The following is a 226428-nucleotide window of genomic DNA, read 5'->3' as shown; positions in this document are numbered from 1 at the left end:
TAATAATAAGTTTTAATGCCATGTTACAGAGATACTGTATCAAGTGAAGATGCATTCTAAAGAGTAGAAATTATGTGCTGTTGAAGATTTATCTTGAACCTGAACCTTATTCACCTAGAATCCAAGCGAATATGTGCACATGCTTTAAGGAACAGTGTTAGGGCTGTGGAAGTCTATTTACATAGAATGACAAAGGATCCTGCTTGGATAGTCAGTGTTAGAAGAGAGGGATAGTTCTGAATAAAGCACTGCCTATTAATTAAATTGTTCTCCAGCCCAGTTCCCACAGACTTCTACTTCAGTCTTAAGGTAGTGGGACACAATAAAGGTTGGCATCAAAACTGAACTGAGAGATTAAGAACCCTTGGAATTAGTGATTTCATCATTAGAAGGATAATTTCTCTTGACAAAGATCTTAGCACACTTGAATCAGGTATTTACTACCTTCGGGTAGATGTTGGCAGCATAGCACTTGCATGCCCCTGAAAACAGGGGCTTCCTTGATTTTTGTGCATAGGTGCCTTAGTTCCAGCCCTGGTTAGCAAGCATAGACAGCAATTTTGGTGACAACTAGATGCAAATAGCAGGGGGAAAATGGGGAGTTCCATTGGAAGCCATCACGTGTAGTCTTTGAAAAACTCATAGAAAGACAGTCACCCAATAAGCACTTGTAGAATGAATCTTGGGGTGACTTTGAAAGAATGTGTATTATTGCCTCACATCCTCTGTGGCACATGATGAGCTATAAATATAAAAATGATTCAGGGGCACCTGGGTGTCTCAGTTAAGTGTCCAACTTTGGCTCAGGTCATGATCTCACAGTCCATAAGATCTAGCCCCATGTCAAGCTCTGCACTGACTGCTCAGAGCCTGGAGCTGCTTCGGATTCTGTGTCTCCCTCTCTCTCTACCTCTCCCTTGCTTGTGCTCTGTCTCTCTGTCTGTCTCTCTCTCTCTGGAAAATAAACATTAAAATTTTTTTTAAATGATTCAAACAATCACATAAACATTTTATCACATATGAAGACTTAGATATTGTATGGGTATGTGAATCCCCCTTCCACAAATCAAATTGAATTTGGTATATTACATTCCTCCTGGAAAGCTACAGAGAAGTTGCAGCCACACAGTTACGTTATTTCCCACTCAGTGTTTGCTTTATAATGAAGGAAAAATAAGCTATTTCTTAAGGAACAGGTGTAGTGCTAGTTAGTCAAGAGAATAGCAAACAGCAGTGGATTGCTGCCCTGGAAACAGCCTGGTGTCCTAGCAACAAGCACGTTCGTTTGCTTGGACTGCCCTGTAGAGTTCTGTCAACATAGGTAAAGGGCTTACCTACAGCACTTAAGCAACAGCCTTTCTGTTTCAGAGTAAAGTGAGGCCCATATATGTAAACCTGGAAATGAAGGAGAAACCAGATTATTCTGCTAAGCAACCACTGGCTTGGAAGGTAAAAGGATAGCAATATAGGGGTTAAATTTATTCAGATTTACTTTTCATCTAGAGGGGGCTGGAAGTAAGTTTCTTTCTTTAATTGTTGGCTCTCCTAAAGGAAGAATCAAAACTTTGGTGGCAGTGGCTAAGACTATGACCTATGACTCTGTTCTCCCTGCCTTCTTTGGGTTAAAAAGTGCAGTATTTTCCCAAAACTTCATTCGACCTCTGCCTCCATGAGTAGCCACAAAGAGTAGGCGAAAAAGGACAGGACCTATCCTGGTGGTAATTAAGTTGAAGCTTCCATTTTTCCACATATTTTAATTATAATCCTTAAATTCTATGAGAATACTTGAGATTTTTGATTTGGAAAATGTTCAAAATATCTCATGAGACCCATAGGAAATCTCAATGATTGGAACTAGCTATAGTATAGCATATAGGGCAAATTTTCTGAGGCCAGGGCAAAAACTTGATAGGATTTGTATTTGGCCCCTTACACTCTTTTATTCTTTCTTTCTTCTTGAGTGAGAGAGAGCAAGCACAAGGAGGAGAGGGGCAGGAAGAATCCCAAGCAAGCTCCACACTCAGCATGGAGCCCAATGTGGGGCTTGATCCCACCACCACGAAATCATGACCTGAGCCCAAATCAAGAGTCTGATGAACAACTGTCTGAGCCACCCAGGCATCCCATCCCTTACCCTCTTTTAAAAGATCCCTTCCACTTTGTCTTTTTCCATTTTTTCACCTTTCCACATTTATTTAATTGAGCCAGAAATTATTCTAATCATAGTGAATCATCATTGCCTTCTCTACAACTCTAGAGATGTACAAAAATAGTAGGTACCATACAAGCAAGTGATGAATTTCAATTCAGGAGTGGTATGTTCAATATTAGATCAAACATGTTTTTAGAGAGCTAGATGAATTGGAAATTTCGGTGTTGCCAGTTGAGAACCTATTACTTTTCAATACATTCTCAGTAAAATTGAACCTCAAAGAGATCTCTCCTAAAAGAACATCTACCTTCAAAATTTGGAATAAAGTATATTGAGAAACAGTATTTTTTTCTCCTGATTTGTTTGTGTGTGTGTGTATGTATATAATTTTATTATTGCATAGCAAGAAATAAAATACTTAAATAAAACATCTATCCCTTTTGAATGCCTTGACCTTGACCCTTTTATTGGTTGGTATAGCCTAGTAAGTCTCACACACACACACAAAGTGTTTTTCAGCTTTGCATAACTAAATCACCAGAAGCTAAAAAAAAAAAAGAAAGAAAGAAAGAAAGAAATCCCACTTTAATAATGAATCTCAGCTCTTAGTTTAGTTTCTAAAAAAAATCAGTTTTCATTTAGACTTAATATGATGATATTAGGTTCCAGGAATCGGTAAAAACTAACATAGGAGAGTAATGAAACAAATCATAAAATTAGTTTAAAAATTCAAGTGGATGCCTGAAAAATGTCTTTGGTAACTGTGGAGATAATTGTTCATAACAAAGAACATGTTGAGTAACTATATTGTTATCATTATGACAACAGGCTTTTAGAATGAAGTCTTAGACAGAAGGAAATGATTTCCTGCTTCCAAGTTGGTGACCAATCTAGATATTAAAGCTACAAATGACTTATATTGTATTTCAGCAGATTACATTTAATTAATTAGTAAAAGTAAAACACAAACAGATGAAAGACCTTTTCTGGAGTATGATTGACAAGGAAAAAACAAATGATACTGAGTGATGGTATGAGGGAACTTTCAGCAAAGCATACAGAGAGAAAGGAGGAAATAATCACAGATAAAGCCAACCAATATAAAGGTAGAGTCTTGAAGAAGACAAGAACATTTTTGTTAAAAGTGAATACAGGTATGTTGTACACCTGAAACTAACATATATTGTATGTAAACTATGCTTCAATTTTAAAAAAGTGAACATAGAGAAAGTTATATATGTGTACATTGCTGACAGCTTAGATAAGTGCCCAGATATATTTTATTTTAAGCAATGCCTTTAATTAAATGTAAACAGCAAATTCAGTCATTATGTCAACTTCTATTTTAGTAACATGTTTAAAGCAGATTACAAATCTCCTAGTAACCATGTAGTCACAGTTCTTCTTGAAAAAAAATTGTTTCTCAGCAGCAGTTGGTCCTGAAAGGCAATGTATTTGGTAGAAACAAACTTTTACACTGAGATGTATTATTTTGTAGGCAAGTATGTGAATTTTGACTTGCAGTATGCTCATTGAAATGTATTTGGTTTTCTGAAGGATAGTTCCTCACAAAGTTAAACACAGGTTTAACAAAAGTTTTAAAGTCCTGTTAAGGATTTCCTAAGAGTTCTCATCTCACTTACTCCCATTTTACTTCTGCTTCTCTGTGGTCACTACTGCTGCGCAAGAAGCAATTTTGCAAGCATTTATATGGCTGTGAGCCATGTATGAGTCAATTAGATTGCCTATTTTTTAAATCTCTCTAACAGTTTATAGAACAGACTAACCCCTTCTCTCACACTGCATCAGGCCTGGATTCTGCCCTTTTGAGGAAGAATACATTAGACAAAAAAAAAAAAAAAAAAGCATCTCAACGAGATCAGAGCAGAAAGTATCAAACTCTTCTCCCTTTCCCCCTTTTAAAAATGATATACAAATGCCTCTTGAGATCTATTTGAAACACATGTGCAATGCTCAGAAAATAGTAATCCATCAGTAACAGGGTCTAACAGATTCCCCTATTCCTAGATACCCCCACCCCCAGCCCCTTATTCTTCTAGATTTGTTTGTTCTAAATTCACTAAGCCATGTTGCTTATCAAAATTGCAATTAACTTCCCATGAGAAACCCACTGTCTATGAATTCGGGTCTCTGTAGGTAGAAGAGAATGTCAGCAATGTGAAACATAGTCTGTTTAATATCATCCTAGGCCAGTACTTAACTGAACTAAATATAATGGACTAATAAAAAGAGTAGCATGGATAATACATAAGAAAACAGGAGATAGAAAAAAAATGTTTTTAATTGTCTCTGGGGGCAACAGACTTGCTTTCCTTCCTCTTTACTTCCTTCCTTCTGCCCTTCATTTCTATGTGCTGATGAAACTTATATTAGCATTAGTTTGTATTCCTTAAGCACAGGGCAGATGCCTAGGCCACTGGTGATGAGAAGTAGGCTAATAGTGTGCTGAAGAAAAATTCAACCTGCAATTTCTACCTCATGTGTTTGCATCATAGGAACTACTTGGTTTGCCTTGATAAGATAATTAGATGCTATTTTTTTCTACATATACATTCCATATTAGATAATACAGCAATTGATGTTGGCCATTAGCTACATCCAGGTACCAGGTACCTGGGATTGTACCTCTTTTTGCTCATCAGTACAGCCCAAGAATCTAGCAGAGCATGGCACAGAATAGGCACTCAATAAATATTGAGGAATAAAGTGGCTTTAGTTTACTTTTTCTAAACATTTACAAATGCCAAAACTATTTGCACTTACCCAAGCATACCAGGTTCTCCACATCTCTCTGGATTTTGACCCATTGATAACCCAGTGTAGAATTTCTTTTAATTAGCTTTTTACCTATAGATTCCTACTTAGCCCTCAAGTTTCAGATGGGGGAATAATGCTCCTGTGATGCTTAGGTGGACTCCTCTGTTTCGTGATGTTTCTTCCTACACATAGCACACAGCATCTTGTATATACTGTTCTCTTCTGGCACTGGGATTGCTTATTGGCTTAAGAGAATACCCTTTCTTTAGGCTATGAATTCTTTAATGGAACATATCTTTTCATCATTGTAGCCTCAACCCTAGCATGGGTCTGATTTGTTGGGATTCAGGCAATGTCAATTCAATGGAAGCCATTTCCTTTCATATCCCAAAAGGAAAAGTGAGATATCTATTCAAGAAGTTGGGATATAATCTGATGCATCTCAGAGTAGAAACATGACACAGTAAGGCCCTTGGGAGCACAAAGGAGAGCATGGTTATTTCTTCCTGAATATCAGGATTAGATTCTATAGAGAAGGTAACATTTGACCTGTCCTTGGGATAATGAGGAGCTCACCAAGTGGATAAGGTAGAAGACAGAACACTGTGAGCAAAGACATCAAAATTTAAAAGTACACAGTGCAGCACTGTAATTCTGCTTCCAGCTAAGATGGAATAACAGGAACCAGATTTATCCTCTCACCTGAAGCAACTGGAAATTTCATATTTCATAAAATATATGAAATGATGGTTTCAAGATATTATACACAGGTAACAAAGGATAATGACAGATGCAAAGTGGAAAACAAGTAACATGAGCCTCATGATTGGCTCAACTTACCTAGACAGAGTTTCCAGGCCATGGTTCAAGGAGAAGGAAACTTAGGCAGGGCCTGCTTGTTTCCCTGGGTTGAGGGGAGCCAGGAGTCTCAGGAGACCAGGTGTCTATTGTTTACAACAAAATATACTGGAGCTACAAAGAGAAAGAACTCCAGAGACTGAAAAGATTTTCCCCTGGAGTCTTCAGCTGAGTACTGATTAACATTTACATGTGAAGACACTATCTGAGGCTGGGGAAAGAACAACCAAAAGGTTTAAAGGGAATAATCCCTGGAGTTAATCCATTGATGGAAATACTTCCTTGTCCTGATTCCAGAGTAGAAATCCTCATAACTAACAGAATATTGGCCAGAAAGGTTTTGCCTCAGTAGTGGGACAAAATTAGCCATGGATTCAAAGCCGCTCTAGTTGGACCTACCAAAGCTCAAAAGCAAGATCTGTGTACCAGTTTTCTATTGCTGTGTAACAAACTGCCACACATTTAGCAGTTTAAAGCAAAACCAAATTTATCTCACAGTTCTGATGGATTAGGAGTCCTGGTATAGGTTAGCTGGTTCTGCTCAGGACCTCACTGGGCAGAAATGAGGTGAGGGTGTTGGCTGTGGCTATGGTTCTCACTTGAGGCTTGGAGTCGTCTTCCAAGATCATTCAAGCTGTTGGCAGAATTCACTTTCATGTAGTTGTAAGACAGAGATCACTGTTTTCTTCCTAGGTGTTGGTGTGGGACCACTTTAAGTTCCCCAAGGGCCCTCATAGGTAACAGACCAGTGGGAATGTTGTCTCTAATGTTTATCATCTGTATCTTCTTTTAAAGTCTCTTCTGATTTGGTCAGGCCTACCCTGGATGATATCTCAATGCCTGGTTTAGTTCTAAATGTATGTAGAGGAGGGGCGCCTGGGTAGGTTAGCTGGTTGTGTCCGACTTCAGCTTGGGTCATGATCTCATGGTTCATGGGTTTGAGCCCCACGTCGAGCTCTGTGCTAACAGCTCATAGCCTGGATCCTGCTTCGGACTCTGTCTTCCTGTCTCTCTGCCCTTCCCTGCTTGTGCTCTCTCGCTCTCTCTCTCTCTCTCTCTCTCTCAAAAATAAGTAAACATTAAAAAATTTTTTAAAAATGTATGTAAAGGAAATATTTAAGACAATTGCATTAAAACTGGGAGGGTAAAAGGATATAAAAATAAGCATGGTTTCTGTACTTTTTTTGAACTGGTAAATTGTCAACACCAGTAAACTGTGAAAAGTTGTACACATATAAAATGTAATACCTAGAATAATCACTAAAAAAGCCTATACAAAGAGATATATGCAAAAAAATACCACACATACATAAAAATGCAATTATAAAAATTGTTCAAGTAACCCATTAGAAAGCAGAAAAAAAGAACTCAGAGAAGCAAAACAAAAAGACAATAAACACAAAACAAAAAATGAAATGGCACATTTAAGTCCTAAAATAACAATAATCACATTGAATGTAAATGATCTAAAGCACAAGTCAAGGATGCCTGGATGGCTCAGTCTGTTAAGCATCTGACTCTTGATTTCAGCTCAGGTCACAATCCCATGGTTGTGGGATCGAGAACCAGTCAGGCTCTGTACTGGGTGTACAGCCTGCTTAAGATCCACTTTCTCTCTCTCTCCTTCTCTCTCTCTCTCTCTCTCTCCCTTTGCTCCTCTGCCTCTCACTCCTGTTCTTGCTCTCTCTAAAAAACAATAAAACACCAACTATAGAGCTAAAATATTCAAGATAATTTGGTATTGGTAGAAAAATAGACAAATGGATCAATGGAACAGAATAGAAAGCCCAAAAACATAGTCAACTGATCTTTGACAAAGGAGCGAAGGCAGTAAAATAGGAGCGATGATAGTCTTGTCAACAAATAGCTCTTGAACAACTGGAAATCCACACACACAAAAATGAATCTGGACACAGACTTTACACCTTTCATAAAAATTAACACAAAAAGGCTCTCGTGTAGGGGTGTCTGAGTGGCTCAGTCAGTTAAGTGCCTGGCTCTTGACCTTGGCTCAAGGCATGATCTCATCATTCATGAATTCAAGCCCCAGATCAGGCTCTGTGCTGGTGGTGCAGAATCTGCTTGGGATTCTCTCTCACCCCCCTCTCTTTGCTCCTCCCCTATGTGTGCTCTCTTTCTCTCTCAAAATAAATAAATAAACTTTAAAAAAAAGGATCTCATGTAAATATAAAATGTAAAATAACTATAAAATTCCTAGAAGGGAACAAAGGAGAAAATCAATGATCTTGGTATGGTAATGACTTTTTAGATAAGACACCAAAGGCATGATCCATGAAATGAATAATTGACAAGCTGGACTCCAGTGAAATTAAAAACGTCTACTCTGAGAAAGACAATGACAACAGAATGAACAGACATGTCACAAAATGGAAGAAAATATTTGTAAAATATCTGCTAAAGGACTCTTATCCAAAATATACAAAGAATCCTTAAAACTCAACAGTAAGAAAGTGAACAATCCAATTAGAAAGTGAGCAAAAGACCTAAACAGACATCTCACCAAAGAAGACACACAGATGGTAAATAAGTAAATGAAAAGATGCCCAAAAGTGTATGTCAGTAGGCAATTGAAAATTGAAGAAATGATGAGATACCACCACACACCTGTTAAAATGGCCAAAATGTGGAATGCTGATGACATCAAACGCTGACGTGAATATAGATCAACAACGGCTCTCACTCACTGCTGGTGGAATGCAAATAGTACAGCCACTTTGGAAGACAGTTTGACAGCATCTTATAAAATTAAACATACTCAAATATAATCCAGTAATCACATTCCTTGGTATTTACCCAAAGGAGTTGAAAATTTATATCCACACAAAAACCTACACACAGATGCTTATAGTAGTTTTATTCATGACTGTCAAAACTTGGAAGCAACCAATGTCTTTTAGTAGATGAATAGATAAACAGTAGTACATCCAGGCAACGGAATATTATTCAGCACTAAAAACAAAGAGCTATTAACCCATGAAAAGATATGGAGGTGAATTAAATGCATAGTACTAAGTGAAAGAAGCCAATCCAAAAAGGCTACATACTATGTGATTCCAACCATATGGCATTCTGGAAAAGGCAAAAATATGGAGGGGGACAGTAAAAATGTCAGTGATGTCAGTGGTTATGAGGGAGAGAGGCTTGAATAGGCATAACACAGAATTTTGAGGGCAGTGAAACTACTCTGTATGATACTATAATAGTGAATACATGTCATTATACATTTGTCCAAACCCATACAATGTAAAATATCAAGACAGAACCCTAATGTTAACTATGGACTTTGGGCGATAATGATGTGTCACTGTTGGTTCATCAATTGTAACAAATGTACTACTAGGGGTAGAGGTGTTAAGTGGAGGAACATCTGTATTTCAGAGGCAGGGATATAACTATAGGAACTTACTGTACTTTCCACTCATTTTTTCTGTGAATCTAAAACTGTTCTAAAAACTGAAATCTATCAAACTTTTTTCAAAAATGAAGATATTTAAAACTGCTATTGTGAGTTATTTAGTACGTTTTACAGCATGTCTGTATGTGATTTCTTAGCCACTGAAATGGTTTAGTTCTTCAAATTTTTCATACCTTTATAATGTTAGAGAATACCATACTTCTATTAAAATATCAGATAAGAATATTCCTTCAAGGCATAAGAACTATAAAAACATACATATACTCATGAGATATGCAGTATAACTATACACACCGTATATTTTTGAAAAACCCTAAAAATTATATAAATATTTGGTCCTTCATACTAGATACTAGAGGAAGGAAAATTTTTTTAGCTTCCTCTTTTAATACAACTGAAAATAGTACAGAGTCTTTACTTGTATATTAAGATAGAGACACATACACAAATACACTTAAACACAAGCAAATTCACAGACTATGAAGTCAGAGACCTTGTTCAAATTATGCTTCTGTCATATACTAGCTTCTTGACATGTATAAGTTAAATAATATTCTGAGGCTCAATGTGTCTTTATCTTCAAATGGAGATCTGTCAGAGGGTTATGATAATTAAAATGAGATAATCAGATAAAATTCTAGAAATATACAAGGTACATAATAAGGGCTTACTAAACATTGATAAACATAATAAATATTCATTACAATTACAAATATTAACTGTTATTACATTTATCCAACACCTTTCTGACATTTTATTCCATGTAATTTATGAAGTTTAAAATAAATAATATATCTTAGTGAAAAACTTGTATTTGTCTCTTTACGAAAAAAGTTAAAAAGTACTTATAATTAAAATTTTTAATCTTTTGGAATGCTTCTATTTAGAAATCAGATAATTACATTTTAATAGTGAGAAACTCAATAGCAAAATGAACAATTCACTTATAAATAATTGTGTTTTTATTTTTCACAAATGCCAATTCTTGGTCATTATGAATGCATTCTCCCTCTCCTAATTGCCTATTCAGTGAAAATGCATAAAACTCATTTATTTAGAGTGCAAGTAGTTGAGATAATCAAATAATCGAAAACATTTTACTCTTCATATTTGCAAAGAAAATCCCAATCAAAATTAATTCCAAATAGGCAAGCTGATTTTGAGAACTTTAAAATAAAAAAAAAATTTTTTTTAGATTATGCTTTCAACAGTGTTTCTTACAGATTCTATAAACAGGTGTTCATGTCAGTACATGGTGTTCAAAAATATGATGTTGAACCCACTAAAATCTTTAAGTTATTCTGAATAATGTAAGGAATTCATTATTTTTTTTTTGTCAAACTCATATTTCAAAAAAACACATACACTGTATGTGCAGAGACTTTAAACTATGCTTTCCAGGGTAAAATAGGTGAAGAGGACTAAGAGGTACAAGCTTCTAGTAATAAAATAAGGAAGTCATGGGGATGTAATATATAGGATAGGGAATATAGTCAATAATATTTCAATAACTTTGTATGGTAACAGATAGTAACTAGATTTATCATGGGGATCATTTTGTAATGTGTAAAAAATACTGAATCACTATGTTGTACACCTGAAATTAATGGGATATTATATGTCAATTATGCCACAATAGAAAAAAAAGTACTATGGGTGGTGCCTGCATGGCTCAGTCAGTTGAATGTCTGACTCTTGATCTCAGCTCAGGTCTTAATCTCAGGGTCATGAGTTCAAGCCCTGCATTAGGCCCACTTTAGGAAAAATACTATGCTTTGCATAGACTAAAAAGCTGTATTATACAGTAAGACTGTATTCTAGCTGGCCTTATCTGAAACAGAAGTTTTATACACATATATGCATGTGTATATATATATATGTATACGTGTATATATATGTATATATGTATATGTATATGTGTATATATATATATACATATACATATACATATATGTATATATATACATATACATGTATATATACGTATTTTTTTTTTTTGAGCTATAGTGATGATTGAATATGAATTCTGAGAAGTTGAAGACTGGTATATAGGGGTGACATATTTTAGAAATGGCTAAGGAAAGATATTTAGCTTTTCAAATTTAGTCTTTAAAAGATAAGATGTACCATGTATGCTCATGGAAATATTTTGTCTTCTTAAAATACCTTTAAGTGGACATGGATTCATTGAAAATGATATGGAGAGATTGAATCATTTTGTTGAAAATAGAAAGCAGAGGAATTAATATAAAGGATAAAGGAGTTTTAAAAATAATTTGCTTATGGGGTGCCTGGGTGGCCTAGTCAGTTAAAAGTCCAACTCTTGATTTCAGCTCAAGTCATGATCTCATGGTTCCTGGGACTGAGCCTTCCTTGCCTTGGCTTGAGAGATGGAGCCCTGTGTCTGGCCACATGCTGACAGCACAGAGCCTGCTTGGGATTCTCTCTCTCCCTTTCTCTCTGCCCCTCGCTCTCTCTCTTTATCTTACAAAATAAATAGATAAATTTAACAAATAATAGTAATAATTTGCTTGCAATCTGTGTAAGTCAAATCATTTTGCTATATGCTCAAACTTATACAATACTATATACCAATCATATTTCAACAAAACTGAAAGAAAAAATTTGCTGAAATGCCAACTGCTTCTTTTCATAAAGTGAAAAAGGAATTTGAAAGAAATATAAGCTAAAGGAAGACATCATCTTTCCCAGTTAAAACTAGGTTATTAAGGTAATAAATCTTATTGGTACTATAAAAAGCAATATTAATAACCAATATTAGAGTTTTATAGTTTATTAAATTATTTCTTATCAATTATCTTATTTGTTTCTCACAGCAATATCTGAGGCAGGCATTATCATAATTCCCATATTCCAGATGAAAAATTTGAGACTCAGAAAGCATACTCCCCATTTTCATCATTTAACTTTTCTGATGAATCACAAGAAAGATAATTTTCCCTTTCTCTAGGCAGTTAAGAGTTGTTTTCTGGGTTAGTGATTTTTTTAAAAGTCCCATGCTGGGGAAATAATGGTCATGTATAGGTGGCAAGGAGATACTATTTCCTACACATTGACACAGCAAACTATGATGGCCAATGCTGCCTTGTTAGGACTAAAACCAACCTTACAAAACTCTCCACTATTCTATAATCTGGAAATAGATATTAAGTCGATCCTGGCTCCCTCAGGAATTTAGCTTGGCATTTAGGGAGTGGGAATGTGTGTACTCTGGCATTAGGGGTCACTCTGATGCTCAGTCCCTCTGATGTTTACTAGAACATTAGTTAGGAGGGAATACAGGACAAGGAAACAGGCCAGAGGTCCCAAAATGTAAGATAAAACACAATAAGGTGTCCTAAATAGGATTTCAATTCATTCAATCTACTATTTCAAACCACCACCATAGAATGCTTTCTAAAATTTTTCTTTTGCTAATGTGAGATTACCTTGTATTTGGAGGGCATATGTTTCAGTCGCCACACAACTCTCAATTTGTTCTGCAAGCCAAATAGTTCTGCTTTTAGAAACATGTAAACTACTGTAGTTATCTAACAAAATCACATTAAGATATATCACTGGGTGGAGCAGGGAAGATATGTGACTTGAGACTATGAGATGGAGTAATTCCAGTTTATGAATCTGGAGAGCTTATAATGAAGATTTGGAAAGATAAGTATTAGCAAGGATAAAGAGAGACATTACATAATCAGAAATGGATTACTCTGGGCACCTGGGTGGCTTAGTCGGTTGAGCATCCGAAACTTGATTTCAGCTCAGGTCATGTTCTTGGGATTGGTTCATGGGATTGAGAGCCCCATTGGGCTCTGTGCTGACAGCACATAGCCTACTTGGGATTCTTTCTCTCCTTCTGTCTCTGCCCCTCCCCTGCTCATGCTCTCTCTTTCTCTCTCAAAGTAAATAAATAAACATTAAAAAAAAAAGAAATAGGTAACTCATCAAAAAGATGTACCAATCCTAAATGTGTATGCACCTAACAAGAGGGCATCAAAATATATGAAGCAAAAACTAATAGAACTAAACGGAAAATTCCACATTTATATAAGGAGGTATCAATACTTCTTTCTTAGAAATCAATAGAACAATTTAATAAAAAACCAATAGAATATAAAAGAACAATACCATCAATCAACTTGATCCTATTTACATTTATAGAATATTCTACCATCAGCATAATAATTTTTTCAAATGTATATGGAACATTTACCAAAATAGACCATAGTCTGGACCATAAAGCAAATCTTAACAAATTTAAAGAATTCAAACCATACAAGAATACGCAAATTCATAGAGACAGAAAGTAGGCTAGAGTTGCAAGAGACTGGGGGGAAGGAAGTTTTTGTTTAATAGGTTAAGAGTTTCTATTTGAAATAATTTTTAAAATTCTAGAAATAGACAGTGGTGATAGTTACATAGCATTGCGAATGTGTGTAAAGTCATTGAATTGTACACTTAAAAATTATTAAAATGGTAAAACTTTTTATGTATCTTTTACCACAGTAGATAAAATCAGTTGGAGAAAAATTCACATACACAGTATGTTAGCTGACCAGAACAAAATTAAGCAAGAAAACAATAGAAAGATATGAGTAAAATCCTCAAATATTTGGAAGTTAAACAACACATTTCTAAAATAAACCGAGTACCAGGGTGCCTGAGTGGCTCAGTCAGTTAAGCATCTGGCTCTTGATCTTGGCTCAGGTCATGATCTCACAGTTTGTGAGTTGGAGCCCCACATCAGGCTCTGCACTGACAGTATGGAGCTTGCTTGGGATTTTCTCTCTCTTCCTCTCTCTCTGCCCCTCCCAAGCTAGTGCTTGTTTTCTCTCTCTCTCTCAAAAATAAATATTTATTATTTTTTTTGAAAAATGTTTATTTATTTTGAGAGAGAGAGAGGCAGAAGGAGAGAGAAAGAGAAAGAGAGAGAGAGAGAGAGAGAGAAAGGGAGAGAAAATCCCAAGCAGACACCATGCTCAGAGTGGAACTCCACGTAGACTTTATCTCACTCTGTCTCTCTCTTAAAAATAAATAATAAACATTAAAAAATTCTTTAAATCCTCAAAGATATATCAATTCCACACAAACTCTACCAGAAAATGGTAGAGAAAGGAACCCTTCCCAACTTATTGTATGAATCTAGCATTACCATGATAATAAGCAAAAAATATAAACAAAAGAGGAAAGGAAATAAACATAATATAAACATAGACACACACACAAAAAAACCTTTAAAATATTTGTAAATTGACTCCAGCAATATGTAGAAAGGATAATACTTCATGATAAGTTTGGGATTTACCCAAGGAATGGAAAGTTGGTTTAATATTTTACATTCTATGTAATTTACCCATATAAATACAATACAAAAGAAAAACTACGCAATCATCTCAAGAGATGCAGAAAAAACATCTATTATTGAATTTTTAGAAAGCTTATCAAATCAAAAAAAAAAAAAAAACTTCCCATCTTAGCAGAGGATACCTGTAACTCACAAAATGATGAAAAACTGAATTCTTTTCTTTATGATAAGGTACAAGGGAAGGATGTCCACCCTCATTGCCTTTATCTAACATCGTACCAGAGGGCCAACCCAGTGCAATAAGACAAGAAAAAGAAATAATATAAATACATATTGAAAGGTAAGAAAGAAATCTCTCTCTATTGACCGACAGCAAATAGAGAATGCCAAAGAATGTATAAAACAGCTATTGGATCTAATGAGTGAATTTAGGAAAGTCATAAGATTATACTTTACATATAATATGCAAACATTAATTCTACTTCTGTAAAGTAGCAAAACCTATTAGAAATTGAAATTTGAAAACTATATGATAGTATAAAAATATGAAATATTTAGGTATAATCTAACAACATATATGCTAAAAATTATAAATTATTGATGTAAGAAGTAAAAGGGGACCCAAATAAATAGAGAGTACACTGTATTCATGGATTGGAAGGCTTTTTAGAATATCAATTCTCCTCAAATTAATCTATAGTTTTAATGTAATCTCTATCAAAATCTCAGCAGAGTATTTTGCAGAGATTAGCAAGTTGATTCTAAAACTTCAGAAACAAAAGACCTACAATAGCTGAAACAATTTTGAAATGGGAAAACACACTATTTGATTCAAACTTACTATAAACCTACGGTTGTCTAAACAGTGTAATACTAGTAAAGGAAAAACATATAGATCCATTGAACAAAACAGAGAGTTTAGTTTCATACAAATTGGTCAATTGATTTTTGACAAGGTTGCCAAAGAATTCAGTGGTGAATACTTTTTCAGCAACTGGTGATCAAACAATTTGACACCCACATGCAAAACTAAAAGAAAATTATCTTTCTGTTGTTGATTTATAATACAATTTTATTATGGTTAATTAACATACTTTGTATTATTTTATTTAAATTTGTCACGATTAGTTTTTGCTTCATGTATTTTATGTAAAGTCTCCTTATTAGGTGTGTACCGTACCTGCTTAGGATTGTTATGTCTTCTTGGTAAGTGACCATCTTCTTAATCTCTAATGGCCTTTTTTATCCTAATAATATTCCTTGTTTTGAAGCTTACATTGTCTGATATTAAAATAGTCACTCTGGCTTCCTTTTGCTTATTGTTTGCATAATACATCTTTTTCTATCCTTTTACTTTTAACCCATCTAAGTTTTTTTTTAACGTTTATTATTTTTGAGAGAGAGAGAGACAGAGAGAGAGCAAGCAGGGAAGGGGAGAGAGAGGGAGACACAGAATCAGAAACAGGCTCCAGGCTCTGAGCTGTCAGCACAGAGCCCGACGTGGGGCTCAAACCCACAGACTGCAAGATCATGACCTGAGCTGTTGTCAGCCACCCAACTGACTGAGCCACCAAGGCACCCCAGACCTATCTAAGTTTTTATATTTAAACCGGGTTTCTTGAGATGAACATGTAGTTGTTTTTTTTTAAATTTTTTTTTTTAACGTTTATTTATTTTTGAGACAGAGAGAGACAGAGCATGAACAGGGGAGGGGCAGAGAGAGAGGGAGACACAGAATCTGAAACAGGCTCCAGGCTCTGAGCTGTCAGCACAGAGCCCGACGCGGGGCTCGAACTCACGGACCGTGAGATCATGACCTGAGCTGAAGTGGGACGCTTAACCGACCAAGCCACCCAGGCGCCCCTGTAGTTGTTTTTTTTTAATCCACTAGGACTACTTTGATCTTTTAATTGGTGTGTTTACTATTTACATTCAATATAATTATTGGTGTGGTTGATTTTAGGTTTACTATTTTGCTATGTATATTTTGTTCCCCTTTTCCCTCTTTTCTGCTTTCTTTTGGATAGTTTAAATAGTTTGAGTATTACACTCTATTTTATGTATTATATTTTGTTATTCTCTCTGTCTCCATTTCTATCTCTCTCTTTTTCTGTTTTTTTCTAGGGAAGAGTTTCTCAACAATAATACTATTGATATTTTGGACCAGATAATTCTTTGTTCTGTACAGCTGTTCTGTGCACTGTAGGACGTTTAGCAACATTTCTGGCCTCTACCCACCAGATGCCAGTTACACATTTCCCCCACTGATGGCTGTCTCCAAACTGCCAATTGTCCCCTGATGGGCAAAACTATTGCAAGTTGAGAACCACTGCTCTCGATAAGCAGAGTAGAAATACTTAACATTTCAGAGTCTTCTTAAGTAATGTTTTAATTTTAAGTAATATGAGAAATTTACAACCCCATAAATCCCTTAATCTCTACCCTTTATTGCATAGTTGTCACTGTTCTAAATTAACATGCATTTAGAACCCCATCAGACATGAAAACTTTTCTTTCAATAATTACACATATTTTAAGGAACTTTTTAAAAAATGGTCTTCTATGTTTACCCAGATATTACTGTTTTTATTCTTCTTTCATTCCTAAAGTTCCAGGTTTCACCTGGTATTATTTTCCTTCAGTCTGAAGAACTTCCTTTAACATTTCTTTTAGTTGGTCATGTGTTCTCTAACTTAGTTTATCTTCTTCTGAGAATATCATTATGTCTCCTTCATTCCTGAAGGATATTTTGCTGAATGTAGAATGCTGGGTTAACGATTTTTTCCTATCATTTTAAAAATGTCATTCTATTGTCTTTTGGCCTCCATGGTTTCTGATGAGAAGTCTACCGTCATTGTTAACATCATTGTTCTCCTATATGTGATATGTCATTTTTCCTTAGCTGCTTTTAAGATTTTTTCTGTATATATTTAGCTTTCAGAAGTTTGATTATAATATGTCTGGTTCTGGTTTTCTTTGAGTTTATTCTGTTTTTGTTAACTAAACTTCTTGAATATGTAAGTTAATGTCTCTCACCAAATTTAGGAACTTTTCAGCCATTGGTTCCTCACTTTTTTTTTCTGCACCAATTTCTTTATAGGACTCCATTGTTACAAATGTGAGACTTTTTTTAAAATATGAAATTTATTGTCAAATTGGTTTCCATACAACACCCTGTGCTCATCCTAACAGGTACCCTCCTCAATGCCCATCACCCACCCCCCCTCCCTCCCACCCCCTCTACCTCCCACCCCCCCATCAACCCTCAGTTTATTCTCAGTTTTTAAGAGTCTCTTATGGTTTGGCTGTCTCCCTCTCTAACTTTTTTTTTTCCCCTTCCCCTCCCCCATGGTCTTCTGAGATGGCCAACAGGCACATGAAAAGATGCTCAATGTCACTCCTCATCAGGGAAATACAAATCAAAACCACACTGAGATATCACCTCACACCAGTCAGAGTGGCTAAAATGAAGAAATCAGGAGACTATAGATGCTGAAGAGGATGTGGAAAAATAGGTTCCCTCTTGTACTGTTGGTGGGAATACAAACTGGTGCAGCCACTCAGGAAAACAGCGTGGAGGTTCCTCAAAAAATTAAAAATAGATCTACCCTATGACCCAGCAATAACACTGCTAGGAATTTACCCAAGGGATACAGGAGTGCTGATGCATAAGGGCACTTATACCCCCATGTTTCTAGCAGCACTTTCAACAATAGCCAAATTATGGAAAGAGCCTACATGTCCATCAACTGATGAATGGATAAAGAAATTGTGGGTTATATACACAATAGAATACTACTTGGCAATGAGAAAGAATGAAATATGGCCTTTTGTAGCAAAGTGGATGGAATGGGAGAGCGTTACGCTAAGTGAAATAAGTCATACAGAGACAGATACAAATGTGAGACTTTTGATATAGTCCCATGACTCCCTGAAATTCAATTCCACTTTTTTCTCTTTGTTCTTCAGAACTATCTTTAAGTCCACTCTTTTCTCTGTCATCTTCCTTCTGCTTTTGAGCTCAACCAGTAAAATTTAAATTTCAAAGATTGTATGTTTTAAAACTGTTTTGTTCTTTTTTTGTAATTTAATTTTTTTTGCTGAGAACTTTACCTTTCAAAAATTTTATTTAATGTGTGTTTACCTTTACTTCACGGAGCTTATTTTAGTATCTCTTGTTTTAAAGTCTTTGTGTTATAATTTCAGCATCTGTGTCATCTTAGGGTTTGCACCTGTTCATTGTCTTTCCCTGAAGAATTGGTCACATTTCTTAGTTCTTTGCTTATCAGGTAATTTTGGAATGTATTCTGAACTTTTTAAATATTAAATTGTGTAGATATGAATACTGTTAAAATACTCTAAGGGATATCATCATCATCATCATCATCATCATCATCATAATCATCAATGTTTTAGCAAGTGGTCAATCCAGTTAGCTTCAGACTATAAGTTTTTAAAATCACTTTCTAGACAGCAGGCAAAACGACTGGGTGTGCAACGTCTTGCTCAGAAATCTCCATCAAGAATGCAGATCCTTCATGCCCCCAGGAACTCCAGACTTCCCCATGCTGGAGTCTGAGCGTCTCTCAGCCCATGGCTGCTGGGCTGCCTGCACCAACTTCTTGTGCACTAGAAAGGGAATTCTACTGTTTGCTGAGATTATATTGTGCCAGGTGATTCTAATCTGGTTCAGTATCTCAACGCCAGGATACTCTTCTCTGTTGGTGGTTGAGATGGTCTGTGCTGAGATATTCTTTGTCATTTACATATGTGATATACACACCAAGATACAGTTCATTCACTGCCCTTGGACTAATTTCTCCCGAGCCCTCATTGCAGCCATCCTCTACCTGATCACCTCCATTGTTGTCCTTGTTGAGAGAGGAGATCGGTCTATAAATCATTGCAGGGTCACTGGGCCTCATCCCTACGTGCCCTTGCGGTAATAAAGACATACAGCAGCCCGAAATGACTGTGCAGATGTTCAGTGTTGGTGGACTCCCTTTATTTCTCTTTGATCTCTGGTTGGTGGTTTAATTCTTAGTTCAATTCTCAAAGCTTTTGCTATGCAGCTTTGGGTCTGTCCTATGCAAATGCAGCTCAAGAATAAACTAGAATCCAGTATAGTTTTTTACACAGTATTAAGGCATCCTCTTCACCTCTTTCCAGGTTTCCTCCTATGCTTTCTGCCCCCACAGAGACCCCTTTTCCCAGTTCTTTTGTGCAGAAAGGAGAGATTTCTTTTTAGAGGTTTAACTGCTTATATCACGGCTGCTGAGCATTTCTGCACATGGGGCCCACCCTTGGGACAAAGCCACTGGAAAAAGGGTGGGGGGAAGGGGCACATGGGTGGCTCAGTTGGTTAAGCCTTCGACTTTGGCTCAGGTCATGATCTCGAGGTCTATGAGTTTGAGCCCCACATTGGGCTCTGTGCTGACAGCTCAGATCCTGGAGCCTGCTTCAGATTCTGTGTCCCACTCTCTGCCCCTCCCCTGCTCTCTGTCTTTCTCTCTCTCAAAAATAAATTAATAGTAAAAAAATTTTTGAAAAGACAAAAGAAACAAAAGGTGGGGAGGGAACAGAAAACTCATTTTCAAATGTGTTGCTTCTCAAGTTTTGACTCCACTTCACAATCTGCCTGATTTCCATTTATGTTTAAGAGTCCTCATGGGGCACCTGGGTGGCTCAGTTGGTTGAACGTCCGACTTCGGCTCAGATCATGATCTCATAGTTCGTGGGTTTGAGCCCCGCGTCGGGCTCTGTGCTGACAGCTCAGAGCCTGGAGCCTGCTTCCGATTCTGTGTCTCCCTCTCTCTGTGCCCCTCCCCCACTCACACTCTGTCTGTCTCTCCTTCAAAAATATAATAAACATTAAAAAAAAGATTTTGTTTTAAAAGAGTCCTCAGGTCATTGTTTTTGTGTATTTTGTCCAGAGCTTTTTAGTTGTAATCAGAGAGATAGGCCACAGTGGGTGCAGTCTCATTTGGTCAGAATTGGAAGCCATATTTTGAGAGTAGATGTAAGAAATACATTTCTTTAGGATGTTCCATAATGGAAGAGTAAGGTCTTGGAGATCACACAGCCCAATGGAACTCCCTCACTAGTTGCCTGGGGTAGGAAGAGGGTAAGGGTGCTAAGTATAGACAACACCAATCAAGTATATTCTTAAAAAAACTGACCAAATCAGAATTCAAGCATTCTAGTTATGCTGAGACATCTTGATGCCCTTTCTCATACTCTTCTTCAGTGGGTAGTTTGCACAAACATCCTTTAGTGATGTCTAGGATAGTGATTTAGAAATTGTGCTATTCAGAGCTTTAGGCATTCCATAGAGCCTGTTCAAGGCCAAAGTAGTAGGGAGAGGGTATACTCTCTGAAACCACTCCTTGCTTCAATTAAAGCAGTACACTTTTATCTGTTTTTCATATTAGACTGTGTCATAACATGTCATAACAACTAAGATTTACATTGGTAAAAAGCAAAAAAAGAATCATAGAAAGCCACCAGTTTGTGGTAAAGATCCTGGGACTGATTAGCAGTTGGCCATAGGTAATGGTGCTTTCCAACTCTTCTCTGATGCTCCTCTAGATAGGAAGTACTGAGGACTTGTCAGGGATTGCCTGGGGCACTAGGGAGGGCTCCATGGTAAAGTGTTTCTGCTTCCCTAATTTAAAGTTGTGGTCTGAATCCTAGAAAATACTTTAGTTGTCATTAGCTTTTGTGCTTTTCTCCCACACTGCCATAGCAAACTAGCTTTGGTTGACAACTTAAAGTTATCAAACCAAGATGATACTGACCTATTTTATCCCTTTGGAGAATATTTGTGTTTCATGAGAATCTTGAGAATGGCAAATACTTAACACAAATTGTTTTAATACTTGCATTTAAGGTATCAGGCCAGTAGGGGAAGATACTCTTCCCTGGGTGTCTTATAATACCCAGGTTATATAAAGTAAGTCAAACAATCATGGACCCACACCTCAGGGTTAGAAAAATGGCTGAGTAATAATAGCATTTAATAGTTCTTCTCCCAACTTTCTATTAAATATTCACTAAGTAGAAAGATGAAAATGCACAACAAACTCCCAAAGACTAAAAGTCAATCATAAAAGACATTTCTGGAAATATTCCTATTATTAAATTTTCAATAGTGCCAAATTAAGAAACAGAATTGATATCTCAGGCACACAGCATCTTTTGAAGGAAAGCACAGCCAGAAAATAGGTAGAAAGAATTCTGTGTCATACTTCCCCATGATTTCCCTCACTACTGCCCATAGTTTGGGAACACAGAGCTTCACTAATGAGAAAGATAGGCAGCCATGGCCTTCACTGTGTGGAAACAGACTTCTGAACAGAGTCCCTTCCTTTCATAAGTGTCTCTCTTAATTAATTCAGTTTCTATAATCCCTAGCACATAGTAAAGCTAGGATAAAGAGAATGGATATCTTGGTATATTTAATACTCTCAAAAGTAAAGAATTTCAGGTCAGGTAGAGGAACACTAAAAGTAGTGAAAACTCAGGGAGGGGTAAAGTTGTCATGCACCACTCAATGTCATTAAAGAGGAGTCAATACAGTTAAATTCTCTATGTTAAACATCCTCTTTCTAATAGAGAATCAGGAAGTGATTCTATCTCATTTCAGAGGAAACACACAAGATAAATGCCTGTTAAGCAATAAAAACTGGAATAGGCCGGTGCATATCGAATCACAGACTATTAGAGAAGGAGAGTCAATCAGTACCTAAGTTAGATGAGGGAAGTAAACAGCAAAACTCCTCACCTTATCTTTTTTCAAACTCTGGGCCTAGATATTTTTTTCCCACCTCCAAGTTGAGAAAATTGTGAAAGGAGTGGGACCTATGGAATACATTAAAAAAAAATTTTTTTTTAACGTTTATTTATTTTTGAGAAGAGAGAGACAGAGCATGAGCGGGGAAGGAGAGAGAAAGAGTGAGATACAGAATCTGAAACAGGCTCCAGGCTCTGAGCTGTCAGCACAGAGCCTGACACAGGGCTCGAACTCATGGACTGCGAGATCATGACCTGAGCCGAAGTCGGACGCTTAACCAACTGAGCCACCCTGGCACCCCCCCAATGGAATACATTTTTGCGTACAAGACAAGAGAAATAATCTAAGAGTTTTTAAAAAGTTTTCATCTTCATCTACTACTGATTTACTACAGGAACAAGAAAAAATATTAGAAAGCTTTAAAAAAAAAACATGTCCATTGAGAATGAATAGATAAACAAAATGAATATATATGTATATGAGTATATATGTATAATGAAATATTATTTAGCCTTAAAAAGGAATGACATTCTTACATACGGTACAATATAGATGAAGACATTATGTGAAGTGAAATAAGTCAGACACAAAAGAACTGATGTTACATGATTCCACTTGTATGAGGTACCTAGAATAGTTAAATTCACAGAGACAAAATATAGAATAATGGTTTCCAGGGGCTCAGAGGATGAGGGAATGGGAAGTGGTTGTTTAATGGATATAGAATTTCAATTTGAAAAGATGGAAAGTTCTGGAGATGGATGGATGGTTGCACAACAATGTGAGTATACTTAATATCATTTTACTGTACACCTAAAAATGGTTAAAATGGGGGGTGCCTGGGTGGCTCAGTCAGTTAAGCGTCCAACTCTTAATTTTGGCTCAGGTCATGATCTCTCAGTTTGTGGGATTGAGCCTCACATCTGGGCTTGGGATTTTCTCTCTTCTCCTCTCTATCTGCCCCTCCCCTGCTCTCTCTCTCTTAAAATAAACAAACATTTAAAAAAATTTTTAAGATTAAAATGTGAAATTTTATGTTATATATATTTTACTACAATAAAAAATGTCACAAAATGTATAAAACTAAAGAAGTCAGTCACAAAAAAGTATGTACTATATGATTCCATTCCTGTGAAATTCTAAAACATGTAACCTAATCCTTTTTTTATAAGTTTTATCTATTTATTTTAAGAGAGAGAGCATGAGTGGGGGAGGGACAGAAAAAGAGAGAGAGAGAGAGAGAGAGAGAGAGAGAGAGAGAGAATCCCAAGTAGGCTCCATGCTTTCAGTGCAGAGCCTGATGTGGGGCTCAATCCCACAAATCATGAGATCATGACCTGAGCTGAAATTAAGTCAGTTGCTTAACTGATCGAGCCACCCAGGTGCCCCAACACATAACCTAACCTAATGGTAATAGAATTAGTCTATGGTGATCGAAATCAGAATATTAATTAACCTTGGTGAGGGATTTATGGATAGGGCGAATGAGGAAACAGTTGGGAGTGTTGAAAGTATTCTATAGTTGATTTGAGTATTGTTCACATGAGTGCATTTTATGTAAACTCTATTGAGTTGTACACACAATGTTTGTCCATTATACTAGATATAAGTTATGTCTTAAAAAAATCTGTGTCTATGAAATACAGGCTATTAAAAAATAGAGCAGGCCAAATTGAAATAAAAACAGATTAGGGTGAGAAGAAAACAAACTAGAAAAGGCTTCAAGGAACCCAAAATTTAGAAATGCAGTAACTCAAATAGAATCCATTCTGGAATCAGTATATAGCCGACTTCTTGGTGCAGAAAATCAAATCAGTGTTTCAGAATAAAAACTCGAGAAGCTTTCCCAGAATGTAGAAGACCAAAGAAATAGAGGTGAGGACAAAGATGAGATCCTAATTACCAAGAGTTGTTCCAAAAGAAGAAAATAAGAAACGGAGCATGTGCAGTAAACTTAGACAAAAATTTTACTTTACTCAGGTAAAGAAAGACCTGAGTCTTTTAAGGTGTTCTCGTTTTCGGGAAAAATAAAATTATGACAAGAGATCCACCTCTAGAATTATCCCAGTGAAGGTTTTGAATTTCAGGAATCCTACAAGAGCTAAGTAAGAAAATGCTGCCAGTAGAGCAGCAAGACACAGGTTGGTCTTCTAATTTCCTCAGTAGCACTAAGTCTAAAAAAGTCTAAAAGAGTAAATCTAATTAATTTTTAAGGCAAAAATTTGTGGACCCAAAAAACTGCCTATCCATGTTTTCACTGATGTGTGAGGAACAACAGACATTGTTAGAGAAATGCTAGATCTCACCTAAGTATTCTTCATTTTAAAATTATTTAAGGTTTTACTTTAGACCACTCAAAAATGAGTAAAAATTAAAATGCAAGAAAACAGATTCTCTACAAGGACTGGAAACAAATATAGAAGTCAAACATACAGAAATAAATCAAATTGTTATAATGTAGTTACAAACCTGAAGATAATATTGTCAAACTTGAAAAAAAGGATTGTAGTATTTTCAGAAAAGAAGGCGGAAAGATAAAGTTGGGCAGAAAATGTGCCAAGTCTCCTGTGCAAATAGGAAGTTCTCAAAAGTTAGTTTTATTCTTAAAATTTGTAATCATAAAAATGCATACTCAGCATTATGTTTAAAGATAACTATTAGTAGACTAAAAATAAGAAATCTTTATTCCAAAATCCAAATCACTGCAGAAGCAAAAGGAAAAATAAGTTCAAGATTATATAGAAAAATATAGGAAGCAAAGACCATGACTAAGTAGGAATTTAAAAAAGAAAAAATGAATGAAAGCCATGGTACCTATGAGACTTTCTTTTTAAAAAATATTGTAGAGACCATATAACTGAAAGAAGAATCAAAATAAATAGGAGGGACTCGTGCATGAAAGTATTAATTGCAGCATTGTTTGTAATAGCAAAAGACTGGTACCAACTTAAATGTCTATTAGTAAGGTACTAGTTAAATAAATTGTTGTGCATGTAACAAGTGAAGTACTCTACAGCAGTTAAAAAGAATGAGTTTTATATTTACTGATACAGAACAAAATCTAAGGCACATTGTCAAGATGGGGTGGCAGTGGGGGGGACGGGTGGGAAGCGAGACAGAGAAAAGTCTATATAACAAATATGATTGTGCACCTATGGAAAGAATACAAGAAACTGCACAGCTGTTCCCTTTTGTGTTAAGGAACTAGTGGCTTCTGGACAGAGGTGGGAGGAAGAATTACTTTTCATTATGTACCATGTTGTATCTTTTGGATTTATATGTCATATGCAAGTATTAACTATCCAAAAAATAATTATGTAAAATTTACAGAATATGGATTGGAATAAGAACTCCTTCTTGACCCCTGTAAGTACTTAAATTCACTGTATGTGTATGATGCTGAAGTTGCTATATTTGGCTTAGGTACCGGGAGAAGTAGAAAAAATCAGTTCATGGACAGAGGAAAAAGAATAAAATAGACCGACAAGAAGCAGAGATGAGAACCATTTTGGCTTGGAAAGACTAGAGAGTATCATTGGTTCCTCAGAGTTTCTCAATTCTTTTGTTCTATTTTATATTTTCATATTTTCCAAAATTTTAAAAATAAGTATGTACTATTTTTATAATGAAAAGTATGATTGTTGCTTTTAAAGTCCTAGCCTATGCCCTAGGGAATGAATAAAGCAGCAATGACAAGAGCACATAAACCAAAACAAATGTATAAATTCAACTAGCAGAATATTTATATTGTCTGCAAAAGAAGGGGTGGGGGGTAAAGGGCATATATAGAGTATATATGGGTAATATTTATATGTTGATGGGTGGGTATGAGGAATCAATGCCTCTATTCCAGTTACAGAGATTTTAGGGAAAATGTTATATTTCAGGAGGGCTTGAAATGATGGAAGAGAGATAAAAATAGTGAAATGTCAGAAAGACATTTTTCTCTTTCTAGGTGTTTGGTATGGAAGTCAAAGTTGAGACTGAAGAGGAGTGATAAAAATTGTGACAAATAAAAAAGGGAAGTAAATATGGGATGATGAGCCTATTGATGCCAAAAAAGGCAATTCTCCAATTTAAGGGCACCAAAGAGGGAGATATAAGAACCTAAAAGGCAGTGGGTCAGAAAGCACACTTAAGTCTAAGGACTCAGTGGAGTGGTGCTGGGTAGGAGGGTGAAATTTGGATGGGAGGCTGTTGCAAAAAATGAGAAAGAGTATGTGACCATCTGTATGTATCCGTTATTATCTCCTTGATCTAAGCTTCCCTCTCTTACTGTGGTCATGCACCCACATCTCAGGGGTTCCACAAACGTAACAGTCCCCGTCCTTGGAAAAAATTGTACTATCAGTTATTTGCATGCTTGAGCTTGTGAGTATGGTATCAGTAGGGTCCCCAAGATGGCAATGACGCAGAGCAGGAAAGTAATTGTTTTACAGAAATCTGTTTCTTTCTATTTCTGCATTCTGTTTCTAGGGTCAATGCAAGTATATTTGCAGTTGAATGGAACAGAGCTTCTAGGAAATAAAAAACAGATGTTGGAGGAAGGCATTCAGGGTGAGTCAGGAGAAGCCCTTAAGGCACTCTGTGCTCACGGCTGGCCCTACACTTTTCCTTGCTTTTATCTCGATAGACACTGGAATTCCCAACTCTGCCTAGGCTGCACCAAGGCTGTAGTGGATTTAAAAATGTCAAACTACACTGACTCCCAAGCCTGAATGTCCTGTGGAAAGAAAAGAATAGTTTGACTGATCTCATAAAGAGTACCCTTAGGCAAAGGAACATATTCTTCCTGATTCACTTCTCAGATGTAGAGAAATATGGACATATAAACTACTTTGGGGTAAATATTAAGCATATAAAACCAAGTTCTTAAAACTGAACCTAAATTTTTACAACTTTCTGTTTATTAAAGTAGTTCAGAATCAAGTGAAATCGTTTTACATTAAAGAAAATTTTAATGCTATTTTGGAAAGTTGTATTAAATATAGTAAGTATCAAACTTGTTTGGAAATTTTAGCTAAAGTTTCTATAGGAACTTAGCCACATCACATTCTTAACACATTTGTGGTATGCATTTTTGAAATTACTTGCAATTTGCGGTACTGAATTATAATTGATATGCAATTTACACTATGTACCTGATTATTAGTACATTTTTTAGACAGCATAAGACATTACGCACTAAATTGAGAAAATATAAAAATACATGTAAAAATGTATTTATATGGGAATATAACTTCATAATACTTTTTAAAATCCAGAAGCATTCATTAATTTGTTTAAAAAGACTTTATATTTCTTTTTTTTTTTTTTTTTTTAACGTTTAGTTATTTTTGAGAGGCGGGGGAGAGGCAGAGAGAGAGGGAGAGAGTGGATCCAAATGGGCTCTGCGCTGACAGCAGACAGCCTGATGTGGGGCTTGGACTCACGAACTGCAAGATCATGACCTGAGCCAAAGTTGGACATAACCAACTGAGCCACCCAGGTGCCCCTACATTTCTTTTGAATAAAGGTTTTGTTGAAAACAGTAAACATGCGTTAATTGTCATTCTTTTACAATACTTCATTGTGGACAGCTTCCTTGTATCGTGGGAAATACAAAAAGTATGAAAGGTACTCCAAATACATATCTATATACATATCTATGAATGATTCTTTGCCTGAAACCCAACTGTTTGGGTTATTTATTGCTGACAAACAGCCCCAAAACTTAACGGCTGAAATTAGCAATCATTTTATTATTTCTTCATGATTCTACTGTGTGGGCAGTGGTTGGAGGGATTAGCTTGTTTCTGTTACATGTGGTGTCATCTGGGCCTTTCAGATGGCTAGGGGCTGATGGAATGGCTTGACTTGGGTCATAAGTCTGGAGTCTGTTTTCAGGGTCTGCTGGATTCCTGTTGCCCTCCATGTGATTTCTTCATGTGGTTAGTTAGCGTGGGTTTCCTCACACCAAGATGAGCTCAGTTTAGTTGGATATCCCAGAGCACTAAACTGTTGGTTGCCAGGCAGACTCTCAAAGTTGGGCCTGATCCTGGCACAATGCCATTTTTGCTGCATTCTGTTGGTTAGAACAGCTCACAAGGCCCCAGCCCAGATTCAGTGTAGGAGGTAACTCCAGGAGGCCATGCATCCTGGGAGACATGGTTCACTGGGGACCATCTTTGGAAGCTAGCTACCACATCAATGCTTATGAAAGAAATTCCATAAACATAAAACTGAGTCTCTTTCCTACAAAATAACCAAAAGCAAAAGAATGCTGAACTTAACTGCCTTTCACTATTCACAAGTCTACACTCAAACCTTTCTGATTTTTCCATGATTTCTCCCAAATATGCCACAAATTGTTTCAGCACTACAGTCTCTTCATTGGGTCCTAGCATGAGTCTCGTCTAAATTAAATGTTTCCAGATGTTTGAATTCCCAAAACAGAAAAATTAAGATATAACTAGCTTTTTGTGTTTCCATAGAGATGCTAACTCTGTAAGTTTAAATTTCCAAGTAAGAATACTAAAAACTGTGCCATTTACTATTACTCTTGCTTCTTAAAGGAAAGGAGATTTAATTAAAAAAAAAAATAGTAAAGAATTTCAGACTGAATGACAGTCTTAAATTAGAACTGCTTACTTTGTAAAACATATTATAATAATATGTCTTTATTCTCATTTTGTTGCATGCAGGTCAGGAAAACTCCACCAAGAAGTACCACTGGTTCTTGGACCCAGTGTTTAGAAACCTATAGTTAAGCCACTGTTATTGAACATTGTCAAGGTCCTTTTTATTCTGAACCTTGCTGAAATCATTTCACATTTTTGCCTAGGAACTATGATCATACTGCAAATTTTATTTACATAGAATCATTTAAATCTGTGCTAATGTAAATAATACAGTTGTGAAATACTTATTATTATACTAGGATTGGATAGTGTTAGCATACTCAGCTGTTAAGAATGGGGACTCTGGAATTTGACTGCCTCTGTTCCAATCTGGATCTGTCATGATCTTGAGCAAGTAACAGATCTTTCTACACCTCAGTTTCCCCATCTATGATGTAGGTATAATCATAGCAGAATTCTTTTGAAGTTTTAATTAGATTCTATGTAAAAATGCATAGAGTAACTCCTAGCACATGGAAATGCTCAGTATGTATAATATTATATTCTTATATATACAAATCAGTATTTTGCATTTGCACTTAGGATCTTAATATATACCTTTTTAAAAAAAATTTTTTTTTTTAATGTTTATTTATTTTTGAGACAGAGAGAGACAGAGCATGAACGGGGGAGGGTCAGAGAGAGAGGGAGACACAGAATCTGAAGCAGGCTCCAGGCTCTGAGCTATCAGCACAGAGCCCGATGTGGGGCTCGAACTCACGGACTGTGAGATCATGACCTGAGCCGAAGTCGGATGCTCAACTGACTGAGCCACCCAGGTGCCCCTCTTAATATATACTTTAAGGATCACCTCAAATATCCACAATGCAGGGTACTTGGGTGGCTCAGTCAGTTAAGTGTCCAACTTTGGCTCAGGTCATGATCTGACAGCTTGTGGGTTTGAGCCCTGCTTCGGGCTCTGCACTGACAGCTCAGAGCCTGGAGCTGCTTCAGATTCTGTGTCTCCCTCTCTCTCTGCCCCTCCCCTGCTCATGCTCAGTCTCTCTCTCTCAAAAATAAATAAACGTTAAAAAAAAAAAATCCACAACGCTGTTGAACATATTAGCCACAATTACACAATAGAATTTTGTTTTATTTCACTTAAATATTTATTTATTTATTCTGAGGTTGGGGAGGGGCAGAGAGAGAGAGAGACAGAGAGAGAGAGAGAATCCCAAGCAGCCTCCACACTCAGCACAGAGTCTGACTCAAGGCTCGATCTCATGACCTGAGCTGAGATCAAGAGTCAGAGGCTTAACTGACTGAGCCACCCAGGCGCTGCTACACAATAGAATTTTAAAGTTGGAAAGGAACTTTAATGTCATATGATTTCACCCTGTTATAGGTGAGGACTTTTATATTTAAAAAAAAAACATACAGAATCCATCTATCTTCTGGTAAAAGACAGCTAGTCAGGGGTTACAATCAGATTAACCATATAGGGAAGTAAAATATATAGGCCCCACATATATTTCTAGTAGCTTTGCGAGATTGGTTTTAAATTCCACTTATATTTATCAGTGCCACTTATGTATTGTCTTAGCTACTCGTACTTTTTCATGTGTCCAATGGAAAGCAATATAATACTCACAGTTCTCCGAGAAACAACAAAATTCCAAAGAATACCTAAAAATGGTAATAAAAAAGGACAAGCAGAGTTTAGGAAATTTATTTTAGGGCAACTGCCAGATTTATTTTAAGCCCTCTGCTTAAAAATAAATTTAATTCACATGACCAGCTTAAAATACTGGATGAAGCCAAGAAGTCACTGCAAAAGCATTTAATAAAATACCTGAATTTTGTTTAGTTGTCCTTTGTTATGATTTTTGTGAAGACTTACTTCCTATCTTGATTTGTACAATGGCTTTATATCTAAATATTTCTTGTATGTAATAAAGTGAAAATAGACATTTTTCAAACAATGTAACATTTTCCTAACCTCTGACTCACTGCAGAAAGTTAGTGGGCCGTTCCGATGCTGTACAATGTTTTTTTTATATAGAAAGACAATAGGTTCATCTGTAGTATTTACCAGCGTGTGGTAAAATACCCACATTTTCTATTTCTAGCAATCTTTAATTTGACCTATGGGCAAAACTAAAGATTAGAAATAAATTAAAGTACATTTCCCACTGACAGCAGTGCAGAACATTACTTTGCAGATTGAGTAACAAGTACCCTCTCACACCACAGTCAATGAAGCAATTGATTTAAGAGGAAATGCCCATAATTTTCATATTCTACAAGGGTTCTGGTAAAATCACAATTTTAAATTTCACTGAACGCTTTGAAATTGAAAGGCAGGATCACACATCAAAAGAGAAATACAATGGGAATGATAATGGTGTGGGAGAACTAGTATGAATAGTTAAGTTATACTAACTTAACTAATTAAATAAATTAATTAAATTAAATTAAATACTAATTTAAGTTAGTATGAATAACTTAAAAACATTGATTTTTTTTCTATGAGATTTTTTAAAAAATAAAGTGAACTTGGCTTCTCTGAACTATATCATCCAGAGTTAATATTTTGGTGCTCCCCTGACACACACAGTCGGCTTATGGGACTGCTTCGTAATTTTCCCATGGAATCGCACACGGTTTAAACCTTATGGTGTTCACGAAGGGCGGGGACGATACGGGCAACACTACTCCGCTGGTGCCCAAATGCTGCTGCCTGGTGGCGAAAAGGCATCTTGCCTTAAAAAAGAGCCTATTTGCAAAATGACAATAACAAGCACACTTTCTTTCTTGTCAGAAAGCCCCGGACCGCTGTTGCAGCCCACAGGAAGCAGAAGTGAGGCAGCTGCCAGGACGCGACCAAAGGCAGCAAGAGCTCCGCTGCAACCCCGCCGGCTCACCCTCCTCCGGCTCCGACCTCCTCTACCGGTCCAAAGCTTTGCTGGGCTCCTCAGAGCCTGCCGGGGCGAAGGCGGGGCCGGCCGCCGCACCCAGTCCGCTCCTCCCAGCCCGCCTGAGAGGCCTCGGGCGCGCCCCTCCTTCCGCCCCGCCCGGCCCTGCCCGGCCCGGCGGAGACGCCGGCGTGCGCGCGCGCGCGCGCGGCGCCGAGCCGATTCTCCTTCCGAGCGTCCGCGCCCCGCATGCGCACTCCGCGCCGGCGGTCTCCGTTTGTTTGAACAGGAAGGCGGACATATTAGTCCCTCACGGCCCCCCTCGCCCCACCCCCCCCCAGGCATTCGCCACCGCGACTCGCCCTCTCCGGAGCGGGGGACGCAGCCCCTCCCAGAATCTCCCCCATCAAGCAGCGCCGGGACCCGACTCTCGTCTTCCTCACCGCGAGCTCTCTAGCCTTCCTCTCCTAAGTCTCCATCGGGCACCGACCTCGCCCTGCCCCGCCGGACACCGCGGTAGCAGCCCCAGCAGCGACGGACAAAATGGGAGAGTGAGGCTATCCCGTGGGGACCACCTCTTGGCTGAGTCGGTACGGTGCGTCGGGGCCGCGCCAAGTAAAGCCGGGGATGCGGGGCTAGACCGCCTACAGCACTTCAGAGTGGAGCGGGCCGGGCCCGTGGCCCAAGCGGCGGCGGCAGCTGGCACAGCTCCGCACCCGCCCTTCGTTTTCGCCTTTCCTCTTCTCCCTCCCCTGCTGCCCAAAGGAGTCTCCACCCTGCTTCTCTTTCTCTCTCCCCTCCGACCCATCTCGGGACGGGGAACCCTCCATGGCGAAGGCGGCTGGGGCCCGCTAAGCTGAAGCACCTCGCCGGAGCGACAAGGCTGGTGGCGACGGCGCTGTCGGCTGTCGTGAGGGGCTGCCGGGTGGGATGCGACTTTGGGCGTCGGAGCGGCTGTGGGTCGCCGTTGCCCCCGGCCCGGGGTCTGGACAGCGGAGATCCCCTCAGTGAGGGGAAGGAGAGGGAACCGGGCGCACCTGGTGACCCTGAGGTTCCGGCTCCTCCGCCCCGCGGCTGCGAACCCACCGCTGGAGGAAGTTGGTTGAAATTGCTTTCCGCTGCTGGTGCTGCTGGTACGAAGGTATTGTCACAGTAGCAGCAACATGTCGACTGGGGACAGTTTTGAGACTCGGTTTGAAAAAATCGACAACCTGCTGCGGGATCCCAAATCGGAAGTGAATTCGGATTGTTTGCTGGTGAGTAGCACTGTTGTCTTTTGCTTGTCTGGGGTTCTGTATATATTTGCCTTCCTCTTGCATTCAGTCTAGTTATTTGCAAAAGAAAGTTTCAGGTGTGCATAATCTTGGAAAACATCAAAATCTGCCGTTTTTCCTGAAGAGCCTTTGGAGCACTACTAAAATCTCCTCCCGTGTCCTTATTTATCATCGGACTGGCTCTGTGCTAACTACTCTCTGAACTCTTAGGTCTGACTCAGTTCATCATTATCCAAAAGATACTTATAAACCTCTATTTCAGGCATCACATAAAAAGTTACCACATCAGTTATTGCGTATATAGTTTGTTGAATGATGATCTTAGTAGTATTAATCTTTTTGATCGGTTTGACAGTAATGCTGGAAAGACTACTTTCCACTTAGAGCGATTTAGCTCCTTAAGGGTTTAGTTTTTAGACTTGAAAGTGACAATGGAGAATCGATATTGAGGAAGTGATTTTTGAGCCAAAATGTCATAGGTGACTTGAATCTGGAGGAACTTTTTGATGGACTATTAAGTCTAAAAACCTAAGGTAACTGATGATAGGTCATCACAATATTAACTCTTTTACAGTATTGTTTATTACAAAAGTATCGCACAGATATTATAACTGCCTTTTTTGATGGTGGTGTGCTTAACCACTGTCACTTTTAAAACATTCTAAATAAGTTTTTATGAAATAAAAGGCAAAATTTTAAAGATTTCTCAGTAGTTGATAACATAGTTATCTGTAGGTAGAGTTTTTAAGTTTTGTCTATTTTCCCTGATACTAATAGTTGCAAACTCTGCAAGCGAATTTCTTCTTTTACTTTGCTGAACAACTAAAAGTTATTTATGATTCTACTTTAGTCCAAACAAAAACACATAATCTCTAAAGTTTCAGGGAGTATATCTATATGGATAGTTATTTACAGCCTCCTCAGAGAATTAATGTTAGATATGTACAATATTTGGGATTAAGATTAGCTGAACAAAATAATGCCATTCAGAGAAATCATATTTAAAAATCTCATGAATCAGGAAAATTATGTAGATCATTTAATATTAACATGCATTTTAGTTACTCTAAATACCTGTGCAGATTTTTAAACGTGTCCTGTTTTACAAGAAAGTTTCTCCCCAAAGTTTTCAGAATTACTCTAAGCATCCTTGACTGTGAAATGAAAGTCTTGTGGTTTATGTTTTTGAAATGTCTCACCTACGTTATGGATGCTCTTCATATTGAGAAACAGGATGGTGGATACTTAATACAGTTTAAAACATTTTATTGAATGAGAGAAGTGGAAGAAATTAGAACAACACATCTTTCTACTAGGAGTATCTGTCTCTTTTAAGAAGTCCAAATTTTCTTTTAATATTTTACCCAATTTCCATGTATCTTTGATTCTATTTTGCTTTTTGGTCTCATTCCATGAAACAGTAGTATAGGGAGGGCTTAGTAGCTTTTTTTGTTGTTGTTAAGTTGTCTTATACCCTCTTGCCTCAGTTTCATTTAGGGGAACCTCACAGATTTATTGAAATGTGGGAAGATACAAAGAAGTAGAGGTCATGGATTCTTTACTTGAAAATTCAATCTATTTAGGAAAACCAAGACCTAAACTCACATACATATACAGAAACAAAACAGAACACTTTAAAATTTGAAAAAAATGTGTGATGGATTTCAAATAATTGGTACAGGTAATACAAGCTCTTGGTTATTGAAAGGAAGAAATCACTGTGTGTTGAGAGGGCCAGAGTATGCTTTATGATGAGTGGATAGGATTTAGGTGGAGGGCATTCAGAGAGGGAGTAGAGGATAACATGAATAGAGGGTGGGGATGAATTGGCTATGAGATGTTTAGGGGAACCGAAGATAAAGTTGGAAATAACAGATTGGGGTTAGAGTGTGGAGGATTTTATTGCTAGGCTACAAGAGTTTAGATTTTCTTCAGTATGTTGTGGCTATTAAAATATTTGTAAATGAGACTGTTCCAGGATGAATGAAGATGAATCTGTTAGTTATATGCAGGATGCAGTGTGTGAAAAAAGACTGGAGATGGGTTGAGATTGGGGGGCTTCTTAAATTAATAGTACAGAAATTATTGAAGCCCCAAATTGAGGAATTAAAATGGGAAAGGAAGAATTAATGGAACTTGATTGATTAGCAGGGTTGGAGAGAAGAGGGAACCAGAGCTAGAGAAGGTAGAGGATTCTAAAAATTTTGAAGGTAGGTTATAGGGAGACTGGTGAAAACAAAGTTGGGTTTGGATATCTCTTGGGAAGAATAGGCAGTAGATAAGTTCAATTTCAGACTTGTGTTTTAGAGTATAGTGGGCTAACCACAAAGAAATGATCTGAAGACTATTGGAGATAGGAAACTGAGCTCATAATTAAAGATAACAATTTGGAAATCATTTGTGCAGAGATGCAAGTTGAAATTGATATAATGATTAAGGGTAAAAGATGAAAGTTGAAAAAAGAGGAAGAGTCAAGAAAGTAGGCAATCAAGGCCTTTTCAGACTTAGGACAGCCTGGTATCTTGGAGCCCAAGACTTGTAAAATAACATTTTGAAAAAGAAAATAGTCAATGGACAGATTTTTTTCCCCTCCTGTAGTCTTACAATCTTGGCCCTTTTTTCTATTTGGTTTCATAATTGTTCATCGATAGTTACTGAAATTTTATTACCGTATTAATCTGAAGTCGGTAAAGATTGAATTTTTCTTTGGAGACAGATCCTTTTTCCAGTTTTGTAGTATCTAGCCTGATTTTTTTTTTTTTTTTTTTTTTTGGCATGGTATTTTATGTTTATCATTAAGTATTCATTCATTCATTCTACCATTCAGAATGACTTCTCAGGTAACTTCACCTTTTTTCAGTGAGTCTGTTCTTAACTCTTCTTCCCTGTCTGGACTTTGGATGTCTCTTGTATTGTAGGGAGGAAAGCCCTTTTAAACTAATTGCTTTTCTCTATTATTTTGGCCTTTGTTGATTTATTTAAGTGGTATTTATTGAGTATGTATTGTGTGCCATTTGCGGCACTCATGTTCTAGGGTTTGTTTTTTTTTTTTTGTAATATCAAAAAATAAAGTTACTGAATTATGTTTGTTCTGCACTTACTTGAATAGGTCCATTCTTCACAAAGTTCCCAAAACTTTTGGTTTCAAAAGAGTTTGCTGGCAGATCTCTTTTAAACCATCTTACAAAACAGCTTTTTTTGTTGAGGTCTTAATGATGAATATTAGTAGTTATAAAATAATGTAGCTGGAAAATGCCCTGTTAAGTGGCTATCCAACCTTTTCTTGAACACATATAATTTAAGAACTAGATTAAGTCTGTTTTTCATACTGCAAATATGAATGCTTAAATAGTCTGCAGATCCTAAGATAATATTATGGTAACTATTCACTTATTTTCTAGAGCATCCAAATCACTCAACCTTGGTTTTCTCTAAGTCACATTCTTTCCAGTATCTTAATGGTTCTCTTACTGTCCATGTTAGAGTTTATAATGATTATCACGAGCTGTTTTCCTTTTTCCTGCTTTTTCTTTAAGTTTACAATTATTTTATCCAGGGCTTATTAACAATTTCTTAATGTTTTTGAGTACCTCTATTAAGTCTAAATTTCCAAAGGGGGAAAATGGATATGGTTTGTAAATTAAAAAAGAAAAACAAAGGTAGTTGGGTGGGAGCGTTAGGTATATATTTGTCTTGAAGTGTGACATGCATTTCTTGAAAATACAGCTATCTTGCCTTTAGCATGTTTAGCTTACTGCTTCCGGATGCAATTAAGAGCATAACCATTTTTTCTAGTTTTTGTTTGCTGGTGGAGGTACAGCAGTAGTGGGTAGAATGGAGGGAAGGGAACCAATATTAGTTGAACAGTGCATACTGAGTTCTAACACTGCTGTTCCCTTCCTACATACTTGTTACCACCATTTTTCATTAGTCAGTTTTTCAGAATGTGGGAGGCATACGCAAACAAAGTTTCAGGTGTTCGTTTTTGAGTTTTTCTTTAAATTGTCTTTTCTTTGGCTTCCTAACCTAGTACTACTTTCCTGTCTTTTCATTGCTGACTTCTTTTTCTGTCTTAATCTTTGGTCTTGTAATGCTTATCATTTTCTTCACTGTCTTGGAATTTCATCCATTCTTACAGCTTCAGCCACTGTCATCTCTATGCCCATGAGATCCAAGTCTTTATTTTTCAGTCTTTTTTTTTCTGGTTTTAAATCCTCAGTGTCTGACTGTCCACTATGCACCTATACTTGGATGTCATGAAAATTCCTTATATTCTAAAATAAAATTTCTTCCATACACTTATTGGTCATTGACATCACTACTGTCTTTGTCACTCACCTGGAATTTTTGTTTTGAATTTAAACAATCCTATGCCACATGTTGGATTATTTCAACAGATTTTGGCTAGCGTTCCACAGTCTAGATTATTGCTCTCTAATCTCTCTGTGCATCCTACCAGTTGAATTGATCACATTTGGGGTTATATTAGTGAAATAAAAAGACCTGAGGTCATTAAATCCTTGAGCCTAAAACACTATGTCACTGTTCATAATTTATGAGTTAATGGGTGTTATCAGTGTCAATTGCATATCTGCTTGGTTTGGACGAGACTGTTTTTAAAGTTCATTTATTTATTTCAAGAGGAGGGGCGCAGAGAGAGGGGGGGAGAGAGAATCCCAAATAGGATCTGCATTTTCAGTGCAGAGCCTGACATGGGGCTCACATCACAAACTGTGAGATCATGATTTGAGCCAAGATCGAGTTGGGCCCTTAACCAACTGAGCCATGTAGGTGCCCCTTGACCAGACTGTTTTGATGTTAATATGTCGCAAGAATTAAAAAAAAATAAAAACAAATTACACCATTGAGCGAATCTTTGGGTAGGCTCTTAAACTTGGATTCAAATGTAGGCTCTGCCATGTACTTGCTAGATGATTTCAGGTGAATTATTTTTACCTCCAGAGTTTATTTTATCTTTAGGAAAGTAGGGGGATAATACTACTAGATTGTTGTAAGGGTTAAATAATACAGACTAAACAATTATCAGAGCATATGGCATTTAGTAAGCATTTGTGAATTGGTAACTACTTCATCATGTTTATAGTATTCCTGTTATATGTTACGGCACTTAGGCTAGAAGTTGATATTTATTGTCTTCTGTAAGTACAGAGTAATGCTGGCACCTCAAGCCATACCCATAAATTCATAATCCAGCTGTACTTTACTGAAGTGTCTAAACCAGTTGTAACTGAAAATGGAGATATTTAAATGGGATTCTGTAGAATGGGGAGGGACTTTGGAGACTGTTTATTCATTTAGTCATGACTTATAACATACCTACTTTGTGCCAAGGGTTTATATTTATAAGAAAGGCAGTTTGGAGCTAGTTTATGGAGATTGAGTTCTTATCTTGTCCTCTTTCTGTGTCTGTTATACTTTCAGTATGTGCTCTGTAAATAGGCCCTCTTGCACTACAAGTAACCCTGTGGGTGTATAGAGAGGTGGCTCAGAGTAACAGCTGAGACATGAATTGGACCATTCATTAATCTCTTGAGTCAGAAATGTTTTTAATCCAGAAGAAGGAACCACATAAAAAATTTTTGTAATGAACAAAGAGTAAATTCTCAGTTTTAGTTTTTGCATAACTTTTCAGTTTAGTTTTAGTTCATAATTGTAAGTTTTGTTACTGTGTGTATATGGTAAAAACTATAGAGATTGTTTTCACGTATGACAGAAAACCCCACGTCAGGAAATATACACATGGAGTTCTGTCGCTGAAGATAGTCAAGTAGCTCTACTTCCCCATTCCCATCCTCACTGAAAAAGAGGTACATCCATTTAGTTTAACTATAGAGCATAGCTGATGGATACCACACTCGTGTATGTACAAGAAGATGAACAGATAGTGTTGCATTTCACAATGGAAAATGTTTTATATTGAAAAAAAACCCTCTGGACTGAAAATTCAGAGCATTGTCATAAACTTGTTTTGCTCTTAATTCTCTGTGTGACCAAGTAAATCTTTTTTCTTATCTAGGTTTCAGTTTCCCCATTTGTAGAATGAAGAGTTGGGCCATATAGTTGCTGATACCCACTGTGTCTCTAAAACTTCTGAGTCTTTGTTTATTATACTTCTATAAAAACCTTAAAAAGTTGTGTCATTGATTCATTATTTAAGAGATAGAATTTAAAAGTTAAATGGTGTTAGGGTAGAAATATAAGAATAGTAATTATCTTTGGTAAGTGCTATTTTTGCAACAAGTTTTATATAGCCATAGAAGATCATCCTAAAGTGTTAATTGTTATATTTGGCACTTTTTTATTTTTGCATTTGTGACTTGTGTTCATAACTTTATAGAGGTTTGTACTTTTTGAACAAAGAAGGTGGTAATTGAGTTACTTATTTGCATATCCATTAAATTGTATACATGTAGTTTATTTCTCTAATATACCTGCCTTCCCTGTTTGGGATTGTGAAATACAGAAGTACATTTTCACTGTAGTTTCTAAAGAGTTAGTGGGGTGTTAGATGTTCAAATTAATGTTCAAAATTGATGTCTCAGAGAAGTGAGAAGTTGTCTTATACTTTTTTAAATTTGTGTCTTATTTTAGAAGGTTTGCTAACCTGTGTCCCTTCTTTTTTTTTTTTTTTTTTTTTCAACGTTTTTTATTTATTTTTGGGACAGAGAGAGACAGAGCATGAACGGGGGAGGGGCAGAGACAGAGGGAGACACAGAATCGGAAACAGGCTCCAGGCTCCGAGCCATCAGCCCAGAGCCTGACGCGGGGCTCGAACTCACGGACCGCGAGATCGTGACCTGGCTGAAGTCGGACGCTTAACCGACTGCGCCACCCAGGCGCCCCATCCTGTGTCCCTTCTTTATTACTATGTTTGTTTATTTTTAAATTTTGTTTATTTATTTATTGAGAGGACGAGTGAGGGAGAGTGGCAGGGAGGGAGGGAGGGAGAGAGAGAGAGAAAGAAGGGGAGAGAGAGAGAGAGGGAGAGAAAGAGAGAATCTTAAGCAGGCTCCATGTAAAGTGTAGAGCCCAGTGCAGGTCTTGATCCCATGACCCTGGGATCGTGACCTGAGCCAAAATCAAGAGTCAGACAGTCCACCGACTAAGCCACCCGGGCGCCCCTATTTATGTTTATTTTATTTTTATTTTACTGTTATTCTCATACTTTATAGTCTTTACTCCATGCTCCTATATCGACTTTTGGAAAGAAATTGACATTTTATCTCAGAGGAATTCATTTTGAAATAGTGCTCCTGAGTTTTAAGTCTTCCCTTTTCTCTGCTGTTATTCATTCATTCAGCAAATGTTTATATGGTGTACTGTGTACTAGGCACTCAGATGGGGACACCATGGTGAGTTCAAACAGGGATCCTGCTTTCATAGAACTGGTAGTCTCAGGGAAAGGGTAAATTTTGAGCAGATAGGAGTGGGGTAAGGCTTAAAGGGGAGGTAAGAGGTATGATCACACCTTTCCTTTAAGGCTTGGGATATATTTAAAGACTTGTGGTAAAGTAGTCTACATGTATAATTCTCAGATATGTGTCTGTAGATTGTCTGTATCAGATTCGCTCGAGAACTTGTTAAAAATGGAATCTGGGCCCATGCCCAGACAAACAAAATCAGAATTTTTTGGGATGAGTCCTAGGATCCTGCATGGGTTGTGGATTCTTAGACATATTCAAGTTTGGAAACTATCGTTATGGTGGAAAGAACATTTATTTTTGTTTTATTTGGTAATTTTGTAAATGAAAAATTTTAACATACACAGAAGTAGGGAAAATAGTATAGTGAACTCCCATTACCCAGATTCTCAGTTTTCAAAATTTTATCATACTTGCTTCAACAATCACCCTTTTACTTGCCAAAATACTTTTTTTCTTGCCAAAATATTTTAAATTCCAGATTCTAGATACTAATCATTTCATTCACCCCTACATACTTTAGTAAGTATCTCTAAAAAAACAAAGAATGTTTTCTTCATTGCCACCATGGCCATTATCATGTCTAACAAAATTAAAAGCTTCTTGGTACCATTGATTCCCAGTTTTATTCATATTTATCTGGTCATATAAAACAATGTGCTTTTTGCAGTCGCTTTATTAGAATCTGGATCCAAAGCCCACATGTTGCTTTTGTTGGTTAGGTCTTTCAAGTCTCTTTATTGTGTGGTTCAGTCTTTTCCCCCTCTGTCTTGTCTACCCCTCACCCCCACATTGTCTTGCTGAAAAAAACTGGGTCATTGGTACCGTACAGTGTTTAACATTCTGGATTTCTGTTGTTTTCTTGTAATGTGATTTAATTTGCTCCTGCATCTTCCATATTTCCTGTAAATTGGTAGTTAGATCTAAAGGCTTGATTTTAATTATTACAAATTTTTAGTCAAGAGTATTTCATAAATTATGTTTTCTTTTTTATTGTTAAAGTTTATTTTGAGAGAGCGAGTATGGGACAGAGGTAAGAGAGAGAGGGAGAGAGAGAATCCCAAGCGGGCTCCACGCTGTCAGTGCAGAGCCTGATGTGGGGCTCGAACTCACCGTGAGATCATGACCAGAGCCAAAGTCGGACCCTTAACTGACTGAACCACCCAGGCGCCCCATAGATTGTGTTTTCTTTTGCTTCACATCAAGAGGCATATAATACCTGGTTGACCCACCCTTAGTGATGCTAAGGTTGATTAATGTGTTCAGGTGGTAATAGCCTATAATAATTTCCTTTGTAAAATCCTTCATTATCCTTTTACCTAATGGTTCCATCCATTTGTGGTCTTCATTGAGTCAATTATTTCACTAAAGATAGCAAAATAATGACTTTCTAATTCTATCATTTCTTTTACATTTATTAGCTATAATTCTTCTGTTAAGAGAACTTATGTATTTCTTTCTTTTTTTAATTTTATAATTTACATCCAAATTAGTTAGCATATAGTGCAACAATGATTTCAGGAGTAGATTCCTTAATCCCCCTTACCCATTTAGCCCATCCCCCTTCTCATAACCTCTCCAGTAACCCTCTGTTTGTTCCTGTTAAGAGAACTTATGAATTTAAGAACTTTCACTCATCATCTATCGGGCTATTTGCATACCATGAAATATCTGACAGGGGCTGTGATTTCAAATAGAGAGAAGCATGTTGATCTGGCAGTGAGAGAACCAGGAGAATACATCCCCTGCCTTTATCGACCTCCTACCTTATAGTCTCCTACTGTGGTCTCCCATTGCCTGAAAAGCTAGTATGCAAAAGAACTCATTGAACCAGTCTCTAAGGGTCAGTAAACAAGATATTACCCAGTCAGCATCCCTCCCTCCATACATCCATCCATCCATTCCTCCCTCTGTTTTGTTTTTTATTTTTAGGATCATTATGGAAGACATTAAAAAAATTTAGTGTGTTTCAGTCGATTTTTGTCATCCTTATTTGATGCTCAGTTTGTCCTTTGACTAATGGGAGTCTCTACATTGGTTCCCATCTGATTTGTATATGACTCTAGTACTCTTTGGTAGAGCTTCCTTGTTTTTTGTATAATAAGATGCCCAGGCTCATATTGTACATTTCTTACCCCAGACTTGGAAGTCAGCCATTACTTTTCCTTTTAGTGGGGAATGATACTTTGAGACCACAATCTGGATTATAGGAGTATTCACTGCTACTGGGTTGAAATTGCTTCTTGTTCTTGTTTAATGAATAGAACTATGAAATATTATTTTTGAAAAGAAGAAAACATTCTTTATACTGATAATTCCAATCTCAGTTTATCATCACTTTGAGTTTGTATTTCTTTTACATGAAAAATCTTTCTAACAATACTAACAGAATTACACATTTGTTTGATTTCTAAGAATGTGGGTATGATATAGTGAAAGAAAAACTGAGCTGAATGCGGTGGGGTTGGGGGAACTGATGCCTTAAGTTGTATTCATCTAATTGACTCTGTACATTATATATTGAAAAGTTGTATTGGCCTCGGACAGATAATACCCAGTCCCTGAACTTTAGTTTTCTTTAGGAGTATAATACAAAATTTACTAATTGAAACCCTGTCCAGATTAATTTGTCTTTAGATACAAGTTTATTTAAATTTCCAATGTTATTAAGAAATTCTGTTTTAGATACACATTTCTATTTCTTCTTTCATTGATTGCTTAAATTTCACTGTTCCTTTAGCAGTGGGACAAAGAAAATGTTTCTCTAATTTTTATCATCCACTCTGAAAGTGTTTACTTATCTCAACCTAATTGCATTTCCTCTGCTTATTTCTAGTAATCTGTAATCATAGAGGCAGTATAGCCTAATGGTTAAGAGCATGCTCTGGAGTCAGACTGTCTGATTTTGAATCCTACTCAGGTCAGCCATTTATTAGCCTTGTGACTTGCGGTAAAGTTTTTTTTTTTTTTTTTTTTTTTTTAATTTGAGCATAGTAGACACAATTTTATATTAGTTTCAAGTGTACAACTTAGTGATTGTTGGGTAAAGTTCTTGACTTTTTTAAACCTCAAACACATCATCCTCAAATAAGATTAATCATAAACTCTTACAGGGCTGTTAAGAGTATTAAATCTGATAATGCATGTAACATGCTTTGCATAGTTCCCAGCATTTAGTAGATGTTAGCTATCATTATCATCATCATCATTGTCATCATTGTAAATCTTTATAATTTGTCCTGGGAAAGAAGACTTTTGTGCTGACCAAGTGTATTATTATCCACCTCCCTATACCACAGGCCAGCTTTTTATTTAGTTTTGTGATCTTGGACAAGTATCTAACTTTCTTATATTAAATCTGCAAAATGAAAATCATGATAATATTTACTTCATAGGTTTTACTTATGAGGATTAAATGAAATAATTTATATCCAGGTGTTAATAGTTACTTTTTTCTTTACCTTTATATTATAGATTTGATGACGTTTCCACTGTAGTTAGAAATACTGCTTATAAACTTGGGAGAACAGTAGAATGGGGTTCTTCATTTGAGATATTTTTTGAGTCTTATCTTTGCTTTCTGTTATTGCTGCCCTACCCAAGTCCAGACTTTTAACCCAACATTCTTGTATTAGTGGGACATCCTAGCAGTTTATCTATATAGTCCATACTATATCTTTCATTTGCTTAACTTTAGTGCTTTTTGTCATGTGGTCTTAGCTTACCTATTTAGCTTACCTTACTTCCTGTTATTCTCCAAAATAGTCTGGTCCAGGTGGATTTTTTTTTTTTTTTTATTTTTTTTTTTTTTAACGTTTATTTATTTTTGAGACAGAGAGAGACAGAGCATGAACAGGGGAGGGGCAGAGAGAGAGGGAGACACAGAATCTGAAACAGGCTCCAGGCTCTGAGCTGTCAGCACAGAGCCCGACGCGGGGCTTGAACTCACGGACCGTGAGATCATGACCTGAGCCGAAGTCGGACGCTTAACCGACCAAGCCACCCAGGCGCCCCCGGATTTTTTCACTTTCTACTTTCTACTGCTTTTCCCAACGTTTGTTCTCACAGTTCCAGGCCATATCTTTCCTCTATATTCTCTTCACCAATTTCCTTTCTCATCTTTATTGCCTAACATAAGTCATAACTATGTTATAATGTAGTTTTCTTTTTTGAACTCTTACAGTATTTGTAACTGTCTCATGTAGTTTATTTATTTTTCATTTTAGAGAGAGCATGAGTGGGGCCGAGGGACTAAGGGAGAGAGAATCTTAAGCAGGTGGGGCTCAATCTCTACAACTGTGAGATCATGACCTGAGCTATAATCAAGAGTTGGATACTTAATCAGCTGAGCCACCCAGGCACCCCTGTCTTGTAGTTGATCACAGCTATCTTATATGAGTCTGCCTTGAGTGTTGTTCTTACCTCTGTAATCAGAATTTCAGGGCTAATCAGGGCTCAGTATAATTCTGGGCATTATTATTTAATTAATACTTGTTGATTTTTGTGAATGATTATCCCCTCATCCCTGTATTCCTGTTCTTTCCCTCTGAATTAGTTAGGGCTCTGACAGTTATACACGATAGAACTCAACTTGAATTTTCCTAGGCAAGAAGAATTTATAGATTCAGGGAAACCTGATCTCAAAAGATTCAGTTGAGCTTCATGAAGTAAGAACTAGAACTTGGGCCTCAAATGCAATCATGGCTCTCTCCCTTTACTTTCTTATTCTTTCTTTGTGTTGTCATTCTCTCTGATTGTGTTAGTCACTTGTGGAAAATATGGCTGCCCAGAGCACTGGAGCTTTATATCTAACAGCTTCAGCTTTAACCACTGACTTCAGATCTTTAAATCTCAAATCCAGACAGCTCTGAAGCAAGAGATTCATTAGTTTGGTTTGGGTCAGGGCCTATCCCTAGACTAACTATTTGTGATAAAGAGGGTAGGATCACTTGAGAACTATGAGAATGGGGAAGTAGTTTCCAGAAAAATGAGGGCAGTGGGACAGGGCAAACAATAAGAGATGTCTATTATACCATCCCTTCTCCCTTTCTTCTTTTCTGTGACCTTGGATCAGTCACTTAAACTCTTTACAACAGCCATTTCTTCAAACTATACAATGGAGTTAATGGAGTTAATAATAATTTACTTCAGGGGCTCCTGTGTGGCTCAGTCAGTTAAGCGTCTGACTTTGGCTCAGGTCATGATCTCACAGTTTGGGGATTTGAGCCCTGCATCAGGCTCTGCGCTGACACTCAGACCCTGAGCCTTCTTCGGATTCTGTGTCTCCTTCTCTCTCTGCCCCTCCCCTGCTCATTCTCTGTCTCTCAAAAATAAATATTAAAAAATAATTTACTTCATAAGGTAGTGGTGGGTATTAAATGTGATGATCTATAGAGTTTGAAATCTCATGAAAACAATGCTGTAAGCTGATGATAAATGACTGCCCCTTGGTCCCTTTTACCTTCATTCCCTGTGCTTATCTGGCCCAAAGTTTTTTGCCTGTAGGAGCTTGTCTTGCCACTCCAGGTTGTTAACTGGCTTTTTGGCATTACCCTAGTCAACTCTGTGCCCGTAGTTTCTACCATCTTTCTGAGTCGAAGGAAGAAGTTATTAGTGTCAGATAGGTTTTCTTGGATAGTTTTAGAGTAAGTTATTTATTATAACTAAATGAATTATAATCTAAATAAAAGCAGTGGGCTTATTTTGTAATGGTAGCATTGAAATTCAGCCCCTGCCCCTTTCTTTCTTCTTATAATTGTTTCAGAGTACTACTGGATTTTGTGAATTGAAGGTAAAGGGCCTATAGAGATTTCTACTCCTTTTTTTCTGTATTAACCAGGAATCTTTTGATTCAAGTCAAATTAGGTTAAGCAATGAAGGACATTTATTGCCTCTGAATACTTCATAGGTAGATTCTAGCTTCAGGAATGTCTCTTTTTCAGGACTCAAATGATGTGATTGGGTGCTGGTTTTTCAGATCTGCTTCTTTAGTATGGTTTTTCTCCTGAGGTAGATAATTTATTTTGATTGTAGGATGATTGCCAGTAGCTTCCATCTCTATTTGTTCAGATGCAGTGGGAAGCAAAAATCTTTTCTTCTGCCCTTCAAATAGAGTTTCTAACTGATTTAGCCAACTCAGATTATGTGCCCATATATGAACCAATCACAATAGTCAGAAGAATAGTATCATCATAAGCTTAGGCTTTCATCATGTACTCCAGTCTCAGTTTGGGGGGTAAGACACCTTATATCAAGATATATTAGAGTTGCACGAGGGAGGGGTAGAAATTGGAGGTCAGTTATCATGAGAAAGGGCAATGACATGCTGGGCAGTCCCAAATAGTCTCTACTACATTAGGTAGAGATTCCTCATCAGAAGAATCCCAAGTAATGATAGTTTATTCTTTAGATTTTTTGGAAATGAATTTTTTACTGAATTGTTAAGTTATCTGACACTAGACTTAAAATAAGTATTGCCAACTAGTTGCCAAAGACTGACAGCCTAAGACTACAACTGGGATAACATCTGATCCTTTGATGGAAGGATGCCTGTAAGGTGCTTTGCCTTTAATGTTAAATCTTTTTTTAATGTTTATTTATTTTTGAAGGAGAAAGAGATAGAGCATGAGCGTGGCAGGGGCAGAGAGAGAGGGAGGTACAGAATCCAAAACACAGAGCCTGATGCGGGACTCGGACCCACGAGTTGTGAGATCATGACCTGAGCCAAAGTCAGAAGCTTAACCGACTGAGCCACCCAGGCACCCCTAATGTTAAATCTTTGGGTGACATACTGAAAATTTTCCAAATTCCTGTTCATGGATCAGCCACATCAAAACCAAATACAGATTCTTGCAGGCTTCACCACAGCCCTGCCATATGAGAATTGGAGTTGGGAGATATAAGTATGCTGAAATTTGTGTTCTTGACAGGGCCTAGGTGATTGCATAGCCAGATTTGGGAAGAACTGAATAGTTGCCAAGTAGCCAGACATTATGTCTCCTGCATATATCTCATTTGGGTATCTACTGTGAGGAAAACAAAAATAAACCAAAGTAGGATTAGATAGAAACAGTTGCCTCCCATTTAAGAAATTATTTTCTCTTTTTTAAAATAAGGTTTAAGAAAAAACAGGTTATATGAAGGAGAATGAGCATTTTCTGAAAAAGTTGGTTTTGTTTGATCTGTTTTGGGAGGGGGGGGGAAGAGAATGAAATTCGATAACGAATCCAAATGAAGTGTTACCCTCAATCATCATGGTAACTCCCTAGTACCTTGTCCCTTTGCCAGAAGGAAAGGACCTGCATTTTCTTAGGAACTTACGAAGAAATTGTTAGTTGTGAATAGGCTGTAAAAGAATAGTTTACTATACTTAAAAAACAGATTTTGTGGGGGGTGCCTCAGTGGCTCAGTCAGTTAAGTGACCGACTCTTGATTTTGACTCAGGCCATCATCTCACCGTTTGTGATTTCAAGCCCCTTTGTTGGGTCCTGTGCTGTGTTTTTAAGCTGTATCTATTCTAGGGGGTAACATAGTGGCTTGGATAAAGATATAGGTGGGTTCTTTTTCCCCCCTGACACATGAATTTTGGATGAGGGACCAAAAGCCAGTAATAATCATTTTTATAAGACTTTGCACATTCAGAGGCACCTGGATGGCTCAGTCGGTTGGGCGTCCGACTCTTGATTTTGACTCAGGTCATGACCTCGTGGTTTGTGGGTTTGAGCCCCACGTTGGGCTCTGCACTCACAGCACAGAGCCTGCTTAGGATTCTCTCTCCCTGTCTCTGTGCCTCTCTCTCTGTCTCTCAAATAAACATTAAAAACAAAAATTATTCCCACTTTGTAAATGAAATTAAACCTTAGAAGAGGTAAATGCATTTGCTTAACAGCACATAGCCAGTAAATGGCAAACTCCCTGTAGTATAGTGGAAACACCAGAGTTGTAGACACCAATGCCACAAAGAGAAGTGTTTCCATAGCACTTAGGAGGATATGGATATATATATATATATATATATATATATATATATATATATATATGTAGAATACACTAAATGAAAAATATTTAAATTGAAATGTATGGGAATTGGTAAATAATGAAGTGGGAAAGATGAGATATGAAATAGTAGGGAAAAGATCTTAATAAGTATTTACTGACTGGTTTGGAGGGGAAAATAAGTCCTGTAAATTTTATCTTAGAAGCAGTGATCTGTAACTTGACTGGATGAGGGATGGGAGCCAGTTCTTTGACTAAACCTGCACTGTATTACAAGATTCAAATAGCTACCTGCTAAAATATATCTTTGTTGGATTTGACATGCCTGAAAAATGAGTGTTGGTAGGCAGTCTAAGCTGTGAAACATGTTGATCTGAAGTAGAATAAAGTGCATACTTACAGTGGTGTTGATTGATAACACTATTGTGTACATGATTTAACAGTAGACAGTAGTAATGTTTTCCTTAATTGATGTGAAATAATATATGGGATGACTTTGAGAAAATGTTCAAAAAAATTGATATCCCTGTGTTTGGATTACCGTCTTATAATGGAACTGAACATTTTTCAGGGGCTGAGGATGGGATAAGGGAGGTGCAAGAGAACATTTAGGGTGATGGAAGTGTTCTATATCTTGATTGTGATGACAGTGGTGGTGTTTACACACTGTGTTTGCCAAGATTCATAGAACTATAAACCTGAAAAGGATGAATTTTACTTTACATGAATTATACTTCAATAAAACTGACTTTTAAGAAAGGGGAAAAAAAACTTGGTGAACGTATTAACCCGTGACAGAACTGCCATTTACTTGCTATATTCGGTAATATATGGCCTTTAAAATATGAAGGATGTGTGTCTATGTTTGGCTTTACCTGTGTGTATGTGTGTGTCACTGGGGAAGGACCTGTGCTAACTGGACTTTGAAGTATAAAGGTTGGAAAACAACTGATAATATTTGTGACCAATGATAAAATTAGAGCTTTTAGGTGAAAGCTAAAAGAATTTTGGAAAGTTGTATCTGTCACCCTGACCTTGACAACTTCCCAGGGCCTAAAGACTTTTCTTGTGAGGTTGGTGATGACATTGATAAATGTGATTTTTCAATATTATATGATGAAATGTGTCAACATTTGGAAAAACTCATAATGCAGTGAGCCAATATTTTCTAAATGACCAATGCATGATGTTATAAAATCATTTATGAGTTAAAAAGATCTGCTCAAAGTGCAAGATAGACCAATACATTTTAATGTTGCAAAATAAACATAAAAGATTCCAAATTGCAACTGACCTTTAGGAAATACCACTTGTCAAATTTGGTTTTGTAGCAAAGAATTTCCATAATTATCTGAAAATGCTGTAAAAATACTCTTGGGGCGCCTGGCTGGCTCAGTCAGTAGAGCATGACTTGTTCTCAGCGTTGTGAGTCTGAGCCCCACATTTGGTGTAGAGATTACTTAAAAATAAAATCTTTTAAAAAATACTCCTTACTTCTTTAACTCATAGCTATGTGAAGTCAGATTTTCATACTTCTACCAAGACAGTGTATTCCAACAGATTAAATGCAGAATTAGTTGAGAGCTGTCTTGTAGTTAGCCAAAATAAATTTGTAAAAATGTAAAGCAATGAATTTCTTCTTATCAATTAAAAAAGTTTTCATGGGGTGTCTGGGTGGCTCAGTCAGTTAAGCGTCCGACTCTTGATTTTGGCTCAGGTCAGTGATCTCACAGTTCCACGATTTCGAGCCCCACATTGGGCTCTGTGCTAACAGTGCAGAGCCTGCTTGGGATTCTGTCTCCCTCTCTCTCTGCCTGTAGCCCCCCCCCCCCCATCTCAAAAATAAATATAAATAAACTTTAAAAAAATCTTCAAGTTTTAATAAAAAAGTTATTTTTATTAACATGTAATGGATTTAAGAAATCCATTCTGATGATCTTTTAATGTATGTTAAGTGTGCTAAGACTATTCACATTTAATGTAATTATTAATATGTTAGGGTTTTAAGTCTTTCATTTTATTGTTTTGTGCTTCTTTTCCTGTTCTGTGTTCCTGTTTTTTTCCTTCTTGCTTTCTTTTGGGTTATTTATATGTTTTTTTAGGATTCAATTTTACCTTTTGTGTTTTTTATTATATCTTTTGTGTAGTTTTTTTAGTGGCTACTGTTCTAGGGATTTCAATATTCGTACTTAACTTTTCAATCTGCTTGGAGTCAGTATGCTGCCACTTCATATGTAAAGTAAAAACCTTACCACCAGTTGGGCCCATTTATCCTCCTCTTTGTTGTAGTGTCTTACGTTATTGCAGCTATAGACGTTGAAAACCCCAACGGAAAATGTTATGATTTTTGCTTTCAGCTGTTAAACCTTTTAAAGAGCTAAATAGGAGAAGAACAGATGTCTTTCATTTCTCTTACTCTTCTTTCTTGCCTTATGTTCCAAGTTTCCTTCTATCATTTCCCCTCTGTCTAAAGAACTTCCTTTAGGAGTTTGTTTGTTTGTTTTCCCTCCAAGTGTAGCTCTTTTACAGCAGTCAGGTCAGCTGGCTGTGAGTTCTCATATTTTTCTTCCTGTTAGAATATTACTTCATTTTCATTCTTACAGGTTGTTTTCAATGGCTGTAGAATTGACAGTTCTTTTAGCACTTTAAAAATGGTGTTCCACTTCGTTTCAGTTTTCACATAGTTTCAAGTGGGAAATGTAGAGTTACCCAGTTCAGTCTTCCGCTGTAAGTAAGGTGCCATTTTTCTCTGGTAGTTCTCAAAGTATTTTTTTTTTGTCTTTAGTTTTCAGCATGTGTCTAGAAGTGGATTCATTTGGGTTTATTCTGTTGTGGTGCTGTTAAGTTTCCTGAATCAGTAGGTTTGTGTCTTTCTGCAAATATGATAAGTTTTCAACCTTTGTTTCTTCAAATATTTTTCCTGCACCATACTGTTTCTTCTGTTCTTTTGGGACTCTGATGACACAAATATTCCCCCTTTTGGTGTCATTCCACAGGGTCTTAAGGCTTTGTTCATTTAAAACTTTTTTTTCTCACTGTTGTTAAGATTGCATAATTATCTTCAAGTATACAGAGTCATCTCCATGCTGCTGTCAAGCTTATCAAGTGTGTTTTTTATTATGGTTAATTGTGTTTTCCCATTTTAGAATTTCCATTTAGGGGGCGCCTGGGTGGCTCAGTCGGTTAAGCGTCCGACTTCAGCTCAGGTCACGATCTCACGGTCCGTGAGTTCGAGCCCCGCGTCAGGCTCCGGGCTGATGGCTCAGAGCCTGGAGCCTGCTTCGGATTCTGTGTCTCCCTCTCTCTCTGCCCCTCTCCCATTCATGCTCTGTCTCTCTCTGTCTCAAAAATAAATAAACGTTAAAAAAAAAAAAGTAAGGTATAAAATTTCCATTTAGTTCTTTCTTTATTGACTACACTGTCTATCTTTTCATTAATTCCAGGAGTGTTTGGCCTTATTTTTTGGAGCATTTTAATAATAACTGTTTTAAAAATCTTTGTGAGATCATTTTACCCTCTGTGTTATTTTGGCATTGTTATCTGTGTTTTTCTTTTTAACTTTTTGTTTTGAAAAAATTACAGATTCATAGGAAGTTGCAGAGAGGTCCAGCACAACCTTCACCTTTCCCCCAGTGGTTACATTTTACATAACTGTAGTACAGTACCACAACCAGAAAATTGCAATTGATTCAATGTGTGTTTATAGTTCTGAGCCATTTTTTTCACATGTGTAGATTTCTATAACCATTAGAAGACATAGAACTATTCCATTACTGCAGAGATCTCCCTTTTGTTACCTCTGCATAGTTATTACCCATCCCTCCCCCACCGCCCCCCCCCAACCCTGGCAACCAGTAATCTGTTAGTATAGAGATGGAGATCTCTATTTTATCATTTGACAAATGTTATTAGAATGAAATCATACAGTATGTGACCTTTGGAGATTGGTTTTTTCACTCATCATAATGAGTTAGGTGATTTTTCACTCATCACCTAACATACATTCAAGTCGTATCTTTCAGTAGTTTGTTATTTTTTATGACAGTATTATTCCATGGTATGGATAGATTATGGTTTGTTTAGTTTTTCACCTATTGAAAATATTTTAGTTGTTTGTCTTCTTTGGCTATTAGAAATAAAGCTGTTATGAGCAGTCATGTGCAGGATTTTCCATGGACAGGGTTTTCATTTCTTTAGGATAAATACCCATGGGTACAAATGGTAGGCCATATAATATTTGCTGTTTTTCAGAGTGGCCCTACCATTTTATATATCCACCTGCAGTGTATGAGAGTTCATCTATATCCTCATCAGCACTGGAATTGTAACTGTTTTCATATTAGTTGTACCAATGGATGTGTAATGATATCTCATAATGATTTTAATTTACATGTATTTAATGACTAATGAGGTATCTTTTCATGTGTTTATTTGCCATCAGTATATCCTCTTTGTGAAATGTCTGTTCATAACTTTTGCCCATTTCTGATCAGATAGTGTTTTATTGTTGAGCTTTGGGAGTTCTTTAAGTACTCTGGTATGTTTGGTTTACAAGTATTTTTTCACAGTATTTGCTTGTCCTTTCATCCTCTTACTTGGATCTTTGCAACAAAGCAAAAGTTGTTAAATTTGATAGTCATTTTATCAAAAAATTTTTTTCTTTTATGGATCATTCTTTTTTGGTCCTGTCTCAGAAGTCTTCAGTAAATTGTGGGTATCAGATATTTTACCCTGTTTTGGTTTTTTCCCCTAAAAACCTACTGTTTAACTCAAGAAGATATGTGCACCCCTATGTGTATTGAAACATTTGCAGTAGCCACGATATTCAAGCAACCCAAGTGTCCATTGATAGATGAATAGATAAAGATGTGTGTGTAGACACACACACACACACACACACTGGAATGTGACTCAGACATAAAAAAATGAAATCTTGCTATTTGCAACAACATGGATGGTTCTAGAGGGCATAATGTTAAGTGAAATAAGTCAGTCAGAGAAAGACAAATACCATATGATTTCACTCATGTGTGGAATTTAAGAAACAGAACAAACCAACAACAACAAAGACAAGAGACAAACCAAAAAACAGATGCTTAACTATAGAGAACAAACTCACCATTCCCAGAGGGGAGGTCGGTGGGGGGGTGAGTGTAATAGGTGAAGGGGATTAAGAGTACATTTAACCATGATAAGCACTGCATAATATATAGAATTGTTGCACTGTATTGTACACTGGAAACTAACACTGTTTGTTAACTCTACTGGAATTAAAATAAAATGGAAAACAAAAACACTTAATGTTTAATGTTAAAATCTGTGGTCCAATTTAGTTAAGGTTTTGTAGGAGTTATGAAGTTTAGGTTGAGGTTTATTTTTATGGATATTCAATTATTCAGCAACATTTGTTGAAGAGGCTACCTTCCTCCATTGAATTGCTTTTGTACCTTATCAAAAATCATTTGGCTATACTTGGTGTGGGTCTATTTCTGAGCTTTCTATTCTGTTCCATTGATCTATATGTCTATCCTTCCATGAATAGCACATTGTTTTGTTTTGTTTTTTTAATTTTTCTTACTGTTTATTTATTTTTGACAGAGAGAGAAAGAGAGAGACAGAGAGAGAGAGAGAGAGACAGAACATGAGTGGGGGAGGGGCAGAGAGAGGGAAACGCAGAATGTGAAGCAGGCTCCAGGCTCCCAGCCTTCAGCACAGAGTCCGATGCGGGGCTTGAACCCACGGACCACGAGATCATGACCTGAGCCGAAGTTGGACACTCAACTGACTGAGCCACCCAGGTGCCCCACACATTGTTTTTTATTAGAGCTGTATAAGTCTTGAAACTTGGATGTAGTTTTTCTTCCATGTTATTCTTTTATTTTTATTTTTTTATTTTTAGAGAGAGCACGATTGGATCAGGGGGCAGAGGATGGGAGAAAGAGAATCTTAAGCAGGCTCAATGCTCAGCGCAGAGCCTGATACAGAGCTCAATCCCATGACCCTGGGATCATGACCTGAGCTGAACTCAAGTTGACACTCAACCCAATGAGCCACCCAGGTGCCTCATCACATTATTCTTTCTAAAAATTGTTTCAGCTTTTCTAATAAAATTTTAGAAAAACTTGCCTGTATCTACACAAACCTGGGGTTTGATAGGAATTATGTTAAACCTCTGTGTCATTTTGGGGACAATATACCTTACAATATTGAGTCTGCCAATCCATGAACACCATGTCTCTCCATTTATTTAGATCTTTTTTGATTTCTTTCATCAGTGTTTTGTGGTTTTCAGCATAAGTCCTATATGTTTTGTTAGTTAGATTTGTACTTAAATATTCCCTTTTTTAAATTTAAGTTAAATGAAATTGTATTTTTAATTTTGTTTTCTTCATGTTCATTGTTAATGTATAGAAATACAATTGATTTTTGCATGTTGATCTTGTCTTATGACCTTGTAGAATTTATTAATTAGTTCTAGGTGTTTTTTGTTTGTATGTTTTTGTTTTGTAGCATCTTTGGGACTTTCTGCATAAGTAATCATGTCATCTGTAAATATGGACAATTTTATTTTTTCCATTCTGATCTGTATGCCTTTTATTTCCCGTATTTGCATTATTGAACTGGCTATGAGTTCCGGAGCTGTGTTTAATAAGAGTGGTGAGGTAGGACATCCTTGCCCTGTTCTTAATTTTGAGAGAAAACATAATCTTTCACTTTTAAGTCTGATATTAATTTTAAGGGTTTTTTTTGTAAACTTTTTTCATAACTTGAGGAATTTACTTCTAGTCCTATTTTTCTGAGAGTTCTTCTCTTAAGTATTAGATTTTCTCATTTTTTCTGTATCTGTTGATACCATGATTTTTTTCTTTAGTCTGTTCATGTAGTGAATTATATTTTCTTTTCACTTTTTAACAGTTGAGGTATAATTGACATATAACATTAGTTTCACGTGTATAACATAATAGTTCAGGTGTTTTTATTTTTATTTTTTAATTTTTTTAATTATTTTTTTAATGTTTATTTATTTTTGAGACAGAGCATGAACGGGGGAGGGTCAGAGAGAGAGGGAGACACAGAATCCGAAGCAGGCTCCAGGCTCCGAGCTGTCAGCACAGAGCCCGACGCGGGGCTTGAACTCACGGACCGTGAGATCATGACCTGAGCTAAAGTTGGACGCTTAACCGACTGAGCCACCCAGGCGCCCCAGTTCAGGTGTTTTTATATACTGTATTGTGAAATGATCACATTAAGTCTAGTTAACATCCATCACCACACATAGAATTTTTTTTATGATTAGAACATTTAAGATACACTCTCTGAGCAACTTTGAATTTTTTTTAATGTTTATTATTTTTGAGAGAGAGAGAGAGAGAGAGATACCAGGGGAGGGGCAGAGAGAGAAGGAGACACAGAATGTGAAGCAGGCTCCAGGCTCTGAGATGTCAGTGCAGAGTCTGATGTTGGGCTTGAATTCACGAACTGAGATCATGATCTGGGCCGAAGTCGGATGCTTAACCAATTGGGCCATCCAGGCGCCCCAGTCTCTGAGCAACTTTCAAACATACAATACAGTACTATTAACTGTGGTCACTATGCTGTATATTACATCTCCATGACTTACATAACTGGAATTGGTATTTTTTTTTTTGCCACCTTCACCCATTTTGTCCACCACCATCTCTTGTCTCTGGCAACCACTAATCTGTTCTCTGTATCTATGGGGTTTTGTTTTTTAGATTCCACATATATGTCAGATAATATGATATTTATCTTTCGCTGTCTGACTTATTTGACTTAGCATAATACCTTCAAGGTCCATCCATGTTGTCGCAAATGGCAAGATTCCATTCTTTTTTATGGTAGAATAATATTCCAGTGTGTGTGTGTGTGTGTGTGTGTGTGTGTGTGTACACAAATAGACTTATCACATTTTCTTTATCCACTCATTCATTGATGGACACTTAAGTTGCTTCCATGTCTTGGCTATTGTAAATAATGCTGGTTGATTTTTTAATATTGAATAGCTCTTGTATCTTTGGAATAAACCTTTGTTGGTTCTGGTGTAAAATTCGTTTTATATATTGTTGAATTTTATTTGCTAATATTTTGTTAAGAACTTTTGTATCTATTCAAAAAAGATACTGGTCTGTAGTTTTTTTCTTTCATACTGACTTTGTCTGATCTGCTACCAGGGTATTATTAGCCGTGTAAATGAGTTTGAAAGTGTTCCCTCCTTTTCTGTTTTCTGGAGGAGATTGCATAGAATTGGTGTTACTTCTTCTTTAAACATTTCGTAGGGGTACTGGGTAGCTTAGTCTGTTAAGTGTCTGACTTTTTTTTTTTTTTTTTTTTAATGTTTATTTTGAGAGAGAAACAGCACAAGGGGGGAGGGGCAGAGAGAGGGAGAGAGAGAGAATCCCAAGCAGGCTCCGCACTGCCAGCACAGAGCCCAGTGCAGGGCTTGAACCCATGAAGCTGTGAGATCATGACCTGAGCTGAAACCAAGAATCACACCCTTAACAGACTGAGCCACCCAGGCACCCCAAGCATCTAACTCTTGATCTATGTTCGGGTCATAATCTCATGGTCCATGGATTCAAGCCCCACGTTGGGCTCTGTGCTGACAGTGCAGAGCCTGCTTGGGATTCTCTCTCTCCCTTTATCTCTGCCCCACCCCCATTTCCTCTTGCTCTCTCTCTCTCTCAAAATAAATGAACATTAAAAAAATTTTTTTTGATAGACTTCTTCAGTGAAACCATCTTGGAAATTTCCTTTTTGGTGAGTGTTACATTATTAAAATTAATAGTAGTATTCAAATTATCTTACTGATATTGGGTTAGTTGTGGTAGTTTGTGCTTTTTAAGGAATCGTCCATTTTATTGAAGTCAAATTTGGATGTAGAGTTGTTCATAGTATTTCCTTATTACCATTTGTATAGCTGCAGGATCTTTATGATATTACCTATTTCACTTTTGATATTAGTAATTTGTGTCTTCTTTTGTCAGTCTTGGTAGAGGGTTGTCAATTTGATCTTGTCAAAGAACTGTCTTTGTTTTATTGAATTTTTGCTTTTTTCTTTCTGTGTTCAATTTTGTTGATTTTTTGTTGCCTTTATTGCTTCCTTTCTTATGGTTTGCTTTAGGTTTTTTGTGTTCTAGTTTTTTGAGAAAGGAATGTAGGTTTTTCAAAATCATTTTTCCTTTCTAATCTGAGTATTTAGTGCTATACATTTCTCTTCCAGCATTGCTTTAGCATGTTCCACAAATTTTGATAGATTGTATTTTTATTTTCATTCAGTTCAGTGTGTATTTTTATTTCCCTTGAAGCTTTCTCTTTGACCATGGATTATTTAGAAATATTTTATTTAGTTTGTAAGTGTTTTGAGATTTACCTACTATCTTTCTATTATTTGCTTTAATTTGATTACATTTTAGTCAGAGAACACACACTGTATGATTTTAATTTTTTTTTAATTTTTTTTTTCTTTTTACATTTATTTATTTTTGAGACAGAGAGAGACAGAGCATGAACGGGGGAGGGTCAGAGAGAGAGGGAGACACAGAATCTGAAACAGGCTCCAGGCTCTGAGCTGTCAGCACAGAGCCCAATGCGGGGCCCGAACTCACGACTGAGAGATCATGACCTGAGCCGAAGTCGGTCGCCCAACCGACTGAGCCACCCAGGCGCCCCAGTATGATTTTAATTCTTATATATTTGTTGAGGATTGAGGTATGGCACAGGATTTGGTCTATCTTGGTAAGTTTTCTATGAGCACTTACAAGGAATGTGTATTTTGCTCCTGTTGGGTGGAATGTTCTAAAAATGTTAGTTAGATCCTGTTGGTTCATTGGTGTTGTTGAGTTCTTGCTGATTTTCTCAATAGTTCTAACAATTGCTGAGGGAGGCATATAGAAGTGTTCAACTAAATTTATGAATTTTTATATCTTTTCATTTTTATCCACTTTTGCTTCACATATTTTGTAGCTGTCTTGTTTAGAACATACTCATTTAAGATTGCTATGCCTTCTTGATGGATTGTCTCTCTTATCATCATGTACTTTTCTGTTCTGTTCTTAGTAATTCTCTTTGCTCTGAAATCTAATTTATTTCACAATAACATATCCATCTCAGCTTTCTTTTGATTACTGTTTGCATGGTATATTTTTTCTTATCTTTTTATTTTTAACCTACCTATACTGTTACATTTGAAGTGAATTTCATGTCTGGGATTGGTCATGTTTCGTTTATCAGTTCTGACAATCTGTCTTTTAACTTGAATTGTTGCTTCAGACCATTTATATTCAATATAATTGTTACTTTAGAGCTTGAATGTGCTGTTTTTTGTTTTCTGTTTAATCTCCCCTTTTTTTGTTTTTGTTTCCCTTTTTTGCCTTCCTGTGGACTACTTGAACATTTACTATTTTATTTTGATTTACCTATAGCGCTTTTGTGTGTGTTTCTTTGTATAGCTTTTTAATTGGTTATTCCAGGTATTAAATTAGACATACACCGTGTCACATTTGATTGGTGTTGACATTTTACTATTTTGAGTGAAGGGTAGAAATCTTACCCACTTTATGTTCCCTTATTTTCCCTGTTTATAATCTTTAATATCACCTTATATACATTCAGAAACTAGGTAACATTATAATTGTTGCTTCAACTTTTAAGAAAATGAAAGCGTATTGTATTTTCCCATATTTTTACTCTTTTCATTTGTTCTTCCTTCCTGATAGCCCGAGATTCTTTCCTTTATCATTTTCTTTTTATTTAGAGAATTTATTTTAACTGTTATTTTAGGTCTGCTCATAACAAATTGCTTAGTTTTCTGTTATCTCACAATAACTTTTTTTAAAAATACGTTTTGTTAATTGAATTATAGTTGACACACAGTGTTACGTTAGTTTCAGGTGTACAACATAAGTGATTTGACCCAACTCTATGTTATGCTTACCATCAATGTAGTTACCATCTGTCACCATACAATGCTATTATTACATTCTATTTGACTATATTTCCTATGCTGTACATTTTATCCCCATGACTTATTCATTCCATAACTGGAAACCAGTATCTCCTTCCCTTCTTCTTTTTTCTTTTTGCCAGCTATAGAATTCTAGTCTGATGGTTTTTTGTTGGTTTGTATTTCTTTGGGTATATCTTGTTAGCTTCTTCAATTATATTAGGTTTATTTTTTTTTTAATTTTTTTTTAATATTTATTTATTTTTGAGACACAGAGAGACAGAGCATGAACAGGGGAGGGTCAGAGAGAGGGAGACACAGAATCTGAAACAGGCTCCAGGCTCTGAGCTGTCAGCACAGAGCCCGATGCGGGGCTCGAACTCACAGCCCTCACGGACCGCGAGATCATGACCTGAGCTGAAGTCGGCCACTTAACCGACTGAGCCACCCAGGCGCCCCAAGTTTATATGTTTTGCCAAATGTAGGAAATTTTTTGCTTTCATTTTCATCATTTTTAGTTACATTCTGTGTCTTTTCTCCTTCTGGCCTTCCAGTAATACAAATGTTAAACCTTTTGTTACAATTCCACAGGTTTCTGGGTCTCAGTTCATTTTTCCCCTTATGATAGAGATCTAGTCTTAGGAAAATTTTTATAGGAATTAAGAAGATAATATTAGGTATTTTTTAATGTTGTTGTACTACTGCTAACTAAAGAACATATGATATCTATGTTTTTCCCCAAGGGGAAAATAAATCGGTCACTTAAAGGGTAATTTGAAAAACAGCAAACACTGTCTCCCAAAGCAATATCAAATCATCTGAACTTTTTCATTTATTCATACCAAGACAAAGTCTAGCTTGTGTTCATCCATACCTATCCACCTGCTGCCTTTACTCATTTTCTCTTTGAAATTGTCCACGAGTGTTTCCATGGCTTACTAAGATATATCGTTTTCTTGTAACAGCTCTATGTAGTAGTTACTGTTATTATCCTTGTTTTACAGATGAGGGCATTGAGGCTTTGAGGGCTAATATAACATTTTAAGATCATGAGAGACTATTAAGTGTTCTAGAATGGAATATGGCTCCCATGTCCTTCTGACAAGATACTGTTTACATAAAATATTTTTTTTATTTTACAAGGTTAACGTCTCAACTCTGTATATTCATTCTGTTCTCCCTAACATTTCTTGGATCATTACTTAATCATTTATTTTCTATAAAACTATGTGTCTTCTACCTAGCAGTATTCCATCAACTTTAGGTTCTAATCATGCAGGCTTCTAATCTTTCTCATCTCTTTTGGCCATTATTATTTTTTTTAATATTTATTTTTTTTAAGTAATCCCAAACCCAACATGGGACTCGAATTCAGAACCCCAGGATCAAGAGTTGTGTGCTCCATCGACTGAGCCAGCCACACACTCCTTGGCCATTATTTTATTTATTCATTAACTTTTCTTCCTACTGTAAGCTGGTTTTTGCCATTCTATTTAAGGTTGATAATGACCTTTTCTTTTTAATTTTCTGGAGAGTCTCATCCCTGTTTCTTCTCTGGGCTAGATGGTCTATTGTACCTTTCTGTTATAATCTCTTGTCTCAGGTGTCTATGGATATTATAGTTGTTTGGTATGTTTCATGACCAGTGCCCACTGCTTTTTCTGCCTGTCTTAGATGAGGGCCTTGCCTTAGTCTTTAAGGCATCCCCCAGACAGGTTACAACAGAGATATACAATAACTTCCCAATATGATCTTACTCTGCTTCCTCTGATTCAAGATGGGGGAAGTGAGAACCCATCTGCTGCCTTTACTCATTTGGAAGAAGTGGGATAAGAGTGAGTGAAAATGTTGCAAAACTTTCTACCATTTGAAGATGGCTTTTACTTAACTGGACATTTGCTTGATTACTCTAAACCTTTGATTGTTTTTCTGAGCTGTTGCAAAGTTGGTTCAGAGAGCTTCTGGGATGTTTTGTTTTGTTTTGTTTTGTTTCTCTGGGGAATGAGAGCTTGGAGCTTCCTAGTCCACCATTTTGTTGGTGTCCGACAGTGACTTTTTAAAAACAACTGTGAAATATATATAAGTGAGACTTAGCATTTGAATTATTTCTGCATGTACAGTACATTAAGTACGTTTACATCATTGTGCAGCCATCATCTGTAATATTTAATTACAAGTTATTTGGCTTCTTTTGCATTTTTCATTCCATTTGACTTTCTTATGGTATTTTACTCTGCTTTTAAGTTCTAGAGTTATCTCAGCTTTCATGATGCTATTATATCTTCCTTTCACCTCTCTGACTGCTTGTCAGCCATTTTTGCTCTGCTTACCTTTCAGATGTTTGTGTTTCCCACGGTGCTATTCTTTACTTTTTTTCCATTCTTCCATTGTTTATACTCACTGGGTAATTGAATATGTTTTCTTGGATTTAAGTGTGTTCTTATGAAATACAAATCCATATCACAGTCCAGTCACTCTGTTGAACTCAAACTCATGTTTTCAACTGCCATCTCATTTACCATAAAATGGTATTCTTCAGGGACCTCAAATTCGTGTATCTAAAATACTTATCTTCTCTTTCCAAAATATATTATCTGCCTTGGTTAATGAAGTCACTACTCACTTAAAATAGAAGATATATAATCATTTTTTTAATCACATATCATTCTTAACCTTTCCTGTCTCTTTTAGTCACTCACTAGATTCTTTTGTTTTTAATGTTCCATTCCTGTTGCTCCAGTTCAGTTCAGACTTTTATCTTCTTGTGCTGGTATTACCGCAGTTTCCTCCTAATTGCTCTTTTTTTTATACCTGTCTCTTCCTGTTCAAATTTATCATCTTTGTCATTGCCAGGCTTTAGTAAAATTAAAACCAGTTATGTCACTCTCTTGCCCCCCAAAATTCCTGTGGTTCCAAATGGATATCAGAATATAAATACTCAAATTCTTAACTTGGTATGTTATCCCTTTAATACACATTCTGTAACCCATCTTCACAACTTTGACTCCTATATGTCCTTCTTCTCACCCTTCCAGGACCAGAGCGTTCTCTTCTCATTTCTGAATTCTCCTTGCCTTTCCTCTCTCTAGATTGCCTTTCCCACCTCCATTTTATTCTTCCTAAATTCTGTTTTTAAGGACCACCTCAAATTTCATCTCTTCCATGAGACCCAAATTGGTTAAACTGCCCTTTCTCTGATCATGTAGTACCTAGTTATAACACTTGTATTATTTACTTCCAGATACAGGAAGTGTTTATTACTGTTATTATTACTGCTGTTTTTCTATGGAGGAGGAGACAGACTTATAAATAATTATAATATAAATACAATAATTCCTGTAATAGCACATAGGAAGTCTTTATTAATATTTTCTCAGACTATTGGAGAAAGCACAAAGTAAGCAACATTTGAGGCATTTGTATTTAAGTAATGTTCCCATTCCAGCTGGAGAAAAGAGCAGGTTTAAAGGCAGTGGGGTAGAGTGAGCATGACCATTTGGCATATAGCTGGAGCATACTGTGGCCCAAGCCTAGATGCTTGCATATGGAGAAAATGAGGCTGGAAAGGTATAGCTAGAGACTGATTGGAAAGAGCCACTGTATGTTTTACTAAGTACATAGAATATATATGTTTTTTGTACTATAATTGTCTTAGGGAGTATGATGTATGTAGTAATGTCTCACTAGTTAACAGATTTTAATCACATTTACTATCAGAATTTGTTAAAATTTCCTAAGGAAATTCTATTATCATTTTCATATCACTGCTTAATTTTGCGAAATTCCTTCTCTTTTTATATAGTGAAGAAGGCAAAATGTACCCATATATTTTCTTTAAATGGTATATTTTCTGTTACCAAAACATCGTTTCCATCAGACAAATGGAAAGATACACCTCATGGATTGGAAGAATTAGTATTGTTAAAATGTTCACCCTACCAAAAGCAATCTGCAGATTTCAGTTCAGTCTCTCTCAAAATACCAAGAGCAGTTTTTGTTTTTTTTGTTTTTGTTTTTGCAGAACTAGAACAAATAATCCAAAAATTGGTATGGAACCACAAAAGACCTCAAATAGCCAAAGCAATCTTAAGGAAGAAGAACAAAGCTGGAGGTATTATAATCCCAGATTGCGAGATACATACGGCAAAACTATTGTAATCCACTGTAGTACTGTGGCACAAAAATAGAAAGATCAGTGGAACAGATAGAAAGCCTAGAAATAAGGCCATGCCTGTGTGGTCAACTAATCAACAACTAAGGAAGCAAGAATATTCAATGGGGAAAAGACAGTTTTTTCAATAAATGGTGCTGGGAAAACTGGACTGTTTTCTTACACTATCAAAAATATACTCAAAATGGATTAAAGACTAAAATGTGAGACTTGAAACCATAAAACTTCTAAAAGACAATATAGCCAGTAATGTCTTACACATTGGTCTTAGCATATTTATGGAGGTCTCCTCAGGCAAGGGAAATAAAAGTAAAAATAAACTATTGGGGCTACACCAAAATAAAAAAGGAAAAGAAACCATCAACAAAACAAAAAGGCAAGCTAGTGAATGGAAGACGATATTTGTAAATGATATATCCAATAATGGGTTAATATCCAAAATATATAAAGAACATAAAAAAATCTGATTTAAAAAGGGGCAGAGGATGTAAATAGGTATTTTTCCAAAGAAGACATGCAGATGGCCAGCAGTCGCTAATCATCAGGGAAGTGTAATCAAAACCACAATGAAATACCACCTCACACTGGTCAGAATAGCCAGTATCAAATAAACAAGAAAAAATAAGTGTTGACAAGGATGTGGAGAAAAGAGAACCCTTGTGCACCGTTGGTGGGAATGTAAATTGGTACAGCCACTGTGGAAAGCAGTATGGAAATTCCTCAAAAAATTAAAAATACATATACCATATGATCCAGCAATTCTACTGTTGGGTATTTACTAAAGAAAAGGAAAACACTAATTTTTTAAAAATGTTTTTCTTTTATTTTTGAGAGAGACAGAGCATGAGCATGAGCAGGGGAGGGGCAGAGAGAGAGGCACACACAGAATCTGAAGCAGGCTCCAGGCTCTGAGCTGTTAGCACAGAGCCCAACACGGGGCTCAAACCCACGAACCGCCTGATCATGACCTGAGCTGAAGTCGGACTCTCAACTGACTGAGCCACCAGGTGCCCCTGAAAACACTAATTTGAAAAGATAAATGTACTCCTATGTTCATGGAATCCTTTTTTGCAGTAGCCATGATATGGTAGCATCTCAAGTTTCCATTGGTAGATAAATGGATAAAGAAGATGTCACACACACACACACACACACACACACACACACACACACACTGGTGTATTACTCAGCCATTAAAAAGAATGAGATCTTGCCATTTGTGACAACATGGATGGACTTAGAGGGTACTATGCTAAGCAAAATAAGTCAAAGACAAACACTAATTTCACTCATATGTGGAATCTGAAAAAGTGAATGAAAAAACAGACTCAAATACAGAGAACAAGCTAGTGGATTAAGAGGTACAGATTTCTAGTTATAAAGCAAGTCAGATAAAAATTACAGCATAGGGAATTAAGAAAAAAGTTTGACATCAATTTTTTTTTTTTTGAGAGAGAGCGTGAGCAGGGGAGGGTAAGAGAGAGAGGGAGAGAGAGAGAATCCCAAGCAGGCTCCATCCTGTCAGCACAGAGCCCAACATGAGGCTAGAACCCACAAACCATGAGATCATGACCTGAGCAGAAACCAAGAGTCTGACCCTCAACCGACTGAGCCACCCAGACTCCAATCAATCTTTTAATACCAAGGGTTAGCCTGTTTTAGAAGTAGTTTGGTTTTCAGAGAACCTGGTTTTACTGCCAGCGTTTTAATGTGTTTTTGGTAGTTTCTAAAAAAATGTCTAGGTCTAGAATGGTAACCAGTTAGATTTTAAACTTTTACTTAGAAGTGAATGTTTTGTATATATAGTATATCTTCTTTCCTACTGCCATTATATTCTCATTTTTAAAAAATATTTATTTATTTTGAGAAAGAGAGAGCAAGCATGTGAACCGGGGAGGGGCAGAGAGAGGGGAGAGAGGGAATCCCAAGCAGGTTCCTCACTCATTGTGGAGCCTGATTCAGGGCTCAGTGTCAGGCACCATGAGATCCATGACCTGAGCCAAAAATCAAGAATTGGAGGTTTAACTGACTGAGCCACCCAGGGGCCCCTATATTCTCATATCTTAAATATATTATTACTGATGGATTTAATCTTAAATGATATTATGCATAGGATTCTTATTTTTTGTAGAGAACAAAAACTTGTAAAAATGTTTAGTTGAATAATTTTCTCCTTCTTTTGCTTAAGTTTTGTTATACGATCTTTTGCTCATAATAACAATGCATCTTAGGAAATGTGACATGTTCATTCTTTGGATATTCTTGTAAAATGTTATATTTGTAATTAATTATACTTGCCTTTATGTGTTTATGTGAAAGTACTTCCCCAATGTGACTAGCTTCTTTGAAAATATACTGCTGTATCATTGTTAAGCTATGAGTAGCAAAGAATTTAATTATTGTAATTCTTTGACATTGGTTCCTCTTTTATGTGTCCTCTCTTCTTCAGATCTTAAATTGATGATTAAACTATATATGATGGGCATGTTGTGAAAGCAGAGGGTAGCTTTTCTTCATGCCTAAATAATAAAGTGAAGGAGCAGTAGGACTACATGTTTTGGCTGTTATGTCTTGTAAATTGTTTTTGTACTTGGGGGAATGTTAATTTCTGTTAAGGTCGAGTTCTGATACTAGAATATGGACTGTAGGAAGTGGGGAAGTCTTACTTGTCATTTACAGAACTTTAGAGTGTTGAATAAAAGTCAGAATTCCTTGCCCCGATTTATGGTTGGAGATAGACATTCATTCCTTGTGTAATTTATCTATTGCTTTAAAGTGGAAGCCTGCATACCTCTCCTCCACCACAGTGTCTTGATTCCTCTTAGCGTCTGTTTTGTATATGCTTTAGATTATGCTAGAATACCTTCTTATTCATTTTATTTTTCTGATAAAAGGCATATAAATTTTGCTTATGGACAATCCTGAAAAGCCATATACCATCTCAAATTACTATAAAATTAAAAGTGTAGGGTTTAGGTCCAAACACCTACTCACCATATAATTAGTGGAGACAGCTGATTTTCTATAAACAAAAGTATGATCAAATTCTGTGGCCAAGCAAAAGTGAGATATCCAATGTTAAAAAAAAAAAAAAAAAAAAAAAAGAGGCAGGATTACGATGTTGGAGAAGGGTTTATAGCACAGTGATCTAAGATTTACTCTTAGGGTTTTATGACCACATGACTAAAATGTCTGTTTTTCTCTTTATGTCACTTCTAGCAGTAGTGAGGCTAATATGTAGAACTTTCAAATGTCAGGGAAATAAAGCAAAGAGAGGGAAGTAGGACTCTTAAGGGACACTTTACATACTTAGTTAATTCTCACAAATCCATTATGAGTTGTAGGTAGTTACTGTTCTCATTTTACAGAGGAGAAAACAGGCTCAGAAAGTTTATGTGACTTGTCCTCCCAACGGTAGCATGCAAATATACTGTTTTTTTTTCTTCAAAATGCTTTTGATTTATTTGAATTCTTTTGACCCATCTGGAATTCATTTTATTATGAAGCATGACTCAAAAATCCTTCATCTGCATAGTTCTGTTCAGTTATACAAACATTTACCAAAGAGTGACACTTTTGTCAGCCCCATCTTTCCCCTGTCCTATTAAATGGGCAGTTCTCTTGCCCTTTCAGTGCAAGAAGTCCTATACCTCATGCATTGGTTAATTGTATTTCAGTGCAGTGACATTTATTGAACCCCTGCTATTAAGTATTTCAGCGAGGATGCTTTAAGTTATAAGAAATAGAAAATCCAATGCACGCTGAGTCAGACAATTCATTCTCTCAGGTATGTGTAGTCTGGCTCCAGAGTAGGTTAATTCAGTGATTCAACAAACATCATCAGAGACCCAGGTTCCTTCCATTCTTTGGCTCTATCATTATCATTGTGTTTGGCTTTGTCCTCTGCCAACTTCCCTTGAGGCTGCAAGATGGCTGCTGTTATTTGAGGTGTCACATACAGACATGATATTTTCTCATGAAAGGAAGATACTTCTTTTTAAAAAAATTTTTTTAATGTTTATTTTTGAGAGACAGTGGGACAGAGCACAAATGGGGGAGGAGGGGCAGAGAGAGAGGGAGACACAGAATCCAAAACAGGTTCCAGGCTCTGAGCTGTCAGCACATTCGAGCAGGGCTCAAACTTATGACCTGAGCTTAAGTTGGACACTTCACAGACTGAGCCACCCAGGCATCCCTAGATATTTCTTACATGTATCACTTTCAAGAGAGAAGAAATTTCCCCCAGAATCCTTCTGAAGACTTTCCCTCATGTTTCATGTGCCAGCTTATTACCATCTTCCTGTATTTAAAGTGAACATTGGCAAGAGTAATGGGCCACCATTTTGGTTTAGATTACACTAATCAGAACCATCCTCCTGATGCTGAGGAAGATCTCCCTACTTCTGGGAGCTCATAGTCTTGTGGAGGAAGTTGGGTGGCTTGAACAAAATTGAAGTTAAATTAGGAAGGTAGAAGGGGGAAATAATCGTTGAGGTAGGAGAACCAATAGTCTTACTATCTACTGTGTTATCAGTAAAATGTGATGCTTAGTTCTGGGGCTTAGCTTACTCAAAGCACTTGAAATCTAGCTTGAAGATTGAAGTAAAAAATAAGACAAGGGGAACTGTCAGTTTTTATAGGTAGTTTAGTGAAGGTCATGCAGAAGAAAGAGTAGGAGAAAGAGTAGTAGAGAAAACAAGTTTGAGTCCTAGCCAGACACCTTTCTAGTTATAATTAGAAGAATGATTTGTGGTTTTCTGTTAATTTTTTAACAATACAGCTTGAGTTTAAATATACATATTCTCAATTCCTAATTTCATTTTTGAGATATTCAGGATTTTTTCAATCATATTTTTATCATGGTCATGTTATATTTATAACTAGTTAACTAGGAGTTAACATTTTGATTCTGATACAGGTTGCTAGCTAGTATTGGACAAGTCAATATTTCTGATTGCTATTTGTCCTGGCTATAAGATGAAGTGGTTCAACAAGGCAATTTTTGAGATTTTTTTGTGCCTAACATTTAGTAAAAAAACCAAAAAAACAAAAACCCCAAAACAACAACAACAAAAAACTTACATGGAGTAAGATTGGAAGCAGTTGCTTTAATATATTTACCAAAGAGAGCATATGAGTAAAATTTAATGTACATTTCCCACATTTTTTAATGTTTCATGTGATAGTAAAAAACAATTTAAGCTATTATAATTTAGTTCTGAATCTTTTAAAATTGGCAAGTATCTTTGGAAGTAGTTGTTTACTATAAACTATTAAAATAATAGTTATTATAAAATATGTTGAGATTATTGCTTTATACGTACAGGCATTTTCCAGACAACTTTAAGGTACTAAAATATTGCCTAAAATTTTTATTGTGTAGTCAGGAGTACTTGGACTACTCTATAGATTAATTTTGGGGAGTAACCCGATGCACTGACATTTAGTATCTAATCTGAGAAAAGTATTTCTTGAATAATGTAATACCTTTGCTGTTTAGCATAAAAATCACTGGCTTAAATGTACATTTTATGCCTACTTGTTCAGGTCATTCTGCAAGGTGCTGTGGGAGAAAACAAGATATTAACTGTGGTTTCTGCCTTAACTTAAAAGCCTTTTTTTTTTTTTTTTTAAATTTTTTTTTCAACGTTTTTTATTAATTTTTGGGACAGAGAGAGACAGAGCATGAACAGGGGAGGGGCAGAGAGAGAGGGAGACACAGAATCGGAAACAGGCTCCAGGCTCCGAGCCATCAGCCCAGAGCCTGACGCGGGGCTCGAACTCACGGACCGCAAGATCGTGACCTGGCTGAAGTCGGACGCTTAACCGACTGCGCCACCCAGGCGCCCCAAAAGTCTTTTTTTTAAATTCATATTTGTCTTTTCCTAGAAAATAGTGAATTCACATACTTATTGGTTTGGCTTTTCAGTTTAGATTAGACCAAGTATCAGCTGGCCTTTCTAAAAATCATGTTTCCATATAAAGGTTCTGGTTGTTTTTTTTTTTTTTGTTTTGTTTTTCTGTAAAAAGAATTACCAGAAATATTCAAATTGCTTAGAAGAGTCTAGGATATGTATTTTTTTTTTTTGACACCCATAGTTTTCTTTTCTTTTTTTTTTTTTTTTTAATTTAAACCCAAGTTAGTTAACATGTAGTGTAATAATGGTTTCAGGAGTAAAATTAGTGATTCATCACTTACATGTAACACCCAGTGCTCATCCCAACAAGTACCCTTCTTAATGCCCATACTCATTTAGCCCATCCCCCACTCACCTCCCCTCCAGCAACACTCAATTTGTTATGTGTATTTAAGAGTTTCTTATGGTTTGCTCGGGTTTTTTTTGTTTTTTTTTTTTTTCAATCTTCTTTTTCCTTCCCTTCCCCTATGTTCATCTGTTTTGTTTCTTAAATACCACATATGAGTGAAATCATATTTGTCTTTCTCTGATGCCGCTTATCATAATACATTCTAGCTCTATCCATGTTTTTGCAAATGGCAAGATTTCATTCTTTTTGGTCACCGAGTAATATTCCATTATACACACACACACACACACACACACACACACACACACACACACACTTCTTCTTAATTCATCAGTCAATGGACATTTGGGCTCTTTCCATAATTTGTCTATTGTTAATGGCACTGCTATAAACAGTTTATTTGAAGATACAGGGCATATGCCCTCTCAAATCAGCATTTTTGTATTCTTGGGATAAATACATAGTAGTGCAATTGCTGGGTCATAGGGTAGGTCTGTTTTTAATTTTTTGAGGAACCTGTTCTCCAGAGTGGCTGCATCGGTTTGCATTCCCACCAGCAGTGCAAAAGTGTTCCCCTTTCACCACATTCTCACCAACATCTGTTGTTTCCTGAGTTGTTAATTTTAGCCATTCTGAGAGGTGTGAGGTGGTATCTCATTGTCATTTTGATTTGTATTTCCCTGATGCTGAGTGATGTTGAGCATCTTTTTATGTGTCTGTTAGCCATTAGGAAGAAATGTATCTTGAAGATAGATGAATTTGCATTAGTGGAGGAGCTTTTTCTTCAGATCTGCACAAACCTGTATATTTTGAAAAGCCAGTATCAAATGGATTGGTCTTTTTAAGCAATCAACAGCATTGGTATTATTACCTGTTTTTTCCATGTTCAGTTTCCAACTTATGCAATGATATATTTTAAAGTGTGTGTAAATTTGACTCTGCTTTCTGGTTTCTTAAGGAAATATTTTAAGTACTTGTGTTCTAAAATAGCTGAGTGATCACACCTGTGGCTTAACACAAAGTATAAAGTCTGCATATCCTCTGGCTTTAATTTTTCCTTCAACCTTTTATGAACATGACTGTACAGGGTCTGCAGAAGGTGTGTCTTCCCTTGTTGCTTTTGTTTTTATTCTTGGGCTCCGCTAAATTTCCCCAGCTAAATAAAATGAAGATTACTTGGGATTATCTGAATATTCCTCCTGCTCCTGCCACAAGATGGATATAACCCGAATAGATGTGTTCCCACTTGAGCATTGATTGGTACACCTTCACACTGCTCTGCACTTGCTGAGATAATATTTAAAAATCCACCTAAAAGTAAAAGCCCTTGTTTGTCCTTTACTAATGGTTGTCCTATAAAGTGCTTCACAGAAAGAGAACTCTTATGAAAATGCAATATATTTTTATAATTAAAAATTTATCTAAATGCAGAATTTATTTTATACCAAACAGTCACTGTTTAGTTACTATCTTGTCAAATATTTATAGTCACAAATGTACACCATTTGTTTTTGATGAGTATCTCAAATAAAGATAAATGTAGGAGGGGGAGTGAAAGTACAATTTCATGGGAAATGGAATTTCTTTTTCTTTAAATTTTTTTTTTAACGTTTATTTATTTTTGAGACAGAGACAGAGCATGAATGGGGGAGGGTCAGAGAGAGGGAGACACAGAATCTGAAGCAGGCTCCAGGCTCTGAGCTGCTCAGCACAGAGTCTGATGTGGGGCTTGAACTCACGGACCTCGAGATCATGACCTGAGCCGAAGTCGGCCGCTTAACCGACTGAGCCACCCAGGCGCCCCGGAAATGGAATTTCAATTTCAAAGGGAAAGGGCATGAGTTGAAGTCTTATGTAGTGAGTTTATAGTGATTTTGCTGCTTCTCAGACTGGGAGAGTTAGAAGGTAAAAAATCTATATGTGAAATAAATAAAAACAATTTTTTTCTTCTTCCCATGTAATCTTGTAAAAGGTGTTGAATGCAAGATGTATGAGAGGACAAACAAAATGTTTGTGTTGTGTGTTATTCTTTACTCATAAAAAAGGAAAGTGTTCATAGTATGATCCAAAAACTAACTGTTTGTTTGTTTATTTGTTTAGGATGGATTGGATGCTTTGGTATATGATTTGGATTTTCCTGCCTTAAGAAAAAACAAAAATATTGACAACTTTTTAAGCAGATGTAAGTAATTTTTTGTGGAGGTTAATGACAGACTCTATATAATGAAATAATTAGATAATTCAGGCCAATATTTTTTTTTCTTCTGTGTACTCTTCGGTTATTTCATCAGTAATTCCTACATAATAGGAAATAAGAAAGAAACTTTATTAGTTTATTAATATGAATGCCTAACAGGAGAATATTTTATAATATTTTATAAAATATTTTGCAGAAAAGGGAACGAAAAGTAAATGACTAAAATAAGTAAGTTAAAATAATCATATACATACATGCATATTGAATTTCAATAGTGTTATATTTATTCTTTATTTTTCTTTTGTAAATTATTAGCTGTTTCAATACCTGCAGGTAAGAACAGATTGCATATGAAAAGCTCTCCTACCAATGAGATAATGAGAATTTTCTCCATGGAAGGTGGCTTATATATTAGGTTTTACAGATTTTTTTTTCTAAAAACTTTTTTGGATTTTGATATTAGATTTAATCAATTAAAACTTGATTAAAGAATTTATTAAGATAGTTTTAAACTTTAATCTTAAAAAATGACAATAAGATTTGGATATATAATATTCCCACTCCATTTCTTTATTTCTTTTCTGTACATAGTGATACATTTGGGTTAGGCCGGTTTTAAAATATGTTAAAATTTAATTTTAGTTATATATGTTTTGTTAGAAAATTTTATTTTTCTAAGTAGTAAAATCTTTTTACTTCGTTCTATTTCTATATCGTTTTTACACTTTGAAATCTTGCCTCAGAATTTTAATTTTTTTAAATCAGTTTAATCAATTTAATTTTTTTAAGTTTCTTTTTTATAAAAATATTCAGTCTGATTTAATTTTGTAATTGGTGCCAGAGTCTGAATTGGGAACTTTTTAAGTATAAGTTTTCTTAATTTCTCACATCTTACTGAAGTTACAGGACCATTTTATTACTGTTACATTTGCTTATCAACCTAATGTACTCAAAAATAGAGCAAAAAAAACTAAAAAAGTGGAGAATCTTGACCATTTCTTATTTGATGGGAGGCATAGAATAAATGCTTATTAGTACAAGGGGGGGGTGCTGTATGATTTTGTAAAATAGGCTAGCAAAGATTGGAACGCATGCTTTCTTAAGCTATTACTCATTTTACTATACAATATTATTACTTTTATAATAGTAAATATGCCTTTATATTACATATTTTTATAAATAGAAATATCATAAGCCACAGTAGAAATAAGTAAAATAAAGTGAAAGTATAAAGCCTAAAGTAAATTTTTAACTGATAAACTTAAATAGTTTAGTTTTTAAATTGGAGAAAAGTACAGAGTAACATAACAAAATTTTAGCAAATTGGATCTAGCATTATGTAAAAATTGTGATAAAGAAGGGTGTATACCAGGATTGCACTGTAAAATTTAAGATTCAAAAATCAATTAGTGTAATTTACCATAGTAATGTATTGAAAAAGAAAATCCATAATATCATTCAGGAAATGCAGAAAATGCATTTGATAAAATTAAGTATCCATTCATGATTTAAAAATATCTCTCTGAAAACTAAGGAAACTTCCTTACCCTGATAAAAAGAATCCACAAAAAAACCTACAGTTAGATTGTATTTAGTTGTGTATGACCAAATGCTTTCCTCCTAAGATCATGAAGAGGCAAGTCTGTCTGCTCTTACCACTTCCATTCAACATTGTCCTGGAAGTTCTAGACAGTACAGTAAGGTAAAATAAAAACAAATCATATAGATTAAAAAGGAAGAAGTAAAAATTCAGACAACATGCTTTTTTGTATACATAAAAATCTCAAGAGTCTACCAAAAAACCTACAAGAACTAATTAAGTTCAACAAAGTTGCAAATTAGAAGATTAATATGCAAAAAGCAATTCTATTTCTTTATATTAGCAATAACCGATTTGAAATTGACATAACAAATATAACATTGTTTATAAAAGAAGCAAAAACATGGCTAATTTAAGGATAAATTTGACAAAATATGTACCAGACTTGTATACTGAAAACTACATATTACTGAGAAATTACAGAAGACCAAAAAAAAAAAAAAAAGAATGTATATTCAGTGTTCATGGATTGGACAATTCAATAATAATATGTTAAGAGTCCTCATATTAACTGATAAATAGAATCCTTTATTCTCAGAACCTGAGAAGCCTTTTTTTTTCTCTAAAGTGACCAGCAATTCTAAAATTCATATGAAAATGTGAAGGATCTGGAATAGCCAAAGCAATGTTGGAAAGTAAGAGCCAAGTTGGAGAACTAATACTACAAGATTTCAAGATCAAGACAGTATATATTAATGAAAGAATAAATACATAAAATAAATAGAACAAAATAGAGACTTCAGAAATACATAACCATCAATTTATTTTCGACAAGGTAATTCAAATGCAAGCCTTACTTCACACCATATGTAAAAATTAACTCAAAATTTTTCATAGACCTAGATTTAAAAGCTAAAATAGCACTTCTGGAAGAAAACACAGAAAATATTTGTGACTGGTTAGGCAATAATTTTTTAGATGGGACCCAAATAGCACAGACTACTTTTAAAAGAAGATAGATGAGACTTCATCAAAATTCAAACTTTTTCTCTTCAGAAGACATTGCTAGGAAGATGAAAATAAGAGCCATAGACTAGGAGAAAATAGTTGCAAAACCTGTGAAAAGGGAAAGAATGGTCTTTCAACAAAATGGTGCTCAGACAACTAGTTATCTATAGTTAAAAGAATGAAGTTGGACTGTTAACTCACACCATATACAAAAGTCATTCAGAACGTAAGAACCAAACTATGAAACTCTCTATAAAGGAAAACATTGGCATAAATCTTCATGGTCTTGGATTAGTCAGTTTCTTAGATATAATACCTAAAGTTTAAGCAACTAAAGAAACAATAAAAAGACAACCCAATTTAAAAATAGGCAAGTCAATTGAATAGACATTTCTCCAGAGAAGACATACAGTTGGCCAGTATGCAACATTGTTTAGTCATTGGGCAGTTCCAAATTACGGCCACAGTGAGATACCATAACACATCTATAAGAATAACTAAAATTTTAAAGGCTGACAATATCAAGAATATGTGAAAATGTGGAGAAATTGAACTCTGGCATGTTGCTGGGTGGTTTGTAAAATGGTAAGGCACTCTGGAAAACAGTTGGCATTTTTCTTATAAAATTATACATGCATTTACCTTATGACCCAGGAATCCCACTTCTGGGTATTTATCCAAGAGAAATGAAACCAAATGTACACACAGAGACTTCTATAAGAATGTTTAAGGTTTAATGCTTTATTCAAAATTGCTGTAAACTGGAAGCTGCTCAAATGCCCATCAGTTGGTAAATGGGTAAACAAATAGTGGTATATCCATATAATGGAATACTCAGTAGTAAACAGGAGTAAATTAAATTAAATTAAGTAAATTCTGATATGTGCAACAACGTCAGTAAATCTCAAGAGCATTGTGGTAAGTGGAAAAGGCCAGGCACAAAAGGGTACACTGTATCATTCTGTCTGTATGACATAACATCCCCCTTTAATTCAAGTTGTATTTCACACAGAGTAATAGATCTTCAGGGGATGATCATATTTTACATTCTGCAATTATATGGATATTTATAGCTTTTGTTATTGAGTACATCAAAATTTTTTACTAAAGGTGAATGTTTAAATTGGTTTTTATTGATAGTTATCATATATAGTGATCTAAAAATATACCTGGAATATGGGATAAAATCATTCTCTTCAGTAATTCAGCTAAAGTCTTACTAGAGTGTAACAACTTTAAAGTATAGCAGTTTGAAATATTTTAAACTTCAGGCCTAATTATATTACAAGCTGTTAATTTTCATCCCTTTGTATTGAAGAATGTTTACAGACTAAAAGGGAAACAATCTGACCATTTAACTGGATAATTCGTTAAATATAAAGATTTGCTTTTCTGGACTCTGGTGTATGATACCTGAATGATAAGGACTACAAAGAAAATGTTTATCATCCTCACATAACTAATAAATATTTTAAGGTGAATTTTAAGTCAGGGTTAGAGATCCAAATAAAATGGTGGGAGTTAGTCACATTTTAGAAGAAACATGTTTAGGGGAGTGCATCGGGAGGAGGAGAAAGAGAAAATTTGGGAACAGTGATTATGACTCTATGTTTGTAAACCATTATGAATGCCACTGAGATTTGAGGTATAAGATTGATGATTATGTTAGTAGAAAAGCAAACTTATTAAACAAATCTAACAGTCTAAAAAAAGATAATAGAGGAGGGAAGAGCAGTGTGTGAGAAATTCCATGAACCTGAGAGTAAAAATATGATAGCATTTGTTTGGATAAAAACAAACAAAAAAACCCTAGAAATGATACTTAATGGTAACATACTATAGCTTTTCTAATATAGATTACATAAGTGACATATTAACTCTAGGATTGATGGCATAGCAGCTGTGTCTACTTATAAAAGCATACAGAACAGGGGCGCCTGGGTGGCGCAGTCGGTTAAGTGTCCGACTTCAGCCAGGTTACGATCTCGCGGTCGTGAGTTCGAGCCCCGCGTCAGGCTCTGGGCTGATGGCTCGGAGCCTGGAGCCTGTTTCCGATTCTGTGTCTCCCTCTCTCTCTGCCCCTCCCCCGTTCATGCTCTGTCTCTCTCTGTCCCAAAAATAAATAAAAAACGTTGAAAAAAAAATTTAAAAAAAAAGCATACAGAACAGTTGTAACATTTTTATTTGCTTTGCCAATAATTTATTTATTGACAAAATAATGGGAGTAATTGCTATTCTGAGTTTAGTTGTGACCAAAAAGCCTGATTTGGTTAGCATTTGGGATGTGATAGAGATTGTGAAACAAAAAGCATTCAGTTCATTTTAGACCAGTGTTTCTAAAGTGGCACTGTTGACATTTTGGGTCAGATAACACTGTTGGCAGGAGGGGCTTCCCTTTGCATTGTATGTTTACCAGTCAGTATCCCTGGCCTCTACCTTCTAGATGCCAATTGCATGCTCTTTTCCTTCCCTCAGTTGTGACTGCAAATTGCTTAAGTCAAATCTCACTCCCAGCCTTTCATACAGTTTGCTATATAACCTTTCAAGTTACATTAAAAAAAAAATTTTTTAATGTTTATTTTTTGAGAGAGAAAGAGGCAGAGAACAAGCAGGGGATGGGCAGAGAGAGAGGGAGACACAGAATCTGAAGCAGGCTCCAGGCTCTGAGCTGTCAGCACAGAGCCTGCACCGGGCTCAAACTCACAAACTGTGAGATCATGACCTGAGCCAAAGTTGGAGGCTTAACCGACTGAGACACCCAGGCACCCCCAAGTTACATTCTTATCTGTACTGCTACTCCTTGTTTCCTTACACCTCCACCATACAGCTTACATTTACTTTTTAGAAGATACCTAGATATCATCTCCACAGTACTTTTCAGTGTTGCCCTTCTTCTTCTAAAATTCCTTCTAACCCCATCCAACTTAAGAGTCATCCTTTAAATTTCAAATTAGGCTTCACTTTAGTTTCCTAGCCCCTTGTGCTAGGTCAGATATACTGCTGCTAGGCATGTGCTTTCATGGCATCTTGTGCACTTATCACAGTTAGGTTATATTTATTTTTGTGATTATTTGATTCGTATCCATTCCTCTTCTCCTTCCCTCATCAGTAGATTGAAAGTGTCATGAAACCTGGAGCATTTATATTTGTATAGCAAAACCTGACTGAATGTTAGTTACTCATTAAATATTTGTTAATGTATTAGAGCTTAAATGCTGGCTTGTTAGAGATGATCTAGAAAGTATCCTTTTGTTAGTAGAGTTTGGATATGATCATTGTCTTTTTAAATTGTTTTTTATTACCACATATTTCAAATGAATTGATAATAATACAATACATATCTACATGTCCATGATTATGAATAAATTAGTAGTTAATACTTTGCCCTATTTGCTTTTGATCTTTTGTTCAAAATAAGATGTTAAGTTACACCCTAAGCCTTGGGGCTCATGTCTTCCTCTTCCAGATGGGAACACTAGCCTAGAATTGATATACGTATTTAGTCCTTGTTAAACTTTCTCAGAATAGTGATTTCTAAAAAGAAAGCCACCCACATAAAATCATCAAATCAAAAACAAGCATACAGAAAGATCAACAAACAAGCCACATATGACAAGAACAAAATAATTTTGGTTGAGATGTAGAAAATAAATTTCTTTCAGAAGTTTCTGTTATTGTAAGGTGTAAATCATTGTATGTATCATTATATTAAGTCATTATATCAAAGGATAATTTACATTTATCATTGTAAAAGGGTTGTATCTTAAGTTTTTATTTTTCCAAGTAATTATATTTCATAACCAATCATACAATATTTTAATGTTTCATAAAATGGAGTTTAACTTCTGTTTTCTCTTTTCCTTCCAAAAATGAGATTAAACATTAGGTATTTGTTTATACGCAAACAAGCATAAATGATCGTTAGAAAGTTTGTTCCTCCTTCCTCTGTCTTGAAGTTTTAATATGTCTTTACTCTGGCATGTTTTAAAACATAAAATGCTTTTTTTTCCATGCTTTTAAGATTTGTAAAATCATGAAACCTTTCTGCTTCTTAAATGATTATTATGGTAACCAAATGTTACTGTTACCTTTAAATTAGCTATTCATTGCCTGGTGATCAAAATCAGTAAGCAGTTATCTTGTATTAAAAAACATGAAGGAGATGGGGCGCCTGGGTGGCGCAGTCGGTTAAGCGTCCGACTTCAGCCAGGTCACGATCTTGCGGTCCGTGAGTTCGAGCCCCGCGTCAGGCTCTGGGCTGATGGCTCGGAGCCTGGAGCCTGTTTCCGATTCTGTGTCTCCCTCTCTCTCTGCCCCTCCCCCGTTCATGCTCTGTCTCTCTCTGTCCCAAAAATGAATACAAAACGTTGAAAAAAAAAAAAATAAAAAAAAAATAAAAAACATGAAGGAGAAATAAATTATTTTCAGTTCAGCATATTATGCTGATATTGTCAGTGAATCCATTGTTCATCTAAAGAAGTAAAAACAACTTGACTCTGTTTGCCTTAGCTGCTTGTAGAATTACACAAAAGGTACATACTGCTCAATAGAAAAAGGAAAATTTTTTCTCTTATATATTTCTCTTATAATAATAATTCAAACAAAGCATCCCACATTTTTATGACTTGTAGAAAACCCCTTACTTTAATGTTGGTGGTTAGTTTCTCCTAAGAGTATCTCATTATATTTGTAAAATCATGCACTGTAATATTGAAGATGAGTATTACATTATCTATAGTAAAATTAAAGACCGTTTTATCTACTTTGAATACAAAGTTTGATGTAGTTAGAGATGTATACTTTTTGGGGAATTCTAAGGAGCAACAATGATAAAAACAATTTATGTACTACCTATATATGCTATTCTACATTTAAGAAGGATAAATGTGAGAAGAAGAAGATATAAATACATAATATTGATCATGTGTTGTGATTAGCATACAATTCCATTTTCAGGTTCTTCTGATAAAAATGGAAAACTACCATTTGGTAGTGGCATTTAAAAACTCCACTGCTAAGTATGAAGGTATAAAAATGAGCATGCATTAATGTGGGACATATTTCAGCCAGAAAGCATTGAAATGTACTAAGGTTTTGACAAGTTTGAGAGAGTGTGTGTGTGTGTGTGTGTGTGTGTGTGTGTGTGTGTGTGTGTCTGTGTATTAGGTCTGTAAATGGCTTACATATTTTGGTAACTCTAGCACGTGAATGGTGAATGTATCTCTGTTTTGGGGAGATGGGAACAGGATTGTAGTCCTAATATATTGGGATTAATTCTTCAACTGTATACTGAAATATAAGAAAAATAGTAATTTTTGAAGGAAATGAACCAAAAGAGAGTCCAGAAGCATACTTTTTAATTATATGAAAATTTGAAGTAAACTTAACATGACACTTAGTGTCATTGGGAAAAAGGTAGATTGTTCAGTAATTTATATTCGATATCCATATGAAGAGAAAATGAATTTCAGTTTCAAATGTAAAGACATAAGGTACTAGATGAATTTAAATGTATTATATTTATAGTCTTCAAGTAGGGAATGTCTTTTTTTTGGGGGGGGGATGTCTTTTTTTAAAAGCAAGATTTGAGGACTAGCAACTGTAAAGGAAACATTGACAGATTTTTGCCTTATCAAAACTATGTAAGGAAAGAAATATTTAAAGAACACTAATAAACTGAAAGAATTATAATGTATTTAATAGAATTATATTTCTAATATAGGAAGAGATCCTTCTAATCAATAAGAAAAAAAATTTTTTTAAATGGACACAGTAACTGAATATGTAGTATAAAGGAGAAAATCTGTAAATGACAACTGAGTAGTTAACAGTTGAACAAATCCATTAGTATTTCAACAAATATGGGTTAAAATAAGAAATAGGCTCCCCTACCCCCCACATCTGAATGAGAAAAATAAGAAAGAATAATACCTAGGATTGGTGACTGCTGAGAGTGAAAATTGTGCAGTCATTTTGAAGGGCAGTTGGACAGTGTATTTTAAAACTAATAATGTTCATGAGCATAACCTAATCTTTTACTTAAATATATCCTGCAAAAACAGCTCTATAAGTGTACAGGAATGTTCATCATAGCAAATCTGTGTTGTTGTTAGGTCAAAAAGTTAGAACACAAACATAAATCAATGGGTGAAATCTTTCAGCTATCCACAGTGTGATACTTTCCATGAAAAGTAAGTTGCAAAATACCTTTCTATGTCAATAAATATAGATAATACATTTTTAAAAATGAATATGTGTATTCCATTTAATGAATATATCTTAATTTAAAAAAACTGTTTCTGTAATGGTGGACACTTAGGGTCCTTCCGGTTTTTCACTATTATAAATAAGGCTGTGATGAAAGTTCTTACATACAGTTTGATGTGTACTTGCTGCTCCTTTCTTTGGAGTGAGTCCAGGAATTGCTGAGTCAAAAGTTATATCCAGTTTGCATTTTGATACTTAGTGCCAAATGCAGTTTTATACCAGAAGGTGGTATAAAAGTTGGAAATTTAAAAATAGCCATAAAATTGAATAAACTATGCAGTGTGACCTAGTATATTACAAAAGCTTGTTTGAAGCTATTACAAATAAAATACCACTAAATTAGATTTTTTAAAAAGAAATGTTAAGTATCCTCTTTATTTATTTTTAAAATAAATTATGTTATAATAAACTTATGGAAGAGTTGCAAAAATAGAAATTCCTGTATGTCCTTACCCTAACGTTAGTATCTTCTGTAACCATGGCTCATTGGCAAAAATAACAAATTAAAATTGGTGTATTACTGTTAATTAGTTAAATACTTAAATACCAGTTTTTCCACTAAGCTCTTGATTCCAGAATCCAATCTAGAGTACTACATTGTATTTAGTTTTCATTTCTTCTTAGTCTCCTCTAGTCTGTGATAGTTTCTCAGTCTTTGCTTATTTAAAAAAATTTTTTTTAATGTTTATTTTTGAGAGAGAGAGAGAGAGAGAGAGAGAGCGAGCGAGCATGAGTGGTGGAGGGGCAGAGAGAGAGGGAAACACAGAATCTGAAGCAGGCTCCAGGCTCTGAGCTGTCAGCACAGACCCTGACCTGGTGCTTGAACTCATGAGCCGCAAGATCATAACCTGAGCCGAAGTTGGATGCTTAACTGACTGAGCCACCCAGGCACCCCAGTCTTTACTTATTTTTTATAACCTTTTTTAATGACAGTTTTGAAGATTACTGATCAGGTATTTTGTAGTCAATTTGTGTTTGTCTGATGTTAGACTGGGGTTCTGGTTCTGTGATACGATCATGATTTATCACTGGTAATGTTAACTTTTATCACTTGGTTTAAAATAGTGTCTGTCAGGCTGGAAAGTTACTATTTTCCCTTTCCAAAACCTGTCGTTTGCAATCTGGTTACTTGTTCTGCCCATACTTATGGTCAGGGTGATCAATAAGCTCCACCTCCAGACTCAAAAGGTTGTATGTAGTCTTTCACACAGAAGTTTTTTATTTTGAAAGTCTAATTTATCAATTATTTCTGTTATGGATTGTGCTTTTGGTGTTGTGCATAAAAATCATTGCCAAACCCAAGATTGATTCATTAAATAGCTTTATCGAAATATAATTTATATTCTGTAAAATTCATTCATTTAAAGTGTACAATTCATTGTTTTGTGTGTATTTTTAGTTGTGTAGCCATTACTAGTCACTTTAAGAACAGTTCATAACCTCATAAACCCCATACACATTAGCACTCTACATTTTTCCCTAATTTCCCCAGCCCTAAGCAAGGACTAATCTATTTTATGTCTATTTAGTTTCCTATAGGTAATAAACATTACCTATAGATGGAATTATATGTGGTCTTTTGTGACATTTTTTGGACTTAGCATGATTTATTCGATGTATTATCTATGTTGTAGCATGTATTCTTTTTAACTGCCAAATAATATTCCATTGAGTAAATATACCTACCACATTTTGTGTATCTGTTTATCTGTTGATGACCATTTGTATTGTTTCTACTTTCTGGCTACCATGAATAATCCTGCTATGACTGTGAACAAGTATTTGTAGACTTGTGTTTTCATTTCTCTGGGGTAGATACCTAGAAGTGGAATTGCTGGGTCATATGGTAATTCTATGAGAAATACAAGATTGATTTTTAAAATATATACGTTTATTATTTTGGAGTAAATATGTGTGACTTTTCTTTTGTTCCTGAGTAGGTAAAAGCTGCATGTAGTTGATTGTCTCCATTTATATCATTAAATGTTTTTAATGTTTCAGTATCATTGAGCATATATGTACATCAGGGACGTATCCATGAATGAAGTGTCTCTATCCTTAAGGAAATGGGAATGTACTATATGTACTATATACTAGAAAAAACATAGCTATATAAGCGATTTCAGTCCAGATTGATAGATGAAATAATCAAGTAGTAGTTGTGTCTCAGAGGAGAGGGAGTTATTCCATCTGCTTGAGAGGATCAGCAGTGGCTGAAGAGGAGATACATACAGAATTAGATATTATTTGATAGTAACTTGGTCAGATAAAGTAGGACAGGTCACTTCAGGCTGATGATCAATATCTGCAAATGTATGGAGATGTGAAACAGTATGGTAATGTGGGAAATTGCAAGTGACTGGACATTGGTAGAGCATACTGGGGGAAGTAGAAATAAAAGACTGGAGAATAAGACAGTGACAAGGTCTAAAAGCCATTTTATACTGTGTTAAGGAGTTTGGGTTTATCTTCCTTCCCCATCTATTTCTCTAAACTGTATTACTCTGTATGTGTGCGCTTGTGGGTGTGTACACTGGCAAAACACGGCACATCTTCCTGGAGTTTGAATTTTGTTCAAAGATTTGGGCATAAAATAATTTTTGCATTGAAATGATCAGATTTTTATAGAATTGAATATTACATTGTAGATTTTATAGATAAGTTTTATGTAATTTTAGAGCCTTTTAGAAATGCTTTGTTTGACTACTTCAAAAGTATAAAGGTATACTGGTTTCTTTAGGCAAAGAGTAGCAGTACTTTGGTCAGTGTATTATGCATAGCTTTTATTACCATATTTCATCCTGACATTTTATTTATTTTTTTATGTTTATTTATTTTTGAGAGAGAGCGCGCGCGCGCTGCGCGCACATGAGGGGGAGGGGCAGAGAGAGAGGGAGACACTGAATCCAACGCAGGCTCCAGGCTCGACACTGTCAGCAGAGAGCTAGATACAGGGCTCGAACTCATGATCTGCAAGATCATGACCTGGAGCCAAAGTCGGACACTTAACCAATTGAGCCACCCAGGTGCCCCCGTCCTGACATTAAAAAAAACTTATTTAGCAATTGGGATGTGTCTTTAGTCTGTAGCGGTACATAAAATTATGGTGCAGTTTATAATCTTGGATCCTAGACTAGGCAAATATGTCTTTTTCTCAGTAGAAAGCAATAGTAATTATAGAAAACTTGAAATATGTGAGTAATAAAATACTCTGAAATCACGCTGCACTCAAAAGTGACTATAATTTTTGTTTTGGTGTAGTTCCTTCTGGTCTTTTCTGTTTACACATACCGATTATATATTTGTGTTTATATATTTGCGCAGTTGTTTATTGTTTCTTTGCTCAACATTGTATGTTGACTATTGTTCTATATGATTATTCTTTTAACAACACAATTTTAAATGTCATCTGATACTCCATTATATGTATGTAAAATTATTTAATATTTACATTTTTTTATTTTTTATTAAAAAAAATTTTTTTTTAATGTTTATTTATTTTTGAGACAGAGAGAGACAGAGCATGAATGGGGGAGGGGCAGAGAGAGAGGCTCGAGACACAGAATCCGAAGCAGGCTCCAGGCTCTGAGCCATCAGCCCAGAGCCTGACGTGGGGCTCGAACTCACGAACCGTGAGATCGTGACCTGAGCTGAAGTCGGATGCTTAACCGACTGAGCCACCCAGTGCCCCTAATATTTACATTTTAAAAAACATTGTAAAAATCTTGGTTCCACATTATATCTAATTTCCTTAGGGCAAATTTCTGGTAGAATTCACTGGATATGAAGCGTGGTCTTTTTTTTTTTTTTTTTTTTACAGATCCTTAAGAAAAATCATCCATTTGATTGCTAGAAAGTTAGATTGAAGACTGTATAAGATTGAAATCTTTTTGAATTGTTGGAACCCTGAAACTATAAATTATAAAACTTTCTGTCTCTTTTGGCAACTTGTGATTATTTAGAGACAGATTAGCTAGTTAGTGGCCTGTCAAGATTTATGGTGTGTATTTGTGACTCAATTTGCCTATTTCATTTTTTGCTTACTGTGCTGTGGAGCAATATTTCACTTCTCTGAATCTTAGCTTTCTGCCAGCATCGCTTGACTCAGCACAGTAGACAATCAGATATTGGTAAAAGGGTCTAATGGTTACATAATCCTATTTATTGGTCTTAGAATTAATGTGGGCTTACCAAACTTATAATTTTATATGAAATAAATTCAGTAAAGAACAAAGAAGTTGATATTTATTATAGGAAAAAATAGAACACTGTAAGAAGGATTGGAAGTTTTGAGACTTTTGCAGTTTTAGATAAGGTAACTAGAGTGGTACTCACTAAAAAATGACATTTGAGAAAATCATTGAAGTACTTTAGAGAACTAACCAAGCAGATGTTTGAGGGAAGGGCATGGTATACAGAGGAATAGCCAGTGTGAAGGCTTTAAGAGAGGAATATACCTGACATGTTTGAGAAGCAGCAAGGAAGAAGCCATTGTGGCTGGAGAGGATTGAGCAAGTAAGAGAATAGTAGGATAATGTCAGAGAAGTAAGGAAATAGGGAGGCTGGGTCATGTAGAGTCTTGTAAGATCTTTGACTTTTGCTCTGACTGAGATGGCAAGACATTAGAGAGTTTTGAGCAGAGGAGTGACATGCTCTGACTTGTGTTTTTAAGAATATCACCCAGGGTTAAGAATAAACTATGGAGAGGCAAGGAGAGACACAGGGAAATCAGTTAAGAAGCAATTATAGTAATCCAAGGAAGAGATGATAGTGGCTTAGTCCAGCATGTTAGCAAGCAGTATAGAGAGTGAAAAGTTGGAGATAATGTTTCAAAGGTAGAGCTAGCATATTTTTCTGAATGATAGGATGTGGTACGTAAGGAAAAAAAGGAGTCAAGAATGCGCTATCTAGGCTTTAGCAAAATTGAACTATCAGTGGAAATAGGAAGATCACAAGTAGAGGTTTGGGATCAAAACATCTCTTCAAGTTTCATGCACATTAAATTTGAGAGGTGTGTTACCCAAGTAGATATGTTTTGTAAGCAATTTGAATATATAAATCTGAAGCTTAAGAGAGACATCTGGACTACCAATCAAATCAATAAAAATTTGTTGACATGTAGATGGCTTTTAAAGCTCCCCAAAGAAATAAATATAGAGAAGAAAACACTATGAAAGACTGGGCCTTGAAATGCTCAGTGTTAAGAACTCTGGGAGAGGAGGAAGAGCCAGCAAAGGCAACTGAGATGTAGCCATTGAGTTTGAAAAAACATCCGTAGTGTTATTGGAAGAATGTGGAAGTCGAGTAAAAAAAGTAAACCAGCAGAGATGGACCAAACTGTCAAAAGCTGCTGTTACGTCAGGATGAGGACTGAGAATTTGTCATTGGATTTAACAACATGTTGGTAGTCTGTGACTTTGACGTGCAGCTTTGATAGAAAGGTAATGGCCATAGCCCACCTAGAGTGGATTTAAGAGCAAATATGAAGAAAGATTTAGAAACTGAGAGGAGAGACAACATTTGAGGGTATTTGCTGTAGTGGAGTTGAATAATGGGACAGTAGCTGGTGAGAGAAATGGGATGAAGAGATTTAAGATGAGAATGAAAGCATGATCTAACCATAGGATCTGGTTAGGAATGCGGAAACTTAATGATTCAAGAGAAAAAGGGTAGTATTGCTGAAGCAATGTCCTTGAACTAGTGAAAAAGAGTGTGACATCACTGGTGAAGAGATTGGTATAAAATAGCAGTATTCTCCTGTAGTAAAGGTGACCAAATATATGAGTGCCCATGCTGACATTTAAATATATAGGTGTGTGTGTGGTGACAAATCTGTGGCAGTTTTCTTGATGGTTTCATTTGCTTCAGAGTGGTAGCCAAAAAGGTCTTAGCTATGAATGAGGATCAGTGGGAGAGCTGTGTGAGGTTTGAGAAGAGGGAGGAAAATGTAAAATATGGTCTCTAGCAGAATGGGAGAGTGAACAGACTAGTGAAGTGTGAATGCCAAGCAGAATTAGGGGCCAGCTTTATGTTTGTGATTATGAATTTAAAGTGGGATCAGTCAATATGATTTTATGTATTCATCCAGACTTACTTAACTGCGTGGGTACTAACAAGAGTTAGTTGGAGAATTGGATTTAACTAGGATTATGATTTTGACAAACTAAAGACAATGAAGCAGAAGAGAGCCAAGAAGGCATTAAAGATGTATGCAAGTGAGTGATTGTAATAATTGACCATGTAATGTAATTTGGGGTGATAAGAAAGAGAAGCTGTCTATATATAGTGTATGTATATGTGTATGTATATATATACATAGTAAAGGAGAGAAGTTTAAAGATATTGAGAGGCCAGGTTATTAGAAGTGTCATTTATGGAAATATTAAAATCTTAGGAATTAAAACCGGTGAATGTTGGAGAGGTCAGTAAACCAGGAACTAAAATTGTCTAGCAATGAGATTGATGACCCAAGAGAGGTAGCTTACATCAGTAATGAGAGGTAGTGAGAGATATAACCTAACATATAACATGAAAATCAAAGCTGGCAGATTTAGGGTAGGAGATGTAGAGATAGCAGTTCTTCTGTTCCATCTTCAGGGCCACGGGTATAAGACATGTGTGGGGGAGGATAAAGGTCACCACTTGAGAGCTGCAAGGGAAGCAGTGTTCTTAGTGGGGAGCTGGGTTTCTATTCGAGCACTGGTTGGCAGACTATAGCTCACAGGAAAAATCTGGCCCACCACCTGTTTTTGTATGCCCCATGAGCTAAGAATATTTTTTATATTTTTTAAATGATTGATAAGAGTTCAAAAGAAGGAAAATATGACATGTACAAATTGTATGAAATTCAGATTTCAGTGCCCATAAAATAAAGTTTTATTGGGACATAGCCACATTCATTCTTTTTTGTATTATCTGTGACTGTTTTTGTGCTACGGTGTCTGAATTGAGTAGTCCAGACAGAATTCCTACAGGACATTGTTATTGCTTCACATGGCTACTCAGCTAAATCACAGTGATACAATTACAGCTGAACAGAGTTTCATGTGTATCACCATATGACAGCATTTTATTTTATTTTATTTTTTACCAGTGCATACCCCATTGTGTCAAAAAAGAGAAAAGTGTGGGGCGCCTGGGTGGCTCAGTCGGTTGAGCATCCGACTTCGGCTCAGGTCATGGTATCGCAGTTCGTGAGTTCGAGCCCCGCATCAGGCTCTGTGCTGACAGCTCAGAGCCTGGAGCCTGCTTTGGATTCTGTGTCTCCCTCTCTTTGCCCCTTCCCCGCTCATGCTCTGTCTCTCAGAAATGAATAAACGTTAAAAAAATTAAAAAAAAAAAAAAAAAAAAAGAGAAAAGTGAACTTTGAATGTTACCATTTTGAGGCATAGTCAAGTGTGGATTATTTTGTGAAGTTAAATGGCAAAGCATTGTTTATTATGCAGTGATACTGTAGCTGTGCTGAAATTATATATATTGACATTACCAGAGTCAGCCCTCATCGTAATATTCCCAAATCACAGGAAAGCAAAAATAGAAAAAAAAAAGAAAATTTGAAATGGAATATCTAATTACAGAATTTTATTCACAAAAAAAAAAGGAATGAGGCTGTGACCTTACATTATTAGTCTATGAGTGGCTTGTTAGCCAAACAGGGAAAGCTGTTCACCAATGGTGAGTGTTTGCAGCAGCAAAAAAAAATAAAAAATAAAAATATTGTATATAGAGAAAAATTTCCTTAAGACTATTAGCTTTTTGGCAAGAACACTTGCTCAAAGAATTGAGGTCATTGAGAGCAACATCAATAGTCAAAAAATAAGACGAACAATTTTGAGTGATTTTCTTTGATTCGTGTTTATTTTAGGAGTCAGCGCTGAGTTTGGAGTAACTAAAGAATTATCTTCTCTGTGTAGTCTGCATGGAACAAGTATAGGCAAGAATATTTTTAAAGAAAGATGAGAAAATAACAGGTACAGTTTGAAATGGAGTCTGCTAAGGTGTGTTACAAGTGATAGTAGTTAAAATTACGTATGGTACAGAAAAAGGCTTAGTTGGACAAATTGACAAAGCTTGTGCAAACAGCAAGGTGGTTGAGGCCTATATTTATTTATTTTATTATACATCAGCAGGTACATTGTGGAAAATATCTGAATCTATCATATGTTATTTTACCACAGTGTAAGTGGTACATCATTCTTTCTTGTGGACTTACATCATCAATTCTGTAAATTTTTGTTAGAAATTGGAACTGAACATCCAATTTATCTTAGTATAAAGCAAGTTGATTGCTTAGCAGTGGTGATGTTTAGTTGTGATTTTTTAAAAAAGATTGTTACAGACTAAATTTTGTGTAGTCCCATTCCCCCCACCCCCCCTGCCATTTATTTTGTCAAAGCCTTAAACCCCAATGGCTGTATTTGGAGATAGGGCCGATAAGGAGGCAATTAAGGTTAAATGAGGCCATTAGGGTGGGGCTCTGATAAGATAGGTTGGTGTCCTTAACCTTGTCTCACACTTGAGATCAAGTGAACACACAGAGAAATGGCAGCTGCCAACAAACCAAGAAGAGAGGCCCCACCAGAAATTACACGTTGGTCCCCTGATCTTGGACTTCCAGCCTTTAGAACTGTGAGAAAATAAATGAATGTTGTTTAAAGCACCCAGTCTATGGTATTTTGTATGGTAGTATGAGCTATCTAAGACAAAGACAAGATGAAGGTTTTTCTAAGTGAGAAGAGCCATGTTCAATTGTCACTGAGTTTTCATTAAACACTGATTAATTTTGGAAGTTAGTTTTTGTCCCAGACTTGGTAATGTTTCTTAATGAATACAACCTAAAATTAACAGGCAAAACCGCGCTTATTATGCCATATGTAAATTAATAAAGTCATTTGAATCACGAATCATGCTGCTTTATATACTTCCTGTGCTGTCAGAAATTAAAACAGGAAGCAAGATCATCATTCCCACATAAATTTGCAGCAGATATATTTTCTGAGCTCCAGCAACAGACTTTGTAGCCTTTTTATTGCTCTAAACCTCATATAACCAGAGCTAGGGATCCTTTCTCAACTCCACAGCCTATTATATAACACATCCTGGTTCAGAATTCTCTTAACTCTCATCTGGAGCATTACAGTACTCTTAAAATTCTATTAACTTCCAGTATTGTCCTTATCCAGTTCATCTTTTTACATATTTCCCAGAGTGGGTTAGCTGAAATGTAAATTTAACTGTGTTTATCTGCCTTATTTCCTTTCACGATGTTTCTCCGCTCCCAACAGATCCCACAGGACTCTCAGGGACTGCATTATGGAAGAATTCAAAGTAGATGAGGCTCCAGCCCCTCTCTGATATCCCCACCACCACACCACTACCCTCCTGAAGCAGGGCACTTTCTTTTATCTATTTTACATATTGAGTTGCTTTAAATTTTATTGTGAGAAGGATTTTTGATGATTAAAGTTTTATAGCTACTGGTCTACAGGTAAAGTTCAAGCTCCTTAAGCAGTTTGGGGTTCTACAGCGCCTCCTTTGAACCCTTGTCACAAACTTAAGCAACACAGAACTTTCTTCTGTGTAGTTCCTCTGTGCCTTTGCTTATATTACCCATCTGCCTATAGTATTCTTTCTTTTCTTCTCCCCACCTGGCTATTTGCATTGCTTCATTTTAGGCTTGTTTCAGGTGTTATCTCCAGAAAGCCCTTTCTAGCCACCTCCCTCCCAGGCAGGTTGGGGTTAGGCATCTTTCTTAGTGCTCTACAAACTGCTTATCCTCCTTACAGCTTTTTTGTTGTTGTTTGTACTTTTTTTCCATTGTTTATTTCTGTTTCATTTGCTAGAGGTTGGACTCCTTAAGAGGAGGAAATATGTTTTAAAGTCATCCTTCTATATCTACAGTGATTCTAAAGAGCCTGTACGGTAGACATAAATAGTTGTGCAGTATATTTGATTACTGCCTGTATCTTTCTGATGCATCCTGCAGTAGATATGTAACCTAAAATTAAATGTACTTATGTTATCCCTGTGTAAAAATTTGGTTTCTGTTGCATGTGTTTATTGGTCATAATGTGCACAAACACTTGAGTTTAAATGTGCATTTAAAAAGAAAGATGAGAATATCATATGGAGTTTTTATTAATAACTAGAACTTCAGTTTAATAGCTGTTCTGTATTTGTACACGTTGAAATGTGAAGCTTTTCCATGTAATCTCATGCCAGTGTTGACCCATGTGGATTAAAATAGACCTATTTTAATCTATGACCAAATTAGGAATTAGAATATCTATCCAGTGGGGATTTGTAAATTATTGTAGTTTGTAGCATGACAGGTTTATATAAATAATTGCAGAGATTCCCACTGTGTTTTAAGTTAAAAACTAAATTCAAATAGAGAATTCAAATAGAGAAATGTATTGATATAAGTGAATTTTTTTTTTTGCATGTTTTTCTCGGATGTCTTATTTACATCTTCTTGGATCATCAAAACTTACTTGATAAAAAGAAAATTTTATTTCATTAATCTAAAGTATTTACTTGTGATCCCTCAATTCAAATTTGTTGTGTACTTAACTAATTTTCCTTAGTGTGTATTAGTAGTATATTTATTTTCTGAAACATTTCTCAAGTTAGATTTTAATGAAAATATTTTAATAGAATGAAGTCATTTCAGAATTTATTTAAAACAGTTCTTAATACATTGAACATTGCTCTTTTATAAGCTTACATTTTACTATAAAATAGTTCTCAATGAATTTTTTTGTTTTTCAAGAACTTGCCTGTAATGCTTCAATGATTTAAAATTATAAACTTTTCTTTTCATACAGATAAAGACACAATAAATAAAATTAGAGATTTACGAATGAAAGCTGAAGATTATGAAGTAGTGAAGGTGATTGGTAGAGGTGCATTTGGAGAAGTTCAATTGGTAGGTTATTTTAATGAGATTAAAAACCAATAACTTTAGGGACGCCTGGGTGGCTCAGTCGGTTGAGCATCCAACTCTTGATCCCAGCTCAGGTCTCATCCCAGTTGGACTCCGTGCTGGGCTCCATGCTGGGCTCTGTGTTGGATGTGAAACCTACTTTAAAAACAAAACAAAACGATAACTTTAAAATTAAAAAATCCATTTGTGTGTTTAACATATATTATTTGGGATGGTATTGGTTTTTTTATAAAATTGTTGCTTTAAATTATTTTAGATAGTCTTGCCAAAGATGTGAAAAAGCCTAGAGTCAAGTACAGCAGGTAATATGAAATATTTTCCCCAAGCATCCATGGGTAGAGAAGAGGTTTCAGACATCAGAAGAGAAATCTATACTTGTAATATTAGACTTCAAAATGCTGTGGAATCCTAAGTTTTATAAATAGAAAGCAGCATGCATAACCAGGTAGAGGAGATGGAGTGTGTCATAATGTAGAGAATAAAGATTTTTTCTAACATGACTTGCTTCTGGTAATTGAAGCCTTGAGATTATCTAATTGGGATAATTCAGCAGAAGAGACAAAATAAAAGTAGCTAGAACAATAATATTATTTAACAAGTTGTTAAAATAATTTGGTAAATTGTCTTGGTAAATCCTGAGCTTTAATTGTTAACAAAAGGGTTATTATTTTCCATTTTCAATTTTAAAGGTAAGGCATAAATCCACCAGGAAGGTATATGCTATGAAGCTTCTTAGTAAATTTGAAATGATTAAGAGATCTGATTCTGCTTTTTTCTGGGAAGAAAGAGACATCATGGCTTTTGCTAACAGTCCTTGGGTCGTTCAGGTATGATTTTGCTTCTATTTCATTATTGCTTTATGAGTTTGTAACTAAACGTATGTGAGAAGCTTAGATTGTTTTTTAGAAGAGTAATAGAGAATTTATTATTGATTACAGAATTGTCTGATATATCATTTTTTAATCATAAAATTTAATTTTATTGGGTTGTCTCTAGGAAGAAAGGCCAAAGCAAAATAATTATGTGCCTATAGACTTTAAATATTAGAAAACTTAACTAATCTGCTTTGATTTGGGGGAAGTCGTACATTATTATCTTATAAGAGGATACTTTTATTTAATATTGAAATTTAAGTTTGTTCCCCAGATAGGAGATCCTTTTCTTTTATTTAACCATCTGTTCCTCTATTTGTCTCTCTTACTTTGTGGAGAGGAAGGAATGGGAAAATGAAGGAAAGTTGAGTTAAGGTAGGCCTTCAAATAATCTTGTATTGGCTGTAGGGTTTTCAGTAGAAAGAAAAATACAGTAGAAGTCAGTAGTTATAGGTTCTAGTCTTAACGGTCAAAGACCTGTCTATGAAGCTGTGGCCAAGATAATACATCTCTGGGCCTCAATTCCCTTGGTCAAAAATGTGGAAATTGCCTTAGATTGTTTTTTCCAACTATGGAGATCTCAGGTGAAGTCATGGGGACAAGCAGGAATTTGGGTAGGTTATAATTCTGGGTTTTCTGTTTCTACCTCAACTAGAGTGACTCCGCATTTTTTTTGTCTTATGTATTGGGGGTTCTTATGTAAAGATATATGGGGTAAGTAAATCATCTTCTGGTTTTAAAAAAAGAAAAACTGCCGGTACACTAATCATTTCTAAATTACTAATATGAATTTTGTGATTTATTAATTTACAGTATATAGTAGAGTATCCTAAAGAAGCATACTAGTAATTGGAATAAAGAGAATATGGAAAATGTTTAAGATTTACATGTGACTTTTTATACCTGAAATGTCTGCTCTATTTTTATCAGTTGTATGGAGCAGGGATTTTCAGGCTCAGTATTATTGACATTTTGGGCCAGATAGTCTTTCGTTGTTGGGGCTGTCCTGTACATGATCAGATTTTTAGCAGCATCCCTGGCTTCTACCCAGGGGTTGCCAGTAGCAGCCCTCCCCAGCCCACATACCATTTGCAACAACAGAAATTGTGTTTAGATACTGTTGAATGTTTACTTGGGTGGTAGTTGGGGGGGGGGGGGGGTGGTGTCAGAAGACAGTTATTTCCTCTGGTTGAGAACCACTGCTACCAAATCAACATTGTTTCTTTAATTATGGTGCCCAAATGACAAATTGTATCCTTTAATTTGGGATAGCCATGAGATGCCACTTAGTTTCTTATCCTTTCCTAAAATATCTTTTTAAATTAAAATAACTAAATTGGTAACTAAAATCATTAAACACTACTGAAAAAATGAAACAAAGATTTTAAGTCAAATGTCTGTGTAAATAAGGTATCATTTTCTCTAGGGCTTTATTTTTAGTTTGATTCTAATCTTCTTGTGTTTACTCATTTAAAATGTTCTTTTGTGGGGCGCCTGGGTGGCTCGGTTGGTTAAGCGTCCGACTTCGGCTCAGGTCATGATCTCGCGGTTCGTGGGTTCGTGCCCCGCGTCGGGCTCTGTGGTGACAGCTCAGAGCCTGGAGCCTGTTTCGGATTCTGTGTCTCCTTCTCTCTGTGACCCTCCCCCGTTCATGCTCTGTCTCTCTCTGTCTCAAAAATAAATAAACGTTAAAAAAAATTTTTTTTAAATGTTCTTTTGTAAATTTGCTCTTTTTTTAACTTCAGCGCTGGTCAAATAAGAAATTATATTTATGCTTGGTATTCTTGTGAATTTCATATCAATGGACCTCACTCTTCCTGCTTGACTCTAGCTGTTGTCCTCTTCCTGCTTGTTAGTTGTTACTGCTCCTCCTCTTATTGACTGCTCTTACTTATTGAGCATCTGTTGTACCCATTATGTTCTACATTCACTAATCTTTTTAACAACTCTGAAAGGTAGTTAATCCTTATTGATATGCCTCCAATTTATAGATTAATTTATGCTTCTCTTCATTAGACATTTTTAAGCACTTACAAACTGCCACTGCTAGGTCCAGTCTTTGACCTAGCAGCAGGTATAAAAGTCAAACAAGTTTATATAGTCCCTTAAATTTTTCTGGAAGAGATTGTAGTGACAGAGACTTAAGGAGGTTAAACAGATTGCCCCGTCACACAGCTAATGGACAGCTGAGGCTGTAATCGTTTTTTTAGACTTCTTGAGAATTGTGGTATTAATATAAATTTAGCAGTAGACCTCACCAAAAGCACATGTTAAGTCAGAATCACAATATTTCTTTGCTTAGGAGACTTGAAAGTATTATAATTTTTAAAAAATTCTCACTGTATAAAATTTAATTAGTATAGCAACATATAGAGAAAAAAGTTTCCAACTCCTTAAAAATAACCACAGTTAGGGGTGCCTGGGTGGCTCAGTCGGTTGAGTGTCCGACTTCGGCTCGGGTCATGATCTCACACTCCGTGGGTTCGAGCCCTGCATCGGGCTCTGTGCTGACAGCTCAGAGCCTGGAGCCTGCTTCGGATTCTGTGTCTCTCCCTCTCTCCACCCCTCCCCTGCTCATGCTCTGTCTCTGTCTCAAAAATAAATAAAAACATTTAAAAAAATTAAAAAAAAAAAAAAGAAATAATCACAGTTAATAGTTCCTTTGAATATGCAAGGGTCTTTGTGGTATTTATGTTTGTGTGTGTCTTTTTTTTAAAGAGCACTATAATTACTGCAATTTGATTATTTTAATTAAATCTTAGTATTTTTGCCATTTTTTTAATGAAACAGTTTCGCTTAATGATTTTTTTTTCTGTATTTGAATAGCTTTTTTATGCATTCCAAGATGATCGTTATCTCTACATGGTGATGGAGTACATGCCTGGTGGAGATCTTGTAAACTTAATGAGCAACTATGATGTGCCTGAAAAATGGGCACGATTCTACACTGCAGAAGTAGTTCTTGCATTGGATGCAATCCATTCCATGGGTTTCATTCATAGGTAAAGATAAAAATGCTTTAAATTTTTTCATTTGTTGAAGGGGGAGGCTGAAAATTACTTAAACTTAATTTGATTAGCATTTCCTACTTGAAATCCACCTCTTCCCCTCTCATGTGACATAAGTGGTATTTCAGAATTTAAAACTTTGAAATTCATAGTGTTATTATTTCAGCTTAATGTTGATATAAATGTATTCTTTAATGTCCCTTAATCTGATTACATAGCTTTTATCTGGTGTTCTGAAAAATAAAAATTACAAGCTGGTTTTCTGAGGTAGTGCCAGAGAGTTAACACTTTAAATTTTGTACACAAATTAAATTGCTTTTGATTAGCTTTTTATGCAAAATTTTAAATATATAAATCAATTTGCTTTTAATTAGTGAATAAATCATATTTATTTGTTAGAAGAACAATTTCATTTCTGCAAACACTGCTTGAATCCAATGCAGTTGCTGTGCCAAGTGCCAGTGATAACAAAAATGAGCATGATTTAGACCGAGTCCTGGGGTTATTTATATATTTATGTTGAAAAATGTGTTTCAGTTACTTTTATGTCTGAGTGTAATGTTTTTTATGGTTATTCTCTCTCATGGTTTGCCTTCTGCTTTGGAAGAATCAAACTCAAATTTTAATAAAAGGGAATATTAAATGTCCTTCTCTGAGGCATTAACATGTAAAGGAGTTTCCCTCCTGAAGTTCAATTTATAGATGTGATAGAAACACCTAAGGATCAGAAATGGCCTTATCTATAATGAGTAAAGATACATGGCCTAAAATAACTGCCTCATAAAATTTTGATCAGTGTCTGACCAGTTTTAGAAACACTCTACTGTTTTCGTTTTCCCCCCTCAGAGATGTGAAGCCTGATAACATGCTGCTGGATAAATCTGGACATTTGAAGTTAGCAGATTTTGGTACTTGTATGAAGATGAATAAGGTTAAATAATTAGATTTTAATTTAGTTTTTGCTATTTCAAGATAGATGCTTTTTAGAAAAATGCTGTAAGAATGTACTAACCGTAGCTGGTCTTGTACAGAATTGGTGTGACCTGTCTTAATTGTTGAAATAGATGCATGGTTTCAATTTTGTATTAGTAACTTGTAAGTGATTTATATTTTTCTCTGTATTTAAAGTAAGTGTTCATTGCCAGGTTTATTAAATCCTTTATAACAACTCTGTAATATACACTACTACTGGTAACTAGAAATGGAATTAGTCACTAACTACTAAGACCAGTGTTAAAATTAGACTTTCATAAAAATTGGATCTCAGTGATATGTGTATTTTTTAGTGTTTTACTTAGCCTTCTGAGAACATGTAAAAGATCTTACTACCTATTTTGGGAGTCAATCTTTAAAGATACCATCCTCATTACTTACATAATAAATAACATATTTATAGCTGAAGTAGCAAGTATGCTTACTTTGTTTCAGTTGAAACAATTTATATTCTTTGAAACTTAACACAGAACAATATCAAAAAATCGTATTTATTATTTCAAAAGGAGAATTATTTTGGTTAGAAGAAAATACTACATGGAACTTTTGTGTGAACATTTAATTGTAATTCTGTTGTGTTAATACCAGCTAAAATAAGTAACAGATATGTATAGTTTTTGCATTTAGTTTTGGTGGGGGGGGGGTTTGGAGAGTTAAAATTCATATTAAGTAGATATTCAGTGTGCTCAGTGCTATTACACCCTTTTCTTTTACACATGCTTCCCCATTTTATATTTGTACAGTCAATTCTTGAATGTTTTCTTCACAGTTTCAAGCAGAGTTAAATTGAACAACTATTTTAGCAAAAAAATATATATAATTAAATCAGCCTTTATATATTAATGTTATCAAATGATCATCCTATCAGTCCCTCAGTCTGTTTGTATTGGCTTATATAGTTGTTCTCTGCAGTTCAGATGAGGTCATTATATTGGCACAACTGTTTGGCAGTGTGTCTTCCTAGTGAGTATTATTACAAAGTAAAAATCACTGATGTATCCACACATACGCATATTACAAATATATTACATATATAATATGTATATGTGATTAGAGTGTGTTCATTTTTATCAAGTTTGCATTAGGTTTTAATATATCTTATAGCCCAAAGATTTAGAATTCTACAGGTTTTATTAGGAAAGTCCTTTTAAATAATTGAGGCTTTATATTTGTATCCTAATTCAAAAGTTGAACTGCCACTCTTTTTAGGAAGGTATGGTACGATGTGATACAGCAGTTGGAACACCCGATTACATTTCCCCTGAAGTATTAAAATCTCAAGGTGGTGATGGTTATTATGGACGAGAATGTGACTGGTGGTCAGTTGGGGTATTTTTATATGAAATGCTTGTAGGTGAGTAAAGGAGAATTTTGTGTACCTCTAACATAGTTGTTCATTCCAAAACTTAGCCATTTTTCTTCTTCTAATAAAATATTTGTTACATTAAGCAATATTAATTTTGTTTGTAGAAAGCAAACTGATCCAAACTTGCTTTGTATGTTTTTAAAAGCTATTTAGAAGCTTAAAGCAACTTTGTGATATGTTTTCTTTTATGTATATATGTTAAGTATGTCTTTAATGCATATGTAGTAATCCTTATACAGGTAATATTGACTCTTTTCCTTTGAAACTGATTTTTTTAATGTATCTTATTTATTTTTCTTTTGTTTCCCTATCAATTTTTCAGGTGATACACCTTTTTATGCAGATTCTCTGGTTGGAACTTATAGTAAGATTATGAACCATAAAAATTCACTTACTTTCCCTGATGATAATGATATATCAAAAGAAGCAAAAAATCTTATTTGTGCCTTCCTTACTGACAGGTAAATAGTCTTAACATTGAACTTTATTCTAAGGAAATTCTCATTTTGCTGCTCAATATTTGAGGTCTGTATCTGAGCTCCTATATTTGAACTATTGAAATAAAAATATAACCATTCCCCAAATCATTCGTGACAGTGAAATCTAATATTTTATGATATTCTAGATGGCTTTTCTGGATCTCAAGTCACTTGTGTTACCTCAGAATTTGAAGTAATACTCTTTTCTGATGGCTAGACTAGATGATTTTTTTAAATTTCATTGTTGAATTTTTTAACTTGGTTAAGTATAAAAATTATATTTTCTTGAGTCTGAGGGTTTTTTTTTTAATTTTTTTTTTTTTAACGTTTATTTATTTTTGAGACAGAGAGAGAGCATGAACGGGGGAGGGGCAGAGAGAGAGGGAGACACAGAATCCGAAGCAGGCTCCAGGCTCTGAGCCATCAGCCCAGAGCCTGACGCGGGGCTCGAACTCACGGACCACGAGATCGTGACCTGAGCTGAAGTCGGACGCTTAACCAACTGAGCCACCCAGGCGCCCCCTGAGGGTTTTTTAAATACATGTTAACATCTCTGAAATTAGAATACATCTTCTAGTCAATGGCATATATTAATTTAATTGGGAACATTTATTTCTTAGTGATGGGAAAATGATGTATCTTCCACTTGATACTGTTTAAGATAATGCAGTATTGTATAGTTGAAATCTGCTAAGAGAGTAGAATTTAAATGTTCTTACCCACTCCCCTCCCCACCCCTCCCCGCCCCACCAAAGGGTAAATATGTGAAGTGGTAGATGTATTAATTAACTCAATGGGAGCGTTCTTTCACAATGTAAAAACATCACTTTATACTCTACATATCTTAAGATTTTGCCAAATGTACCTCAGAGCTGGAAAAAAAGATTTAATTATGTATGATTGTATATTTGTTGAAATTAAGTAAATAGTGCAAAGCTATAAAGATGTATTTCCTACCTCCTTTCCTTTAGAGATGGTCATTGGTATGATGTCTTTCTGATTCAGTAAGCATTTTTATAAATGTATATGCATGTATGTGTTTTAGAAACAAAAATGGCATATTTTGTGTACCCTTATGGTATACTTTTTTAAGCATGAACCAAATGACTTACTAAGATTATGTTTGATATTTATGTTTATATATTGTTAATTTAAATATTTGGGAGGCCTAGTGCTTTTAGATATGTTTCAATTTTAAATTCATTATAATTAAAATAAACTTACTGTCCTTCATTTTTTCCTTTAGAGCTTGAAATATACAGTATTTCAAATTTTTACATTTAATATATGTACTCTATAAATATAAGTACTATGCTGTACGTTAGGTGCTAGGGATAAAGAAATGAAAAAGATATACATCCACTGTTCACTACCTTATAGTCCTTTGGAGGAAATAGACAAGCAAATGAGACATTTATTGTACAGAGAGATAAGTACTCTGAGTTTAATACTGTTTATATGCCGTAGAACCATGGACAGTTTCCCTGATCTGGCCTGGGGGAGTCAGTGAAACCTTTTTTTAGAAAACAATTTTTTTAAATGTTTGTTTATTTTTTAAAAAAATTTTTGAGGTTTATTTCTGAGACAGAGCATGAGTGGGGGAGGGGCAGAGAGAGAGGGAGACACACAATCCAAGGCAGGCTCCAAACTCTGAGCTGTCAGCACAGAGCCTGATGCGGGGATCTGAGTTTAATACTGTTTATGTGCCATAGAACCATGGAGAAGTTTCCTGATCCAGCCTGGGAGAGTCAGTGAAAGCTTCTTTTAAAAAAAAATTTTTTTTTTTTTAATTCTTGAGAGAGAGAGAGAGAGAGAGAGAGAGAGTGAGCGAGCGTGAGCAGGGGAGTCAGAGAGAGAGAGAGAGAGAGAGAGAGAGAGAGAGAAACAGAATTTGAGGCAGGCTCCGGACTCCCAAGCCGTCAGCACAGAGCCCGACGCAGGGCTCGAACCCACAAACTGCAAGATCATGACCTGAGCGAAAGTCGGACTGTCAACCGACTGAGCCACCCAGGCACCCCATGTTTATTTATTTTTGAGAGACAGAGAGACAGAGTGTGAGCAGGGGAGGGGCAGAGAGAGAGGGAGACACAGAATCCAAAGCAGATTCTAGGCTCTGAGCTATCAGCACAGAGCCTGACGTGGGGCTTGAATCTACGAACTGGGAGATCATGACCTGAGCCGAAGTCAGAGGCTTACCTGACTGAGCCACCCAGACACCCCAGTGAAAGCTTCTTAAAAAGATGTCACATTATATCAAAAGCAATTTATCTTTTAACTCATGAAAAATTTTGGAATTCGGGATATTCTTGTTTATAAGTACTCTAGTAGAGAACAGAAGTTGTTGAGTTCTCCTTTCCAAATCAGCTAAAGGCACATTTTTAAACATTTTATCTCTGTGTATACCTAAGAGGCCAGGAATCAGTAATTTGTCCCATTAAAACTCAGTTTTGTAGTAATGTCAAAAATTAGTTGTCATTGGTTTTTGACTGGTCACAAATATTTATAATAGGGTATTAAATGGAAATTTTAAATTTAAGATGTCTTTCTGAGCTTTTGTTAGCTTTTGGTATAAAGTTCTTGGTTGCAAAAAATGTATAACTACCACTGTTTTGAAAATCTATCAAGAAAATTCACTGTATTATGGGGCACCTGGGTGGACTAGTTGGTTGGGCACCCGACTTTGGCTTAGGTCATGATCTCGCAGTTTGTGAGTTCTAGCCCATGTCGGGCTCTGTGCTGACAGCTCAGAGTTTGGAGTGTGCTTTGGATTCCCTGTCTCCCTTTCTGTCTGCCCCTCCCCTGCTCATGTTCTGTCTCTCTCTCTCTAAAAAATGAATAACATAAAAAAAAAAAAAAAAAGAAAATTCACTGTTTCATTCATGATACTAATGAAGCAAGGCAAGTGATTTATCAGTATTTTTGTTGTCAATAGAAAAGTCATTGAGTATCAACAAGTCTGTGTTTTTCATATATATATATATATATATATATATATATATATATATATATATATGTGAATTTTTAAGTTTATTTTGAGAGAGAGAGCACGAGCAGGGGAGGGGCAGAGAGAGAATCCCAAGCTGACAGCAAAGAGCCCAATGCAGGGCTTGAACCCACCAACCGTGAGATCATTACCTGAGTTGAGCCAAAATCAAGAGCTGGACACTTAACTGACGGAGCCACCCAGGCACCCCCTCATACATATTTTTAAAAATTCTTTAGGATTCTGTCTTCAACTAGTTTTTTAATTTCAGCTGAAAATTACACTGACAACCAATGTAATTTCAAGGTGAAATAAAACTATTTTTATCATCATGCACAGATTTTAGCATTATGTCCACAAAGATATCTGGACAGGTTATAATAATATCTTAAATGATTAGTAACTTTTTTCTTTCCCTCTATTCAGAGAGGTGAGATTAGGACGAAATGGTGTGGAAGAAATCAAACGACATCTTTTCTTCAAAAATGATCAGTGGGCTTGGGAAACACTCAGAGACAGTAAGTTATTTTTGTCTTGAACAATACAGTGGATATTCAAAAGTAGTTGTAGTAAATAATCTGTTGAAACTTCCATGCTAATATATGTGTATAATAAAAATCTAAAGTACACAGATGTGGTTATGTATATTATCCTACCCTAATTAGAGAGAGACTATTTGATAATATTGGGAAAATAGTACTGCTACTTCTTTTATATCCCATTTGAGATACCAAGATGAAATATTATATAAATGAGGTGGAATTAGGCTCAGCAGTCATGCTTTGATATTTGATCTTTGTTGACTTGCCTTTTGTCTTAGTATTAAAATACCTCATTGTGAAGAAAGTTAATAAAGGGTAATTTAAATTAAAATATATTTCCTGTGAAAGGACAAGTTATCTTGTTTTTACTAAACTTAAAATATAAAATATAAAGTTCTATTATTGATAAATACCAGAATTTAATTTGTATGTAGATACAGGAAATTACAGTATACTTGATTCCATCAGATTTGCAGCTTGCAGTTCAGAAATGAAAATATGTAGTGTGCAAGAGGTTCATTTTCAGTCAGGTTAGGACATTGCCCTACTTAAAAAAAAAAAGTTAAAATTATAAATGATTCACAGAAAACCTTGTTTAACATAATGGACTAAAAATTATAATGGTACCCAAGTTGACCAACATCTTTTTGTGGATTTGGAAGGCCAAGCATTCATCTTTTTCCTGTTGAAGTCTCAGGAATTTTTTCCCTATTCACAGAAAGGATAATATATACCAGTTCCTAACTTCCTGCTGTAGCAGTAACAGTAAACAGTAATAATGGAAATAAATTCAGCTGTGTGGTTTTAGAAACAGTTACAAATTAAATAGGTAGTACATACTTGTCTTAATGACTCCCTGTGTAGTTGAGACTGTGAGGGAAAGATTAGAAGAAATGAATCTTGTTAATTTTGAAGAAGCAGTTTGTAGTTTTGCCAACATTAGTGAAATATCCTAGTTACCAAATATTTTTAAAGTAACAGTTATATTGCCTTCAGGTACAGCACATACACTGTATACAGGCTATACAGTTGACTGAGAGGGAAAAGGGGAAATAAATTCTTGGAGGAATTAAAAAAATTATACTACTACAAAGAATGACACTGAACGACCTGCCATGTGGAAAAGCTACAGGCACATCTTGACCCTCAGAATTTATTAATAGTTATATACTGGGAAATAGAGAACTTCCTCCTCCTGACAAGTAAATGTGACATGATTATTGTCTTTACGCTGCATGAGAAACTGATGTAAAGACCAGGATGAAGACAATGGGATGATGAATTGTTGCACTGAAAAATTTCGTGGGTTTTTTTTTTCAAGCTATGCTCTTAGAAGTTTAAGAAAGCTGAAAGTTTACAGATACAATTATAATCTGAAGAAAATTTAAAAGGCGATTGAAGAAAATAACAAAGTATCTTTCATATTGGTTTAAATTATTTTTCAGAGTGAAACGATGCATAAATAACCATAGAATAACCACAGAGTAAATCGCTGTAAACAGTAGGGAGGACATATTTCATTTAGTGTACTGAAAAACTGGTATTAATTAGGAGAGGGGGTAACCTAGTCAACAAATACTGAACATATGCTATATTCTGAGTACTGTTCTATTTCAGGCACTAGGAAAACATCAGTGGTCAAACCAACAAAAGTTCTTCTAGTGGAATTGGGGAGTCCAAATCAATGGCATTTTATGATATTGTTATACCTCCTTAATGTAACTGTTTATATTAATTTAAAGAACAGGTAAAATGAATTACTTTATTGATTTAAATCAAACTTTAAAGAATTTCTATAATTAGGTAATTTTATTAGTATTAGTGTTATTTCTCTATCTTTTTTTAAAATTTTTTTAATGTTTATTTTTGAGAGATAGAGACAGAGCATCAGTGGGGGAGGGGCAGAGAGAGAGGGAGACACAGAATCCAAAGCAGGCTCCAGGCTCCGAGCTGTCAGCACAGAGCATGATGCAGGGCTCAAACCCACAAACCGTGAGATCATGACCTGAGCTGAAGTCAGACGCTTAACCGACTGAGCCACCCAGGCGCCCCTCTCTATCTTTTTAAAAATCTATATTATCTGTGATTTTGCTATGGTGTACTTAGATTTAACATAAACACTTTGCTATCTTTTCCTAATCCTAATGGCTCCTATTTTGTAGTTATTGTTAAAAAAAAAAAAAAAAAAAAGAGGAAAGAAAGAGAAATTGAAGTCTGTAGAACTTATTGTTCTCTGCTTCCCTTTCCCTCTTCCTACCCCTTCTTTACTTCCCACCCCTAAAATACCAAGAATACTTTTATTGTGAACTGACCTCTCTGACCTGCTAAGCTTTTAAAAATTATATAATAGTTATAATTCTTTTTAACTTTTTTGACACTCCAATTTTCTTTGGTAGTATTGCATACCTTTTCCAAATAATACTTCTTTTCATAGTTTTACCACTTACATATCTACAAGTTATAATGGCAGTTAATCTTCATCTCTTCCTTGATGGTGTGGTCGCAGGGTACAAAATAGCTTGAATTTTGGCAGAAATTCCATGAGCTTCCTGATCTTATTCACTCTTAATTTAGAGGCACAGAGTATTAAGATTGTAAAATTACTTTTCCACTCATGTGAGATAGAATTGAAGAAATGACTGGAATGAGATTAAAGATAGAAGAAGAAATGAAAAGACCTAAATAACCTGTTACAGGTTAACTGCTAGCAAATGATAGTGTCAGGATTGAAATCTGTCTGACTGCAAAGCCTTAGATCTTCTGGAATACCATGTGCCATTTAACGATTTCCATTATTCAGTATTATACAAAGTAGAAGTGTAGGGAATCAACATTCTTGGCAGTTAAATTTTGGGGAGAAGAACTGGTAATGTTTATTATTAGATATGACAATACAATATTAATAATACTATGCTAAATATAATAATATGGTAATTTGCAAAACATTTTGCCATTCATGATCTCATTTGAGAAAACATACTGCCATTACCCAATCCACCTATAGCTGGTGGGAAAAGATGCAAGGTGATAACAGGGGTAATTGTCAGCTCATGTGATAACTTTTCCAGTTAGTTAAAAACAAACAAAATTTGTTGTCTGTAAGCACATAATCCAGGTTCTATATGCTATTCCAGGTTCTGTGGATTTTTTTTTTTTTTAATGTTTATTTATTTTTGAGACAATGCGAGAGACAGAGTGCAAGCAGCGGAGGGGCAGACAGAGTGAGACACAGAATCTGAAGCGGGCTCCAGGCTCTGAGCTGTCAGTCCAGAGCCCAATGTAGGGCTCGAACTCATGAACTGTGAGATTATGACCCAAGCCAAAGTCGGATGCTCAACTGGCTAAGCCACTCAGGCACCCCCAGGTTCTGTGGATTAATTAAGTCTAGTGTCCTCTCTTTTAGAGTTGTACATTCTCATGGGAGAGATTATCAGTGTAGGCTTCATAAAGAAATCTAGGGCCTACCAAGCTTCAGGGTCTTAGGAATTTAGACTTTCTTAGTATTATATTGGGTTCATGTTTTAAAAACATAAACTTAAAGAAAAATTATCTTTTTATTGTAGTAAAGTACATATAACATAAAATTTACACATTTAACCATTTTTTTTTTAATGTTTATTTTGAGAGAGAATGAGCACACACGCACATGCACTAGCTGGGGTGGGGCAGAGGGAGAGAGAGAATCCCTAGCAGGCTCCATGGTCAGCAGGGAGCCTGAAGCAGAGCTCAGTCTCACAACGTGAAATCATAAGCTGAGATGAAATCAAGAATCGGATGCTTAACTGACTGAGCCACCCAGACACCCCCCATTTTAACATTTTTAACTGTACAGAGCTCAGTCGCATTTAGCATCTTCACATTGTTGTGCAAACATCTCCAGATTTTTCTCATCATCCCAAACTAAATTTCTTTATACATTAAACAATAACTCTCCATTCTCTTTTACTCCCAGCCCCTAGTAGCCACTATGCTACTTTCTGTCTCTATGAATTTGACTGTTCTGGTTACCTCAAATAAGTGGAATCATACAATATTTATCTTTTTGAGATTGATGTATTTCTTAGCTTGCCTTCAAGGCTCATCCATGTTAGAGCATGTATCAGAATTTTGTTCCTTTTTTTTTTTTTTTTTTTTTTTTTTTTTTTCAACGTTTTTTATTTATTTTTGGGACAGAGAGAGACAGAGCATGAACGGGGGAGGGGCAGAGAGAGAGGGAGACACAGAATCGGAAACAGGCTCCAGGCTCCGAGCCATCAGCCCAGAGCCTGACGCGGGGCTCGAACTCACGGACCGCGAGATCGTGACCTGGCTGAAGTCGGACGCTTAACCAACTGCGCCACCCAGGCGCCCCAGAATTTTGTTCCATTTTAAGGCTGAATAATATTCCATTGTTAGGACATTTTTTGATTATTGATTAATTTTCTTTTAGGTATGTTCAGATTTTTTGTTTGAAGTAAGTTTTGGTAGTTTGTGTTTTTCTAGGAATTTTGTCATTTCATCTAGGTCATCTAATACGTTGGTGTACAATTGTAGTTCTACAATTGTAGAAAAAAATTTGTAGTTTTTTCTTTTAGTGTTGTTATTTGTAAAAGGTTGGTAATTGTGTCCCTACTTTCATTTCTTTTTTTTTCCTTCTGCTATAAAACTTTTGTTTATTTGTTTTTCGGGGTTTTTTTTATTTATTTTTTTAATTTACATCCAAGTTAGTTAGCATATAGTGCAACAATGATTTCAGGAGTAGATTCTTTGAAATGCCCCTTACCCATTTAGCCCATCCCTCTTCCCATACTGCCTCCAGTAACCCTCTGTCCTCCATACTTAAGAGTCTCTTATGTTTTTGTCCTCCTCCCTGTTTTTATATTAGTTTTGTTTCCCTTCCCTTATGTTCATCTGTTTTGTCTCTTAAAGTCCTCATATGAGTGAAGTTATATGATATTTGTCTTTCTCTAATTTCGCTTAGCATAATACCCTCTAGCTCCATCCACGTAGTTGCAAATGGAAGATTTCATTCTTTTGATTGCCGAGTAATACTCCATTGTATATATATACCACCTCTTCTTTATCCATTCATCCATCGATGGATATTTGGGCTCTTTCCATACTTTGGCTATTGTTGATAGTGCTGCTATAAACATTGGGATGCATGTGCCCCTTTGAAACAGCATGCCCGTATCTTTTGGATAAATACCTAGTAGTGCAGTTGTTGGATCATAGGGTAGTTCTATTTTTAATTTGAGGAACCTCCATACTGTTTTCCGGAGTGGCTGCACCAGTTTGCATTCCCACCAGCAGTGCAAAAAGAGATCCTCTTTCTCCGCATCCTCACCAACATCTACTGTTGCCTGAGTTATTAATGTTAGCCATTCTGACAGGTGTGAGGTGGTATCTCATTGTAGTTTTGAGTTGTATTTCCCTGATGATGAGTGATGTGGAGCATTTTTTCATGTGTTGGTTGGCCATGTGGATGTAGTCTTTGGAGAAGTGTCTATTCATGTCTTTTGCCCATTTCTTCACTAGATTTTTTTTGGGGGGGTGGGTGTTGAGTTTGATAAGTTCTTTATAGATTTTGGATACTTTTTATCTGATATGTCGTTTGCAAATATCTTCTCCCATTCCTTGGTTGCCTTATAGTTTTGCTGATTGTTTCCTTCACTGTGCAGAAGCGCTTTATTTTTTGAGGTCCCAATAGTTGATTTTTGCTTTTGTTTCCCTTGACTCCAGAGACATGTTGAGTAAGAAGTTGCTGTGGCCTAGGTTAAAGAGGTTTTGGCTTCGTGGGTTTTGATGGCTTCCTGTCTTACATTTAGGTCTTTCATCCATCTTGAGTTTATTTTTGTGTATGGTGTGAGGAAGTAGTCCAGGTTCATTTTTCTGCATGTTGCTGTCCAGTTTTCCCAGCACCACTTCCTGAAGAGACTGTCTTTATTCCATTGAACATTCTTTCCTGCTTTGTCAAAGATTAGTTGGCCATACATTTGTGGGTCCATTTCTGGATTCTCTATTTTGTTCCATTGATCTGAGTGTCTGTTTTTGTGCCAGTACTGTACTGTCTTGATGATTATAGCTTAGGACTACAGCTTGAAGTCTCACTACTTTCATTTCTGATTTGTGTCTTCTGTTTTCTCCCCTTAGTCTGCTAAAAGATTTGTTGTCAATTTTGTTGATTCTTTTTTAAAAAGTAATTATTGGTTTTGTTAATTTCACTATTAATTTTCTATTCTTAATTTTGTTTATCTGCTACTCTAATCTCTGTTGTTTCTTTCCTTACGGTTGTTTCTTTCCAAACTAAGCTCTGGGCTTAGTTTGCTCTTTTTTTCCTAGTTCCTTGGGGTGACAGCTGGGCTATTGATTTGAGACCTCTCTCTTTCTCTCTTTTTAAGTTTATTTATTTTGAAAGAGAGAGCACAAGAGGGAAAGGGGCAGAGAGGAAGAGAGACAGAATCCCAAGTGGGCTCTGCACCATTAGCACAGAGTCCGATGTGGGACTCGAACTTGAACTACAAGATCATGACATGAGCCAAGATCAAGAGTTGGATGCTTATGAGGTGCCTGGGTGGCTCAGTAAGCGACAGACTTTGGCTCAGGTTAGGATCTTGCAGTTTACAAGCTGGAGCCCGACGTTGGCTCTGTACTGACAGTTCGGAGCCTGGAGCCTGTTTCCGATTCTGTGTCTTCCTCTCTCTGTGTGCCCCTCCCCCTGCTTGTTTTCTCTTGTTTTCTCTTGTTTTCTCTCTCTCTCTCTCTCAATTAAATAAAACATTGAGAAAAAAAAAGTCAGATCCCCCAAGAGATCTTTCTCCTTTTTTTACATAGGCATTTACAACTAAAATTTTTCTGAGTACTGCTTTTGCAAAATCCTTTAAGTTTTGGTTGTTGTTCATTTTTATTTGTCTCAATGCATTTTTTCTAATCTCCCTTGTGATTTCTTCTTTGACTCCTTGTTTTTGTTTTTGTTTTTTTTAAAGAATATGTTATTTTAATCTCTTTGACATCAACTGTAGCAACTTCTTACTAGATACATCTCTGGAGGCAAGGGAAACAAAAGCAAAAATGAACTATTGAGACTTTATCAAGATAAAAAGCTTCTGCACAGCAAAGGAAGTAGTCAACAAAACTAAAAGACAATCTTTAGAATGGGAGAAGATATTTGCGAATGACATATCCAACAAAGGATTAGTATCTAAAATCTATAATGAACTTATCAAACTCAACACCCAAAAAACAAATAATCCAGTTAATAAATGAGCAGAAGACATGAATAGACATTTTTCCAATGAAGACATCCAGATGGCTAACAGACACATGAAAAGATGCTCAACATCACTCATCATCAAGGAAATACACATCAAAACTACAATGAGATACCACCTCACACCTGTCAGAATTGCTCAGACTAACAACACTGGAAACAAAAGATGTTGTCAAGGAAGTGGAGAAGGGGGAACCTTCTTACACTGTTGGTAGGAATGCAAACTGGTGCAGCCACTCTGGAAAACAGCATGGAGTTTGCTCAGGAGGTTAAAGATACAACTACCCTATGACCCAGCCATTACACTACTAGGTATTTTCCCAAAGGATGCAAAAATACTGCTTCAAAGGAATATATGCAGCCTGATGTTTACAGCAGCCTTATCAACAGTAGCCAAATTGTGGAAAGAACCCCATATGTACATCAACTGATGAATGGAAAAAGAAGATATCACACACACACAGTGGAATATTATTCAGCCACCAAAATGAATGAAATCTTTGGGTGTTTGGCTGGCTCAGCCAGAAGAGCATGTGGACTTTTGATCTCAGGGTCATGAGTTAGAGCCGCATGTGGGGTGTAGAGATTATTTAAATAAATAAATAGCTTTTTTTTTTTTTTAATGAAATTTACTATTTGCAATGACGTGGATGGAGCTAGAATATATTATGCTAAGTGGAATAAGTCAGAGAAAGACACATACCATATGATTTCACTCATATGTGGAATTTAAGAAACACAACAAACGAAGAAAAAAAGAGAAACAGACCAAGAAACAGACTCTTACCTATAGAGAATGAACTGAGGGTTGCTGGATGGGACGTGGGTGGGTGATGGGTTAGATGGGTGATGGGTATTAAGGAGGGCACTTGTTGTGATGAGCATTGGGTGTTATATGTAAGTGATGAATCACTAAATTCTACTCCTGAAACTAATACTATACTGTATATAAACTAACCGGAATTTAAATAAAAACAAAAAAGAAAGCATATTATTTTCAACATACTTGTGAACCGTGTTTCTTCTATTATTGATCTTGTTTCATTCCATAGTGGCTGGTTTGTATGATTTCAGTCTCTCTAAGTTGCTTAAGTTGTTTTTTTTATCTAACATATAGTTCTGGAGAATGTTTCATGTGCAGTTTGTATTCTGCTCTTGGTGGTGGAGTGAGCTTTGTACATCTGTTACATCTAATTCATTTATGGTGTTGCTCATGTCTTGCATTTTCTTATTCATCTTCTGTTTAATTGTTTAGTTCATTTATTGAAAGTGGGTTATTGATGACCCCATTATTTTAGAACTCTCTGTTTCTCCATTTATGTCATTTTTTACTACAAATATTTTGGAGCTGTGTTGTTAATGTGTTGTTTATAATTGTTGCACCTTCTTGATGAGTTGACCGTTTTATCAATGTCATCAATATGTCCTGTTTTTCTTTGTCTCTTCTAACCATTTTACTGATTTTGCCTGATGTTAGTATAGCCACGTCAGCTCTTTTTTCCATGGAATATCTTTCATTCTTTTAACATTTTTATGTCTGTGGATCTGAAGTGACTCTACACTGCATATAATTGGATCAATTTTATTAATCCATTTTTCAGATCTCTACGTTTTATTAGTGACTAATTCATTTACATTTAAAGTGAATACTGCATGTAAAGACATCTGCCATTGTTCTATTTTCTGTATGTCTGATTTTTTTCTGTTCCTCATCTCCTACATCATTGCCTTCTATTGTATTTAATGGATTATTTTATAGTGTACTGTTTTGATTCCCTCTCTTAATTCCTTTTCCATATATTGTCATTTTCTTATTGTCATCATCCTGGGGATTATATTTAACATCCTAAACTGATAACAGTCTAGGTTGAATTGATACAGTTTACTGTCAGAAGCATACAAAAATTGCTTTTATACAGATCTATTTTCTTCTGTGTTGTTGTCACAAATTGTATCTGTATATATTCTGTGCTTATTAACATAAATTTATAATTATTTTACCCATTTTATTTTAAGTCATATAGGGGGATAAGTGGGTTTATTTTTTTTTTAAGTGGATTATATAACAAAAATATATAAAGCTGGCTCTGACATTTATCAGTGTAGTTACTTTTATTTCTTTATTTCTTTGTAAAGGTTTGAGTTAGTGTCTAGTGTCCTTTCATTTAAACCTTAAAAACTCTAACATTTCTTGCCAGACAGGTTTACTAGCAACAAACTCCTCTTTCTTTTATCTGGGGATATCTTAATTTCCCTGCAGTTTTGAAGATAATTTTGCTGGATATAGAATTCTTGCTTGACTGTTGTTTTCTTTCAGCACTTTAAATATGTCATTCCACTGCCTTCTGACCTTCAAAGTTTTTGCTTAGAAATAGGCTCTTGATCTTATTGAGGATTTCTGATGTACGATAAGTCAGTTTTCTGTTGTTTTCAAGATTCTTTGTCTTTTCAAAGTTTATTATAACATGTCATGGTGTGGATCTGAATTTCTTACTTGGAGTTCATTGAGTTCTTAAATGTATAGATTCTTAAATTTCATCAGTTGGTTAGTTTGGAGCCATTATTTCTTTAAATATTCTTTCTGCCCCTTTCTCTACTTCCCTGGGACTTTCCTAATGTATATGTTGGTATGATTTATGGTGTCCCAAAAGTTGACTTTTTCATTGTTTGCTTCTTTTCCTCTACTTGATAATTTCAGTGGTCCTATCTTTAAGTTCACTGGTTCCTCTGGCTACTCAAATCTGCTGTTGAACCCTTGTACATTTTTACTTTTAGCTATTGTACTTTTCAGTACCAGAATTTCTATTTGGTTCCCTCTTTTTCCTTTTTGGTATGTTCTATTTGTTAAGATATCATACTCCTCATTTAGTTTTTGTCCATGGTTTCCTTGAGCACATTTAAGGCAATTTATTTAAAGTCTTTGTTTAATAAATCTAATACCTGGGTTTCCTCAGAGATTTTTCTGTCATTTTCTGTGAATAGGCCTTACTTTTTCTGTTTCTTAATATGCTTTGTAATTTTTTATTAAAAACTGGACATAATAAATATTACAGTGTTATAAACTCTGGAAATCCGATTTCTCCCCTTCCAGGTTTGCTATTATTGCTTGCTGTGGGCTTCAGTCATCCATTTGTTTAGTGACTTTTCCAGACTACTTTTACAAAGTCTGTATTCTTTGTCATGTGTGATCCCCGAAGTTCCTTTTCCATTATTATCTCATTGGTCAGCCAGTTACAGTTCCTGGAATGCCAACATTTACTAGCTTCTCTCTTCATTAAACATTCCCCTGCTTGTTGCAAGTCTTTTCTTAGATTTCAGAGTTATGAAAAAGTTGCTTATGATAGTTTTTGCCTGCATAATAGTTATTTCAGTGGAAAGGTAGCTTCTTAGAGTTCCTTACTCTGCCATGTTTTTATGGCGTCACCTGGATTCTTTCTTATAGAACATGGTTCCTATATTCCCAGTTATTTATTGAAAGGTAAATTTTTATAAATAGACTACTGTATATATCAATGGTAATTCTGTAAAGCTATCTTTATACTTACTCTTATTTATTAGTTCTGATGTGATTATATGGTATCTATAAAGCCTAAATGTTGTACTTTAAAAGCAGAAGAAATACTACTTTTATAATTCTCCCAGGATTTCCCCTACTTGTACCTCAAAATTTAAACAGAATTTGTCCCATTTTAAAACTGTTCTGAAATGGCATGTTATCTGTATTTCCTTATTTATTTATTAATGTTTGAGAGAGAGCACATGTGAGCAGGGGATAAGGACAGAGGGAACAAGAGAGAGAATCTTAAGCAGGCTCCACCCTCAGTGCGGAGCCTGATACAGGGCTCAGTCTCATGAGCATGAGATCACAACCTGAACCAAAATCAAGAGTAAGGCACTTAACTGAGTCACCGAGGTGCCCCTACTGTGTTATCTATGAAAAGACTAGATACATCTGAAATAGCAAGAAAAAAATCACCAAGCATGCTCTGCTTCCTTTTAAAACATTTTTATATGATAATTTTCAAGTAGGGTTTTTAGCCTCAACACTAGACCAGATAAGTCTTTTTGTGTGTGGCTTACCCTGAACTTTCTTGGATGTTTAGTGGTTCCCTGGTCTCTACCCACTAGATGCCAGGAGCATACCTCCCTCAGTTATAAGAGCTCAGTCATTGCCAAATGTCCCAGAGGGAGGCAAAGTTGTTTTAAAAATGGGAACCACTGTTTAAAAGTACAATTTATGCCAAGACCATAATTGGCTTACATACTTTATAAGAAGAAGCAACTTTCCTCCCACTTCATTTTACAAATTAGGCAGTTAGTAGTATTAGGAAGCTAGAATTGTCTAGTCAGGACTGCAGTTCTCCTGGTCGTTAAGAAGAGAGAATGGTGGAAAAGGTCTTTTCTCATTCATTTTTAGTTAATATTATAGCTTCTTAGGGTTAAATATGTTTCATTCTCAGATTCATCAGATATTTCACTGTATCTGTGATGCGCATCAATAGTTATTTCTTGCCTGGAATACCCAGATGATTCATTAGAAAAATGATTCCTTTATATAAAAGATTAAGACTGTGAAACCAGGTCAATTATTTTTTGTTGCTCATCTTCATCTTTTTTAAAGAAACATGAGATGATTATATCTAAAATAATTATTCAATGTTTAGTTGATATTTCCATAATGTTTTATTAATACTACTGTATCTTTAAAAAGCTTTTTCTCTAAAATGTATTTTTAGGTGTATTCTCTGTAGCCTATTCAAGTTCCAAAATAAAATAGTTGTAATATTAGTTTCATGTTATTTTCTCCCATATTATGACGATTTAAGCATTGCCGTATATACTTATTAAATGAGGGGCCTGGGTGGCTTTGTTGGCTGAGTGTCTGACTCTTGGTTTCAGTTCAGGTCATGATCTCACAGATCCTGGGTTTGAGCCCCATGTTGGTATCTGTGCTGCGGGTATGCAGACTGCTTGGGATTCTATCTCTTTGCCCCTCCCCCACTTGAGTGCACGAGCACACGCTCTCTCTCTGTCTCTCAAAATAAATAAACTTAAAATTTTTATGAGTCTTGCTCTCCATCACATTTATAACTCTCGAAGATTCTGTGTACATGTTTTGTATCTCTACCCTCTTTTCCTAACAGCCATTTCATAAATACCTCATGGAGTCATCATTTAATGACTTGATTCAGGGAAGGTAGCTAGACTGAAAATAAAATTCAAAATACATTGCTCCTTGTGACTTAGTCTTATAGAGATATTGAGTTGGGGGGAGGGGTGGATACTAACCATCTAAATTCTAGATTAATAAATATATTTCAGTACCAAATGTTATATCCAGGACTACTAAGAGGTAGGTAACCTTGATTTCTAGTTTGTTACAGAGCAGATTAACAGAATATTTCATTTGAAATCAATCAGTTTTGAGTACAATTTATTATGCTGTGGTTTCTGCAAAGTCTTTTGTAGAGTCCTGACTGTTTTTGCATATTTATATTATGGTATATTCTAAAACCTTTATACTTGCAATATTCAAATTAAACTTGAAGTATAGATGATAATTATAGGAGATAATTGTTTCATAGAATTGTAATGGTCAATATCAGTTGATTAATAGCCCTAATAAAATTGGGTGAAATAGGATTCAACCCATTTGGAATTTGGTTTGCAACTTATTTGTATGTAAGAAACTTAGTAGTTGGTATGGAATCTTTGCTTCACTTTATTTTTATATTAAATTTGAAGTAAACTACTAATTTTGTTTCCATTTTTAGCTGTAGCGCCAGTTGTACCTGATTTAAGTAGCGACATTGATACAAGTAATTTTGATGACTTGGAAGAAGATAAAGGAGATGAAGAAACATTCCCTATACCTAAAGCTTTTGTTGGCAATCAGTTACCTTTTGTAGGATTTACGTATTATAGCAATCGTAGGTAAGTATGCTAAACATTGATTTTAGGGGTAAGTACTAATTTTGTAGTCTATTATTAGGGATATCTCAAAGTCACTTTAAGAACATTTAATGGTATATGAAGAGATATCTTAATATGCCATTTTTCAGTGATGTATGATACTTGTATTATTCCATATTTCATTTCTTTTAGACTCATCCATGATCAGGATATTGTGTTTCAGAAATCATTTACTGAATGATGCACTATATATGTGTTAAAGTTACAGCAATTGGGGCGCCTGGGTGGCTCAGTCGGTTAAGCGGCCGACTTCGGCTCAGGTCATGATCTCGCGGTCCGTGAGTTCCAGCCCCGCGTCGGGCTCTGTGCTGACAGCTCAGACCTGGAGCCTGTTTCAGATTCTGTGTCTCCCTCTCTCTGACCCTCCCCCGTTCATGCTCTGTCTCTCTCTGTCTCAAAAATAAATAAACATTAAAAAAAAAAAGTTACAGCAATTAATAAGTTAAAAGATTCTATTAATACTTATATTTTAGTTAATCTTGTTATCCAAAGAATTCTGGTTTTATAATACACTTTGGAAGAACATATAGTTTTCTAGCATTATCATCACTATATTGATGTTACAAAGGCCTGTAAGCTTTAGTAATTCAAAAATTAAGTGATCCCTCCCCAGAAACCACTAAATGAATTCACCATATCTTACAGCATTTAGACCTTGTGACCTTGGGCAAATAACTTCAACCTTTTGTGCTTCCATTTTCTCAAAAATAGGGATGATGATGATGATGATGGCGATGATACTTGTCTCATAGGATTATTGTAAGGGTTCATTATATCAATACAGTAGAACAGAACAATGTTTTGCATGGAATAAGCACTCACTGTTAGCTGTTATTAGTATGAGCTAATGTTAGCTTTAGTCTTCAAATGGATATGAGAAACAAATTAAACATTTAACATAATTTCAGTATGTTGAGCATTCATTCATTCATTCAAACAAACATATTTGCCAACTTATTTTTTGTCAGGTAGGGAGACAAAGATGAATAAGCACGCAGGGAGAAAGATGAATAAGATACAGTTATTAGTACCTTCTCTTAAGATGCTCATACACTAATGAGGAAATGAATATATTTTCAAGTGTAGCATTTTGTCATTGTAGTCAAAACTTTTTTATAAGACCCTATTCAGGCCAAGTTTAGAAAACAGGAAGGCAGATTAGTCCTGCCTTATGAGATTTCTCCAATAATACAACTGTAAGATAGTACTGAACACTTTTTGTTGTATCACCAACCAGGCCAGGCAGGTAGTACTTGACTTTGATTCTAAGAAAAGTCCAGTATTTTAATCCTTTTCCCACAATATTCGTGAATATGATATTGTAGCTATTTTATATTGAAATACACAGAGGAAAAAAAAATGCACAGACAAGTTTTTCAGAGTGGTTTTTGCTAAAGAGTTCTTTCTTTCTGTCTTCCTGTCTGTCTATATTTTTGTACTTTTTATCACTTATCCTCTGGCTTGCTTTCTGATCAGTTGTACTATTGATATAAACACCCCCCCCCCAGTGTTTTTGGATTTTATGTAGTTATATCAGTTAATCACTTTTTTTAGGTTTATTGATGTGAAAGTAATCTTGAATTAAATAAACATTGTACATACTATTTGTAGTAAATTGTTACATGATTATTTTCTCTAGTTTTTCCTGGCATCCATATGTTGCATATTCCAAACTAATTTCTGAGTTTCTCGAAAATAGAAATTGTACTCTGTTCTTCAGTACCACCACCTTATTGCATAATATAGTGTTGTTTAGTAATTGTTTATGACATGGTTGAAGGTGTGGTTGATCTTAAAGAATCAGCAAAATACTGATTAGCCTTAGTATAAAATGTAAGTATAATTTGAATTATTGGCATGAAATAGAAAACTTCTGAAATTCTTACTCCTGAAATCCAAACATACTTTCAGTTACCAAGGGTAGAGATCTTTATTGCTGAAATACAGCAAAATGAACAAAGATTGTTAATAGTCTAAAGGTTAAACTTCTAGCTACATTTGTAATAATCTAAAACCTTTCGTAAAGAGCTATCTAAATGACCAGATTCTATATGAAAGCAACGATGTAATATACAAAAGGACTTTGGGGGGGGTGGGGGGTGGAGTGAAAGAATGAATGGATGCCTACATTTGGTGTCCTTAATTTCCAGTGCTGCATTTTGAGAAAGTTATATTATTAACTTTGCAGAGGCTAAATATTAACTTCAATTTATGTAGCATATTAAAATTTAGAAGATCTCTTAGAAAATGGTCTGATTTCCTATCTAATTCAGATTCTACTGGCATTGCCATATGCTTTTATTTACATCACATAATGTGGAATCTCACACTGAATTTCTGAGACAGTAGTTAATGGAATGAAATTGTACTACATCTAGAATTTGTCATTTGTTACATGAGACCTTTATTCTACAAACCTGCTACACAGTGCCTGAAAACTGTCTTCTGATTATTTTATTCTCTAGTTGATCTGAATAATTTTCCAAGGAAAACATAAAAATGGCATATTTTCCTTTTTTTTTTTTTTAGAACACTGTTAAAGGAACTTATCTTCTGTTTTTTACTAGTAGTGAATATGTAGTGCATTATCAGTTGCCCTAAAACAGCTAGGAAGTATATGGAGCTATTTGATATCTTTTTGAGAGTGTTCTACTGATTGACCACGGTGGCAACTATAGTGGCGGTGATGGTAGAAGTATTAATAGTGGTAGTTGTAGCATGGTAGAGGAAGTAGCAGAAGCAGTAGAAAAGGCAGCAGTAGTACCTTCCCTTTATATAACATTTGAGAGCTTAGAAAATCTTTTTCATATGATCTATTTAGATGTGTTTAATAATCTCATAAGATATCTAAAGACTTCTAAAGATCACTACTATCTTATATGTTACCTACCTTTATAGTGAATATAAAGCCTTGGAGTCTCAAAAGGTTAGCAGGACATCACCAGAACTTAGGTTATGTTAACTATTTAGGCAAAAACTCTTTTTTGCCCATAAAGGCAATATCATTCTTGGCTGAAGAGTAATTTGGGGCAGAGAGAAAAGCTGTGCACATTTCTGTAGAAATCAACAATTCCTTATCCCCAATCCCTATTGCAAAAAGCTCTAAAAACTCTAAATACTTTAGTGATTTGTTTGGTGGCAAAAGCTGCCATAGCCTGCTCTCATGGCCGAAAACCTAATCTGAACTAACTCGAGACTATTTATAGTTTTTATTTATCCTACTTGGTATGAATAGTCATATGTGTGGCTGCAGGGATAGTAAGGTATATGATTACAGAGTGCTGCTCCGAGCTAACTGGGGGTTTTATTTAATGTATGTATCACTTTTATACATATGTATCTTTATATAAAATCTTTATATAAAGAGTCATGAACTTGTACTCAATTTTTCAAAAGCAGAACAAGCACAATACTAAAGCAAAAAATAAGTGTGTAGTATATGTTACTGGTTATTGAATATTGAAGAGGTTTTTGGTTCTTTTAGTTCTAAAAACTCTTTTTCTCTCAGATACTTATCTTCAGCAAATCCTAATGATAACCGAAGTAGCCCCAATGTGGATAAAAGCTTGGTATGTATTTTTGTCATATTTTTTAAAAAGTTATTTTGTGGACAGTGTGTTTTGTGTGCATGATATTAAGTACACATTAAGTAAGTAAACATATTTCTTTTGATTGTGTAGTTAGTGAACTTAAATTTTGATAGTATTTTTTAACCTACTATCTCCTTCCAATTTGATTTCTTGCCTGAATATCAAATGGGATACTTTATGTGGAGATAATTAATTAACTATAAATTGCTACACAAATTGACAGTGGCAGTCTTTCTAATCTTTAGAATTAGGAATTTATGGTAAATCAAGGTATCAGTACAGGTCTTGAGAAGAAAACAGGTAACATAAACAAAAGACTTAACTAAAGAGAGTGTTGTATATATGATGAAATATACATAACATAAAATTTACCATTTTAGCCATTTTTAGGTGTATAGTTCTGTGGTAATGGGGGCGCCTGGGTGGTTCAGTCGGTTAAGCGTCTGACTTCGGCTTAGGTCATGCTCTTACGGTTTGTGGGTTCAAGCTCCATGTCAGGCTCTGTGCTGATAGCTCAGAGCCTGGAGCCTGCTTTGGATTCTGTGTCTCCCTCTCTCTCTGCCCCTCTCCCACTTGTGCTCTGTCTCTCTCAAAAATAAATTCAAAAACATTTAAAAAAAAAAACACCTTCACATTGTTTTCTACCACCGTCTATCTCCAGAATTTTTCTTCATCCCAAACTAAAACTTTGTGCACATTAAACTCTTTATTCCACTACCCCCAGCCCTGAGTAATCACTATCCTACTTTCTCTGTCTCTATGAATTTGACTATTCTAGACACCTCATGTAAGTGGAATCGTACAATATTTGACTTTTTGTGATTGGGTTATTTCACTTAGCCATGGTTTCTCCATGTTGTAACATGTTTCAGAATTTGATTCCTTTTTAAGGCTGAACATATCACATTCTGTGTATACACTACATTTTGTTCGTTCATTAAAAGAGAGTTTAGTGAAAGGACTATTTACAGTGCCATGAGCAGGGTCAAGAGGAGCAATAAATAAAGGCTGTGAAAATACCCATTGATCAACAATAGTGGGAAACTATTGTCCCTAGTTTGAAAGGACAGGGAGAGACAGGTATTGTTGCCATAGTTCAGAAAAACCTAGCATCATCAAAGAGGAACATAGAATGTAGAACACTGCTATCACCACAGTAAGGCAATAAAAAGGTGGGGAGAATGAATACTTTCATTATCCCCACCTTTTGATTTCCTACTGGTGTCTCCCATTTATTAAAGTAGGACAGTAAACCCAGGTAATGCGGTCTATAGATTTCAAGCCAAAGGAAGGGTTGATTTCAAGGAGCATGGATTTCATGGCTAGAAAAGAGAGAAAGCAAATGGGAGAATAACCAGTATAGTCAGCACCATCTAATTTGTCCACTGAAAATTACTGTTATAAGTAATTATTAGAGACAGGAGTCCTTTTTATTGTCCATATAGCTCATGTTCATGGGACAGAGGTTAAAAAATCTTACTTAGATTTGAGAAGGTCCTTTAGAGTTGACCAGGACTTTTCTTAAAAATACTAAAAACAGTTGGGGCACCTGGTTGGCTCAGTTGGTAGAGCATGAGACTCTCAATCTTGGGGTCTTGAGGTCAAGCCCCATGTTGGGCATAGAGCTTACTTAAAAAAATATGTTAGAAATAATTATTTGGCCATCCTTGGAGAGTTCTTTGAACTCTGTGTATTGTGGCCTACATATTATTAACTGAGGAGGGGAGTGTAAGTAGCAATCATGTTTTAAAAGCTGATGTAATTCTCTTGCTTCTTAATATATTTACTCTTAAATGTAAGATTGAACAGGTGATGTGAAGGGAAAGTGGAAAAAGGGAGAGTGAACTGTGTGAGTACCTGTTAGCTGTTTTGACCATCTATGTCTTTTAAATTCTCATCCTATTAGAGCTATTCAAGTTACATAGTTAACAAGGGCTCAGAAATCTTTAAAGTTAAAGAATCTTTGACCTAGGGAATGTGACAATAAGGAGCTGCTGTAACCCAGCTCTCATGTATTACTTATCTGTGGGATTAGTGATACATCGGGCTTCAAAGAATATTTAGTGGAATTGTGTTTTCTTTGGGCTGATCTTGTTCAATGGTGATTGCCAGAAGTTTCTGTCAGTGGCTGCTGCTACCTTTTATCTTTTGCTCTGGTAAGAAAGATCACAGGGGAAGAAGAAAAATTTGATGTGCCTACTATATCTGTTAACAGCTAAATACAAAAGTCAGCTGATGTAATTTTCAACTCTTCCTTGAAAGCCTTCCAGCAAATGCTAATGAACAGCTTTGCAATTGACAAATATAATGAATAATTTTCATTCCTATCTTATTTTTCTTTTTTGCTGCAAATGACACTGATTAATCAGTTCCTCCTTCTATGAACTTTTGTAAACCTTTCATGTTCCCCTTCTTTCTTTTTTTCTTCCCACCTGTGTAGATTTTATTTTCCATCCCTTTGGCAGGATCTCTTCCCCCTTCTCCTCTTCTCTCCTCTTCTTCTCTCCCTCCCCTTTAATTATTAAATGTTTCTCAGGATGATTCTGATCTTGGCTCTCTGCTCATTTTTTGTAGGTAATCTCATGTGTGTGCAGCTTGCTCCTCTGAACTCCAAAGCTGTATCTCTCTTGTCTGTCTGTCTCTCTCTCTCTCTCTTTTCTCTCTCCTCGCCTTTTCCTCTCTCTCTCTCTCTCTCTCTCTCTCTCTCTCTGATTGGATTTCCTTTCCTGTCCTTCTGTCAGGCACAAGCACTTCATCCTATGCCAGAGCTAAACTCATCCTCTCTCTGTCCCCTCCCAAGCAGCTCTTATGTGTTCCATATCTTTTGTAATGGTACTCTGTTCTTTCTCTGTCTCTCTTTCTTTTTCTTTCTTTCTTTCTTTCTTTCTTTCTTTCTTTCTTCTGTTGACATTTTTTTTCAGAATCCCACTTTTTAACTTTTTAATTAGTTTTAAAAAACGTTTATTTTTGAGACAGAGGGAGAATGAACAGAGGAGGGGCAGAGAGAGAGGGGGACAGAGCATCCAAAGGAAGCTCTGTGCTGACAGCAGAAAGCGTAATCTGGGGCTTGAACTCATGAACCATGAGATCATGACCTGAGCCGAAGTCAGATGCTTAACCAACTGAGCCACCCAGGTGCCCCATCCCACTTTGATTTTTAAAAAATTTGTATTATTGAAGTACAGTTGACATACAATGATACATTAGTTTCAGGTGTACAATATAGTGACTTGACAATTCTATACATTACTCGATGCTCACTATAATAAGTGTAGTTACCAACTGTCATCATACATGTTATTATGTTATTGACTATTCCCTATGCTGTACTTTTTTGTCTCTTATTTCTAATCAGTTATTAGGTTAATTCTACCTTCTGAATGAGACAGTTATCCATTTCCTCCTCTTCATTCCTACAGCCTCTGCCTCATATCAAACCTATATGCTTTTTTGCTTGAACTGTCTCAAAAGCCTGTTAACTGGTTACTTTGAGTAGAATTTCTCTCCCCTCTATTCTTTTCACCTTATTGTTACTGAAGTGGCATTTCTAAAATGCAGAAACTAATAATAATAATAATAATAATAATAATAATAATAATAATGTTGCCTAGGTGACTCTGTCAGTTGGGTGTCCAGCTTTTGATTTTGGCTAAGGTCATGGCCCTAAGGTTGTGGGATTGAGCCCTATGCTCAACGTAGAGCCTACTTGAGATTCTCTCTCTATTTCTCTCTCTCTCTCTCTCTCTCTCTCTCTGTCTTCCCCCCCCCACCGTCTCTCTCTGTCCCCCTCCCCCTGCTCCTCTCCCCCACTTGCATTCTCTCTGTCTCTCTAAAGTAAAATGCAGATACTATATTGTTTCCCTTTTTAAAATGCTTATAGGTTAAAGTCCCTAACTCCTATTTTTGCATACAAGAATCATGGCCTCACTCACCTTTTCAGATTTTATGTGACTCATTCTCTCTGTTCTGGGCTCTGCCTATATTTGATTTCTTCCCATTTCCAAAATATATCATGTTTTCTTTCACCTCTCTACTTTTGGACTCAGTCATTCTGGCTAAAATGCCTTTCTTCTACCACCTTTTCTGCTTAGTAAATATCTCTCATATTTTAAGTCTCATTTCAAACATTACATTTTTGTGGCAGAATTAGACATGACCTCTTCCCTCCTTTGGAACACCTCATATATAACTTTATCATCACTACATTATATTGTAATATTTGTGTGTATGTCTTTGGATTATTGTAGGTTCTTTTCACCCTCCTATTCCTCTGTGCCTCTCTGTTTAACTCTTAGCTTCATAAGCACAGGGACCAAATCTTTTTAATTTTTTGTATTACTAATGTCTACCACAGTGCCTGACATATTTGTAGGTGTTGAAAAAATGCTTATTAAATTAATAATAAATTCAGATTGAAAGGAAAGGGGTAAGATTGAACCAAATAATTTATTCTTGAGTAGGTATAGAATAACATAAACTTGTTATTTTTAAGTTATCTATGAATATTCTTAGTAGGATGAGTTTTGTTTTGTTTTTGATTAAAGCAGGAAAATTTGCAAAAAACAATTTATAAGCTGGAAGAACAACTGCATAATGAAATGCAATTAAAAGATGAAATGGAGCAGAAGTGCAGGTGAGAATATACTTTGTATGTTTTTAACATTAAAGGTTGTACAGCAAATACTTTTTTTAAAACTCGCCTTCTATAAAACAGTTGAAAATTAATCAGAAATAAGATGGCGATATACGGTTACTGCTTATGTACATTCAATGAAGAATGTCTTGCCTAGAATTGGAAAGTAATATTTATGTTGGCATTAGTTATAGACATATTGTCCTCAGGATAGTTAAAGTGTATTTGTTCCTGGAAGTCTTTATTAAAAAACTATAGTGCCGATTCACTTAGTGCTTGATTTATTACTTTTTTCCTCCCATTTTAATTAGCTGACTGAAAAGGCAAATTAGATTACATTAAATGATGTGCTTTTTAAAATGTAAATGTTAAATATTAAAATTCACTAAATCTAATAAGAGCCTGTATATTTATGAAATATGTAATGATGAATATTATTTAAAATAACCTGGCACAATGCTGAGTTACTTATTAACTAAAACAATAACTTGATATTTTTTGTGGATACTATTGAATAAATTAAATAAGTAACACATTCAATAATAGGTAACATTCAACAAATGGAATTGGAAAACTGGCATTTTTGTGATTGGGCCAAAGAGGAAACAAGTAAAACTCTTATTGCATACCATTCCTGATAGACTAAATACATTAGTATATAGTGCAAACTTTTTTCAGAAAAGCACTTACATATTAGGAAATAATTAACTGATCTCAGGATTTGGAAGGAATTTCTAAGTATAAAATATGGAAATGCATAAATGTTGAGAAGTTTCTACATCCAAAATTAAACTAATGATAGTGGCAATGGAAATCAATTTGAGGAAGTAATAGGAATGGCCAAAGTGGTCTGTAATGATAAGGAAAATGTTAGAGGAGAGGAATGGGGGTGGAAAGATAAACAGAATGTAGATCTTGGTGGACTCTGTTTTTAACAAGCTAAGAAATTTGGAACTTATCCTAAGATGATGGAAAAACATTGAAAGTTATTAAGCTTAAAAAATTGATCAAATTTGCTTTTTAAAAAGAACACTCTAGTTAGTTGGCAGCACTTGACATTTATTCAACTAAATGGGAATGAAGGAGGAAGATGAGTCAAGGATGGTTCCTAGGTCATGTCCTTTCTTAGGGACACTTACAGTAGGAAGAAATTAATATTATAGGTAAGGGTGTGGAGCAGAGGGAGTAACATTTTGGGCTGAGTGATGTATTTGATGAAACATACATGTGAAACATTGCATATGCAGATTTGAAGCTCAGAATTCTGTTCAGAGCCAAAGAAAACAAAATGTGATGGAGATAATACACTCTTAGTTTATCTCAACTTTTCACCTTACTTGTTAAGTGGTATATTTACTGATCCATATATGCCACCTTTCTCTTCACTATGTAATCTTGTATAAAGGTTAAGTGGCTAATTTTTGTTTATTAGCAAGTATTGCATTAGGAAGTTCAGGGATCCTTAACCTGGAATCCATAGGGTCCCTCCCACAAAGGGTCCATGGATGAATTCAAGGTCCTTAAACTTGGATGAGAAAAAGTATTTTCCCTAACTTATAACTGATATTCAACATTTCCTTCCACTATGAACAAAAGCAGTTATCTACATCTATTAGCAGTAGCTAAATTTTTTTATTACTAATAGATACTACAAATATTTTTATTTATTATAGTTTATCATTTGTGCTCATCACTACTTTGAAATTACTGCTGCTAGATCTTGTGATTTAATATATTAATAAAGAAGCCACACATATTCCTGAAACACATTTTTTTAAAAAAGACTATATTTAATATATTTTTGGCTTTTTTAAATCCTTTTTTGCTTTAAAATATATTATTCTGAGAAAAACCCACAGGCTTTACCAGAGTGCCAAAGGGGATCCACAGCACAAAAACAGTTAAGACATCTTAGTTAAACGGAAAAGTAAAGAATGTGGTGTTGCACCCCTGAGCAATAAAAAGATAAACATATTTCTAATCTATATTGCTTTTGTTTTTACAGAACTTCAAACATAAAACTAGACAAGATAATGAAAGAATTGGATGAAGAGGTACTTTTGTTTTCTAATCAGAAGTTTCCCTGTTTGAGAGTTTTTCCTCTTTCAGATTGTTTTGTTTTCTAAGAAAATTGCATTGGAACTTTATAGGTTTAAATACAGAACAAAGTCAGAGAACTATGATGAAAGCCTCACTTTGGAGCTGTAGGTTCAAGTGATACAGATTAGATTAAACTTCAGTTTCCTTTGTGTAGTTTTATGCTAGAACCATGTTGAAATTTTAGTACATAAATTTCATTTCAGTTGTTCTTACTTAACATTTAAAAAGTGAGAAAGGAAAAGAGAATCAAATGGGATCCGAACTACATCAGAAAGAGACTGACAAATAGGAAGGAGGAAAGAATACAATTTAAAAAGGACTGACATTAACATAAGTTTATGTGATCAAATGAGTAATATATTGATTTTAGAATCATTCATGTTTTCTATGGTCACCTAGCAAGAAGTTTTTGTTACCAAGGAAAAATTTCATGATTCAGATGTTTGTTTGCAAATATATAATACATTGTCATTCCTTTTGATAAGCTTATAGATATCTTTCTACTCTGTGTATAAAGAGTACCCTTCAAAGAAATATACTTTCTATGGCCTTCTTATTGATCACTTCCTTTGTTGTTGTTGTTTTGTTTTTGGGGTTTTTTTGTTTGTTTTTTTTAGTTAATCTTTCTGGTGGTTTTTGTGCTATCTTAATTTTCTCTTGAGGAATAGTATCCGTCAGTTTTTTTTTTCATTTGTAGCTTTGTATATGCATATTTATGTAATACATATACATGTTATGCATATATGTATAATATTTTGCCAACTTGCCATTGGTCAGTGTATAATTAGTACTATTTATTTAAGTCTCTTTAAGAAATCCATTTTGCAAATCCTCAGCTTTGGGTATTTCATTTCTAAAAAACAGGTAAAATTCAAGTATGCTAAGTTTAAGATCAGTCCACTAAGAAAATAATAACATTCATAAATTTGTATCTGCCAAATAGACCTACAAAATATGTGAAGTAAAAGCCAATAAAACTGAAAAGATGAATAGACAGATCCATTATTATCACTGGAGACTTCAGTATCTATCACTCTCTAGACAGAGAATCCACAAACCTATAGGAAAGCTCAACCACACCATCAACCAACAAGATATGTTTAACATTTGTAGAATCCTCTGCCTGACAACAGTAAAATATACATTCTTTGCAAGCATTCAAGGAATACATACCAACATAGACCATATCCTGAGCAAACTTCTGCAAAAAAAAAAAAATTAAAATTATACAGAATGTGTTCTCTGACCAAAATGTAATCAAACTAGAATGACTAATATATCAAGCAATTCTGCAAACATATGGAAACTAAACAACACAGTTCTAACTAATCCATAGGTCAAAGAATACTTCTAAACGGGAATGAAAGGTTATGTTGGAATGTTAATTACATCTCATTACATTAGAGTTATGGCTCTTATTAAAAAAAAATGAAATCTTGCCATTTGCAACAACCTATATGGGCCCAGAGGGTTATATGCTAAGTGAAATAAGACAGGCAGAGAAAGACAGTTACCATATAATTTCACTTATATATGGAATCTGGAAAACAAACAAAAAAACAGACTCAAATACAGAGAACAAACTGATGGTTGCTGGTGATATGGGTAAAATTGGTGAAGAGGGTTAAGAGGTGCAAACTTCTAGTTACAAAATCATGGAGATGAAATGCACAGCATAGGAAATATAGTCAGTAATATTGTAATAACATTGTATGGTGACTATACTTACATGGTGAGCATGGAGTAATGTATAGAACTGTCATATCACTGTGCTGTACACCTGAAAAACTAATAGTTGTGTGTCAACTATACAATAATAAAATAAGTTATGGCTCTTCATCTTTAAAAAAAAATTTGAACAGTGAAAATGAAAATAAAACATCAAAATTTGTGGGATGCAGCTAACATAGTGTTCTAAGATAAATTTATGCAGTAAAGGCATACATTAGAAAAGACGAAAAATCTCAAATCAGTCATCTAAGCACCTACCTCAAGAACTTAGAAGAGTAAAATCAAAGCAAAAAGAAGGGAAGAGAAATAAAGATAAGAGTAGAGATCAGTGGAATTGAAAATAGAAAAACAATAGAGAAAATCAATGAAAACAGAAAGCTAGCTATTTGGAAAATTGACAGACCTTTAGCAAGATTGATAAAGGAAAAAGAGGACACAAATGATCAGTATCAGGAATAAAACAGGGCAAGCATATCACTATAGTCCCTCCAGATACCAAAAGGATCATAAAGGAATACTATAAACAATTCTAAACATGTAAGTGTGAAATCTAGGTGGAATGTAATAATTCTGCCAAAATACAAATTACCACAACTCACACAATGTGAAATAGATTAGTTGAATAGTCCTATATAACTATTAAAGTGAATTCATAATTTAAAAGTTTCCCAAAAAGTAATCTTCTAGGACCAGGTGGTTTTACTAGAGAGTTCCACCAAATGTTTTAAAAAGAATTAATACCAATTCTACACTATCTCTTCCAGAAAATATAAGAGAAGGGAACATTCCCCAGTGAGTTTTATGAGACTAGAATTACCCAGATGACAAAATCTAACAAAGACAGTACTACGAAGAAAATCATAAATCAGTGTCTCTCATTTACAGCCAACTGATTTTTTTACAAAGGTGCAAAAGCAATTTAATGGAGGAAAGAGTTTTTTAACAAGTGGTGCTGGAGCAATTAGATATTCATAGACCAAGACATGAACCTCAACTTAAGTCTCATACTTTATGCAAAAATTAATTCAAGATGGGTCATATTTAAAGGTAAACATGAAAATATAAAACTTTTAGGAAAAAAAAAATAAGTGAAAACCCTAGGGATCTACAGCTTGGTGAAAAGTTCTTAGACATGACACCACAAACATGATCCACATGAAGAAAAGTATTCAACAATTTGGACTTCATGAGAATTAACAATATTTGTTCTGTGAAAGAACATGAGAAGAGGATGAAATGACAAGAAATAGATTGGGAAAAAAATATTTGCAAACTATGTATATCACAAAGGACTCTATCTAGAATAAAGAACTCTAAAGCTCAGCAGTTGAATAAACAAATAATCCCATTTGAAAATTGGCAGAAGACATGTCATTCATCAGAGTGAATGACAAACATATGAAGAGATGCTCAATATCATTAGCCATGAGGGAAATGCAAATTTAAAACCACCATGAGAAATCACTTTATAATCATTAGAGCAAGTAAAATAAAAAATAGCATCAATACCAAAACTGGCAAGAATATAGAAAAACTATCACTCATGCATTGCAAATGGGAATTTAAAATTGTACAGCCAATCTGGAAAATACTGCTGCAGTTTCCTAAAATACTAAGCATGCATCTACCAGGCGACCCAGCAATTGCACTTGTGGGCATTTATCCTAGGGAAAAAAAAAACACAAAAACTTATATCCTTAAAAAACCTGTATACTGCTGTTCATAATAGCCTTATTTGTAATGCCAAAAACTAGAAATAATCAAAATGTCCTACCATAGGTGAATGGTTGAACGAACTTTGATACATTTATACCATGGAGTACTACTCAGCAACAAAAAGGCATGAACTATTGATACAACAACTTGGATGGATCTTGTGGGCATTATATCGAGTGTAAAAAGCCATTCCCAAAAGGTCCATACTGTGTGATTCCATTAATGTATTCTCAAAGAAAGTCAAAATTACACACATGGAGAACCTATTACTGGTTGCCAGGAATGTGGGTGGTGGGAGAAGGGCAGCTTCTAAGCTCTTAAGTAGTGGCTGGCTGGAAGGAGATCTTGTGCCAATGGAACAGTTCTGTATCTTGATTGCGATGGTGGTTCCATGAATCTGCACATAAGCTAAAATAACAGAAACATACATACCTTATACCAGTATCAATTTCCTGATTTTGTTACTGTGCTGATGTTACATAAAATGTATCTATTAGGGGAAACTGAGTGGAAGAGTACAAGAAACCTCTCTGTGGTATCTTTGCAACTTCCTGAAATCAAAATTTAAAAATGAAAAGAATTAAAAGTTAGAATGATAAAATCTCAGAATTGGAAAGATCTTGGATGATCTCTGCAAATTTTACTAAACCTAACAGCATTGTCCTTAAAATATGAGTTTTGCTTAATGATGGGAAAGCCCAGAAAAACACTATAACGGAGATTTTCCCAGTGTGGAGTCTTAAAAAAATGAAGCTTCAAAAGCATGGAAGTGGTAACTCAGAAAAAAAAGATAAATTTTTAATTTGTGAAGGTTTGGCTATTTTTTTTTTCTTTAACCCTCCCCTCCCCTGCAGTTTTATTTTCTAAAGTAAGTGTCTCCTTCATTACTTTTTAAATATGCATTAGTGGGTAGATACATAGAACATTTTAGAAAAGGTAAGTTGTTGAGACAGGAAGAGGGCTAAAGGAGACATTTGAGTTTTGCACCATTTAATTATCAAATGTGTAATTATTATCTTTCATATTTATATCTTTAATTTAGGATTATAAATCAAAATATTGGTAATGGAATGCAGTGTGGTCATCTTAAACTAATAAAGCAGCTTTCTGATAAGATTCATAGTTTTTTATATTCATGGATTTAAAAATCTGAAAATTTTCCATATCTAGTTTGAATAAGGGGATTCTCTCAGTCTTCCTATAAAGCAAGCTAATTCTATTTTTAGAAAGTTGTCGTTACAGGTACTTTCTGATTTTGAAACAAAAAAAGAATCCATCTTAAGTCTTCTTTTTTTTAAATTTATTTATTTATTTTGAGAGAAAGAGAGGGAAGGAGGGAGAGAACCCCAAGCTGACAGCACAGAGTCTGACACAGGGCTCAATCTCACGAACCGGAAGATCATGGCCTGAGCCAAAATCAAGAGTCAGATGCTTAACCAACTGAGCCATCCAGGCACCCCATTGTGTGTTTTATTTTAAAAGAATATAGTATTCCTATAAATAAATAAAGAGTTTAATTGCAGTGGTGACTTTTATCATTATGTTTACAGGGAAATCAAAGAAGAAACCTAGAGTCTACAGTGTCTCAGATTGAGAAAGAGAAAATGTTGCTACAGCATAGAATTAATGAGTACCAAAGAAAAGTAGAACAGGAAAATGAGAAGAGGAGAAATGTAGAAAATGAAGGTAAACTGTTTCTACTTTTGAAAAACACTGAAATTTCTGGCTAACACTATACTTGAGGTCTTTGTCATGAGGTGTCTTAAGGTTAGAGCCTATGATATATTTTTAAAGTCACAGTCCTAGGACACCTCATGTGTTAATTAACCATGTTCCAAGATAAATGTATAACATATTAAAGTCAGTGGTCCTGTTTTAGCTAAAAGAGTGATTTTCATCCTTGTTTGCATATTGGAATCTCTTGGGAAGCTTTAAAGAATACTAAGTTCATGCCTAACCTCTGAAATTCTAATTGAATTGATCTAAACATGTGGCCTGGGCCTTGGTATTTTTTATAAGCTCTCTAGGCAATTTCTTACAAGCAGCAATTTGAGAATTATTAACTAAAATTTCATGTTTTTTTCATATTAGTGTTAAAAATACATTTAAAATATCTTTCTATACCCTTGATCCAGTGATTCATTTCTAGGAATTAATTTATGTATACACTTGTGCACATGCACACTGATATATAAACAAGGTATTCATTGTAGCATTATGGCTAAGATGTACTTTTAAGTGAAAAAAATAGTATTGTTTAAAATGAGAGTGCTTGTCTATATATGCTTAAGAGTGTGTAGATGTGGAAAAAATATATATTTTGTGTGTTTTTATGTATGAGGGTATGGACACATACACTGTCTTACGAAGCATATGCAAGAAATTAATAATAGTTGTTGCTTGGGAGGAGAACCAGAAGGACTGGGAAACTATGGAGGGAGGAAAGCTTATCCTACACTAAGACCATTTGGTACTTTTGAATTTCGAACTGTTTTTTAGATCTTCAGATATTCAAAGACTTATGCTATTCAAAAATAAATACTAGAACTAGCTTTATTATATTTCACTAATAGATTGAGCTTATTAACAGAATAAAGAATTTAAATATTGAGGCACCTGGGTGGCTCAGTCAGTTGAGTGTCCGACTTAGGTTCAGGTCATGATTTCACGGTTCATGAATTCGAGCCCTGTTTTGGGCTGTGTGCTAACATCTCAGAGCCTGGAGCCTGCTTCAGATTCTGTGTCTCCATCTCTCTCTGCCCTTCCCCAGCTCATGCTCTGTTTCTCTCTCTCTCAAAAGTAAACATTAAAAAAAAAAAAAAAAAAAGAATTATTACACGGCTGAAAACAAATCTGTTGTAGTCTATATTGTAAAACAATGCTGTACTTTTTGTTGAATTTAAATATAAGTACTTCCATGATGAAATATGACTTTGGGAGTGGGCCTGTTGTAGCTGACTATGGCTACAATAGTTTTTTAAGGTACTTACATGTTTCCTCTATAATAACTTTCTAATTTCTACATTTTTTCTTCATTTTCTAGTTTCTACATTAAAGGATCAGTTAGAAGACTTAAAGAAAGTAAGTCAGAATTCACAGCTTGCTAATGAGAAGCTGACACAGTTACAAAAGCAGGTGAGTTTTTTAACTAAGCTGTTTAAAATTATAATTAATTAAAGTAAATTTGATTGTATTTTGGTCAACAACCTATTTTCTTGCTCTCACTATTTTTTTTTTTTTTAATAGCTAGAAGAAGCCAATGACTTACTTAGGACAGAATCAGACACAGCTGTAAGATTAAGGAAGAGTCACACAGAGATGAGTAAGTCAATTAGTCAGCTAGAGTCCTTAAACAGAGAATTGCAGGAGAGAAATAGAATTTTAGAGAATTCCAAGACACAAATGGACAAGGACTATTACCAGCTGCAAGCTGTGTTAGAAGCTGAACGAAGAGACAGAGGTCATGATTCTGAGATGATTGGAGACCTTCAAGGTAATATTTTTTCTTGTGGTAAAATTTACTGGCTTAGCCATTTTTAAGTGTACACCTCGGTAGCATAAAGTCCATTTTTATGCAACCACAGCTACTATTCATCTCCAGAACCTTTTTATCATCCCAAACTAAAACACTATACCCATTAAACAATAACTCGCCATTCTCCAGTCCTTCCAGTTGCTGGTAACCACCATTCTACTCTATTAATTTGACTACCTCATAAAAGAGGAGCCATACAATATTTATCCTTTTGTATCTGTCTTACTTCTCTTAGAATAATGTCTTCAAGATTCATCCATGTTGTAGCATGTATCAGAATTTCCTTCTTTTTTTAGATGTGAAGAAGAAGGATCCCTTGTGCACTTCCCATCTATTGGTAGGACTGAAAATCAATGCAATTACTGTGGAAAACAGTATGGATGCTCCCCCAAAAATTAAAAATAGAATTACCATATGACCCAGTAATTCCACTACTGGGTATTTACCCAAAGAATACAAAAGCACTAATTTGAAAAAGAGGAGTGCACCCCTTTGTTTAATGTAGCATTATTTATAGTAGCCAAAATATGGAAGGAACCCAGGTGTCCCTCCATAGATGAATTGATAAAGAAGTAACATGTACAATATGTATGTGTATATATACATATACTGTATATTATATAAAGAAGTAATATATATATGTATGTATATATGTGTATACATTGTGTGTATATACACAGTGGAATATTACACAGCCATAAAAAAAAAGAATGAAATCTTGCCATTTGCAACAACATGACCAGACCTAGAGGGTATAATGCTAATTGAAATAAATCAATCAGAGAAAGACAAATACTATATGATTTTACTCACATGTGGAACTTAAGAAACAAAAGAACAAACAAAAAGAGACAAAAAAAAGAATCTTAAATACAGAGAACAAACTGGTGGTTGCCACGGATAGGTGGGTGAAATTAGGTAAAGGGGATTAAGAACACACTTACCAGTGAACATTGAGTAATGTATAGAATTGTAGAATCATTGTATTGTATACATGAAACTATTATAACACTGTTAATTATACTTGAATTTAAAAAATTAAAATTTGGGGGCGCCTTGGTGGCTCAGTCGGTTGAGCATCCGACTTCGGCTGAGGTCATGATCTCGTGGTTCACGAGTTCGAGCTCCATGTTAGGCTGTGTGCTGACAACTCAGAGCCTGGAGCCTGCTTTGGAGTCTGTGTCTCCCTCTGTCTGCCCCTCCCCAGCTTGTACTCTCTCTCTCTTTCTCTCTCTCTCAAAAATAAATGAAACATTAAAAAACATAATAAAAAATAAGTAAAAATAATAAAACTTAAAACTTAATTTTTTAAAAAGAAGTAAGAATTTTCTTCCCTTTTAAGTGTGAATAATGTTCCATTATATGTATATACCGTATTTTGTTTATCAAAGGAAGGTAATTTTTAAAAATTTATTTTTAATTGTGGCTAAAAACATATTAATCATTTTTAAGTGTAAAGTAATATATTTTTTATCATATTGCTCTCATAGACAAAATAACTTTGGTGAAATTGGAAGTGATTAGCATTCTTTCTCTTTCAGGATAATTCCTACTTTTCTGTCACATTGTAATTTCTTCACTCTCACAGGCACCCCTGTGAGGTCAGTAATGTATTTCTAATTTTACAGCCAGATTACTGAAAACTTAATTTTAAAACATGCCTAATTCACAAAAGCCTTACTCAAAGTGGGACTAATCAAAAGAAGATTACAACTATTAAAACCTGGGAATTCCTTGTGCATTGTTGGCAGAAATAGAAACTGAATTACAGAAATAGCCCATTGCTAATAAAGAACTATGTTCTTAGGAAGGTTAGGATTACAGATATCAGCTGTCTTTATAAATCTAAAAGGAAAAAATTGAGTGTAACTAATTGTAAAGAAACAGTTTTGGTAATGGAAATATAATCAATTTGTTTTCAAAAAGATTCCTGTCTCTACCCACTTCTCACATATTTTTCTATTTTCTGTTCCTATTAGCAAAAGGATCCATACTACATAATCAAAACAGATATGCACAGAAGTTGCCAGATGTCTCAGGGGAAAGTTGGAGGAGGGGTAGTCCTTTTAACCTTAGTCACAGGATGGGAACATAGTTTGGGTTCTCATGGGGCTTGATGACTAGCTATAATTCTGTGGAGAGAGGTCAGGGTCAGTTTTTGTGTCTATGGAAACGGAAATTAAGATCTCCTGTTGGTTTTTAGCTGAGGAGCGTTGTGCAATCTTATTTCTCAGGGACTAGACTTAAAATAGACTTGAATGTAACCAATAAAGTAACTTCATTATATGCGTTAAAAAAAACCTCCTAGTTCACTTCCTTAAATTGCTTCTCTAGGTCTTTTTATGTACAGCTTATTACCTGTGTGAAAGTCACTTCACCTGCTTTCTGTATATATAAACCAAGGAGATTAGAATAGGTGACCCTTATAATCACTCCAATTTTAAAATTATTTAAGTCTGTGATCTGCCGGATATGACTGAGCTTTGAAGTGCTTTTGCTTTCAAGGAAGAGACCATCATATGTTCATCAACAGTGGTTTTTAACTGGATCTAATATTTAGATATTGGTGAAGGTAAGGAAAATATATAGCATGCTTTATTGTTGATGTTTATCCTTTTTCAATGCTTCATGAATCAAAAAGCTCATATACATTTAAAATGCACACAACTTGGGGCGCCTGGGTGGCCCAGTCGGTTGAGCATCTGACTCTTGATTTCAGCTCACGTCATGGTCTCATGGTTTGTGTGTTTCTGCCCTACATCAGGCTCTGTGCTGACCTCGCAGAGCCTGCTTCAGATTCTCTCTCCCCATTTCTCTCTTCCCCTTCCCCATTTGCTGTCTCTCAAAAATAAATACATATTTTTTTTAATTCACACAACTTGGGGTGCCTGGGTGGCTCAGTCAGTTAAGTGTTCGACTCAGGATTTCAGCTTAGGTCATGATCTCATGGTTTGTGAGATCAAGCCCTGGGTCAGGCTCCACACTGACAGCAGTTCTCCCTCTCTCTGCCCTTCCTCCTCCACACTCCTGCATGCGCTCTGTCTCTGTCTCAACATGTAAATAAACTTTTAAAAAATGTACGCAATTTATATGAGGCTCAATATACGTATTAAAGATTCATCATGGTAAAAAAAAACCCACAGATCTTACATTAATCTTCTGTGGTTCATAGGAATTTCAGGTCCCTCAGGTATAAATTTCTCATAGTTTGTGATGCTGGGCTTCTGACAGGGTCATGTTATTTCCTAGTTAAATGTCTTCCATGTATCCATAATGGGCAAAAGCTTCTTTGTTGTGTATGGGAAATGACTTCCCAAACATAACTGGTTAATAAATATTTTAGCCTTTGTGGGCTACATACTGTCGCTTTTACATATTCTTTTTTACTTTTCACAGCCCTTTAAAAATGAAAAAGCATTCTTAGCTTCATGTCTATAGAGAAGCAGGCTGAGGGCTTGAAGTTTGCCAACACTTGGACTAGTATTTCAAGGCTGCTGTAACAGACAAAAGCTAGCTTCTAAAAGTCTAGGAGATAGAGGCTTAAACAAAAAGAATGGATACAGATCAAAATGTCATTAAGGAATGAAAATTTTAAATGAAATGATAAGCTTGTCATCCAGTAACTTTGTGATTCTTAGATTGAAATGCAAAGAGAAATTTTTTTAATTAACCATTTGAAAAAGTTTTCTTAAAAACCATTTTTTAGTTGGTTTCTTCAACTTTGAATTTTGGAAAATTTCATACATATACCACAGTAGAATATTATAATGATCTCCTTGTGTGTACTCATCATCCAACTTCAGTAATCTTCATCTAGCAGCCAGTCTTGTTTTGTTTATACCCCCACCTCCCTTTCCCAAACCTCTGACACTGAATTCTTTTGAAGCAAATCTCAGGCAACACTTTGTTTAATTTGTAAATATTTCAGTATCTCTTAAAGCTAGGGACTTTTTGATTTTTTTGTGTTTGTTTTTAACAATACTGCATAAACTTGATTTTTTTCTTATTTTTATTTTTTAAAATATATTTTTTAATTTACATCCATTTTAGTTAGCATATAGTGCAACAATGATTTCAGGAGTAGGTTTCTTAATGCCCCTTACCCATTTAGCCCATCCCCCTCCCACAACCCCTCCAGTAACCCTCTGTTTGTTCTTTGTATTTAAGAGTCTCTTGTGTTTTGTCCCTCTCCCTGTTTTTATATTATTTTTGCTTCCCTTCCCTTGTGTTAATCTGTTCTGTGTCTTAAAGTCCTCATATGAGTGAAGTCATACAATATTTGTCTTTCTCTAATTTCACTTAGCATAATACCCTCTAGTTCCGTCCATATAGTTGCAAATGGCAAGATTGCATTCTTTTTGATTGCCGAGTAATACTCCATTTTATATATATATGTATATATATATGTATATATATGTGTGTATATATATATATGTATATGTGTATATATATATGTATATGTATATATATATATATATATATATATATATATATATACCACCTCTTCTTTACCCATTCATCCATCGATGGACATTTGGGCTCTTTCCATACTTTGGCTATTGTTGATAGTGCTGCTATAAACATTGGGGCGCATGTGCCCCTTCGAAACAGCATCCCTGCATCTCTTGGATAAATATCTAGTAGTGCAGTTGCTGGGACATAGGGTAGTTCTATTTTTAATTTTTTGAGGAACCTCCACACTGTTTTCCAGAGTAGCACCAGTTTGCATTCCCAAGGACTTTTTTTTTTTTTTTTTATGTTTTGTTTATTTTGAGAGAGAGAACTAGCATGAGCAGGAGAGGGGCAGAGAGAGAGGGAGAGAAAAAGAATCCCAAGCAGGCTCCACACTGCCAACGCAGAGGCCAACGTGGATCTCTATCCCATGAACTGTGAGATCACGAGTCAGACGCTTAACCAACTGAGCCACCCAGGCACCCCAAAGATAAGGACTTGAAAAAGAATAATAACCATAATATCATCAAACCTGGAAAAAAGATAACAATATTGTAAAATATCTAGTCAGTGTTCACATTCCTCAAGTAGTCCCATAATCTGTTGTTTTTGTTGTATTTATTTAGCTTCAGTTAAGATCCTGTCAAGCTCTGTACATTGCATTTCATTAATGTGTCCTTTAGGTTTCTTTTATCTATAGGTTTCTTCTCCCTTTTTTGTTCTTTGAAGTTTGTCTTTACTATTATTTGAAGAAACTAGCAAACATGTTGCTCTGTCCCTTGTAGTACTCTAAACTGGTGCATCTAGAGGCTTGATCTATTTCAGATAGGGCTTTGACAGAATTTTTGAATTACCTTGAAAGAATGTTTTGTTTACAAGCTTATACTTGTAAGCGGTATTATTTAGGCACCAGGAAGCAAATAAAGGCTGGCTATCTTGTTTTGTGATGTTAGCAGCTATTGAATATCATTGCCTAGATCCTGTATCTATTTAGGAGTTTTCAACTATGATGATCTATTTGTATCATTCTTCATTCATTTGTTAATTGGAATACTACTATTCAATTATATAGTTATAATGAGGTACAGCTTATAAAATAAAGTCTGACTAAATATTTATTCTTTTAGCGTATTTCAGAACAGTAAGTCATTACCCCTCCATCCTCCAAAGATGACCAATGACGTTTTTAAATATATTTATGAACTTCTGGATTTTAATGTATTTGATATCTGTTAGCCCATTGCAGTATTTTTACTGATGCTCATTTGAGGCCAGTGAGAATCTCTTCAAATTTACTGCTCCTTTTCTTTTTGTTATGCATAATATATTTTCTAGAATTATTTTCTCTACCAGACCTGGAGTTACCAGTTTTCTAAGGAACAGTAGTCATTTTTTGTGGCATATGGCATTCAGAGACTGAAGCCTGGGTACTGTGGGTACTTAGTACTAATGGGTAGGTAAATGTTTGGAAGACTTATTAATGGACAAAAGTAGGAAATACTTATTTCCCATTGTAATTGTTAATTTCTTAATTTATGGTATTGTCATCAGAAGCTATTAGCAGGTTTTTACTTCTTCTGAAATTTTTAATGATTTTCTTTTTGTTTTTAGTTCATAATAATTTTTGTTTTGTTTTTAACTGTTACATGGGAACTTGAAAATTGTATAGGTTTTTTTACTTACTATGGTTTTAGGGTTGCTTTTTGGAAGAAAAAACAACATCCATTTTCTAATCAGTGAGTTTTCTCACCCCTTGGTGACTTTTCTAAGATTCCATTTATTCTTTGTGTCTTTAGTCTGCCAGTTTTTTTTTTTCTGAAGTGTAATTAACATACGGTATTATACTAATTTCAGTATACAATATGATTCAACAATTCTGTGAATTTGTTGTTGTTCATCAAGATAACTGTACTCTTGGGGCACCTGGGTGGCTCAGTCAGTTAAGCGTTCAACTTCGTCTCAGGTCATGATCTTATGGTTCGTGAGTTGTAGCCCCGCGTTGAGCTCTCTGCTGTCAGCGCAGAGGCTGCTTCAGATCTTCTGTCTGCACCACCCACCCCCCACCCATCCCCCACTCTCTGTCTCAAAAATAAATAAACATTATTTTTTAAAAAAGATAAGTATACTCAATCTCCTTTGTTTTTGTGCCTGTCCCCCCACCCACCTTTTCTCCCGGAACCACCAGTTTTCTGTATTTAAAAGTCTATTTTTGTTTGTTTCTTTTCTTTGTTCGTTTGGTTTCTTAAATTCCACATATGAGTGAAATCACATGGTATTTGTCTTTCTCAGACTGACTTATTTCACTTAGCATAATACCCTCTAACTCCATCCGTATGTTGTAAATGATAAGATTTCGTTCACATTTATGGCTGAGTAACATTCTGTTGTGTATATGTATACCACATCTTCTTCACCCTTTTATTAATAGACACTTGGGTTGCTTCCGTATCCTGGCTATTGTAACTAATGCTACCATAAACACAGGGGTGCACTTAACTTCTCAAACTAGTGTTTGTGTTTTCTTTAGGTAAATACCCACTAGTGGAATTATGGATTGTATGGTAATTCTATTTTTAGTTTTGGGGGGGAGCCTCCATACTATTTTCCACTGTGGCTGCACCAATTTGCATTCCTATTAACAGTGCATGAAAGTTCCTTTTTCTCCACATCCTCATCAACACTTATTATTTCTTGTGTTTTTGATTTAGCCATTCTCCCAGATGTAAAGTGATAGCTCATTGAAGTCTGATTGGCATGTCCCTGTTGATTAGAGATGTTGAGCATCTTATCTCAACATTGGAAAAATGTCTCTGCAGGCATTCTGCCCATTTTTAAATAAGATTATTTGTGGGGTTTTTTGGTATTAAGTTGTATAAATTCTTTAGATGTTTTGGATATTAACCTCTTATCAGATAAGTCATTTGTACATATCTTCTCACATTCACTAGGTTGCCTATTTGTTTTGTTGATGCTTTCCTTCCCTGTGCAAAAGCCTATAATTTTGGTGTAGTCCCAATAGCTTCCTTTTGCTTTTATTTCCCTGGTCAGTGGAGACATATCCAGAAAAATGTTTCTGTGGCTAACATCAAAGAGATTACTGCCTGTTTTCTTCTAGGAGTTTTATGGTTTCACGTGTCACATTTAGGTTTTCAATCCATTTTGAGTTTATTTTTGTGTATGATATAAGAAAGTAGTCCACTTTCATTCTCCTGCATGTAGTTTTCCCAGCCCCATTTGTTGAAGAGACTGTCTTTTCCTCATTTTATACTCTTTCCTCCTCTGTTATAGATTAATTGACCACATAAGTGTGGGGTTATTTCTGGACTCTTTATTCTGTTCCATTGATCCATCTGTATTTTTGTGCCAATACCATATTGTTTTGATTACTACAGCTTTGTAGATCTTGAAATCTGGGATTGTGATACCTCCAGCTTTGTTCATTTTTTTTCAAGATTGCTTTGGTTATTCAGGTCTTTTAAGGTTTCGTACAAATTTTAAGATTATTCTAGTTCTGTGAAAAATGCTGTTGATATTTAGATAGAGATTATGATAAATCTGTAGATTGTTTTGAGTAGTATGGGTATTTTAATAATATTGGTTCGTCTAATCCATGAGCATGGAATATTTTTCCATTTGTCTGTGTCATCTTCAGTTTCTTTCACCAGTGTTTTAGTTTTTGGAGTACAGGTCTTTCACCTCCTTGGTTCAGTTATTTCTAAGTATTTTATTATTTTTAGTGTAATTGCACATGAGGTTTTCATAATTTCTCTTTCTGCTACTTCATTATTAGTATATAGAAATGCAACAGATTTATGTATGTTAACTTTGTATCCTGGAGCTTTACTGAATTCATATATTCATTTTAATGGTTTTTTGGTGAAGTCTTTAGGGTTTTCTATGTATAGTATCATATCATCAGCAAATAGCAAAAGTTTTACTTTTCCCTTACCAATTTGGATGCATTTTATTTCTTTTTCTTGTCTGATGGCTGTGCCTAGGACTTCTAGTACTATGTTGAATAAAAGTGGTGAGAGTGGACATCCTTTTTTGTTCCTGATCTTAGTGGAAAAGCTCTGCTTTTCCCCATGAGTATGATGTTCACTGTGGGTTTCTCATATATGGTCTTTATTATGTTGAGGTATGTTTCCTCTAAACCTACTTTGTTGAGAGTTTTTATTGTGAATGGATGTTGTTTTGTCAGATGCTTTTTCTGTAAAAGCATGTGGTTTTTATTCTTTCTCTTGTTAATGTGTTTTATGACTCTGATTGATTTGCAAATAGTGAATCACCCTTGCCTCCTGGGAATAAATCCCATTTGATCATGGTGAATGATTTTCCAGTGTATTGGTGGATTCAGTTTGCTAATATTATGTTGAGAATTTTTGCATCTGTGTTCACCAGAGAAATTAGCCTATAGGTTTCCTTTTTTTGTAGTGTCTGGGTAATGTGTCCTTATAGCATTTTTCCTTCTTCCTCCATTTTGTGGAATAATTTGAGAATAAGTATTAACTCTTCTTTAAATGTTTGTCACATTCACTTGTGATGCCATCTAGTCCTGGGCTTATATTGGGAATTTTTAAATTACTGAATCAGTTTCATTTCTAGTAATCAGTCTGTTCAAATTTTCTATTTCTTTCTGATTCAGTTTTTAAGAATGTATTTCTTCTAGGTTGTCTAACTTGTTGGCATATAATTTTTCATAATATCCTCTTATAATCCTCTGTATTTCAGTGATGTCAGTTTTTATTTCTCCTCCTTCACTGCTGATTTACTTATTTGAGTCCTTTCTTCTTTTCTTGATAAATCTGGCTATATGTTTATCAGTCTTCATCTTTTCAAAGAACCAGCTCCTTATTTCATTGATCTGTTCTATTATTTTTTTAGTTTCTGTTGAATTTATTTCTTTTCTCATCTTTATTATTTCCTTCTTTGTACTGCCTTTGAGCTTTGTTCTTTTTCTAGTTTCCTTAGGCATAAGGTGAGTTTACTTGAGATTTTTCTTGCTTCATTGTGACATAGTCCTGTATTGCTATAATCTTCCCTTTAAAAAAAAAAAAAATGTTTATTTTTGAGGGAGGGAGAGAGGGAGGGAAGGAGAGTGCATGCGTGCGCGTGAGCGGGTAAGGCAGAGAAAGACACAGCATCCGAAGCTGGCTTCAGGCTCTGAGCTGTCAGCACAGAGCCCGATGCAGGGCTTGAGCCCATAGACCGGGAGATCATGACCTGAGCCCAAGTCTGATGCAGATGACTGCCCTTAGCCCATATACCTCAGTTGAGGTCACAACAAATTCAGGGAGAGGCTTTCTTAGGCTGTTAAGACCTGTAGTCAAATCAGATGCCTGACCCCATTCTGTCTATTGGGGCTGCCAACAGTAGCGCCAGTCTGTAGGGTGTTCTCCCTGCCTTGTCCGCAAAAAGCTTATGTTGGTGGGTATGGCCAGCCGTCAGACCCATTTCCTACCCCTAGTCCATATGTTCAGGCTGGAGTTGCACTGCTATGTATGGTTATCTTCCCCTCTCCCCAGGGCAGGAGTTGCTTTGAAGTTGTGTGAGTCCCTGTCAGGGCTACTTGCAGTGTGTTTCTCTGGCAGAAGCTGCTTTGGAGTGGGGCAAGTTGGATGGCGTGGATCTGCAGAAGAATGTGTCAGGCAGTCTAGACTGGGCCATGGGGAGAGATTTTTCACCTGCCAGCTCTTAGCCTTTTGTTCTTGGCGAAGTCTCCTAAAGATCCCTGGCCCTCCAGTGTACATTCTGAGATTAATGAATCATCTTCCCATATACTCCAGGAATTTTTCAAATTGCAGCTTCTATGCTGTATTTTAGCAGGGTTGTTTATTATGGTGGCTCTTTAGGGGCAGTAACTCAGTTTCCTGTTGCCCTCCAACTCTCCCAGAGCTGAGCCAACTCATTTTTAAAGTACCCAGAGTTAAGCCCTTCTGATTATAAAAACTCACAAAGTTAAAGCCCACTGGTTTTCAAAGCCTAATGTTATGGGGACTTGCCTTCCCAGTGCAGGTTCCCCATACCTGGCGTGCCTGGGGGAGGGTTTGCTCCTCTTCTTTTTTCATGCATATGGTGTCCCTCCCCTTTCTGGGTAGTCACCATGGAGTTTCATTTCTGACTGCATTTCCACCTCTCATACCCTTCTCAGTGTGGCTTCCTCTCTATGATTAGCTGTTGAAGTCTGTTCTGCCAGTCTTTCGGTCTTTTTCTGAATTAGTTGCACTGATGTGGCTGTTACCAAGGTGTGTCCATAGCAAACTTAGGTTCTTCCTGCTGCACCATCTTCCCTGTAAATGTGTTTAATCTCCCCAATTTTTTTAAATTTTTATTTATTTTTTATTTTTAATATGAAATTTATTGTCAAATTGGTTTCCATACAACACCCAGTGGTCATCCCAACAGGTGCCCTCCTCAATGCCCATCACCCACTTTCCCCTCCCTCCCACCCCCCATCAACTAGTCTCCCAAATTTTGAAACATGTTTTAAAAGTTACCGCTATGATTGTGGCTTTTTTTTTTTTTATAGCTCCCTTGTATTTCTAACAGCTTTGCTTTGTGTATTTTTTTATTGAGGTGAAATTCATGTTACAAAAAAAATTTAACTGTGCAATTTAGTGTCATTTAATGCATTCTTAATGTTGTACAATCACCTCCTTTATCTAGTTCCAAAATTTTCATTATCCCAAAAGAAAACCTTGTACTTATTAAATTATCCATCCCTATAGCCCCCTCCACCTAGTGCCCGGCAGCCAACTTCTGCTTTGTATCTCTGATTTTACTATTCTAGATATTTCAGTTAAATGACATTATACAACACGTGACCTTTTTTATGTCAGACTTCTTAGGATATTTTTAAGATTCATCCATGTTGTAGCATGAATCAGTACTTCATTTATATCTGAGTAATATCTAGTGTGTGTATATACCATATTTATTTAACCATTCACCTGTGGATGGACATTTGAGTTTCTACCTTTTGATTATTGTGGATAACACTGCTGTGAACATTCATGTATTTATTAGAATACTTGTTTTCAGATCTTCTGGGAATATCTAGGAATGGAAATGCTGGGTTATATGATAACTCTGTGTTTAACATTTGAGGAACTATAAACTGTTTTCCACAACAGCTATACCATTTTATATTTCCACCAGTGATTTAGGAGTGTTTCAGTTTCTCCATATCCTTGCTAATGCTTGTTATTTAAGTGAGTTTGGTTATAGTCACCCTAGTGGCTGCAAAGTGGTATCTCATTGTGGTATTGATTTTCATTCCTCTAATGACTAATGATGTTGAACATATCTTTATGTGCTTACTTGCACATAAAATATATGTACATTAGGTATATGATTTACTAATATTTATTCCCATTCTATAGTTTGTCTTGAAAATGTCCTTTGCTATACAGAAGTTAATTTTGATGAAATCCTATTCATCTGTATATATGTTGCTTATGTTTTTGGTGTCGTATCTTGGAATACATTGCCAACTCTAGTATCATCAGGAGTTACCCCTATATCTTCTTCTAAAAGTTTTATGGTTTTAGCACTTATATTTAGGTCTTTGACCTAAGTTGAGTTAATTTTTGTTAATCTTAATGGCATGATGTAGGGGTCCAACTTCATTCTTTTGTGTCAAAATATTAATTTGTTCCAGTACCCCTCATTGAATAATCTTGGCATCCTTGTTGAAAGTCAGTTGGCTGTATTTATATGGGTTTGTTTCTGGATTCTTAGTTCTTTCCAGCGTTCTGTAGATCTTTCCTTATGCCAGTACCACACCATCTTAATCTCTATAGCTTTGTAGCACATTTTGAAATTGGGATGCTTGAGTCCTTGAACTTTATTATTCTCTTACGATATTGCCTTAGCTCTTTCAAGGCTCATTGCAGTGCCATATGAATCTGATGGTATGCTTTTCCATTTCTACATTAAAGATCTTTGGAATTTTGATGGAGATTATATTGAATTTATAAATCATTTTTGGTAGTATTGCCATCTTAACATGTTAAGTCTTCCAGTCCATGAACACAGGCTGTATTTCTGTTTATCTGGGTTTTTTTTTTTTTTAATTTCAACAGTGTTTTTTAGTTTTCAGTACACAAGTCTTGTAACTCTTAGACTAAATTATTCCCAGGTATCTTCTAGATGCTATTTCAAATGAAATTGTCTTAATTTTTTTTTTTAATTCTTTTTAACGTTTATTTATTATTGAGAGACAGAGCATGAGCAGGGGAGGGGCAGAGGGAGAGAGAGACACAGAATCTGAAGCAGACTCCAGGCTCTGAGCTGTCAGCACAGAGCCCGATGTGGGGGCTCGAACCCACAAACCACGAGATCATGACCTGAGCTGAAGTCAGACGCCAAACCGACTGAGCCACCCAGGCTCCCCTTAATTTTTTTTCATATTATTTCTTGAGTGGTGTTAGCTGTGGGTATTTCATAAATACCATACTTTGTATATTTTTAATACAGTGTTGTTTCGTGTGTTAAGGTTTTATGACATATCTTCTTACTGGATTAGAATTTATTATTATAAATGATATTAAATGTGTCTGAGCTTGAGGGTTGTTCACCTTAATGTGCAATTTCTAATTACCCATGTATTTATTTTTAAGATTTATATGTAGTTGATGGGCCTCAAGGTTAAGGGATAGATTTCATATTTGGGGATTTTAAGAAATTTAGATTTCTTTAAGTGCATTTTTTTTGTTGAAATTTAACATGTAGCACATACCATAATAAATAAAAAATACTCATCTGGAGAAATTTTCACAACACGAACACACCCTCATAACAAAAATTGAGATTGTGAAATTGCACACTGCTAGCAACCCAGAAGTCCCCCTTTATTTCCCTTTAGTCACTAACCCCTTTCTTCCCAAGTAATCATTGTTCTGACTTTTAACACTATAAATTAATTTTGCTTGTTTTTGAATTTTATGAATAGAATCATGCAGCAAACACTCCTTTGTATCTGGTTTGTTTCATTACCCTTATGTTTAAAATTTTCATCTATATTGTTGTATATGGCAATAGTTTTTTTCTTGCTATGTAGGATTCCATTTATTATGTATGGCCACAGCAGTCTGTGGTGAATGGATACTGCAATTATTTCCATTTGGGGGCTATTATGATTAATGTTTATAGGTATTTTCTTGTACATGTTTTTTTGGTAAACATTCCTGTGCATTTTGTTAGTATACACTTAGGAATGGCAGAGCCATACAGTTTGTTTACCTTTTGTAAATACATCCCAGGTATAGTCATACCACATTTTATACACTGTGCTTTATTGCACTTCGCTGATACTGCATTTTTTTTACATATTGAACATTGTGGCAGCCCTGCATTGAGTGAGTCTTTAAGCACCATTTTTCCAACAGCATTTGTTTATTTCATGTTCTCTGTGTCACATTATTATATTTATTATGGTGATCTCTGATCAGTGATCTTTGGTGTTACTATTGTAATTGTTTGGGGGTGCCGTGGACCACACCTATGTAAGACCACAAACTTAATAAATGAGTGTGTTCTGACTACTCCACCTTCCAGCCATTCTCCTATATCTCTCCTCCTCCTCTCTTTGGGCCTCTCTATTCTTTGAGACATGGCAATATTGAAATTAGGCCAATTAATAAAATACCCTGTAGTGGCCTCATAAGTGTTCAGTGGGAATGAAAAGTCACATATCTCTCACTTTAAATCAAGAGCCAGGAATGATTACAATTAGTGAGGAAGGCATTTCGAAAGCCATGATAGGGGCGCCTGGGTGGCTCGGTCGGTTAAGCGTCCGACTTCAGCTCAGGTCATGATCTCATGGTCCGTGAGTTCGAGCCCCGCGTCGGGCTCTGTGCTGACAGCTCAGAGCCTGGAGCCTGTTTTTTTTTGTTTTTTTTTTTCAACGTTTTTTTTAATTTATTTTTGGGACAGAGAGAGACAGAGCATGAACGGGGGAGGGGCAGAGAGAGAGGGAGACACAGAATCGGAAACAGGCTCCAGGCTCCGAGCCATCAGCCCAGAGCCTGACGCGGGGCTGGAACTCACAGACCGCGAGATCGTGACCTGGCTGAAGTCGGACGCTTAACCGACTGCGCCACCCAGGCGCCCCCTGGAGCCTGTTTCAGATTCTGTGTCTCCCTCTCTCTCTGCTCCTCCCCTGTTCATGCTCTGTCTCTCTCTGTCTCAAAAATGAATAAACGTTAAAAAAAAAAAAATTAAAAAAAAAGAAAGCCATGATAGACTGAAAGCTGTCATGTAATTGTAAGCCATGTTGTGAGTGCAAAGGAAAAGATCTTGAAGGAAATTAAAAGTGCTACTCCAGTGAATACATGACAGCCTTTTGCTCAAACAGAAAAAGTTTTAGTGGTCTGGATAGAAAATCAAACCAGCCACAACATTCCCTTAAGCCAAAGCCTAATCCAGAGCAAGGCCCAAACTCTCTTCAATTCTGTGAAGGCTGAGAGATGTTAGGAAGCTGCAGAAGAAAAGTTGGAAGCTAGCAGAGTTCTAAGGGAAGAAGCCATCTCCATTACATTAAAGAGCCAAGGTGAAGCAGCAAGTTATCCAGATCTAGCTAGGATCATTACTTGAGATGGCTACACTAAACAACAGATTTTCAATAGAGGTGAAATGACTTTTCTCGTACAATCCATCTAGTCTTTTCATAGCTAGAGAGAAGTCACTGCCTGGCTTTAAAGCTTCAGAGATTCTCTTGTTAGGGGCTAATACAGCTGCTGACTTTAAGTTGAAGCCAGTGCTCATTTGCCATCCTGAAAATCATAGAGCCCAGAAGAATTATGCTAAATCTGCTCTGCCTGTGGTCTACAAATGGAACAGCAAAGCCTGATGACAGCAATCTGTTTATGCCATGGTTTACTGAATATTTTAAGCCCATTGTTGAGACCTACTGCTAAGAATAAAAGACTGGTTTCAAAATATTACTGCTCATTGACAACGCACCTGGTCACCCAAGAGCTCTGATAGAGATGTACAATGAGATGAATGTTGTTTTCAATACAATATCCATTCTGCAGTCTGGGGATCAAGGAGTAATTTTGACTTTCAAGTCTTACTATTTAAGAAATAATTTTGTGAGGCTGTTTAACTGCCATACATAGTGATTCCTATGATGGATCTGGGCAAAGTCAGTGGAAAACCTTCTGGAAAGGATTCACCATTCTAGGTGCCATTAAGAATATTCATGATTCATGGGGAAGAGGTCAGAATATCAGTATTAACAGGAGTTTGGAAAGAAGATTCCAGTGCTCATGGATGACTCTGAGGGATTTAAAACTTCAATGGAAGAAGTCACTGAAGATGTGACTGAATTGCTGTAATCTCATGATAAAAATTGGATGAGGGGTTGCTTCTAATGGATGAGCAAGGAAAGTGGTTTCTTGAGATCGAATCTACTGGTGAAGATGCTGTGGAAATTGATGAAATGACAACAAAGGATTTAGAATATTATGCAAACTTAGTAGATAAAGCAGCAGCAGGGTTTGAGAGGATTGACTCTAGTTTGGAAAGAAGTCCTGTGGGTAAAATGGTTTCAAACAGCATCACTTGCTACAGAGAAATTGTTTGTGAAGGGAAGATTTGATCCATGTGGCAAGCTTTGTTATTGTCTTATTTTAAGAAATTACCAGTCACCCAGCCTTCAGCAATCACTACCCTGATCAGTCATCAGCCAAAACATGGAGGCAAGACCCCTCCACCCAGCCAAGGATTATGACTCGCTGAAGCCCAAATGACGTTTATTAGTATTTTTTAACAATGACGTATTTTTAGTTTTTTAAAAAAAATTTTTAATTTTATTTTTGAGAGAGAGAGCAGGGAAGGGAGATTCATGAGTTCGAGCCCCGCCTCGGGCTCTGCACCGACAGCACAATGCCTGCTTGGAATTCTCTCTCTTCTTTCTCTGTCCCTCCCCTGCTTGTACACACTCTATCTCAAAATAAATAAAATAAACTTAAAAAAAAAAAAGCTAATTCAGAAACACTAAAATACAGACGCAGCTAGACTGCACTGAAGTCTGTGGCAGGTCCAATAAGTTAAACATTGAAGTTTGAAAAGTACAGGATTGTTCCTGGTCCTTCTGGGGCACTTTATCCATTTCCTTACCAAATCCTAGGTTACTTTGAATTACAAAATAAGAAAATAGATTCTTACTTACAATATAATTATATTCATTAATGTTAGATTCTGTGTTTATGTATTAAATTTGTGTTTGTTAAATACTTATGCATTAAAAATCTATAAGCCTAAAGCATGTTTTAGAGTATGGTTTCACTAAGTTTAAGAGTAATTAAACACTGGGAGGGAGGATGGGCTAAATGGGTAAGGGGCATTGAGGAATCTACTCCTGAAAATCATTGTTGCGCTATATGCTAACTTGGATGTAAATTAAAAAAATAAAGTTATATTTAAAAAAAGAGTAAACACTTTTCAGAATGTCTGGCCCATAAAGAAAAATACTTGCCTCAATTAACTAAAGATTCTTATTCTTAACATGGTGAAAAAGAACACTGAATAAGGACTCATATCTAATTTCGGAATAAAGCTCAAGCTTCATCTCTTTGACCATTTGTGAAGTTAGGAATATGTACTGAATGGTCTCCAATTAGCAGTAACATATTTACTACTATATATTGTAGTTATTATATATATTACAAAATATTCTTAAATTAATGAATTATAAAATTTTAGTATTTAATAATTTATAATTTTAATATTTTATAATTTAATAAATTCTACCTAATCAGGAAATTTAAAACTTTTTTATCTTAATGGTCATGCTGAAAAAAAGACATTTCTTTTGATGGCTTTGTGACTTGAACTTTTTTCTCACTTGATAGCTCGAATTACATCTTTACAAGAAGAGGTAAAGCATCTCAAGCATAATCTTGAAAGAGTGGAAGGAGAAAGAAAAGAAGCTCAAGACATGCTTAATCACTCAGAAAAGGTAAATGACTTAACATGTACCAATTTTGAGATATATGTACTTGGCTACCAAATACTATAACATGTTTTTATAAAATAGCATTCATTCCTGATGTTATATACTTGCTTTTTTTTTTGAGAGAGAGAGCGAGAGCATGTGTACATGAACAGGAGAGAGGGGCAGAAGGAGGGAGGGAGGGAGGGAGGGAGAGAGAGAGAGAGAGAGAGAGAGAGAGAGAGAGAGAGATAGAAAGAATCTTAAGGAGGCTTCATACCCAGTGAGGAGCCTGCTGTGGGGCTCGATCTCATGACCATGAGATAATGATCTGAGTGAGCCAAATCAAGAATCGGACCTTTTACTTGACCGAGCCACCCAGCCACACCTATATACTTGCATTTCTAAAAATCTTTATGATCAGTAGTGGTTTTGTGGGAGTGTGTGTGTGTGTCTTACTTAGGGCTTTTTATTGTGTTATTTTTGTTTGTTTTTAACTTTGAAGGGTATTAGATGTTTCCTATTATCGAATCATCACAAATTACTTTCGTTTGGAAATATCTTTTCATGTAGAATTTTTTCCCCCAGTTTTTTGTACTTGGGTAAAATGAAGATGCTGAATGTTACTAGCCTTATGAAGAAGGAAAACAAAGGATAGGTATATGGTAGATCATGTGTGCTTTTTCCATTTTGTTGGTAATAGTTAGCAAAATAGAAAATAGCATAAAGTGATTGGCCCTTGCGTATAGTTTTCTTACCAGTCAAAAACTGTCATTGGTTATCCTCTGTCCTTACCTTGCTAAGAAAAGTATTAAATAGATAATATGTAGATCTTTCACTTTTTCACTTCCTCCCTAAATGTGGGTTTACTAGATCCTCAGATAAATGATCAGAAAATGTACCACTTATCTGTCCTTTGGACATGTTTTGTAATAGAGTAGTATGTCTAAGCCTGGTATAACTGTGGTTGTAGGATGAAAGAAAGAAGAGTAGAAGATGCACCCAAACAGAAATGGAATACATTTTGACTTGTCCTTTAGTCAAGGCAATGTAAATCTGGGTGTACATTTAATTTAACTGTAAATTAATAGTTTTAAATCTGAATTTAATTTTTTGTAAGCGGCAGCAAAAATGTTTCAATGAACTAAAGAATTGTCCTATTCATTTCTGATTCTAGCAGTGAACCCTCCTGAATACAACTACCACCAAAACCCTTCTGGGGGAAGGAGGTGGTGATATTTTGCTTTTAATTATATGAGCTTATCATGATTTTTAAAGTAAGACATGATAGATAATGTGAAATATACAAGAAAGTATAAATGTTCTAAATAAAAATATTTAAGTAAATACAGTATCACATTTCAGGCCAGTGTGATTCATATATTGTCTCTTATGGAATATTACATAATGTAAGATTTAACAATGTGTCTTTTGCCTAGTGTATTACATAAGTTATTTTCATTTTACAGGAAAAGAATAATTTAGAGATAGATTTAAACTATAAGCTTAAATCATTACAACAAAGGTTAGAACAAGAGGTAAATGAACATAAAGTAACCAAAGCTCGTTTAACTGACAAACATCAGTCTATTGAAGAGGCAAAGTCTGTTGCAATGTGTGGTAAGTGTTGGTTTTCATATTTTCTATATGAGTAATTTTTAAATAATGCCTACCAAAAAAAACTGGTTTTGTTTAAAATTTCACTTTATAGTAGTATAAACACTTAAAAATTATAAATTGTCATTCAGTAAAAGGATTCTCCCTTTTTCACTTTGGATACCTTCCATTTTTTTTAATCACAATTTTACCTTCTATTTCCCTCACTCTATTATCCTCCATTCTCTATCAATATCAGTGGAATCTCTCTTTTCTCCCAGTTTTTATTAGCCCTTTCCTTTATTTTCTTCCTGATCCATTCTGAAAATCATTGTCTGTTAGTTCATCTTCTTTCTTGTTTAGTATCCTCAATTTTCCAATTCCTTTGTGTTTCCACTTTACTATGACTCTAAACACAACCCTAGATCAAACTAATGAGTTCCTTTCTTCACATCAGATAAGTTCTTCAGAGAGGGTTAGCCCAATGCATTATCTCCAACCTCAGGCGAGCTGTTAGTTTTTTAGTATATCACTTACTGTTTTCTTTCTCTCAGACTTTTACTTCTGTTCTCAAGCTTTGTATGTCATTTCTTTATCCATCTACTGTTAGGTGAACTTTTCTCCTATTTAAAAAAGAAATCATGAAAGCATAGGTGAGAACGCCTCAAAGTCTTGTTCTCTTACTTAATCAGCCTATCCTACTTCTTTACCCATCTTCATTTTCTTTCCTGTCAGAAGATACTGATCCTCGGGGCACCTGGATGGCTCAGTCGGTTAAGTATCTGACTTCTGCTCAGGTCATGGTCTCACAGTTTATGGGTTCGAGCCCTGTGTCAGGCTCTGTGCTGACAGCTCAGAGCCTGGAACCTGCTTGGGATTCTGTGTCTCCCTTTTTCTGCCCCTCCCCTGCTCGCGCTCTGTCTCTCTCAAAAGTAAATAAACATTAAAAAAAATTTTTTAAAGATATTAACCGTCTTCTTGTTTGACTAATATGTGCTAGCTGTACTCAGATCTAGCCTCATCTTATCTCATCTTAACTATCTTTTTTTTTTTTCTTCATCCTTAACCTTTTCTCTTCCACTGAATCCTTTCTTGTTGTGAACATGTGCAAGTCTCTTCCATTATACATAGATAGATAGATAGATAAAATTTTTTGAGCATGCAGGATGCCTGGGTAGCTCAGTCAGATAAGCATCCAACTTACCTTCAGGTCATGATCTCGTGGTTTATGAGTGAGAGCCCCACGTCAGGCTGTGTGCTGACAGCTCAGAACCTGGAGTCTGCTTCAGATTCTGTGTCTCCATCTCTCTCTGCCCCTCCCCCGCTCAACGCTCTGTGTGTGTGTGTCTCAAAAATAAACATTAAAAAATTTTTTTTTAATTTTGTGAGCATGTGCAAGTATCTTCCTTTATAAACAAATAAATAAATACATAGACAAACCCTTGCAGTAATCTCTGATTCTTACTAACTGCCACTGTTTTATTCCATTTCTTTATAGCCAAACTTTTAAAAGAAGAGTTTGCCTTTTTTCACCTTGCACTTACTTTGTAACCTGCTACAATCTGGAAGTGTCACTTAACACTTTAAATTCTGCTCATTCAAGGGGAAACTTAGGATCCTATCTGTCAGACCTGCTTTAATCTCTTATTCTCATGATCCTAGTTAATGGCTGTATAGTTTTTAGCAGCCCAGGCTTGGAATCAAACAAATCTGTTTTGCCTCTTACCTACTCTGTGGTGATTATTAAAAAGATATTAGATGGAAAAAATGCATATAAAGTGCCTGTACATAGAAGGCTTTTAATAAATGGGAAATACTGTTATGGCTAAGGGTGGTGATATTTAGCATCCAGGTATCCAAGCCAGAAATCTGGGAATCATTCAGCAATTCTACTTCCAAATGATATATACAATATATTCCTCCTTTCCTTTTCTCTTTTAGTTCATGGTGACATCATCATTTGCTTGATCTGTTTAATTATTACTCTGCCAGTTGTTCTGCTCATCAATCTATTGTTCTCATTTAAGCCAGAATGATCCTTTTGAAATTTAAATCTTACTGTGCCAGTCCTTTGTGGCTTTTCATTGTTTGCAAGGCACCCGTCAAACTCCTCAGGACATAAAGAGCCTTTGAGTTGGCACTTACCCATCTTTATAGTCTTACTACTCTGCACTTTGTTATGTGTACTTCACATAACTGGTGTGCTTCAGCCATATTAAACTACTTTTATTTCTTTCATGTACATTACTTGTTGACTGCCTACTATAGGCCAGGCACACCTGGGAATATATAGCATAGAATAAGACAAGAATCCTTCCTCTTAGAGATTATTTTCTGATGGTAGAGATAATCAAAAAAAGCAAATAAATGAAAATCAGTGCAGATTGTAATCATTAATATGAAGAAAATACATACAGTGTGATAGTTTCTAAGTATTGCTATGTTAGATGGGGTTCTGAGGAAAGGCCTCTCTGAACTAATAATATTTGAGGCAAAGTGAACCATCCAGGAGAAAGTATGTTCCAGGCAGAAGAGATGATAAGTTCAATACTCTTATTCTAAGAATAGTGGGAAGCCATTGTAGTGTTTTGAGCTGTGCTGGCATGTGTAACATATGTTTTTGAAAGACCACTCCTGCTGTATGGAGAATGCTTTTGAGAGAGAGAACAGTTTAAAAATGGAGATCAACTAGAAGGCTATATAATGTGTAGGGATTAGTGGTAGTAGAGCATGAAAGAAATGTAGATACAAAGGGTAAGAGGGTAAGAGTTGGTGATGAATTGGATGGAAATTAAAAAAAGGAACCAAGAAAGGCTCTGGCTCTTTTTTTATGGGGGGGGGGGCTTTTTAATTTTAACAACTGGATGGATGTTAATATGTTTTGACATTGAGATGACTGGGATGGGATGAGTGGTTTGGGATGGGAGGGAAATAAAGGTGTCTATTTTAGATATGTTAACTTTGAAAACCGTGTTAGATATCTAAGTGGAAATGTCAAATATATATGAGTCTGGAGCTCAGAGGAGAGCAGGAGTTATACAGTCATGCACAGAACCTCCTAAGGGGAAATAGGGCAGAATAGAAATGGAATCATAGCAGAGCCCTTGGGTAGTGTAACATTTTCCAAATGTTACAAAGGAAACCAATAACAGTCAAAGGGGGTTGCAGGAACACCAAGTAAGTATGGTGTTAGAATTTCAAAGAGTAAAATATTGAAAAAAAATGAGGAAGTTATTCAATATACGGATTCTATTAAGGTCAGTAAAGATGAAGACCCAGACATTTGTGTGTCTTCTGAATTTTGCAGGATGGACCTCACTCACTGGTTATCATACAAAGCAGTTTCAGTGGAATGGTGGAGATGGAGGCCAAAAGGGAAAGTAGTAAATGTATAGTAGATGAGGCACTGGAGACAGTAAGTGGAGGCACTGGAGACAGGAAGTTCTTCCAGAAGTTTCTGAACAGAGATGGAATAGTAGCTAAAGAGGAATGTGAGAGCAGTAGAGGATATTTTAGGAAGGGAGATAATAAATGAGATTATTATGTTGGTGAGAATGATTCAGTTAGGAGAAGGAAATTGTTGAGGCAGGGAAGAAATGAAATAATTGAAGGAACGAAGTCCAGAACAGAAGTGGATGGATTTGTATTTGATTAGAGATGGGAATTAAGAGGCAATGATTACTGGTATGGCTAAGTTTGTAGGTTTGGAGGGAAAGATGAGGAAGTTCCATTCTAATTGTTTCTATTTTGTTACCTAGAGGGCAGTCTCCAAGAATGGAAAAGCAGACTTACTAAGTTTGAATCATGTCTGTACAACTTACTAGTTGCAGGACCTTGGAAAATTGAACCTTTCAGAACCTTAGTTACCATATCTCAAAAAAGGAGCCTCACTATAGACTTTTATCTTTTGATAATAATTAAAGTGGGTACTATACTACCGTGGAATCTTGTTTGTTTGAATTGCAAAAATTAGAATTCCTATCAGCCTTAAGTCCCTTGAAACTTTTCTGGAACAATGTAAGGTATAGATTAATAACCACAGCCTTATTTCTCTGCTTTTATCTGAACTACCTCCATTTTTCTTTTTAGTTACTTCATTTTTTTTTTTCTAGTTATATTTTCACCTTCTGGTCTAGAAATGGCACTTAATAATTTCTCATAACATTGGGCGTGGGCTGGATTTAGAAGGTTTTATTCTACTACTTTATTTTATAACTCCTTTCGTTTAGACATCCTACTATGCAAATAATTCAAATGACATTAGGACTTCTGTAATAAATTGTTCCATTAGAATCCCAGGATAAAAACAGTAGGGATTTTTGACACCAGTTTGTCTTATGGAGCCCATGCAAGTGAAAGTATGTATGTCTGTAACTTTTTTTTTTTTCCTCACAGAAATGGAAAAGAAGCTGAAGGAAGAGAGAGAAGCTCGAGAGAAGGCTGAAAATAGAGTTGTTCAGATTGAGAAACAGTGTTCAATGCTAGATGTTGATCTGAAACAATCTCAGCAGAAGCTTGAGCATTTGACTGAAAATAAAGAAAGGATGGAGGATGAAGTAAGAAAAATAGTATTGATTTTGTTGATCTTATAAAAGAGAAGTAATCATAAATTATAAGTGAAAAGTTATCTATAATTTAAAAAACATGGAGGAGATTTGAATAAAATAACCTGTATGTGTATGTGTTTACTGCTATAAAGCCACCACTGTATCCTTCCTTCCTAGGATTTTTATCTACAGATAGTTGTTGAACAGTCACACCATAGGATTTATACTATTTTGCACTATGACAGTACAACTCTATAGAAGTGTCATAGCTCCTCTTCTGAAGAAATTGCCATCTGCTTTTTAAAAACACACACACAAAAAAGTTTATTGTAAAGTTCTCTTGTAATCCCAAAGAGGAGAAATTGCTCTTAGATCTCAAGAAAAATGTTAACTACAGAGTCTTGACTGGCTTAGATTGATGGAAAACACAGGGTACACATTTACAAAGCAATAAATAAAGATAAAATGCCATTATATCCTTGTGGTTATTATATGTATTTTAAAAATCACTTATAAGACTGGAAGGAATCAGTCTGCATATATGTTAGAAAAGGGAGAGAGAGAAAACCAGAATAATCAGGAAAGACTTCTTACAGGAGGAATGAGATATTTCCATTATTTAAAGATTGAGTAAGACCTCAAAAGTTCATAGTTTGAGAGTCAGAAGCTAGAGTTGATAGAGAGGGAACATTATCAATAATGATGATAGTAAAAGAGTGATTAATGAATGAAGATAGGTAAGTGAAAGACAAGGACTTGATCTGACCAGAGAAGAAAAGACATATTGTATAGTCATGGGAAACTTGGGAACCAAAGTATTGATAATGATTTAAACTTAAAATGGGAGGCTGTAGGTGAAAATACTCTTTTAGAAAATAAAATTAGTCTGGTAGTGTTCTATAGAATGAACTAGAAAGAAAAGAGATTTAGTGGATACCTGTTATAGCCAACACGCAGGAAGAAAGTATGTTGAAAATTTGGAAGACCATACTCAGTCATTTCAAAATGTAATTTTTGAGCACCTTTTATCTTCCCGGCTCTGCTGGGAGTTGGATTACTGCATAAGATAGATATGTTCTTGACTTCTGTGGAACTTCGAGCCCAGAAGGAAAGACAGATATTAAGATCAAAATTACAAGCATGACATTAATTTAAAGAGGAAGTACTGAATGCTGTAGGAGTGTTTTGAGTAATTACATCCAGGGGTTAAGGAAGGCCTCACTAAACTTCAGAGGGTTATAGACCAGAGCACAAACATTTATGAATCCGAAAAGGTGAATTTAAATACCCCTTATGTCCCTCCAAAAGTGGCTTTTATGGCCATTCTCTACTCTAAAATTTCTGTACATGTTGGGACCGAAAGAAACCAGATTTTTTTCCTCCAAGATCTCCTATCTGAAATTTGGGGGTTAATTTGACTTAATAGTAAGTTCTATAGTTATAAATAACATGTCAACAATGGAGACTCTTTAGAATACTAATATTCTCTGTATAAGGCAGTATAGCACATTTGAGATTTGATTGATATTCTTTCAAATAATGTTTACTAAATTATTAGTGAGATTTAAGACTGCAATTATTTTTCTTATTCATAGGTTAAGAATCTATCCCTGCAACTGGAGCAGGAATCAAATAAGCGAGTATTGTTACAGAATGAATTGAAGACTCAAGCGTTTGAAGCGGACAATTTAAAAGGTCTAGAAAAGCAGATGAAACAGGAAATAAATACTTTATTGGAAGCAAAGAGATTATTAGAATTTGAGTTAGCTCAGCTTACAAAGTAAGTCTCAAAAATAACATTTTTTTGTTTCTTTTTTGTGTTCTGCATTTGCTTATGTTTGATATTTTATATGTGTAGAAATAATTTATTTGCAATTTGTGAAAGGAAAACTTAGGAAAAAAGCATTTAGAAAAAAGAATTTACTTGCAAAGGTTTGCAAGGGAGCCTTACTGAATAAAAAGTAGAGATCTTTAAAGGGAGAAAAAAGGAGATTATCAAGGCCACTGACTTTACAGTAAGTCCATTTATGGTGGAAAAATTAGTTTTCTCATGATTTTCATACCGACAAAAGGCCTGTTTCTTCACACTAGAATTACAAAAATCAGAATTAAACTTTTTTATTAAGTATTCAGTGTCTCATGGGAAATGTTCAGTATTTCTTTATATTAGGAACTAGAGTTAGACATGATGACTCTATGTTTTGTTTTGTTTTGTTCCTTTGGTTCATCTCAGAATGCAAAGTACCTTTTTTCTTCTTCTACTCTGAAATGTGATGTGTCCACTTACTTGAAGTGGAGATGATGCAAGGTTTCATTATTGCTTTCAGAATTTGTATAAAGACATGCTTCAAAAATTTAATGTCAAAGATTAGTATATTTTATACCAAGTCACGTGTTTTTATTTCCTCTAGATTTATGTGATAATACCCTTCATTTGCCAGCTTCATTTACAACATAGTAATTCTTGGGTAAAATTGTCAGTTTTTGTTTTGTTGGATTTATATTGGCAAAATTCTTTTCCCCCTTGTAGAGCCTTCATTTTCGCATTATGTGTTCTGTAGTTTTCTTCTCCCAGAATAACTTTCACTCAGCATTCAGTGAACACTTATTATGTCCTTTTATCAACTATATGCCTTGTTAGATGCTGAAAATACAAATCTATCACTATCTAAAATGAAAACCCAGCAGATGCAGATGGAATTGTTTATCCTTGAAAATATGTAACCGGGGGTTACATTGTGTTTCTGTCTTGTCTGTTTCTTTGTGAATTGTGTTCATGTGTGTATTATATATATGTAGGTGTGTCTGTGTTCCTCCTCCTTTGTCATGTATTGTTCTTGCCTTCTTTCTCGTTCCTTACCTGGTTTTTTATTTCCAGCCCCACCTCCATGCTTCATTGGCCATAATGTATGGTATTATATGTATATATAATGTATGGTATGTATAATATTATTTGTGAATATTTTCGTGTGCCCTGTTTTTAATCGCTTACTATACTACATGTGACATTTAAAGTTTATTCCTAAGGATGCTTTTCTCTACTAAAACTTAGAAAATATCATTTTTATTTTTGCAACTTGGATTAATCCACAGTTAATATTCTCCTGAAAGTGACCTTCAGTAAAAAACAGTTCCCTCTACTTTGTATAGTAGGAGCAAAATGGAACGAGACAGTGTGGCCTGACCAAATATGAATATTAAAGTAATACTGTATAGTGAATTATGATTTTTAAAAACAAAGGTCATTTTAGTAAACCTTTTTATTTTTAGCAACTTTAATAAATAAAGAATAATACAAAGTATAGTATAAATAGCATTCATTTATTATTTTCTCTTTTACCTGAAGACAGTATAGAGGAAATGAAGGACAGATGCGGGAGCTACAAGATCAGCTTGAGGCAGAGCAATATTTTTCGGTAAGAATCATTTTTAACACTTTGCTTAAAATTAGGTATTTAGATTTTTAATGTGAACTGACTTTTTTTCAAATGACCGTGAAGTGGTTTTCTCCCCCTTTTCGTGTCCCCATCTCTACATTTCATTTCTGAATCTGAGTTCGTGCTCTATGTAAGTTGTAAAGAAACTAACGTTTTTGTGAAACATTTCTAAAATTGCCATCAAAGTAAAGCTGTATGTAAGACTTTGTTAAGGGTTTTGTTTGCCTGTTAGCAAACTTGGGTATTTTCATATGTGGTTCATGTATGCATGTTCCATTTGCAGGTATAACTGCATACAGTTATAGATATAACTATGCTCAAAAGGGTTTGTTGTTTTGGTTTTTTTTTTTGGTTTTAGCTCTTTTTATTCACTTTATGTATCTATTTTGCTTTTTTTTCCATAGAAGTCATTCTAACTCTTATTTGCTGCAGGCCAGGTTATTTTCACTACTAGTATTGATTAACATTCATAGCTAATTCTTTGAGATTTGAAGGTAGTGAAGGTTCTGCAGTGTTATTTCTTTTGGTTGCCAAGTTTATATGCTGCCATTTCAACTTGACAGTTACCTAGCTTCTCCATTACTGTTACACCTGGCAGCCACTTTTCCTACAAGTTTTAGTGCAGTTAAATTAGAGAGTTCTAGTTATGCTAGTGAACATGCCCTAGAAACCAAGTGAACAATATTGGAACTAATGATTTATTAATGAATTAATAAAGAATCTGAATACCAGGGCACCTGAATGGCTCAGTTGGTTAAGCCTCCCACTCTTGATATAGGCTCAGGTCATGATCTCACAGTGCTGAGATTGAGCCATGGGTCAGGCGCGGCAAGGAATGCAGAACCTGCTTGGGATTCTCTTTCCCTCTTTGCCCCTCCCCCACTCATGCTCACAAGCACAGTTTCTCTCTCAAATAAATAAATAAACTCAAAAAGGACATTTTTTGCATCTGAACACCTTTAGAGCTCTACAGAACTTTCCCATGTTTAGAGCTTCATGCTGTACTCTGCTCATCTCCTACTAAACATGGTGACTTTCTAACTATTTTTTGACTTGTTAGACTATCACTGAAATAATGTTTTTAAATTTAAAAAATTTCAGTATTATTGAAAATCTTTCCCTGGGTAGAGATTAACCTTAATTGTTCAAAGTGTGTAGTACTGACTTCTGCAAAATGGTCTATAACATCATGCACACTTTCTTGTCCATATACTTTCACAAAGTAATCATCCAATGCCTCCACATTTTGAGATGGATGTCAGATGACTTGTGGTGTTCCTATGGATTCTTAAATTTGTCTGTATAAAATAATATAAAACTTGACACTGTCTCTTCTTTCTGATTTAGTTCGTAACTTGTGAGGATTGAGTTAAGTATCCGTAAATTTGATAAACTATTATGACCAGATATAAGATATTCTTTAATCTGGTGTTTCAAATCAGAGTATTTTTTTCTATTTATCCTTTCATTGATTATACATACAGATTCCAGTATCGGAAGTCAAAGAGATAGGAATTTTGATTCCTAAAGGCAAAATGAATTACTTCATTTTGCAAGCTATCAGTCCTCTTTTATTTACATTCCCATTGAAATAAATGTATCTTTGGGGTACCTGCGTGACTCAGTCAGTTTAGTGTCTGACTCTTGGTTTCAGTTCAGGTCATGATCTTGTGGTTCATGAGTTCAAGCCCCACATCTAGTCCTGCACTGACAGCACAGAGTCTGCTTAGGATTCTCTGTCTCCTTCTGTCTCTCTGCCCTTCCCCTGCTTGCTCTCTGTTTCTGGTAGGTAGGTAGGTAAATGATAGATAAGAAATGTATGTATTTTTCTCCTAGAGAAGTGCTATTTCTTAGAAGGATAGTTCTCGACAGCTGTTTTCTGGTCCTTACTATTTTTTTCCTTATCTTTTATACTAAAAGGGATAGTTTAAAAAAGGACTGCAGAACTAGAAGTTTACTCTGTAACCACAGCACCCTAACACAATATAGGTCTAACACTTACACCTGTTAAATATTTGTTGTGAGAAGGGCACCTGGATGGTTCAGTTGGTTAAACATCTGCCTTTGGCTCAGGTCATGATCTCACAGTTCATGGGTTTGAGCCTCACATTGGGCTCTCTGCTCTCTGAGCAGAGCCCGCTTCAGATCCTCTGTCCTTTCTCTCTGCCCCTCCCCTGCTCGTGCACTCTCTCTCTCTCAAAAAAAAATTAATATTTGTTGATAGAGTTGGCAGAAGCCGAATGAATTTTGTAAGAATCATTGTTTTATAATAAGTATATATTATTTGTGTGTTAACAGAACGTTTGATAAATCTTGTTTGTGGGTATTTTATGTACATCTCTCAACCATCCACTCAATCCCACCCACCCAAAAGAGAAGTGGTTTCTCTAGCATTATTCACTTCAAGAATTGATCTTTTAAATGAGTAAGCTTGCTAAGTTTCTTTATAATGTTTTCCCAAACCAATATAACTTTTAATGTTTTTGAGATATAATTTCTATATACTTCATTGTAACCATTATAAGTGTATGTGTTGATGAGTTTTGACAAATCTGTATGCTGTGTTACCACCACAACAATCAACATATAAAACTTTTCCTTCACCATAAATTCCTAGTGGCCTTTTGTAGTCAATCTGCTCTGCTTACCTCTATCTGCAGGTAACCGCTTAGTTGCTTTCTGTCACAATTGATTATTGTCACCTGTTCTAGGGTTGCATGTACATGGAATCATGCAATATGTACTTTTTAGCACCTGGTTTCTTTCAGCAAAATATTTTTTAGGTTTATCATGTTGTTTGTATCAATAGTAATTCCTTTTTATTGCATTCATCTGTTTACAATTTGAAATAAAGCTGCTGTGAAAATTCATTGACAAGATTTTATATAGATACATATTTGTATTTGTCTTGGGTAAATACTTGGGAGTGGAATTGTTGGATCATATGTTGTTTAACTTTATAAGAAACTACCAAACTCCTCATAAACACTTATTTCTTCTAATCACTTGTTTTGCAGACACTTTATAAAACCCAAGTAAAGGAACTTAAGGAAGAAATTGAAGAAAAAAACAGAGAAAATTTAAAGAAAATACAGGAACTACAAAATGAAAAGTATGTCCATTTTTCTTTAGAACAAGAGTCACTACTACATCATAGCATTCTTTAAGTTGTTTTTTTTTTTTAATATGATATTTATTGTCAAATTGGTTTCCATACAACACCCAGTGCTCCTCCCAACAGGTGCTCTCCTCAGTGCCCATCACTCACCCTTCACTCCCTCACACTTCCCATCAACCTTCAGTTTATTCTCAGTTTTTAAGAGTCTCTTATGGTTTGGCTCTCTCCCTCTCTAACTTTTTTTTTTTTCCCTTCCCCTCCCCTATGGTCTTCTGTTAAGTTTCTGAGGATCCACATAAGAGTGAAAACATAGCAATGAGAAAGAATGAAATATGGCCTTTTGTAGCAACGTGGATGGAACTGGAGAGTGCTATGCTAAGTGAAATAAGTCATACAGGGAAAGACAGATACCATATGTTTTCACTCTTATGTGGATCCTTGAGAAACTTAGCATTCTTTAAGTTTAAAGGTAGAGAGTAGATGTGCCTTTATTCTGATAAAAGTGGTATAGCAAATCTTATTGGGCTAATTCAGAACAAATAAAACTAAATTTAGGCTAAAATTTCCTTTCATGTTGAAAAATAATTTAATATGTTAATACTATGGCAATTGTGTAGAGATTCACTAAACTGTGACAATAAATTGTTTTCAAGGGTCTCAATCTTTAAACATCTATTTGTATATAAATCGTTCATGCTGTATTTACACATCATTATTTTATGCTAGGTAAAGGTATTTAGGGTCTTCCTCTTAGTATTCTTAGGTTAAGTTACATGTGTGCATGTGTGCTTAGGGCCTAAGAAGGAGAAGACCTAAAGCTATTTAAGTGTTAACAACTTCTCATAGCTAGAGGGAACAGACATTAGAACTAGTTTTCTGACATTTTTATATTCTCTTTCCATATAGAAATTGTAAAAGTCTAACCATTATTGAACAAATACATTAAATATTAAAACATGTACAGTTTTATGAATTATAAATTATTATGATATTATAATACCACCCATGAAAGAGACAGAACCTTGCTATCCACTTTAGAAGCCCACTGTATTCCCCCTCCTCATTATGCCTTCTTCCCTCCCCACCACTAGGGTAATCACTATCCTGACACTTACTTGTTGAAGGAACTGGATCATTTTTCCTGTGTATTTTCCTCAGTTGTGATTTTATTGATTCCATTTCCATATTAGTTGAACATTTTTGTCCTCCTTCTGTGCTTCATGGTTAAATCTAAAGCTGCACTGTCCAATATGGTAGCCCCTAGTCTTATATAGCCATTTAAATTCGAGCTTTAGTGTATTTAAATGAAGTTTAAATTTTAGTTTCTCAGGTGTACTAGCCACATTTCAGGTGCTCAACAGTTAACATGTGGCTAGCATCTACCATATTAGCACAGGTATATAGAATTTTTCTTTTTTTTTTTTAATGTTTGTTTATTTTTGAGAGAGAGACAGAGTGCAAGTGGGAGAGAGGCGGAGAGAGAGAGAGACACAGAATCCGAAGTAGGCTCTAGGCTCTGAGCTATACCCAGAGCCTGACGCAGGGCTCAGACTCACAAAGCATGATAAAATCATCACCTGAGCCGAAGTCTGAAGCTTAACTGACTGAGTCACCCAGGAGCCCCAAGAACATTTCTGTCCTCATAGAAAGTTTTATTGGACATTCCTAATCTGGAGTATTAGTCATATTCTAATCTGATTGGTAGAAAGGTGAAGACTACCTTGTACCTTGTACTGTCCGGTTGCCTCAGTGTTGTTAGCAACTATGGACACTCAGTGCTTAGATACTTAATATTTTTAGTGGAATCTAAGGTAGGAGTGAAGATACTTTTTTCCTGGTTAATCTCTGGGACAGTGGTAGACCCCTATTATATAATCTATTGTCTATCATTTGTATGGTATCTACAGTGTACTGTACAATCCCAGGTTGTGTGCATTCACTATGAAGGGTGTTCAGATATGTTGTTTCATGGGGTTGATATATTTGTTCTTGTTTGATCTATTTAACAGAAACATATTGGTAACCAGTATTGTGCTAAGTACTATGATTCATGTGAGTGATATAATTATTAGTAAGTTACAGTTCTTACCCTCCAGTACTTCAGAATCTAGTCAGGAGACAGCTATAATTAAGTTAGGTGTCTATGACAAATTGCTAGGGATTGACAAGGTGGTAATTTAGAAAGTTTCACTCTTTAGAGTAGAGAATGGATTAGAGTGAGGCAAAACTGGTGGATACAGGAAGTTGAATTATGTAGCCATTGGAAAATCTAGATGTAAAACTTAATTAATGTTTGTTTATTTTGAGAGAGAGAGTGTGTGTGTGGGCAGGGGAGGGGCAGAGAGAAACACGGAGCCCAACATGGGGCTCAATCTCACGAACCTGAGCCAGAGTCAGGAATCGGACACTTAACTGACTGAGCCACCCAGGCATCCCTAGATGTAAAATTATAGTGGAAATTGACAGTAAAGGGGAGGCAAGTACATGGGAAAAATAGAAGTAGAAGCAATAGGACCTGTAGATATGGGAGTATGGGGATAAAAGTTGGGGAAATTTTCAGGTGGGTTCTCAAGTTTCTGACCAAGGCATTTGGGTTGATGGTAGCACTAATCCCTGAGTTAAAGAATGCCAAGTTTATGAAATGAGGGGAGATAAGATTATTTCCATTTCAGACCAATTGAGTTTGAGGTGCCTGTGGGATATCCAAAGAATGGATTCCAAGCACTTGGGTTTATTGCATCAGAGCTCAGAGGAAAGGTAAGGACTTGAAGCTGATTTGACATTCATTGTATACTGAAACAGAGATATACTGAGACAGAGATAGATGAGATTTGTTAAGGTGATTGTATAAACTCAGGAACCTATGGTACCATACATGTAACTGATTTGAAGCTAGTTGGGTACTAGCTCATTTTGTGAGTTGTGAATATTATAACAAACTGAGGAGTTCATATCAGTTCTAACCACTTGCTGCCACAAAATCTAGTTTTTCAAGAGAAGCCAGAAATCTGAATTTTTATGTAAAATGTTGGCCCAGATTTAATTGTTGTGTGTCTGGAGGGAGTTGGAGGAACACTTATGTGGACTCATTTGACCCTCTCAGGTACTAAGTTGTAACCCCTAGTGTAGGATGATGAGAAGACATAAAAGCTAAGAACAGACTTCTAGTGCCTTTACTTTTAAGGAATGGGCAAAGGAAGGGAAAGTAAATCACCAGTAATACAAGAAGACAACAGATAAGGTATCATAAAAGCTAAGGGAAATAGAATATTTCAAAGAAGAGAAGGTGATTTAAAGTGCCAAATACTCAAAAAGGTCAAGTTAAAAATACATTGTCCATTATATTTAAGGTTGTTAGTTACCTTATTGAGAACAGTTCCTAAATAGTAATGAGAATGGATACTAAAGTAGATTGAGACATTAATGGTAAGGGTAGAAGTAGAGACAGAATGTAGACAATAGCCACATTACCTCCTTACAATTCAACAAACTAGTCAGTTACTCTCCTGCCTCAGGGCTTCTTGACTTGCTCTCCCCTCCACCTGGAACATTTTCTCTGAATATCCACACAGCCTGCCTCTTCACCCTCTCTGGGTCTAGGTCTGACTGTCATCTCAGAGAGGCCTTCCCTAAATAATCCTTAAAATTGCAAACATCCCCCACCCCATTACCTTGCTACCTTCAGTACTTCCTTCCCTGTTTTATTTTTCTCTGTAGTACTTATCCCTTCCCAGTATATTATAGAATTTGCTTACTTATTTTATTTTACTTGCTGTTTTTATCTTTCTGCTAGAATTTAGCAGTGAAGAAGGGAATTTTCAAATGTTTTGTCCTTAACTCTGATTCACTGCTATATGTGTAGCACCTGGAATTGTACCTAGAACATTGTAGATGGTCAGTAAATATTTGTTAAATTTAAAAATTCGATGTGCTTGGGTGGCTCAGTCAGTTGAGCATCCAACTCGTGATTTTGGCTCAGGTCATGATCTCACAGTTTGTGGGTTCGAGCCCCATGTGAGGCTCTGAGCTGAGACTGTGGAGCCTGCTTTGGATTCTCTTTCTCCTCTCTCTCTGCCTCTCCCCCTCCCCCTCCCCTGCTCACATGCGCACACACACTCTCTCTCCTCTCTTAAAATAAATAATTTTTTTTTTTTTAATTTAAGAAACGTGGCTGTTAAGGCAAGGAGATAGAGATGGAGCCCTAACTGGAGGAGAAGGTGAAAGAGAGCCATCTCTTTTTAAAGATAGTAGAAATTTGAGCATATTTAAAGACATGGAAAGGAAATCAGAATGAGAAAAGTTACACCTCTATCCATTGATTGAAACAAAATTTCTAAGCACTTTTTATGGGCCAGAGACTTTTCTGGGCATTTGGAATACAGCAGTGAACAAGAACAAAGTCCCTGCTTATAATCTTACATCCTAGAAGAAAAAGAAGTTGTTAATTGATTTCATTAAGGAAACGGGAGAATAAAGGTGATAGATTGGCCCTAGGAGTCAGTAAAGACAGGTCTTTCATTATGGAGAGCTGTGAAGGAAGTCTGGATGGTTGTAGTTGTGGACAATTTTACCCTGAACCATCTCATTGTTTCTTGCTTTCTCTTGCACAGTTGCATAGCCAGGGATAGGACTATAATTTGGGATAAATAGGTTTTCTGGAATTTTAAATTACAACTTACTTTTATTTGAATTTAATACAAAGCAGTAAGCTCAGATAAGAGTGTTACCAGTCTGAAGCCCTGTGTATAATAGTGCAGAACCACCTCTAGGATCATAGACTTACCATTGGCAGTACTTCGCGTCTTTTCCTAACATACTAACTTCCCTATGCTTTGAGACACGTATTTCATATCTTCTCCTTCCTCCTAGATCTTCAACAACCTGTCCTCATCCTCACACTCAACAAGTGGTCTTGCTTCCTGGAAGTCAGAGAACTTCTACTGTCTTCTACCTTCACAACCTACTAATCTGTCTGCATCTGTACCAATAAACCCTGCCTTCCTTCTGATTGATGTAAATGGACAAAATGTGCTTTTAACTAAGGCAGCCCCTTGATCCCATCCCTTTCTGCCTACTTAAGAACATGACTCCAGTAATCTTCACCTTTCCTACATCAATTTTTTCCTTTCTGTAGTCATTTTTATTGCATACAGGTAAACGTCTCTGTAAAAAATAACCATCTTTTGAGCACATATTCACTTCCACCTGCCATCATATTTTTCTGCTTCCTTTTGTGGCAAACTTATTTGAAAAGTGACATACCGGGGGCGCCTGGGTGACTCAGTCGGTTGAGCATCCGACTTTGGCTGAGGTCATGATCTCACCGTTTGTGAATTTGAGCCCTGCATGGGGCTGTCTGCTGTCAGCACGGAGCCTACTTCAGATCCTCTGTCCTCCTCTCTCTCTACCTCTCTACCTCTCTACCTCTCTACCTCTCTACCCCTCTCTCTCTCTCTCTCTCTCTCTCTCTCTCTCTCTCTCTCTCTCTCTCTCAAAAATAAATATTTTTTAAGTTAAATAAATAGATAATTTTTTTAAAAAAGTTACATGCCTGGGCACCTGGGTAGCTCAGTCAGTTAAGCATTGGATTCTTGATTTCACCTCAGGTCATGATCTCATGGAAATCATAGTGCAGAGCCTGCTTGGGGTTCTCTCTACCTCTTTCTGTCCCTTCCCTGCTCATGCTTTCTCTCTCTCTCTCTCTCAAAATAAATAAATAAAACTTTAAAAAAGAGAAAAGAAAGAAAAGTGACATACCATTTATCTTCAGGTTCTCTTCTCCCTTTCTCTCTCCAGCTCATTCCAGTCAAACTTTTGCATTCATCGCTCTATCAAAATAACCCTTCTCAAGGTTACTTATGACTTCCTAATAGTTAAAGACAATAGTCCGTTCTCAGTCTTTATCTTATTTAACAGTAGCAGTTGACATAGTCCATTACTCTCTCTATGAAATTTCTTCATCTGGCCTCTCTGACCACCACATGGTATTTTTGTTATTGAACTGGCTACTCTTAACCTCCTTTGCTCCTTTGTCCCTTCCCCTCTCTGAGACCTTTAAAGTTTGGAGGGCCCAAGGGATCACTCCCTCCTTGTTTTCATCCAGTCTCATGGCTTTAAATAGCATCAGTGTGTAAGCACATTCTCCCCTGAATTCCAGACTTGTATGTCCAGCCATCTATTTGACATCTCCACTTGAGTGTTTAATAAGCATTTCATTTGTAACATGTCCAGAAAAAATTCTTGATTCCTTTACTCTGCCAACCAGCTGCTCCCTGTTTTCCCCATTTTGGTATTAGCAATCCTATTATTTCCCGTTGTTTAAATAAAAAACTTGGAAGTTATTCTAGACTCTTTTTTCTTCTTATACTCTACATTCAATCCATTAATAAGTCTTCCTAGCTATAATTTGAAATCATATTCAGAATCTGATTATTTCTCATGACTTGTACCATTTACCAGCCTGATCCAGACCATCTCCAATCTTGATAATTTCAGTAGCTTCCTAACTAATATCCCTACTTCTGCCATTTTCCCCCTACAGTCTGATCTTAATACAGCAACCAGAATGATCTTTTTTTTTTAATTTTTTTTTTTAACGTTTATTTATTTTTGAGACAGAGAGAGACAGAGCATGAACAGGGGAGGGTCAGAGAAAGGGAGACACAGAATCTGAAACAGGCTCCAGGCTCTGAGATGTCAGCACAGAGCCTGACACGGGTCTCGAACTCATGGACCATGAGATCATGACCTGAGCCGAAGTCAGCCGCTTAACCGACTGAGCCACCCAGGCGCCCCCAGAATGATCTTTTAAAAACAGAATATTCAGAGTAAAACCAAAGTTCCGTATACTGTTTTAGAAAGTCTTATAAGATCTTTATCTCTTCCAACTTCTTTTAATACATTTCTCACAACTTTCCTTGATCTCCCACTTCACGTACACTAACTTTTTTCAGACCAAACTTAGGGCATTTCTCATTAGATGTTTCTTCCAACTTACCACTTTTCAGATACACATAGCTCATTCCCTTCCTTCATATTTCTTCTCACATGTCTTCTTAGCAGAGAGGCCTCCTTGATCACCCTATATAAAATACCACATGCACAGCTTCTTCTACCTTTTTCATTTTATTGTGTTCTCTATGGATACTGTATATTACTTACTCATTTTTTAAATTGACCATTTTCACCCCACTAATGTATGCTTCCTGAGGGCAGAGACTTTGTTACTACTGTATGTCTTACTTAGTACAACCATATTTAGCACATAGTAACCATTTAGGTAAATGTTTTTTGGACAAATGAATGAATATTCTTTTTTTTTTTTTTTTTTCTGTAGTTAGTATATATTTCCCTCTTGAGAGAGGCTTGAGACAGAAAATTTCATTTGTATTATTCCCTTAGTAAAAAATAGGTGGAAGTCATTTATTAACTTAGCAAACATTAATTGAGCACCTACTGTGTATAGGGGGGTACATTTATGACCAAGATAGCTTCTTCAGGAAGAGCAAGCAAATTGGAGTGATTTGGTCCTGGTCTGAATGTCAATTCCAAAAAAGCTTTAAAGTGTTATTCCCAAGGAGCATTCTTGGAACAGTTTATAGTGGTTTAAATATCTGTTTATAAGTCTTCATAATCTCATTAAATTTCCGAACTGGAAAGGACTTCAAAAATCATTTAGCTTAACTCTCATTTTACAGATTTGATTAAATTGAGCTCCAGGAAATGTAAGAAATTTGCCCAGGGTCCTTGCCCAATTAGTTAGTGATAGAATAGGGATAAGGGTCTAGGTCTGGCCTCCTGGTTTACAAGACTATTATTTTTCTCCTGTGCCATGCTACCTTCCATTCTAATCCACAACAGTTTCCTTTTCAAAAGTAGACTACTTGCCATTGCTTTATTAACTTTTCTTAGTTAAGCACAATAGCAGATACACAATTAAAGAGTTCTTTACTTTTATAGTTTTTCAGAGTCTGAGAGGTTAAATTTATTATTTATATAGAACTTTTCAAGTGGATTCAAGTAATGGATTTTATTTAAGCAATGAATTATTATTATTTAAATATAGTTGTCTTTTTAAGCATATCATTAAGTTGAAAGAATAACTGAATTTCTTTATATCCATTTCTCTTATAAATCTGTTGTAGAGAAACTCTTACTACTCAGTTGGATCTAGCAGAAACAAAAGCCGAGTCTGAGCAGTTGGCTCGAGGGCTTCTGGAAGAACAGTATTTTGAATTGACCCAAGAAAGCAAGAAAGCTGCCTCAAGAAATAGACAGGAGATTACAGATAAAGATCACACTGTTAGTCGGGTAAGTGTGGTTTTCACGTAAGGTTTATGACTAAAATTAAATAAAAATAGGCCACATCCTAAAGTGTTAGGGTAAGGTGAATATGTATGCATGTGTATTTACTTTGACTTTGCTTATACACAGTGGTCAGTCTGTACTCCTGTATAAAATAGTTTATATAATCCAAAACCATTGTTAATGACTGAAATTCTTTTTCAGTGTAATATACTTTTTCTCTTTCTGGCTATAGATCTTAATATATTTTATGTAAGGAAATGCTTAGCTTAAATTCATTTGTTGTATTATCTTAATACATTGCAACTGGTTTTATGGCCAGAATTCTATAAAGTTCAGAGAAACTATTTGGGGATGAGAAATTCTTTATGGATATTTACAAATTAATTATAGAAAACCAATACTATAATTAACTATTCCTGAAATTTATACTGTTCTCTATATAGATTATGGGAATGGGAGGGGGAGTTAGATTTTTCTTCTTTTGAAGTTACCATCAAGTGCTCTGGTGTAGATAGTCCTGGGTTTAAATCTTAGCTTTGCCTTTAAGAAGTTACATGGTCTTGGCAATGTGCATTAACTTCTCTAAGCCTCAGATTCTTCATCTATAAAATAGAAATAATATTTGGGGTGCCTGGCTGGCTCAATCAGTAGAGCATGCAACTCTTGATCTCAGGGTTGTGAGTTCAAGCTCCACATTGGGCATAGGGTTTACTTAAAAAAAAAAAAAAAGAAAAAGAAATAATACCTATTCCACAAGATTCTTATGAACATTAAGTGAAATAGTATACATAGAATGGTGAATGAGTAGTACATTACTGAAAGCAAAATGTTTTTAATTGTCGTTTTCATCATCATTATTCAGATGAAGGAATTGAGGCCCAAAAGCATTGTGACTTGCTAAGAATCACAGAGCTAGAAACCTAAATTTAAATTTCCCAAGTTTGTAGTCGTTCTCCTTCCATTACATTTTTTTCTTCCTTTCACAAAAACACACACACATACACACCCGCTGAAGTAATTTTTAGAAGCTAGCAATTGTTTTAAAATATTTTGAATTTAATTATATCCACATATGTTAAACCGGAAACCAGGCATTTTCATAATAAAGCAGCGTTTGACCTGTCCTCATCTATGGAGAATGTGAAGTTTTTTTTTTTTGAAGTTACTGTTTTAAATAAGAGACTAGCAAAGTGAATGTAACTTAAACCTTTGTGTGTTTTGTTAAGCTTGAAGAAACAAACAGCATGCTAACCAAAGATCTTGAGTTATTAAGAAAAGAAAATGAAGAGCTAACTGATAAAATGAGGAGGACAGAGGAAGGTATGTAAGGTTTTTTGTTTTGTTTTGTTTTAATTATGTTTAATCAAGTTCAGAGGTAAATCTTAGCTATTTATATTGTGTATTAGGTTTTTGAAATATTTGTTTTCATATGTTAAATAGCTTCTGTAGCCTTAAGAATTATCTTAGTAGAACTTAAATGTTCTCATCTCAGAAAATGGTAAATATGTGAGGTGATGGATATGTTAATGAACTTGATGGGAGAATCCTTTCACAATGTTTACATCTATCAAATTATCATATTGTATAACTTAAATATCTTACAAATTTATTTGTCAATTATACCTCAATAAAACAATAAAAAAGAATTATCTTAATGAAGTTATTAAAAGTTATGATGTATAAACTAATTTGCATAATTAAGAGCCTTAATTTTGAATGCAGAAATTTAATGTCATATAATAACACTTTATATAATTTGCTAACAGAATATAAACTGAAGAAAGAGGAAGAGATCAATAATCTTAAGGCTACCTATGAAAAGAACATCAGTACAGAAAGAACCCTTAAAACACAGGTATACATTCTCTCTCAGCCTTTTCCATATGTTTGTATTTGAGTATCATATATTCAGAAGCTAACATTTGCTCTTTGTGAACTTTTTCTTAAAACTTAGGTTGTAATGTTCAATCTTTTCACGGGAACAAATAATGTAATACTCTTTCTTCATTAAATATAGAAGTCTTTTTCAGGAAATTGGATTTTAATTGAGTTCAGAAAGTAGCTTGTCTAGTCATTTGACTAGTAAGAACATGTTTTAGATTGTACAGAAGACCTATAATTAATTGACAGTAGGAAAACTTAATGAAGAGAAAACACTTGACTAAAGCCAAGAGAGAAGAACTAGGAGTAAGTAAGAAACTATAGGGGTGACTGTATCATTTTGCTATATATTTAATGATGCAGTTCACATTTTTACTAAAACTTGGTATCTTGTCATTTTACTAACTTACACAGTAGTTCAAATTCTTCATAAGGTACTGTGTACCCCAGTTGATTTTTATGGTAAAATACATATTTTTTACTTTTTATTAAATGATTATATTAGCTTTTTTACCACTTATCTACTCTCCCTCTCAGCAGTATTTCATGTTGCAACTAGATTAATCCTTCAAAAATGTACTTAATACCTGTTGAAAATCCTTCAGTAGAAGGATTGTACTTACTTTTACATCAAAACATAGACCATGAAGAAAAGGATTGACATTTATTACATTAAAATTCAGGTCTGGGGAGCCCAAAACAACATAAGTTGAAAGAAAACAAACTAAGAAGAATATTTATAACAAATGTAGAGAAATACAAATAAAAGAGGGTCTACAAATAAAAAGACAATCTTCTACGAAAAAAAAGTAAGAGACATTTGAGAAAAAAAGAATTTTAAAAAGCTAACCCATTACCATAAACCAAGAAATAAAAATTAAAGCAATAATGAGGTATCTTTTTGACAAATGGGCACATTTGAATGAGAGAGATATAATACTCCTCTTTAGCAAGAACATAGGGAAATTTATTTGTGTAGTTTTTGAGGGAGTAAACTATGAGAACAATTAACAGAATAACATATTTTAATGTGCATATTCTTTGACCCAGTAACTGCACGTTTAGGAATTTATCCTGTATAAATAACTCCATAAATGCTCAAAAGAAACACATACAAATGTAATTACAGCAACAACTTTTAAAATTTTTTTTAACGTTTATTCATTTTTGAGAGACAGAGACAGATCATGAGTGGGGGGGAGGGCAGAGAGACGGAGACACAGAATCCAAAGCAGGCTCCAGGCTCTGAGCCATGACGGACCGACTGAGCCACCCAGGCGCCCCTACAGCAACATTTTTTTTGTAATGTTTATTTTTGAGAGAGAGTGAGAGAGAGAGAAAGTGCAAGTGGGGGAGGTGCAGAGAGAAAGGGAGATACAGATTCTGAAGCAGGCTCCAGGCTCTGAGCTGTCAGCACAGAGCCCGATACGGGCTCGAACTCACGGACCACGAGATCATGACCTGAGCTGAAGTCGGACTCTTAATGAGCCACCCAGGCACCCCACAACATTATTTTTAACGGTGAAAAATAAAAATAACCCAACCACCCATCAGCATAGTATTGATAAATCATAATATATCCATACAATACAGAGCAAAGGAGCCATTAAAAATAAATGAAATAGACATATATGTAATGACATGGGGAAATTGTATTTCCCATGATATATGATATAGTATTAAATTTAAAACGAGTTGCAGCACAGAATGTATAGCATGATCCCATTTTCTAATTTAAATATCCATGTAATCAGCTTATATACATAAGGAAAAGTTTAGAAGGATACACACCCAGCAGATTGAAAAAAGAGACTTTAGCAGAGGTACTCTTTGATGGGTGATACTACAAGGGCTTTTCACTTTCTTCATAATATAGTTCTGTCTTTTATTTTTCTTTTAATATGTTAGATTTACTGTTAGAAAAATAACAATATGCATTATGAATTCAATGAAATAAGCATTTACTCCATTAAAATATGTATATGGGCTCCTCATCCTAGATAGGACTAAATGTACATGGAAATGATGGTAGTTGGGCTTTTTTTCTGTTTTAATGGAAAAATCTTCGGTTTCTTTTAAACATAATTGCAGAAAATACCATGACTTAGGTTTTAGTTTATGTAGCTTAATTTCACATGCTTTTAACACTTCTCAATTTGAATATGTTCTTTCCTTCTGGCAAAAGGGATTAACCTCAGCTGTTCTCTCTTACATTCAAAAGGGCCTCAGTATGGCCTGGTAGATACCATCTCCTTACTTACCTACTTGTCCCAAGGAAAAAAATTATCTTGGGCCTTTTTGCCTGTGTGTGGTTTCATCTGATTATAATGCCATCCTTGGCTCTTCTCTTTAATACTATTTCTTCTTTGCTTATCCAACTCTTATTTGTCTTTTTAAGAAACATATGTGGACACATGTGCAGGTACACCAGGAAGCCACCCCTGACTTCCCCAGGTCTCAGTTAGGTACTGCTCCCATAGCACCATTGTTAGCCTCTTTTCTTTTAACTCACCACTCTGTACTATAATGCGTGCTTGTCTGGCTCCTCCATCAGACTATGATACCTTTGAGGCATAACTCTATTTTTTGTCTTTATATCTAGTACCTATCAAAGTGCCTACGTACAGTATAATGCTGAATGATTATTGAACAGTAAAAAAATTCTTTGTAAAAAATTTTTACAAGACTTAATCTGGTTCTTACATTTGAACAATGAGATAAAACAGTAATAGTTACTTGTGCTACCAGTTATGTTCCATCCTTTATTAGGTTCTTCTGATTTTCCCACACAAATAGTCCTTCCTGATTTTGAGGAAGAAAATACATTTTTAGTGGAGATTTAAATCAGATGATTCCAACATAGATCCTTATTTAATAATATTTTAATATTTGAATAGGCTGTTAACAAGTTGGCAGAAATAATGAATCGGAAAGATTTTAAAATTGATAGAAAGAAAGCTAATACACAGGATTTGAGAAAGAAAGAAAAGGAAAATCGAAAGCTTCAACTGGAACTCAACCAAGAAAGAGAGAAATTCAACCAGATGGTGGTGAAACATCAGAAGGAACTGAATGACATGCAAGCGGTAAGGTTTGTGTGTGTGTAGGATTATTTTCTTAATTTGTTATGTCTGTTTATACCTATTATCTATTGATCTTCTCTAGATATTTTTAGCATAAAAATGCATATTCAGGTTTATACTCTCCACAGTTTGATCATTATTACTCTAATATGAACCATGATGTTGAAAAACTAGAAAGATACTCCATTTCCTATTAACCATGATAATTTTTACCCATTAGCATTTGCTTGATTAGAGATGCTCCTTTGAGAGAATCAAAAAGAAGTTTTGCCTTTTTGGTTTTTGATTAAAATTGAGATATGACTGGTATAATACTAACTACAGTTAAGTTAGAGGATTTGAAGTATTGTATATTTTTTTGTTTAATCAGGACTCACTTTTCTGAAATCAAAATATCAAACTTAATTTTTTTTTTATACTTCCTGGCCTGTAAATAGCACAAAATTGAGAACTGGTCTCTGGTCCTAGATTGACTTGGATACAAGCACTGACTCTCTATCATTTATGGTTTTACCATCCTGAGAAGCTTTCCATATTTTTTAAACTGTTTCATTTGAAGCCATAAAAGCATTTCCTACTGTTTTAACAGGTGTTTGGTTTTTGTGTTTTGATGCTTTACATTTAAAAAATACAAACAAAATTTGTTGAAAGCAAGGAGAAAAGGAGTTTACCAAGCAATGTATTAATGAGGAAGAGAACTTGCATTTTTTACAATTGTATCAAAATCTGTGGTAGTAAACATTCATGAAGTTTATACTAATTTTTTAGTATTAGTAGTTTTAGATTCTTCATAGTTCCATTAATTCTTAATTTTTAATTTGAAAATTTGATTTTGATTTCTTTATTTCAAAAATAGCAATTGGTAGAAGAATGTACACATAGGAATGAGCTTCAGATGCAATTGGCTAGCAAAGAGAGTGATATTGAGCAATTGCGTGCTAAACTTTTGGACCTTTCGGATTCTACAAGTGTTGCTAGTTTTCCTAGTGCTGATGAAACTGATGGAAACCTTCCAGGTAAGAACATTTATTTTACTTAATTCAGGTTTGCTTCATTCATGGAAATTAATGTATGTTACTTTCATTTAGCTTTCTACCTCTTTGTCATTTTATTTTTCCCATGGATCCTTAAGAAGAAATTTATGCTTCTGTTAGCCAAAGTCTGATTATGTTTGCATTTTATAGAATAAAAGCAGTCAAAAGAAATTTTAGGCTATTAAAATAAATTTGAGAGGCTCTACCTGAATAGAAATCTGAAAAAGGTTTTGAACCAAAACAGCCTAACTAAAAGCTGAAAATGGTGAAAGCTGAAGCTGCTTATACCTCTCATTATTTAAAGAAAATTATTATATGTGTTTTCATGAGTAGCAGCTCTTTAATGTACTGTGGGTTTTTTGTTTTTATGTATTTCTGTGCAAAAACTAAGAACTGTACTTAATAATCAGAACCATACCAGCCTATATATAGACCTTTCTAAAGTAGTAGAGATAAACTTCGGTCAGACTTTAAGTTTTGAATTTAGAGAAATAGATAAAAGGGATTGAGAGATGCAGTTAGGGGGCAGAGAGTCAAGTAAAGGCAAAAGTGAGAGTATCTAGGATTTCAGACTTTTTCTATATCTTTTTTTTTTCTCCCAGTTGAGAATCAATTAAAATTCTTGGATTTAGTGTAGGGTAAGTTATAGTACATTTATGTCTTTTTAACAGAGATAAGCAATACACATAATACATGTTCAGTTTAGAAGTGAATAGGTTATAAATGTTAAAACATGCATTACAAATTTTAAAGATATAAATGTTTACATACACACACAAGCTTGACATACTGCTGCTTATCATTTTTTTTTAATGTTTATTTTTGAGAGAGGGAGGGGCAGAGTGCGCGCAAGGGTGGGGCAGGGAGAAAGAGGGAGACACAGAATCTGAAGCAGGTTCCAGGCTCTAAGCTGTCAGCACAGAACCCGATGCAGGGCTCAAACCCGTGAACCGTGAGATCATGACCTGAGTTGAAGTCAAGACACTTAACCAACTGAGCCACCCAGGTACCCCCTACATACTACTGCATATTCTTAGTTCAAGGTTTTGGAGGTTTTGTTTACATGGCCATAAACTTGAAAATTGATTTTAATTTGTGTATTTCCTGTGTAATGTGTTAATAGATATTTATGAAGTAACACATTTTATATTATAGTGATTCTATTTTAACAGATACTGTTTTTTGAGAATTTGATATAAAAAACTTAATAGACTACTTAGAAAATGGTATTATTGTTCTTGGTCAAGAAAGTGGGACTCAAAGTGAAAAGTGAATTCAACTCTTACTTATATACCACGTAATCCCTGCCCTCCTCCTTTTGTGTGTTTTCTAGCCCAAAATCAGATCTCTTAGAAGGGCATGGAGTAAAATTTCTTATTATAGTGGTCAAGGAATTCCTTCGCTTTTCCCATTTTTGGTTTTCTGAAACCTTCTGCCTCTTGAGAATCTTGTAGGTGCATGTCCTTTATCAGAGAATCACTTTGGATTTAACAAGAACCTCTTGCTTCAGCTGTTGTTTGAAAAGCTTTCAAAAGTTAGATTTAATCATCAGTATGACTTTTAGGGGTGTTTGGCTACATCCTTTCAATTGTTGAACTGAAATTGTAGCTTAGAGTCCAGGAATTCTTTCTATTTAGATAAAGTTAAATATCCTGGCCAGGTTTTTTGTCTTTATTCCACCCGTTTCCCTTTAACTTTGGTTATAATGATGTCTTATTATGTGTATCTTGGTTTTCTTTTTATTAGGTTAAACATTTCAGTCAATTCACTATTGGTAAATACTATTCAGAAAAAATTTGAATTGAATGATGAGTTTGAGGGACATCTAAAGAGGAGGAAGGTGATGAGTTTTGTCCTCCATTCTGGCTTATTCAGGAAAACTAAACTCAGAGGACGATCAGATGGTTTGATTCGCTGACTTAAGTTAGGGATCCATTTAGATTTCAGAATCCTGACCTAATAAATACACTTAAGAATCAGTCAGCAGAGGGGTGAATGGGTAGCCCAGTTGGTTAAGTGTCCAACTTTGGCTCAGGTCATCATCTCATGGCTCCTGAGTTCAAGGCCCCACGTCGGACTCTGTGTTGACAACTCAGCCTGGAGCCTGCTTCAGATTCTGTCTCCATCTCACTCTCTGCCCCTCCCCTATTTGCACTCTGTCCCTCTCTCAAAAATAAATAAACATTTTTTTTTTTTAATTTTAGAAAATTAAACTACAGACTGAAAAAGGAAGAACTTTGAATGGAATACATTTACTCAAAAGTTAAAGGCCTTTTGAAATATGGATCATATTTTTTAGTTCAGTGAGATGGGTGTTTATAGGTAGTTGGGTGGATGAACTGATAATATAACTTAGTTTTAGATTTCATCATTCAGTATAAAGATTCTCATTTAATTATCTTGTATATCTAGAGCTCAGTCTCTACTTGTCCTTAAGTAGATAAAATCTCTCCTGTTTCCCAATTCTCAAAAGCTTAGAAAAAAAATTATCTGTTGTACAACCTTCTGAAGTTCTTAAATTACTTTTATTCTGATTCTTTTATGTTTTCATCCTCCTTTTGGTTCTGTGGCAGGTTGTGGCATAGCACACTGTGTAAATATAAAGATTACACCTGAGTTAAGATTTTCCTATTGCCTCAGTGACAAAAAGACAACGTGATAACTCCCTTATTCTTTCTCTTTCCTTCTTTTGGAACTATTGACCTAATAATCTGAAAAGAATGTAAAAGTAGATGAAGCACTAGGAAAAACACTTGGTATCAATATTCTAATATTCATTATCTCTTGTGGATTATCTGCCTCATTCTCTTTCCATCTAACTTTATGTCTCTCAGTCTTTGAAATTTAAACTTGTAAATGGTGGATTTCTTGGTGTATTGCCAAGTATTTAAGTATATGAGAACTTCCAACTTGCCCACATCTAATCAATGATTTGGAGATGATGCATCTGAATTCTTGAACATTAATTTCATTTTTATATCACTTCTGAATATAATTAAAATATTTGGCAATGGTTCCTTAGCTCTGTTTCTTAAGCAGTATGTGTTTATGCAAGTAAACTTTGATAGTCTTCAGCAGTTAACTTTGATATTTAAATTCGCTGTATTGGATATTGATTTATATATAGTCTCTATGTCTCTTATTTGGGTAAAGGAATCAATTGCTGATTTGCAATGGTACATACATAAATTTTTTATAAGTTAAAATTGCTTTAGAAATACATAAAACCTGGAGCCAAGTTGTATTTGTACTTTGTACTTTTGTAGCATATTATTGATGATAATGTAGAGTTAGGAGTCCTCAACATGTTTTAATCTGGAGAAGCTGATTTCTGTGTTTGTGATGGAAAAGATGGAATTTAAAACATTTTACTTTCAGATTGCTACATATGTCACAAGTTGTCATGGTTTTAAAGGAGGTTTATGTATACACACACACACACACACACACACACACACACACAACTAATATGTTAACTTGTATGTAAGACATGAGTAAGTAAACAGAGGAGAAGCTAGTATGTAGTTTTTAATTCGTCCCTGAGCTTAGTTCACCTGCTTTTGTGAAGGGAATGCACCGGAAGGAAAAACTAAAATTCTCTCCTGTAACCCTGTTGTTTTAAATTGGTGAAAACCTGGGGCTCCTGGATGGCTCAGTTGGTTAAGTGTCCAACTTCGGCTCAGGTCATGATCTGACAACTTGTGGGTTTGGGCCCCGTATCCGGCTCTGTGCTGATAGCTCAGAGCCTGGAACCTGCTTCAAATTCTGTGTCTCCCTCTCTCTCTGCCTCTCCCCCACTTGCACTCTGTCTGTTTTAAAAATAAATACAGGGGCGCCTGGGTGGCTCAGTCGGTTAAGCGTCCGACTCTGGCTCAGGTCATGATCTCGCGGTCCGTGAGTTTGAGCCCCGCGTCGGGCTCTGTGCTGACAGCTCAGAGCCTGGAGCCTGTTTCAGATTCTGTGTCTCCCTCTCTCTCTGACCCTGTCCCATTCATGCTCTGTCTCTCCCTGTCTCAAAAATAAATAAACATTAAAAAAATTTTTTTTTAAAAATTAAAAAAAATAATAATAAAAATAAATACACATTTAAAAAATCTAAAAAAATATATTATTATAAATTGATGAAGACCTTCACATTTCCTCAGCACCTTTTTTTGAGTTCCAAATTTCATTTAATTTAAATGGGAACAAATAAAAAAGGGCTTATTTAATTCATAAAATGCCTTTGATGTACAAAATTTCTTAAGAAACACTGAAATGACAGATAAAGTCATAACCTACAACAATCCATTGAAAATACATTAAAGAAAACACTGGCAGATAATCCAAACCTAGAGTCATAAAGCATAAATATTTTTGGCATATATTCTCATAGGAGAAATAACTTGAGTGTGGGGTATTTTGGCATACACAATTTTGTATAAAGGTCAAAATTTCGGTGGCTTTCACATATTTTCTGTGAGGAATTACTGGTAGTAAATTGGAGGAGTAAACGAGCTGCAATTTGGAGCACACCGAAGGAAAATTTTCCTAACAATAACTTGATGCTTTTGTAAGAGTATTTGTGAGTGATTAGCAACCTTCTGTGTGTTGTTTAATGTAAAACTGCCCTTTGGGTTTGTTTTTTTTTTTAATGTTTATTTTTGAGGGAGCGGAAGCAGGGGAGGGGCAGAAAGAGGGGGACCCAAGATCCAAAGAGGGCTTTGCCCTGATAGGCTGATAGCAGTGAGCCTGACAGGCTCAAACTCAAGAAATGTGAGATCATGACCTGAGCCGATGTTGAACACAACCGACTGAGCCACCCAGGTGCCCCTAAAACTGCCCTTTGGTTTTTAAACCATCATTTATAAAGGGTAGCTTTAACTGGCTAATTCAGGGGGGAAAAGCAGAACTGTAAAATAATCAGAATATATACCTACTCTGTGTGTCAGATGCCTTGAAATATATAAAAATAGTGTCAGGATATGGTCCCTGATCTTACAAAACTTACTAAGGAACTACTTAAGGAGACAAAACAATTATTGATGAACTAAGAAGTTGCTGGGAGTAGTTGGGAGAAGAGGATTGTTTTGAGCTGAGTTTTCTCATTATTTTCTCCACCTTAACAACTATAAGTTAGATGAAGAGGAGTAACAAAAGCAAAAGACAGGTACATGGAAGAAGTTGGTACAAGAAGAATATTCAATTCAATTAACTGCAAAGCTTTTTAGTTAAGGACAGAATAGCATGGTGTTCTAGGAACACAAGCTCAGAAATTAGCCTGCCAGGGTAAACTCTATAGCTTTGACAGTTACTGATAGAGTATACCCTTGGACAAGTCAGTTTACCTTCTAAGCTTTGGTGTTCTTCATTTGTAAATGGAGGATGATTGTAGAATCTATGCTATCTTATATTCATAGGAATATAATATACATTCATGGGATAATATACATAGATTAAATGTGACATTACTTGGAAAGCACATGTCAAACAAGTGTTCGGTAAATGTTACCTATTGTTGTTACGATTACTTTAAGACTTAGATGTTTTACAGCTTTTATATGTGGGGAAAGGCATTATATATTCCTGTTAGGGTCATGATTTAAGCATTGTACTTGAAAATTGCTTACTTTTTTATTTTTTTGTGTTTCAAATCATAAGACAGATATAGAAAAAAATACTCTGATCTCTAACCTGATATAAAATAATGATTTCTAATAATCATCTTTTTCCTTCAGATATTTCTAATAAACAATTATATTTAAACAGTAATAATATTTATATTTAAATACCTTGATTGTATTAGTCAAGGAATTTCTGGTATGCACAAACTGGTTAAAGTAATAGCACCTGACCAACTCAATTCTATGTTTTTTGGCTATTTATTAAGTTCTGGTATCACATACTTAAAAGTCTTTATTTATACCTCTTTAGTTTGAAAAGAATTACAATTGGACTTTAACACTAGAATTAAGTACCCCCCCAACCAGATTTTAGCAATTTTATTGAAATTATTATAGGTGTTTTACCAAAAAGTTTGTCAGAATATTGTGCTAAGAAAACAAATAAAATGCTTGTCTCTTATTCTTTGTATCTAGTTGATTCTGCCTGCATTCCTTATTTATTTATCTTCTATTCTTATCTTCTGTGAGTAATAGGACACCTCTCTGTACTTTTGCTTGCTCTTTCTTGTGTAAATCATCGCTCTGATTTGTTCCACTTGCTGCATTTTTTATTTTGCTAAATAGTTTTATAAGTGTTAAATGATATTTAAAGTCTTCTATATCATATCCCATTTAAGCTGCAATCCATTCCAGTCTTGCCTGGCTCTAAAGGGTATTGTTTTACTTCATACTTTTATAATTAAGTACTAAATGTTAATTTTATGGGAAAAGTGGCTTGGAATTTTTTTCTGCAATATTTGTATGGCCATTACAATTGATTTGTGTGATTGAAGCATGGAAGAGCAAATTGTAGCACTTATTCATTTAGCTGTGTTCAAATGCCTGTTGCTGCATGCCATCAAACAACTTGTAATAGCTTTCCTCTTACTACTACTTAAGGCTAAATACTATATATTCTTTTCCTCCTAGAGTCAAGAATTGAAGGCTGGCTTTCAATACCAAACAGAGGAAATATCAAACGATATGGCTGGAAGAAACAGGTATATATGCCTTGTTTTTTCTAATTGATAATCTGTTATATATTTTACTTTTAAAACATACTTGTATTAATTGCTCTGTTATTAGCATTGATCTTAGATTAATACAGTATACTTTAGACATAAATGACAAGTATTGTGCTTATTTTAAACCACATTAATGTTGCTCTTATATATCTTCCTCTTTTTTTCCTCATTTCAGTATGTTGTAGTAAGCAGCAAAAAAATTTTGTTCTATAATGATGAGCAAGATAAGGAACAATCCAATCCATCCATGGTATTGGACATAGAGTAAGTTGCCTTTCGTTGAATTTTAAATCATCAGGGTGTTAACTTATGATAATTATTTTTAGACATACAATTTAGTTTGTTTTGTTATTTAAATGATATTGCCTACTTTTCTAATTTAAAACTTCATATTCGGGGCACCTGGTGGCTAAGTTGGTTGAGCATCCGACTCTTGATTTCAGCTCAGATCATGATCTCACAGTTCGTGGGTTCAAGCCCCACATCGGGCTCTGCACTGACAGTGTGGAGCCTGCTTGGGATTATCTCTCTCCCCTTCTCTCTGTCCCTCCCCCACTCTCTCTATCTTTCAAAATAAATAAACTTGAAAAATTTTTTTAAATAAAAAATATTAAATCTCCATATCCAAAATCTCCATATTAAATCTAACTTTAGCAAAATGTAAGGGGGAAGATTTTGCAAAGCTGATACATGTATTCTAAAGACAAATTTTTTATTTCAAATGTTTATTAGTTTTAGGTTCAGAGAGCATCTCCAAAAGTGCTGTATATGATTATGCAGTCATTGTTAAGGATATACAAATACATCTTTTGCTTTTAGTAGTAGATCACAGAGGCCTTTAATAAGCTTAGGATTTTTCCTTGTATTCGTTCTAAAACCATTTCTTAAGCACTGCTGTCTGTATCATCGTGAGTGCTATAGATTGTACAAAGGTGAGTAAGACAGTTCCATATTTAAGGAGCTTACATACAAGTAGTAGAAAAGGTAAAACATGCAACAAAATATAAATTCAAAGTGAGATGTGGTGGGTGCTATTCATGAAAAATATAAACTTAAAATGAAGTGTTGGCATTCGTTTGGAATTAAACATTTGTGAAATCAATTATATCTAGAATGTAAAAAGAATTGAGCAGCTACCAGAGCATTCTGAAATTTTATTTCCCATTTTTTTCCTTTTTTCAATTATAGTTAACATACAGGGTTATATTAGTTTCAGGTGTACAATATAATGAGCCAACAATTCCATATTTACTCAGTGCTCATCACAATAAGTGTAATCTTAATCCCCTTCACCTATTTTACCCACCCCCCCACCCACCTCCCCTCTGGTAACCATCAGTTTGTTCTCTAAGAGTCTGTTGTTTTTTTGTCTCTTTTTTTTTCTTTGTTTATTTGTTTCTTAAATTTCACTTACGAGTGAAATAGGGTATTTATCTTTCCCTGACTGACTTATTTCATGTAACATTATACCCTCTAGGTCCAAGGTCCGTCTATGTTGTTGGAAATGGCAAGGTTTCATTCTTTTTTATGGCTAATACTCTATTCACCCATATCTTGGCTATTATAAATAATGCTGGAATAAACATAGGGGTTGTATATATCTCTTCAAGTTAGTGTTTCCGTATTCTTTGAATAAATACCTGGTAGTGGAATTACTGGATCATATGGTAATTCTATTTTTAACTTTTTGAAAAACCTTTGTACTGTTTTCCATAGTGGCCGCACCAGCATGCATTCCCAACAGTGCACAAGGGTTCCTTTTTCTCCATATCCTTGCCAACACTTGTTGTTTCTTATATTTTTAATTCTAGCTATTCTGACAGGTATGAGGTGTTATCTCGTTGTTGTTTCAATTTGCATTTCCCTGATGGTTACTGATGTTGAGCATCTTTTCATGTGTCTGTTGGCCATCTGTGTGTCTTCTTTGGAAAAATGTCTATTCATGTCCTCTGCCCATTCTTAAATTGGATTCTTTGGGAGTTTTTTGGTGTTGAATTATATAAGTTCTTTATATATTTTTTATATTAACCCCTTATCACATACATCATTTGCACATATCTTCTCCCACTCAGTAGGTTGATGGCTTGTTCTGTTGATGGTTTTTTTTTTGCTGTGCAAAAAGCTTTTTATTTTGGTGTAGTCCTAATAGTTTAATTTTGATTTAGTTTCCCTTGCCAAAGGAGACATATCTAGAAAAATTCTTTGACCTTATCAAAGAGATTACCACTTATGTTTTCTTCTAGAAGTTTTATGGCTTCAGATCTCACGTTTAGGTCTTTAATCCATTTTGAGTTTATTTTGTGTATGGTGTAAGAAAATAGTCCAGTTTTATTTTTTTGCATGTAGCTATCTAGTAATTTTCCCAGCACCATTTGTTGAAGAGACATTTTCCTGTTTTGTATTTTTGCTTTCTTTGTTGCAGATTAATTAATCATAAAAACATGGGTTTATTTCTGGGCTCTCTATGCTGTTCTATTGATCTATGTGTTTGTTTTTGTACCAGTACCATACTGTTTTGATTTCCTAATTCTTTGAAGAAGCATTGGTTGTAAAAATTTAAGTGTTCGGGGCGCCTGGGTGGCTCAGTCGGTTAAGCGGCCGACTTCGGCTCAGGTCATGATCTCGTGGTCCGTAAGTTCGAGCCCCACGTCAGGCTCTGTGCTGACAGCTCAGAGCCTGGAGCCTGTTTCAGATTCTGTGTCTCCCTCTCTCTGACCCTCCCCCATTCATGCTCTGTCTCTCTCTGTATCAAAAATAAATAAACATTAAAAAAAAATTAAAAAAAAAATAAAATAAAATAAAAAAATAAAAATTTAAGTGTTCAACCTAAATGGAATAATACATAAATACTAATATTAGAGACATCATCTTTCAACTAAGTTAAATGCTTTCAGATTGATGAAAGTTTGTTGTCTTACCTTTTTATTGAAGTATAATTTTTATAAAATGCCTAAATCATAAGTGTTCTGTTCTTTTGACAGTTACAAACACCCATGTAATCATTACCCATAACAAGATAAAGAATATTTCCATCATCCTAGAAAGCCCACTTATACCATTTTCTCAGGGGGGAAAAAAAAGAACATCTGAATTCTGTTACTGAGTTTTGCCTATTCTAGAACTTCATATAAATGGAATCATATGATATGTATTCTTTTGTGCCTGGCATCTTTCACCCAGCATAGTGTTTTGCTATGTGTATCAATTGTCTGTTCCTTTTATTGCTGAATAATATTCCATCGAATTAATATATCTCAATTTGTTTATCCATTCTTCTGTTGAGGAACATTTGGCTTGCTTTCAGTTTGGGGTTGTTATAAATAAGACTGTTATGAACATTCTTTTGGTGGATTTATGTTTTTATTTTTCATGTGTAATTACTTAGTGGAATCCTGGGTATTGAGTAAATCTGTTTTTAATCTTTTAAAAATCTACCAAATAGTCCGCAGAAATAGTTACACTGTGTTATGCTCACCAGCAGTATATGAGTTACAGTTGTTCCATGTTTTCACCATCACATGGTGCTGTCAGTCTTTGATTTATGCTGTTCTTTTATTTTATTTTTATTATTTTTAAGTAATTTTAATACCAGTGTAGTTAACATTTTAGCTATTCTAATGAAGATGAAATGCTGTCTCATTATTGTCTTAACTTGTATTTTCCCCATGACTAATGATACCAAAAATTTTTTCAGATGTTTATTGGCCATTTGTAGATCTTAAATATCTCCATGTCTTTTTCCCATTTTTAATTGGATTACTTACCTTTTTTAAGATAGATTTGTAAATCTTTTTTTTTTTTTAATGTTTTTTTAAATTTACTTTTGAGAGAGAGACAGAGTACAAGCAGGGGAGGGGCAGAGAGAGAAGGAGACACAAATCTGAAGCAGGCTCCAGGCTCTGAGCTGTCAGCCCAGAACCTGACATGGGGCTCAAACTTGTGAACTGCCAGATCATGACCTAAGCTGAAGTTGGAAGCTTAACCGACTGAGCCACCCAGGTGTCCCTGTAAAAGTTCTGTATATATATTCTGGATATGGGTTCTATATCAGAAACATGCAGTGCAAATATTTCCTAATCTGTGGCTTGCCTATTCATTTTATTTATGGTGTCTTTTAATGGAAACAAATTTATTAATTTTTTAAAAGATAGCTTTTTGTAGTCTGTCCAAGAAATTTTGCTTCTCCAAAGATTGTGAAAGTATTCTGTGTTTTCTTTTAGGAGCTTTCTATTTCTAGGCTTTACATTTAAGTTCTGATTTAAAAAATTTTTTTTAATGTTTATTTATTTTAGAGAGAGACACAGAACGTGAATGGGGCTGGGGGCAGGGGGAGGGTGCAGAGAGAGAGGGAGACACAGAATCTGAAGCGGGCACCGAGCTGTCAGCAGAGAGCACATCACGGGCTTGAACTCACAAACTACAAGATCATGACCTGAGCCAAAATCAGACACTTAACTGACTGAGCCACCCAGCCACCCCTTAAGTTATGATTAATCTCAGAATTTATTTTTGTGTTTGGTAAGAGGTTGCAGTTAAAGTTACTTTTGTATGTGTGTGTATATTTTCCATGTGGATATCTGGTTATTCCAGTACTATTTATTTTTATATATTCATCTTGAATCCTCTAATCTTGTTTATTTACTAGTTTTATTGGGTTTTCCACAGGGGTTTTCTACAAATACAATCACATCATCTCCAAATAATGATAGTTTTATCTCTTTCCAGTCTATTATGCCTTTATCACATATATGGATTCATATGATCACCACCAAATACAGAGCAGTTCCATCACAGGGAACCATCATGCTACCCTTTTATAGCCATAACAAGTGCCATTTCTGCCCCCATCTGTAATCCTGTTCTCCATCTTCATAATTTTGTGTTTTTAAGCATGGTCATATAGGTGGAATCAAATAGTTTATAACCTTTGAGATTGTCTCTTTTCATTCAGCATAATTCTCTTGAGATTCATTCAAGTTACCATTTGTTTCTCTTTATTGTTGAGTAGTATTCCATGGTATGAATGTACCAGTGTTTAACCATTCATTTGGGCTGTTTTCAGCTTTGGGCTATGTATGAACATTCATATACAAGTTTTTTTATAAATATAAATTTTCATTTCTATGGAATAAAGGCCCAGGAATTCAGTTGCTGGGTCATATGTTAAGCATATGTTTGTTTCATTTTGTAAGAAACAGCCATGCTGTTTTTCAAAGTGGCTCTGCAATTTTTACATTTCTACCACAATTATATGAGTGATCTAGTTTCTCTGCATCTTCGTTAGCATTTGGTGTTATTACTGTTTTTACTTTTTAAAGTCTGATAGGTGTACAGTGATGCCTACGGTGATTTTAATTTGCATTTCTCTAATGACTAATGATGTTGAACATCATTTCATGTGCTTATTTGCCACCTGTTTGTCCTCTTCAATGAAATGTTCATTTGTCTTTTACTGTAAATGAGTTTAATAGTTTATGTCCTGTTTATTTTCATCTTAGTAAATTGTTTCATGTTCGACCTGTAACCCAAGGAGATGTTTACAGAGCTGAAACTGAAGAAATTCCTAAAATATTCCAGGTGAAAACCTTAAATTCTAATTTTAGAAAATCTTTTATTTAATGACTAAATGCATTTTGTGAAGTATGCAAAAACACCGATGTTTTTTATAATTTGAAACTTATGTGTACAAATTAAGACTTTAAAATCTTCCTTTTACCATTCCTGAATGTAGATACTATATGCAAATGAAGGTGAATGTAGAAAAGATGTAGAGATGGAACCAGTACAGCAAGCTGAAAAGACTAATTTTCAAAACCACAAAGGCCATGAGTTCATTCCTACACTCTACCACTTTCCCGCCAACTGTGAGGCCTGTGCCAAACCTCTCTGGCATGTTTTTAAGCCACCTCCTGCCCTAGAATGTCGAAGATGCCATGTTAAGTGCCACAGAGATCACTTAGATAAGAAAGAGGACTTAATTTCTCCATGTAAAGGTAAGGCATAAAAATTACTTTTACAGTTTATAACAAATTAGAAAATTAAGTCCCATTAAAATAATTTCTTCAAGCGTAGCATTTTCTATACCAAGTTGAAAAGAGATTATAAGAAGTAGTATTTTGACACTAGAGGAGCAACATGTAGCTGTCATTTCACAGCTACAAATCTAGCTTTGAACATAATGTTTTTAAAGAGAATTACCGCCTTATAAAAAACTTACCTTTAAGAAATTACTCTAAATTGGAGAGAAGAGCTGTAGGTGAGTTCCACTATATTATCCCTCCTTGAATTTTTGCCTCCTGCTTGTTTTCTTTTTGTTCGGTTTTCACTGCCTGGACCAACATGCAGGGTCATAAACAAATGTCTTCTAGTTTAGCAAGGGTAGCTTGAGGGAAAGAATATAGACGATAGCTATTTTAAGATAAGAAACTTAAGTTCTACAAATACATTAATTTGTTTCACTTCTGCTTTTTTTAATTTTTTTTTTGCTTTATCTTAGTAGTTTGTGATTAATGTCTCCTTTTTAAATTTTCAGCCTTAATTAAGGAGAGATATTGTCCAAACTTAAGCATAGTAAATCTTTTAAAATTTTAAGAACTTACAAAATTATACATTCAATGGGACCATTTTAGGTACTTACTGTATGACTTTATTTTTTCTATTTTTTAAAATGTTTATTTCTTTCTTCTGAGAGATAGAGCACATGTGCACGCAAGCCAGGGAGGGGCAGAGAGAGAGGGAGAGAGAGAGAATCCCAAGCAGACTCTGCACTGTTAGCATGGAGCCCAGTGCACAGTTCAGTCTCACAAACCATGAGATCAAGACCTGAGCTGAAATCAAGAGTCTGATGTTTAGTTGACTGAGCCACCCAGATGCCCCTGTATGACTTTGTGTCTTTTTTTTTTTTTAAACAGTCAGTTATGATGTAACATCAGCAAGAGATATGCTGCTGTTAGCATGTTCTCAGGATGAACAAAAAAAATGGGTAACACATTTGGTGAAGAAGATCCCTAAGAATCCACCATCTGGTTTTGTTCGTGCATCCCCTCGAACACTTTCTACAAGATCCACTGCAAATCAGTCTTTCCGAAAAGTGGTCAAAAATACATCTGCAAAAACTAGGTAAGGATTGCAGTGTTAACCTTTTTAACAAAATGTGAAAGTGATTGGTTAATATCTATTAAAATCTAAAATCTAATTGTTCTTTTCCCATAGAGGGCATCATTTGTAGTTAAGTATTTATATATGACATGAAATGACTTTACAAATTAGTTTGATTCCTGTTTGATATTTATAAATTTCATATTTTGTTCCAAGTCCATATCAGATTTCACTATCTTGGTTGGTGTACATGGCACATACTTAGCCCTTAAAGTTTTAAACAAATTGTGGTTGTTTTGCAATCACAATTATTTGGTATTATCAGTGAAAATGGTGTTGCAAATAAACTTCCCAGTTAAATATCCCTCTCCTCTTTTTTTTTAACTGATTTTGATAGAATTTTTTCAAAATATTTATATGATATAATAAACAACTGCAGGGCATAATTAAAACCCTTTCCTGAAAAGAGGTAATAATGTCTTATTAAGTTCTCATTTTATACATTTTTATACATAAATGAGGCTCAGAGGAATCAAGCCACTTGGGCAAGATCACACAGTGAGTGGCATAGTCAGGGTTGAAACCTATTTTTATTTTTATCCAATTCTAAAGCCTATGTTTTTTCTCCTATACCAAATACTAACTTTCCTAGAGTGTAACCCCTATATTAAGAGGAACATTTTAATCTAGAAGCTGAGACCTAACACTGATTTGCATCTCTGCTAATGTCACTCAAGTCATCCAAGCAGACTTAAAACCATTTTTAATTCAACCATTTCTTCACTCCCTATTATTAATAACCAAGTCTAATTCTTTGAAAATGCCTAAATAGTTAAGCATTACACCTTCTGTATTCTTCACCCACCATACTACTCTAGTGTATTATCACCTGACTCCTGACTTATTTCTGTAAAATCCTGTATGACTGTATAGGACAAAGCTAGATCTAAAACTATGTAAAATTGAGTTATAGTTTTGTAAAAAACAAAAGAACACCATGTGTTTGAAATAGAGTAGAAGCAAAAAGAAGACAATACAAAGTGTATTTTTCCATTTCCTATTTTCCAAATTGTGTGTATTAATCACATATAAAAATAATATTTATTTACCTTTCTCTCCAAATTTGTTTCTTGAATTTTTAAACTGAATATATTTCTTAAATTACAATTTTTTCTTTTTTTGTCCCCCACCCCCCACCCCAGCAGTTAACCACGTGACCTAACGCCTTGTGGAATCATGTGGAATGCTACCTGATAAACCAGGCTTCTTTAACCATGCAGAGCAGACAGGCTGTTCCTTTGACACAAATATCACAGGCTTCAGGGTTAAGATTGCTGTTATTCTGTCCTTGCTTTGGCACAAAAGCACACTGAGGGTTTTTTTTGTTTTTTGTTTTTTGTTTTAATTGCGGGTTTGCCTACAGGTAGATTAGATTAATTATTACTGTGTAATGCAAGTACAATTGGGGAAAGCTTAGGTAGATATATTTTTTTAAAAAGGTGCTGCCTTTTTGAATTTCTAAGAAAACGCCTGTCAATCATGATAGAACACAGTTTTCCTCATATGAGTGAGAGGAAGGGACTTTCACTTTCAAGTGGAATGGCCAATCACTATGAAGATCAGCTCATGGAAGGAGTAAAGAAAATATCTCAAAATGAGACAACTGAAATTCTTTTAAATGACTTCAGTCTTTGTGCTCTTGCAAGACTATACAAAACTATTTTAAGAAAGCAGTGACATCACTTGACTTCAGTGCCCTCACTGTAGAATTTAAAAGCCTCACTTTTGATTGCCCATGGTGGACTTACGGAGAATATTTTACATTATGCTTTACAAAATACTGTATGTGTTTCAGCACGTTTATAGATTGAGGAATGGGAGAAGGCAAAAAAACATTTTTTTTTACATTTAATCTATGCATTTTTGCCAAGCCATATTGAGTTATTTTACTACTAGAGACATTAGGAACTAACTGTACAAAAGAACCAAGTTTTAAAAGCATTCTGTGGGGTACATCATTTCTGTAATTGTATAATGTATTTCTTTGTGGTTTTAAGTGATAAAGACATTAAGTTAACAAACATATAAGAAATGTATGCACTGTTTGAAATGTAAATTATTCTTAGAACACTTTCAATGGGAGTTGCATTGCCCTTTTAGTGCCTTAATTTGAAAGAATTATTTTACTGCCATGACTAAATATAGAAATTTCAAAAGAACATATTTTCAAAAAATTATATGTCAGTGGGTTTTTCATTGATAATTGGTTTAATTTAAAATATTTAGAGGTTTGTTGGACTTTCATAAATTGAGTACAATCTTTGCATTAAACTACCTGCTACAATAATGAATGACTTTATAAAATTCTGCAAACTATGTAGGTTATATCAATATAAAATTATGACAATACATCTGTGATGTTTTCCAGTTAACATAGGAATTACCAGATAAATACTGTTAAACTCTTGTCCTATACAAGAGTTGATTCATATGGGCAGTATGATTTATTGTTTATTTTTTTAACCAAATACCTCCTCAATAATTTATAATGGCTTTGCAGTAATGTGTATCAAATAAGAAGCACTGGAAAACTGATTCGTCTCTAGGATGATATGCATGTTTCAAGTGGTATTGAAAGCCGCACTGATGGATATGTAATAATAAACATATCTGTTATTAATATGCTAATGACTCTGTGCTCATTTAATGAGAAATAAAAGTAATTTATGGATGGATACCTTTAATAATGACTGGTGTTTTCTCATGGCTGAAATGAATAGAAACCATGTTATAAATTAGTCCCTGACTGTATACCAATGTTTGTTAAATTCCATGCCTAGATTAAAGTGAGTTTTTAAAAGAAAATATCGTTTGGACTTTAAAACAAGTTGTTACAGTTGAAATGAAAAGTCGGCTAACGTCTGTTGGGAAGCAATTTTCTGTAAGTCCCTTGCATTTCTCCACATCTTGTGACCAGTGGCTCTGACAGCCTTAGTTCTGGACTATCTTTACCAAAGATATTTGTATAGTGAACAGCCTTGGACAATATCATGTCTCTGTCAAGAGAAAAGCAGGTTGTTTACAGTCCAGTATAATAAAAGGTAATGTCTCCCTCCTGAGCAAAAGTTGGAAGATTTTGTTGTACTCCTTAAAAAAGATTCAAATACCCTAAACTTCAGATTCCTCAGCTGTAATGCAAACCCACTGCATGCTCAGCACCCCCTGGGCCACTCTGTATTTTTGGGGGGAGAATAGGAGAACTGACAGGAATGTGAAGCTCATGCTGCTTGCTGTATTGTTAGTATACAATTGTTTGGCTCTGTAAGGTCCTATAAAGTGCAAAGAACAGTTAATTCTAATTAGTTTAAGGAGACGTGAGCATGGAACTCTTGAGAACTGACAAAGGCATGCCACAATGTGGAATCAGGTCAGCCAAGAGAGCTCCTTCTCTTCTAAGTTCAAAAAAACCACTCAGTCCCAAAGTATACCAACATGGCAAGAACCAGGAGAGTGCCATGATCAGGAAGGCACACTACTGCTAATTCTTTACAGTATTTTGTTATGCCTGGTACAGTTCACACCAAGTTAGATGTTTTACAATTCCTGTTGCCACTTAATGAACCTTGTGTCCGGACACTGGAATCTCTGTCGACACTGCCTCAGAAAATCACTTTCATCATCTCACTTCTGCCTTCTATGGATACATAGAAGATGGATATGTATCCATAGGTGGATACATCTGCTTTTCCAAAACTAAACCACATCCAGAATTCTAACTGCAAGGAAATCAGGGAAATGTACTTTCAGTTTTCTAGCCACTTTATTACAGGGAGATACACTAAGAGGTTCAGCATCAAGCCTGCCCACTCACCACACCTGCAAGCCTGAACTGAGACCAGGAACACTGGGCTAGAAAGAGAACAGTCACTGTCCTTATTCACAGGCTGGAAACTATGGGTCACTTGCCATTACTTGAAGTTTCAGCTTAAAATGACTTGTGTACACTTCATTTAAAATTAAAAAAAAAAAAAGGAGAATCTAAACATGATAATCAAACCCTGCTTGATAAAATATGTTCTCAGGGGCACCTGGGGGTCTCAGTTGGTTAAGTGTCCAACTTCGGTTCAGGTCATGATCTCACACAGTTCCTGAGTTCGAGGCCCACATTGGGCTCTGTGCTGACAGCTGAAAGCCTGGAGCTGGCTTCAGATTCTGTATCTCCCTCTCTCTCTTTGCCTCTCCCCTGTGCGTACTCTCTCTCACAAATAAATAAACATTAGAAAATTAAATAAAATATGTTCTCATTTTCTGTTCATATCACTAGAAATTCTATAATAATCCAAATTTAGTAATCATATAAATCAATGAGTTGGTTCTTACTGGGTTGCTAATTTGAGCTTCCAGTTTCTAATTTTCAATTTGTAACACTTCTACAATTCTTCCTGTTAAGAAATAAAGCGCAACTACTAGCAGCCATTTGAATAAAGACCATGTTTTTTTAAAAATTAGGTGATTGCGAATGGCATTATATACTACCTACTACACTTGCTTTATAACTCTGTGGTATCATTTAATGAACATGTAATTCTGCCATCCAACTGGAAATGAATTTTGTGTATGTGTGAAGATCAAAGGTTTTTGTTTTTTGCTTTTTCCTCCATGTGGATATCGAATTGGTCTTACAGTATTTATTGATGACTATCCTTCCCTGTGTCATAAACCAGGTGACCAATCTATTTCTCTATCCTTGTAAATATCACAGTTTTAATTACTGTAGTTCTTTAAAAAGATAGCTAGAGTGTAAGTCTTCCAGCTTTGTAGTTCTTCCAGATTGATGTGGCTCTTCTTGGCCCCTTTACATTCCCATGTAAGTTTTAAAAACATGTTAATTTACACACACACACACAGACTGCCAGGATTTTAATTGGAACTGCATTCAACCTATAGATCAATTTGGGGAAAATTAACCTCTTTAAAATTTTATCTTCTAGTCTGTGAACCTGGTAAGTCACTGTACAGAAATAAAACTGAGATATTTGCAGATGTCCTAATTTCATATGTAGAAGTCTAAAAATACAGCATTCATATTCAGTGAATGTTCAAAGGCCACTGGAAACAAGATAAATGTACAAAAATAAGTTTTTTTTCTGTATACTAGCAACAATTACTGAAATGTTTTTAATATTTACAAGAAAATAAAAACCACTTGAAAGATGTATAAAGACATCCAAGAAAATTGTAAACCATTCCCAGAAATTAAGAACCTATATAAGTATAATGATTGTTGAGTATTTTCACGTAAGATTATTAAAATAAATGGTCATATTCTGAGGATCTATTTAATGAGTTTTCTTTTTAATCCACAACTAGAAATCTTAACCACAATTGTTTTATGTTTACTGCACAAATCAACTTCTAGTTGTATATGTCTGTATAAAGCTGCACTCAATGCTCTAGGTATATTTTATCTCAAATATCTTGTAGCATTAATTTTTTTTAGCAATCTTTACAATGAGCAATCTCTGCTGATTGTAATAAATTAAAGAAATGCAAAAGTGCATATAGTAAATACTTGTCTGCCCTTCTTAAACCTCACCCCTACCCCACCAATTCCTTAGTAGGTTCTCTTAAGAATATATGTAACTTGGACTTTTGTGAATTATGGAAAGACTTAACAATTCTACTTAACATACAGAAATCCCTGAAGTACACATAAATTAAATATCTCGTCTTTTTCATCAAATGTTAATTAATTGTTGGAATAAACTTAACCAAGGAGAGGAAAGATCTATACCCAAGCTATAAAGAACTGATGAAAGAAATTGAAGAAACAAATGGAAGGATATACCAACCTCATGGATTGGAAGGATTAATATTGTTAAAATGTTCATACTACCCAAAGCTATCTAGAGATTTAAAGCAATTCCTATCAAAATACCAACAGAAGTTTTCAGAGAACTAGAACAAATAATACAAAAATTTGTATGGAACCACAAAGACTCCCCCCCGACCTCCAAATAGGCAAAACAATCTTGGGAAAGAACAAAATGGGAGGTATCACAGTTCCAATATATACTACAAAGTTGTGGTAATCAAAACAGTATGGTCTTGGCACAAAAATCAATACATAGATCAGTAGAACAGAATAGAGCCCTGAAATGAAACCATGCTTATATGCTCAATTAGTCTATGACAGTGGAGGCAAGAATATAATGGAGAAAAGTCTTTTCAACAGATAGGAAAACTGGACACTTTCTTACACTATACACACAAAATTAAAAACTCAAAATGGATTAAAGACTTAAATGTGAGACCTGAAACCATAAAAATCTTAGAAGAAAATGTAGGCAGTAATTTTTTTTTTTTTTTTTTTTTTTTTTTTTACATCTACCATAGCAGTGTATGGATAAGTCTCCTCAGGCAAAGGAAACAAAAGCAAAAATTAACTGTTGAGACTATACCAAAATAAAAATCTTTTGCATAGCAAAGGAAATTGTTAACAAAATGAAAGGCATCCCACTGAATGGGAGAAGACATTTGCAAATGATATATCCAATAAGGGGTTGGTTAATATCCAAAAAATATAAAGAACTTCTACAACACAACCAAAAAACAGTCTGATTAAAACATGGACAGAGGACCTGAACAGACATTTCTCCAAAGAAAACATACATGCAGATGGCCAACAGACACATGAAAAGCTGCTCAACATCACTAATCATCAAGGAAATGCAAATCAAAACTACAATGAGACATCATCTTACACCTGTCAGAATGGCTAGAATCAAAAAGAACAAGTGTTGGTCAGAATGTAGAGGAAAAAAGAACTTTTGTACGTTGTTGGTGGCAGCTACTGTGAAAAACAGTATGGAAGTTGCTCAAAATAATTAAAAATAAAATTACCATATGATCCAATAATTTCACTACTGGGTATTTACCCAATAGTTAAAAAGAAGGAGGAGGAGGAAAAAGGAGGAGGGGGAGGCAAATGGAGAAGGAGAAATCCAAAAAGATAAAAACAGCATTATTTACTATAGCCAAGATACGGAAGAAACCCAAGTATCCATCCATAGATGAATGGATAAAAGGTGTGTGTGTGTGGTTTGTGTGTGTGTGTGTGGGTGGTGGAATATTGCTTGGCCATAGAATGAAATCTTTATATTTACGACAACACAGATGACCTAGAGAGTATTATGCTAAGTGAAATAAGTTAAAGACAAATACCATATTGTTTCACTTATATGTGGAATCTAAAAACAGAACAAAACAAAAACAAAAAACAAAACTCTTAAATAGAGAACTGGTGGTTGCCATAGGGTTAGGTGGGTGAGGGGATGGGTGAAATAAATAAAAGAAGATTAAGAGGTACAAACTTCCAGTTATAAATAAATCACAGAGATGAAACATACAGTATAGGGAATATAGTCAATGATAATGTATTAATGTTGAATGACGACAGATGTTGACTATACTTATGAGCACTAAGTAATGTATAGAATTGCGGAGTCAGTATTTACACCTGAAACTAACTTTGTTAATTTTACTTCATTAAAAACATTATGAATTGTCATATGAGAACATGACACTATTTCCCGAGCCATCTTCTTTCCCATAAAGTACTTTGAGACATTGAAGTTATAAGGAGAAAAAGTGAAAATGTTTAGAAATGTGTGATTTAAAGCTCTTGAATACGGTAATATTTATATGTTGTTTAATCCTGTATCTGTATATTTCTATCTCTATATCTCTATATCTCTATATCCATATTTATATCTGTAGGTTTACACAAATTACTGTATAGAATGATTTAGCCATTAAATTGAATACAATGGTCGGGGGGGGTGGTCTGGGTGGCTCAGTCAGTTGAGCATCCAGCTTTGGCTCAGGTCATGATCTCACCGTTGATGAGTTCAAGCCCCATGTCAGGCTCTGTGCTGACAGCTCAGAGTCTGGAGCCTGCTTCAGATTCTGTGTCTCCCTCTATCTCTGCCCCTTCCCTGCTCGTGCTCTCTTTCAAAAATAAATAAACATTAAAATAATAATAATAAAAGAAGCTCGCTTTAGATTCACATATAAGACACATAGGTTAAAAATGAAGGGATGAAAAATTATATCCCATGAAAATAATAACCAAATAAGAGCAGAGGTTTCTATATTTATATCAGACAAATAGACTGTAAGTCAAAACTATAACAAGAGACAAAGATGGTCATTATCATTATATAATGATAAAAAGATCAATAGAAAGATATAACAATTATGAGTATATATGCACCCAACATCAAAGCACTTAAATATATAAAGCAAACATTAACAAATGTGAAGGGAGAAATAGCAATACAGTGATAGTAGGAGACTTCAGTACCCCCACTTTGATTTATGGGTAAAACATCCAGACAAAAAATAATAAATAGGGGCTCCTGGATGGCTCAGTTGGTTAAGTGGCCAACTCTTGATTTCAGCTCAGGTCATGATCTCACAGTTCATGAGATTATATGACATTATGGATCCAATGGACCTAATAGATGTATACGGAACACTTCATCTAACAGCAGCAGAATACACATTCTTCTCAAGTACACATAGAACATTCTCCAGGATAGTTCATATTCTAAGAGATAAAACAAGTCTAACAAGACTTAACAATTTAGCAAGATTAAAATCATCCCAAACATCTTTTCCAAACACAATGGAATGGAACTAGAAATTAAAATGTAAGAAGATGAAAAAATTCATAAATACATGGAAATTAAGTAACACATTCTTGTGGGGTGGCTGGGTGGCTCGGTTGAGCATCTGACTCTTGATTTCACCTCAGGTCATGATCTCAGGGTCATGGAATCAAACCCAGGCTCATTGTGGAGCCTGCTTAAGATTCTCCCTTTCTCTTTCTCTCTCTCTCTCTCTCTCTCTCTCTCTCTCTCTTCCCCTCTCTCTTTCCCTCTCTCTCTCTCTCCCCCTCCCTCCCTCCCTTCCTCTCCCTCTCTCCCTCTGCCTTTCTCCCCTGCTTATGTGCTCTCTCTCTTTCTAAAATAAAAACAAATAAAAATAAAAAATAAAATGTCTAAAAAATAAATGAATAACCCACTCTTGAATAACCATTGGGCCAAAGAAGAAATCAAAGAGAAATTAGAAAACAAAAAATAAAACACAACCTACCAAAAATGGGATACAACAAAAGTAGTAATAAGAGGGAATTTTATAATGATAAATTCCTACATTGAAAAAGAAGAAAAATCTGAAATAACAAGCCAACTTTACACCTCAAGGAACATATAAAAAAGGAAGAACCGAAGCCCAATTAGAAGTAAAGAAATAATAAAGACTAGAACAGAAATAAATGGAAAAAAGTTTTTTTAAATAAATAAAATGGAAACTAGAAATTAGAAAATTTTACAAAACCAAGAGTTTTCTGAAAATGCTCATAAAGATAAGCCTTTAGTGGGGCACCTGACTGGCTAGGTCAGTAGAGCATACAGTTCTTGATCTCTGGGTTGTGAGTTTGAGCCCCACATTCGATGTAGAGATTACTTTAAAAGAAAAACCTTAAAAAAAAAAAAAGGACAAGCCCTTAGGTAGACTAAGAAAAAAGAGAATACTCAAATAAAATTGGAAATGAACGAGGATATATTACAACTAATGCCCCAAATAAAAAAAAAAAAAATCAGGGACAATTATTTGTAACAAACTGGATGATCTAGAAGAAATAGATAAGTTCCTAGAGACAAACTATGTACCAAGACTGAATCAAGAAGAAATGGTAGCCTGGAAGAGACCAATAACAAATAAGAAGATTGAATCAGTAAAAAACCTCCCCCCAAAAAACTCTGAGTACCAGATGGCTTCACAGTTTAATTCTACCAGGTATTTAAAGAATTACTATTAATCCATCTTAAACTGTTGGTTCCAAAACATTGAACAGGGGGAAAGCTTCCAAACTTACAAAGCCAGCATTACCCTGATACCAAAGCCAGTCAAAGACACCACAAGAAAAGAAAATTAAAAGCCAATATCCCTGATGAATATAGAGTCAAAAACCTTAACAAAATATTAGCAAATTGAATTCAATAGCACATTAAAAAGATATATATAATTTATCCTTGGGATGCAAGGATATTCAACATATGCAAATCAATCAATGTGATACACAACATTAAGAGAATAAAGGATAAAAATCACATGACCATCTCAATAGATGCAAAGTATTTGACCAAACTCAATGCCCTTTTATGATAAAAGCTCTCACTGAGTAAGTTACTTCACTGAATAAGAAATTTACTTCAACACAGAAAAGGCCATATATGAAAAGTCCACTGCTAACATCATATTCAGTGGTAAAAACTGAAAGCATTTCCTCTAAGATCAAGATAAAACAAGGATGTCTTCTCAGTGTGGAGCCTGATGCGGGGCTCAATGCCGGGCTTGATCCCATAACCCTAGGCTCATCACCTGAGCTGAAATCAAGAGTCAGATGCTCAACCAACTGAGCCACCCACTCTTGACACGTCTCTTCAACATAGTAGCAGAAATTTTAACCAGAGAAATTAGTCAAGAAAAAGAAAAAAATCTCTAAATCAAAACAGTTCCATTTACAAAAGCATCAAAAAGAATAAAATATTTAGAAATAAAACTTAACCAAGGAGGTGAAAGATTTGTACACTGAAAACTATAACACATTGATAAAAGAAATTTTAAAAGACACAAATAAATGAAAACATATTCTATGGGGCATCTGGGTGGCTCAGTCGGTTAAGTGTTCGACTTCGGCTCAGGTCATGATCTCGCGGTCCGTGGGTTTGAGCCCCGTGTCAGGCTCTGTGCTGACAGCTCAGAGCCTGGAGCCTGCTTCAGATTCTGTGTCTCCCTCTTTCTCTGACCCTCCCCTGTTCATGCTCTCTCTCTGTCTCAAAAATAAATAAATGTTAAAAAAAAAAATTTAAAAAAAAAGAAAACACATTCTATGTTCATGGATTGGAAGAATTTGTATTGTTAAAATGTATATCGAATCCAAAACAATCTACATATTCAATGACTATCAAAATACTAAAAATATTTCCTATAGAATTAGAAAAAGCAATCCTAAAATTCACATGGAGTCACAAAAGACCTCAAATAGCCACAGCAATTTGAGCAAGAAGACAAAACTAAAGGAATCACACTTCCTGATTTCAAAATATGTTACAAAGCCAAAAAATTATGTCTATATCTATCTATCTATCTATCTATCTATCTATCTCTCCAGTAATCAAAACTGGTGCAAGCATACTGGCACAAGTATGGTAAAAACATAAAAATAGACATATAAACCAATGGAGCAGAATAGAGCCCAGAAATAAATCCATGCATATACGGTTGGCTGATGTACAATAAGGATGCCAAAAATGTATAATGAGGAAAGATTGTCTCTTCAATAAATGGTGTTGGGAAAACTGCATATCCATATGCAAAAGAATGAAATTGAACTCAATTTACACCACATATAAAAACTCAAATTGGATTAAAGACTTACACATAAGAACTAAAACTATAAAACTCTTAGATGAAAATAGAGAAGTTTCTTAACATTGGCCTTGGCACTGATTATTTTGGATATGACAACAAAAGCACAGGCAACAAAAGCAAAAAGAGACAAATGGGATTACATCAAACTAAAGCTTCTGCATGGGAAAGGAGACAACCAGCGAAGTGAAAAACAACCTATGGAATGAAAGAAAATATTTGCAAACTACTTATCTGACGAAGGGTTAATATTCAAAAAATATATAAAGAACTCATACAATAGTGAAAAAAAACAACTTGTTTTTATTTTTTTAATGTTTATTTATTCTGAGAAAGAGAGATAGAGGGGGCAGGGGGGGTGGTGCTGCAGAGGGAGAGGAAAAGAGAGAATCCCAAGCAGGCTTCTCACTGTCAGCACAGAGCCTGAAGTGGAGCTCAATCCTATGAACTGTGAGATCGCGACCTGAGCCGAAATCAAGAGTTGGATGCTCAACAAACTGAGCAACCCAGGTGCCTCACAAGTAACTTGATTTTTAAAATGGGCAAAGGACCTGAATAGATGTTACTCTAAAGAAGATATACAAATGGCCAATAGGTGGGGCGCCTGGATGGCTCAGTGGGTTAAGCGTCCGACTTCGGCTCTGGTCAAGAACTCACGGTTGAGCCCTGAGTTGGGCTTTGTGCTGACAGCTCAGAGCCTGGAGCCTGCTTCAGATTCTGTGTCTCCCTCTCTCTGCCCCTTCCCTGCTCACACTCTGTCTCTGTCTCTGTCTCTCTCTCTCTCAAAAAATAAACAAACATTAAAAAAAGTAAAAATTAAAAAAAAGATAACAAGTGTCAGTGAGGATGTGGAGAAAAGGGAAACTTTGTATACTGTTAGTAGGAGTGTAAATTAGTGAAGCCACTATAAAAACAGGTATGACCCTCCCCTGTTCATGCTCTGTCTCTCCCTGTCTCAAAAATAAAAATGTTAAAAAAAAAAAACAGGTATGGAGTTTCCTCAAAAAATTAAAGATAGAACTACCAAATGATCCAGCAATCCTGCTTCTGGTATATATCCAAAGGAATTTATATCATTATCTTGAAGAGATACATCGTTCATAATAGTGAAGACATGGAAGCAAACAAAATGTCAGTCAATAGATGAATGGATAAAGAAAATGTCATATGTACATATAATGGAATATTGTTCAGCCATGAAAAAGAAAGAAATCCTGCCATTTGTGACAACATGGATGAACCTGAAGAAAATTACGGTAGGTGAAATAAGCCAGACACCGGAGAACAAATACTACATGATCCCATTTATATGAGGAATCTAAAGTAAACTCATAGAAGCAGAGAATAGGATGATGGCTACCAGAGTCTAAGGAAGGAGGAAATGGGGAAATGTTGGCCAAAGGGTATAAAGTTGCAGTTATGCAAGATGAATATATCCTAGAAATCAGAATAGTGCTTATAGTTAACAATACTGAACTGTATACTTAAAAATTTGCCAACACGGTAAATCTTATGTTCTTATGACACATACAATAAGTAAAGAAAGACGGTAGGAGGACTCTTCTGGAGGTGAGCAATGTGTTTATGGCATTGTAGCATTAATTGTGGTAATGGTTTCATGTATGTATACTCTCCGAATTCATCAAGTTGTATACATTAAATATATACAGCTTTTTCTATGTCAATCACACCTCAATATAGTGGCTTAAAATATATATGTACCTTTAGATAGGGAATTTCACTTCTATCAATTAATCTCATTGAAATGTTTACACATATGCACCAACATATACATGCATAAGGAGATGCAGTGTAAAAGTACAGTACCAAGATATTAGTGTCCCTCATCATTATATTTGTGTTTCAGGGCCCCCTAGAACATTTCTCCAACCCAGACTTCAAGTTGACTGGTCTGTGTCCCTAAAAGAAAATTCAGTGTTGGATGGTATAAAGGATAAGCAAAGAGAGTTGGTCTTCTAAATTAAGGGAGGTTGAGGGTCGTCTAAACCAATATTGGGAAGGAAGGTGGGGAGGGTGAGAAGGAGCCTGCAGAGGGTCCAAGACCCCATGGGGATCTTGTATAGGGATTGTACAGGGATGGCTGTGTGAGTACCAAAGATGACTGGCCATTGAGAGCTCAGGCTCTGGGGATAGTTTGAATGGTAGCATCTAATCTAGGTAACAGAAGAATTAGCAGTATTAGGGGCAATCACTGTGGATTAAATTCCAGATTCCCTCCCATTTTTCTGGATCAAGATAAGTTCCTGGATTCCAGTGCCACCTAGTGGAGATAGGCAAAGACCCCAAATAATGACTGATATTAGAGTGACCCTAAATATTTTTTAAATGTTTATTTTTATTTATTTTTTGAGAGAGAGAGCACACACGAGAGTGGGGTTGGGAAGAGAGAGAGAGAGGGGGAGAGAGAATTCCAAGCAGGCTCCATACTCAGCGAGGAGCCCTATGTGGGGCTCAGTCTCACAACCGTGAGATCATAACCTGAGCCAAAATCAAGAGTCCGATGCTTAACCGACTAAGCCACCCAGGTGTCCCAGGAGTGACCCTACATTTTTATTGTACAAGCTGGGATACCTTTGAAAGAGAAAGGGAGTTATACCAAGACAATCAGTGTAAACTGATCATACTATCAGTATCATCATACTAATAATAAATGTCTTATCTACTTTGGAAAATAGGAAAAATAGGGGAATTTATACAGGCATACCTCTTTGTATTGCACTTCACAGACACTGCATTTTCTACAAATTGAAAGTTTGTGGCAACTCTGCATCAAGCAATTCTATCCATGTCATTGTTCTAACATTTTCTCACTTCATGTCTCTGTCACATTTTGGTAATTGTCACAACATTATATATTTTTTTCATTAGTATTGTATTTGTCATGGTGATTTGTGATAAATGATTTTCTTTTTTTTTTTAAGTTTATTTATTTATTTTGAGAGAGAGAGAGAGTGCATGAGCAGGCAGGGGCAGGGGTAGGGGTTGTGCAGAGAGAGAGGGAAAGAGAATTCCAAGCAAGTTCTGTGCTGACCATGCAGAGTCTGACACAGGGCTTGATCTCACAAACCATGAGATCATAACCTGAGCCAATATCAAGAGTAAGATGCTCACCCAACTGAGCCACACAGGTGCCCCGTGATTTTCTTTCAGTGATTTTTTGATGTTACTCTTGTAATTGTTTGGGGGCACCATGAATTGCCCGTATAATATGGCCAACTTAATCAATGTGTGTGTTTGGGGCACCTGGCTGGCATTAGTCAGTAATGCTCAGTAGAGCATTGCGACTCTTGTTCTTGGGGTCCTGAGTTTGAGCCCCACGTTGTGGGTAGAGATTATTTAAAAATAATAAGTGAATAAAATAAATGTGTGTGTTCTGACTGCTTCACTAACTGGCCTTCTCCTCATTTCTCTCCCTGTTCTCAGACCTCCCTATTCCCTGAAACACAATAATATTGAAATTAGGCTAATTCATAACCTACAATGGTTTCTGAGTGATCAAGTGATGAGAACAGTTGCACATCTCTCACTTTAAATCAAAAGCTTAAAATGATTAAGTTCAGGGAGGAAGACATGTCAACAGCAGACATAGGCTGAAAGTAGGCCTCTTGCACCAAACAGCCAAGTTGTGAATGCAAAGGAAAAGTTCTTGAAGGAAATTAAAAGTGCTACTCAAGTGAACACATGAATGGTAAGAAAGCAAAATAGCCTTATTGCTGACATGGAGAACGTTTGAGTGGTTTGGACAGAAGATCAAACCAGCCACAACATTCCCTTACAGAGCCTAATCTAGAGCAAGGCCCTAATTCTCTTCCATTCTGGGAAAGCTGAATGAAGTGAGAAGGCTGCAGAAGAAAAGCTGGAAGCGAGCAGAGGTTGGTTCATGAGGTTTAAGGAAAGACACCGTCTCCATAACATCAACGTACAAGGGGAAGCAGCAAGTGCTGATGTAGAAGCCACCGCAAGTCATCTGGAAGATCTAGCTAGATCCTTACTGAAGGTGGTTACACTAAACAACAGGTTTTCAATGTGGACAAAACAGCTTTCTATTGGAAGAAGATGCCCTAGTCTTTTCATAGCTAGACAGGAGAATGCCTGGCTTTAATGCTTCAAAGGATAGACTGTTAAGGACTAATGCAACTGGTGACTTCAAGTTGAAGTCAATGTTCTCTTGCCATTTTGAAAATCCCAGAGCCCTTAAGAATTATGCTAAATCTACTTTGCCTGTTCTCTACAAATGGAACAACAGAGGCCAAATGACAGCACATCTGTTTACAAATGACTGACTGGCTATTTTAAGCCCACTGCTGAAACCTACTGCTTAGAAAAAAAGACTGCTTTCAAAATAATACTACATTGACAATGCATATGGTCACCCACGAGCTCTGATAGAGATGTACAACGAGATGAATGTTGTTTTCATGGCAGCTAACACAATATTCATTCTGCAGCCCATACGTTAAAGAGTAATTTTGTCTTTCAAGGCTTATGATTTAAGAAATATATTTCATAAGGCCATAGCTTCTATAGATTGGATTTTTCTGATGGATCTGGGCAAAGTCAACTTAATAATCTTCTGGAAAGGATTCACCATTCTAGATGCCATTAAGAACATACATGATTCATGGGAAGAGATAAAAATATCAACATTACCAGAAATTTAGAAGAAGTTAATTCCAATCCTCCTAGATGATTTTGAGGGGTTCAAGACTTCAGTGAGGAAAGTCACTGCGGATTCGGTGGAAACAGCAAGAGAACTAGAATTAGAAGTGAAGCCTGAAAATGTGATGGAATTGCCGGAATCTCATGATAACACTTGAACAGATGAGTTGCTTCTTATGGATGAGCACAAAAGTGGTTTCTTGAGATGGAATCTACTCCTGGTGAAGATGGTATGAAGATTGTTGAAATGGCAATAAAGGATTTATAATATCTCATAAACTTGGTTGAGAATGCAGTGGCAGGGTTTCACAGGATTGACTGCAATTTAGAAAGAAGTTCTGTGGGTAAAATGCTATCAAACAGCATCCATACTACAGAGAGATTGTTCATAGAAGGAAGAGTCAATTGATGGGACAAACTTTATTTTTGTCTTATGGTAGGACATTGCCACAGCCACCCTACCCTTCAGCAACCACCACCCTGATCAATCAGCAGCCAAAAACATGTAGTCAAGACCCTCCACCATCAAAAAGATGATATCTCACTGAAAGTTCAGATGATGGTCAGTATTTTTTAGCAATAACAAATTTTGAAATTAAGGTATGTACATTGCTTTTTCAGACATAATGCTATTGTGCACTTAATAGACTACAGTATGATGTAAATGTAAGTTTTATATGCATGGGAAACCAAAACATTCATTTGACTTACTTTATTGCAATATTGGCTTTATTACAGCATTCTGGAACTGAACCTGCAAGATCTCCGAGGTATACCTGTATGTAGATGTTATTGTATATAGAAAAACAAATGTTATATTTCTTATAGTTTGAGTGTCATGGGACAATTTATATCATTGCCTTTGTCATAGAAAAAATTAAAAATAAAAATATCTCAATTTATTAACATCTGAATTATAAAATTCTGTATATGCATGATAAAAAATAGAAATATATTTTTATGTACGGACATGGAAAGATAAGTAAAATATAAGAAAATTTTTAAAGGTTCCCTGTGGTTTTGTGTTGTGTCAGCCTGGTTTTTTACTGGAACTATGGTTTCCATAGTTCCATGCCCTTATGATATTAGATTAGAGTTGGCCAAAAAACAAATGTATTTCAGAGTTAGTTAGGATGTGGAAGTAGTGCATCAGACATTACTCTCTGAAGGTCCTTATTGTTAGATAGGGTGTCTAAAATTATTACTAATTTTAAGATTCTAATTTAGAAATCCTAGCCCGCCATTAATTATATTTCAATATTCATGTTATATTTTTTCAAGGAAAATATTTTCAAAATCACCAGACACCAATGCTGTAAAAAGAACAAAACAAAAACAAAAAACCCTCCTTCACTATGGGATAACCTCCATTATTGCCTTCAAAGCATTTTTCTTTGCAAGCTCCCTCAGAGTCTTGTTTTCAGTATAGTATACTCCCTACCTCAGATCATGGCACATAAAATTGCCCTCAATCAGTAACTCATCCCTTAATAATGCCCCTCAAAAAAGTAATCTCTATTTTCATTGGCCTGGTATTTGTTTTTAATTTTTTAGGTTTATTTCTTTATTTATTTTGAGAGAGACAGATAACAGTGTGAGTGGGGGAGGGGCAGGGAGAGGGGAGGAAAAGAGAATCCCGAACAGGCTCCGCATTGCTAGAGCAGAGCTCAATGCGGGGCTCGAACTCATGAAACCGTGAGATCATGACCTGAGCTGAAACTGAGAGTCACTTAACCAACTGAGCCACCGAGGTGCCCCTTTGTTTTTTAATTTTTTTTAAACATATTCTTTAAAAAAATTTTTTTTAATGTTTTTATTTATTTTTGAGACAGAGAGAGACAGAGCATGAGCAGGGGAGGGGCAGAGAGAGAGGGAGACAAAGAATCTCCAGGCTCTGAGGTGTCAGCATAGAGCCCAACGTGGGGCTCAAACCCATGGACCGTGTGATCATGACCTGAGCTGAAGTCGGATGTTTAACCGAATGAGTCACCCAGGTGCCCCCAAATTTTTTTTAAGTTGATTTATCATTGGCCTCAAGTGTATTAATTGCATGTGTTCAATATATTCTTTTAAAATCTAAAAGAAGGGGTGCCTGGGTGGCTCAGTCGGTTAAGCGTCCGACTTCGGCTCAGGTCATGATCTCACGGTCCGTGGGTTCGAGCCCCGCGTCGGGCTCTGTGCTGACAGCTCAGAGCCTGGAGCCTGTTTCAGATTCTGTGTCTCCTTCTCTCTGTGACCCTCCCCCGTTGATGCTCTGTCTCTCTCTGTCTCAAAAACAAATAAAAAATGTTAAAAAAAAAATTTATAAAATCTAAAAGAAAATTACAATTAAATTTTACACACAACTAAGAATACAATTTATTATTGCTTCAGGTGTTACTGTACTTTTGTCTAGAGGGCATTTTTAACCTCTTTTCCAATATCTAAGGGAATTTATATAGTCACTTATGGTTTAAGTCTCTGGATTTCAGTTTCCACATAACTATCAGTCTCATTTTAAAAATCATTATTTCTTGGAGCACCTGGGTAGTTAGTCAGTTAAGCGTCTGACTTCAGCTCAGGTCGTGATCTCAGCATTTGTGAGTTCGAGTCCCACTTTGGGCTCTGTACTGACAGCTTGAAGCCTGGAGCATGTTTCAGATTCTGTGTCTCCCTCTCTCTCTGCCCCTCCCCCACTTGTGCGCGCACTCTCTCTCTCTCAAAAACAAATAAACAGTAATAAAATAAAATAAAAAAATAATTATTTCTTACTTCAACCATAATTTCCTTTCACATAAAATCACTTCAGGCTTCAAGTAACTTCCTGTTACTGAATTTCTATATATGTGGCTCCTTTATGATTCTGGCACTATTGCAGGCCCTACATTTTTACTATTAAGTAATACAATTGACATCTAATCAACTGATTTTAGAAACACTTGGAGGGGCGCCTGGGTGGCTCAGTTGGTTAGGCGTCCGACTTCGGCTCAGGTCGTGATCTCGCGGTCCATGGGTTTGAGCCCTGCGTCGGGCTCTGTGCTGACAGCTCAGAGCCTGGAGCCTGTTTCAGATCCTGTGCCTCCCTCTTTCTCTGACCCTCCCCTGTTCATGCTCTCTCTCTGTCTCAAAAATAAGTAAATGTTATAAAAAATAAAAAAAAAAATAAAGAAACACTTGGAGAAAAAAATAATTGTATGAGTTTCCCATATAATACAGTGCTAGCCTCAATCTTAGTCATGATTACATTATGATTACCTGGACTCTATGTTATATACATAGAACAAATCAAGCTTTTATGAATGTGGTTTACAATCTTTAGAATCTGCATAACCACCTTAATACAGCTTTGCTTAGTCATCATGACACCATTAGTCAAGAGAGGCTAGATTATACTGTGGTATCAAACAATTCCCCAAATCACAGTGGCTTACAAAAACAAAGGTGTATTTTTCTCTCACACCACATGTCCATTATGGGCCAGCAGCAGCTTTGTTCCATGTCCTATTCACTCTGGAACCCTGGGTGATGGAGCACCTCCGTCTGAAACGTTGCTGATCATCATGGCAAAGGAAAAGAGAACAGGTGACCCACAAGCTAACTCTTCTGTCCAGACACAACAGGTGTCTCCATTCATATCTCATGCCAAAGCAAGTGTAAGGCCAAACCTGCCATTAGGGGGTGAAGATACATAATATTTCAATAGGGAAAGGCAGGAAATAGTGGGGAACAATAATGTATCCTACCACAGTTTCTTTTTTTTTTTAAGTTTTTTTAATGTTTATTTATTTTTGAGACTGAGTGGGGGAGGGGCAGAGAGAGAGGGAGACACAGAATCCAAAGCAAGCTCCAGGCTCCGAACTGCCAGCACAGAGCCCCATGCGGGGCTCGAACCCACGAACCATGAGATCATGACCTGAGCCGAAGTTGGACACTTAACTGACTGAGCCACCCAGGCGCCCCACACAGTTTCTTTCTTTAACCAACAAATCGAGTTTTTATACATGAATCCCTCAACTTAATCTGCACTTTTACTGAAAGAAAAGTGTTTTTTTTTTCCTTATCTATTTCCTCCTATTTAGTATAATATTTTCCATTTTTCCCCTCCCGGCTATATTTCATAGAGTGACAAAATTTTTATGTTGGAAGTGAACTTACAGACAGTCCAAATCAAGCTACTTGTTGTATTATTATCCAGGGAGGAAATTGCAACATATTCATGTCCTAAATTGCAATTAGACACAAACTAGGATAGAATTCAAGTGTCCCAGCTCATAAATGAATGCTTTTCTGATTGGGTTATATCACGGTCATGTGAGGTCAGACCCACACAAACCATACATTAAAAAAAAAAAAAAAAAAAACTGAGTAAAAAACCATGAAATGGATTTGATAAATAGGTGTATGTTGGAAAACATGGGAATGAATACTACAAGAAATTAGAGCATAAACATGGTGATCTTTTCTGTGGAATCAAATAAATCTGAATGTGAGGATCAAAAATAAACTGGGAATGAACATATATGATTAAAAGAGTCTGTTTTTCTTTGGGAAGTGTCTACATATTTTTCTCCTGTTTCCCTCTCAAGCACACTGCCCACCACCAATCTTTGTTAAAATATGTGTAGGTTTTGCAGAGGAGAAAAATTTCCCCTTTCGTTGCTATGGTTCCCCGGTGAATTGCTAGTAGGAAAACAGCACCACCGTTATTTTTCAACAGCATATCCTGTCATACTAAGAAAACCCTTGAGAGCACACAAGCAATTTTTAAAAATTCTTTTTAATGTTTTTTATTTTTCTTGACACAGAGAGAGCATGAGCAGGGAAGGGGCAGAGAGAGAGGGAGACACAGAATCTGAAGCAGGTTCCAGGCTCCAAGCTGTCAGCACAGAGCCCTTCGCAAGGGGCTCAAACCCACGAACTGTGAGATCATGACCTGAGCCAAAGTCGGGCGCTTAAGCAACTGAACCACCCAGGCACGCTAGCACACAAGCAATTTTAAACCACTGCTTCTGTCACTACCACCCAGTTTTCCACTTTAATTTTCTGCTTCAGTGTTCCAAAAACCTTGCTCCAAATTACATGATGTGCAAATCATCATTTATTGTATTGTCTATTTGTTAAAGAGAATACAGAAAAATTTATACTTTCAGGTATACTACTCAATCAATGAAATGAACTTCAGGATGTATATTGGATATTTAAAACAGAAAAAAAGTGACCAAAGTAAAAGTACCTTACATCTTGTTTCTTGAGGATATTTCCAACTTGGAAGTTTACAAGACTCTCAGCCTTTTGTTTCTACCTAGTCTACAGAAAGCATAGACATTCCTATCCTGGGATAATGAAATGTTTCTTCCTTAGTCACCTGATTTCTTTTCCAGAACAAAATAGATGGACCTTACCTCAGTGTAAGAGCTGTGAAAACAGGGGTGCCTGGGTGGCTCAGTCGGTTAAGCGTCCGACTTCAACTCAGGTCACGATCTCGCGGTCCGTGAGTTTGAGCCCCACATCGGGCTCTGGGCTGATGGCTCGGAGCCTGCTTCTGATTCTGTGTCTCCCTCTCTCTCTGCCCCTCCCCCATTCGTGCTCTGTATCTCTCTGTCTCAAAAATAAATAAACATTAAAAAATTTTAAAAAAAAAGAGCTGTGAAAACAAATATCAATTTCAGAAATTCAGTGGATACCTTCTCACATTTAAAACTCAACCTTGGGGCGCCTGGGTGGCGCAGTCGGTTGAGCGTCCGACTTCAGCCAGGTCACGATCTCGCGGTCCGTGAGTTCGAGCCCCGCGTCGGGCTCTGGGCTGATGGCTTGGAGCCTGTTTCTGATTCTGTGTCTCCCTCTCTCTCTGCCCCTCCCCCGTTCATGCTCTGTCTCTCTCTGTCCCAAAAATAAATAAAAAACGTTGAAAAAAAAAAAAATTAAAAATCAACCTATACTAGATAGCCTAAAACTTTAATATGTTAAACAAGTAAATATGTATGGGCAGTTTTAAGTTTAAAGGGATACCCGAATAATTATTCTTTTGTTTACTTTTTTTTTTTTTTTAAATTTTTTATTTTATTTTTGGGACAGAGAGAGACAGAGCATGAACGGGGGAGGGGCAGAGAGAGAGGGAGACACAGAATCAGAAACAGGCTCCAGGCTCCGAGCCATCAGCCCAGAGCCTGACGCGGGGCTCGAACTCACGGACCGCGAGATCGTGACCTGGCTGAAGTCGGACGCTTAACCGACTGCGCCACCCAGGTGCCCCCTTTTGTTTACTTTTTAAAAAATGTTTATGTATTTATTTTGAGAGGGGGTGAGGGGCAGAGAGAGAGAGAGAGAGAGAATCCCAAGCAGGCTCCATGCTGTCAGTGCAAAGCCTGACTCAGGGCTCGGTATCAAGAACCATGAGATCATGACCTGAACCAAAATCAAGTGTTGAACGCTTAACTGACTGAGCCACCCAGGTAGCCCTGCATAATTATTCTTGAGTAAAACCTTATCAAAAGTAGTTTGCTTATGAGTATAATACCAGGATATCATACTTAAATATTGTTTATATAATTAAAAATGAGTAACAAAGGAGAAGGAGCTGGGATTGTAGGAATAAGTGATTGAAGGATGTTTTTCTCTTTCCATAGTAATGGTACTGTTAGACTTGTCTAATATCAATATCCTTTAAGGCAACATGTTTTTGACCAATTTTACATCCTTTTGCAGAAAAAAGTGTTGGTGAAGATTTGGAGTTATTTTAGTCTCTTTTGATCAAGGCCAAAAACTCACTCTAAGGATCATGTATCATTTTTTTAATGTTTATTTATTTTTGAGAGAGAGAGAGAGACAGAGCTTGAGAAGGGAAGAGCCAGAGAGAGAGGGAGGCACAGAATCTGAAGTAGGATCCAGGGCTCCGAGCTGTCAGCACAGAGCCCAACGTGGGGCTTGAACTCACGAACCGTGAGATCATGACTTGAGCCAAAGTTGGACTCAACCGACTGAGCCACCTAGGCACCCCAGGATCATGTATTATTTTGCCTCCAACAGCCATTTTCCTTTCTTCTGGTTTCAGCATCCCAATTTTTTGAGGGGTGGGAGATACTTCCTTTCTGCTACTGTGTTCTGTTTTGACTGTCAATAAAGGCAACTCCTCTAATTAAGTCATGATTTTTGGTATACTAGTTGTGATGGTTAGTTACACTCTCTCTCTCTCTCTCTCTCTCTCTCTCTCTCTCTCTCTCTCTCGGTCCTATTTCTCTGGATAACCCTAACACACTAGTGAGCCAGGACATCCGTGTTGAATCACTGCTTTACTTTATGTATCTTTTCTCTCTTTCATAGAAAAAAGTATTGGCTTGCTATGACCATTCATGGTATCCTTTACCCTCCACACCTCCTTTTATTTATACCTTTGCATTAGTCAGCTTTTGCTATAGTAATGAATAACCCCAATTTCTCAGGGGCTTACACTTATTTTATTTCTTATTCCCATTAACAGAGGGCTGCAAGTCAACTGCAGCTGTGGTAGATTTTGCTGGACTCTGAGGGCCTCAACAAGTTTTCTCACTTGACAACCCAGGCTGAAAGAGTAGCTACTCTTTACAAGATGCTGTTTTCATGAAAGACATCAGGAGCGAGAAAAACAATCAAACCACCTAGGAAAATATAAAGCCTCTGCTCTGACATGGTATACATCGTGTACCTATTTTCATTGGCCAAATCTAGTTACATGGCCAAGCCCAAAGTTGATTAGGTGGGAAAGAACACTACCTACAGGGAAGCACTGTAAAGATGGAAGTGAAACAAATGATTGGGCCAAGTAATAATTTATCACAAATATTTCTGTTAAAGTGTTTCCTCAGTATAAATTCAAATTCCTGAGAACTTCAGATTGGCTGCTCTTATCTGTTTGAGGCTAGCCAACCCATAGGTCACTACCTAGCCCAAAGAATAGTTGCCCTTTGAGTAAGTGCTCACTCTTGTCCAACCAGGTGTACTTGGGGAAAATTCATGTGGTTTGAATAGGGCATCCTTCAGCAGGATTAGCAAGACAGGATATTCTTAGAATCTTTTGGGGGGGGGTTGTGCCTGGGTGGCTCAGTCGGTTGAGCGTCCGACTTCGGCTCAGGTCATGATCTCACGGTCTGTGAGTTCGAGCCCCGCGTTGGGCTCTGTGCTGACAGCTCAGAGCCTGGAGCCTGCTTCAGATTCTGTGTCTCCCTCTCTCTCTGACCTTCCCCCGTTCATGCTCTGTCTCAAAAAACTAAATAAATATTAAAAAAAAAATCTTTTTTTTTAATTTTTAAAAAATGTTTTATTCATTTTTGAGAGAGAGAGAGACTGAGAGCAAGCAGGGGAGGGGCAGACAGAGAGGGAGACACAGAATCCAAAGCAGGCTCCAGGCTCCGAGCCGTCAGCACAGAGCCTGACATGGGACTCGAACCCATGAACTACAAGATCAATACCTGAGCCAAAGTTGGATGCTCAACCGACTGAGCCACCCAGGCACCCCTATTTTTCTTACAATCTTAAACTTTAATTCCAATCTCTAGTATAGGGCTTGGGCATCAGCATCATGGTTCAGTAAAGCTTCTTTTGTTTGTGTCCTTCCCCTCAACAACAATAATCTGGCATCCATTTATACACAAAAGTGGTTTTGTGGGATCTGTGGGAACCAACACCATATACCAAGGGACCTGAGAGGGGTCTTGCACACCTGTGTATTAGATAATAAGTATACAGACCTCAGTTGCAGCTATGGACCTCACAGTGGCCTGAGAACTGGCTCCAACCCATTTTGGCTGTGGTCCAAGAGCCCCTGAAAAATACTTTCTTAGGCAATTACCCATGGATGAGAAAGTCTTTATTGAAGTCCATGTTTGCAGCAGAGAAGTTCCAGCACACCAATGGAAGGGGGAAAAAAAGAAGTTTGGTTGCATTGGAGAAGGAAGTGAAAGTTTAACTTACATCACCCCCTTGCTACCCCAAGACAGCACAGCTTAGAGCCATGGAAGACCTCCCTCAGCCCATGAATTCTCCTATGGGGGAAAGTCAGTGAGCACTCTGTTTCCCCAGTTGGACATCAAAAGGAATAAAATACTTATAAATTTAGCCTAAGAAGTGAAAGATCTGCACAACAAAAACTATAAGATGCTAATGAAAGACATTAAAGAAGACATGAATAAATAGATCTCCATGTTCATGAATTGGAAGACTTAATTACTGTTAAAATGTTCATACTAACCGCAACCAGCTATAGATTCAATGCAATACCTCTCAAAATTCCAATGGCATTTTTCACAGAAATAGAAAACAACCCTAAAAATGTATATGAAACCAGAGAAGACTTAAATAGCCAAAGCAATGTTGAGTAGGAAGACCAAATCTGGAGGCACTATACTTTCTGGTCTCAAACTATACTGCAAAGCTATAATAATCAGAACAGTTTTGTACTGGCATAAAAATAGGCACATAGACCAATGGAATAGAATAGAGACTCAGAAATAAACCCTTACATAAATGGCCAACTAATGTTTGACAAGGGAGCCAAGAATAGTCAATGGGAAAAGAATAGTGTCTTCAATAACTGGTGCTGGAGAAACTGGATAATCACATACAGAAGAATTAAATTGGACCCCTCTCTTACACCACTCACAAAAATAAACTAAAAATGAACTAAGGACTAATACATAAGACCTGAAGCTACAAAACTCTGAGAAGAAAAATAAGGAAAAAGTCCCTTGGGGTGCCTGGGTTGGGTAAGTATCTGACTTTGGTTCAGGTCATGGTGTCACAGTTTGTGAGTTCTGGCCCCTCGTCAGGCTCTCTGCTGTCAACTCTGAGTATGCTTTGGATCCTCTGTCTCCCTCTCTCTCTGCTCTTCCCCCCATTTCTGTCTCTCAAAAATAAATAAATAAATAAATAAATAAATAAATAAATAAATAAATAAATATTTTTTAAAAAGACAGGAGGCAAGTGTTGGCAAGTGGGGGAAAGGGAACATTTGTGCACTGTTGGTGCGAATGTAAATTGCTATAGATGCTATGGAAAACAGTATGGCAGTCCTTCAAAAAATGGAAAACAGAACTACCATATGATCCAGCATTACCATGTCTGGGTATACATCCAAGGAAATAAAACCAGGATCTCGAAAAGATATCTGCATTCATATGTTTACTGCAGCAGTAATCACAATAGCCAAGATATGGAAACAACCTAAATGTCCATCTAGATGAATGGATAAAGAAAATATGGTATATATACACAATGGAATGTTATTCAGCCATGAGAAAGATGGAAATACTACCATTTGTGATAACATGGATGGACCTTGAAGGCATTAGGCTAAGTGACATAAGTTAGAGAAAGAAATATACCATATATTCATTACTTGTATATGGGATCTAAACAAGCTGAACTCATAGAAAAAGAGATTGGAATTGTGGTTGCCAGGGCAGAGGGATGGGGGAAATGGGGAGATGTTGGTCAAAGGATATAAACTTCCAGTTATAAGATGAATAAGTTTGGGGGATCAATATGGTGATTATAGTTAACAATACTGTATTCTATACTTACAAGTTGTTAAGAGAGTAGATCTTAACTGTCCTCACCACAGAAAGTAATGGTTAATATGTTAAGTATTAATTAATGGTACTGTAGTAATCATTTTATAATATATAATTGAATGAAATAAACCTGCTATATGCCGTAAACCTACATAATATTATATGTCATTATATCTCAATAAGCTGGTAAAAATAGAAGCTGCTCAGTAAATGATTATTGAATGAATTCAATGAACAGAGATTACCAGGAAACTCTATAATGCCTCAGATGGAAAGTACATGTAGAAAAACATCCACAAAAGAACATGTATAATGTAGTTTTCACATACTTCTTACACTTACATACTTAATGTTTTGTTACTTTTACATTGATTTTCACTTATTTTTTTTATCAGCTTTGGCATTTTTATTGAATAAAATGCATTCCTCCCCCTCAAAATAACCCCCATAAATCTTTAGAAAATTGACCTTAAAAACATGAGAAATGGAACAGGATTAAGCTTGAGTTTTGGAAATGTATAAGCAATGCTCAATAGAAATCAGTTTCAGAGAAAATTTCTTGATGAATAAACAAAGAAAAAATGATAAAAGCGATTGTATATATGAAATGATATAAGACCATTTCACTTGACCAGAATTTAATTAAACCTCTAGAGCTAATTTCTTTTTACAAAAACTATGAGGTAAAAAGGAAAACAAATTAAGTGATACCACTAAGAAGCAAACCAACAACTCTAGAATATGGGGCATATTATAGTAGGGAACAACTTACCTGGCTTTTAAAGAAGTCAGTAGACAAAAGTAAAGGGAGGGAGGGGTAAGTGGGAGCTGCTTTATTTGAAAAGAAACTTAGGAGAAAAAAACCAATGTAATATAAGGATTTCAGCTGGATCCTGATTCTAGAAAGAACAAAATAGATAAAACAAAGAAACAACAATGAAAAACATTTTATCAAGCAGACTCCACATCGTTAGGGCAGAGCCTGATGCAGGGCTCGATCTCATGAACTATGAGATCATGACCTGAGCCGAAATCAAGAGTTGGACACTTAACCAACTCAGCCACCCAGGTGCCCCCCCAAACACTTTAAAGTTAACTGTGGAAGTTTGATTATGGTCTCCCTATTAGATGATTCCAAGAAATTATTGTTATTTTGTTAAGTGACACTGTGGTTATATATGACATTGTGGTTATATAAGAAAATAACCCGCATATTTTTAAAGATGCCTAACTGAGGTTCTTTAGCAAGGAAATAAAGAGGAGAAAAGGTAGACTAAGCAATTAAGCAAATTTTGAATTTTTGTTAGGTCTGGATACTGTAATACAGAGGTCCATCGTACTATGCTCTACACAACTAGCACTATGATTCTATTCTAGATGAATTTAATTTTATATAAAAGCCTTTAAAGACTTTACAATTAGGATGAGGAATTGTTTGAGATTAAAGAGCATAACACTAAATGCAATGCATGACCCTGGATTGGATTCTGGACTAGAAAAAATTGCTTATAAAGGACATTTTACACAATTTGAAAAAAGTCTATGCATTAGTTAATAGTATTATTGTATTAATGTTGAATATCTTGATTTTGGTAATTGTCCTATTGGTATTTAAGTGAGTGTCCCTGTTCTTAGGGAACATATACTGAAGTATTTAGGGCTTTAGAGACGTCATATCTGCAACTTACTCTCAAGTGATTCAGAAAAATCATGTAAGTGTATTTAGATGACTGATAGGTGGATAAAGCAATATGACAAAATGTTAACAATTGATGAATCTGAGAAAAAGGGTGAACAGGAGTTTTCTGTGTTAGTCTTCTAAATTTACTGTAAATTTGAAATTATTTCAAAATAATAAATTGCCATTAAAATAGTAATGACAACAAAAGAATTAGTATGAGTGAAAGAATCCTATCTTCTTTCAAATGACTAACAGGAGCATCTTGGTGGCTCAGTTGCTTAAGCATCTGAGTCTTGATTTGGGCTCAGGTCATGATCTCATGGTTCTTGAGATCAAGCCCTGCGTCAGGCTCTGTGCTGACAGCTTGGAGCCTGCTTGGGATTCTCTCACTCCCTCTCTCTCTGCCCCTCCCCTCCTCATGCACTCACACTCTCTCAAAATAAATAAATAAACATTTTTAAAATAAAATAAAAATACCAATAAATTATGGAAACAAAATAGGCAGGGGCACCTGGGTGGCTCAGTCGGTTGAGTGTCTGACTCTTGGTATCAGCTCAGGTTATGATCTTACAATGTTGTGGGTTTGAGCCCCAAGTCTGGCTCTGCACTGACAGTGTGGAGCCTGCCTGGGGTCTCTCTCTCACCCTCTTTCTGCCCCTCCCCCACTCATGCTGTCTTTGCCTCTTTCAAAATAAATAAATAAATAAATTTTAAAAATTATAAAAAGTATAAAATAGAAAACAAACTAGGCAAATATTACAGAAGTCAATATAAAAAATAATGAAAAAAACCCTAAAAAGCAATCCTGAAAATGCAAAATATAATCATTAAAATATAAAATAATAGATGGGAGAAACTGTAGACTAGACACAATTAAAGAAAGAACAAATGATCCAGAAGGTAGTACTGAGTATTTAGATTACCACAGAGAGATAAAGAGATTAAAAATATTAAAGACCAAATAAGAGAAATGAAGGGTACAGAATTTTCAACAAAGCTACTATTGTCATTCCAAAAGAGAGAATGGGTAATATCAAAAAATATAAGTCCTTAGTTCAAAAGTTCACCCCTAGTATTGAGAAGGATAAATTAAAAGAAATACACACCCAGAGGTATCATAATGAAACTGCATAATATGAAGAACAAGAGTAAATTTTAAGCATTATCAGAAAGAAAAGACGATACTTGCAAAATAACAACAATTAAACTAAAAAATAAAGTCTCATTGGCAATACTAGATGATAGAAGACAATGAAAAAATATCTTCAAAATGCTGAGGGAAAATTACTGTCAATTTGCTAATTCCAAGTCAGCTAAGATATTATCAAGAATAAAATTAAAATAAAGATATTTGGAGCCAAATATAGAACAAAAGAGTTCACCATTCTCAGAAACTCACTGAAAAAAAATATTAAAGTTGCACACTACTTAAGTAAGAGTTCATCACCTACATAGTGGTGGTGGAGATGATATAGTTTAGTGGACACTAAAAGAATTATTGAGTTGATATTAAAACATGATGAAAGAATCAACTCATCTGAGTAGCATCAACTTGAGCAGACTCACTGCCATCACCTCTTTCTTGTTCCCTAGCCCCCTGAGGCTACCCCCCGTTTTTGTCCATTTCTTGTTGATGCCATAATATTCGTTGTTTCTGTTGTTGATAATCTTTTACTGTGTAAGAGTGTGGTATGGCTTGAAAATGTTAGAATGTGAAAAAGGAGATACAAAGGGAAAGTGGAAGCCAGAAGTTCTACTTTCCTTATCTTGTATAGTTGCAGTCAAGAAATGGTCTAAGGTCTCATGGAACAATAAGTGGAGGTTTAAGTAGATTACAGATTTTATTTATATTCTTTAGATGTTTATTTTTGAGAGAGTGTAAGTGGGGGAGGGACAGAGAGAGGGGGACAGAGGATCTCTGAAGTGGGATCTGTGCTGACAGTAGGGAGCCAGATGTGGGGCTTTAACTCAGGAACAGTGACATCATGACCTGAGCTGGACTTTCAACCAACGGAGCCACCCAGGTGCCCCAGTAGGTTACAGATTTCAAAGTAACCAATAAAATAACTAAAACTTTTAACTATAAACAATTGGGAGAATGAAGGAGAAGGGGAAGAAGAGCTACAAAAAGCTACATCCTAATATTTTATAGTGGGGATTCAAGAGGCATTGCTTAAACTTGATAAATAAACAAATAGGATTATAAGCATATTATTTAGAATTATGGAGGTGACCAACAGAAGTTCTAAAATCACAAAAGGCTGAATGAAGTTAGTTGCCTGTGAGAAACCGGTATGTGGATGGAGTGGGAAAAGTTGGAGTTTTATTCTTCTTTAAATATTTTCCTGCTACTGTTGGAATTTTAAACCTTGTATATGTATTACTTTACTAATTGTAAGAGTAAAAATACTGAAGTGACTTTTCTGCCTTGACACACAGAAATCCTTGCTTTGAAAGGAGAGATAATTTGGGGAAGTCTGTCATATAAAAATTTCAATATTACTTTTCTAGTTTGTGTTGACCAGTGGCTTTAAGAAGATAGAAAATCCCACTTAACTGAAACTAAATTTTTTATCCTGGCACAAGGCTCTCTATAATTACATCCCATATTACCCACCTCACATTGTCTATTGACACAGCCCTTTGCATATGTCTTCTGCTCTATTCTAGTTTGTCTGCTTCCTATCCTCACAGTTACTACTTATTTTAATATTTTTTCTACATTTTCTGATAGACTATGAGCTCCTGCAATGCAGGGTCCATGAGTAGACAATCAACAAATAATTGTTAAATTAATGAATTTGATTGCTTTGAGGTTTTGCTTTTGCTTTTTCTCTAGAATCTTTCTGTCCCCAACTGCCTCCCACTTGCTGCAATTTCTTTCTTCTCAGAATTCCTATCATCAACACATGTAATCCATTATTGAGCAAATACATAAGATGCCTACTCTGTGCTGGGTCTGTGCCAGACCTAGGGCAAACAGAGATGAATAAGATGGCTATAGTTGTTTTCCAGACACCAAGTAGATAAGACCCAGAGAGTGATCTAATTATTTCAGAGTACAATATAATCCTGAATTCTCTAATTGAATTAACTATCCCATATTTCTTTATTTTTTAAAAATGTTTATTTCTGAGGGAGGAGAGAGAGATAGAGTATGAGCGGGGAAGGGACAGAGAGAGAGGGAGACACAGAATCTGAAGCAGGCTCTGACAGCTCAGAGCCTGACACGGGGCTCAAACTCACAAATGGTGAGATCATGACGTGAGCCAAAGTCAGCTGCTTAACTGACTGAGCCACCCAGGTGCCCCAGCTATAAGGTATTTCTTAACGGAAGTACAAAGTAGTCACAACTTAGATGGAAGGATAAAATATATGTGTTATGTATATACATAAAGAAGACCATAAATATTAAATGGATGATGCAAAAAGCAATTGCTCAAAGAGACTGAAAACTTTGCAGTTTGTGAAGTTTAGAAATGTATCATGGGGTGAGATGTAAGTGGAAAGGAAGTGGGGAGAACTTGATTCCAAGGTAGGGAAAGGGGACAAAAAACAGAAGGCAAGTAAGCACGGTATATTCAAGCATAATCAAATTTAATTGCAGTAGAATAGATAGGTGGGGAAATATTGAGCCAGAACTGTTTGTGTGTCTGGTTATGGAGATTTTTGTTTTTGAAAGAAAGTTTTTGAGGGTGAAGATTACAAATCATTTGCTTCTTCTGATTTCGGTTCATTAACTGAAACTTCTGGAATTGAACTTAGCCTAGGAGGTAAATGTATAAACATATCAGTGCACCTGGCATTTGCTCTGTTCTAAATCAGCTCTATTTGGTCATTATTCCCAACACATATGCACTCAACTAGTGATTTAAATCTTACAACAATGAGAGCATTCAGAGACATAATTTTCATTTTACAGGCAAGAAAACTAAACTAATATGGGGAACAAATGCAAAAGAAAAGATTAAATTACTTTACAGCTTACAGCCCATTAACAAGTCCTTGAAATAGGCAGAGTGACCTTCTTCTAGGAACTCAGCTGCCTCAATGTTAATACTTTGCCAAGGGCAAAAGGCAATCTTTAGCTTAACATTATTCTGACCTACAGGATACTGGAAGTCTACTTTAACTTGTAGAAATTCCTTTGGAAACTTCCTTTATCTCTACCCCCCAATATATATGTTAGCAATCATATTCCAAGCATACGGCCCACTGATATACATCTGAAGGGTCTCATGACTGAGGTTTTATTAGACAGTAATAAATGACCTTTTCCTAACAATAACTAGCCCCCTCAAGGTCCTGGGAAACTTGCTTCCAAAATTCCTTAGAGACTTATGCTATCCCTACCCCCTCCCAAGTTGAAAGTATATAATCAATTGCTTCTCACAACCCCAGTGCAGTTCTTTCTGACCACTGAGTCCTGTTTTTAATAAAACCACCTTTTTGCAACAAAGACGTCTCAAGAATTCTCTCTTGGCTGTCAGTTCTGAACCCCAACATTTCCACATCATAAATAACCAGGAATTTTGTCACGTGTTTTAAGAAAACTTTCCAAGTTTGGAGCTTACTTACAAAAGAATCCAACATTTGCATGGCAGAGATTGCTGGTCTCCTTGCATAATAGTAGAGTGTAAGGTTGAGTAATACCCCTGTCCTGTTAGAGACTACATTTCCCAGACTTCCATGCAGCTAGCCTATACAACTGTTTTCACCAATGAAATGTGAATTGGAAGTGATTTATATACATCCCTCCCATTCTTCTGGCTTAAAAGGAATGGCTGCCCTGTGTTTTTCCCCCTTCTATTTCTTCTTCCTGGGAGCTGAAACCCAGATGTGCCTGCAATCCAACTTCAACCAAGTAGAAAAAGACAAGTTCCTTAATGCCTGGCTGCTCAAAAGGGTGATTTCCTAAAACCTGTTAGTATCTCAAGTTTCATCCAGGACCTACTGAACCAGAATCTGCATTTTAACAAGCTCTCAGGTGATTTACATTTGCATTAAGCTTTGAGAAGCGCTATTTTTGGGGACAGCGGATGAACATTATGGATGGAATGTTGGTCTTTGAACAACCTCATAAAGTAGAGCCATTGCTCTCCCTCCCTTCGCCCCTCCCCCCACCCCTGTCGTCCCCTTCCATAACCTGTTGTCTTCTTTAAGCTATTGAATTTTGCAGCCTCTTTGTTTAAGTAGCATAAATTCACACTAATATAATTTGCCTCATCTGTTGACCCAAAAGCAGGGCATGCATTCATTTAGGAAATACCTGCTGAACACATTTTATAGGCAAAGTACTGTTCAGGATATATTTATAGGTATAAATATATAAAAATACATGAAATATTATATATGTATACATATTGGATTTATAGAAATAATTTGGATTTTATGCATATGTAAATATATTTATATAAAAATAAATAATTTGGATAATATATATTTATTCCCAAATTATTTAAGGCTTAAATTTTTTCCCTTGAGATTATAATTTAGTAGAGGAAAAAGACCCAGGAATATAAAAATTATGGATGCTATAAGAAAGTGTATTGGATATTTGCTAGTTTTAGTGGGGTTTTTTGGAAGTCTGTGGTAGAGAGAATAATGTTCCCCCAAAGATATTCATGTTCTAATCTCCTGAACCCGTGAATATGTTACCTTATATGCCAAAAGGAACTTTGCAGATGTGATTAAGTAAAGGATTTTAAGATGAGAAGATTACCCTAGATTATCCAGGTGGTACCAATGTAATCACAGGGCCCTTATAAAGAAGGAGACAGAGGCTTAGAGTTACAGGCAGAGCTATGAGGATGGAAGCAGGAGTTGGAGGGATGCTGTTGCTGAAAGGGCTCAATGAGACAAGGAATGCGGATATTCTCTAGAATCTGGAAAAGGTAAAAACTGGTTTCACCCCTAGAGCTTCCAGAAAGAGTACAGTCTTAAAAAAAAATTTTTTTTTTTTACATTTGTTTACTTTTGAGAGCTAGATAGAGACCGAGCACGAGTGGGGGAGAAGCAGAGAGGGAGACACAGAATCCGAAGCAGGCTCCTGGCTCTGAGCTGACAGCACAGAGCCTGACGCAGGGCTCGAACCCATGGACTGTGAGATCATGACCCGTGTTGAAGTCGGGCACTTGACCGACTGAGCCACCCAGGCACCCATAGTACCTTATGACTGAGACCATTCTTGGTCTCTGTCCACCAGAACTGTAAGGTGATACATTTGTTTTGTCTTAAACCACTAAATTTGTGATAATCTGTTACAGTAGCAATAGAAAACAAATATACAACTCTTCCATTTGGGGCAGCCATGTCCTATACCCCAATATATATAAGTGGGAGGCAGAGCCAGGCATTCCTTTCCTCATTATTGGCCAATTGTATATTTTTGCTCAGGATATAGAACCTCGAGGGATTGAGGCAGACAAGGAATTAGAAATTACTCATGGGTGGGCACCTGGGTGGCTCAGTTGGTTGAGCGTTGGACTCTTGATTTTGGCTTAGGTCATGATCTCATGGTTCATGAGTTCGAGCCCTGCGTTGGGCTCTGGGCTGACAGTGCAGAGCCTGTTTGGGATTCTCTCTCTCCCATTCTCTCTGCCCCTCCCCTGCTTACGCTCACTGTCTCAAAATAAATAAATAATAAAAAACTTAAACAAAAATTGGTGGCAGGAGTGGCCAGACTGTTTCTGTAACATGACCTTGACTGTGAAACCAGGCCAGAAGTTGGTTTTACCAAAGCAGGGGTCAGTGCGAGTTGAAAACAGACTTGTTCTAGAAAATTCCCTGGGCATGTGTAGGAATGAGTAAGTTCAAAATAGGTTGCTCTCACATCCAGTTCTCACAGCATCAGATAATTCCAGAATGCCTACTGGACAGCCACAATTCCTGTTTATAATCTGGTAGTGGAATACAGACATTAAAGAAACAAATGTTTGATTAAAGTTACTGGAGGGAAAACAGAGTACACAATCAGAGTACAGTATAGAGGTGATTTGCAGGGACATCCTTCCATCTTTAGGCCTCCCTTACTGTGAACTTCATACAGGGCAACACAATTTTCTCACAGAGGATCTATCCAATATATATATATATATATATATATATATATATATATATATATATATATATATATTTTTTTTTTTTTTTTTTTTTTTTTTTAAATTTTATTTATTTATTTTTTGAGAGAGAGACAG

General features: G+C 35.6%; 1 protein-coding gene and 3 long non-coding RNA genes across 7 annotated transcripts; 3 read left to right on the top strand and 1 right to left on the bottom strand.

Moving 5' to 3' along the window:
• The first annotated feature begins 25541 nt into the window (after positions 1 to 25541).
• On the top strand, positions 25542 to 26371 carry LOC109248660 (uncharacterized). Its single transcript, XR_002072188.2, has 2 exons — positions 25542 to 25702; positions 26292 to 26371. It is a non-coding gene; the product is annotated as an uncharacterized LOC109248660 (long non-coding RNA).
• A 615-nt stretch (positions 26372 to 26986) lies between these two features.
• Positions 26987 to 27871, top strand: LOC128777071 (uncharacterized). Its single transcript, XR_008422236.1, has 2 exons — positions 26987 to 27179; positions 27667 to 27871. It is a non-coding gene; the product is annotated as an uncharacterized LOC128777071 (long non-coding RNA).
• A 4852-nt stretch (positions 27872 to 32723) lies between these two features.
• Positions 32724 to 193584, top strand: ROCK1 (Rho associated coiled-coil containing protein kinase 1). Of its 4 annotated transcripts, none has more exons than XM_019418335.2 (33): positions 32724 to 33106; positions 72063 to 72144; positions 91801 to 91901; positions 92609 to 92746; positions 95618 to 95793; positions 96646 to 96730; positions 98002 to 98146; positions 98481 to 98619; positions 102047 to 102138; positions 115186 to 115345; positions 118893 to 118953; positions 123519 to 123607; positions 125613 to 125661; positions 130705 to 130840; positions 132198 to 132289; positions 132401 to 132647; positions 150002 to 150108; positions 151551 to 151701; positions 156073 to 156233; positions 157820 to 158004; positions 159571 to 159640; positions 162679 to 162773; positions 170924 to 171089; positions 172313 to 172406; positions 172853 to 172941; positions 175865 to 176053; positions 176907 to 177066; positions 183657 to 183727; positions 183927 to 184015; positions 189250 to 189328; positions 189483 to 189744; positions 190663 to 190870; positions 192055 to 193584. In XM_019418335.2, exons 1-33 carry the CDS (start codon positions 33014 to 33016, stop codon positions 192056 to 192058), a joined length of 4065 nt encoding a protein of 1354 aa, XP_019273880.1. In that variant the 5' UTR covers positions 32724 to 33013; the 3' UTR covers positions 192059 to 193584. The 4 variants fall into 4 exon arrangements, with proteins under 4 accessions (XP_019273880.1, XP_019273881.1, XP_019273879.1 ...); XM_019418336.2 differs by having other exon boundaries at positions 32725 to 33106; positions 123522 to 123607; positions 192052 to 193584; XM_019418334.2 differs by having other exon boundaries at positions 32725 to 33106; positions 192052 to 193584.
• LOC109248560 (uncharacterized) lies at positions 120963 to 168868 on the bottom strand. The gene is made up of 3 exons (XR_002072116.2): positions 168537 to 168868; positions 126881 to 126908; positions 120963 to 121127 (listed from the first exon to the last, which is right to left on the bottom strand). It is a non-coding gene; the product is annotated as an uncharacterized LOC109248560 (long non-coding RNA).
• Positions 193585 to 226428: the final 32844 nt, after the last annotated feature.

This window comes from Panthera pardus, unplaced genomic scaffold, assembly GCF_024362965.1.
Source record: "Panthera pardus isolate Hobbes unplaced genomic scaffold, ASM2436296v1 HiC_scaffold_15, whole genome shotgun sequence".
Taxonomy (NCBI): domain Eukaryota; kingdom Metazoa; phylum Chordata; class Mammalia; order Carnivora; family Felidae; genus Panthera; species Panthera pardus.
The sequence above is the reverse complement of the archived record's forward strand: the minus strand, read 5'-3'. Positions and strand labels throughout refer to the sequence as shown.

What these genes read in the sequence shown, in the direction of transcription:
- ROCK1 (XM_019418334.2), top strand. Translation starts at nt 33,014, where the DNA reads ATGTCGACTGGGGACAGTTTTGAGACTCGGTTTGAAAAAATCGACAAC. An exon ending in TTTATATGAAATGCTTGTAG is followed by an intron (nt 98,147 to 98,480) that starts GTGAGTAAAGGA and finishes TCAATTTTTCAG; the next exon opens with GTGATACACCTTTTTATGCA. An exon ending in AATGAGGAGGACAGAGGAAG is followed by an intron (nt 172,407 to 172,852) that starts GTATGTAAGGTT and finishes ATTTGCTAACAG; the next exon opens with AATATAAACTGAAGAAAGAG.